The 245,814-nt window shown below is 51.8% G+C and overlaps 12 protein-coding genes, 3 long non-coding RNA genes, 1 other non-coding gene and 1 pseudogene across 57 annotated transcripts; 7 read left to right on the forward strand and 10 right to left on the reverse strand.

Moving 5' to 3' along the window:
- Positions 1-7,510: 7,510 nt before the first annotated feature.
- On the forward strand, positions 7,511-20,609 carry LOC147368566 (intercellular adhesion molecule 1). Its single transcript, XM_086409243.1, has 7 exons — positions 7,511-9,990; positions 11,988-12,248; positions 17,283-17,591; positions 17,959-18,240; positions 18,321-18,575; positions 18,706-18,954; positions 19,037-20,609. Exons 1-7 carry the CDS (start codon positions 9,756-9,758, stop codon positions 19,219-19,221), a joined length of 1,776 nt encoding a protein of 591 aa, XP_086265369.1. The 5' UTR covers positions 7,511-9,755; the 3' UTR covers positions 19,222-20,609.
- On the reverse strand, positions 19,708-23,949 carry LOC147368567 (uncharacterized). 2 transcript variants are annotated; one of them, XR_015166686.1, is made up of 2 exons: positions 23,500-23,630; positions 19,708-21,638 (listed from the first exon to the last, which is right to left on the reverse strand). It is a non-coding gene; the product is annotated as an uncharacterized LOC147368567 (long non-coding RNA). The 2 variants fall into 2 exon arrangements; XR_015166687.1 differs by lacking the exon at positions 23,500-23,630 and adding an exon at positions 23,816-23,949 and having other exon boundaries at positions 21,497-21,638.
- ICAM4 (intercellular adhesion molecule 4 (Landsteiner-Wiener blood group)) lies at positions 20,677-21,969 on the forward strand. Of its 2 annotated transcripts, none has more exons than XM_086409244.1 (3): positions 20,677-21,064; positions 21,314-21,619; positions 21,759-21,969. In XM_086409244.1, the coding sequence occupies exons 1-3, from the start codon at positions 20,821-20,823 to the stop codon at positions 21,875-21,877; spliced, it is 669 nt and encodes a 222-aa protein (XP_086265370.1). In that variant the 5' UTR covers positions 20,677-20,820; the 3' UTR covers positions 21,878-21,969. The 2 variants fall into 2 exon arrangements, with proteins under 2 accessions (XP_086265370.1, XP_086265371.1); XM_086409245.1 differs by having other exon boundaries at positions 20,821-21,196.
- Positions 23,264-30,262, forward strand: ICAM5 (intercellular adhesion molecule 5). 4 transcript variants are annotated; one of them, XM_086409238.1, is made up of 12 exons: positions 23,389-23,606; positions 24,549-24,818; positions 25,015-25,335; positions 25,558-25,845; positions 26,128-26,211; positions 26,296-26,550; positions 26,680-26,928; positions 27,348-27,590; positions 27,672-27,950; positions 28,054-28,293; positions 28,678-28,944; positions 29,841-30,262. In XM_086409238.1, the coding sequence occupies exons 1-12, from the start codon at positions 23,525-23,527 to the stop codon at positions 30,113-30,115; spliced, it is 2,853 nt and encodes a 950-aa protein (XP_086265364.1). In that variant the 5' UTR covers positions 23,389-23,524; the 3' UTR covers positions 30,116-30,262. The 4 variants fall into 4 exon arrangements, with proteins under 4 accessions (XP_086265367.1, XP_086265364.1, XP_086265365.1 ...); XM_086409239.1 differs by lacking the exon at positions 26,128-26,211; XM_086409240.1 differs by lacking the exon at positions 25,015-25,335.
- A 3,691-nt stretch (positions 30,263-33,953) lies between these two features.
- On the reverse strand, positions 33,954-37,335 carry ZGLP1 (zinc finger GATA like protein 1). Its single transcript, XM_086409254.1, has 5 exons — positions 36,911-37,335; positions 36,291-36,662; positions 35,024-35,112; positions 34,560-34,653; positions 33,954-34,394 (listed from the first exon to the last, which is right to left on the reverse strand). The coding sequence occupies exons 1-5, from the start codon at positions 37,045-37,047 to the stop codon at positions 34,265-34,267; spliced, it is 822 nt and encodes a 273-aa protein (XP_086265380.1). The 5' UTR covers positions 37,048-37,335; the 3' UTR covers positions 33,954-34,264.
- Positions 37,336-37,545: 210 nt separating this feature from the next.
- Positions 37,546-42,177, reverse strand: FDX2 (ferredoxin 2). Of its 19 annotated transcripts, none has more exons than XR_015166688.1 (8): positions 41,787-42,177; positions 41,645-41,699; positions 41,327-41,433; positions 40,936-41,063; positions 40,540-40,585; positions 38,782-38,935; positions 38,165-38,252; positions 37,546-37,973 (listed from the first exon to the last, which is right to left on the reverse strand). XR_015166688.1 is itself a non-coding variant. In XM_086409257.1 (8 exons), the coding sequence occupies exons 1-7, from the start codon at positions 41,938-41,940 to the stop codon at positions 38,201-38,203; spliced, it is 600 nt and encodes a 199-aa protein (XP_086265383.1). In that variant the 5' UTR covers positions 41,941-42,177; the 3' UTR covers positions 37,546-37,973; positions 38,165-38,200. The 19 variants fall into 19 exon arrangements, 16 of the variants coding, with proteins under 16 accessions (XP_086265383.1, XP_086265397.1, XP_086265394.1 ...); XM_086409257.1 differs by having other exon boundaries at positions 40,936-41,031; positions 41,391-41,433; XM_086409271.1 differs by having other exon boundaries at positions 41,391-41,433; positions 41,787-41,956.
- RAVER1 (ribonucleoprotein, PTB binding 1) lies at positions 42,177-56,056 on the reverse strand. 6 transcript variants are annotated; one of them, XM_086409249.1, is made up of 14 exons: positions 55,567-56,056; positions 53,986-54,052; positions 51,913-52,382; positions 48,128-48,319; positions 47,898-48,027; positions 47,477-47,571; positions 46,447-46,534; positions 45,923-46,134; positions 45,732-45,825; positions 45,520-45,656; positions 44,731-44,805; positions 44,118-44,258; positions 43,649-43,732; positions 42,177-43,559 (listed from the first exon to the last, which is right to left on the reverse strand). In XM_086409249.1, the coding sequence occupies exons 1-14, from the start codon at positions 55,834-55,836 to the stop codon at positions 43,413-43,415; spliced, it is 2,202 nt and encodes a 733-aa protein (XP_086265375.1). In that variant the 5' UTR covers positions 55,837-56,056; the 3' UTR covers positions 42,177-43,412. The 6 variants fall into 6 exon arrangements, with proteins under 6 accessions (XP_086265375.1, XP_086265374.1, XP_086265378.1 ...); XM_086409248.1 differs by having other exon boundaries at positions 43,649-43,774; XM_086409252.1 differs by lacking the exon at positions 44,118-44,258.
- Positions 56,036-63,488, reverse strand: ICAM3 (intercellular adhesion molecule 3). The gene is made up of 7 exons (XM_086409253.1): positions 63,129-63,488; positions 62,258-62,524; positions 58,197-58,505; positions 57,588-57,869; positions 56,762-57,016; positions 56,396-56,644; positions 56,036-56,306 (listed from the first exon to the last, which is right to left on the reverse strand). The coding sequence occupies exons 1-7, from the start codon at positions 63,208-63,210 to the stop codon at positions 56,116-56,118; spliced, it is 1,635 nt and encodes a 544-aa protein (XP_086265379.1). The 5' UTR covers positions 63,211-63,488; the 3' UTR covers positions 56,036-56,115.
- Positions 63,489-72,128: 8,640 nt separating this feature from the next.
- TYK2 (tyrosine kinase 2) lies at positions 72,129-101,827 on the reverse strand. Of its 4 annotated transcripts, none has more exons than XM_086409274.1 (26): positions 101,619-101,827; positions 100,510-100,620; positions 100,271-100,369; positions 99,777-99,992; positions 95,884-96,007; positions 95,618-95,765; positions 95,133-95,296; positions 90,303-90,669; positions 89,383-89,592; positions 89,142-89,299; positions 83,810-83,918; positions 83,525-83,720; positions 83,332-83,435; positions 82,972-83,154; positions 82,811-82,898; positions 81,815-81,942; positions 80,499-80,634; positions 80,264-80,418; positions 78,775-78,925; positions 77,857-77,954; positions 77,392-77,584; positions 76,898-77,016; positions 76,308-76,480; positions 75,977-76,094; positions 74,334-74,444; positions 72,129-74,149 (listed from the first exon to the last, which is right to left on the reverse strand). In XM_086409274.1, exons 4-26 carry the CDS (start codon positions 99,970-99,972, stop codon positions 74,015-74,017), a joined length of 3,564 nt encoding a protein of 1,187 aa, XP_086265400.1. In that variant the 5' UTR covers positions 99,973-99,992; positions 100,271-100,369; positions 100,510-100,620; positions 101,619-101,827; the 3' UTR covers positions 72,129-74,014. The 4 variants fall into 4 exon arrangements, with proteins under 4 accessions (XP_086265400.1, XP_086265401.1, XP_086265403.1 ...); XM_086409275.1 differs by having other exon boundaries at positions 100,303-100,369; positions 101,619-101,825; XM_086409277.1 differs by having other exon boundaries at positions 95,884-96,112; positions 100,303-100,369; positions 101,619-101,825.
- A 16,764-nt stretch (positions 101,828-118,591) lies between these two features.
- On the forward strand, positions 118,592-118,694 carry LOC147368575 (U6 spliceosomal RNA). The gene has a single exon (XR_015168733.1). It is a non-coding gene; the product is annotated as a U6 spliceosomal RNA (small nuclear RNA).
- Positions 118,695-122,891: 4,197 nt separating this feature from the next.
- CDC37 (cell division cycle 37, HSP90 cochaperone) lies at positions 122,892-134,110 on the reverse strand. 2 transcript variants are annotated; one of them, XM_086409299.1, is made up of 8 exons: positions 133,935-134,110; positions 127,228-127,509; positions 126,773-126,881; positions 126,550-126,665; positions 126,083-126,205; positions 125,302-125,484; positions 125,140-125,211; positions 122,892-123,447 (listed from the first exon to the last, which is right to left on the reverse strand). In XM_086409299.1, exons 1-8 carry the CDS (start codon positions 134,034-134,036, stop codon positions 123,292-123,294), a joined length of 1,143 nt encoding a protein of 380 aa, XP_086265425.1. In that variant the 5' UTR covers positions 134,037-134,110; the 3' UTR covers positions 122,892-123,291. The 2 variants fall into 2 exon arrangements, with proteins under 2 accessions (XP_086265425.1, XP_086265424.1); XM_086409298.1 differs by having other exon boundaries at positions 126,773-127,055.
- Positions 134,111-142,260: 8,150 nt separating this feature from the next.
- On the forward strand, positions 142,261-186,925 carry PDE4A (phosphodiesterase 4A). 6 transcript variants are annotated; one of them, XM_086409278.1, is made up of 16 exons: positions 142,261-142,480; positions 143,129-143,328; positions 169,427-169,618; positions 170,661-170,697; positions 170,821-170,891; positions 171,680-171,729; positions 171,890-172,002; positions 175,809-175,902; positions 177,405-177,628; positions 179,654-179,752; positions 179,865-180,029; positions 180,264-180,363; positions 180,512-180,666; positions 181,024-181,146; positions 182,017-182,199; positions 184,317-186,925. In XM_086409278.1, the coding sequence occupies exons 1-16, from the start codon at positions 142,433-142,435 to the stop codon at positions 185,013-185,015; spliced, it is 2,553 nt and encodes an 850-aa protein (XP_086265404.1). In that variant the 5' UTR covers positions 142,261-142,432; the 3' UTR covers positions 185,016-186,925. The 6 variants fall into 6 exon arrangements, with proteins under 6 accessions (XP_086265404.1, XP_086265407.1, XP_086265410.1 ...); XM_086409281.1 differs by lacking the exons at positions 142,261-142,480; positions 143,129-143,328 and adding an exon at positions 145,924-146,504; XM_086409284.1 differs by lacking the exons at positions 142,261-142,480; positions 143,129-143,328 and adding an exon at positions 146,631-147,011.
- Positions 186,926-205,459: 18,534 nt separating this feature from the next.
- Positions 205,460-214,173, reverse strand: KEAP1 (kelch like ECH associated protein 1). 2 transcript variants are annotated; one of them, XM_086409291.1, is made up of 6 exons: positions 214,086-214,173; positions 211,318-212,003; positions 208,521-209,206; positions 206,769-206,974; positions 206,361-206,537; positions 205,460-206,229 (listed from the first exon to the last, which is right to left on the reverse strand). In XM_086409291.1, the coding sequence occupies exons 2-6, from the start codon at positions 211,954-211,956 to the stop codon at positions 206,063-206,065; spliced, it is 1,875 nt and encodes a 624-aa protein (XP_086265417.1). In that variant the 5' UTR covers positions 211,957-212,003; positions 214,086-214,173; the 3' UTR covers positions 205,460-206,062. The 2 variants fall into 2 exon arrangements, with proteins under 2 accessions (XP_086265417.1, XP_086265415.1); XM_086409289.1 differs by lacking the exon at positions 214,086-214,173 and adding an exon at positions 213,672-213,748.
- Positions 213,801-215,172, forward strand: LOC147368579 (uncharacterized). Its single transcript, XR_015166692.1, has 2 exons — positions 213,801-214,075; positions 214,432-215,172. It is a non-coding gene; the product is annotated as an uncharacterized LOC147368579 (long non-coding RNA).
- A 2,659-nt stretch (positions 215,173-217,831) lies between these two features.
- S1PR5 (sphingosine-1-phosphate receptor 5) lies at positions 217,832-222,916 on the reverse strand. 4 transcript variants are annotated; one of them, XM_086409301.1, is made up of 3 exons: positions 222,359-222,916; positions 221,286-221,393; positions 217,832-220,115 (listed from the first exon to the last, which is right to left on the reverse strand). In XM_086409301.1, exon 3 carries the CDS (start codon positions 220,095-220,097, stop codon positions 218,898-218,900), a length of 1,200 nt encoding a protein of 399 aa, XP_086265427.1. In that variant the 5' UTR covers positions 220,098-220,115; positions 221,286-221,393; positions 222,359-222,916; the 3' UTR covers positions 217,832-218,897. The 4 variants fall into 4 exon arrangements, with proteins under 4 accessions (XP_086265427.1, XP_086265426.1, XP_086265428.1 ...); XM_086409300.1 differs by lacking the exon at positions 222,359-222,916 and adding an exon at positions 221,904-222,209; XM_086409302.1 differs by lacking the exon at positions 221,286-221,393 and having other exon boundaries at positions 222,359-222,884.
- Positions 222,481-226,338, forward strand: LOC147368581 (uncharacterized). The gene is made up of 3 exons (XR_015166693.1): positions 222,481-222,617; positions 224,406-224,530; positions 225,917-226,338. It is a non-coding gene; the product is annotated as an uncharacterized LOC147368581 (long non-coding RNA).
- Positions 226,339-227,975: 1,637 nt separating this feature from the next.
- LOC147368582 (translation machinery-associated protein 7 pseudogene) lies at positions 227,976-228,209 on the reverse strand (annotated as a pseudogene).
- Between the last annotated feature and the right edge of the window lie 17,605 nt (positions 228,210-245,814).

Here is a 245,814-nt window from a genome sequence, read left to right on the forward strand (position 1 = left end):
CTGGTGAGGTAAGTTCTACCTGCCACACGGTAAAGCCAGAAAAAAGAAGAAGAAAAAAAAAACTAATAAAATAAATGTAGTAACCTGATTTTTAAAAAACAAACAAATAATAGAACTGTACCATCTTATAGTTCTGGAAGTCAGAAGTCCGTGATCAAGATGTCAGCAGGAGACTTCCCTGATGGTCCAGTGGTTAAGAATCTGCCTGCCAATGCAGCGGACACAGGTTTGATCCCTCAGAGGACACAGATTCAGTCCCTCCTGTAGGAAGTTTCCACATGCCATGGAGCGGTTGGGCCTGTGTGCCCCAGTTAAACCTGCCCACCTATATCCTGTACTCTGCAACAAGAGAAGCCACCGCAATGAGAAGCCCAGGCACTGTAACTAGAGAGTAGCCATTGATCACTGAAACTAGAGAAAGCCTCCACAAAGCAAGGAAGACCCAGCTTAGTAAATAAATAAACAGTGTTAAGGAAAAAAGATGTCAGCAGGGTTGGAACGTCCCTGGTGTCCAGTGGTTAGGACTCTGTGCTTCCATTTGCTGGAGACATGGGTTCAAGGCCTGGACAAGGAACTAAGATCCTTGCATGCCTGGTAGCCCAGCCAAGAAAAAAATACGTATCAACAGGGCTGATTCCTGTTGAGGCTGTGAGGCAGGCTCTGTCCCATCCCTGTCCTCTATCTTCAGGTGGTTTGTTGGTGTCCTTTGCATTTCTTTGCATATCCACCGGGCTTTACTGGTGGCTCACACAGTAAAGAATCCACCTGCAATGCAGGAGACCTGGGTTCCATCCTTGGGTTCTGAAGATCCCCTGGAGAAGAGAATGGCTACCCACTCCAGTATTCTTGGCTGGAGAATTCCATGGACATAGGAGACTGACAAGCTACAGTCCATGGGGTCGCAGAGTCAGACATGACCAAGCGACGAACACTCTGCACTTCTTTATTTGATTGATCACCAGGATCTCTGTCCTCATCTTCAAAGGGCGTAGTCCCTGTGTGTGTGTGTGTGTTCAAATTTCCCCTTTTTATAAGAGCACCAGTCATGTTCAGTTAGGGCCCATCCAAATGATCTTCCCTGAACTTGAGGATCTGCAAAAATCCTGTTTCTAAATAAGATCACAATCTGGGGGTCAGCACTTCCCCCGCCCCTCTGCCTGGGAAGAGAAGTAGTTGAACCCGTGACAGGATGGAGCAAGACTGGCCATGTGGACTGTGGAAGCAGGCACATGTGGCTTTACCACATGTCCTCTTCACTGTTGCCTATTTTGAAATTCTCTGCAATTAAAATATTTTTTTAAAAAGAGAGAGAGATGGGTGAAGAGATTTCTTCAGGGGAGCTGTTGCTGCATGCAAATCCCTATCACACTGGCACTTCCCCGGTGGTCCTGTGGTTGGGAGTCCATACTTTCACTGCTCCTTGGGGTTCAATCCCTCCTCAAGGAACAAAGACCCCACTTGCCCTGCAGTGAAGCAAACAAAACAAAACAAACCGAAAAAAAACACCCTATCATACACTTTTAGGACATAGGTTAACCCAGAGCCCAGAGAGAAAGAAGACTTCATAGCATTTGAAATATATTCTAAAGACAGAACACCCAAGACTGAGACTGACTTTGGCTTAAGAAAGCTCAAGTGAGGTGATGGGGCTGGGATCTGATATCCTGGAGATCCAGAGGGCAAGAGGAAGGGGGCTGTGATGTAGAGTGAAGGTGTCTGCTTTTTGGTGGTTGGTGTGGAAGGGCTTCCCTGATGGCTCAGATGGTCAAGAATCTGCCTGCAACGCAGAAGACCTGGGTTTGATCCCTGGGTCAGGAAGATCCCCTAGTGAAGGGAATGGATATCCATTCCAGTATTCTTGCCTGAGGAATCCCACGGCCAGAAGAGAGTTGCTTCAGTCCATGGGCTTACAAAGAGTCGGACATGACTGAGTGACTAACACACACACACACACACCTGGACGCCCACTAGGAGAGATGAGACGGTAGATTGACCCCAAGGGCTGAGAAAAGAGCCACAGCCCATACCAGAGGTGCCTCCATCTCATACTTCCTTCGTGATCAGATGGCTAAGACTCTGCTCTCTCAAGGCAGGTGTGTGGGTTCAAAACCTGGTCAAGGAACTAGATCCCACATGCTGCAACTAAGACCCGGTGATGTGTGCATGCTGTTATGTCCGACTCTTTGTGACCCTATAGACTGTACCCCCACCAGGCTCCTCTGTCCATGGGATTCTTCAGGCAAACTACACTGGAGTGGGTTGCTGTACCCTCCTCCAGGGAATCTTCCCAACCCAGGGATCAAACCCCAGGCTCTTCTATCTGCTGCATTGATAGGCGACTTCTTTACCACTAGTGCCACCTGGGAAGACCCGGAGCAGACAATAATAATAATATATTTAAGAAAAAAGATGCCTCCATCTAGCAACGACGTACCCAGGAAAGAAGAAACCTCAAAAAGTTGCTCAGAACACAAGCACACTGCTGGGGAACCTAAGGAAGGGGAAGCCGCCAGCCCAGGAGGAACTGCTCTGCGATGCCTCCTTACACCTCGGTAGGAGAGACCCAAAGGTTGGTGAGAGGAGGCAAGGGGGACAGACAGAGGGTCAAGAGCTGGGGGACCAGGCCCTTCTGCTCTAGCAGGGCCTCCAGGCTCCCATCCAACACCAAGTTCAGAGATTTGAACGTGAGGCTGATGTGGACCTGAGTTCCAGGCAGGATTCGCAGCCAGTGGCATGGCAGAGTCCGCCACAGAATAAACTTTCAGTGAGCTATGGTTTTTCCAGTAGTCATGTATGGATGTGAGAGCTGGACTATAAAGAAAGCTGAGGGCCGAAGAATTGCTGCTTTTGAACTGTGGTGTTGGGAAAGACTCTTGAGAGTCCCTTGGACTGCAAGGAGATCCAACCAGTCCATCCTAAAGGAGATCAGTGCTGAATATTCATTGGAAGGACTGATGCTGAAGCTGAAACTCCAATACTTTGGCCATCTGTTGGGAAGAACTGACTCATTTGAAAAGACCCTGATGCTGGGAAAGATTGAAGGCAGGAGGAGAAGGGGATGACAGAGGATGAGATGGTTGGATGGCATCACCGACTCAATGGACATGAGTTTGAGTAAGCTCCGGAAGTTAATGGGCAGGGAAGCCTGGTGTGCTGTAGTCCATGGGGTCACAAAGAGTCAGACACGACTGAGCGACTGAACTGAATTGAACTGACCTGAGTGGATGGAGGAGCCAAGTTCTGTTTCGATCAACATCCACACGCCACGCAGTTTTGCTTTCCACTCTTGGGCTGTTATGAGGAACCATGATGTGAGAGTGAATTCATCTGTGGGGAAAAAGGAGGAAGTCTGTGGTCCTGACCAGGAAGTTTGAGGTGGGATTGTCCGAGCTCAGTCGTAAGGAAACAGACAACTTGCAACTACTGCTATCTGTTCTCCTGTGCAAAAATGGTCTTTTGAATTTTATTTATCCATCTATTTATTTACTTATTCATTCTTTTGGCCATGCCGGGTCTTTATTGGGGCTAGTGGGCTTCTCTTATTGTGGAACATGGGCTCTAAAGCTCACAAGCTCAGTAGTTTTGAGGGCTTAATTGCCCTGAGGCGTGTGGGATGTTAGTTCCCTGAGCGAAGATTGAACCTGTGTCCCCTGCATTGGAAGGCAGATTCTTAACCACTGTACCACTAGGGAAGTCCCATGAATGATGTTGGGTTTGTTTTTTGTAGTTTTTATTTATTTATTTTTTATTGCGTCAGTCTTTAGTACTTGCAGGCTTTCTCTAGTTGCAGCGAGTGGGAAGGGGACACTATTCTGTAGTTGTGGCATGAGGGCTTCTCGCTGCAGTGGCTTCTCTTGTTGCAGAGCAGGGGTTCTAGAGCGTGGGCTCAGAATTTGTGCTGCACCAGCTAGTTGCCCTGAGGCATGTGGAGTCTTCCTGGACCAGGGATTGAACCTGTGTCCCCTGCATTGGAAGGTGGATTCTTAACCACTGGACACCACAGCAGTCCCTAATGGTCTTACTGCAATCTCATTCCCACGCTTTGCAGGATGCATTACCATCCCTTTCTGCAGCTGAGGCCATGAAGTTATCACCAGGGGAAGTGGCCTCTCAAGGTCACAGCTGGTGTCTGGTGCCCTTTGGCCCTGTCCCCTCAGCACTTGCTGGTCCCTGCACATCACAGCCACATATCACAGCTCTGTTTCGGGCTCATCCACTGGACATATCAGAAGGACTGGGGAACCACAGTGAGATACCACTTCCCACTCCGGTGGCTCTGACAGTAAAGAATCTGCCTGCAGAGGAGACCTGGGTTCACTCCCAGCATTAGGAAGATCCCCTAGAGAAGGGAATGGCTACCCACTCCAGTGTTCTTGCCTGGAGAATTCCATGGACTGAGGAGCCTGGTGGGCTACAGTACATTGGGTCACATAGTTGGACACGACTGAGCCACTAATCACATCCATTAGGATGACAATGACCATAATAATTAAACAAAATATATGTTGGCAAAGATGTGGAGAAATTGGAACCCTGGAATCTTTGTATGTTGCTGGTGGGAATGTAAAATGGTTCAGCTGCCAGGAAACACAGTCTCACAGTTCTTCAAAACGTTCACCATGAAATTACCATGTGACTTAACATTTCCACTCCCAGGTAGACACCCAAAAGAAATGAAAAGATGCTCAAACACTTGTACAGGAATGCTGATAGCACCATGATTCAGAATAGCCAAAAGGTGGAGGCTACCAAAGTCATTCCATGAATGAAAAACATAAACCTGATTTGGCCTTACAATGGAATGTTACTCAGACCAGGGCCTGAACAGTACGGAGGTTCCTCAGAAAGTTAAAAACAGAACTACCCAAAACATCGTAAGTCAACTCTATTTCAATACATATATAGAACTAATGTATGCTCCAGCCAGTCCTCTCCTGGGTATTTATCTGAAGGAAACAAAGCTGTTCTTTTGAAAAGACAGATGAGAATTCCCTGGTAATCCAGTGTTTGGGACTTGCCACCTTCATTGTGGGGGCAGGGTTCAATCCCAGGTCAGGAAACTAAGAGCTCACAAAAGTGCAGCTTAAAAAAAAAAAAAAAAGGAAAGAAAGAAAGAGGACTTCCCTGGTGGTCCAGTGGTTAAGAATCCACTGTCCAATGAAGGGGTTGCGGGTTTGATCTCTGATCAGGGAACTTGCCACAGGGCAATTAAGCCTGAGTGTGGCAACCAGTAAGCCTGCTCGCTACAATGAAGAGCCTGGGAGCCAGAAAAGTAAAAAGATGTCTGGACCTTGTGTTCCTAGCCCTGTTACAAGCTGGGGGATGAAATCCTCTAGTACCTTCCATAAAAGCAGTGGGAAAGGAATCCTGGGTTGGAAGAACAGCATGTACGGAATGCTGAGAATAAGTGAAGTTCATTCATTCAACCAATACTATTGACCGTCTGCCTCTAATGACTGGACGTTGATTCACGTGGTGAGGCTGAGAGATTCCCTGGCCTTCTGGCACTCACGCAAATGGAAGTGATATAATCAAGTCATTCAAAAGAATTTCAACCAGTGGATGAGTTTCAGTAATGAAACCATTAGAGCAAGTGACAGGGAATGATTAGGCTGTAGCCCAGGATGGAAGGGGCCAGAGGAGCATTGGGAAAAGGTTTTTTTTTAAAAAAAAAAAAGAAAACAAAACTTCCCTGATTCTGGGAAAGATTGAAGGCAGGAGGAGAAGGGGAGGACAGAGGATGAGATGGTTGGATGGCATCACCAACTCAGTGGACATGAGTTTGAGCAAACTCTGGCAGTTGGTGATGGACAGGGAAGCCTGGCATGCTGCAGTCCATGAGGTCGCAAAGAGTTGGACACGACTGAGCGACTGAACTGAACTGAATGTATTTATTTATTTATCTATAGTTGCACTGGGTCTTCGTTACTGCTTGGACATTTTTCTAGTTGGGGAGAGCCGGCTTCTCGTTGCAGGGGCTCCTCTTGTTGTGGTCACAGGCTCTGGGTGTGAAGCCTTCAGTAGCTGCAGCACTTGGGCTCAGTAGTTGTGGTGCATGGGCTTAAATGCTCCGAGGCGTGTGGGATCTTCCTGGACTAGGGAAGGAACCATTGTCCCCTACATTGACAGGCAGATTCTGATCCACTGTACCACCAGGCAAATCCTCGGGAAAGCTTGTTAAGAGGAGGCCGAGGCCACAAGAAAAGGTTGGCCCCACCAGGGATGAGAGGAAGGGCATTCCAGGTCAAGGGAACTGCAAGGTGGTCACACCAGAGCGCAGGATGAGTTCCGAGCAGGCACAGTGCCCTGGAGTGGGGTTTGGGTACTTCTGCTCTGGTGCACAGCCTCTGGTCTGCACTGGAGTCATTCCTCCCTTCCTGAGACTGCCTGGCACCCTGGAGGAAGCCCTGCCCTTCCTGATGGCTGCGGAAAGGGGATGGGGGAGCATCTGCTTCCCTTTCTTTCAAGAAAGCACAAAGGGAATGCAGACAGAGAGTGCAAGTTTATTCTGCCAAACTGTCCCTCATTATCATCCCATCCTCATCTCAGGAAATGGCCCTCCACCCTCACAGGATATCAGAGCAGGACAAGGAGCTGACCTTGACTCTGCCCTGCTTCCAAGTCCCAAAAGTGCAGTGTGCCTGCTGCCAAACTGAATGCCAAATTGGATCACGTCTCCAGTCTCCATGGCCCACTCCAGGCTCCATCATTGCTCCCAGTTTCCTGAATCCACCCTGTCCTCCACCAAACCTCTCCTACACACACTGTAGCTACTGCTGTCTCAGGAGGGGACCTGTAAATGCCTGAGTCAGGGGTGTCTCCCCTCTGCTCAGAACCCTCCACAGCTCCCACTTCACTCAGAGGAAAAGCCAAAGTTTTCCCCAGCCCATGTTCTACCCATTCCCTCCCTACCTGCCTCTCCCCCAATTCCCTCCCTCCCTGCACTCCAGCAACAGCAGCCTCCTGGCTTTTCCTTAAGTCAATTCCTACCTCAGGGCCTTTGCACATCCAGTGTACTTTGCCTGGTACATTCCTTCCCTGATATAATCAGGATTCACTCCTCACCTCCCTCTATTCCTGGTTCAATATCACCTTCTCAGTCTTTCCCAGGATGCTCTATTTAGAGTTTTCTGAACCCTCACATTTCCTATTCCCTTCCCTACTTTATTTTTTTCTTAGCACCAAGCACAAGCTACGTCTCCATATGTTTTATTTTTTAAATATTTCTGCATTTATTATCTGTATTGAGTCTTAGTTGTTGCTTGGGTGATCCTCCATCTTCTACTTCCACTTGGGGAATCTTTAGTTGAGGCATGTGAACTCTTAGTGATGCCACGTGGGATCTAGTTCCCTGACCAGGGATGGAACCTGGGCTGGGGCTTTTGGACAGTGGAATCTTAGCCAGTGGCCCACCAGGGAAGAGTCCCTTTATGTATTTTATTTTTGTTTCTGTTGCTCCTACTTTTAATAACGATCTCTGCATGATGGCAGGAATTTTGGTCTCTTCTGTTCATTACTGTGCCCCCAGCACCTGGAATGATGCCTGGCACACAGTAGGTTCTTTAAATTTTCTTTTTGTTTTTCATTGTGTTGGGTCTTCTTTGCTGTGTGGGCTTTTCTCTAGTTGTGGAGAATGAGGGCTACTCTCTAGTTGCAGTTCACTGGCTTCTCCTTAAAGTGGCTTTTCTCCGTGTGGAGCACAGGCTCTAGGGCGCTTGGGCTTCTGTAGTTGTAGGACGGGGACTCAGTTGCGGCTCCCAGGCTCTAGAGCACAGGCTCAGTAGTTGTGGTGCATGCGGTTAGTTGCACCGAGGCATGTGGGATCTTTTCAAATCAGAGATCTAATCTGTCTCCTCTCCATTGGCAGGTGGATTTCTTATCACTGAGCAACCAGGGAGTCCACACTCTAGGCTGTCAACACTGTTTAAGCCACTGTGGAGCTACAGAAGGAAGAACCACGGTTTACGGTTTTTAAACATTGGAAGGACTGATGCTAAAGCTGAAACTCCAATACTTTGGCCACCTCATGCGAAGAGTTGACTCATTGGAAAAGACTCTGATGTTGGGAGGGATTGCGGGCAGGAGGAGAAGGGGACGACAGAAGATGAGATGGATAGATGGCATCACCGACTCTATGGACATGAGTTTGAGTGAACTCCGGGAGTTGGTGACGGACAGGGAGGCCTGGCGTGCTGCGATTCATGGGGTCGCAAAGAATCGGGACGACTGAGCGACTGAACTGAACTGGACTGAACTGAAACCTCCGTAAAACTTGGGCCGCGCGGGGGAGCTCTCCGCTCGCACACTTGGGGCTGGGGCCAAAATAAACAATGATCTTAACTTGCTAAAAACCCGCCGGAAAGTGACCCCAGCGGAGGATTTTCCCAGACCTTCCGAGGGACGTCCCCGGTCCCCACTCGGCACCTTTTCCCAGGCCGTTTGGGGCGGGAATTCAGCACCCTCCACCCTTAAGAAGAAAGATCCCCGTGGAAATTCCTTAGGAACAATCTGGGAGCAGCGAGGAAAGCTTTTCTGGCTGGGCAGTGACTCGCAGCCCCTTCCCCGGGGGAAGGGCTCGAGCGTCCCTGAATGATCCTCCCTTCCCAGTCTGCCGCGCGACCTTCTTGGCCTTTCTCTGGTCTCCATGGCGACAAAGCGCGCGCCCCACAACAGGAAGCCTTAGGCGGCGGGGCTCCGCGCTTGGAGACTCCAGGATCCCTAGCCTTGAAGGGGCGGTTGCCGAGTTTGTGGATGACCGGCGCAGGCGAGGCCTGAAGCCGGGGGCGATGGCGTGCGGCTTAAATGCGCAGCGCCGGACCTCCCAGCATCCCGCGCCCTCTCCCTACAAATACAAACAGAACAAGCCCGGGCGAACACCCGCACAGATTTAGTGCTGGCACCTGGGGTTGGAGTTTCAGAAGCTGCGCGCAGACGGCGGGAGTTTGAGCGCCCCCTCTCCTCCCCCATTCCGGGCCTGGGAGCTACCTCAGTTTCCCTGCCGAGGGCAAGGGTTCGAGCGCCCCCGCTCCCCGCCCCGGTCGAGGTCTTTGGCCTCAGTTTCCCCGCGGAGCCTGGGAACAGCAACTCGCTGCGTCAGGACCACGAGGCTTCCTTTTTTTTTTTCCTGGAAGCTGTAAAGACGCCCCCGTGGCCGAGGTCCAGGCCGAAAGGGGAAGCGATGAGTAGGGGAGTAGAAGCGCCCATCCGTGGGGGATGCAGCGCCCCGGATGTGATGCGCCTTGAGTCTTCCCCTCCAGGGTTCACAGGCGCCTGGAAGTGCCTGGGCCTGCTGCGGTCGCTTCTCGAGAAATCTCGGTGTCATCTGGGCGGGTACTTGCCCCTTAGGGCAGGGGCACCCGTGATCGAGAGCGCCCCAGGAGGATCCTGGGCCCCACCGAAGCGAGGGACGGTCCACTCGATTAGAGGCCTGCTTGTGCTGGGGAGTTAGACTTGAGTTCTAATGCCCTCGAAGCTGGAAGCCTCAGTCTACCCCTCCGTGGAAGGGACACGATAACAGTCCCTACCGTCTAGGGTGGTTGGCAGGATCCAATAAAGCTCTTAGCGCAGTGTAAACGCAAAATCAAGGTTAGCCTGGCCCGGGGACAGGAACCCTAGCTCCGGGAACCTTCCCTGGGTTGTTTTTTTGGCTGCTGCCGCCAGGCAGCCCTCAGGACTTGAATTCGGAAATTCCGGTGTTGAGCGGCCACCGAGGGGGCACATAACCGACTTCGGCCAGGCACCCTCTCAATCCGGAAATGCCAGGGCCCTTGTTCCGGAGGGGAAAGCAGGAGGTTTCCGGGAAGCACCGCCCCCTTGGCCCCCCTCGGCCAGCCCAGCGGTATAAAAGGACCCGCGAAGTCCTGGGCGCAACAGTCTTAGCCGCGCGCCTCCGCCCCAGCTGGTCCGCCCCGCCTCCGCCTGCGATGGCTCTCGGCGCCGCCCCTGCAGCACAGCTTGCGCTCCTGGCCCTGCTCGGGACTCTGCTCCCAGGTGAGTCAGGGGTGAGGGCTGCCGTCGAGTCAGCTTTCGGGATCCGAGGTGCGCCCTGAAGCCATGGGACGACCGGCTCCCGACCGGCTGGGAATAAGGCTATTCGTACTTAGGTCAGTGTTTCTGGGAAGTTGGGGTTAGAGGCACCGATTGAAAGTCAGCAGCCGAGGGTTCCCATCCAGACCCTTCATGGCTCTATCCTGTGCTCTCCGACTGCGGATTGCCCCTCCCGAGGATCTACAGGTTTTCCGCTGTAAAATGGAGACGTTTAACAGTGGCCACCTCGCAGTGGTTGTGTCCTGGCCCCAGGAGGTGGTCTGACGGTGTAGACACACGCCCCAACCTTTAGGTAGACTGGAACCTCCCTCCCCCACCCCGCCATGCACATTCTGTTCCTCACCCCGTGTCCCTAGGGGGAAGTCCAGGACTCTGCTCAGGGGAATTCCAGGGCTGACTTGCCCAGGGAGCAGAGGTTGAGAAGTGGGATGCCCCTGCAGCCCTTCCTCACCTCCAGCTAGGAGGAAGGTGAGAAGGGGAACTGTGCTGTGTGCTGTGCTAAGTTCCTTCAGTTGTGTCCAACTCTTTGCCACACCATGGACTGTAGCCTGCCAGGCTCTTCTATCCATGGAATTCTCCAGGCAAGAATACTGAATTCCCAACCCAGTCTCCTGGGTTGGGACACTGGAACCCGTGCCTCCTTCGGCTCCTGCATTGCAGGCAGATTCTTTACTGCTGAGCTACGGGGGAAGCCCAGGAGAAGCGGGACAGCTGGCCTCAAATGCTGGCCACTTTGAAAAGCAGGAGTGTGAAAAATCCACACCATGGTTACCAGCTCAACGAAGAGTTCTAATTCAGACTCTAATCTGGAGTCTACCCTTTTCTAGCTGAGTAACCTCGCTTCGTGTGTAGGGCTCACCAGGCTCCTCTGTCCATGGGATTTCCGGGCAAGAATACTGGAGCAGGTTGCCATTTTCTCCTCCAGGGGATCTTCCCGACCCAGGGATCGAACCTGGATCACTTGCACTGGCAGGAGGATTCTTTACCACCTGGGAAGGCCCAGCATCCCTTCCGATCTCAAAATTTCCTTCTGAAATGGGAAGGATTCCAGAATCACCCTTGGAGAATTCAAAGAGCTGCTGTTTCCCTCCATCCCAGATGGAGTAGACCCAAAGTTGAAGGCAGAAATCTTTTTTTTTTTTTGGGGGGGGGGGTTGGCGAATAGGATGGATGGGCTCAGAGAGACATTTTTTCAGCTTTGAAAGTGCCGTGGTCTGAGGGAGCTCATCAGAACAGACCGCCTCTTTCTTATCTGCAGCCACTGCCTACCTGCCCTGTGCTAGGAGTTGCTTATGTCAGCAGAAGTTGTGGTGACTGTATTTGCCCACTTTATAGATAGAGGAAAGTGAGGCCCAGAGAGGGGAAACCACTTGTCCAAGGGAGTGGGGACTAGCCTGATTGGAGCCCCTTTACCCCTGAAGGGCTGGCTCCCTCCCCTTGACCTCTTGGGATTGAAACATACACTGACTTCATGCCCCTCTTTTGCTAAAATCCTCCCCGTCTGCTCAGAAGTTCCTCAGAATGAAGACCACATCCCTGGCATGGCTTAACACTGCCTGCATGATTCTCTTGACCCTGTTTCCCCCCAACTTATCCCTTACTCTGCTCCAGCCACCCTGCCTCAGGACCTCTGTACTTGCTATTCCTGGAGGTCATTTTCCTTTTCTCTGGAATGGCTTGCTTCCGCTCTTCATCCTAATCTCTGGCTCACATATTCCCCAGTCACCAAGGCACTGTCTGTTCTCTCATCCCATTTTGTTTTTGCCAAAACCCTTGTCAGCATCAGTTGTTAATTATGTTGTTTACTCATGAATTTTTCTGTCTCCCACACTGAAGGCAGAGTTTTGTCTTGTTCAATGCTGTGTCCCCAGCACGGGCTGAATGCAGTAATATTGATGAGCCCCAGCTGTCATGCCTGACAACCCCCCTTTTGATTCCAGGGCCTGGAGGTGCCGGAATATCAATACATCCTTCAAAAGCTATCATACCCCGTGGAGACTCCCTGACGGTGAACTGCAGTAACTCCTGTGACCAAAAGTCAACATTTGGCCTAGAGACTGTATTAATCAAGGAGGAAGTGGGCCGTGGGGACAACTGGAAGGTTTTTCAACTGCGTGATGTGCAGGAAGACATCGAGCTGTTTTGCTACTCAAACTGTCACAAGGAACAGACAATAGCTTCAATGAACCTCACCGTATACTGTGAGTGGCTGGGTCCAGGGCCTGGACTAGGCAGACTGTGCTGGGGAGGTGGACAGGGGAGTCCCCAGCAGGTTGGAACAACCTTTATGACTTGGTGGGTGAAGGCAGGGTCTCACTGAAGAGCAGGGGTTCTATCTTTGAAAAGTCTCATTGTTGGTCTGGAACTCTTCCTTGAACTTTCTTGGGCGTGCCTTTGGAGTATGGTCAGAGAATCAGAACATTCAAGAATGCTGGCTCTCTAGGCCTCTTTAAACAGATGACAAAGTTGTAGATCTGACTCTTTAGAAAAAGATGCTGGGGGTTTCCCGGCAGTGGTTAGGATTCCGGGATTTCACTACCTTGGACTAGGTTCAATCCCTGAGATCTATCATCCTGCAAGCCTCACAGCTTGGCCAAAGGGGGAAAAAAAAAAAGATGAGAATTCAAATTAGCCCTGAGATGACACTTTTCACTTATTGGCAACAATCCAGAGAATTGATAACAGCTGTGTTGGCAAGGGTGTGCGGAAGCAGGTAATCCTAGGACATTGCTGACAGTGTAGGGGCGCAAAAAGCACAACTTCCAGTGGGGCAGGGGGCAGCAGTCTTCAAAAATGTCACACAAGGGGGTCCTTTGATAGAGAAGCCCACTCCTGGGAATTGGGCCTATAGATGGTCCTACCCATGAGGGAACTGAGAGGGGGCAGGGTTATTCACTGTGGCTTGATCAGGACGCGCAAAAATTTGCAAGCCACTCGAATGTAGGGAACTGGGGAAAGAAAGCAGTTTGATCTGGAATAGTATGCAACCGTATAAAAGAAGGAGACCGCTCTCCCCAACCCCTGGCAATCACTAGTCTGCTTTCTGTCTCTGTGTTTTCCTATTGTGGACATTTCCTTTACATGGATCATGGAGTGTGTGGCCCAGTGTATCTGGCTTCTTTCACTTATCAAACTGTTCAAGGTTTATCCATGTTACAGCATGTATTAGTACTTAATGCCTTTTATGGCTAAATAATATTTTATCGTATGGATGTAGAACATTTTATCTACCCATTAGTTGATGGCCATTTGGCTTGTTTCCATCTTTTTAGGTGGGATAGTGGTCACTCTAGCAGAGAGAGAGTGCTAGTGGTTGATGGGGGCATTTAGGGGACTTCTGGGGTGACTAAAAAAATTCTATCTTGAGTAGTATTTACAAGAGTCCTAACCTTAAAGCAGTTATATTAACCTGCACATTTACTTTTTTATGGTTTTCTGCTTCTTAGTATAACAATTAAAAATGTTTTTTAAAAAAGAATGAGATGGAAACTGCCAGGGGTACTGTCAAGTTCAAAAGAAGTAAGGTCCTGTCCAGAATCAGTAGTACACCTATCACAGTGTTAGAGAGCCACAGGGGCTAGGTGAGGAAGACTGTGTTTCTGCATTAAAGAGCCCTGAGAGGAAACACAGTAAATGAGAATAATAGCTGGCTGTGAGCAGAGAAGCTAGGGGCCTCTGGGAGAGGGCAGGGGGTCTAGTTTTCTCTGTGTACCTTTTGTTTCCTTTGGGCATTTTGACGTGTGACAGTGAATTAACATGAATATAAGCAATAAATCAGTTCAGTTCAGTTCAGTCTCTCAGTCATGTCCAACTCTTTGCAACCCCGTAGACTACAGCACTCCAGGCTTCCCTGTCCATCATCAACTCCCGGAGCTTGCTCAAACTCATGGCCATTGAGTCGGTGATGCCATCCAACCATCTCATCCTCTGTCTTCCCCTTCTCCTTCTGCCTTCAATCTTTCCCAGCATCAGGGTCTTTTCCAGTGAGTCAGTTCTTTGAATCAGGTGGCCAAAGTGTTGGAGTTTCAGCTTCAGCATCAGTCCTTTCAGTGAATATTCAGGACTGATTTCCTTTAGGATTGACTGGTTTGATCTCCTTGCAGTCCAAGGGACTGTCAAGAGTCTTCTCCAACACCACAGTTCAAAAGCATCAATTCTTCAGTGCTCAGCTTTCTTTATGGTACAGTTCTCACGTCCATACATGACTATTGGAAAAACGAATCCGCCTGCAATGCAGGAGACCTGGGTTCTATCCCTGGGTTGGGAAGATCCCCTGGAGAAGGGAAAGGCTACCCACTCCAGTATTCTGGCTTGGAGAATTCCATGGATACTATATTATTCATTTGGGCTTCCCTGATAGCTGAGTTGGTAAAGAAATAGAGACATGAATTTCAAATTAAAACAGAAGAAAATAAAAAAGGAGGAAAGAAAGAAGATTGGCCTACTGGCTTTGGGATTAGACAGCCTTGGGTTCTAGTCCCAGCATATGTGTGTGTGTGTGTGTTCAGTCGTGTCCAACTCTTTGCGGCCCCATGGACTGTAGCCTGCGAGGCTCCTCTGTTCATGGGATTCTGTAGTCAAGAATACTGGAATGATTGCTGCTTCCTACTCTAGGGGATCTTCCTGACCAGGGTTTGAACAAGCGTTCACTGTCTCCTACATTGGCAGGTGGATTCTTTACCACTGAGCCACCTGGGAAACCCCTAGTCCCAGTAGGGTCCTCACTAACTGGGTGACCCCAGTGTGGGGGAGCGAGGGGGAAACCCATGGCTCCTGATTGATTTTCACTTGAAACCTCCTTGGAAGGATTTAATGATGCAGTGAGGCCTGAAGGACATTCTGCCTTCACAGTACCTGTGTCAAAGAAGCTTTGGGGTAAATATCAGGTTTGTTTTTGGTTTGAAGGATGTTTGAGCATTGGCTAGCCAAGTGAGGGAAGTCCCCAAACATTCCCAGTGGCCTCTGAAACCACACCCCCACCCAGAAACATCTTCACAGAACTGTCTGCCTCTCAGCCTGAGAGCTGAAAGCCCCTCCCGCCAGGTTTGAGTCCTTGCACTACTACGTTTCTCCTTCTTTGGCTTCCAGACTTTACCTTAGTTTTCACCTCTGGGAAATGGAACAGATGGGCGTACCCAGTAGCAAGGCGTCACCTAGGAGACACTGTAGCTTGGTCTTGCCCCACCACCAGTGGAAAGATTAGAGAGCATCTCTGGATGGCTGAGCTTTCTCTAGAAGGAGCTGTAATTCCTGTAGGAGGGAAGCCCTAGCTGGGCTTTGTAGGACATGTAGGAGTTGGTAAAGACAGGCATTCTAGTCAGAAGGAGCAGACTGGGCAAAGGTTTGGAGTGGAGAAACAAACAGCCTGGGATTGGGGAAACCAGAGGGATTGACTATCAAAAGATCAGTGTCACTGGAGCTGAGTCTGGCAGGACCTCGACTGCCAGGCTGTGAAGCTGAGATTTCTCCTTTGGGAAATAGGGAGCCATGGAGGATGTGTAAGCAGGCCAGGGATCTAGAGCAGAGGGCTGAACTTAGAGGAAGCCAGAGAGCAGCTGGCCGTGGACCCAATCCAGGTCACACATCTCATGGGCAGTGACACGTACAAGAAGGGAGTGGCCGACAAACATTTGAAGGGTGGAGTAATCAGGACTCAGTTTGGCACTAAAGATGGGGAGTCAAGGAGAGATACCGGTGGAACAGACCTCTTGCCCCAGTCTGGCTTTCAGGGCAAGGAGCTAGGCTTGCAGATGTGAGTCCCATTTGGGGACTGTGGTCTGAGGAGGCCTTCAGCTCTGCAAACAAGGGTTTGCAACAGATGGTCAGAAGTAAGAGTTGAATGTCTGGGGGTTTTCTCACCCCCTCTTTTTTAACAGCTTTTAATGTACAATGCAATGAACTTTGGTGTATTTATAGAAGTGTACAACCACAATCTACTTTAAGAATGTATCTGTCATATCCCTCACCTTAAAATTAACCTCATGCCCATTTACAGTCACTCTCTCAATTTCTGAAGTGGATTAATAATAGTCCTAAAAAAAATAATATTACTCCTACCTTCATTAGTCCCAGCTTACAGCTTAGAAAACTGAGGCTTGGTTTCTATAGCCACAAGGGCTGGGACTGTTCAGTAGCAAAGTCACTCCCCCGTAACCCATAGCAAAGAAGCAGAAAAGCTAGGAATCAACTCTAGGCTCCTAACATGTTAAGATCTCTGCTTTTTCTTTTTTTGGTTGGAAAAGGAAAGTTTGCTTTGTTCAGGGGGTTGGCAATCTGGGGAGAAGGTGAACTCATGTCCCAAAACCAACTCCCAACATCACTGCTGTTTAAGTGACATTTCAGGGCCACTTGAGAAGGGACTAGGAGTGGGAAGCCTCAAGACCTCTCCTTGGGGAGTCTAGGGTGGAGCAGGGGGCTCTCAATGCTAAGCCACAGCTAATGCTGGCAATTTCCACTGGCAGGAAGATCCAGGCTTGGAATTCTTACCTCATGCAGAATGGAGACCCTGGCCTGTGAATACCCTGCCCACAGATACTGGTTTCAGGGGATACTTGGGGGTATTTTTTTTTTGAGCATCTGTGGGTTGTTCTTACATTTTTGACATTTCAGGGGATCAGACAGTTTATTTGGGAACCTTCAAAAGCAGGCTTCCGAAAGGCCTCAAATAGGTGTGGGTACTCCAACCTCATTCTTTCTACAAACACAGAGCACCTCCCGTGTGCCAACAGTACAACAGGGAACAAAAAAAAGATTCCTGCCCTCCTGAACTGACATTCCATGGCAGGAATAATAGAAAACAAATGAACTCAGTCGATGATTTTGTACCTCAGAGGTGAGAGATGCTATGCAGAAAAATATGGCCAAAGAGAGAAGGAAGAACAGAAGTTTTGTTTTGTTTTGTTTTTTTATAGCAAAGTCTAGAGACTGGGCAGCTTAAATGTACTGTATTTATTTGCTGGGACTCCTGGCAATAGCCTTTAAGTTCCTTTCCCACTTGTGACTCTCAGATGCTGCAATGAATAAAGAGTTGTTTTGCCTCCTTCACAACCACTTGGGGACATCTCACCAGGTTATCCTGAAGCTCTTAACATTCCCATCTGGCTTAGGTGGTTTGGGGAGTGTTGTGGGGAAAAAGTGGTGAGGTTCCTGGAGCAGGTGTGTCCAGGGCCCCAACACACCCGCTGTGGGCAGGCAGCCAGCCTGTCCTGTTCACACAACACCCCTTTCCCCTGCAGGGTTCCCGGAGCATGTGGAGCTGGCTCCCCTGCCCCTCTGGCAGCCTGTGGGTGAAGAACTCAACCTGAGCTGCCTGGTGTCTGGCGGGGCCCCCCGGGCCCACCTCTCCGTGGTGCTGCTCCGAGGGGAGGAGGAGCTGGGCCGGCAGCCCGTGGGAAAGGGGGAGCCCGCCAAGGTCATGTTCACAGTGCAGCCGAGAAGAGAGGACCATGGCACCAATTTCTCTTGCCGCTGGGAACTGGACCTGCGGTCACAAGGGCTGGAACTCTTCCAGAACACCTCGGCCCCCAGGAAGCTCCAGACCTATGGTGAGGCACTGGGGAGCCAGCAGAGAAGATGCACTGAGGGGGATTTCTTGCTTGGGATGCGGGGTCCCTGGGAAGCAGAGGCCCCTGGCCATGGGGCTGCTGAGAAAGTGGCAACCTTGATTGCAAAGGCTTCTGGGAAGAGCATCTTCTTGGCCACTGGGGTGGAATGTTCTGGGCTGGGTGCCTGCACTGAAGGATGATCTGGAAAGGCTGTGACCCGGGGCAAGCGGTAGGTGTGTCCTGAGACAAGAGTGACCTAGCCAGTTTCCCTGGAAGAGGGCGTTCCAGGCCGGGGGATGGAAATGGCCAGGGAGAGGGCTTCAGGATGTCTGTCTGCCCCCTGTTTACACCGGCTCTGTCTCGCCAGTCCTGCCATCGATCGATCCTCACCTTGAGGTCCCCCCGATTGTGGAAGTAGGCTCACGGTGGCCGGTGAATTGCACGCTGGATGGACTGTTCCCAGCCTCAGACGCTAAGGTCTACCTGGTGCTGGGGGACCAGAAACTGGAATCCAATATCACGTACGATGGTGACTCTGTCTTGGCCAAGGCCTGGATGGAGGAAAATGAGGAGGGCACCCATTCCTTGAAGTGTTCAGTGAGTCTGGGAGAGAACAGCCGGAGGACGCAAGAGAACGTGACTGTCTATAGTAAGTAGAAACCCAAGTGAGCCTTCCAAGGGGCTGGGGCTAATGCCAGGGGTGGGGCTCACTGTGTGTCTCACTTCCAGGCTTCCCGCTTCCCACCCTGACCCTGAGTCCGCCTGAGGTCTCAGAATGGACAACTGTGACTGTGGAATGTGTGACCCGTGATGGAGCTGTGGTGAAGCTGAATGGAACCTCAGCTGTGCCGCCGGGTCCGAGGGCCCAATTGAAGCTGAACGCCAGTGCCAGCGACCACAGGAGCAACTTCTCCTGCTCTGCTGCCCTGGAGATAGCTGGGCAGGTGGTCCACAAACACCAGACCCGGGAGCTCCATGTCCTGTGTGAGTGAGGCCGCTGGACAATGACCCCTAAGTTCCAAGCCCCAACCACCAAGACCCTAAGAGCTCCTGCCCTCCAAGGCCTACCATCACCCCTACCGACCCCCTCCCTAATCTTGTTGTGTTTCTTCAGACGGCCCCCGACTAGACCAGCGGGATTGCCCGGGAAACTGGACGTGGCAGGAAGGCTCGGAACAGACCCTGAAGTGCGAGGCTCAGGGGAACCCAATCCCCAAGCTGAACTGTAGCCGGAAAGGGGACGGGGCTTCGCTGCCCATCGGGGACCTGAGGCCCGTTAGGCGGGAGGTGGCAGGCACCTACCTGTGTCGGGCCACCAGCGCTCGTGGCAGAGTCACCCGTGAAGTGGTCCTGAACGTGCTCCGTGAGTTCGAGTTCTGGAATGGGCAGGGCAGGGGCAATGTGGCCAGCTCAACACTCACTGCTGCCTTGTGTCCTCCCCACAGACGGCCAGAATATCCTGGACATTGTCATTCCGGTAGTAGCTGTGACCCTCATCTTGGGTGCTCTGGGCACCGCCGGTTATGTCTATAACTACCAGCGGAAGATCCAGAAATACGAGCTGCAGAAGGCCCGGAAGGCCCAAGAAGAGGCTGCCTTGAAACTGAATGCACAATCCACGCCGCCCTGAGCCCACCCCAGGATAGGACTTCTTCAGCTCCCCAAGCCATGACAAATGGGGCTGCATCAACCAATGGTGGACACATGCCGTTAAGCTACACCCACCTTCCCTGGATGCCAGAGGACCAAATAGAGGACTCAGTCAGGACAAATAGCATGTGGGGTCATGGCCTCTGCACAGTTATGACCCCCAGGCCTCACACCTGACCTGGAGCCACAGGACTAAGACAAAAGAAGGGGCCAAGACTCAGGGCATGACTCTGAGGGATGTCAAAGTCTGACCTGGCCGGAGGCTGTGTGATGGAGACCCTTACCTCCAGCATGGGGACACTCAAATGGGAAACATTGAAACTCACCTCCTGCTGTGTGTGCTGAGGCCCTACAGTCTGAAGAGAGATGTAGCCCTGCTCAGACACATGCAGCATTGAAACACAAATCCCCACACTTCCTGAACAGAAACCAGCTCCGGCATTACTGTCCACAGACTGTTCCCAGATCTTGATGATGACATATTTATTCACTGGTTTTTCTACTAGCTATTTATTGAGTGCCTTCTATGGGGGCTAGAATTTGTAAACAAGAACACTGATTCCAGCCCTCAGGGAGCTCTCAGTCGAATCTCATTCAGGGTCGTCAGGTACAACTATTAGGGCTATGCACTGCACAAGAGTGCCTGGCAAAAAGATTAAGTGGGGCTAGGATTTCCCACTCCATTGGCCAAGCTGCTTTCTCCCAGAAAGGGATTAGTAATGATGATAGGGTATTGCTGGTGACATGCCCAGAGATGACCCACTGAGCCCTTATACCCCAGAATTAGCGCTGACCTCTGTTAAGACACCTATCCACCCATATGCATCTCTGCTAATGCTCACAATGACACTTGGTTGTTTAGTCACTGAGATGTGTCCAACTCTTGTGACCCATGGACTGTAGCCTCCCAGGCTCCTCTGTCCATGGGATTCTGACACTTGGTGGCAGGCCTAAATGTGGTGCTCACTCCTTCATAGCTACACCACAGGGTCACATGAAACTCTGCCCAACCCCTGTGTGCCCCTGCCTTGCCCTTCCTGTTTCCATCTCAGTGGGACCACACAGTTCCAAATTCCTGCAGGGATGAGGGTCCTGCAGGCAGTGGGGAGGAGAGGCCTGGGAGTAGCCCCCCACAGCGTGGGAAGCCTCTCCCCAGTGCTAATAAAGCTGTTTCATCCTCCCAGCCTTGTGTGAGTTGAGGGGAGGTGTCATGTCCAGCTGGAACTCTTTCTACCAGTTTTCCCATTTCCTGCTCCAAGAAAAGGCTGGGAGTTCAAGGCCCAGCCCTCAGGCTCTAATCCAAATGTGAGGCTTATTAGGGCCTTTGAAGACTTTAGTGAAAATAAAAAATCCCTCTCCAGAAAAAAACATGACGTTTGGTTTGGAATGGCGTCGAGAGTCCATTTGTTAAGCTGTAGGGGTGGGGTGTATCCTGCAAGGCTCCTGGGCCCCTCAGTCTCTGTCTCTCACCCCGCTTTCCCCACCCGGTGGGGCCGAGGAGGCGGTGCTACGAGCCTCCTTATCTCCAGAGCCAGCTGTGACTCCCTGGCGCCCAGCCCTTCAGTCCGGGCTTTTTGCCATGGGGTCTGTGCTCCTCGTCTTGCTTCTGCTTTTGCTGTCGCCCTCCTACCCACGAGGCGGGAGCGCGCGGAGCCGTCGGAGTGCGCGGACGCAAAGCCCGGGGGGCAGCTCTCACCCACAGTTCTGGGTGCGCCTAAGCCCCGACTTCAAGGCAGTGCCGCTGGGGGGCTCAGTGTGGCTCAACTGCAGCAGCAGCTGCCCCCTCCCGGAGGGTTCCAGCCTCCGCACCGAGCTGCGGCGGGGTGAGACGCTCAGTGGGCCCCGCTGGGTATCCTACCAGCTGCTGGATGTGAGGGCCTGGAATTCCGATGTGCACTGCTTCGTCACCTGCGCGGGAGAAACGCGGGGGACCACGGCCAGGATTACAGCCTACAGTGAGGGACAGGGCTCAAGCCGGTCTGGGGTGAGGGGAGCAGGACGGAGTGGGGGTAGTTGACAGTCGCGCTAGGAGGAGCCCTCGGACCTTGCCCAGCGGCCCCCTCTTGCTTTAGAACAGCCAAGCAGCGTGATCCTGGAGCCTCCGGTCTTAATGGGCAGTGACTACACTCTGCGCTGCCACGTGACACACGTCTTCCCCGTGGGCTTCTTCGTGGTGACTCTGAGGCGCGGTGGCCGAGTCATCTACTCCGAGAGCCTGGAGCGCTTCACCGGCCTGGATCTGGCCAACGTGACGCTGACTTACCTGTTACCCTCCCGGCCCGGTGACTTTGGGCAGCCTGTTACCTGCCACGCCCGCCTCAATCTGGACGGCCTGGTGGTCCTCAGTAGCTCGGCACCCGTGACGCTGCCAGTCCCCGGTGAGGCACCCTTATAATCCTGGGAGGAGTGGGGAGGTGTTATGACCCCAAAAGGGGGCAAGGGCCAAGCTAGAGCATGTCCATGGGGGTCCTCACACCTCCAAGCGCTCTGTTTCGAATTCTCCCCTCCTATTCCCAGCTTGGAGTCCTGCGTCCATAGCCTTGGCCTCTACCTCCATCGCAGCCTGTGTGGGGATCTTTCTTGTCGTGGGGGCCCTCTGTCTGCGAAAGTACCTATCAATGCAGCCTCCGGCATAGAGGCATTGGTCCATGCAGGCTGAACTGGAGGAAAAAGCAATCTGGGACAACTGGTGGAACCTTGCCTGGATCAATAAAGACTTTCTCAGCCAGCTCTGCCCCTGGGCATAAAGTTCCCCCATTAGGGCATCTCCTATGACTGAAGTGGTCTTCTTTTTTGGCCTAGCCTCTTTCATTTTTCTCCAAGTTGCCTTGTCTCCCTGAGGGCCCTTGAGGTTTCCTCACTCTAGTCTCCCATACGGGAGCCCCAATCCCCCTGCATTGCCAGCTTGTGTAGTAAGAACCTCTCTCCTGGTCATTATCAGTGAGGAGCAGAAGGGCAAAATATGGGCCCTAGGGGGCTTCAAGATCTGAGAAGGCTGCTTCCTGGTGTGGCTTCTTCTGATTGGCTCCAGCGCTGCCACACAGCAGCTCTGATTGGATATTAAGTTTCCTACCCCGCCCCCTTTAGACCTTGCACTTTACTGGAGGGCAGGGGCGGGGCGAGAAGTAATCCCCAGAGTTCTCCATTAGCTCTAAGAGGGAGGGCACAGGTGGGCGGGGTCATATGTATATTTTGAGGGACTTGGATCTGCAGAAAAGATACCCGGGTGGTGACTGAGAAGGTGCAACCATATGGTGTGTGTGTGGGAGGGGGCGGGTGTGTGTCACAGACTCACAGCCTGAAAACATCCTGATAGTCACCCGGCCAGGTGGGCACATGGAGAGCGTCCAAATCTGGGGCCCAGAGACAGGGTCAAAAGTATCACAGTTGGCCTCTTGGCCTCGGGTGGACACAGAATCCAGACCTGCAGCGGATGCCTGGCAAGGCCCGTGTGGTCCAGGGCCCCGCCCGCCGCGCAGAAAGCGGATGGGGACGCTCTTCGGCGGCTTCAGCTCACACACGCCGCGCAGACACGTGCCTGCTGCACGCTGGGTAAATACAAGACCCAGAGCCGAGCCGACCCTAATTTAGACGCCCGAGAACGCAGCGAGCACGCACACGTGTTCCCAACTCGCTGTCACTTTCGTCCCCGCCCCTTCTGTCGCGTGCGGGGGCGGAGCCAGAGAAAGACTAGAGGCGTGGCTGTAACTCTTAGCTCCCTGGGGTTAAAAGGGAAAGGATCAGTGAGCGAGCCATCTCGAAATCTCCTAGAACCTTTCCACCCCCAGCTTCCGCTTCTCAGATCTCTCCTAGCCCCCAACTCAATCCCCGCTTTCAGGGGCTCTGGTGGGAGGGATTAAATATGGAGATGGAGTTCGGAGTCCAGCTCATTATGGAATCTAAGCAAGTGGTGGGTGGGGGTTTGCGAAGGACAACCCTGCATCCCCCACAACCTTCGCGTCGCCGCCGGGGATGACGCGGGAGCGTGCAGCCGCCCCCAGAAGGCTCCGGGCGATGGGGCCGGCCTCCATGTAGACCCCGGGGGTCGCTAGCACCTGCCAGCACGCCTTCACCAAGGCCGGTAGCCTGGTGCAAGCTCGCCTTCCCGCCCCCTACCGCCGCCTCTGCTGCCGCCCCCTCCTTGGAAACCAAGTTACCAACGTTAAACCAATCCCCGAGCGCAACTCAGCCTCCTCCACACCCCACCCGCCGCGCACCGCCGTCCTCTAGCCCAGCTCAGCGCTCGCGGTCCCCTCACCTCCTGCGCTTCCCCCGCGGCGGCGATGCCAGGGCCCTCGCCAGGGCTGCACCGGGCGCTGCTCGGCCTCTGGGCTGCCCTGGGCCTGGGGCTCCTCAGCCTCTCAGGTAAGCCGGTCTGGCTGAGGGTGGACAGGGTGGGGGCGGAGTTCCTGGACCCGAGAAGCGGCCACAAGCTCCTCCCCTCTCCGCCCTCGCCTCGCTCCCACGCTTCTGCTCCCACCTTGAGCCCAGGGGCCTTCTTTAACCCTCTTCCCCACAACACACACTGAAAACCCAGCTTCCTGACTTCTCGATCGCCCAGGTCTCTACCCTACCTTCTTCGAGATCCTGGTTGCTCTTTTGCATCCATCCTCGAGCTCTGGAGACCCCACGTCTCCCTTGACCCCTCCCGGGGTACCTCCTTAGGTTCTACTATGCACCATAGTCCCTACGGCGTCTTCCTTACTCGAAATCAACGAAGACCCGATCTCACCTACTGCCGTGACTCAAAGGCGCTGTTTCCGCTCCGCTCGGAGCCCTGGCAACCGAGTCCATCGGCTGTCGGCTGTTCCCGCGGTTCTTTTCTTGAGCCCAGCCCCAGACCTCTTTCCGTACTCTTCACCTCTTCACCGGGGTTTGGAATCCTCCTTTACCCTTGCTTGACTCAGTCTCATCTCTCTTTCGACACCTCCTCCACTTCAACCAGTCTCCCCCTCTCTTGGCGAGAACAGTGAGAACCAGGTGGTTTCCCTTCCTACCCCCGGGGTCCCCTCCTCCCAGCATTGCTGTGTGCATTGGAGACCCCATCTTTCCTCTCATCTCTCCCCTCCCCGTATGCTTCCCCATCACTCTGCTGGCAGCTTGGAGAGCAGGACTCTTCGCTACCATGTACCAGAGACACCCTCGAGGTTTGGGTCGCGGGAGCGCGCTTGTAAACCCGAGACCTCGGCAGGATTTGGCTCCCGGCTGTGCCCTCTGCTCCTTCCCTGGGAATCCCTGACTCGGGCAGAGGGGCACGTAGATCCCAGGGAGGTGGCTCCCAGGCTAACCTTGCGTTTCTCCGAGCAGCCGTCACGCAGGAACCTTTCTGGGCGGACCTGCAGCCCCGAGTGGCGCTCGTGGAACGCGGGGGATCACTGTGGTTGAACTGCAGCACCAACTGCCCACGGCCCGAGCGCGGTGGCCTGGAGACCTCGCTGCGCCGGAATGGGACCCAGAAGGGTCTGCGCTGGCTGGCGCGGCAGCTGGTGGACATTCGCGAGCCGGAGACTCAGCCCGTCTGCTTCTTCCGCTGCGCGCGGCGCACACTGCAGGCGCGTGGGCTCATTCGCACTTTTCGTGAGTTCTCAGCTGCCACGCTCTTAACTCCACTACTTTCCCTCCCTTCCAGGTCCCGCTCCCTGGGTCAAGGGGTCCTCTTCTTCAGACCCCACTCTCTGAATCCGCACCCCCTCCCCTTCTTGGTCCCCGGAGTTCGAAGCCAAGTCCTTCTGAGCCAGGCATTTCCAACAGCCGTAGTTCCTCCTCCTTGCAGAACGGCCAGATCGTGTGGAGCTGGTGCCGCTGCCAGCTTGGCAGCCAGTGGGCGAGAACTTCACCCTGAGCTGTAGGGTCCCCGGTGCTGGACCTCGTGGGAGTCTCACATTGACCCTGTTGCGGGGAACCCAGGAGCTGATCCGCCGCAGCTTCGCCGGGGAGTCACCCCGAGCGCGGGGCGCCGTGCTCACAGCCACGGTCCTGGCGCGCAGGGAGGACCATGGGGCTAATTTCTCTTGCCGTGCTGAGCTGGACCTTCGGCCTCATGGCCTGGGGCTGTTTGAAAACAGCTCAGCCCCCAGAGAGCTCCGAACCTTCAGTGAGTAGCTAGGAGGAGAAGGGGCCCAAGAGGGGTCGGGCTGGTGTTTAAGAATTTTGAAGGCAGAGGAATCAGAATTCTGATTCTTGCTCCAACACTCACCAGCTGAAAGTTATTTTCCTCTCTGCCTTGAGGATAATTCCATATTATAGTACATGTGAAACGCTTAGAGCATATTGAGCGTTCGGTACAAAAGTTCAAACTCTGTTTTTCTACCACCAGCCCTGCCTCCGGAACCCCCTCGCCTCACTGCCCCCCGGCTCTTGGAAGTGGGTTCAGAAGGACCCGTGAGCTGCGTCATTGATGGGCTGTTTCCAGTCTCGGAGGCTGGTGTCTACCTGGCGCTGGGGGACCAGAGGCTGAGTCCCGATGTCACTCTCGAAGGGGACGCTCTCATGGCCATTACCACAGCCACAGCTAGCGCAGAGCAGGAGGGAGCCAGGCAACTGGTCTGCAACGTGACCCTGGGGGGCGAGAGCCGAGAGACCCGGGAGAACGTGACTGTCTACAGTAAGAGTGGGACCTTGGGGGTGGAGCCAGAGGAAGGCGAAGGCGGGGCCAATAGTGGGTGGGGCCGTGGTACCCCAATAGGCGTGGCCCGAGAGTCCCGAAGAGGCGGGGCAGCTACTACCTACTAGTTAGTAGCTAGAGAGGTGGAGTCTATGCTGCCCCAATTGCAAGATCGCAGACCCGACGAGGATACCTAGATCTGTGGCCTGATCTCCTCAAGAGGGCGGGGCAAGAAGGAAGAGAAGCCTTAACAGCCCACCTGTGGGGTGGGCGTCCCCACAGGGGTCTGGGGCGTGGAATTTGAGCTGAGTCTTGGAAAGATGGGCGTTTCTGAACCTGCACTGTACGCACTGTTCGGCTGCAGGGGTAAGTTTCGGCTTACTGAGCTGCAGCCTTGAGAGGTGGGAGGGGCGCGGTCAGTGGTCTCCCGGCCAATGCCCCCCGCCCCAGGTTTCCCGGAGCCCCACCTTACTCTGAGCGAGCCCAACGCCCCCGAGGGGACGATCGTGACAGTAACCTGCGCAGCGGAGACCCAAGCCCTAGTCACACTAGACGGAATTCCAGCCGCGGCCCCGGGACAGCCCGCCCAGCTCCAGCTAAACGCCACGGAGTACGACGACAGGCGTGGCTTCTTCTGCGACGCCACCCTCGAAGTTGACGGGGAGACCCTGAGTAAGAACGAGAGCGTAGAGCTGCGCGTCTTATGTGAGTTGGCCTTTAACCTCTCGCCTCCCTCCTCGTCATCTCAAGGGCCTACCCGATCTCTGGCCGTATCGTGGAAGTGGAGGCTTTTCTCACGTCTAGGCTCCTGTATATATATGCCCCTGCCCTCAGACGCTCCCCGGCTGGACGATTCGGACTGTCCCAGGAGCTGGACGTGGCCAGAGGGACCAGAGCAGACACTGCGCTGCGACGCCCGCGGAAACCCACAGCCCTCGGTGCACTGCGCGCGGCCCGACGGCGCGGCGGTGCTGGCCCTGGGCTTGCTGGGTCCGGTCACTCGTGCGCTCGCTGGCACTTACCGCTGCACTGCGACCAACGACCAAGGCCAGGCGGTCAAGGATGTGACCTTGACGGTGGAGTGTGAGTTGGGGTACATGGGGCACACCTCTGTCTGGTTCTCAGGTCCTAGGGGTGGCCTGACTACACAGGAGTGTGGAAACAGGGTCTAAGGTGTGCTTTTGAGCAGGATTTTGAGAAGGTGGTGAGCGGGATTATGGGAAGATCTTAAGAGAAGGACGGAGAGGAGGAGGTGGGAGTGTGCACAGGGGCCTGGGGCGTGGCGTTTGAGCTGAGTCTTGGAAAGGTGGGTGCTCCAAACCAGCTAACAATTTTTAGGTCAAAGACTGGGGAGGGTCAAACAGTGATCAGTGCCAAACTCCTTTGCTTCGGTGGCCAGTCCCTGTGCAGAGTGTAGCCTGTCTGCCTAGGATGGGAGAAAAGGGTCCAGGGACTCTAGACTGTCCACTAAACCCCAGACTCAACAATACTCCCCTCTCTAGATGCACCAGCGCTGGACAGTGTGGGCTGCCCTGAACGCATTACCTGGCTGGAAGGAACAGAGGTCTCCCTGAGCTGTGTGGCTCTTGGGGTCCCACCACCCAACGTGAGCTGTGTGCGCTTTGGGGGAGCCGAGGTCATCGAGGGCCTAATGCGTGTGGCCCGGGAGCACGCAGGCACCTACCGCTGCGAAGCCACTAATGCTCGAGGGTCGGCAGCTAAAAATGTGGCTGTGACAGTGGAATGTGAGTGGGGACAACACTGTTCAAGATGGGGCATGTCAGAATAACCTTGAATAACTGACTTCCAGTTGCACTGCTTCCCAGATGGCCCCAGGTTTGAGGAGGTGAGCTGCCCCAGCAACTGGACATGGGTAGAAGGATCTGGGCGACTTTTTTCCTGTGAGGTGGCTGGAAAGCCACAGCCAAGTGTGGAGTGTGTTGGCTCCGGAGGCACCAGTGAGGGGGTGCTGCTGCCACTGGCACCCCCAGACCCAGGTTCCAGAGCCCCCCGCATCCCTAGTGATCTGGCACCGGGTACCTACATCTGCAATGCCACCAACCGGCACGGTTCCATGGTCAAGATGGTCACCGTGAGCGCGGAGTGTGAGCGAGGCCCAGGCGGGCGGAGGGTAGGGGGCGCTCCGGGTCTCGGCCTCTCCCTGACCCACTCCCCCCATCCCCCCACAACCCCGTGGCTGTTTTGCAGCGCCACCGCAAATGGATGAATCTACCTGCCCAAGTCACCAGTCTTGGCTGGAAGGCGCGGAGGCTGCTGCGCTGGCCTGCTCCGCCCGGGGTCGCCCCTCCCCGCAAGTGAGCTGCTCCCGGGAAGGCGCGCCCCGGCCACAGCGGCTGCGGGTGTCCCGAGAGGATGCGGGCACTTACCGCTGCTTGGCCACCAACGCACACGGCACGGACGCCCGGATCATCACCGTGGGCGTGGAATGTGAGTAGGGCAGCACCAGATACATGGCACTCGGTCTCCAGGACAGTGAATAGAAGAGGTGGGATTGCCCAGGGTTGTTCAAGGGCACCTCTCCTAGTCCCGTTCCCAGGAACAAGGAATCCGGGCCTTAACATGAGGGTAAAGGAAAACTCTAGGGAACAAAAGCCGGCTCCCCTCAGTTTCTGGGTCTGAAAGGCACTGGCCTGGGTCCCCACCTCCTTCCACTCAGTGAAGCAGGGCTCAGTTTAATCCCAACAGGCCAGTGGTAGGGGGAGGGGACGCTGTTGGAAGGCAGAATCCTTGCCTGTTCATTTCAGGAGGGGCGGTCTCAAAAAGGGGCGCTTGGTCAGCAGCTGGCCCCCTTCCACATCCTGTCCCCTGTAGACCGTCCAGTGGTGGCCGAGCTGGCTGCTTCACCTCCAGGAGGCGTGCGGCCAGGTGGGAACTTCACGTTGACCTGTCGAGCCGAGGCTTGGCCCCCAGCCCAGATCAGCTGGCGCGCGCCCCCGGGGGCGCCCAACATTGGCCTGTCGAGCAATAATAGCACGCTGAGCGTGGCTGGCGCCATGGGCAGCCACGGCGGCGAGTACGAGTGCGCAGCCACCAACGCGCATGGGCGCCACACGCGGCGCATCACAGTGCGAGTGGCTGGTAAGTGGCAATGGGGAGGAGGCGGGGTGAGGGATCTGAAGGCGGCTGTGACCTGTGCCTTGGTATTATTGATCCCACCCCTGCCTCCCTCTCAATCTCCACAGATGAGACTGATGTGAACCAGGGTAGAAATTAGGGGCGCCCTGATGGGTGGGGCTTTGATGGCGGGTTCGAGATGGCAAGTGGAGGGACAGGGAGCTGACTGGAGTCAAAGTAAGGGAACCTTGGAGGATGTGACTGTTATGAGGAGGGAATTTATATTAACTTTTGAGCAGTGAAGACGATACAATTCAGCCTCCACTGTGTCTCTGTGGAGAAGGGGGTTAAAGAGGGACCAAAAGAAGAGGATTGGGGTGAGGCCCCAAGATTCCCACTCTCATTTCGTGTATCTCTAGGTGGGGTTGGGTTCTTTTTTTTTTTTTTTTTTTCAACTTTTTTTGCCATGTGACACTTAGTTCTCTGACCAGGGATGGAAACTGCGCCCCCTGCAGTTGAAACGCGGAGTCTCAACCGCTGGGGAAATCCCTAGAGGCTGGGGTCTTTCTGGGGAGTAGGAATGACCAAATCACCCTCACCATCGTTCTGAGGGTGAGAGTCGGACACGACTGAGGTGACTTAGCAGCAGCAGAGTTGGTTGACTTGGTATCCCTGGGGTTAGGGGCTTTTATCCTCCCTGTGATGGGGTGGTGTGTAAAATGGGTCAAGGGCTTCACCCGAGTTGGGGGTGCCCTTTACTGGGGTCACTCTTCTCCTCCAAGGCTGAGTTCCCTGATGCTCCCTGCCAGGCGCATGAGGACTGACTTCATTTCTGTGGGGAGGGGACAGAAGTGGCCCGGGCTGGGCGTGTGGACCGAGCCCGGAGCTCGTCATCCTCTTTGAGCGTCTCCACCCCGCAGGTCCGTGGCTCTGGGTCGCTGTAGGCGGCGCGGCGGGGGGCGCAGCACTCCTGGCCGCGGGGGCCGGCCTGGCCTTCTACGTGCAGTCCACCGCCTGCAAGAAGGGCGAGTATAACGTGCAGGAGGCCGAGAGCTCAGGCGAGGCCGTGTGTCTGAACGGCGCGGGTGCAGGCGCCGGCAGGGACGCAGGAGCTGAAGGTGGATCAGAGGCCGCGGGCACCTCGGAGGTGCCGGCAGGGGGCGAGGTCTTCGCCATCCAGCTGCCGTCAGCTTGAGCCCGCACCCCTCTCCCCGCGGGCCGGGGACTCCCCGCCCAGACTCACAAGGGGGCTGATTTATTGTTCTATTTATTTATGTATTCAATTCTAGGGGCGTCACCCCGCATTTTCTACCCCCTCCCCCAATAAAATTTTTTTAAAGGACTCCGGCTCCATCTGCTTCATTCTGCGATGGGGATTCAGCAATCGAGGGTTCGAATCCCAGCCCTGCCGGTTACTGATTCAAAAAAACCTTTTGGCTTTTGAGGACCTACTACATGTCAGGCACGGTCCAAGCCACCTTTTCATGACTAGACCTGAAGTTTGCTCTCCAGGCTCCGTTTCCTGCCCTCCCTAGACCCTTGGGCCAGGGTGGGGACCTTGCTCCTTCCTCCCTTTCAGCCACTTATCTCTTCCGCCCAGCGCTGCCTTCTAATCCGGCTGGTGTTTGGGGGTGGGAGCTACATGAGCTTTCCCCCAGGCCTGGTTCCGAGCAGAGCTGAGCCTGCCTTCCTTGGATGGGTGGAGGCCCTTCCCAGGGGTCTAGGCACTGCCAGGCCCCCAAGCCCTGCAGGGATGGGTAAACAAAGCTGGGTCTGTGAGTGTCAGCCTCTGGGATGTCCCTTCTATTACAGAGTCCACCCCTGCCCCACCCTCAAGGCCTCCTTCATCCTGTGCCATCCACAGTGGAGTTTACCCCTAACCTGTCTTTCAGTATTTTTTACTTATTGGCTGCACCCGCAGCAGGTGGGATCTTAGTTCCCCGACCAGGGATCAAACCCACGTCCTCTGCATTGGAAGGCGGAGTCTTAGGCACTGGACCACTGGGATGTCCCCCAGCGTGCCTTTCATCGACTTGGCCATCGTGATTCAGAAGAGACACAGAGGGTACCAGCTGCGTGCCCCATCCCCCACAGCACACCACCAGCCATCCCCCTCACCCTCTGCAGCAGAAGGAGAGAGCAGCTGTGCCTCCACTGCCCCGTTTCCTCCTCCCTCAAAAGCAGGAACACAGAGCTGCCAGAAGGAAGCAGGCCTGGACAGCTCCAGCTCCACAGGCTGGCCCCTCCACCTCAACATTTCAGGAGAAAAGGTGAGAGCAGGAAACAGGGGCACCAGAGACCAAGCCAGTGCTGGGTGCCAGGTACAGAAGGCGACAAGGCCCAAGTGAAGTGCAATCCCTGCTGTACCCCCGCCCCTTTATTTATCTCTCTGCCCTCACCCGAGTCCTCAAGGTTTCCGGAGTCCCACAGAGTCCTCCCTGCCACAGGGCTTTTGCTCGTGCCATCGCCTCGGCCTCAGGTGTCCTCACCCCCTGTAGCTGGTTCCTTACCATCAGGTCTCTACACAGAGGTCACCTCCTCAGAGAGGCCTTCCCTGCGAACATGGTAACTCCTCACCTCCTTATGTACTTTACTTTCTTATTCTTTCTTTCTTCCTTTCTGGCTGGGCTGGGTCTTTGTTGCTCTGCACTGGCTTTCTCTAGTTGCGGTGAGCATGGCTACTCTTCGTTGTCGTGTGTGACCTTATTGCGGGGGGGTCTTCCCTTGTGACTCAGTGGTAAAAAATCTGCCTGCAATGCAGGAGCCACAGGAGACACGGGTTCGATCCCTGGGTCCAGTAGATCCCCTCAAGGAGGGCGTGGCAACCCACTTCAATATTCTTTACCTGAAGAATCCCATGGACAGAGGAGCCTGTCGGGCTATACAGTCCATGGGGTCACAAAGAGTCGGACATGATTCAATCGACTTAGCACGCACGCACCTTCTTGTTGCCGAGCACAGGGCCGGCTTCCGTCGCTGCGGGCTCCTGGACTCTAGAGCACAGGCTCAGTAGTTGTGGCCCATGGGCTAAATTACTCTGCAACATGTGGGATCTTCCCAGATCAGGGATTGAACCTGTTTCTCCTTCACTGGCAGGTGAATCCTTTACTCCTGAGCCACCAGGGAAGCCCTCTTTTTCTAATTCTGTTTTTTAATTTGGCTGTGCCAGATCTTAGTTGCAGCATGTGGGATCTAGTTTCCTGATTAAGGATCAAACTCAGGCCCCCTGCACTGGAAGCGCAGAGTCTTAATCACTGGACCACCAGGAAGTTCCACTTTATTTTTCTCTGTAGCATGATCACTACTTGACATTCTATTAGTCCTCACTGAATATTTGCTTACTATTATTCTAGAATATTGGCTTTGCTAGAGCAGGGATCCTTGTTCTATTCCCAACTGAGTGCCCCATGGGGGCCTGGCACACAATACTTGCTCCATAAACACTGACTTAGTGGATATGACTTGGTGGATACAAACAGCCAGGGGTTTGGAGACACATAATCTGAGACCCTTGTGTGCTGTATCTATCCCTCAAGAGCTTCTCCATGCTGGGCACTGGTGGTGGGGTGGGGAACTCATGGTCAAGAACACAGAGGTGGTGAGCTTGGATCTCTGAAGTCATGGTCCAGTAGGGGAGATGAATGTGAACGAAACAACCCTGGACCAGTACAGAAGTGAAACATTTAATTAAAACTTTTAATTATTTTTGGCCACACCACGTGGCTTGTGGGATCTTTGTTCCCCAACCAGGGATTGAACCTGCACCGCCTGTAGTGGAAGCACAGAGTCCTAACCACTGGACTGCCAGGGAAGTCCTGAGGTGAAGCTTCTGAACCTCTTAGAATCTCCACAGGTTCTAAGAGGGAGATGCGTTCTAAGAAGCTGAACTAGAGCCTAATGTGGGGTGGGAGGGGTGTCCATTTTAGGCTGGATGCTCAAGGAAGGCTTCTCTGAAGATGTGGTGTCCGAGCAGAGCACCCTCCCCCCTCACCCCACAAAGGATAAGGTAGCAGCTACAGGAGAGGTGCGGGAGGTTATGCTGAGCCCAGGGAAGGCAGGATGGGGTGAGTCAGGGATCTGAGGGCTGAGCCATCTGGCCCTAGGCCTTCTCCACAGGCTCAGTCAGGAGAGACAAAGGGGGTCTCAGGGGCTTATCTTCCCTCTGAGGCCAAGCGGGCCTCACTCACACCCCCACAGCAGGGACCATCCTGCCCATCCTTGACACTCTCCGCCCTCCACCCCTCCCTCTGCCCCTCCTTCCGAGCAGTGGTGTCCTGTATATCCTAGTGACAGGGGCAGAGCTCCATGTCTCTCCCATTTGGCTTTTGGCTTCAGGCTGGGGACACCCTTTGGTGAGGTCAGAGAACATGAAAGGGGGAAGGGGAACACAGGTGTGCGGAAGGAGCGGGGAAGGGGACACTCTGCAGGCCGCGGTGGGGCTGCAAGATGAAGGGCCCATTGTGTCTATGTGCCGTCGATGTGTCTTTCGTGTGTGTCTGTACTGCGCGTGTGTGTCCTGTGTCTATCAACATATGTGCCTCATGTGTGTCGTTCTGTCCTGTGTGTGGTCTGTGTCTGATGAGCGACAGCACGTGTGTGTCTGCTGATGTATCTCCTCTGTGTTTTCATGTACCTGCCAGCCTGTGTGTCTGTCTTGGGTCTTTAAAAAAAAATTTTTTTTTTTTAAGTTTTGGTTGCACTGCATAGCATGCAGGATCTTAGTTCCCTGGCCAGGGACTGAACCCTTGTCTCCTGCATGGGGAGCATGGCGTTTTAACCACTGGACTGCCAGGGAAGTCCTGGTGTCTGTCTTTCTGAATGTGCTGCCTCTGCATGTGCTGGCAGTTGCCCTCTATGGGATGTTGTAACAAAGGTGACTAATTGTCTTGTGGGGCAGAAGGCTGGTAGCTGTTTAGATGACTGTGTGTGTGCCTCGGAAAACCCGGTGAAAAAACCCCTCCCCACATTCCTGGGCCAGGGGAGAGGCAGGTGAGGGCGCGCAAGGTGGGATCCCAAAGTTACAGTGCCCCTTCTGAACAGATCTATTCTTTATTGTCACTTCTATTAACAATATGAGTGTCATTGCTGACAGCACTTCCTGAGCGGGGTGCTCAGCCAAGCCTGATTGAAGCAGGAGCCAAAGAGGGGGCTAGTGACCCCCTCAACCAGGAGCTCTGGGGCCTTGAGGCCTGGGTCTTCCATCTGAGGTCTCTGGATGGGGAGGGTGTGGAGAGGAGGTAGGCTGGACCCCTCAAGACTCAGGCTCTTCCCCCTAGGAGGAATTCAGCCCATTTTCCCCCTGGAGAAACTGAGGCAGGACAGGCTTGGCTGGGTGAGGAAGGGCTTACCCTTCCTGAGCTGAGGCTGGGTGGGGGCCCAGGGACACCCCACATCTGCCACATAGCTTCTTGGGCTGCACATTTTTCCTGGGCACCAACCAGCAGCTAGAGCACCGGGTGCCATATTTCTTGTACCTGGGATGGGGGTGCAAGAAACCGACATTCAGCAGGCAGGGGGAGCCCAGAAACCGCCACGAGGGAGGCACGTTCCCAGAGGTGGGTGTTTTCCCAATACCCCATGCTGGCTAAGCATGGACTCAAGTGAGGACCCCACCCCCAACCCCTCTCCATTTTGAGGACCTGATGCCACAAGCGTTGCAGAGAGGGGTACCATCCTCAGCATCTCTCCATAAAGGGGTCCTCTCGGTCCTACAGGAAGCACAGCGGCGGGGTGCTGAAAGGGCAGAGGTCAAAGGGTGGGGTCAGAGGCCAGAAGCCTGAGCTCAGGAGACCTGTGTGGGATGGGCCTTTTGTGTATATGTGGGTGGGAGGGGGCTCTCTATGAAGGCTCCCCCCCCCAACTCCCAGCCAGCCCCAGATCTAAGACAGAGGGAAAGCCAGGAAGGGAGACAGATGGCAAAGCTCAGCAGAGGAGGAAGCCGGGGGTGAGGGTGACTCAGCTTGAGTGGATGGGGGATGCTGCGACTCCTCCTGGATGGGTCTAAATAGGGAAGCAGGATGGGGAGAAAGATAAGGAAGAAAAGAAAATGCTGCCCCCTGCACCTTTCCCCAGTATTTATAGCTCTTAAGTCTCCAGGACTCACCCAGGGCCTCGCTGCCTCCCGGGTTGGCCTCTGGGCCTCTGGCAGGGCCTGGAGTGGGAGGCCCTGGAGAGCGGCTGCTGCAGGCCAGGCTGGGGAGTAAACAGGGCATTAGCACAGAGGGTCTGGATCCTGCCCCAGACAGCCCCCAAATTAAGATTTTTAAATGATATTTATTTATTTAGTTTTACAACGCGGCTTGTGGGATCTTAGTTCCCTAACCAGGATAGAACCCACGCCTTCAGCAATGAAAGCGCGGAGTCTTAGCCACAGGACTGCCAGGGAATTCCCCCAAATGAAGATTTACTATCAAGGCATCTAGCACTGCTCCCCCCTCCCCTGACCAAGGGGGCATCTGATGCCTGAAAGGCCTGGCCTTGCCCTTCATGAGTAATCATAATCATTTGAGGAGACAGTAAGCCTATGACCAGCTTTGCCAGGTTGAAAACTCAATTCTCCCATGTCCTTGCTGTGTGACAAGGGATTTCATCCTCTGTGCCTCAGTTTCTGCATCTGTAAAGTGGGCTTCACAAGGCCTCAGTGAGTCCATACACACCAAGTGCTGTTACCTCTATGGCTGGTGTCACGTCTGACAAATGGTAGCTATTATCATTGCAGGAAAAACTAACAGAAGCAGCAGCCCCCAGGTATGGTGAAGCCATTTCACTAGGAGAAGACTCTGGCTCAGGCCTGGATTTGACTGGCTCATAGCAGAAAGGACAGGAATAGGCATCAGCCTGAGGTCTCACTCAGAGATGAGGCTGTTTGGACTTCCCTGGCAGGCCAGTGGTTAAAACTCTGCACACCCAATGCAGGGGGGTGAGTGTTGCACCCCTGCTCAGGGAACAAAGATCCCACAGGCAAAAAAAAGTTTTTTAAAAATATAAAGAAATAAAAAAAGGAGAAAGGCAGTTACAGAGATGAGGCCATTTGTAATGCAGGGCTGGGGTGGCAGTCCATAAGCAAATGCCTGGGAGCACCTCCCTACCCCCCAGCTCTATTATTGTTTAGTTGCTGAGTCGTCTCTCCGACTCTTCTTGACCCCATGGACTATATAGCCTGCCAGGCTCCACTATCCATGGAATTTCCCAGGCAAAAGAATACTGGAGCAGGTTGCTATTTCCTTCTCCAGAGGATCTTCCGCACCCAGGGATCAAACCCGCATCTCCTACATTGGCAGGTGGATTCTTTACCACTGAGCCACTAGGGAAGGCCCACTGATATTGTTATTACTTGCAGAAAGGGTGCCCTTGCCCAGGCCAGCTCCTACCTGTAACTGGGTATAATCTGTAGGCTGGAATCCGGCTTTATCTGAAACTTCAGGGTCACCCCCTCAAAAAGAGGGTCCACTTTTTCGGCACCCCGCTGGGGGTTTGACTGCTTCCGGGGCCTTCTCTGTGGTTGGGCTGGAGAAGTAGGGGGAGCCCGTGGGGACCCCAGGTTGGGGCTCTGCTGGCTGACTAGGGTCAGCATGTTCTTGTCATCCTTGGCCTGAGGTAGAGGTCCCAGGGTCTCCAGGGCCTTCGGCTCCCAGTAGGGCCCCAGAGCCTGGGTGTCCCAGGGGGCCTGGGCCAGCTCTTCTGCTGTCTCTTGGAGGAAGCGCAGGGCGGTGACCGAGTCTTGGCGTGCAGGCCAGAAGGACCTGGGGACAATGGCCGGTGTGGTCAACCCCCTTCCGTGGGCGGCAACTACGAGGGTCCCAAAGACACGGAGCAAGAACTGCACAGTCTCTGACCCCCATATGACCCCCCCAATATCCCTGGGGATCAGGATCTCGTCCTTGCGAGTACCAGTAACTAACATTTTGACCCCTGAGTAACCCTAGGAACCAGAGATCATGACCCATTGACCACTGGGCCAGGTGGGGGGAAGGGCTGCTCGTGTACGCACCTGCCACTGGGTCTGAGGCATCCTGGGGTCCTTGGTGCCTGCCGGATCGGGGGTTCCGGGGGCGGCTCGGGGTTCAGGCAGGGCGGCGCTAGCAGCTCTCGCAGCATGGCGAAGTCCGGGGCTGGCTCGGCCTCCATTGCTTCCTAGCCCAGCCCCCCTTCCCAAATCTCGCCTGGCCCCGCCCACGCCGGGCCCACTTGATGAGCCCCACCTGCGTGGGGGGGCCCGCTTCTGGCCGAGGGTGCAAGGGGCTCCACCTGGGGGGGGCGGGGGGCGGAGCCAGTAGGATTGGGCGCCTCTAGCGGGTGATGTTGGGCACGGGCTTCCAAGGCTCCACCCTCAGGCCCGCCTGGGTCCCTCTCTCCCTTCCGACTCTGCTCAGACTATGTGATTACCCCTTGTGACCGAGGGCGGCCTGGGGCCCTCCAAATCCCTCCGCGACGGCGGGGCGGGGCCTTGCCATGCTGATCCTCTGGCTCGCGGAACCTCGCCTACAGACCTCTCTGCCTCAGTTTCCCGCTGGCCCATCACCGCCGTGGTAGGGGAAAGCTGGGGAGGTCTGGCAGATGCAGCTGTAGACCCCAGAGCCTGCACCCCACCCCCACCAACCCCAAGGACGCTCAAGATGCCAGATATCTGTTAAACAGTTTTATTATCGCTCCAATTAGATTCCACCCCTATCCACACCCCCATTCTCATGAGCTTGGTTGAGGCAGCCCCATTAGGGGCCGGGCCCCACCAGAGCTGGGACATGGGATCTCTCTGAAGCCAGGGTTTTGACTTTCTGGGTGCTTCCGCCATCTCTCTCCGATCTGTCCGCGCTCTGGACTGGGCTGGCATCTTGGCTATGTTCTTCTAGTCCTGGCCCTGGGGCCGTCAGTGTCTGGGACCGTCCAGTTGCCCATGTCAGTGGGGCTTGGGGACGTGGCCATCCACATAGAAGTTCCTGGTGATCTTGGGCAGGGTGAATTCGGCCCCTTCCAGCTCAGGCGTCAGCACGATCTGGCAGCCCAGCCGGGAGTTCTCTTGGAGGAGAGGGGCCATATCCAGCATGTCGTCCTCCCTGGAGTAAAGGGCGGCAGCAGTTGTTAATGGATCCAGGGGTAGGGGCCAGAAGGGAAGCTCTCCCGCCAGCAGCTGGAGGGGAGAGAAAACCCAGGGCTGCCCTCTGCTATGGCCTGGGTGGATCCCGGAATGCCAAGGCTCAGCAACCAAGCCTTGCAGCTCAGGGCTGGGAGGGGCCACCCTGCTCACCTCTCATCAGGAGGCGGCAGAAGGTCCAGGTGGTCCTCACTCACATACACGTGGCAGGTGGAGCACGCCAAGGACGCTTCGCAGGCCCCTGGGGGCGGCAAGTGAGGGACCGTTGGTGAGGGACCGTGCTTGGGCAAGCACCATTCAGAGAAGGGCTTAAAAAAAAATCCCTTTGTTTCTTATTTTTTGGGGGGTGGGGTGGGGAGCCACACCCTCAGGCTTGTGGGATCTTAGTTCCTGATCAGCGATCAAACCCAGGTCTATGGCAATGAAAACAACTGGACCACGAAGGAATCCGGTGAATCTGTTTCACCATGTGACTCTCATTTCTCCCTCCCAGGCCTGCAGGCCCACTCTGTGCATCCTCCACCCTGTCACTGACTTGGCTGACTGTTGCTGATCTGCACACAGGTTTTGCAAACGGACTTCAGGGTTTCCCCCAAACTCTCCAGAAGGCTGATGACCAGGCTGGGCACCTGGCACCATTAATGAGCATGGACTGGACTTCAGTGTAGCTGAGAGGAGACAGGCCAGACAGGTTCCCTGTAGCCTGTGAACGCTTGCTGTGACCCTGCCACTTTGCTGGGCTGCCCTGATGCTCCGAGGGACCAACTCACTCGGCATCTAGTGCTGCAGCAGGAGAAGGGGTCAGGAAATAAAGGGGTGAATGGTACAGAGTCGAGGGTTTCCTGCTTGCCCCGGACACGTTCCCAGGCTTCTGACTGAGCGCTGGGCTTCCAGATAATGTCCTCTTCCAAACGGTTTTCATAGCTAGAATAAAATCCAAACTCGTCACCTCAGCCCTTGAGATTCTCCCACCTCACTGCACTCAGCCCCTTCAGCCACCCCAGCCCCCTCGCTCAATTCCTCCATGCCAAGCTCAGCCCCTAGCACAGGACCTCTGCCCTTGGCATACTTGTGATCTGGAATGCTCTTCTCTCCAGTCTTTCCATAGCTAGGCCTTTTTGTCTTGGGGCACTACTCAGTTGTCCTCCAAGTTCCCATCTCCTATTTCTTGTCCTTCCCCCAACTCTTGTTATCCCTTTAAAAATTTCTGGACAGCATTTATCACAATCTGAAGTTACCACCATCATTTCTCGGTTTCCCTGTGCTGTGTCAACATGCCTCTTCTCTCTGCATTCAGCACTGAGCCTGGGAGGTTGTAGATGCCTCGAGAGATACTTGTTCTAAGTAAACAGGACAGAATTCTTTCTCTTCCAGACAGGTCGGACCATGAGGGTGGAGCTACAAGACAGCTTTCTGATCCAGCAGACCCTCCCCTGTGGGCTGCAGTGACTAAGTCGCCCACCTTCCCTGTCTGGAGAAGAAACAGTCTGGGCCTTGAAACTCAAGTCATCCCCAGGTGTCTTTCTCAGCCCTCTCTCCCAGCTCATTAACATCCTCACCACATGAGACAGAGATAACCTAGTACAATCATTCCAACTACTCGCTGCACACCAACCACGTGCCAGGTATTACACACCGTACACATGAAATCTGCTTAATCCTCACAGCAACCCGGTGAGATAGGAACTAAATTATCCTACTTTATAGACGAGGAGGCTGAAAGATGATAAGTAACTTGCTCAGGGTCACACAGTTGGCAACAGAAAAATCTGAACACAGGCCACGTGCCTTGAAAACCCATGTTCTAATCTTTGTCATGAACTGCCAGCCAATGGATTCCAGAACAGAACTTAAGGTAGGTCTGCCAGGACTGCCCCCAATTCTCCCCCCTCCCCCAACCGCTAATGATGAAATCAGCTCCTTATTATATACACTGGGGCTTCTCAGGTGGTGCAGTGGTAAAGAATCCGATTCCAGAACAGAACTTAAGGTAGGTCTGCCAGACTGCCCCCAATTCTCCCCCCTCCCCCAGCCACTGTCTAATGATGAAATCAGCTCCTTATTATATACACCGGGGCTTCTCAGGTGGTGCAGTGGTAAAGAATCCGCCTGCCAATGCAGGAGACGCAAGAGACGTGGGTTTGATCCCTGGGTCAGGAAAATCCTCTGGAGTAGGAAATGGCAACCCACTCCAGTATTCTTGCCTGCAAAGTTCCATGGATAGAGGAGTCCATGGGGTTGCAAAGAGTCCCAACACAACTGAGCATGTACTCATGCCATGTATACATACATACACCCAACACTATACACTTTTTAAAAGACCACTCTCCCAGTTGCTCATGATATAATTACATGTTTATGCATGGGATTATAGTCCCTATTAGGTTGAAACTGGTGTGAAATGACAAGGGCCTTATCTGCTTTTTTACATTGCTACCTGGCACACAGTATGTGTTCAATATTCACAGAAGAGTAGCACAGATTAGTGGCTAAGATAGGCTGGGTTTGAATCTAGTTTTGCCACTTACTTGACCTTGGACCAGGTCTGCTCAACCTGGGGCTCAGTTTCCTCACCTATAAAACAGGATAACATTCTCTCCTATTGCATAATGTTGTCATGAAATAGATTCAATCAGTCAAAATGTGGTAAGGGGCTTAAAGTAACGTCTGCTATTATTATCTTTCCTTTAACAAATACTGATTTAATACCTGTTACATCTAAATACCATGACAGGCAACAGATAAGTGTGAACAAGGCAAACACGGTTTCTGATCTCATTTTGGGGAGAAACGACAAAGAAGGAAACAAAACAATGAGAAGTGCTATGCAGACAATACAGCACACTGATATGAATAGAGTTATTGGGGCATGGGGACTGCAGTTGGGCTGAGAGGGATAAGACTGTCAGGAAGATGACATTTACATCAAGACCTGAAGGATGAGGAGCCAGAAGGTCTGGTGGGAAAGCACTTTCGATGGAACACCAAATGCGAAGGCCCTGAGGCAGGCATGAACTTGGCTATTTGAGGAACAGCAAGCAAGTCAGTGTGGCTAGAAGAGAGGGAGGAAAAAGGAAGAAAATACAAGCTCCTGGCGGGCAGGAGTTTTAGGACCCTCTACTAAATGCTCAATAAATAACTGCTGAATGAATAAAGATTAATAGAGCAGGGGATGAGATCCTGTTGAGGAGTCTGAAGTTAACCATGTTGGGTGGGAAGCCGTGCAAGATTAGGTAGTGGAGAATCCTATCTGACTTGTGTTTTTTTAAAACGAATGAATAAAGATATCTCCAATTCCCTATGCCCGGCTCCCACCTTCCAGATCCAACCCATGGCGCTGGGCCAGGTGGAGAACATTGTCCCCGACTCTGCCGCTCACCGGAATCCGTTGGCCTGACCGGTCTACGAACACCACGTTCACCCTGGGGGCAGATGAGAGTGCAGATGCCTCAACTGGATGATGGGAGCAGGGGCCAGGTGGAATATAGGGTTAGGAACTCATGTTTGGGGTTTGACGGGACATGGAAATAGGGTGATGCAGAAGAGGGGACACAGGGATGAGGCTGTACGGCAACGTGGGGACCGGAGGAACCCCGTGCTATTATTAACGGGGGACTTGGCTCCCACACTCACACGTCCCCGGGCCGCTCGGGGCCGCCGGCTTCTTCCTCCCCCGCCGGGCGCGAGCCTGGAAAACACGGTTGGGTGAGCTGCCGTGCTGGGCACAGCTGGAGTACGATGGGTTAACGACGCCCGCCCGAGGCTCCCCAGGTACCTGTCGCCCGGAATTTCCTGGCTATCGCTGGCGCCGCCGCCTCCCCGGACCCCCAAAAGCCTCCAGGACGGCTCCACCAGGCACCCCTGGCAGCCCGCAGCAGGAACCCAGCATTCACACCTCCCCAGGCCACGGAGGCGGCCATGACAGGCATCACGTGACCAGGGACTAAGCATGCGCCTTGGTGCGTTTAGAAGCCACGGCCCTGTAATTACCCGAATAGAAGCGCCTTTTTTTTTTGTTTTTGGCGTCGCTGCGCGGCATGGAGGCGCGTCCAGGGGAGGCTGCCAAACTGGGAGCGCAGTGCGCAGGCTCGGATGAGCCAAGACCTGCAGGGCTATCCCCGACATCCCACCCAGGCACATTGTCCCAAGAACCAGCCGGGTCTGCTTTCTTTAAAACCATTTACTTACAAACTTTAATTCAGCAAAGGTTTGTGAGAATGGGGAGGAGACAGCCCCCCGGAGTGGATGTGGACGCCGAGTCAGGGGAGGGGAGCTGGTGGCCCAGCTGGCCAGGGTCACAGCCCAGGGTCACCTCAGGCTAACAGGTCCTGCTGGTGGGAAGGGGCAGAGTTTATCTGCACCTTGTCTTATTTTCCAGCACTGGGCCACAGGGAGGCCAGCTCTGGGTGATCTGGCTTGGGGATGACAAGGCAGGGCTCATCTTCAACATGGGGGAGAGGACAGAGGCTCAGTGAGATGCACAATGCCCAACAGACAGTAGGACAGCAGGGGAACTGGGTTAAGCTGGCAGAGAAAGCCCACCCCGCACCTAGGCCTGGGCAGAGAGGGCTGGTGGGACTGGTTTGCCAAGACCAAAACTTTGGCCTTCTACTGTCCCCACGATCGGGGACCTTGGGTAGAGGGGCCCGATCCCCAGGCCAGAGCCATTTGGTCCTGAGTCAAGCTTCCGGAGCTCAGCATCTGAGAGGCTCTGGCCGGCGGGGTCTGGGGCCTGGCTTTTAAGGCATCAGAAGGCGAGGGGACTATGGTAGGAAGCAGGGGACCCGGAGCTGGGGTACAGGCCAGAGAGGGCAGGCCAGGGCAGGAGACAGCCATGCCTGCAACAAGTGTGGGAGAGAGAAAAAAGGGCTGAGCCATTTCAAACTGGAAAGTGTGGAATGGAGGCCCAGACATGCTGGGCCTTGAAGGAATCAGAGCTGGGGGGGCAGGGAGGGAACGTCCTGGATTGTTTAAAAATAATAAAAATTAGAAAAGGAAACCAAAGTCAATTGTCAAAGTTAGAAAAGGGGGGACAGTCTCTGATCCTCACGGGAGGTCAGGGAAACCTCCAAGGCACTCGAAAGGCCAAGATACAGGAGCGACGAGGCAGGAGGGGACTCCCAGAGAGACGGACACAGGCGGACACGGTGGCGGGGGGAGGGGAGAGACAGCAGGCTGGTGCCCCTCCCTCTTAAGGCTGCAGGGTTTCCACGCTGGGAGCAGGCCAGAGGTGCAGAGTGCTCCCAGATGCCCCCCGCACTCCTTGGGCTCCTGCTGGTTGGTCAGCAAAGTCTTTCAGAGATTTTTCTATTACCCAAAGGAAAAGAAAACTAACAACAAAACACCAGAAAACCCCAAAGCGATTTGGTGCAGGCCTTTGAGCATCTCCAGCACTGGCCCTTTAGAAAATCCTCTTGCGCTTCAGGTAGGAATCTGCGTAGTGGCCACCAAGGCCCTGGGAGTGCTGGCCCACATAGCTGCCTTCTGGGCTGGGCTCGGGTGAGGGCAGCAGGTGGGCGAAGCTGCGTTTCTGTCCACCCAGTGGGGTCTGGAGACAGAGGGGAAGGGCTGGTGGGTCAGGGGCCACCCAGGGGCCACCACTCCCCAGCCCTGATGGTCCCCACCCCCTGCCCATACCTTCAGCAAGTGGCTGTGGCCATTGGGCCCAGGGCCGAGGCCCAGGAGCCCTTCTCCGGAGCCCAGTGGGGAGGAGCCAACCACCTGGGAGAAATGGGAGATGTGGGATGGGAGAGGAAGCAGCCCCTGGAGCAGAGGCGAGAGTTTCATGTTCAAATCCTGCCGCTGCCAGTTACGAGCTCTGAGACTGGGGGCTGATTATGTCATCCTTCTGGGCCTCAGTTTCTTCATCCGTGGGTTGGGGCTACATCACCCACACCCTGGGCTGCTGGGGGAGGAAGTAAGAGGCCCAGAAGCCTGGGCAGTACTACATGCAAGACATAAGGCTTGAGGAGGACGGCCTGTTTTAGCTCAACCCTGAGCAAAACTGACCCCTGCCACCCACCCGGCCGTGACACTGAAGGCCCCCGGGGCTGCGTGTGTCCTGGTTGCCCTCAGGGCCTCGTCCTTGGCGGGGGCGGCGCCTCACCTTGTTAAGGTGGCTCTGCCTGAGGCCAGCCTGCAGGCCGCTGGTGAAGCAGGACGTGGGTGAGCCCGCATAGAGGTGGGAGAGGGGCCCACCGCCACCTCCGACACCCCGTTCGCCAAAGCCACTGGGTGGGGGGGACATCTGCAGAAAGGGGGCCGCCTGAGTCAGACAGGTCACTGCTGTGCCACCCCCTTTGGGAGGTCCCCCAAAGAAGTCTGCGCTCTGGCCCCTAGGAGAGTGTGTGACAATGCCAGCAGAGGGGCCAGCCCGCCCTTCCTCCGCCGGGGAACCCCGGGACCACTAGCACATGCATGAGCACAGGCTGGCCAGCTGCAGGATGAGGTCCAAGTGCAGCAGGGAAGTCACTGCAGCCGGGGCTGCATCCCCAGCCCACTGACTGCCAGATACATGAAGGAAGCCACTACGAACTCCCAAGACCCAGCTGAACTGCTTGGTGACTACAAAGAACTGCCCCCCCAACCCCCACACCCCACAGGACAGTGAGAATAATAAAATATTTCCTGTTCTAAGTCACAAAGTGCTGGGACTGCTTCTTATGCAGCATGAGCTAACTGATACACCCAGGAGGTGGGATGGACAGGGAGGCTCTTACTCTGTGTCGGCTGGGTCCGTGAGGCCCAAGGGTTGGCTCCCGTGGGTGGGAGAAGAGCCGCCGAGGTCCCACATCCTGAATGAGAGTGGGAGAAGCACGTTGAATGTGGGGGGCCAGGGGCTGTCTATAACCAGCCTCACCCAAATTCAGCTCCACAGCACAGCTGTCACTAGGGAAGTCTGGTGCCTGGGGCAAACTCGGCAAGCAGGGTGGGGCAGTGGCACAGAAGCGGTGCCTGGTCCCAGGGGGTGGCTGCACCTGGACCCCAGAGGGCTGTGAAGGTATGAGGCAGGAGCTTGGGGTCTTTAAGGCAAGCAGGGCACCCAGGTGCGAACTCCTGTGGTTTCAGTAATTTGTCACTGGCATTTATCTCGATTATTTTTTAAAAAATCCAGTGTGGGCCAAACACAACACATGTGGCCAGTCTGCAACATCTGGCCTAGAAGTCAGAACCATAGAAGGAGCAGTTCTCCAGGGACCGAGATGGGGCCTGCAGAGGGGAGCAGTGAGAAGGACAGACAGAGAGGAGGCTGAGGAGAAGCAGACATGTGGCCACAGGCCTCTTGGGAGAGAAAGACTGACAGGAAGCAGGGTTTGATGATGCGCAGAGACAGACAGACAAGAGACTTGAGCGCAGGGACCACGTCTGGCATGCTCCCTCCTGTCTCCCGTGCACTCAGCCCAGCCCAGCACAGTCAGTATTAGAAAGATGTCGGACTGAAGAATGACATGCTCTCGGGACACAGGGCCTTTGGAAGGGCTGCCCCCAGGGTGGCCACGTATACTTACTGAGGGGTATTCGAAGCCATAGCTGTCAGGCAGCCCTGGTTCGGGGGGTAGGCGGGCACTGGAGAGGGGGCTGAGCAGGCGGGACTTGAGCTGGAAGGCTTTGCTGCTGCCGCCACCTCCACCACCGCCTCCGGGGGCTGGGGGGTGAGGCAGGGGGCCCTCAGCTGGGCGGCGGCTTCTCCCAGCGCCTCCCCAGCCCCGGGCCTCCTTACCCGCCAGGTTGCTGGCTGGGAGCAGGCTGTGTAGGTTCAGGTAGGGATTCAGGGGGATCCGGAAGTCCTTGGGGGGCTCCCCGAGCAGAGAGACCTGTGGTGGGAGGGCTAGATTCATGAGGGCCTCTGGCACGGGGGAGCTTGCAGGGCGGGAGGCTGGGGTGATGGCTGGGCACCAAGTGGGGCCTTACCCCAGGGGGCGTTGGCAGAGGCCCACTGTCTTTCTGGAGGCCTCTGAGGCCCGCACCTCGGAGCCCCACGGGGGCGGGGGGTGGAGTAAGCTGGGGTGCTGGAGGACCCAGGCCCATGGGTTCCCGGTCACCTCCAGAGGGGCCGAGCAGTGGCGGCAGCAGGGGTGGTGGCTTCCCTCGCCGGGGTGGCAGCTCAGGGGGCAGGCCCCCTCCTACAGAAAGAAGAAGGGTGTCAGCAGCCCAACCACACAGGACCCCTTCTTCTGGGGCCTGGGAGCCTCTGCTTGAACCAGGGCCACTAAGTTTCGGACACTGAGCAGCATTCTCGAAGTCCATCAACTCCCAGGACGTCCGTGACTCCCCAAGGAGGCGGGCACCATGTGCTCAACTGACAGGTCGGGACTCAGACAGGTTAGGTCACTTGCCCAGAGCTGCACAGCTGGGAATGTACCACACCCAGGGAGGAGAGGGAAGGGGAAGTGGGATGAAGCCCAGAGAGATGGGGAGGAGGGAGTTGGCATTACCTGCAGACAGCTCCCCGAGGAGGGGGTTGGCTGGCTGGGCCCCAGGCTGGAGAGTGCCCAGAGGAGAGTCTCCCAAGATCCCAGGTTTCTAGGGACAGAGGATAATGAGCTGGAGATGAGACGGGGGGCCACAGGCCCAGCCCACAGCCAATCACAGGCAGACACAGGGCATCTCCCAATGTCTGTGACACCCTGGCCATTACCCACCCGCCAACAGTGACCAGGGGCCTCCTGCATGCCAGGGCCTGCCCGGGTGCTGGGGAGACCCCGGGAACATGGGATGGGCCATGCTCAGCGGGTCAAAGCCTGTCACCCAGTCAGTTACTGTCAGCAATTCACACAGTGATGTCCACCGGTTCACACCTAGTCCCCTTGCTGATTATCACAGACGCACAGCGTCTAACACACACAACCACCCTGATTGGAGATGCAGTGTGTGACAGCCACACGTAGATTCAGTCACTCTTATTCACACAACAGCCCACGCCCACAGCCTCACCTGTCAGTTACCCTCAGACACACCCGAGCCACTGACTCGGCCCCAGTGAATCAAACTGGACAGGGTGGCACGTGTTTCTGTGTATGTGTGCGCTGTCGCTTCAGTCCTGTCCGACTCTGTGACATTAAGGACTGTAGCCCGCCAGGCTCCTCTGTCCATGTGATTCTCCAGGCAAGAATACTGGAGTAGGTTGCTGTGCCCTCCTCCAGGGGCTCTTCCCTACCTTAAGTCTCGTGCATCGGCAGGCGGGTTCTTTACCACTAGCGCCGCCTGTGTGTGGTATGTCAGTTTTTCCGTGTGCGTGTTGAGGGGGTGGGGACGAGAGGCCCCTCTATTCCCCTGTGGGGCCTTGGCTTTCACTAAGTCACTTCCTGAGCACCTGCGAACCAGGCCCCCAGGGACACAGTCCGAGGGCCCACAGCTGATAGATGGTAAGCTACCCGTTGGCAGAAGCAGCAGTGCTGGAAATGGAATCACGAGGGGCTGCGGGATGTGTTTGAGGGAGCCTGTGGCCCATAGGCCTGAGGTTACCTTCTGACTCTGGGTCTGGAGGGCAAGCTGCAGCAGCGCCGTGGACAGGGCAGGCCCGTTGAGCAGCGGCACGGCCGGGGGCGCGCCTAGGAGGCCTAGCGGGAGACCCAGAAAATGAAGCGGTCCAAGGGTGGAACCCCCCACCCCCACCCCCCGAGGAAGCACAGCACCAGGCCCATTGAGAACATGAGGACAACTGACATACCCCAAGAAACAGCCTGGGTGATGAGTTCCCTCCTCACCCCCCAGGGATGGACAGTCCCTCCTCCATGACCCTGCCCCCTTGCAAAGGACTCAGGGCACCAGCTCCCTTGGGGAGCGTCATCCCAGACCCTCTTTGTGGGCTCATGTCACTTGGAGCTCAGACAGCAAGAGTCCAGGGAAGTGCCCAGTTCTGAGTGCTGGGCCTCCCTCGCCTTACCCTGCTTGCCACCCGCGCCACTGTGGAGCAGGGGGTTGAGCAGCAGCTGGAGGGAAGCAGAGGGCCCCAGGTTGTTGAGCAGCTGCAGGATGTTGGGCTCTGGCAGGAGCCCTTTGCCCCGATTGAGGGCCTGCAGAGAGGATCAGAGGGGCAGTTCAGAGCCTTGCCTGACTCCTTGGCTTCCCCATGCCCCTCCTCTGGGGCACCCGCCCCCCGCAGCACACACTCACCGTGGCCTGGGCAGCAATGAGAGCAGCCAGCATGCTGCGGCCAGGGGGCCCGGGGGCGCAGAAGGAGACGCGCAGATGGCTGCCTCCCAGGGCCAGGCCGTCTGCCCGCTGCTGGGCCTCCTCTGCCATCTCTGCCGTCTCGTACTCCAACACAGCGAAGCCCTTCAGCTGCCCGTCCTGGCCATATGCCAGCTGTGGAGGGGAGAGACAGTCGTGAGCACCAGGGTGGCAGTGACCACCATCAACTGAAGTGACAGCCATGACCAGATGAGGATTCTGATGACAGTAACCCCCAGAGACAGAATGGACTCTGGGCCCTGTGCCCAGTTCCTGTGTTAACTCATAGAACCTTCTCAACAGCCCTGGGAGGCTGTATCCTGCCCATTATTCAGAGGGGACAACTGAGGCTCAGAGAGGTCAGCATGCTCAAGGTCACACTGCTGGTGGGAAGGCAGAGCCAGGCTTCCCACTGGTCAGAGCCACCAGGCCTTGTGCCAGTGCCTCTTGGGGACGTTGCCTGGGTTTCCAGAGTACACACTGCAGGGCCTGGAGAGGACGGGCTGGTGGGAGAAGCAGGTAGCTCTGGAGTTCAGCCGGACCGCACACCTCAGGCCGAGGATGCTACAGGTGCAGCTGGGAAGGGCACACAGTCTGATGATGAGGCAGATGGTCACTGAGCTCGGGTTTAAGGCTGGTAGTGCTGGGCAGGAGGGTGGGGTCACACAGCCAGTGTGTGGCAGAAATAGAGATGTGATCACGAGTGAGCCAGAGGCCCCTTCACCTGCCTTAACAGCAGTCATTTGGTACTTCAGGCCCTCAGCCCTCAATCCTGGGGGAGGATGTGTTCCAGGCCTTTTTTTTTTTCAATTTTATTAGCTACACTGCACAGCATATGGGATCTTAGTCCTAACCAGGGATCAAACCCACACCCCTTGCACTGGAGGCACAGCATCTTAACCATTGGACCACCAAAGAAGTCCCTGTGTTCCAGGATTGAGGATGTTTTGGAGATGAGAAGAGGGAGCCAAACATACCCTATGTTATGTATCAGTCACCCCCAGGGGGTTCTGGGGCACCCTGGAAATCAAGCTTGAGAATAGCTGGGCAGCAAGATGCAAAGAGGAAGGCCACAGATGACCCCATGTCAGTTTGACTCAGACAACAAGACTCTTTGGTTTTCAGGGTGTTGTGGCTGCTAGACACTTGTCCAGGGCTGTCCCAGGGTGGGCAGATCCTGGCAGAGCGTCTGGCTGGGCCCCACACGCCCATGGGCCAGGGGCCACAGGTGCTGTTTCACTGCACCCCGGATACAGGTGGTCTCGGCACACACACTTTGCAGGTGAAGTAACTCCCTGCAATTCGGGAGGCTCCAGTTCAATCCCTGAATTGGGAAGATCCCCTGGAGATGATTATCCCCCAGTACCCTTGCCTGGAGAATTCCATGGACAGAGGAACCTAGCGGGCTACAGTCCATGGGGTCGCAGAGAGTCAGACGTGACCGAGCAACTAATGCCACTACATAGCACTCATAGTTTTTAAACAACTTTGCGACAAAATGAACCAATTAAGATATGTAGGCACGTGGGGAGGGAGGTGGGAGGGGGTTCAGGATGGGGAGCACGTGTGTACCCGTGGGAGATTCATGTTGATGTATGGCAAAATGAATACAATATTGTAATTAGCCTCCAATTAAGATAAATAAATTTATATTAAAAAAAATATGTAGGGACTTCCCTGGCAGTCAGGGCTCTGAACTTCCACTATAGGGGGCAAGGGTTTGATCCCTGGTCAGCAGTGAACTAGGATCTCAATAGTTCTGTGCAGCCAAAAATTTTTTTTAAAGAATAAATACAAATGACATGTATATTTGTTGTTGTTTAGTTGCTAAATTGTGTCTGACTCTTTTGCGACCCTATGGATTATAGCCCGTCAGGCTCCTCTGTCCATGGGATCTCCCGGACAAGAATACTAGAGTGAGTTGCCATTTCCTTCTCCAGGGGATCTTCTCCACCCAGGGATGGAACTTGCATCTCTTGCTTGGCATGCAGATTCTTTACCACTGAGCCACCTGGGAAGCCATATATATATATCCATATATACATATATATACACATACATAAATTGACCTGTTGATAAATGGCAGAGTGAACCAGACTAGGCTGCTATGGGCTTTCCTTCATGCTCTCCTCTTGATCATGTAGGAAATAAAATGCCCCCTGACATGGGCAGCAAATTCCCTTATGGGAGGTGGGGGTGCCCAGTTAAGAGCGTGGGCCCCTGGTCAGCTGCCTGATCTTGACTCCCAGTCCATCTCTTTCTGGCCAGTTTGGGGAGGTCACTGCAAGTGCCCATCCATGCCCCCTGGTTTCCTCATCTGTAAGATGAGACCATCAGCTGGATCCACTGGGTAGGGTGGCTGTGGGTGGGGGCCTAGTGCCCACTGGCCCAGGCAGGGAAAGTCTGGCCTTCAGCCCACTTGTAGTGAACACTTCACCTTTGCTGCTGGCCAGGCCCTGCACCAAGGCCTGGATGGGCTGCTTCTCACAATCACATCCATCTCATCCGATGAATATAGAAAGGGGTCAAAGGGCAATTGAAACCGTGTGGCTCCTAAATAGGGGGATGGAGGCTCAGGCTTTGACCTGGTTAACTCCCAAGCCCAGGCTCTGTTCAACAAGGATGCCCTGTGTGACTGGGCTCCTTGGAGGCGGTCACCTCCCGGCCAGGGATTCAGCAGATATATAAGCGGGGGAATGAGTGAGCAACCATTCACAATAACCCAGTCATAAAGCAGGACCAGATCCGTTCTGAGATGGGGACAGCCACACCCAGAGAGAGAACCTGTAATTGGTCATGGTCTTGCTGCCTTCAATCTCCAGTCAGTGGCTGCTGACTGTAAGTATATGTCACCTGTGTCCTGAGTCCCATCCAGGGCCTGGCACACAGTAGGCGTGCTGCAAAAGGAGCAGCAAGAAGTGGGGTTCCTACTAACACCAGTTCCCTGGCACCAACATCCACGGCAGCAGACCTGGGCTCTGACCCATATCCCAGCCTCCTCCAGGGTGGCCTGGGCTTCCTGGGCTGCCTCTGTCCACCCTGGCTGTCTGTCCTGGGATGTGTCCAGTGTGTGCTGAAGGAATGTCCACTCTGGGGACCTGGGAGCTCTCTGAGAGCTGGGCCTGGCCTATTCTCGCCCCACTGCACCTGTCACAGGGCTAGGCACCCTTACAGAAGGGCCTGACAAGTGAGACCAGAATGAACTAGGGATTGTTTTCCTAAACCACCACATGAGGGCTGAATCTCTACTTACAAGGGTAGGAAGGAAACCAAGACTCAGAGAGTGAGTGACCTGTCTGGGGCCACAGGGCAGGGCTGGGATCTGGCCATGTGTGACTTGCGGTGGGCTCTTCCAGTGGCCTCCTTGATGCTGGCCCTGGGGTCTGGAGGCATGAGCACAGGGGTGGATGTGAACGCAGGGTGAGCGGGTCTCAAAGCATTTTTTTTTTTTTTTTTTTTAACAAAAGTAGCCTTGTTTGCATTTTTCAGGGGGAGGTTAAGCAAGTCGCCAGAGGGTGCGCAGGGATCTGAACCCCAGCCATCTGGCTCCTAGCTGGGCTGTCACCCACTGTACCACATGGCCTTTCTAACAAGAACACCATTCAAAGTGGCCTCACTGAAAGGGAACCCAGAAGACTGGAGAGAGCAGGTGACTCACATGGCCCCTCCGAGGTGCTCTGGGCTTCACATCTGCTCCCCCAGGTCCCTGCACCGGGCACCGGGCTTACCTGGCAGAAGGTGGGGGTGTGGACGGCTGACAGCGCCCGGCGCAGGGCATCCACATCACTGAAGCCAGGCGGCAGGCGGTCAACACAGAGGCAGCGGGAGTGGAGCAGGGCAGGTGTCAGCTGCCCGGCATCTGTCCAGTGCACGTAGAGGGTGCGTGGGCCCAGAGGCTTGCCCAGCAGGTCTGACTTGGCACGGGCGGCCGAGTCTTTCTTCATGTACTCGGCGAAGCCGTAGCCCTTGGAGTGACCAGTGCGCTCACTGTAGACCAGGAAGCAGCGCTCCAGGCTACCGAAGGGCCGCACCAGCTCCTCGAATTGCTGCTGTGTGAGGCTGGGGGGCAGGTTGGCCACGCAGAGCAGGGCGTCCGTGGGCTGCAGCTGCACCGAGAGCTCCCGCTCCCGCAGGCGGCTCTGGTGGAAGGCGCTGATGGCGGCCTCCGCCTGCTCCCCATTCAGCAGCGTCACAAAGGCTGCGGCAGGTGGGAGCATGGGGTCAGTGGGGCCCCCCGAGGGCCTGCGCCTCTACCCCATGTCCGCCCACACCCACCTCCCTCTAAACCACACGTGACCTCAGGAATACTGAACCACCAGGACATCATGGGCACCAGCGGATTGGAAGAGTCACCAGCAGTAGGCAACAATAGCCAGTGTCGCCTGGCTCCTCCAGGCTTGCTCCTTACAACCCATAGTGATGCTCACCCACTGGGGGCCTGGCCCCATCCTAAGAACTACTGTGTTGGCCAAAAAGTTTGTTTGGGTTTTTCCATAAGATATGCCATGTGGGATAGTAGTGGTTACCCATGTGGTCCCTGGAGCCTGGGTTTCAACGCCAGCCCCTGAGTGGCTCTGAAGTCTGTTTCCTCCTTTGTCAAATGGGAATAACTTCCTCCTCACAACCACTATCTTTCTAGCAAGGAAATGGGCACAGGGCAGTGCCCTGCTCAAGTGGAGAAGCCTGGACTTGAACCCCGGCAGGCTGCCTCCCAGGCACCCAGTTTTTCAGATGTTTTAATGCTTTTGGCTTCATAGCCAACTCTAACAGGCCATGTCCAATTTGCGGGTGAGAAAACCAAAGCTCGGGAGGGTAAGTCACTTGCCTGTGGCCAAACAGTGAGGACAGACCAGGACAAGAACCCAGGACTCTTAGCCTCCGAGGTCCAAGATCTTACCCACAACCCTAGTCCACCAGGTAGGCCTCGAGGGGTCACCTATGCTCAGCTCCTCCTCGCCCATGTTACAGACTGCAGGCAACGGCCCTGGCAGGTTTAACACCTGGCACGATGCCTGGTGGATACAGACATCCTCCATGCAGGGGGCCAAGACCAGTCCCTGTTCCCATAGAAATGACGACCGCGTGGAGGCAGGCGAGTGGGTCAGCAGCGACAGCCTAGGGTGGTCAGTGCTATGATGAGGTACGGGGTGTGCTTGGGCACTCGGAGGAGCCGCCCTGAATGGAAGAGACGTTAAAAACAGAGGGAACAGCCTGGAACCTTACACACCTGAAGAGATGGTAAGGCTGAGGTACCTCTTTGCAAGGTAATATCAGGAGGAGCTCAGACAGGTTGTGAGGAGACAGAAGCATGATCAGTGTTAGGACCAGGTTTGATCAGATTTGTAATCAGATCAGAGCTGGCTGCCTAGGGGAAGGCAGGCAGGTGAGTGAAATCGTGGAAGCAGAGAGGCCAGAGGGAGGCCGTCATTTCGGGAGGCATGTCTCCTAGACCCAGGGCAGGACAGACTATTGCTCCAATCTGTCCCTCATCTTGGGTGTCCATCGTGGGGCATCCTTGCTGTTTCTCTTCCAGGCCACCCAGAAGATACCTGGGTACTGGGGACCCCATCCCAAACATTCCCTCTGCTGGCCAGTCCACCAGGCCTGTCTGACCTTCTTCAAGTCCTCCAGAATAACTGGTGCCCTTCCAATCCCTTGGCTCCCATCTGGTTCACGGCCCCCCTCTCTCTGCTGAATGTTGGGCCTGAAGTTCAGGAGACACTGGGCCAGGACTCTCAAGCTTCAGGGACTGTCATCACCTGCCACTAGGCCACCCCACCCCACCCCAGGGTCCCACAAACCTGTCCCTTTGTACTTGTCCACAAAGCAGTACTTGAGCTCATAGTCGCTGAGCAGGTCGTGCACCTCCTGTGGAGACAAGCCAAAGCACAGAGAATCATGGAGAAATGAAGAGAGCAACCCAGTGGCACGTTCACGAGGACCAGCTATGAAGGCAGGTCAATCACCAGCCCCATTTTACATGTGAGAAAATGGAGTTTCAGAGCAGTTGCTTGCCCAAGGCCATTGCAGCCATACCTGGCAGGGCTGGGAGGCAGAGCTCAGCTATAGAACCCATGCTTTTAACCAACACAACACACTCTTATTAGACAGTCAGGTCGGTCTGAGTTCAAGACCCAGTTCTGCCCACAGGGAAGTTGTTTAACCCACCTGAACCTCAGTCTGCAAAACTGACTCAACAACCCTGCAAATCGGGTATTAACAAGTCCATTTTGTAGATGAGGAAACAGGCTCAGAGAGGTGAAGGAAATTGTCAAAGGTCAAGCAGCTGGTCATGGCACAGCAGTGGGAATGCCACCCCTGGGTACCTGACTGGGGACCCTGTGTACTTAATAAGCCCACATTGTGTGGCTTCACGTGCCTCCCCATTCCCTCCTACTGACAGCTTCCTGCAAGCCAGCTGCGGAGGCGAGGCTCTGGGGCCTTTTATTGCCAGACACACTGTGCACCCTGCAGGAGATAAGAAACGCTTCCGGCTGGGAGATGGTGGGCAGTAGGAGGTTGACTGACTGTAGAAACACCTGTCTCAGATCTGTCCCCAAATCACACCCCTCCCAACACTCCTAGGGTCTCACCACCCATGGGCAGAGAGAGCCAGTGGCAGGTGTGCTGGAGGGGCCAGGGGAGCAGGGATTCTCCACAGCAGGGACAAAGAACCCATTCCATTGCTGAAGGGTAGGGCAGACTAGGTTCAATCTTCCCGGGTCCAAAGAGCACTGGGAAGTCCTGCCCCATTTGGCGCCAAGAGAAGGGCACCCATGGATTACAAGGATCAGCCAAGGAGGGCTACATGGAACAATGCCCCCTCCTTCTCTGCAGGCCTGTGGCATGGGGACAGGAGATGACTCCATTTTTCCAAATTAATCCTGAGGCTTTTGAGGAAAAAAGACCCCTGGGGCTGCCTTAACTTCCGATCTACCCCTAAAAGAAATTCAAAAACGCTTGCTATAGAAAGGCACATTCTAGTCAACCATGAAGCTTATGGATATGAGATCCCACCACTCCATGCTAGAGCAGGAAGCAACTGGCGTCCCTGATTCCACTGTCCCAATCTGGCTGTCCATTCACTATCCCCCCAACATGGCCAAAGCTGCCCGCCCCTTTCCATTCCCCGCCCCCTTCAACCACTTGGCTCCTTCCAAGCCTCTGGTCGCCCCTAGCAACGTCCTCCCTCAGTCCAAAGTTGGTTTCTCCCTCCATCTCCGACCCCCTACGTCCCGCTCTTGGTCTCTCCCGATCCCGCGTGGACTCACCGCCGACGACCCCCCCCCCGGGCACGCCACCGTTGGTGTCGCCCGGTTCCCCCCGCGCACGCGCACGGTGGTATTTCCCGCCACGCTCCCACACGGCCCCCCCCCCCATACCTGGTTGGTCACGTCCCCCGGGAGGCCCCGGATCAGTATCTTGCGGCGGTTACGGAACTGGCGCTCGGTGTGTTCCAGGCGTTTCCGGATCTCCTCTGGATCTAGTGGCGGCAGTTCTTCTTCAGGCACCCGGCGCTCCGCGGCATCACCAGCCTCAACCTCGGCCCCAGCCTCTGGGCTCAGCGGCGGCCGGTGAGTAACGGACACGTCGGCCGCCATCTTGGGAAACCCGGCGCCTTCTGGGACCAGCGAGCCGGGGCGGAGCGGCATAGAGCGGCAACGAGGACGCGACCGCCGATTGGCCAAGAGGAGCCCCGCCTCCCCTCGACTCCTTCAGTCCATTGGGTAAGCCTCGGCCCACCCCTCGGTGTTCAAGCCCTGTCTGGGCACTACAGGTTCCGCCCTTTTCCGCTATCGCGATGTCACTCAATAGACTCGCGAAGCTGCGAGATGGAATCAAGCCACTGTGTAAGGATTTTAAAGCCTTTATTCGGAATTTGAAGATAGATACAGCCAAGCCCCCGTCGTCTTTGCTCAGTATCACTGAGCTCAGGATAACTCCTCTGCCACAGTCACGGGCTGTGTAGACGTGAGGCGCCACCGGGTGCTCCTTGGCGTCAGGTGGTAAATGTCATGTTGCCTCTGCACCCAAAAGACGTACACTGAGGCTGCAGCGAGAGTCACCAAGCCCAAGATCGCTAACACTCCCAGGACGATGTTGATAGTGACCGGGTTCCGACCTGTGCGGAAAAGCGAAGAATAAATACGCTCGTCTCAGCCCCTCCTAAACTTGCCCATCTAGGATAAATAACGCCTTGCCGAGGCTCACCTTGAACGTCCATCATCACTAACATTTTGTCCGTGCCCCGTGAACTGGCCGCCTGGCAGCTGTAGGTACCACTGTAGTTTAACAAGACGAGGAATGGAATCCCGACGGGCACCTTAAACTTGGAGCCTTCCCGCAGACACTGTAGCTGGGGGTTCGGGTTGCCCCGGGCCTGGCACTGCAGGATATGCATAGTCTTTTCTTTCCACATCAAGCGTTGGGGACATTTAGCTCTGTCAATCGTGGGGCCGTCTGTGGGACCGCCAAATGATCAGACACACCCAACACACCCGAGGCACAATGGGGCAAGGGAGAGACAAGTCTCAAATCAAGGAAGCAAGGGATTAAAGGTCAGCGTGACCTACTCACACAGGACACGCAACTGGATGCTCCTATTACGGTGCAATGTCACCCCATGCACCTTGAGGGTGGCATTGCAGAAGAAGGTGCGCCTGTCGTCCATCTCGGTGGCCTTTAGCTGAAGCTGGGCAGGCTGTCCTGGTACCGCGGCTGGAACTCCGTCCAGCATGACCTGGACTTGGGGTCCGGCCGCGCAAGTGACAGTCACTGGGGTCCCCTCGGTGGCGTTAGACTCACTCAGGTTCAGGTTGGGCCCCTGGAATCCTAAAGGCGGGGCATTTCCCAGGAGTTTGCTGACCACACACCTCCCTTGGGTGAAGCCCTGCCCCCACCTGCGTCCTTCCCCTCGGGGTATCCAGGCTACCCCTTCGTCTACTCTGCAGCCCTCACCCGACCCAGTTTCGGGCACTCAGGCTCCTCTCGGGTTACTTAGGCCCCTCCTGTCTCAGGTTTAGTCTTTGCCTGTGTGCCACGCCCCCTTGGGCTGAAGGCCGTCACGTTCTCTTGGGTCAGCCCCGCCCCTCGTTTCCTGAGCTATTTTGTCTCCGCCCCCTATTACTACTACTTTTACTATGGGACTTCCCTGATAGCTCAGTTGGTAAAGAATCCGCCTGCAATGCAGGAGACCCCGGTTCGATTCCTGGGTCGGGAAGATCCGCTGGCGAAGGGATAGGCTACCCACTCCAGTATTCTGGCCTGGAGAATTCCATGGACTATACAGTCCATGTCACAAAGAGTCGGACACTTTCACTTTTCCTCTTACTACACGTAGTCACGTTCCCGGGTCAGCCCCACCCCTCGCCTCCTGAGCAGTTTTGGCTCCGCTCCCTCTTACTATAGGCAACCAAGCTCTCCCGGGTCTCTCGGTTCTCGACCCCCAAGGTTACGTTGCAGACAATCTCTTGGGTGCCCTCCTGTTCGGTTTTCGCTGTGGCTGTGGCCGTGAGCGTGTCCGCGTGGCTCACTACTGTGGCATTCAGCATCTGGTTCCCCAGCGCCAGTTGAATACGGGCCTCCGACGCTGGGAACAGCCCATCCAGGCTGCAGTTAACAGGCCAGGAGGTTTCCATCTCCCAGAACCGAGGGAAAACGAGGCGCGGGGCGGTCTTGGGCATGGCTTGAAAGAAGGATAGAAGTGAGCAGGTGGAGGTCTCACAGCTGTGGAGATCCTTTTCCCCATGACATTCATCCCCCTAAACCAGGGTCCTTCTTTCCCAGGATACCTTGCAGCCTGCATCACTCCCTTTCCAGAACACACACAGCCTTCTTCAGAAGTTCCAAGGCTGTGAGCCTCCCATCTGAGGCTACCCTGCCCAATGGCCAAGGGCATGTGTTCCTTAAAGCCCTGAGGGCCAGGCCACCCCATTCTCAGGAATTCCCGTGGCCAGGGAACACTTAACTCTGGCTCCACTCATCACCCACCGTCTGCAGTTCTTTCCCTCACCATAGGTCTGGAGCTTCCTGGGGGCCGAGGTGTTCTGGAAGAGTTCCAGTCCTTGGGACCGCAGGTCCAGTTCAGAGCGGCAGGAGAAATTGGTGCCATGGTCCTCTCTTCTCGGCTGCACCATGAACGTGACCTTGGCGGGCTCCTCCTTTCCCACGGGCTGCCGGCCCAGCTCCTCCTCCCGGCGGAGAAGCACCACGGTGAGGTGGTCCCGGGGGGCCCCGCCAAACACCAGACAGCTCAGGTTGAGTTGTTCACCTAATGGCTGCCAGAGGGGCAGGGGTGCCAGCTCCACACGCTTTGGGAACCCTGAATGGAGGCGTGTGAAGGGGAGAGTAGAACTTACCAGCCAGCCCGGCAAAGACCACCGTGGAGAGGAGCCCAGGGTGGCCCAGTGCAGGACTGTGAACTTCAAGTTAATAAACCTGCTGGACTTACAAGTGTGCTAGTATATGTGTTTGCCATTATCATTAACAGCATGATTATTATTTCCTGTTTTGTTGGACTCCTTGGCAGGCATTGAAATGAATCAGTTTTTCTGTTCACAGTTAAGGGGGCGGGGGGGGGAGCAAGGAAGAGGACTAAAGTTTATGGCCATTTATGATGTTAATAGTAATCATAACACTTCCTGTTTATCTTGAGTTTTCCTTCCTCTTTCCAAATGTCATCTACCTTCATTCACACACCAACCAAGTGAAATCTCCTCTATTGTTCCCTTTTATGGACAGAGAAACAGGCCCAGCGAGGTGAGGTAGTCTGCCCAAGGATGTGCAGCCAGGAAGGGGCAGAGCCAGGCTTAGATAGTGGGTTTCCCAAACTCCAGATCTGTGTGCCCACCTACCTCCATGACATTAGATCTAGGAAGTCCCCTGACCCCTCCTTCAGCCTCTGGCCTGGACTCTGATCTTGGCCTTTCCCAGAGCTTGGTCCAGTCCTCCCCAGTCTGTCCCAAGTGCTCAAGGCCTAGGGCAGCCTCTTGAGGGTGCTCTGTACAGTCCTGGGGGTACTCAACAGATCCAGGCTGGGTCCAATCCCAGCTGCAGCTGCAGTGGCTCTCAAAGGCACACATTCCAAACCCTGGTCCTCCCCTGGGGGAGCAGCTCTCAAGCCTGGCTCTGAAGCTGTCACAGGCCTGTAGACTGGCTTCCATGGAAAATTTTTAACATCTAAACATTTACAGGGCTTCTCTGGTGGCTCAGTGGTAAAGAACCTGCCTGCCAATGCAAGAGATTCAGGTTTGACTCCTTGTCCAGAAAAGTCCCCTGGAGAAGGAAATGGCAACCCACTCCAGTATTCTTGCCTGGAGAATCCCCATGGAGAGAGGAGCCTGGTGGGCTACAGTCCACAGGGTCGCAAGGAGTCAGCCACGACTTAGCAACTGAACAACAACAAATGTACACTTTTAGAGTATTTAACAAGGAGGCCTCCATCTTAACCTCCACTCAAGGGCTAGTTGTATGGTAGCCAATGCTGATTATGCCTGAGGTCTCTATGGTAGATGAGGGAGCCCGCATGTGGAGTATTCGCCAATTTCTGTGGTGTAAATACTCCCACTCTGGGCTGATTTAAAGCCACTCAGTGTGACACAGAGTTGGGAAGAGATGAGCCCAGTGGGCTCTTGTGAGCCAGGACAAATAGGCTCCTGCACAGCACTGGACAGAGGCATCTCACAGTCACACAGACGGGGATACCCAGATACACACGTAGGCAAACGTGCGGAAATACACACAAAGACACATATAGACACATACTGGCCCAGACATCCACACATGCTCAGAAACAGACATACTCACATAGATATACACGTGGGCACAGGTACTGACACATACACATGTGCAGGCACACACAGATACAAATCCAGGGGCTTCCTCGGTGGCTCCGTGGTAAAGAATCCACCTGCCAATACAGGAGACATGGGTTCGATCCCTGATCCGGGAAGATCGCACATGCCAAGGAGCAGCTAAGCCTGTGCACCACAACTACTGAGTCTGTGTTCCAGAGCCTGAGAGCTGCAACTACTGAAGCCCGTGCATCCTAGAGCCCGGGTTCTGCAACAAGAGAAGCCATGAGAAGCCCGAGCACCGCAACAAGAGAGCAGGCCCGCTCGCCACAATGAGAGAAAAGCTTCTGAAGCAATGCACACCCAGCCCAGCCAAAAACAAATAAATAAAACTTTCAAAGTTATTTTTAAAAGATACAAGTCCAGAGACACACGCAGGCACACACAGCATACAAACACATTTGTAGACATACAAGTACACTCACACAAAGATAAGGACACTCAGATCCACATGCTCACAGACATATAGGTACACAACCATGAATACAGACACTAGTGCACGCACAGGAAGAGCATACACACAGCTCCAGATGTACACTACCCTTTTCTGAGGCCTCACAAAACCGTCGGCACCCTGAGTGATGTACTCAGCTATTTCCTAGTCTATTGGGTTGTTTTGTTTGTTTGTTTTTGGCTGCACCACGTGGCTTGTGGGATCTTAGTTCCCCATCCAGGGACTGAACCTTGGACCTTTAGCAGTGAAAGCGCTGAGTCCTAACCACTGGACAGCTGGGGAATTCCCTGTCTTCTTTTAAATTCAGAGAACCTGGAAGGATTCATAAGAAACTGGTAACAGAGATATCAGGTCTGGAGAGGAAGACTTCAGCTGTGAAGAGCAGGGATTTGAGACCTGGACTCCAGGCATCTCTGCTCATGGACCCTGGCAAGTGACTTTACCCCCGCTGAGCCTCAGTTTCCTCATCTGTGAAATGAGGCTCATGAGTGTACCTCCCCAGCCCGGGCTTGCATAAGTGCTTTTGGGTGAGCGCCTATGCGTCTGCACTAAAAACAACAGCCACTCACAGCCGACACTAGGTGAATGGAGACTTGACACTGACTCCCCCTTTTTTTTTAAATACTTTTCAATTTGGGAACCACATGAATTTATTACCTGTCATAAAAATAAAAGCAACAGGAGACTTCCCTGGTGGTCCAGTGGCTAAGACTCCACTCTCCCAATGCACAGGGGTTCAATCCCTGGTCAGGGAACTAGATCCTACCTCCTGCCTGCCACAACTAAGACTCAGGGCAGCCAAATAAATAAGTAAATACAAAAAAAAGAAAAAAAGAAAAAGTAGGGACTTCCTTGGTAGTCCAGTGATTAAGAATCTGCCTTGCAATTCAGGGGACACGAGGTCAATCCCTGGTTGGGGAACTAAAATTCCCCATGCCACAGAGCAACAAAGCCCCAGAGCCACATGTTCTGTGAGCCCACATGTCACAACTACTGAAGCCCATGTGCCACAACTAGAGTCTATGCACCACGAAGAAAGATCCCGTGGGCTGCAACTAAGACCTAACGCAGCCAAACTAAATAAATAAATAACTATATTAAAAGAAATTTTAAAAATTGAGTAAAAGACATGTCCTTTTTTTTTTGGCCATACTGAGAGCGTTCCACAGTTTTAGTTCCTTGACTAGAGATTGAACCCAGCCCCTTGGCAGTGAAATCCTGGAGTCCTAACCACTGGACCACCAAGGAATTCCTGAAATATCATTTTTAAAATGCTTATTGGGCTTCCCAGGTGGCACTAGTGGTAAAGAACCCACCTGCCAATGCAAGAGACTCAAGAAATGCAGGTTGGATCCCTGGGTCAGGAAGATTCCCCTGGAGGAGAGCACGGCAACCCACTCCAGTACTCTTGTCTGGAGAATCCCATGGACAGAGGAGCCTGGTGGGCTACAGTCCATGGGATCACAAAGAGTCCGACAACTCTGAGGCAACTTAGCACGCATGCACACACACAAAATGCTTATTGAGAACCAGATAAGTTGATTTCACAGCTGCTGCTTTGGCATGCGGTTGAGATGTACCCCGCTATCTCTGACTCTCTCTCTCTCTCTCTCTCTCTCACACACACACCCAGGTCTGAGCTCTGACTGAGTGTCCAGGTCCATTTGTGCAAATTCAGGGCCCCAGCCCCACCTTGCTCCCTGCACCACTGGTCATCTACCCCCACCACTGCCCAAGGCCATCCCACCTCCAGCCACGGCTACTCACCAAACACTGTGATGTTAGAGAAACCCACCACCTGGGACTTATTGCAGATGCCAGAGCAGAGAATTTCCATGTCGCCAGTCACGTTGGTGAGACGGAAGGCTGCCCAGCCCAGGCCCCTGCTGTGGGGCTCCTTGGAGAGGGCTGTCTCCAGGGAGACTAATCCAGGCCCGGGGCAATCTAAGCTGCAGTTTACCACGAGGGGCTCTCCAAAAGGCACCACTGGGTCCTTCGGCTCCACTCGTACCTGGTAGGTCTGTCCCTGGGCACCTGCATGAACAGAGTCTCTGCTGGGGGCTCCAGTGCCCCCCAGCCCACCCAGCTGCAGGTTCCATCCTTCAACAACCCCCCTAGCCAAGATATGAAGGTCTCTGCCTTCGGTGGTGTTTCAGTTTAGTGGGAAAGACAGATGATGGATCACGAACCAAGGAAAGTTGAGAAGGAGGCCAGGAGGAAGTGAGTCAGGAAAGGCTTCCTGGAAGGAACCGCTACAGTCAGTTTTAAAGGGTCAAGGAGGATTTAGCCAAGTGAAAGGCAAGAGTGATCCTGGCAGACTGAAGAACATAGGCAGAGATCAAGAGTCCGGATGGAGCAGGGAGCAAATATGTGCAGGCATGAGTGTTTGGGTGGGTAAGTGTCTGTGCTGTGAAGGGGGCAGGGAACAAGTGAAAGGCAGGGACCTGGCCTCAGGGAGCCCTGAAGGCTGAGTTAAGGAGCCACCACTTTCCCCCAAGGATACTGGGAAGCCCCCTGACAGATCTGAGTCAAAGAAGTGTTGCCGCAGCCCTGGGCAGCAGGGTGTGAGGTGCACTGTTCTCCTTCCCCTCCCCAGCAACCCCCCATCTCCAGCCCTCCCCAGCTCACTGGGCCTCACCTGTGGGCAACAGACAGCAGGCAAGAAGCAGAAAGATGAGCGAAGTCCAGTAGACCCTGGGTGGTGGCCCTGAGGGCATCATGGTGACCAGCCTGGAGGAGGAAGTTCCCTTAATGAAGCGCTGGGCACCGTCGAACAGGCAGGACCTCCAGGGGAAGGAAGAACTGTGACTGCAGCTAAGAATGCAGAAGCCCAGGGGCCACACCTTGCCCCGGATGAGGGAGGGGCAGGGGAATATTTTGTGCCACCCACTGGGAGTCCACAGTGAGGGGCTCAGGGAAATGGAGAGTGCTGGCGAGTCTCCGAGGAGTCTCAGAGAGAGCTCAGTTACACTCCTTGTCCCCAGATCAACCCACAGGAAGCGCTAGTGCAATTGGCTTCCTTTTTTCTCAGTACTGGAAAGCCTGGAGGGGGGCAGCGGTGAAGGTGGTAAGACATCTCCTTCCTGTTGAACTTAGGTGAAGAAGGCTGTTTTGTTCCCAGAGAGGAAGTTAATTGGGATATCTGAACACCGGCCTTGAAGGAAAAGGGGTGGGATTTCGAGGTGACGTTTCAAGGAGGGAACAATGGGCAGACTTCTGGGCAGGGCTTCAGAGAGTTAGCATGAGATCTCAACGTTCCTGGAAGGCAAATAAAAGATTTGGGGGGTGACAATGAAGGATCCCCTATGATGAGTAAAACTGTAACAATGAACAGAGCCCACATTTACTGGGGACTTGTGCCAAGCTCTATGCTGGCTGCCAGGGTGACTTCTATAGGGCTCCTTATCTTTCCAATCGTCATTAACAGATGTGAGGATTGGACCATAAAGGAGGCTGAGTGCAGAAGAATTGATGCTTTCAAATTGTGGTGTTGGAGAAGACTCTTGAGAGTCTCATGGACTGCAAAGAGATCAAACCAGTCAATCTAAAAGAAATCAACCCTGAATATTCATTGGAAGGAATGATGCTGAAGCACCAATACTTTGGCCACCTAAGGTCTTTTCCAAGGTCATTGGAAAAGACATTGATGCTGGGCAAGATTGAAGGCAGGAGAAGGGGGCGGCAGAGGGTGAGGTGGTTAGATAGCATCACCAACTTAATGAACATGAATTTGAGCAAACTCTGGGAGACAGGGAAGGACAGAGGAGCCTGGCATGCTGCAGTCCAAGCAGTCACAGAGTCAGACACGACTGAGCGACTGAACAACAACAAGTCTTTGAAGATCTCCGGGTGCTCTCCCATTGCCTGTGTGCAGTGCTGAGGTGGAGCGTTTGAGGGACAGCTAAATCTTGAGCCATCGTCTGCCAAGGGTGATACTTTTAACTGAGTTCTTACCCTGTCTTCATCCCTCTTGCCCTTTTCCTCCAGGTAGCTGGTCTCCTCATCCCAAGAGAAGGGACACGTGTGTGTGTGTGTGTGTGTGTGTGAGTGAGAAAGAGAGAGAGGTGGGCACTCCTACTCCATCAGTTCCATCTCTCAGGCCTCTGACCTGCCTGATCTGAGCTCCAGAGAGGGACCTTCTTGAGGACCTTGATAGCACTCAGGGTTCATCCACTTGCCCCATCCTTGAGGCCACGCCCCCTTCTCACCTGGCGTTCCTGCCCCAGTTAAATCTCTCCTCGTTTGCCCTGCCTCTGCAAAAGTCCACTTCCCACATGGTGCCAAGAGAGAAACTAAAACCCAAATCAAAAGTATTTGCAAATCATATATCTGATAAAGGATTAACATCTAGATTGTAAGGAATTCCTACAACTCAACCATGACAAACTCAATTCAAAAATGGGCAAAGGGGACTTCCCTGGTGGTCTAGTAGTTGAGACTCCATGCTCCCAATGCAGGGGTCCAGGTTCTATCGCTGGTCAGGGAACTAGATCCCACGTGCTCCAATGAAAAGACCATGCATGTCACAGCTAAAATCCGGTGCAGCCAAATAAATAAATATTTTTTAAAAAATAAAAAATGGGCAAAGGACTCAAGTAAATCTCCAAAGAAGCTAATACAAATGACCGATCAGATCAGACCAGATCAGTCACTCAGTCGTGTCCGACTCTTTTCGACCCCATGAATTGCAGCATGCCAGGCCTCCCTGTCCATCACCAACTCTCGGAGTTCACTCAGACTCACGTCCATCGAGTCAGTGATGCCATCCAGCCATCTCATCCTCTGTCGTCCCCTTCTCCTCCTGCCCCCAATCCCTCCCAGCATCAGAGTCTTTTCCAATGAGTCAACTCTTCGCATGAAGTGGCCAAAGTACTGGAGTTTCAGCTTTAGCATCATTCCTTCCAAAGAAATCCCAGGGCTGATCTCCTTCAGAATGGACTGGTTGGATCTCCTTGCAGTCCAAGGGACTCTCGAGAGTTTTCTCCAACACCACAGTTCAAAAGCATCAATTCTTTGGTGCTCAGCCTTCTTCACAGTCCAACTTTCACATCCATACATGACCACAGGAAAAACCATAGCCTTGACTAGACGGACCTTTGTTGTCAAAGTAATGTCTCTGCTTTTGAATATGCTATCTAGGTTGGTCATAACTTTCCTTCCAAGGAGTAAGCGTCTTTCAATTTCATGGCTGCAGTCACCATCTGCAGTGATTTTGGAGCCCAGAAAAATAAAGTCTGACACTGTTTCCCCATCTATTTGCCATGAAGTGATGGGACCAGATGCCATGATCTTTGTTTTCTGAATGTTGAGCTGTAAGCCAACTTTTTCACTCTCCACTTTCATCAAGAGGCTTTTTAGTTCCTCTTCACTTTCTGCCATAAGGGTGGTGTCATCTGCATATCTGAGCTTATTGATATTTCTCCCGGCAATCTTGATTCCAGCTTGCGTTTCTTCTAGTCCAGCATTTCTCATGATGTACAAATGGCCAATAGACACGCAAAAAGATGCTCGACATCACGAGCCACTAGGGAAATGCAAATCAACACCACAGTGAGATAGCACTTCCGCTTATTGCTATGGTGACTCTCAAAAACACAAAACAAAACAGGAAGTAGCAACTGTTGGTGAGATGTGGAGAAACGGAGCCATTGTATTCTGTTGGCAGGAATATAAAATGGTGCGACCACTTGTAGGAAAGAGTTTGGTGGTTTCTCAAAAAGTTAAGCATAGAACTGAATGATTTTGCACTTCCACTCCTAGATATATAGACCTTCAAAGAATTGAAAGGGCTTCTCTTATAGCTCAGTCAGTAAAGAATCTGCCTGCAATGCAGGATACTCGGGGTCGATTCTTGGGTCAGGAAGATCCCCCTGGAGAAGGTAATGGCAACCCACTCCAGTAATCTTGCCTGGAGAATCCCATGAACAGAGGAGCCTAGAGATCTACAGTCCATGTTGTCGAAAGAGTTGGACACTACTTAGTGACTAAACCACCTCCAACAATGAATTGAAAATGAGGATTCTAACAGATACTTGCCCACCAATGTTCATAGCAGCATGATTCAGACTAACCAAAATGTGGAAGCTACCCAAATTCTGCCCATCGACAGAAGAATGGATAAATAAATTGAAGCCTTAAAAACAAGTGTTGCAAAGAGTCAGACAAGACTAAGCGACTAACACACACAAAAACAAGTGAAATTCTGAACATGCTACATGGATGAACCTCCAAACATTATGTTAAGTGAAATAAGCCAGACACAAACGAAGAAATATTCCACTTATACGAGGTCCCTAGAATAGGCAAATTCATAGAGAAATTAGAAGGAGGGCTAGAGGGAGAAGGAAACGGGAAGTTAGTATTTAATGAAGACAGTTTCTTTTGGGGGAAGATGAAAAAGTGCTGTAAACAGATTGTGATGATGACTATAGGATATCATGAATGTATTTAATGCCACAGAATTATATACTTAAACCATTTGTGTGTGCTTAGTTGCTCAGTCAGAGAAGGCAATGGCAACCCACTCCAGCACTCTTGCCTGGAAAATCCCACGGATGGAGGAGCCTGGTAGGCTGTAGTCCATGGGGTCGCACAGAGTCAGACATGACTGAAGCGACTTAGCATCAGCAGCAGCAATTGCTCAGTCACGTTCGACTGTTTGTGACCCCATGGACTGTAGCCCACCAGGGTCCTCTGTCCATGGGATTCTCCAGGCAAGAATACTAGAATGGGTTGCCATTCCCTTCTCCAGGGGATCTTCCCAACCCATGTATCAAACCCGCATCTCCTGTGTCTCCTGCATTGCAGGCACATTCTTTACCCACTGAGCCATCAAGGAAGCCCCTTAAATCATTTTAAAATGGTTAAAATTATAACATTCATATTCATAACATTCATAATAAAATAAAGTGACATCCACCTATTTTGTGTCCAAAACATGAGATGGATTGACAGATGGAATGGACAGACAGATGGAGAGACACAGTATGATAAAGAAAATTTAGCACCATGGTAATTGTGGAACCTATGGGCTTCCCTGGTGGCTGAGTTGGTAAAGAATCCACCTGCAATGCCGGAGACCTGGGTTCAACCCCTGGCCTGGGAAGATGCTCTGGAGGAGGGCATGGTAACTTACTTTAGTATTCTTGCCAGGAGAATCCCCATGGACAGAGGAGCCTGGCAGGCTACAGCACATGGGGTCGCAAAGAGTGGGACACAACTGAGTGACTAAGCCCAGCACGTGAATATTCACTGTACTCTTCTTCCAGCTTTTCTGAATGTTTGTAATTGTTCAGATAAAATGTTGGAAAAGAAAGCCTGCCTCTTGATCGACCAGGTGGCGGCTTGCATCACGAAAGGACGGACAAACATTCCCTGAGTGTCACTTGCTGAGAGGACTCACTGCCCTCTGTGAGGGAGACTTTCCCCTAAACTGGACACAGAACCTGATGCTTGGTTGGTCAAACTGAGAACAGAGGAATGTGGTAAACTACATCACAAGGACACCATCAGACTGGTGAAATCTACAACACAAGCAGCTTAGTTTCTTCAACAAATATGTTGCAAGGGGGGGAAGGAAGAAGAGGAACCCAAAACTTACAGGAACTTGCCTCCAACCAGAAGCAGTGCATGAACCTTGTTTGGATTGTTAATAAACATTTATTGATTGATTTTACTTACCTATTGGCTGTGCTGGGACTTCGTCATGACATGTTGGCTCTAGTTCCCTGACCAAGGATAGAACGTGAGGCCCCTGCATTGGGAGCACAGAGTCTTAGTCACTGAACCACCAGGGAAGTCCCCTGTTTGGATTTTTATTTGAATGAACTGTAAACAACCATTCATCAAATATTGAAGAAGGGAAAATCTAAACACTCTGAACTATATCATGATATTAAGGGATGACTGTTTGAACTTCTCAATTGTGATAATGACATTGTAGTTATTGCTTGTGGTAACATCTCTCAAGGTATATACCAGTTTTAACAGATGAAATGCCATGATTTCTGGGATTGGCTTCCAAATGATCCAGAGGCAGGGGTCAAGTTGAAGCAAGACTGGCCATGGGGAGACTTCCCTGGTGGTCCAGTGGCCAAGACTCTGGTCTCCCAATGCAGGGGCCCAGGTCTGATCCCAGGTCAGGGAACTAGATCTCACATGCGGCAACAAAGCTCCCGAGTACTGCAACTAAGACCTAGTGCAGCCGAAAAAAAAAAAAAGAGAGAGAGAGAGATGGGCCATGAGTATTAGAAGCTGTTGATGCTGGCTGTTGGTTAAGTGTGCATGTGTGCTAAGTCGCTTCAGTCCTGTCCGACTCTTTGCGACGCTATGGATCATAGCCCTCCAGGACTGAACCCACATCTCTTGGGTCTCTTGCACTGGCAGGCGGGTTCTTTACCACTAGCGCCACCTGGGAAGCCCTTCTTGGTTAAGTGTAGGTTCATTATATTATTCCTCCTGGTTTTGAATATGCTTTAAGTTGTCTAAAATAAAAGTTTAAAAAAGGTAGCTGCCCAATGCAAACTACTAAATATAGAATGGATAAGAAACAGGGTCCTGTGATCTGACCAAGGAGCTCACCTTCTCCCACACACACATCAAAAATATACAGCCTAGAAGGATGGGATGGAGTGGGAGATGCAAGTGAGGTTCAACAGGGAGGGGACACATGTATACTTATGGCTGACTCACGTTGATGTATGGCAGACACCAACACAATATTGCAAAGTGATTAGCCTTCAATTAAATAAAAATAAATTAAGGAAAAAATACATCTACAGGGAATTCCCTGGCAGTCCAGTGGTTAGGACTCTGCGTTTCCACAGCAGGAGACATGGGTTTAATCCCTGTGCTTGGTCGCTCAGTCGAGTCTGACTCTTTGTGACCCCATGGACTGTAGCCCACCAGGCTCCTCTGTCCATGCAGATTCTCCAGACAAGAATACTGGAGTGGGTTGCCATGACCTCCTCAATCCCTGGGGGAACTAAAAATTCACCTGCTGCCTGGCTGGAAAAAAAAAGTCTACAGAACACTGGCAGATGTCAGACTTCTAAAAGGGCAAGAAAATATCCCCTTAACTGGGTAGGACAAAAGAAAAAAAAAAGAGAGAGAAACAACAAGGTCCTACTGTATAGGACAGGGAACTCTACCCAATAACCTGTGATAAACCATAAGGGAAAGTAATTTTTTTAAAAAAAGAATACAAAAAAGAAAAAAAAAAAGCTGCCCAAGAAAAAGCTAAGAAGAATGAAAAAAGAATGAAGAGAGACCTGCCTTATCAACCATCGAAATATTTTCTGGGGGCAACGACTTTCTAAATTACTAGGTTAGATCGTGCAGCGGTTCCCAATGGGAACCTATCTTACAGATGCCCTTGAACGTGGGGGAAGCCATGTGAGCACACAGTCGCTCACTGTAACGGCAGCACGTGTGCAGCAAAGGATTAGGAATGACTACATGAACCTCGGCAGGGAACAAACGCTGATATTTTTTTTTTCTTAAGTGCTTTCTTTTTTAAGATGTATTCATTTTTGGCTGCATTGGGTCTTCGTTGCAACTCGGGGCTTTTCTCCAGTTTTGGTGAGCGGGGGCTACTCTTTGTTGTGGTGCTCGGGCTTCTCATTGTTGCAGAGCATGGGCTCAGTAGTTTCAATTCCCAGGCTCTAAAACACAGGCTCAGTAGTTGTTTCATAGCATGTGCGATCTTCCTGGACCAGGGATCGAACCCGCGTCTCCTGCACTGGCAGGCAGATTCTGTATCACTGAGCCACCAGGAAAGCCCACTGATGCCTTTTGAATGATGAGTTGCAACACAACCACAAAATAGAAAGCTTGCCTCCAAGACCTGTTATGTGGGGGCTGGGGGTGGGGAATAGGTTAGAGCTCTAGATAGCAGTGCATATTATTCTTTTTGTAAATGATGGGAAAACATGTGTACAGATTGCCTTATGTCTGGATAAAATGTGTCTGGAAGCCAGAACAGGAAACCAGATGACATTAGTTGTCTCCCAGGGAGGTGACAATGGTGGCCAAAGGACAGAGGAGGGAAACATTTCAGTACTTATGTCAATATTAGTTCAGTCAGTTCAGTCACTGAGTTGTGTCCGACTCTTTGCGACCCCATGAATCGCAGCACGCCAGGCCTCCCTGTCCGTCACCAACTCCCAGAGTTCACTCAGACTCACATCCATTGAGTCAGTGATGCCATCCAGCCATCTCATCCTCTGTCATCCCTTCTCCTCCTGCCCCCAATCCCTCCCAGCATCAGAGTCTTTTCCAATGAGTCAACTCTTCGCATGAGGTGGCCAAAGTACTGGAGTTTCAGCTTTAGCATCAGTCCTTCCAAAGAAATCCCAGGGCTGATCTCCTTCAGAATGGACTGGTTGGATCTCCTTGCAGTCCAAGGGATTCTCAAGAGTCTTCTCCAACACCACAGTTCAAAAGCATCAATTCTTTGGCGCTCAGCTTTCTTCACAGTCCAACTCTCACATCCATACATGACCACTGGAAAAACCATAGCCTTGAATTACCCATCCAAAAAAAAGAGGGGGAAGGATTTAGAATTATACTGAATATTTTATTTAATTATTTTAAAATTAACCTGCTGCCACTAAGTCACTTCAGTTGTGTCCGACTCTGTGCGACCCCATAGATGGCAGCCCACCAGGCTCCCCCATCCCTGGGATTCTCCAGGCAAGAACACTGGAGTGGGTTGCCATTTCCTTCTCCAATGCATGAAAGTGAAAAGTGAAAGTGAAGTTGCTCAGTCATGTCCGACTCTTAGTGACCCCATGGACTGCAGCCCACCAAGCTCCTCCGCCCATGGGATTTTCCAGGCAAGAGTACTGGAGTGGGGTGCCATTGCCTTCTCCAAAAGTTAACCTAATCAACCTTTTTAAGTATTTATTTTAAAAATATTTATTTGGCTGCAGCAGTTCTTAGTAGCTGGCTCATGGGAGCTTCGATCTTCATTGCAGCACATGAGCTCTCTAGTTGCTGCCTGTGGTCTCTTAGTGTGGCATGTAGGATCTAGTTTCCAGACCAGGGAATTGAACTTAGGCCCCCCTGCATTGGGATTGTGGAGGATTAGCCATTGGACCACCAGGAATTCCCTGATTATTTAATTTTAAAAGCCATTATACAAAATTCCCTGGCGGACCAGTGGTTAGGACTCTGTGCTTTCACCACTGTGGGCCTGGGTTTGAGCCCTGCTCGGAGATCTAAGATCCTGCAAGTTGCATGTATGGCCAAAAAAAAAAAAGACAAAACTGTTATATAAAGAAAATATCACTAGATTCGTATGAAGTTGTCCAGCCAGGAAAGCTGCAATGCAGAGGGTCTTGAGAAGACCCTGGGGAAAGAAATTTAACTGTCTTCCACAATGTAGCTTCCCTGGTAGCTCAGCTGGTAAAGAATCCACCTGCAATGTGGGAAACCTGGGTTCAATCCCTGGGTTGGGAAGATCCCCTGGAGAAGGGAAAGGCTACTCACTCCAGTATTCTGGCCTGGAGAATTCCATGGACTGTATAGTCCATAGGGTTGAAGAGAGTCAGACATGACTGACAGACTTTCATTTCACAATGTAACTGACCCATCTCAAGAACACCCATTAAGTAGAAACATGTGAGCAAACACCAGATTAATAATGATATCAAATGTTTATTAAGCACTTGTTTGCATATCTGCTAAGCATTTGATGACCTTACTAGCTCTTTACATTAGTCCTACAAGGCAGCATGATCTCCATACTGTCCAAGGGACTCTTAGGAGTCTTCTTTAGCACAATTTAAAAGCATCAATTCTTCAGCACTCAGCTTTCTTTATGGTCCAGCTCTCACATGGACATCATGCTCCTTAAAGGAAATCAACCCTGAATATTCATTGGAAGAACTGATGCTGAAATTCAGTTCCAATACTTTGGCCACCTGATGAGAAGAACTGACTCACTGGAAAAGACCCTGATGCTGGGAAAGACTGAAGGCAAGAGGAGAAGGGGGTGACGGAGGATGACATGGTTGGATGGCATCACTGACTCAATGGAGATGAGTTTGAGCAAACTCCGGGATATGGTAAAGGACATGGAAGCCTGGTGTGCTGCAGTCCATGGGGTTGCAAAGAGTTGAACTGAACAACAGTAACTGAACAATAACGAGGCAGCAAGCAGGAACATCCCGAGTTCATAGTTGAGAGCTCAGGCTCAAAGAGGGGAAGCCATGTGCCTGAGGTCACAGTGAGAAAAGGGTGAAACTGGCAATCTTACTACATGGCATGTGGCCCCCCAGTCCTTCGTTGATATATTTAACATATATCTTGAGGGTCTTCTGTGTTCTAGGCACTGGTCTAGTTGCTGGCTGGTTATTTGGAGGTGAGCAAAGGCTGAAGATTTGAATCCCGCTTCTTCTGCTCTGAGTGTCTGGCCTTAGGTGCAGTCCTCAGGGGAGAAGATCCTTGCTGAAAAAGGGCCCAGGGGCCACGCCTCTAGCAGAGGAAATACCAGTTTATACCCTGTTAGGGGAGACAGTGGGCTCAAAGGGCAGGAGCTAGGTGAGGGCAGAAAGATCAGCTTTGGGACTTCCATGGTGGTCCAGTGGTTAAGACTCCATACTTCCACTGTAGGAGGCATGGGTTTGATCCCTGGTTGGGGAACTAAAGTCCCACTTTGAGTGGCATGGCCAAAAAAGAATCAAATTCAAGGGCCTGGTTAGCTCCTTGTCCTGGGTCCTTCAGGAGTCTGTGTCAAGCTCATGACTTTGGAAGGGTCCATGATTTGAATGTTTGTGTCCCTTTAAAATTCCTATGTGGAAATTCTAAATTCCAAAAATGGGGCTTCCCAGGTGGCTCAGTGGTAAAGAATCTGCCTCTAATGCAGGAGACACAGGAGATGCAGGCTCGATTCCTGGGTCAGGAAGATACCCTGGCGTAGGAAATGGCAACCCACTCAGTATTGCCTGGAAAATTCCATTAACAGAAAAGCCTGGTGGGCTACAGTCCATAGGACTGCAGAGAGTTGGACATGACTGAGCATACACATGCATGCGTGTGCGCGTGCTTACACACACACACACACACAAAGTGATGGTATTAGGAGGTGCATAGGTCATGAGGGTGGTGCCTTCACGAATGTAATTAGTGCCCTTATAAAAGAGGCTCCAGGAAGATGCCTTGCCCCCTTCCACCTTGTGAGGATGCAGTGAGAAGGCACAGGCTATGAACCAGGAAGAGAGCCTTTACCAAAATTCAACCATGTTGGTGCCTGGATCTTAGACTTCCTAGCCTCCAGAACCATGAGAAATAAATTTCTGCTGTTTATAAACCACTCTGTCTGCAGTATTTTGTTATAGCAGTCCAAACGGAATAAGTCTAGGAAAGTCAGTTCACTGGGGTGGGGTCGCCAGATAGTGGTAAGGCACAGGGAGTCGGTGAGGCTGGCCTCCCATCTTGAGCTCCTCTTAGGTTAAGGACTAGGAGTTGCTCTCAGTGGGTACTGTCTGCTCCAACCCCCTCAAACAGAGCTGCTGGTGGGCTTCAGCAGACACTGAACACCGAGGGGGCCTGGCCTTGGTATTTCTCGTGGTATGATCTGAGGATGGGTACGAGGTTCTGGAAGGTCGGGCGGAATGAGGCCTCTGCCTTCCAGCAGTCCTTCATGAGGCAATAGATCTGGGGAAAGGAAAAAGTTTGTTATAGCAGTCCAAACGGAGTAAGTCTAGGAAAGTCAGTTCCCTGGGGTGGGGTCTCAGGGTAGCGGTAAGGCACAGGGAGTCAGGGAGGCTGGCTTCACCAGGTTGTGAACTCCACTGTCTCCCTGGTCCCATGGTGGGGAAGAGGAAAGGGAGGATCTCACCTCAGAGGGGCATTTCTCTGGTTGCGGCAGCCTCTCCCCTCGTTCCAGCAGCTCTGTGAGCCTCAGCACAGTCATCTGCCCTTGGGTGAGGCCTATGAGCTCGATGAATTTCTACAGAAGAAACAAGAGCAGCTGTTTTTTAAGAGATAGAGCTACCTCAATAGAGGTCAGGAGCCGGGAGCTGGATGGCAGGGATTCTAAGGGACCCTCAGGGGCTGATAGAGGATGAGATGGTTGGATGGTATCACCGATTCAATGGACATGAACTTGGGCAAACTTCAGGAGATGGTGAGGGACAGGGAAGCTTGGCATGCTTCAGTTCATGGAGTTGCAAGAAGTCAGACATGTCTTGGCAACTGAACAACAACCATTTCCCAGCTGTATAACTTTTAGACTTATGACTTCACCTCTCTGGGCCTTGGTTCTCTCATCTGTAAAATGGGTAATAAAATCTACCACCTGGGGTTATTGTGAAGTTGGATAAAACTTTTTTTTTTTCTTTTTTGGCCACACCATGTGGCATCTGGGATCTTAGTTCCCCCACCAGGGATTGAACCTGCACCCCCTACATTGGAAGCAAGGAGTCTTAACCATTGGGCCACCAGGGAAGTCCCTAGTTAAACTGATATTCATAGTGTAAGTCTGGATTAGGTGTTTGATGTTATTACTAAGCCTCCCAGCTAGTTGTTTTTGCCTGTAGAGAATCTTATTTTCTCTTCTCCTATATACGCACTCTGATTGGCTTTGGGCATAAAGCCCTCGCATACTACAGGCTCCTCCTCTCGACACAGAACTACACAGTGATTGGCTTCCTTGAGGGCACGTGAACCAAGATGGACCAGTCAGAGTCCTGAATCATGATGGAAAGAGAAAAATCCTCCTCCTCTCAGCTAGGTCCACCGTGGCCAAAGCAGAGGGCGGGCTTGCTTTTTTTTTTTTTTAAAGGGAAGGTCCACTTGAGAAGTGCTGTGCTGTACTGTGCTTAGTGGCCCAGTCGTGTCTGACTCTTTGCGACCCCATAGGCTGTAGCCTGCCAGACTCCTCTGTCCATGGAATTCTCCAGGTAAGAATACTGTAGTGGGTTGCCAAGCTCTCCTCCAGGGGATCTTCCCAACCCAGGGATCAAACCCAGGTCTGCCGCATTGCAGGCAGATTCTTTATCGTCTGAGCCAGCAGGAAAGCCCATGAATACTCGAGTGGGTAGCCTATTTCCAGGAATCGAACTGGAGTCTCCTGCATTGCAGGCAGATTCTTTACCAGCTGAGCTACCTGGAAAGCCCTGAGAAATGCTAACAGTGGTTAAGACTCCACAGCCCACTGCATGGGGCACAGGTTCAATCCCTGTCAGGGAACTAAGATCCCTCATGCTGCATGGTGTGGCGGAAAAAAAAAAAAAAAAAAAAGCTACCACAGAGAACAGCAGAGTCAAGAAATGGAGACAACTGGGTTCCTAATGACATCTGACGATCTAGATCAAGCCATGTTCCCAATGTCCCCCTGGGGTTTGCAAATGGCAGAATTAGCAGTTCCTATTTCAGTGAGTTTCTGTCACAGTCAAAGCCCTCTGCAATGTAAGTGGCCAACTTTACAGAATAGGACTGTGAGGCAAATCCATGGTGTTGGTGTGCGGGCCTGGCTCTCACCGAGGGAGGGCTCTGGCTGGAGTCACAGTAGGTCAGCAGCTCATACATGAGGACCCCAAAGGACCAGACGTCTGATGCATAGTAGAACTTACACTCCTTCAGGCACTCCGGGGCATACCTGGGGAGAAAGGGCACTCAAGCCGTGGGCCGGGCCAGACTGGAGTCCTTATCTGAGGCTTAGGAGCCCTGTGGCCCTAAAGAGTGGAGGGGCAGGGTCACTGAACCCAGGCCCTGTTGTCTGGGGCCCCAGCATGCATCTACTCCACCCTGTCTGCTCTGGGTAGCCGTGGCACCTCCCACCCACCCCTTCCGCTGGGTCCCGCCTGGTTACCAGAACACAGGACTGTCCCCATCCTCGCGCACGCAGTAATACTCGTGGCCTTCGGGCACGGCCTTGGTGAGGCCGAAGTCCCCGATCTTGACTAGCCTGTTGTTGTCCAGCAGCACGTTGCGCGCGGCCAGGTCTCGATGCACGTAGTGCTGTGTGTGCAGGTAGGCCATACCCTGGGGGCGGGATGAGTCTGGATCAGTGGGGGCAGGGCCCGGCCTGAGGAGGCGTGACGAGGATGGCACGGACCAGGCATGAGAAGCGGGCAGGATGTGAGAAGCGGGCAGGACGGCAGACCCGGCAGGAGCAGAGCCGGACAGCAGAGGAGGGGCCGCAAGGGGGCACTCCCAGGCTGGGGGCGAGAAAATTAGGAGGAGCCAGGCGCTGGGCGGGACCACGTCAGCTGTGGGAATTACGTGGGTTGGGGATCTGGGCCAGCGCGGGTGTGGCCCGATGATGGATGATCGGCTGGATGGACAAAGATGGAGGAGAGCCCGCCCAGGGATTACGCGTCGAGGCCAGCAGAGGGGATCGGAAGCTCAGGCCAGGTCAAAGAGGGGGCAGGTTCTGGGAGTAGGGGCGGGCCGGCCCACCTCGCAGATCTGCAGGGAGAAGAGCAGCAGCTGGACCAGCCCGACATTGTGCCGGGGCAAGTAGTCTCGGAGGCTGCCCAGGGGCATGTATTCCATGACCAGCTGTATCGACTTCTCGCCTAACACCAGAGAGGGGCAGCCCATAAGGGTGGTGGAGGCTAGGACCGCGGGCTGTCCACCCTGCACCCCCTAATCCCAAGATGGGGAGGGAGAGCCAAGACCCGTCCACTCTAGGATCTGTCCTCAGGGGGGACGATCAAATCTCGACCCGTCCCCTGGCAAGGGAGCTGACATGGCTCCCACCCATCCTGATCTCAGAAAAGTATCTCAGAATAGAAAGAAGGCAGCCCGGCCTCACCCACCTTGGTGTCCACAAACTGCATCCTCTGCCTAGGACTGAGAGGCGGAGGTCATGACCAGGTCATGTTGGCCCCGCCCACAAAGCCCCACCCAAGCGCTAGTCCCGCCTCGTTACATTTGTGGGCCCCGCCCACCTTGGTCCTCGCAGCAGCCCTTGTACTTGACGATGTGCTTGTGGTAGAGCGTGCGTAGGATGTCGATTTCTCGCCTCCAGCCCGTCCGGAGCTGGGGACCGCAGCCTGCCTTGAGGGCCTTCACGGCTACCATCTCACCAGTGCCGTCGTTGGTGGGGTCGTAGCAATACAGGCTGACCTTTCCGAAGTGACCCTGGCCGGAGTGTGCAAGAGGGTCAGCCCCACCCCAGCTCCCCAAGCCCACTTTCCAGGCAGGTCTATTTGGAAAATCCTAGGCCCCGCCTGCTCCTTGTTGATGGGGGCCCCTGGGAGCCGAGGCCTCCCTTTCAATTCCCCAGGGCCTCCCTTGAAGCTGAGGGTCTCTAAGGCCAGAGCTTTCTTACAGCCTAGGCCCTGCCCTCGGTCTTCCAGGCCCCACCCTGGGCATCCAGGCCCCGCCCCCAGCCCTCAAGGCCCCGCCCTCACCTCACCCAGATCCCGGATCTTTTTCAAGTATCGCTTGTGGAAAACCGTGGGATCTGAAGCCAGTGAATCCGGGCTCACAGACAAGACATCAGCGAGATCTGGGAGAGCCACAGTGGGTAAGTCCAGACGACCGCTCTCTCCCCCAAAGAGCCCATACTTGAGGGCACAGAAAGCCGACGACTGCTACCCCCCAGCTCTGATCCTCCAGACAAGGAAACCGGTTTTACAAGGGCTGAAAAATTCCATTTGTCTAAAATGCATAGTTGACTGGACCAAAACTGACACCTGGGATATTTTGAGATTGGGTTAAGGGCACAAACTTTTCGTTAACAACCAAAACATTTTCCAGGGTCTAATTCATCCGAAGAAGTTGTGGCTCTCCTCAAGCAAAACACTGAGGGGGGGGGGGGCGGGACGGGGAGGGGCTTTCCTGGTGGTCCAGAGGTTAAGAATCTGCCTTGCAATGTAAGGGACACTGGCTTGATCTCTGGTCCAGGAAGATCTCATGTGCTGCGGGGCAGTTAAGCCCCATGTGCCACAACTACAGAGCCCACACGCTGCAGCTACCGAAGCCCATGCACCTAGAATCAGTGTTCTGCAGCAAGAGAAGCCACCGCAATGAGAAGCCCAAGCACCACATCTGGAGAATAGCTAGATGGAGAATAGCTTTAACCACAACTAGAGAAAGCCCACACATGCAGCATCAAAAACCCACCACAGTCAAAAAATTTAAAAAAAAAAAACCTTTTTTTTTTTAAACGGAGAGCTTGGATATTCCCTCCCCTCTGCTTAAGTGAATTAGAAACCCACACACACTCTAAGCCACTGTACCAAGACTTGGGGACACCATGCCCGTGTCAGCAGGGATCCCAGCCTGTCCTCCCTCCTCCAGGATCCCCGCCCTGGCGAGGTGCTCACTCTGGGGCTGTAGCTGAGTGAAGTCACGCAGGATGGTGCGGAAGGATGGCCGCTGGGCTGGCTCGTAGGTCAGGCACTGGCTGGTGAGTGTGGCCAGCTCTGGGCATGAGGGCTCAGGCAGTTTGTGCTGCTTCTGGTAGAAGCGCTCTTTCTGGTGGGGAGGAGACTAGAAGTCAGTGTACACCCTCAGTCCTGGTCTCACAGGAGGCAGAGTCAAGTCCTCAGAGGGACAGGGTAGACCAGTTGGCTCCTTGTTCCTGTCATTGCCATTTTACAGATGAAGCCACTGAGCCTCTGCAAAGGGATGCAGAGCTGGCCATCACTGCAGAGTCTGGACTGGAACCCAAGTCCAGCCGACTGTGCTATACTGGAGCATCTCAACCTTGGCCTTTTCTGCTTGGATTTCCACCTGCCTCTGAGGATGGAAAGGAGGCAGCCAGGCCTCGCCCACCTTGGTGTCTATAAACAGCATCCTCTGCCTGGGACTGAGAGCCTCTAATTGGCCAGGTCCTGCTGGCCCCACCCACCAACTCCCAGGAAGTTCCTACTGTCTTCAGCTCCTTGAATGCACTAAAGCCTCCCAGCCTTTGCACAGGCTGTGTCTGCCACCTAGGCTGCCCTTCCCAGCCTGGGACATTGTGGTACTTCTGCACTTGAATTAAAACTCTTCTGGGAAGTCTTGTCCCAACCCTCAGCTGGGTCAGGGGCATCCTCTGGGAACCCCTACTCTCGACAGCCTGTTTGATGGCCTGGACACTGCTTAAAACTAAAGCATGTGACCTGGGACGTCCCTGGTGGTCCAGTGGTTAAGAATCCGCCTTCCAGTGCAGGGTATGCGGGTTCAATCCTTGGGTGGGGAACTAAAGATGCCACACGCCACTTGGCAACTAAGTCTGTGTGCCACAACCAGAGAAGCCTGTGTGCTACAATTACTGAGCCTATGTACTCTAGAGCTCAAGGGCCACAACCAGAGAGCTGGCACATCGCAGCGAAGACCCAGAGCACCCAAAAATTAAAAAGCAATAAGAATAAATAAATACATTAAAAACTATCACTTTATAAACATAAATAAAGTATGTGACTATCTGCTGTGACCATGACCTTATGCGGCTTCCCAGGTGGCGCTAGTGGTAAAGACCCAGCCTGCCAATGCAGGAGATGTAAGAGATGTGGGTTCGATCCCTGGATCGGGAAGATTCCCCTGGAGGAGGGCATTTTCCCCTGGAAAACCCCATGGAGGGAAGAGCCTAGTGTGCTACAATCTGTAGGGTTGCACAGAGTCACACACGACTGAAGTGACGGAACACACACGTTATGAGGTCGGGACTGCAGTTCACTGCAACTGACAGATGAAACTGATGGAGCTCCAGCAAGATGAGGCTGCACAGCCAGAGGGGAGGCAGCTCTGAACCCTGAAACATGCCCTCTGGATTCCTTGGGGGGTGCCAGCCCTCTTTGTGGGAAGGACCCAGGGGTGCTCCGGCCATACCTCAGAGGGACTACGGCCCTGCAGGGGGGCCTCGCCGTCGAAGCAGATCTCCAGGAGGGTGGCACCAAAGCCCCACTTGTCGGCTGCGGTGCTCAGGCTGTTGGCTCCACCAGACAGGCACTCGGGGGCTGTCCAGGGGATCCGCTCCACCCGCTCTGGGGGCCGGGGTCAGAAGTCAGCAAGGTAAAGGAGTGGGGCAGCCCATCCCTGTGTCCAGCACCTCCTGGGTCCTCACCCTCCCTGGAGAGGGCACTCAGGCCCACGCCGGGGTCACTCAGCTTGATGAAGGGGCTGGTGCCCTCCGCCAGCCCCAGCCGTGCCAGCAGGATGTTCCGGCCACACACGTTGCCATGAACCAGGCTTTTGTCTTCCTGGAGTGGGGTGGAAAGGGGGCATGGTCACTGGGGGCTGTAGATCCTACCCTTACCCATCCCACATGGCCCAGGTAAAAAAGACAGTTGTGGTTATTATGGATATGGCAGTACATTGTCACAGTGACAAGGCAGTCCAAGATCCCCAGTGAGTCCTTCTTGTTTTCCCAGCACTGGAGGCCAAGGCTCTCAGGGACAAAAGGCCAGAGGACCTCATGTTGTCCTCAGCCTGTGTCAGGCACACTCCTGCCCCAGGCCCTTTGCATTGTCTGCTCCCCCTGCTGGAATGCACCGCCCCTAGATGTCCTCATACCCCCACCCCTGCCCCACATCCCCTCCAGGTGCCCTTAATGAGACCTTCCCCGACCCACCTATTTAAGGCTTCACCTCTTCCCCAAACTGCAGCAAATCCTCATCTCCACCTCTGCTTTTTTTCCCACAGTTCTTGCTACTTTCTGACACATCATGTAATATACTTATTATTGGGCTGGGCAAAAAGTTTTTGCCCATTCAGTTTTTTCTGTAAGATGCTATGGAAAAGCCAGAACAGACTTTTTGACCAACCCAATGTTTCTTGTTTATCCCTCCCAAGTAAAATGCCAGCTTCCCCCAAGAATGGAGACTTCTGCCTATTTTCTTCTCTCCTAGGTCCCCAGGGCCTAGGACAGAGCCTGGCACACAGAGGGTGTTCTGGAAATGGGTGACTGGACCAAAGGGGGCTGAAGATGAATGGCAAGAAAGAGCAAACAGAAGCAACTCCCTTAGGGTCTGGGATATCAAGCTGGGGAGTCAGGGGAGACATGGGAGCCACAGAGGTGGGTGAGCAGTGGAGGTTCATGGAAAGATCTAGTGGGTAGAGGGATGTGTTGAGGCCTCCATACCCAATCGGGGGCTTCCCAGGTGGCACTGGTGGTAAAGAACCCACCTTTCAATACAAGAGACATTAGGGATGTGGGTTCGATCCCTGGGTTGGGAAGATACCCTGGAGGAGGGCATGGCAACCCACTCCAGTATTCTTGCCTAGAAAATCTCATGGACGGAGGAGCCTGGCAGGCTACAGTCCACACAGAGTTGCAAAGAGTCGGACACAACTGAAGTGACTTAGCAAGCATGCTCCCCTGAATGCAGGGGCTGCCCTGGCCCTCACCACCCACCCAGGCCCAGCCTGCAGGCCACGCACCAGGTAACTGAGGGCGCTGGCCAGCTGCTGGGCCACTGCCAACTTCCAGGCCAGGGGCACGCGGCCCCTCTCCCGCCGCAGCCATACGTCCAGGGGCCCGTGCTCCACGTACTCGGTCACCATGATGTCTGCAAAGGCCTGGTCACTTTAGATGCTGCACACCCACACACCCTCCAGAGTGCCGGGGGCAGGACCCACGGGCTGAGGCTCCCCTGGGGCAGGGCGCCAGGGGAGACTTGGGAGTGACTTTAGGGAGAAGAGAAACATGGGCTGGAGTGCAGGCTGAGGTGGGGGCAGGGTGAGGCCAAGGTGCAAGGCAGCATTGGGGTCCAGGGTAGGGCTGAGGCAGAGAGGAGGCTGAGAGTAAGTGATGGAGGTCAGGAGGGGACTGGGGAGCCAGGGGGAGGGGTAGATGATTGGAGGGAGAGGAGCTGGAGGTTGGAGCCCGAGTGACACTTGGATCCCCCTGTGCACTGGGAGGGGTGTGGGGTCAGCACGCGGGCCAGTATTGGGGAGAAAGCAGGAGAGATGGAGCTTTGGGTCTGGGGGCTGCCCGTGGCCGCCCTATACAATGAAGTACATGCAGAGGAGGTGGGGTGGAGGAACAGAGGCTGAGCTCTGGGAAGACAGCGGGGCCAGTGAGGCTGGGGTCTGCATGGTGCCACGGCATAGAAGGGGTCAGAAGGTACACAAGGGTGGGGCTGTAGAGGTGTCTGGTGGTAAAGGGAGTTTGGGATGCAGTCTGCAGTCAGAGTGGAGGTGGAGGGTTGGGGTGTAGCCAAGGATCACGGTGCAGGTAAGGGTTAACGTGTAGACAGGGTTCAGGGTGTAGGTGAGAGTTGAACAGGCACAGATTGGGGTGCCGTCAGGGCCCAGAGTATAGTCAAGGGGTCAGTGGATGGGGATGAAGGTCAAGAGTCTAAGTGGGGCCAGGCTGTCAACGGGGAGGGGACGTCGGCGGTCTGTGTGTCGGGGGCAGGGGACAGGGCTACTCACTCTCGGAGCCGTGCACGAAGACGCCGTGCACGAAGGCCAGGTGCACGTGGGAGACCTGGCTCATGAGGCTGGCTGTCTCGTAGAAGGCCTGAGGGGACACAGCGGGTCAGGAGGCCGCAGCCCCTCCATCCTGCCCCGGCCCCCGGGCTGCGCTCACTCACCAGGGCGATGTCGTGGTGACTGGGGTCTAGCACCTTGAGCACCACACGAAGCTCCTGCCCACGGTCCCCAGCGGGCGTGGGGGGTTCCTCGCCATCTGCCTTGTCCTCCTCGGGGCCTCCGCCCCCCACTCGCAAGAGGCCCTCATACACGTTGGTCCTTGTGCCCTGGCCTAAGTGGGACAGCTGGGGGAACGTGGAGGGGAAGCTCTCCATGACAACGGCGTAAGGCTGCCTCTCTGGTGCCCCATACCTGCAGCGTTCCTTCCCCCTCCCTCCATCCCACCCCCCATCCCCTATCCCAATCTCATCCCCCCCATCCAGGCCCCCCAAACCCCCCCCACCCCCACCCCTGCCACGCACCTGGGTGATGTCTTCCTGGCGGACTCGGTAGAAGCTGAGATGACTGAGGTTGAGCGGTCTGGTGCTGGCCTGAGGCCCCCGTGTGACGATGAGGTTGGAGATCTCTGGGGGTGGGAGTGGTCCCTGAGGGCTGTCATGGATGCGAGAGGCCTCCCCCCACCCAAATTCCCTCGAGGCGCCCCCATCTCTGTACCTCCGGGCCGGGGCAGGCAGCAGCGACGCAGGGAAAAGCAGTCGTTGCCGGCCCGCAGCGAGCAGTCCTGCAGGGCAGCCCTCAGGTCCCGCACGCTGGGGAAAGACCGGCCCCAGCCCTCCAGCATGACTGTCCCGGCCTGGAGCTCGATAGGGAACTTCCGCAGGCGCAAGCCCTTAGTGCCTGGAGCCTGCAGCTGGCGGCAGCAGGGGTGGCGGCGGTGAGCAGGGGTCCAGGCAGGGAGCGAGCCCAGCCCCGGCCCAGGACCCCCCGCCCCACGCCCACCTGGTCGCGCTGGGCCACTGTGAGGATGAGGCGGTGGAGGTGGCTGGTGCTCCAGTGGATAAGGTAGAGGCCAGCCTCGGGCTTCAGCTTGGCCAGCACAAATGGCTCCCTAGGTGGGTAGTGGGTAGGAGTGGGGGACCATTAGGGCACCTGGGGGCACTGCAGGACCCACGCCTGGCAACAAAGACACATAAAACCTGCCCAGCAGGGCACACTCCCAGCTGGGAGAAATGTCAGACACTATGTCTGAACACACACATGAAATGTCACACCGTCCCACGCATGAAAACTCACACAGACACAGAGCAGACACACACTCATGCATAATAATTGTCAGGTACCGTGGCAAACAAGGCGACACACACAAGCACAGAGGAAACAGCTGTCAGATGGCAGCTGAACACACGCCCAGCCACAGACCCCACCACTCCCAGTTCGGTTAAATTCAGTTCAGTCGCTCGGTCGTGTTCGACTCTTTGCAACCCCATGGACTGCAGCACACCAGGCTTCCCTGTCCATCACCAACTCCCAGAATTTACCCAAACTCACGTCCATTGAGTCGGTGATGCCATCCAACCATCTCATCCTCTGTCGTCTCCTTCTCCTTCTGCCTGCAATCTTTCCCAGCATCAGGGCCTTTTCAAATGAGTCAGTTCTTCGCAACAGGTGGCCAAAGTATTGAAGTTTCAGCTTCAGCATCAGTCCAACAAATATTCAGAAATATTCCAATGAATATTCAGGACTGATTTCCTTTAGGATGGACTGGTTGGCTCTCCTTGCAGTCCAAGGGACTCTCAAGAGTCTTCTCCAACACCACAGTTCAAAAGCGTCAGTTCTTCAGCACTCAGCTTTCTTTATGGTCCAACTCTCACATCCCTACATGACCACTGGAAAAACCATAGTTTTGACCAGATGGACCTTTGTTGGCAAAGTAATGTCTCTGCTTTTTAATATGTTGTCTAGGTTGGTCATAACTTTTCTTCCAAGCAGTAAGTGTCTTTTAATTTCATGGCTGAAGTCACCATCTGCAGTGATTTTGGAGCCCCCAAAAATAAAGTCTATCACTGTTTCCACTGTTTCCCCATCTATTTGCCATGAAGTGATGGGACCAGATGCCATGATCTTAGTTTTCTGAATGTTGAGCTTTAAGCCAACTTTTTCACTCTCCTCTTTCACTTTCATCAAGAGGCTCTTTAGTTCTTCTTTGCTTTCTGCCATAAGGGTGGTGTCATCTGCATAACTGAGGTTATTGATATTTCTCCCAGCAATCTTGATTCCAGCTTGTGCTTCCTCCAGCCCAGCGTTTCTCATGATGTACTTTGCATATAAGTTAAACAAGCAGGGTGACAATATACAGCCTTGACGTACTCCTTTCCCTATTTGGAACCAGTCTGTTGTTCCATGTTCAGTTCGAACTGTTGCTTCCTGACCTGCATACAGATTTCTCAAGAGGCAGGTCAGGTGGTCTGGTATTCCCATCTCTTTAAAAATTGTCCACAATTTGTGGTGATTCACACAGTCAAAGGCTTTGGCATAGTCAATAAAGCAGAAATAGATGTTTTTCTGGAACTCTCTTGCTTTTTCGATGATCCAACGGATGTTGGCAATTTGATCTCTGGTTCCTTTGCCTTTTCTAAATCCAGCTTGAACATCTGGAAGTTCATGGTTCACATACTGTTGAAGCCTCATTTGGAGAATTTTGAGCATTACTTTACTAGTGTGTGAGATCAGTACAATTGTGTGGCAGTTTGAGCATTCTTTGGCATTGCCTTTCTTTGCAATTGGAATGAAAACTGACCTTTTCCAGTCCCGTGGCCACTGCTGAGTTTTCCAAATTTGCTGGCATATTGAGTGCAGCCAGCACTTTCATAGCATCATCTTTTAGGATTTGAAATAGCTCAACTGGAATTCCATCACCTCCTTTGTTCTTAGTGATGCTTCCTAGGCCCACCTGACTTCGCATTCCAGGATGTCTGGCTCTAGGTGAGTGATCATACTATCATGATTATCTGGGTCATGAAGATCTTTTTTGTATAGTTCTTCTGTGTATTTTTGCCACCTCTTCTTAATATCTTCTGCTTCTGTTAGGTCCATTCCATTTCTGTCCTTTACTGAGCCCATCTTTGCATGAAGTGTTTCCTTGGTATCTCTAATTTTCTTGAAGAGAACTCTCGTCTTTCCAATTCTATTGTTTTGCTCTACTTCTTTGCATTGATCACCGAGGAAGGCTTTCTTATCTCTCCTTGCTATTCTTTGGAACTCTCCATTCAAATGGGTATATCTTTCCTTTCTCCTTTGCTTTTCACTTCTCTTCTTTTCACAGCTATTTGTAAGGCCTCTTCAAACAGCCATTTTGCTTTTTTGCATTTCTTTTTCCTAGGGATGATCTTGATTCCTATCTCCTGTACAATGTCATGAACCTCCGTTCATAGTTCTGCAGGCACTCTGTCTATCAGATCTAATCCCTTGAATCTATTTCTCACTTCCACTGTATAATCATAAGGGATTTGATTTAGGTCATACCTGAATGGCCTAGTGGTTTTCCCTACTTTCTTCAACTTAAGTCTGAATTTGGCAATAAGGAGTTCATGATCTGAGCCACAGTCAGCTCCCGGCCTTGTTTTTGCTGACTGTATACAGCTTCTCCATCGTCGGCTACAAAGAATATAATCAATCTGATTTCGGTATTGACCATCTGGTGATGTCTATGTGTAGAGTCTTCTCTTGTGTTGTTGGAAGAGGGTGTTTGCTATGACCAGTGCGTTCTCTTGGCAAAACTCTATTAGCCTTTGCCCTGCTTCATTCCGTATTCCAAGGGCAAATTTGCCTGTTACTCCAGGTGTTTTCTGACTTCCTACTTCCTATTTGTGTCGCCGTGCCCAGGGTGACACACAGTACAGTCTGGTACACACACAAAGGTCAAAGATCACAGACATAGCTGCTCCCCCAGTGTAACATTACAGCCCAGGGGCCAGCATTCCAGACCCAGAGGTGAGCACGGTCATAAACACAAACAGGAACCATGAGGTGACATAGCCCCACGGGCCCTCGCAGCTACACAGACTGGATGTTTGCCTCCCCTAAAGTTGGACTTCCCTGGCAGCTCAGCGGATAAGGATACACCTGCCAACGCAGGGGACACAGGTTTGATCCCTGCTCTGGGAGAATTCCACATGCTGTGGAGCAGTTAAGCCCACAAGCCCTAACCACTGAACCCCGCTAGCCCTAGTGCCTGTGCTCCAGAACAAGAGAAGCCCCGGCCATAAGAAGCCCGCACGCCACAGCTAGAGAGCAACCCCTGCTCACTGCAACTAGAGAAGAGCCTGAGTAAAGCAACGAAGACCCAGCACAGCCAAAACTAAATAAATAGAAGTTTAAAAAAGAATACAGTCAGTTCCTATGTTGAAGCTCTAACCCCCAAGGTGATGGCGTTAGGAGGTGGGCCTGGGGGGAGGTGATGAATCATGAGGGTAGAGCCCTCATGAATGGGATTCAGTTCAGTTCAGTTCAGTCGCTCAGTTGTGTCCGACTCTTTGCGACCCCATGAATGGCAGCACGCGAGGCCTCCCTGTCTATCACCATCTTCCGGAGTTCACTCAGACTCACGTCCATCGAGTCAGTGATGCCATCCAGCCATCTCATCCTCTGTCGTCCTCTTCTCCTCCTGCCCCCAATCCCTCCCAGCATCAGAGTCTTTTCCAATGAGTCAACTCTTCGCATGAGGTGGCCAAAGTACTGGAGTTTCAGCTTCAGCATCAGTCCTTCCAAAGAAATCCTAGGGCTGATCTCCTTTAGGATGGACTGGTTGGATCTCCTTACAGTCCAAGGGACTCTCAAGAGTCTTCTCCAACACCACAATTCAAAAGCATCAATTCTTTGGCGCTCAGCCTTTTTCACAGTCCAACTCTCACATCCATACATGACCACAGGGAAAACCATAGCCTTGACTAGACGGACCTGGGATTAGTGACTTACAAAAAATGCACCCCAGAGATCTCACTCACCCCTTCCACCATATGAGGACACAGCCAGAAGACTGAACTTGTGGTTATGAAACAGGAAGTGGGGCTCTCACAGACATCAGATCTGTTAACACCTTGCACTTGGACTTCAGAACTTGAGGAGTGTCTGTGGTTTCTAAGCCACTCAGCCATTGGTATTCTATTTGAATGGACTAAGATGATGCTGACATGGCCCACAGACTTCCATGAGGCCACAGCCCCTTGAGAGGTGAGGAGCCCTCACCCTCCTCTAGCGTACAGACTAGGCTGGGAGGGGTGAGACCTCTTACAATGCACCCCCAACCCACATTGGCAGCTAGTCCCAGTGTCACAGGTAGGACAAGGGATACCCAAGGCCAGAGGAGCTGACAGTCACAAACCCCAACCTGGCAGCAAACGGGATGGCCACACACACTCATCAGTGACCTTATAAGCCCTGACACTCAACCTTCTCAGCCACACACGTCCAGGCAGGCATACGCAGTGCCTCGCAGTAACCAGGGGTGAGTCACATTACAACTCCGGGGTGGAAACGCCCACATGTATATCTCAATGGCCACCACCATCTGAGAAACGCACAGCCGCGCAAAAGGCACCAGTCAGGTGTGAAAATATGCGCTGACAATTTAAAATGCAGTTGGGGGACTTCCCTGGCGGTCCAGCAGTTAAACTCTGTGCTTCCATTGCAGGGGGCATGGGTTCAAGGTTCATCCCTTGGTCGGGAGGATTGAGTTCCCACAACCTCAACGCAATGTCAAAAAACACAACAAGAGAAACAAAACAAAATCAAATGCAGTCACCAGAGCAGTGACACAGCTGTTCAACATCCAGACACGCATGGGGACCCAGTCCCAAAGCCAGGCACTCTCAGAATGGCACAGCACCCACGCCATTACAGGTGCCCTCTCTCCCTGCATAACCTCTGCCTGCATACATGCATGGGTCACACATGCACCCACGTGAGCATTCACTGATGTGAACGCATGTACAATGCGGTATGAGTGAATCCTTGCACAGTACACGCAGGCCCATACAGACACACGTGTACGCACTAAACACAAATGCTCGCACACACATGCACCCACACACATGCATGTAGACTCAGGACACACACACTGATACGTACTCACTGAGACCTGAATGTCTGCACGCCAATGTGCACTCATACAGGTGGGTGGACACACAGGCCTTCCCACCCCAAGACGCACAGGCACACACTAAGACGTCAACGTGCACACACTTCGTTTAAACTCCACAGTCCCTAGAGCTCACTGTCCAGCCGGCAGCTGCCCCTCCTGCCCTGTCCCCACTCCCCCGGCCCAGGCACTCACAGCAGGGGGCCGTGGATACCATCCTGGATACTCATCAGCAGCCGTGGAGGAGCCACCTCGTGGCACAGGTAGTGGTTTGAGTCGGCGGTCAGGCGGAAGTAGCCATCCACCAGCGACACCAAGGACAGGGCCGCAGCCCGGGAAGGCAGGGTCAGCTCCTGCGGGCCGGGGGATCATCAGGCAGGCATCACAGGCCACAGGCATCTCCCCCCTCAGCCCAGTCCGCAGCCCCAGGCCCCACCAGGCACTTGTTGTCCTGACAATGGATGCTGACGTGGCGTTCCTTCAGCACCATGTGGGTGATGTCCTGGAAGTCACAGAAGTAGGACCAGGGGCTCTCCCGAGGCCTGTCCACTGGCTCGCTGCCCACCTCCTCGGCCTTCATTTTCTTCCCAGATGGGTCAGCATCAGGCATCCTGCTGCCGCCACCAGCACCACCATCAGCAGGCCCCTGGAAGCCAGGAAGTGGGGCAGGTGAACAGAACAGGGCTGTGCCTGTTCAGTCCTCCTGCTCTTCCCTCCCTGGGGAGAGGCGGAAGCCGGAAAGGCCAGGTTACCTATTTGGGCATCTATCCATGAATGCAGTGTCATGAGCTGGACGGGGGACCCATCCAGAGAGATATAGTCACCAGAAGATGGAACTTTGGGGAGGGCAGAAAGGGGGCTCCTAGCCCTCTTGGCCCCAGAGGTCAAAGGTGTTCTCCAGAAGCAGCGACCCTAGCCATCAGCTCCCCAGGGGGAGAAGGCAGAGGATTCATCACCATGGGGTTGAGACAGCTGCTGTCCCTCCATTGAGGGCCAAGCTGAAGGAAATGGGCTTGGCCTAGAGCCTATCCAGGCTGATCAGGTAACCAAATATGTGCCATAGACTTTTAATTCCACAGCAGACTAGAAGAATGTCGCGTTATTGGAAGGGTTCTGGAACCAACATGCATTGGAAATGCTTAGGCAGAACATTAAGACTGAAATTAATTCTTGATTGCAGGCCTTATTAGAGCCTTTAAGACACTATCCAAGAAACAGACCCCCACTCACAGACAAACATATCCCAGAGCCATGTAGGGAAAACCACCTTTGCCATAGCCACCTTCCAAGGCCAAAGTCAAGGCTGAGCAGGAGCCCACACCCTCCACTGTTAGATGGTAGAGGCACCCCACTCACCTCCGCCGGTACCAGCCGCCACCGGATGCCTTCCGTGCCTGACACCAGCACCTCGTGGGTGGGGGGTCCGACAGCAGACTCAGACCCGGGGTCAGGAGGGGCCTGCCCACCGTCCCGGATGTAGCAGGGCTCCCCATCGGCTTGGGACAGCAGCTCCAGGTGGCACACGGGCACACGCTCTGTGCCAAAGCAGGGTGCCAGTCGCTCGAGCGTGGCCAGGTACTTCACCATGACGACCTGCTGGGAGAGGCAGCCCGGCTGGAAGGCCCGCAGGAACTTGCGGAAGATGCTCCGTTGGCGCAGCCGTGTCAGAGCGTTGTGCTGCCGCATCTGCCGCCGGAAGGAGCGTGGGATGCAATCCTTGAAGCTGTGCGGATGACCAAGAGGGGCAGTTCAGGGGCCCCGACTGGGCCATGACGGAGAAGTGGTTTAACCTCTCTGAACCTCAGCTGCCTCATCTAGAAAACAGGCAAGCTAAATGCCATCGACAGATGACCAGAGAAAGATGTGGTATACATATATAATGGAATACTATGCAGCCGTGAAAAATAACAAAATCATGTCAGCTGCAGCAACATGGATGCAACTAGAAATTGTCATACTGAGTGAAGTCAGTCAGAAGGAGAAAGACAAATACCATACGATATCACTTATATGTGGATTCTAAACCCCAACAGGGAGTTCCCTGTTGGTCCTGTTGATAAGACTGTATTCCCAACGTAGGGGCCCTGAGTTTGATCCCTGGTTGGAGAACTAAGATCCCACATACCACAACTAAGCTTGTGTGCCATAAATACTGAGCCCCATGCATTCTAGAGACTATGTACCACAACTAGAAAAGCCTGCACAACACAGTGAAGCAAACAGTGCAGCCAGAAATTTTAAAAATTAATAATTAAAAAATATATATGACACAAATGAACGTCTCTACCAAACAGAAGCAGAATTATGGACATAGAGAGCAGGCTGGTGGTTGCCGGCGGGAGGGAGCTGGGGGAGGGACAGAGTGGGAGGCTGCGGTTAGCAGATGCAAGCTTTAGTATGGATAGACAGCAAGATCCTACTGTACTGCACAGAGAACCATATTCAATATTCTGTGATAAGCTATAATTGAAAAGAATACTTAAAATATATATATAACTGAATCACTTTGCTGTACAGCAGAAATTAACACATTATAAATCAACTGTACTTCAATCAAAAATATTAAAGCTAAAAAAATATTAAAATTGAATAAAAGTACAAACAATAAAAAGCAGGCAGGCTGTAATGAAAGTGGAAAGAAAATGTGATAAAGCACAAGCATAGCAAGGCCAAATGGTGTCAGGGCCAGGGCCCAGGACTCTGGAGGGGACTGAGTGGCTGAAATTCCAGATATTGGGTGAATTACTTAAGCTCTAAGGAGCTCCGTCTTTTCATCTGTAAAATGGAATCAGTACCCACATCTAGGGCTGACAAGAGAATTAGGACTATTGATTGGCACAAAATAAAGACTATGTGAGTGTTGGCTGTTGTTATTACTAGAGAAATCACTATTGTTTTGACCAGTAATATGATTATCAATAAAAGGACAGCTCTGGGAAGCCCCTCTGCTCCTCACAAAGCCATACTCTTCACCTCTTCTCCTGCCTGCACTGCCCACCAGCAGAGCCCATTTATTTTATTATATATGTATGTATTTTTTTATTTTTTGGTTGTGCTGGGGGAATACAGGCTCTAGAGAGAAGGCTCAGTAGTTCTGGCACAGGGATGGCACGTGGGATCTTCCCGAACCAGAGATCAAACCCAGGTCCCCTGCATTGGCAGGTGGATTCCTAGACCAGCAAAGTCCCCAGCATAGCCCATTCAGATTACAGGTTTCTACACCCCATCCTGGGTTTCCCCAGTGGCTCAGTGTGGTAAAGAATCCCCCTGCCAATGCAGGAGACGCGAATTCAATCCCTGGGTTAGGAAAAGTCCCCTGGAGAAGGGAATGGCAACCCACTCCAGTATTGTTGCCTAGGAAATCCCATGGGCAGAAGAGCCTGGGGGACTATAGTCCATGAACTCGCAAAGAGTTGGACATGACTGAGCAATTAAACACACACACACACAAGCCTTATCTTCCATGTCCCAAGCCATTTTTTCCATCCCTTGAATAGAGAGATCCTAAAGCTCAAGGTTCTAGCTGTCTTTTGCCCCTATTCCCAAGCTTTCCAGGGCTCCCTAAAGACCTGGAGGGAAAAAGACCCCCGATTAGTGCCTGGCTGACTCCAGCACTTGGGCAATTGCATTCTAAGTTCAATTGCCCTGGAAACAGGCCTTTGCCGCCTGCTGCCTCTGGGCCTCTATATATGCTGTTCCCTCTGCCTCCAATGCTTTGCCAAAGCAGTCCACGTCTGGATAAAGCCAACTCAACCTTCAGGTCTTAGCAGAAATGTCACCCCAGGAGCATCATCTGATCGCCAGGCTGGATAGGGTGCTTCCTCTGTGCTCCCCAGCATCCTGGCTTCATGGTCACAGCCCTGGTCCTCCAGAGTGATAACATGACAGGGATTGAAAAATATGTGCTTTAAGAATTGCAGAAAAAAAAAAAAAAAAGAATTGCAGAGACACGGGTATATACCTATGGCTGATCTGTAGACCATTGTAAAGCAATTCACTTCAGTTCAGTCACTCAGTCATGTCCGACTCTTTGCGACCCCATGGATCACAGCACGCCAGGCCTCCCTGTCCATCACCAACTTCCAGAGTTTACCCAAACTCATGTCCATCGAGTCAGTGATGCCATCCAGCCATCTCATCCTCTGTTGTCCCCTTCTCCTCCTGCCCCCAATCCCTCCCAGCATCAGGGTCTTTCCAATGAGTCAACTCTTCGCATGAGGTGGCCAAAGCACTGGAGTTTCAGCCTCAGCATCAGTCTTTCCAGTGAACACCCAGGACTGATCTCCTTTAGGATGGACTGGTTGGATCTCCTTACAGTCCAAGGGACTCTCAAGAGTCTTCTCCAACACCACAGTTCAAAAGCATCAATTCTTCGGTGCTCAGCTTTCTTCACAGTCCAGCTCTCACATCCATACATGACCACTGGAAAAACCATAGTCTTGACTAGACGGACCTTTGCTGGCAAAGTAATGTCTCTGCTTTTGAATATGCTATCTAGGTTGGTCATAACTTTTCTTCCAAGGAGTAAGCGTCTTTTAATTTTATGGCTGCAGTCACCATCTGCAGTGATTTTGGAGCCCCCAAAAATAAAGTCTGACACTGTTTCCACTGTTTCCCCATCTAATTCCCATGAAGTGATTATCCTCCAATTAAAAATAAATAAATTTAAAAAAAAAAGGAATTGCAGTCCTAGGATTTCCCTGGTGGTTCAGAGGTAAAGAATCCACGTGTCAACGCAGGGGACAGGGGTTCAATCCCTGATCTGGGACGATTCCATATGCTGCAGAGCAACTAAGCCCATATGCCACAACTGTTGAGCCTGTGCTCTAGAGCCCGTGCTGGGCAACAAATCACTCCAATGAGAAGTCTGTGCACTGCAGTAGAGAGTAGCCTCTGCTCGCCACAACTAGAGAAAAGCCTACGCAGCAACAAAGACCCAGCGTAACCAAAAATAAATAAATAAATAATTTCAAAAAGAATTGCAGGTCCTAGGACTTCCCTGGTGGTCTAGTCATCAAGAACATGCCTTTCAATGCAGGGGACGCAGGCTCGATCCTTGGTCGGGGAACTAAGACCCCATATGACTTGAGGCAACTTAGCCCACACGCTGCAACTAGAGAGATCACAAAGATTCCATATACCTCAACTAAGACTCGATGCAGCCAAAAATAAAATAAATAATTTTTGTTTTCTTTAAATGCAGGTCCTGGGACATTCCCTGGCTGTTTTCAGTGGTTAGGATTTGGTGCTTTCATAGCTGTAGCCTTGGTTTCAAACCTTGATGGGGGAACTAAGATCCCACAAGCTACATAGCACAGCCAAAAAAAGAAAAACAAAAAACTGCAGGGTTGCCTCCTCCAGGCAGTGTGCCCTGATTGCTCCAGTCCTCACCTCAGTGGAGATGAGTAACTCCCCAGACTTCTGCCTTATCCCTTCCCTTGAATTCTAGCGAGTCATGCAAGCTCACTCTACTCCAGCCATACTTCCTCCAACACATCAGGCACAGCCCAAGCTCAGGGCTTTTGTACTGGCTGATACCTCTGGAAAATTCTCTTCTCACAAATACCCACCTGGCTCCCTCCTTTACTTCCTTCAAATCTCTGAAAGTGAATGTCACCTTTTCAGTGAGAAACTGATGACCCAGTTTTAAACTGTACACCCCTCATTCTCTGATACCCCCTTCCTCTTTTCCAGTTTAATTTTTCCCCATTGCATTCGTCACCATCAAAAACACTATACATTTTACTTTTGTATTTCATTTATTGCCTGTCTTCTCCATCAAATATGAGCTCCAGGGACTTCCCTGGTGGTCTAGTGGCTAAGACTCTGTGTTTGCAATGCAGGGGGCCCTGGGCTCGATCCCTGGTCAGGGAACTAGATCCCATGTGTCACAACTAAGAGTTTGCACGCCACAACTAAAGATCCTGCATGCTGCAACTAAGACCGAGCACAGCCAAAATAAATACACAATTTTTTTTTAAGTGAGCTCTAAGAAGCCACAGATTTCGTCTGCCTGGTTTACTGTTGTGTGTCCAACACCCAAAACTAGTACCAGCACACAGTAGGTGTTCAATAAATGTTTGTTGAATGAATGAAGGCATGGCACTATGCAAGGTCTACCCTGGCCTTCAGACACCCGGGCATGTCCACCCACCTGTGCAATGTCCCCGCCCCATTCCCAGATACCTGGTCTTCTTGGCCACCTTTTCAAGGGGGACACCATTGCGGAGAGCGAGGTGGCAGAGGTGCAAAAGGGCCATGCCCAGGCTCTCATTCTGAAAGTGGTGGATCTCCTCCTCGCTGGATAGCTCCCATAGTGATGCCACGTCATTTACAAATTCATGCTTGCCCTGGGGATGGGGAATCAGGCAGAAAGGGAGGTGTGAGAACCTGTTCACTCCCCAGCTTCCGGTTACTTTCAGGAAGCGGGGGGACCCCATATGTATGCCTCGTCTGCCCAATCCTATGCCTGTGACAGACATCACTAATCAACCACAGTACTCTTACCCCTGCAACCCTAAGAGTCCAAAACCCTTTTGTTCAGGCAGCCGAAGGATCCCAGATGGCATGACTGAAACCCACTGCTTATAGCAAATTGGGAGGGAAGTGGGGGCTCCTCAATTGCCCAAGGTCCCTCACAAATAGTCACGCCTTCCCAGCCCTGCTCACACCTGCTCAAAGAGGTACTCAAAGGAGGCAGGGTCCAGGAGTTGCACCCCCTGCTCTGCCTGTTCTGAGGAAGTCTCGGCCCCTGGGGGCCCGCAGCGGTACACAGCTGGCTCCTGAGGATTCGTGCCATGCCAGTTTCGGAAATAAAACCTGCAGGAAAGGAGGGGGGTGCAGTCGAGGTTTAGCATGGACTCAGGCCAAGTCTTGGCAGGTGGGGACAAGAGAGGGAGGGGAGGGGACAAAAGCCTTCTAAGGGGACTTTGCCCACCTCATGCGGAAGTACAGCGTCAGGCTGGAGTCCCTGGAGGTATCCAGAATGTGATTTGGAGGCAGCCAGACCTGGGCCTGGGCATCGAAGAGGGCAAAAAGATTGAAGCAGGGTGGAGTGATGCCTGCACAGGGGAGAAATGAGTCAGGAAGTTGATGTCTGCTCCCATTAGCCTCGTCGACTCCCAGACCTGCTGTCTCCCTTCACAACCTCTCCCTGGCCTCCTCCCCTGCCAAAAGAAGACAATGCAATATGTAGACCATACTGTGGCCACACAGAAAAACTACATGTCCCAGTCTCCCTTGCAGCTAGGATGAGGGCATTGAACAGTTTTTTTGGCCAATGGGATGCGGGCAGAAGGAATATACATTTTCCAGGTCTAGAAATAAACTCTCCTGTCCTCTTCCCTACCCCGGGAATGTTGGAGACCCCTAATGCCTAGTGGTGAAACTACAAGATAGAGGGGAACCATTTGACCAGCATTAAATGCTAGGGCATCAGCATTAAATGCTTACATCTGGTGGCTCAGATGGTAAAGAATCTGACTGCAACGCAGAAAACCCAGGTTCGATCCCTGGCTCGGGAAGATACCCTGGAGAAGGGAATGGCTACCCACTCCAGTTCTCTTGCCTGGAGAATTCCATGGGCAGAGGGCCCTGGTGGACTATACAGTCCATGGGGTCGCAAAGAGTCAGACATGTTTAAGCAACTAACACTTTCACTATGAGACTTACAGTAAATTTTCATTGTCTTAACCCAGGAGAATTTGGGGGATGCTGCTTGTTACCACAGCAAACCTGGCATAGACTAGCACAGCTCTTCAGACTGCTGGCACTTTGCCTGTCTCTCTCTGAACTCCAGCCCCAGAGAAATACCCAACTACCCTTGGCTGTCACCCTGTAGATATCTCTGACCCCCTGAGATGTGCTTTGTTCCAAACAGATATCATCTGAGGTCCCCAAATTTGCCCCCTCTCAGCATGGTTCTCTAAGCCAGGATTTCATCTTTGTCCTTAACTCATCCCACCCCCTCAGATTGGTCACAAGTCCTGTTCTTTCTGCACCCTTCATTCTCTCTAGGATCCACCCACTTCCTTCAAATACAAAACCCAGTCCCAGCTCAGCCTCCAGATTTATTGTCATTCCCCACACCGGCCACCCAAGCATCTTTTTTTATACATATATCACTTAAAAACTAAAATATCTATCTAAATATCTAAAGTATCTAAAATAGTTCTTTTGGAATAATTTATAATCACCCAAGTACCAGCCACTAAAGAAATAAAACTTGGCAAGTCCGACTGAAACCCCCAACTACATCCACCTCCTCTCCCCTATTGCAAATAGGTAACCATACTCCTGAACTAGAGTTTATCATTTTCATATTTTCTGTGACCTAGTTTTAAATGCTATAAACTTGAATGTGGTATTATATCATAGGTGTCCTTCAGCAATTTGTTTTTTCAGGCTATGATAGCTTTTAAGCTTCACACATGATACATGTAACTTTGGTTGAATATCTTTTTCCTGGCTGCATAGTATTTCAGTGTTCAACCACATGCAACTGATTTGTGCAGTCTCCTCTACACAGACTTTGAGATGGCCTCTTATTTCTCAGTAAAATAAATGAGGCTGCTCTGAACATTCTCGTGTGTCTCCTGGAATACATGAGCTGAGTGTTTGTAGACTGCGTATCTAGGAGTGGAACTGTGTGCCCTCAGGGAATGTATTCAAGTTATATGATGCCAAATTGCTCTACAAAAATCACTGCATCCAGGAATTCCCCAGAAGTCCAATGGTTAGGACTTGGTGCTTTCACTGCTGAGGACCCAGATTCAACCCCTGGTTGGGGAACTAAGATCCCACAAGCCACATGGCACGGCCAAAAAAAAAAAATCGTGACATCCAAGTGTACTGCACCCCAAAGAAGGAGCACAACTCCCTGTGAGACAGCTTCCTAAAGAACCAATCTGTGGGCCTTCCCTGGTGGTCCAGTGCTTAAGAATCCATTTCCAATGCAGGGGATGCAGGTTCAATCTCTGGTCTGGGAACTATGGTCCCACATGCTATAGGGCAACTAAGCCCATAAGCCACAAGTGACAAGTCCCTACACCGCAGCAAAGATCTGATGCAGCCAATAAATCAATATTTAAAATAAAAACAAAAGACAAATATTAGAGGAAGATATTCTTTGAAAAAAAAGAACCAATCTATTTCACTCTCTGGCTTAAACCTTCCATGGCTCCCTCTTTGCCCCATAAGAAAGCTCAACCCCCTCAGCAATGAACACCCATGACCTGGACCCAGATAGTCATGCTCTGCTTTCAATTTCTAGTTTCCCTTCTAAATTCTTGAAACTGATATTCCAGTTATTCTTAAGATCTTTTGCTTCCTCAAACAGATCAGGTTCTCGGGATCTTGACCAGGCATGATTCACACGTCTAGCAAACCTGTCTAACTTGTTCACAGTCAGAGACTTCCCTGGTGGTCCAGTGGCTAAGACTCTGCGCTCCCAGCGCAGGGGGCCCACGTTCTATCCCTGGTCAGAGAACTGGATCGAACGTGTCGCAACTAAAGATCTCAAGTGCCATAACTAAAACCTGATGCAGTCAATAATAAATAAATAAATTTTTTTAAAAAAGAATCAGCCTTCAGTGGAAAAATACGAAGTGTTATAGAAATCTACCAGAAAGCCCCCATTCAGTTGTGGGGCAGGGGGGTTGAGAGGGTGTCCGGGAGGAAGGGGTAGGTAAGTGAAGTCCCCTTGAAGATACCCTCTCCTCCTCTGGCAGAAGACATTAGACTTCTGAGCACATCCACTGCAAGCTCTCATGACCATTCCATGTTTCCCTACTGCTCCTGGGAAGAAGTCTAAACTCTAGACTCTCCCTCTGGGGTTTAAGGCCCTTAAGCTTTAAGGTTTAAGACCTGACTCTGGCTGACCTCTCACCCATCATCTCCCTTCCTGGAGTTCCTTGCTCCTAACCTCACCCACCATACTTTGCTCCTGCCACAACAGCCAGAGCATCTTTGACCCTTGAGTCCAACCATGTTCCTCCTTTGCTCACAGTCCTCCACAGCTCCCACCTCACTTGCAGTAAAATTCGAAGTCTTCCCTGAGGCCCAGAAGGCTCTGCACAACCGGCACCATCACCCGTTCACCCTCACCTATCCCTGTCTCCCCTTCACTCACTTGGCAACAGCCACACTGGCCTCACAGTTACCAGTAAGTTCCCACCTCAGAGCCTTTGCACTTGCTGTTCTCACTGCCAGATGTCCCTGTGGCTTGCTCCCTTATCTCCTCAAGTTTTAAATCTTTTTTTTTTTTTTGGCTGCACCATACGGCTTATGGCATCTTAGTTCCCAATCAGGGATTGAACCCTGGCTCCCATCCCCACAGTGGAAGTTCAGAGTATTAACCTTTGGACCACCAGGCAAGTCCCCAAGTGTTAAATCTTTTACCATCGTCTCTCACAGCTTGCCTCCTATTCAGTTTCCTTATTTATTGCATTTCTTGCTGAGCCCTATAAGAATTCAGATGCAATGCAAGAGACCTAGCTTTGATCCTTGGGTTGGGATGATCCCCTGGAGAAGGGAATGGCAATCCACTGAAGTATTCTGGTCTGGGAAATCCCATGGACAGAGGACCCCGGCAGGCTACAGTCCATGGGGTTGCAAAGAGTTGGACACAACAGAGCAACTAACACTTTCACTTTCATTAGAATATCAGCTTTTTACAAAACTGATTGCAAATTACAGAGGCAGTAATTGGAGGCTGGCACACAGAAGGTGCTCACTCAACGCGGGATGCATGAATGGGCAGACAACTGGGTGAACGGGGCCCAGTGGCTGCTGACACCTCCGCCCCGCTGTGGGGCCGATGGCAGGACTCACCGACTTTGTGTGCGACGTGGATGCAGACATCCTCCGCGGTCAGTGTGGGCTCAGTGAAGGTGACCCAGGGCTCCCCACCACTGGGGCCAGCCCAGTGCAGAAGCACTTTCAGGCCTTCTCTGGTGGCCATGGGCTGAGCTCCGTCCCCACTGGGCTTCCTGCCCCTGGTGGTGGCCCTCCATTGGCACAGAGGCATGTTCTTGACAGCTGGCCTGCCTGTGAAGGAACATCCTATCAACCCCCCAGGCCTCAGCCTTGAAGGCCCCTTTTAGTACCTCAACCTTCCCACCTCCAGACTGAAGGGAAAGATTTGGGACCCCTCACTGTGCAAACTTAGGCACCCAATTCCCCTCCATGGGCCTCAGTTTCCACATCTGTTTGATGGAGCTGGGTTTGCGACACTCTCCCCCCATGCTACATCAGTCATGAACAGCACCACCACCAACCCCTTTACTGGACAAATTCACCAATACAAAAGTCTGCCCTGAACCCACCTTTCCAAAATAACCTGGGTGGTCAGACAGACCTGGGGGTGAATCCTGTGTCAACTCAGGTGCAAGTCACTTAGTCATCTTGGGCCTCAGTCTCCCCATCTGGAAAACAGACATGCTGAGAATGTTGCCATGAAGAGACAGTTATGACATTTCTACATTCCTTTTAAAGAAACCTTTAAACTAGAGTCATAAGGGAATTATGCACTACTGTTACATATTGTGGGCAGGTAAGGACTTACTATTGCCATTCCGTTGTTTTCTGGTTGTTTTGTAGACAGGTTCTTCCTTGTTTCTTATCCTGCTGTCTGTGTTTGGATGAAATTACTACAGGATTTTTCCCTTGTGGTTACCTTAAGTTTAATAAGTTTAAGATGTGTTATGAGACTTACAAAACATACCTCACACTGACAATACCCTCTTTTAAGCTAAGAGCTTCCCTTTAGTAGAATTTGTAAACTTTACATTTTTAATTCTCCACCTCACATTTTGATTACTGCTGTTACACTTCACATTTTTTATAAATTGTAGTTATGGCTATTTTTTTCTACTTTTTTTAAAAACTAGAGTTATAAATCAATTAGGTTGTGATGTTTCAACACACTTCTGTATGTTACACATTAAAAATCTTGATACAGGCATGACCAAATAACAAATATGATAAACTCAAGAATGAAGTCATTATCATTAATTTAATAATCATAGTCGTTTCTCTCTTTCAGCCGATATACCCCTACTAGTGACCCCGGTCCCTGCTGGCTCCCTAAGCGGCGGAGAGGTTCTGTTCAGCTCTTTTCCCAACAATCTGGAACTTTTTGAGAGACAGATTCAGGGTCCAGGCTTCCTGGGGTCTCCATGTATTTCCGGAGAAGGACTGTCAGCAATTAGAGCGACGTTACTCATTTAAGACGTGATGAGGGAAAAACAGAATATCGCAATTGCATAATCCCGTATTTGTCAGGAATCAACTTCTCTCGGAGCCTGTTTCCTCATTTGGAAGATAGTCATAAAACAGTCTCTCTCTCAAAGGGTTGTTGGGAGGATTCAATGAGCTTGAAGCAGAGAAAAGGCTCCGCGAGGGGCCTGGCAAACGCTCGGTAAGTGTTCGCAAAGTCAGACACGACTGACCTACTGAACAACAACAAACGAGATTATCTTTGAGATAAGACCCTAGGGATCGAGCTTTTGTAGTGACCATCTCCTCCTTCCTCATCCCCTCTGAGCACAGATCTAGCTTTGAAGATGAGGTCTAAGCGAGGTCCGCAGCCCCCAACCCCCTAAGCACCCCCACCTCCCCGCCAGAAACCTCCAAACCCTGCTGGCAGGGGCAGGAACCGAGCTGTGTACCCACCCGGCATCGATCAGTCACAAGGCAGTGTGGGGGCTTCTAACCACCTCCTGCAAAGGGCAGTTCCGCCAGCGGCATCCTTCCTGATGATCTCCCGGGCGTGCTCCCTCGCGCCCCATTCCAGACTCACCCTTTCCCCGGAACTTGCTACAACCCGGGACCCCGCCCCACCGCCCCGGGCAGCGGCCTCTTGATCGCCCCTGGAACAGCACCTCCCATTGGTCGCCTGAAACGGGCACATTCATTGGTCATTGTCCTGCTCCGCCCCTTCACTACTACGGTGGCTCCCCTATTGGTTCAGGCTTCAAGTTTCGCCCAACCTGGGCGGGAGAGGGTGGACTCTCTGCGGCGCTGCGACTTTAATCACCCACGCAGGCGTGGATCCAAGCAAGTCAGGCTTCTAGACCTTACCCTGGTGCGAGGCCAGATCGTCATCTCGGCGATTAATGTTGCAGCTGGCTGCCATTCATTCCTCCAACCCCGCTGCCATGTGGCCCTACATTCCGTCCTGCCTCTCCTCCCAGTCTGCGTGGCCAGCCCTGCTTCTCAGTTGAGACACCCCACCAACCACCAACCACCCCCACCTCCGCCTTCTGGAGGAGGCATTCAGGGCCCACCAGCTCACATTCCTTTTCTGATCACCCATAGCCCTGACGCTGGGAAAGATTGAGGGCAAGAGGGGAAGGGGATGACAGGATGAGATGGTCGGATGGCATCCCTGACTCAATAGACACGAGATTGAGCAAACACTGCGAGATAGTTAAGGACAGGGAAGCCTGGCGTGCTTCAGTTCATGGGGCAGCAAAGAGTGACTGAAAAACAACAAAATCCTATTCTCTGAGGCCTCGTTGCTCAAGGTAGCGGCTCAGGCGTCCCACCTGATCCAAGTTCTGATCCCTGCAAAGCAAGTCGCTGCTATTTATATTTACAGAGAAGGCTGTGCACTCAGCGTTTCATACACATTATTTCATTTTGTTGCAGGAAGAGGGACCCCTTCCAGGGCCTGAGAGTGGGCTCTTGTCTAACTCTTGGAAATGAATTACCAAGGAGACACATGTACTGACAAAGCAAAAGACATTATTGGAAAGGGGTGCCCGGGGGAAAAGAGATGGGGTAAGGGAACCCAGGAGAACTGCTGTGCTGCATGGCTCTCAGTCTCGGGTTTTATGGTGATGGGGTTCGTTTCCTCTGGGTTGTCTCTGGCCAATCATTCTGACTCAGAGTCCTTCCTGGTGGTGCATTCGTGGATCAGCCTAGATGAATTCTAGCAAGGATTCTGGGAGGTGGTAGGAGTATGTATGGGCATTTTCTCTCTCCTTTTGACCTTTCCTGATTTCTTTCTGGTTGGTAGTAGTTTGTTAGTTCTGCATTCCTCCTGTTGTAAGATAACTTACTCAAGTAGTTACTATCAAGCCTGGCCAGGGCAGCAGGTTTCAGTCAGTGGGTTCCCCTAACAATCTGATGTTAGCAGTAGTCCTCTGGCATCTCTTATCCTCATTTCTCAGAGAAAGAAACCGAGGTACAGAGAGGTGACAAAGACTCTTTCCTTGCCCAAACTTTAGTCCTCTGAGCCTTCTTCTGTTTTTAAAAATAATTTTATTTATTTTTATTTTTGGCTGTCCTGAGTCTTCGTTGCTGCATGGGCTTTTCCCTAGTTGGGGAGGGAAGGGGCTACTCTTTAGTTGTGGTGTGCAGGCTTCTCATTGCTGTGGCTTCTCTTGCTGTGGAACACAGGCTCTAGACTGCTTGGGCTTCAGTACTTGTGGTTCTCGGGCTCTAGAGCACAGGCTCAATAGTTGTGCTGCTTGGGCTTGGTTGCTCTGTGACAAGTGGAATCTTCCCAGACCAGGGATCAAACCTTAATCTCCTGCATTGGTAGGTGGATTCTTTACCCCTAAGCCACCAGGGAAGCCCTGAGCCTTCTTCTTGACTACCCCTCAACCTTGGCCCCAGTCCTGTCTTTGTCCTGCACAGTCATCCCCCGACCCCTAATATCTGATCAGGTTTTTCAGTTTCCACCATTGATGTATAAATATTCGTCCTCTCTTTAGCAAGAATCCTGTGAGGTCAGTTTAGCAAGAATCCCCCTATCCTTTTTTTTTAAGATTTATTTATTCATTTATTTATTTTATTTTGGGGATCAGCTAAGGGTTGCCCTTGCTGCTCGGGCTTTCTCTCATTGCAGTGCATGGGCTTCTCACAGAGGTGGCTTCTCTTATTGGGGAGCGCTGGCTCTAGGTGATTGGACTTCAGTAGTCGCAGCACATGGGCTTCAGTAGTTTAGGCTCTTGGGCTGTAAAGCACTGACTTAGTAGTTGTGGCACACTGGCTTAGTTGCTCTGCGCCATTTGGGATCTTCCTGGACAGAGGATTGAACCAGTGTCCCTTGCATTACATGGTGGATTCCACTGGACCACCAGGGGAGCTCCCCTCCCACCCTCCCCCTGTCACACCCTCATTCTGCTCTTTGCCTGGCAATCCCCAGATGTCTTTGCTGCATTCAGAGTTGAACCCAATGTTCTCCCCTTTTGCAGTCCCCCTTCCATTGCAGTTATCCTGCATAACTGCAGTTATCCAGGATAACTTCCATTGCAGTTATCCTAAATAGTCTCCCTTACTGTTTTGTAAGTCAAAAATATTGCCTGCCGTATCCGTAAACAAAGGATATTGCAGTCATCCAGCCATCACATTGAGTAGGAGCTAGACGGGCCTCAGGGTAAACGGCTGGTTTCTCCCCTGTGGACAGATACTCCAAATTAGCAGGAGACAGAAGAGCTAAGCTTTGCCCAGGTAAAAGATAGAGACCACATATTTCTCATTCTCCAAGTCATGGATGGTGACTGCAGCCATGAAATTAAAAGACACTCCTTGGAAGAAAAGCTATGACAAACCTAGAGAGCGAATTAAAAATCAGAGACACCACTTTGCAGACAAAGTCCCTTATAGTCAAAGCTATGGTTTTTCCAGTAGTCAGGTATGGATGTGAGAGTTTGACCATAAATAAGGCTGAGTGCTGAAGAACTCATGCTTTTGAACTGTGGTGCTGGAGAAGACTCTTGAGAGTCCCTTGGACAGCAAGGAGATCAAATCAGTCAATCCTAAAGGAAATCAGTCCTGAATATTCATTGGAAGAGCTGATGCTGAAGCTGAAGCTCCAATACTTTGGCCACCTGATGTGAAGAGACGACTCATTGGAAAAGACCCTCATGCTGGGAAAGAGTGAAGGCAGACTTATTGGAAAAGACTTTCATGCTGGGAAAGACTGAGGGCAAGAGGAGAGGGGGTGACAGAGGATGAAATGGTTGGATGGCATCACCGACTTGATGGACATGAATTTGAGCAAACTCTTAGAGATAGTGAAGGACAGGGAAGCCTGGCATGCTGAAATTAATGGAGTCACAGAGGGTCAGACACGACCTGGTGACTGAACAACAAGTCAAGGAACCCCCAACTATACATGCACAGAAAGGCTCCTTGGAGGTGAAAAAGGAGGGGGTGTCACCTCATAGTAAGTGATGTCAGCCTACCCATAAGCCTCTTCACTGGAATCCATCTTGGCTAAGAGATGCATGCACACATGAGAGGACACTGAGATAAACCAAATATGTACTCAGAACCAGGCAAAGAAAGATGATTGGCCAAAGGAAACCTGGAAGACATGCACCATAAAAGTGATTCAACCTACCATAAGGGCGTGACTCTGAATCTGAGCCTGCCTATGTGTCTATCCACACATACTCTTTTTCCTTCCTAATAATCACTACTTGTTTCACTACTTCCTGTCTCTGTGGAAATTAATTTCTACACACCTGACAGGCCAGGGCCTGATAGTTTCAGTGGTGAGAATTCAGCGTTCTCACTGCCTCAGGCTGACTTCAATCTCTGGCTGGGGAACCGAAACCCTGCTTCAAACCGCTGCAGGTGGAGGCTACCAGAGATCAGCGTTACAGCCGCACAGATGGTGAGCCCTGAGGGAACTTAGGATAGAAACAGGATGCCCACCATCCACTCATGAGTCACTGCAATGCATGGGTGCATGCTGCTGCTGCTAAGTTGCTTCAGTCATGTCCGACTCTGTGTGACCCCATAGACGGCAGCCCACGAGGCTCCCCCGTCCCTGGGATTCTCCAGGCAAGAACACTGGAGTAGGTTGCCATTTCCTTCTCCAATTCATGAAAGTGAAAGTGAAGTCGCTCAGTTGTGTCCGACTCTAGCGACCCCATGGACTGCAGCCCACCAGGCTCCTCCATCCACGGGATTTTCCAGGCAAAAGTACTGGAGTGGGGTGCCATCGCCTTCTCCGTGGGTGCATGCTAAGTCACTTCAATCACGTCCAACTCTTTGCGACCCTAAAGACTGTCTGTCTGTGGGTTTCCCCAGGAAAGAATACTGGAGTGGGTTACCATGCCCTCCTCCAGGGGATCTTCCTGACCCAGGAATCAAAGCCGAACCTCTTACAAATCCTGCACAGGCAGGTGGGTTCTTTTCCACAAGCGCCACCTAGGAAGTCACTGCAGCCACCCTCGCAGAGATGCACCATGAGGAGACTCAGAATGAGAAAGCACAGGTCAGCTGAGGTGCCTGTCAAAGGAATGATTTCAGTGAGTCCAGACTCTTGCATCTTCCCATACATAGAAAAGCACTAAACTCTTTAACTTGAGATATTGGATTTTCTTTAATTAACAGTAACCTTGTTGTAAAAGCTTGAATATATCCTGGCTCCCCCCTCACCTCTTCAGAGCAATCTCTCAGAGTTATCTAAGATGCTGTGTCCCAGACTTCAGTCCTCAGTTTTGTCTGCCAAATAAAATATAACTCTCAACTTTTAGGTTGTGATTTTTTCCCCCCAGTTGACAGTTTGTGTGTTTTTTTAATTGGAGTAGAGTTGCTTGACAGTGTTGTGTTAGTTTCTGCTGTACAACAAAGTGAATGTTATGCGTATACATATATTCCCTCTCTTTTAGCTTTCCTTCACATTTAGGTCACCACAGAGCATTGAGTAGAGTTGTCTGTGCTCTACAGCAGGTTCTTATTAATTATCTAGCAATAACCAATCCCAGTTTCCCAATTCATCCTACCCCCTTTACCCCTTTGGTATCCATAAGTTTACTTTCTATATCTGGGTTTCTATTTCTGCTTTGAAAATAAGTTCATCTGTACCATTTATGATAAGGGCAGAGTAAAGGGACAAAGTAGGTGGTTAAATAGTTAATCCCACTAGGGGATTGTAAGTAGAAAAAATATGGGAGACCCCAGTAAGTTAATGGTCACTTAAGAAAACAGGTTTGCTTAACCGCAAAACCAAGCAGGCTTGCTTAACAACAAAGCTTGCAGTACAAACATGAGGCAAGCTCCAAAACGAGGGCAATATGAGACCCACATCCTTCCCAGGGAGCTCAGCAAGTTCTAGGACATGCTTTCTGCACATATGAAAACAATAATTTATGGGAAAGTGACATTTCAAAGTAAATATCCTCATTGTACTGAAACCTGAAATAAATTTTCCATTATGTTATGACTTTCAGCTCAACCATGGGGGACAAGAAAACATCCCTACCCAATCTGGAGGAGGAGCTGATGATCAAAGCACAACACCTACTCAAGAATGAGGAAGTGGGACTTTGCTGGTGGTCCAATGGGTAAGAGTCTGCACTCCCAATGCATCGGGCCCAGGTTCGATCCCTGGTTGGGGAACTAGATCCCGGGTGCTGCAACTAAAAGGGCCTGTGTGTGGCAACTAAGACCAGGTGCAGCCAACTAAATACATAAATTAAAAAATAATAATAACAAACATATGATTTTAAAAAAGAATGAGGAAGAAAGCAGTCTTTCCCCTCTCCCCACTTTTCCTTTGATTATAAAACTGTAGCCCACTAAGTTGAGGGGCTTGGCACCCTCTCATCTGCCCACTGGTAAGCCTTACAAGCATCCTATCCTAATAAATTACTTGGTATCCATCACTCTGACTCTTGCTGAATTCTTTTCTGCACCAAGACATAAAGGAGGACTGGAGGTCTTCAGAACCAACCCTACCCCCAAAAACGCCTACCTAAAAGTTTTGTTTAGTTAACGACTTTTAACAAGTGTCGGTATAAATTTTTCTTTAACAGAGGCTGAGGAAAGCTGAGCACTGAAGAACTGACACTTTTGAACTGTGGTGTTGGAGAAGACTCTTGAGAGTCCCTTGGACTGCAAGGAGATCCAACCAGTCCATTCTGAAGGAGATCAGTCCTGGGTTCTTTGGAACCCAGTTCTTTGGAAGGACTGATGCTAAAGCTGAAACTCCAGTACTTTGGCCACCTCATGCGAAGAGTTGACTCATTGGAAAAGACTCTGATGCTGGGAGGGATTGGCGTCAGGAGGGGAAGGGGACGACAAAGGATGAGATGGCTGGATGGCATCACTGACTTGATGGATGTGAGTCTCAGTGAACTCCGGGAGTTGGTGATGGACAGGGAGGCCTGGCATGCTGCCATTCATGGGGTCGCAAAGAGTCGGACACAACTGAGTCACTGAACTGAACTGAACTGAGGAACTTTTTCAGGTCCCAAAGCAACAAAGGGCAGAGCCAGGTTTAATTCTGAAGTTGGAGCCATAACAGCTGTGGCCAAGAGCACGTGACTACTCTTCTTAGTCTGAGAAAACAGGGGGAAAAACAGACCCTTTTTCACAGGGCAGCTATGGAGATTCAATGTAAAGTTGTAAACAGAAACTTAGCCTAGAGCCTGGAGGATAGTGAGTGCTGGGAACTTGGGGACTGGGGAATTAACAGTATTCACCCTGACGAGAATCATTTGCAGCTGGGAGAAAAAAAAAAGCAGAATTCTGTACTGATATGGTGACATCTCCAGAGTGTCTGTATATTTCATAACAGAGAATGAAATGTATAAAACATATAGAATAGGACTTTCCTGGTGATCCAGTGGTTAAGGCTCCCTGCCTCCACGGGTCCTGGTTTGATCACTCACTAGTCAGGGAACTAAGATCCCACATGCTGAGTGACATGGCCGGAAAGTAAGTGTTCAGTTCAGTTCAATTCAGTCGCTCAGTCGTGTCCAACTCTTTGCGGCCCCATGAATCGCAGCACGCCAGGCCTCCCTGGCGTAGTTAGGTAGTTAGAATAGGGAAAAGGAGTCCCAGAATGGCGGTGGCTAAAAGATAAGGAAAAGTCCTCGAAAACAGAACAAAGGAAGGTCTGAGGACCGGAGTGAGGACTTCAGGTAAAACAAACAGCACTCCTGGCTGGTCCAATTTACCTACGGCAGACCCGGGGGGTGGGGGGTGGGGCGGAATAAAAAGAGGAGCCAAAGTGCTGGGGCTCCCCCACCCCCACCCCCGCGCAGGCGCTCTGGCGCTCTTCTCTTCGCGACTTTTGGTCGACGTGCCTTCACGCCTGGAGGATGGATTTTCCTGTTATTATCTAAATAAAATAGAGTTGTAACACGGAGCTGTAACACTGATTTGTCTAAGAGCTATAACACGGTCTGTCCAAGACTTGAGAGCTGTGACACGCCGAGGGTTTTAATGTCCATCACTCCAAATCTTTGTTGTGACGAGACAAAACCGAGGAGCATACGCTCGCCTGACAAAAAGAATATAGAGAATAAAAAGAATGTATTATATTTTCTTGTGTTTGCTCAGCCCGCCTATGGAAGAACTCAAAAGAAATATAGAAATATTGGTTAGTTCAAGGAAAAAATTTTCAGAAAATCTCAGGAAGGACTTCCCTGGGGGTCCAGTGATTAGGACTCTGTGCTTCCATCGCTGGGGGTGCGGATCAATCCCTGTGGAGAACTAGGATCCTACATGACCCGTGGTGCAGCTAAAACAAAACCAAAAAACCAACAACAAAAAACAAAATGCAGAAAAGAAATCTCACACTTCTCTCACACCCATCTTTGGTCATCAGCAAAATCTCACCCCGCTTGGTCCAGTCCCACCACCACTCTCCCGGACCAATGACGTCGCTTCTCTCCTGGTCTGAGGCTCCTCCCCTTGCCCCGCCCACCCCCACCTCTGTCTGGCCTCCCTGCATGGCTCACAGCATTTGTGAGCATCTGAGCACAATCCCTTATCCTTTACAGATGTGAGTGATCAGGCTCAGAGTCTGATTGTATGGGTTACAGCATTGTAACACTATTTAAATGCTAACCTGGCAGCTCAGATGGTAAATAATCTGCCTCTCATGAAGGAAACTCGGGTTTGATCCCTGAGTTGGGAAGATCCCCTGGAGAAGGGGATGGCTACCCACTCCAGTATTCTGGCCTGGAAAATCCCGTGGACAGAGGAGCCTGGCGGGCTACAGTTCATGGGGTCGAAAAGAGTCGGACGTGACTAACATTTTCACTTTAAATGCTAAGGATCTCTTATGCAAAGGTGAGAGCACTGACTGGGGAGGAGGGGGTCCCAGAGGTTTGGAATGAGAATATTGGGCAGACACAGATGGGCCTGAGAAGGGAACTTCCCTGGCGGTCTAGTGGTTAAAACTTCAAACTTCCAGTGCAGATGGCAAAGGTTCAATCTGGTTGGGGAACTGAGATCCTGCATGCTGCACAGGCAGCCAAAAAAATTAAAATAAAAAATAAAAGATGAGCCTGAGAACTTTGACCCATCAATACCCTTGTCTGAGGGAGTTGGCCCTTCCATGTGTGATACGGTGAGATAAGAAGAAATATATATTGATTTTCATCCCTAATTCCTGGCACAGAACTTCGACAACTCTTGACACTTCCTGAGCGAAAGAGGTGATAGCATCGTGTTTCTTTGTAGCATTTGGCTTTAGTCCCTGGCTCAGAGCTCCTAAAACCTTTTCAATATCTTGACTGATAGAGGTGAAAAGAACATCTTTTGTGTTTTATAATAAACCTGTGCAACCATACCTGAGTTTATGCTAATGAGGTGACATAGCTAAATCTGGAGATCATCATACTCAGTGAAGTAAGTCAGATATATGATATCCCTTATATGTGTGTTGTGCTTAGTCGCTCAGTCGTGTCCAATTCTTTGTGACCCGCATGGGCTGTAACCCGCCAGGTTCCTCTGCCCATGGGGATTCTCCAGGCAAGAATACTGGAGTAGGTTGCCATGCTCTCCTCCAGGGGATCTTCTCAACCCAGGGACTGAACCTAGGTCTCCCTCATTGCAAGCATATTCTTTACCATCTGAGCCACAGGGAAGCCCTTATATCCCTTGGAAAATACGTGGAATATAGTTGGAATCTTAAAAAAAAAGATACAAACGAACATATTTACAAAACAGAAACAGACTCACTGACTTAAAAGAAAGAATTTATGGTTCTAAGGGGAAGTGTTGAGGAGAGGGATAGACTGGGTGTTTGGAAATGATGTGTACACACTGCTATATTGAAAACAGCACAGGCTCAGTAGTTGTGGCTCAGGGACTTAGTTGCTCTGCAGCACATGGAATCTTCCCCGCCAGAGATTGAACGCTTTGTCCCCTGCATTGGCAGGTGGGTTCTTAACCCCTGACCACCAGGGAAATCCTAAAATAAAATAAAAAAAAATTTTTTTAAAGAAAACTTTGGGACCTCCATGGTGGTCCAGTGGTTAAGACTCTACGCTCCCAAATGCACAGGCCACAATTAAAGATTTCACATTCTGTGACAAAGATCCTGCATGTGGCAACTAAGACCTGGCACAGCCAAGAAAATAAATATTTTACAAAAGAAGAAGAAGAAAGAAAATTTTCATGAGCTTCACTATAGGCCCTGGAGAAGGAAATGGCAACCCACTCCAGTATTCTTGCCTGGGAAATGCCATGGTCAGAGGAGCTTGGGGGCTACAGTCCACGGGGTCACAAAGAGTCAGACACGACTGAGTGACTAACACACGCTGTAGGCCCAGTGTTTAAATGAGAACAACAATAAAACAAACCAAATACCCAGGCCCAGAACACTCAACGCTCCCAGAAGCTACTCATTCTGAATCTACAAGTCTGTTTTCTGGTTTCCTTCACCAGCTACATTTGCTTAGCAGCCTTTATGATAGTCTACTTCACTGGAACTTTCTTTGAGCACTGATTTTTCAGGCCTGACTTCCATTCTAGAATGTCAGCTCCACAAAAGAGTGGGGTCTGTGTGGTTCCCCACAGTGTCCCTGGGGCTTGTAATGGAGCCTGGCACCCTTAGGTGCCAAGAAGCTGGTGGAGTGAATGATCTCCAGAGACATCTAGGCCCTGGGCAACTGTTCTGCCCCACTCAGGAAGAGCTGGCCATGGCCTTCCAGCCTCGGCTTCCTCTTTGCCACTAGCACCACGTGATAACAGGAAATGCAGTAGGCCAGATTCTTCAACAGCCAGCCCCAGCGAGATGAGATGCGGTGGCCTCTGCTGGGCCCAGAGGCCAGACCAACAGGAATTGTCACGTTGGGCGATTAATAAAATCAATCACAGTGAAAATGTTAGCTCTCCAGTCGTGCCTGACTCTGCAACCCCATGGACTGGAGCCCGCCAGGCTCCACTCTCTATGGGATTTCCCAGGCAAGAATGCTGGAGTGGGTTGCCATTTCCTTTGCCAGGGGATCTTCCTGACCCAAGGGTCAAACCCCCGTCTCCTGCATTGCAAGCAGACTCTTTACTATCTGAGCCACCAGGGAAGCCCAATAACAATAATAGTAATAAACCCAGTCATAACAATAAACTCTAATAATAGTTTGCATTTTCCCAGCCTGGATGCCAGTTGGGCCCAGGCCTGGGTGCTAAGAATTCTTTGAGCTCTCTCAGATTTTTTTAATGTTTATGTATTTAATTTAATTTATTTATTTGGCTGTGCCCAGTCTTAGTTGCCTCATGTGGTACCTAGTTCCTGAAAATGTTAGTTGCTCAATTGTGTCCCACTTTTTGTGACCCTATGGACTGTAGTCTGCCAGGCTACACTGTCCATGGGATTTCCCAGGCAAGAATACTGAAGTGGGTTGACATTTCCTCCTTCAGGGGATCTTCCCACCCAGGCAGGCAGACTCTTTACAGTCTGAGCCACTAGGGAAGCTCTGTGACCAGGGACCAACCACAGGCCCCCTGCATTGGGAGTTTGGGGTCTTAGCCACTGGACTGCCAAGGAAGTCCCTCAGGTTCTTTTAAAGTGAGACCAGCACACCACTTGACAGCTGGAGAGAAAAGAGGCCACGGACGCCACTGGCAAAGCTCACAGGCAGCCCCTCACGCCTGTGACCTCTTTGCTGAACTCCTACTTCACAGTGAGGGTCCAGCCCAAGCACAGAAGCTCTGGGTTACCCCCCAACTACTGGGGTTTGCCTAGAAGTGAGGGGGATTCCCAAACCAGGGACTTTCCAGGCTAAACTTGAGACAACTAGTCACCCTGCCCCAGTGGGTTTTTTTAGGAGGAAGCTAGAATGGGGGGATTCCCTAGACTCAGCAGTCTTCTGGAACCTTCCTAGAGCTCCCACCAAGCCTGGGAAAAGTCAAGGGCTGATAAATTAAAAACAAAAATCCCTTTGTGTCTTTTTGAATGGGAGGGTTCAGGGAACAGTCAACCTCCTCCCCCAAATAGCTTTGAGATGGATTTAGAATCCCTCTAAGGAAACTCCACACCCTTCTCTTGTGTGTGTGTGAATACACGGCCTCTTAAACCTTCCCCTGAGGAGCCACAGGCAAGTTCGTTTTGTGCTGGTTTCCAGAGGAAATGGGGCTTCCCTGGTGGCTCAGTAACAAAGAATCCACCTGCAATGCAGGAGATGTGGGAGCCGCGGGTCAGGAAGATCCCCTGGAGGGGGAAATGGCAACCCACTCCAGTTTTCTTGCCTGGGAAAATCCCAGGGGCAGAGGAGCCTGGTGGGCTACAGTCCATGGGGTCACAAAGAGTCAGACAGGACTGAGCATGCACCCAAACAAGCAAAGAATTTAAAACAGAGCCAGGTGCAGAGCAAGTGCTATTATCTTCTTTATTGCACAGTATTTCTTAGCGATCTTTCTTTTGCACTATGTGTAGATCTATTTGGTGGATTTTTACTCCTGTGCCACGCAGCTTGTGGGATCTTAGTTGTGGGTCATTGTTTTCACTTAGTTGCTGAGTCATGTCTGACTGTTTTTTTGACCCCATGGACTACAGCACACCAGGCTCCTCTGTCCATGGCATTTCCCAGGCAAGAATACTGGAGTACGTTTCCATTGATCAGGGATCACACCTGGCCCGTGGCAGTGAAAGTACTTCCTAACCACTGGATCTTAGTATGAAATATTTCAGGCATCCAAAAGTTCAGTTCAGTCGCTCAGTCATGTCTGACTCTTTGCGACCCCATGAACCCCAGCACGACAGGCCTCTCTGTCCATCACCAACTCCAGGAGTCCACCCAAACCCATGTCCATTGTGTCGATGACGCCATCCAACCATCTCATCCTCCATCGTCCCCTTCTCCTCCGGCCCTCAATCTTTCCCAGCATCAGATCAGATCAGATCAGATCAGTCGCTCAGTTGTGTCCGACTCTTTGTGACCCCATGAATCGCAGCACGCCAGGCCTCCCTGTCCATCACTAGCTCCCAGAGTTCACTGAGACTCACATCCATCGAGTCAGTGATGCCATCCAGCCATCTCATCCTCTGTTGTCCCCTTCTCCTCTTGCCCCCAATCCCTCCCAGCATCAGGGTCTTTTCAAATAAGTCAGCTCTCCGCATCAGGTGGCCAAAGTATTGGAGTTTCAGCTTCAACATCAGTCCCTCTAATGAACACCCAGACTAATCTCCTTTAGGATGGACTGGTTGGATCTCCTTGCAGTCCAAAGGACTCTCAAGAGTCTTCTCCAACACCACAGTTCAAAAGCATCAATTCTTCGGCACTCAGCTTTCTTTATAGTCCAACTCTCACATCCATACATGACTACTGGAAAAACCATAGCCTCGACTAGACAGACCTTTGTTGGCAAAGTAATGTCTCTGCTTTTTAATATGCTGTCTAGATTGGTCATAACTTTCCTTCCAAGGATCAAGTGTCTTTTAATTTCACGGCTGCAATCACCATCCACAGTGATTTTGGAGCCCAGAAAAATAAAGTCAGCAACTGTTTCCACTGCTTCCCCATCTATTTGCCATGAAGTGATGGGATCGGCTGCCATGATCTTAGTTTTCCGAATGTTGAGCTTTCAGTTCAATTCAGTCACTCAGTTATGTCCGACTCTTTGTGACCCCATGAATTGCAGCACGCCAGGCCTCCCTGTCCATCACCAACTCCCAGAGTTCACCCAAACTCATGTCCATTGAGTCGGTGATGCCATCCAGCCATCTCATCCTCTGTCATCCCCTTTTTCTCCTGCCCCCAATCCCTCCCAGCATCAGAGTCTTTTCCAATGAGTCAACACTTCGCATGAGATGGCCAAAGTACTGGAGTTTCAGCTTTAGCATCGGTCCTTCCAAAGAACACCCAGGACTGATCTCCTTTAGAATGGACTGGTTGGATCTCCTTGCAGTCCAAGGGACTCTCAAGAGTCTTCTCCAACACCACAGTTCAAAAGCATCAATTCTTTGGCACTGAGTTTTCTTCACAGTCCAACTCTCACATCCATATATGTCCACTGGAAAAACCACAGCCTTGACTAGATGGACCTTTGTTGGCAAAATAATGTCTCTGCTTTTGAATATGCTATCTAGGTTGGTCATAACTTTCTTTCCAAGGAGTAAGCATCTTTTAATTTCATGGCTGCAATCACCATCTGCCAACTTTTTTACTCTCCTCTTTCACTTTCATCAAGAGGCTCTTTAGTTCTTCTTCACTTTCTGCCATAAGGGTGGTATCATCTGCATATGTGGAGATAAAACCATCATCTAGGCACCAGATAGAAACAAACCCAGCGTCCATCAACAGATGAATGAACAAACAAAATGTAATACAGCCATACAATGGAATATATGCGACCCTTTGTATCTACGGGTTCTGAATCCTGGATTCCACCAACCATAGACGGAGAATAATCAAAAGAAAAGGAAAGGGTTTCCCAGGGAGCTCAGCGGTAAAGAATCCACCTGCCAATGCAAGAGACTCAGGTTCGAGCTCCTGTCCAGGAAGATCCCACATGCTGCTGAGCAATAAAGCCCGTGCGCCACAACTATTGAGCCTGTGCTCTAGAGCCTGGGACCCTCAACTACTGGCCCATGTGCTGCAATTATCAAAGCCCTTGTACCTAAAGCCCATTCTTTGCAACAGGAGAAGCCACCGCAATGAGAAGTCCGTGCACCACAACTACAGAAAAGCCCGAACAGCAATGAAGACCAAGCACAACCAAAAATAAATAAAAAATAAATACGTGAAATGTTTTTAAAGTTTAAAAAAAGAAAAGGAAAGGAAATTCCTGGGACTTCCCTAGTGGTCTAGTGGCTAAGACTCCACATTCCTAATGCAGGGGGCCCTAGTTCAATCCAGGTCAGGGAACTAGGTCCCTCATGCTGCAACTACAAATCCCACATGCCACAACCAAGACCAGACACAGCCAAATAAATAAATAAATATTTTTTAAAAAATCAGCAAGAAATGGTGTTGGTGAAATGGACAAAGGTGGTCAAAAGGTACAAACTTCCAGTTATAAAATAAATAAGTCCTGAGGATGTACTGTACAGTGTGATGATTAATAATACTGTATTGTATATTTGAAAGTTGCTACCCTGAATATTCCTTGGAAGGACTGATGCCTAAGCTGAAACTCCAATACTTTGGTCACCTGATGTGAAGAGCTGACTCACTGGAAAAGACCCTGATGCTGGGAAAGATTGAGGGCAAGAGGAGAAGTGGGCAACAGAGGATGAGGTTGTTGGATGGCATCACTGACTCAATGGACATGAGTTTGAGCAAACTTCGGGAGATGGTGAAAGACAGGGAAGCCTGGCGTACTACAATCCATGGAGTCAAAAAGAATCAGACAGGACTGAGCTACCAAACAGCAACAAGAAGAAGATGGAAGATCTTAAAAGTTCTCATCACAAGAAAAAAAATGTGTATCTCTGTATGGTGATGGATGTGAACTGGATTTATAGTGGTGATCACTTCACAAGGTATACAGACATCAAATCCTTATGTTGTTCCTGAAACTAACAGAAATGTTCTGTATCGATTATATCTCAATTTTCTAAAACTTAAAAAAAAAATTGTGTTCAATCCACTCAGGTCAAAAAAGAAAACAGCATCAAGACCATGGGGGGTTCTCGGAGTTCCACTCTCCATTTTCATTCCTGGAGGGAAGTGGATGTTTCTCCTTCCACCCTCTAAAGCAATGAGGAAGGGTTGCTTTTCATTTCATCAGTACATACCTCTTGAGCACCTACTGTATGCTCGGCCCAGTTCTACGTCCTGGGAACAGAGTAGAGAGTAAATAAAATTCCCTGCACTTTTAGGTGGGACAACAGCCAAGAATGAAGATAAACAAGTAAAAATATATAGCGTAGCAGATGGTGACATGGTACACAAAAAGCAGAGCAAGGAAGGAGACGATGCCATTGGAGATCTGGGGGTTCTAGATCCATCTTTCTGATCTGGGGGAGCTGCAGTGGAGCCACATGGATGTCAGGGCAGGGTGTACCAGGCAGGGGGAAGAGCTGAGGCCAAGGTCTGGAGGAGACGCTGTCCTTGGACTTGATGTAATTCCTATCTATCTGTTGGGCGCCCTAGCTTGCTTGTTCATTGGAGTTCCTGTTCATGAGTTTCGTCCATCTAGGTGTGAATCACTCTCTTTAGTTTCACTGCTCTATCATGCAGGTTGTACACACTGTGTGTGTAAGTGCATGCGCTCAGTCCTGTCCAACTCTTTTGTGACCCCATGAACTGTAGCCCACTAGGCTCCTCTGTCCATGGAATTTTCCAGGCCAGAATACTGGAGTGGGTTGCCATTTCCTCCTCCAGGGGATGTTCCCGACCCAGGGATCCAACCCTCGTCTCCGGCATTGGCAGGGGGATTCTTTACCACTGAGCCACTAGGGAAGCCCCATTATACACTTTAATATGCCATGGACAGTTGTGTGGGTTCCAATTTTGTGTTTCCAATGGCTCCAGGAAACAAGCTGATCCTGCTCTTCTTTTCCTTTCAATGTTTTTTAAAAATTATTTTAGATAATTATTTTTAAATAAGTAATTCATTCACAAGTTTCTAAATCAAAAAGGCACAAAATGGGTTTGAGGACAAGTCCCCACTCTGCTTCCAGGCTCCTGACATCCAACTCATTACTGAATTCAAAACTTGCTTATAAAAGGTTTAGTGGTTCCTCAAAAATGATTAACATGTGATCCAGCAATTGCACTTCTGGGTGTATATACAAAGAAAGCAGGAACTCAGAAAGATATTTGTACATCCATTTTTTTAATTAATTTTTTTTTTTTTACTTTACAGTATTGTATTGGTTTTGCTATACGTTGACATGAATCTGCCATGTTTTTTTTTTTTTTTAATATTTGTTTGACTGTGTCAGGGTCTCAGTTGTGGCATGGGGGACCTAGTTCCCTGGCCAGGGATTGAACCCAGGGCCCCTGTATTGGAAACTCAGAGTCTCAATCCCTGTACCACCAGGGAAGTCCCTGCACATCCAGAGTTCATAGCAGCATTATTCACAGTAGCCAAGAAGTGGACTCAACCCAAGTGTCCATCAGTGGATGAATGGATGGACATACTGTGATATATTCTACAATGGAATATTATAAAGCCTTTTTAAAAAGAGAGAGAGAGAGACCTTCTGACACACAGTCCTCCATGGATGAATCTTGAAAACTCTATGCTGAGTGAAATAAGCCAGGCACAAAATTACAGATATTTCAGGAGTAGGGAGTTAAATGTTTAATGGGTACAGAATTTCTCATACTTAGCACCACTGAACTGTACCCCATCAAAGTAGTTAAAATGAGGATTTCCCTGTTGGTCCAGTGGTTGAGACTCTTTGCTCCCACTGCAGGGGCTGCAGGTTCCATCCTTGAGTAGGAAACTAAGATCTCTCATGCCGAGTGGCGTGGCCAAAAAAAAGATTAACAAACTCGCTTCAGCAGCATGTATACTAAAATTGGAAGGATAGAGAGAAGATTAGCCTGGCCCCTGCACAAAGATGATATGCAAATGCCTGAATCATTCCATGTTAAAAAAAAAAAAAGAAAGAAAAAAAAGATAGAGAGATGAGCCTAGTGGATTCAAGGTAATCACAAAAGTCCTTAGGGGCTGCCCTGTGGCTCAGTGGCAAATAACCTGCCTGCCAATGCAGGAGACATGGGTTCGATCCCTGATCCAAGGTGATTCCCACATACTGTGAAGCAACTAAGCCCATGCACGACAACTACTGAGCTTGCGCTCTAGAGCCCAGGAGCCACAACTACTGAGCCCATGTGCTACAGCTACTGAAGCCTGTGTGACTAGAGCCTGCGCTCCACAAAAAGAGATACCCGGGCACCACAACTGGAGAGTAGCCCCCACTTGCCACAACTAGAAAAAAGCCTCACAGCAACGAAGACCCAGCACAACCAAAAATAAATAAGTAAATAAAAATTAAAAGTGTACATATGTATTTTTAAAAAAAGGTCTTACAAGTGAAAGAGGAAAGCAGAAAAAGAGGTCAGAATGACATGATGTCATCTTTGTCATTTTTTTTGGGGGGGGTAGGAATTTGTTTACTTGGTTGCACTGGGTCTTAGCTGCAGCATATGAGATCTTTACTTGTGGCATGTGGGATCTAGTTCCCTGACCAGGAATTGAACCTGAGCCCCTCTGCATTGGTAGTTCGGAGCCTTAGCCACTGGACAGCCAGGGAAGTCCCCATCTTTGCCATCTTTGAAGATGGAAGGAGGTGGCCGTGAGCCAAGGAATGGAGGCAGCCCCTAGAAGTTGGAAACAGAGGAAATGGATCCTACCCAGAACATCCAGAAGGATCACAGCCTTACTAGTGCCTAGATTTCAGCACGAAGAGACCCATGTCAGATTTCTGACCTGTGCAAGTGTAAGGTAATCTGTTTGTGATGAAGCCACTAAATGTGGTGATTTGTTACAGCAGCTCCAGAAAATGAATCCGCTGTTGGTCCTCCTATCCCACTCACATCATTACACTTAAAAAAAAAAAAAAATATATATATATATATATATTTTTTTAGTTGCACTGGGTTTTCGTTGTTGCGTGTGGACTTTCCCTATTTGTGGCGATCCAGGGCTACTCTTCCGTTGCAGCGGGTGGGCTTCTCATTGCAGTAGCTTCTGTTGCAGAGCACGGGCCCTAGGCGCAAGGGCTCAGTAGTTGTGGCGCACAGGCTTAGTTGCTCCTCGGCTTGTGGGATATTCCTGAATCAGGAATTGAACTGGTGACCCTTGCATTGGCAAGCAGATTCTTATCCACTGTTGTTGTTTAGTCGCTAAGTCATGTCTGATTCTTTGTGACCTCATGGAATGTAGCCCGCCAGGTTCCTCTGTCCATGAGATTTCCCAGGCAAGAATACTGGAGTGGGTTGCCATTTCTTTCTCCAGGGGATCTTCCTGACCCAGGGGTTGAACCCAGGTCTTCTGCTTGGCAGGCGAATTCTTTATCACTGAGCCACCTGGGAAGCCTTCTTATCCACTGTACCACCAGGGAAGTCCCCATCATTACATTTTGTTTAGTGAAACATTTTGGGTGGGATTCTGTTTGCCGCTAAGACTCAGCCAATCCTGCTCCTGGGAGCTTACTCTTTAGGTAGGATGCCTGCCCTTGTGAGCAATGCTGCAGGAGGGAATTTCTCTCAGCGTTGCTTGTAAAAGCAGACCAACAAACCTGCAAGCGTTAATTCAAAAAAACCGTTGGTGAAATAAATGCTGAGATGACACAGGCTATCAGAGTAGAAAGAATGAGGAAGTGCTGATGGACTGATAAGAAAAGATCTGCGGGGTCACAGGGTTCAATGAAAAAAGGAAGATGCGTCACTGACTGCACTGTGTTATGCTTTGTGTAGAAAGAACGGAAGGGATAAGATTACATTTGATCTTACAAAGAGAAACCCTGGAAGAAGTCACAAGACACCAGAGACAGTGGGTTCCCGTGGTTGGGGGCAGGGAACTGGATTTTTTTTTGGTTTTGTTTTTGCCTTGACCTGTGGCATGTGGGATCTTTTTTGTGTGTGTGTGGCTGTGCTGGGTCTTTGTTGCTGTGTGGGCTTTTCTCTAGTTGCAGCAAGCAAGGGGCTACTCTCTAGTTGCATTGCCTGGGCTTCTCACTGCAGTGGCTTCTCTTGCCGCAGAGTACAGGCTCTAGGTGTACTGGCTTCGGTAGTTCAGCACATGGCTCAGTAGTTGCAGTTCCTGGGTTCTCGAGCACAGGCCCAATAGTTGTGGTGCATTGGCTTAGTTGCTCCACGTCGTGCCCAGTCAATCTTCCTGGATCAGGGATTGAACCCTTGTCTCCTGCATTAGCAGGCATTCTTTACCACTGAGCCACAAAGGAAATGGGCCATGTGGGATCTTAGTTCCCCAACCAGAGATGGGACCTACACCCCTTGCGGTGTAGGCCCGGAGTCTTAACCACTGGACTGCCAGGGAAGACCCTTTACTGTGTATCTCAATATCATTTGATGTTTTAAACGTTAAACAGTGCTAGGGTGAGGTACATGTGGCATGAAAGCAAAGAGGTCACCAACTCAGTAATCAAGATAAATATTTTAATGTAATATTTTCCAAAAACACCATTAATGTGAAAAAAAATCCATGATGAACAAAATATTGAAATTTTAAGTCAAGGATCAGTAACAGCAGTGCTGAGTTGTACTGGACGCCGAGGTGAAAGGAAATACCAGAAATACAGATTCTACCTCTGAAAGTTTTCATGGTAAAGAATTAAAAAGCTCACAATTTTGAATTGATCTCAGATAAACGAGGTTTAGGAGGGTCTCCCCAATCCTCTGATCTGCCATTTTTAAATACTTTTAAAATCTTTATTTTTCAGCCATGTATGTGGCGTATGGGATTTTAGCTCCCTGACCAGGGATTGAATCCACCCCATCCCCCACCCCACCTGGAAGAACAGAGTCCTAACCATTGGACCACCAGGGAAGTCTGCCATTTCAATCTGTATGAAAAGCATCGGGCAACACCACTTGTTTGCAGTTCACTACTGCCCTCTGGTGGCAATCACCTTGGGCACAAAGGCATTCACTGAGGGCCAGAATCTGTGAGGGTGGCTGGGATCATCTTAGGACCAAGACTCAGTTTGTGTCCGGGTGGTGCTCACAGCATAAAGGAGACAGCAATACACAGGTTGGCAAAGCCAGGCAGGTGAAGAAGCAACATGGCTGGATGTGAGGGATGACTCAGAAGGTGAGTCAAGGAAGCTTCCAGGAGGGACCAGAGCTCTGGTCAGACTGAGAAGCACCAGCCAGGTGGTGATGTCCCCCAGAAGGGGCGGGTAGTGGGCTTCAACTGGATTCTCAATTACTTCAGGTCTTAAAAACTGTGTCCTTGTTTATGATATTATTCTTTAAGTCTTTCCTGGGGCCCAAATATTACTTTGTAGAGGAAGACTGCAGGGAAGGGTGTTCAGGGTGTGGGACAGGGACATGCCGGGGCCCAGATCTTGAGCATGAGTACCAGGTGCTATGTGCACCTGCTCATCTCACTCATTCCTCATCACAGCCCTGGGAAGAAGGCACGAACATTTCTATCACTATACAGAGATGAATGCTGAGGCTGATTAAGCTGCCCAAGGCCACACTGATGGAGAAGCTTAAAGTGCTCAAGGAGCAGAGAGGAGGGAGTTGGTGAGAGGGGCAGTGGGAGACCACGAGGTGATGAGGGCAGAGAGGGGACCAGGCAGATGGTACAGGGCCCCATGAGCTGCAAGAACTTAGGCTTCTACTCTGGGGCAGGATGTGCTGGGACTCTCATGTTCACAGGCGCTCCCTGCCTGTTGGGGTCCAGTGAGGGTGGAGGAGACAGGAGGCTGGGGACAGGAGTCCAGGCTAGAGGTGACGGGTCCTGGACCAGGGTGGAGAGTGAAGGGCAGTGGACAGACTCAAGATCAATCTTGGAGGCAGTGCTGGCCCCGTGGAAGGTAAGACACAGTGGAGGGTGATGCTCCCAAATGGATGGTGGGAGGGGCTTAGGAGAATGGGAGGAGCCAAAGACTTCATGGGGGTGGGGTGAGAGCTCTGATCCAAAGGTGACTTCAGGAAGGGTTCCAGGTGATGGGAGAGCCTGGAGTGTGGATGGGGGACACAGCCCATTTGCTGGAGGGCAAAGCCAGGAGTGTCACAGGCCCAACTGCCAACACTCACAGGTCCCTTCCCACCCCCAAGAGAAGAGCTGTGCCCACAGCCCTCGTGACACCCCACAGAGCATCTGAAATCCTTTATTGGAAGATAATTGCTGTTTACTATATAGAAGACTTGACGCGGGCGAACAGTGAAAACAGCCCACAGTGACTGGAGCAGGCCCCTTGGCTGGGGACCCACCCCCACCCCATGGACCAACCTGGCAACCTCTGCCCCTCCCTGGATCCCTGGGCCTTTGGCTTAATGCTGATGGGGGGCTGCAGGCAGTGAAGCCCCTTTGACTCAAAGCAAAGACTTGGATGAGGGCTTGGGGAGAGGGGGGAGGTGGAAGGGGCGTGGGAGGGCCCCTCCGGGCTAGGTTGGGGAGCAGCAAAAGCGGAGGAAACCTGGACCTGGGGAGATGGCATCTATTTTTGTTTTCTGAAAAGGGGCGCACAGGGGCCTGCGGCGGCCAGGTCAGGTCACACGCTGACATCCTTCTCGTCGCCTGACTTGGAGGTGGCTTCCAGCAAGGGGTCCCCAGTACCCGCCTCCTCCCCCTCCTTGGCCTCGCTGGACTTGGAGTTGGGGACCCAGAGGCCTGAGTCGATGCAGCGCTGCATGTGGTACTTCGCATCCTGTGGGGAGAAGGGTGGGTGGGTGAGGCTGGGCTGCCATCTGCTGGTGGCACCCCTGTCCCCTGCACATCCCCAAGCCCACTTTCTGCTCTTTCTACATCAGAGCTGTCTGGGAGGAGGGTAAACTGTAATCTATGTCTGTAATCTGTGCTATCCAACATGGCAGCTATCAGACGTGGGTGCCTACTGAGAACTTCGAATGTGATTGGTGCAAGGCAAGGACAGAGCTTGAATTTTTATTTTATTTTTTTAAAATACATTTATTTGGCTGAGCTGAGTCTTAGTTGTGGCATGTGGGATCCAGTTCCCTCACCAGGGATCTAACTTGGGCTCCCTGCACTGGGAGCGTGGAGTCTTAGCCACTGGACTACCAGAGAAGTCCCTGAATTTTACTTAACTTTAATTCAAATTTAACTTCCGAGGTGGAACTAGTGGTAAAGAAGTGAAGTGAAAGCTGCTCAGTCATGTGTAACTCTTTGCGATCTCCAGGACTATATAGTCCATGGAATTCTCCAGGCCAGAATACTGGAGTGGATAGCCGTTCCCTTCTCCAGGGGATCTTCCCAACCCAGGGATGGAACCCAGGTCTCCTGCATTGCAGGCAGATTGGCAGATTCTTTACTGTCTGAGCCACCTGGGAATCCGAGTGGTAAAGAACCTGCCTGCCAATGCAGAAGACATAAGAGACACCGGTTCAATTCACAGGTCGGAAAGATCCCCTGGAGGAGGAAATGGCAACCCACTCCAGTATTCTTCCCTGGAGAATCCCATGAACAGAGGAGCTTGACAGGCTACATGGGGTCACAGAGTCAGACATGACTGAAGCAACTTAGCACAAACAACTCAAATTTTAAGTGCAAGTCTAGAACAAGGATCAGTAAACTTTTTAAAAAAAAATAAAAAGCCAGACAACAGATATTTTTGGCTTGCAGGCCCTGTGGTCCCTGTCAAAACCTCTCATTCCATCACACCTCAATTTTATGGCTGCAGCACAAAATCAACTATAGACAAGATGAAAATAAACCAGCCTGGCTGCTGCGGTTCCAACAAAATTTTATTTACACACAGGCAGTGAACCTTTGAGCCAGACTCTCTGAAGACCCTTGGTCTACATGCTTATCCCCATAGAAGCTTCTAGAAACCCTGAGCTGGTCTAGAGACTAGATCCGTTTTATAGATGAGGGAATCAGTGTGGCCAACCAGTGAGCCAAGCAGCAGGAAGGGGCTTAAACAGAGATTTATTAAAACTCAGGGTACTTATCTACCAGTGCTGTTACTGCTCCAAAGAGCTGAGGTTCACCAGCGCCAACCACGTACTTGGCCCTCCCCACAGATTTTGTGAGTTAATATGTTTTTGAGAGATACTGGTTTGATGGGGTAACTGAGACTGTGGAGCGGGCCTCTCTGAGTTGCTGGCAAAGGTGGAGTCAGCTGGGTGCGCTCACAAACAGCCCACAGGGACAGGGACGCTCAATCTAGATGCTGGGCACATAGCAGCTGCTCAATAAAAGTGAGACAGCATGGGGCATGAAGCCTGGCTGTCTTGTGTGCCAGCCACAAGGTGACAAAACCTCCCTGGCTCTTTTGAGAAGCCAGGAGGGACACTGCCAGCAGCAACGTGGTCAGCAGGGCTGGAGGAGGTGGGGGAGACACATTGCCTGACCAGGTGGGCTTGGGTGTGTGGTTACTCACCGTGGGGTCCATCTTGCTGATGGCATCTTGGAGCATCTGCACATCCTTCGCGTCAAAGCACTTCTGAAGTTCCTGTCGGTGCAGGGGGTGGGGTCAGGGCCTAGGTCCCAGGGATCCCACTGACAGCCCACCTGCCACCTGCCAGGGTCTGGGGAGCCTCACCTCAGGAAGGGACTCGTAGACCTCGACGGGGTCCAGGCCGCCGGGGCCAAGTCGCTTCTTGCGCTCCTCTTCCTCGTATTCCTTCATAGCCTTCTCAATGCGCAGCTTGGCACGGCCCCGCACACGGTCTTTGAAAGCCTCCAGTTCGTCATTGAAGCCCTCCATGTACTGGCGGTCGGCAGTCTGCAGGGGAGGGAGGGTGTTCACCAGGGGAGACTGGGGAGCCCAGGACCCTCCCAATGCAGGTACTCAGGGATGCCCCAGGGCTCCCCACAGCTGGTCCTGAACTAAATCACGGGTACTCTGGGGCTCAGGCCTCTCCTCTGCTCTGTCTAGCCTCCTCCGTCTTCTCTGAGCTAAACCTTATGCCCCTGTGCTTACAAGCATCTGACTGAATGTCCGCTTATACTGCAGACTTGTGACACCCACCTCCTCCACGTCTTCCTGTGGAGTCTCGAAGGCACCTCAAGCTCAACACAGCTACCCTCGATCATCCTCAGGTCTGCCCTGAATCTCCCCTAGCTCTGCTCTTCCGGTGTTCAGGTAAGAAACCCACAGGTGCCCATGACTCCGGCTCTCACCTAGGTTGGGACTTTCAGCACGTCCTGCCAGCTCGGCTTTCCAAATCTCCACTGGAGCCACCCACTACCCAGCTCCTCTACGGACTAATCCTCTGCTGATGGATGAGATTCTGATCACAGGGGCTTGAGTCCGAGTGGATCCGCATCTGCCTCCCCCAGTGGACCGCAGGCTGGATCCCTGAGGAGGACCACCTCCCTACCTTGATCTTGGTGAAGAACTGCCGGAAGCAGGCCCGGGGGTCCACCTTGAGGCTCTTGGCCAGCTCCAGGATGAACTGCATGACGATGGTCTGGTGAGCCACCTGCTCCATGAGGGCGCATTTCTGCAAAGGGAGGACAGCGTTACCGAGTGGCGGGCTCCTGTCCCCAGCCATTGTGTGAAAACACAACTTGCACTTAGACCTTATCCGTGGCTTACTTGGACGCTAGTCTTAATATTTAACTTCAATGTAAAATTAATGCCCTTTTCCTCCTAAGAGATAATGGTATGGCTTCCTATACTAGACTCCAGACAGTGTTTAAAAATGCATTCTTTTTCCCTTCATGCCTACTGCAATGTTCTGAACAAACATGAATGATAAAAATAGAATTTAAAAAATAAGAGAAAAAAAAAAGGCAAAGCCTTTTGGGCCCTCCCCACCCCCCACTCGGCAGTGTCTGCACGCACCTCCTCCACCTCTAGGTCAATGCACCAGATGACCAGGTAGTTGGCTGTCTCCTCACACACCAGGTGGACGTTGTCTGACAGGTACTTCTGGCTGTCGTCCCAGCGGCGCAACATGCCTGCCAGAAGGCGATGGCGAGGTGCTCCAAGGGCCTCCCGGAGGCAGAGGGCCGGCCCTCTCTCATGCGCACCACCCACCTGGAGCCCACGCCTGGGCCCAACTCACCGAAGTGTTTGATCTGTTTCTCATACTTTTCCACGAAAGTTTTGTGTTTCTGCTCCCTCACCTCTTCAGACTCCTCCTCCGCCTGCTCAGGCTTGGTGTTGACCATGCTCTGTGGTGAGGCGAGAAGGGGAGTGGGCTGGGGCAAGGCTGCGGCAGCGGGGCGCCTCGAACGTGGCCGGGCCGGCCGCGGCCGCAACGCCCATCCCATCCACAGCGGAGGCGATGACGGCGCCGTGCACATCAGTGTGGCGTGGGCGTGGCAGGCGTGGCCTCGGACTGGGGCCTTCGAGCAGATCAGAGGGAGGGGTACTGGTGGGGTGCCTCACCGGCGGGGCCCCCCACCTGCTCCCTTCCCCTCCGGCACTACCCCCCTTTCCGCCAGCATCCGTCCATTCTAGATCTGCGCAGTGCTCCCTGCCCCCACCCACTGCCCGTCACGCCCAGGCCCCGCCCACCTTGCTGAAGCCATCCTTGCTGAGCGTGTCCACGTTCCAGGGCATGCTCTTCTCCTTCTTGCGCATCTCCTCCAGCTTTTGCTCCCAGCTCCGCTCCTCCTTGCGCAGCTGCTGCGCCTCAGCCTGCAGCCGCTCCAGCTCGGCCTTGCCGCCCTCTCCCTCGGCCACCTCCAGCTCCTTCAGCTTCCGCTGGCACTCGGCCACCTTGCGCTTGCACTCGCGGCAGCCCCTGTCCAGCTCCTCCTTCTCTTTCTGGAACTGCTCCATGCGCTCCACCCGGGCCTGAGGGTTGGGCACTGCCCGTCACTCTGGGGAACAGCCTGGCCCTGTCCCCGGCCCCAGGCTCTCCACAGTTGGCACCTGGGATGACCCCAGAGAAGGTCCACACCAACCTCCATGCACTGGATTCCAGGCTCCTGCTCTCACTCCTAAGGTAGGCCTGAGCTAGGGCGGGTCCCTTCTCTGCACAGGAGCTTCTATGGCTGCCGTCCCCAGCGGTCCAGTGAATAAGAATTCGCCTTCCAATGCAGGGGAAAGTGGTTTGATCCCTGGTTGGGGAACTAAGATCCCACATGCCTTGGGGCAACTAAGCCGACAGGTCACAACTAAAGAGCCTGTGTACTGCAATACACAGGATCAAAGATCTTGTGGCATAAAGATCTTGCATGCCACAACTAAGACTCAATGCAGCCAAGTATATAAATAAATGTTTTTAAAAATAAGAACCTTCTATGACTCCTACCTCATTCAGAGCAAAAGCCTAAGTCCTCCCCAGAGCCCATAAAGCCAAGCACAACAGTCTCCTCCACAGCCTCATCTCCTCCTGCTCCGCCCCTCCCTCCAGCCACAATGGCTGCCTCACCTTTTCCCAACTCACTTCAAGCCTCAGGGCCTTTGCACTGCCTGTGTGTTCCCTTGGCCTGGAATGTTCTCTCTTTAGATCTACCTCACCTCCCCAAACCCTGCATCCTCATCATCTTCAAATGCCTCTTACAGGGAATTCCCTGGTGGTCCAGTGATTAGGGCTCTGAGGCTCCACTGCTGGGGACCAGGGTTCAATCCCTGGATGGGGAACTGAGATCCTGCAAGTCATGCAACGCACTCAAAAAAAAGGTCCCTTCCAGATGAGGCCTTCCTTGATGCTGCTGAGGATCACAATCGCCCCCTATTCTGCTCTGCCTGATCTTCCTCCTCAGCACTTGTCATCTGACAATATTCTGTGACAGTTCTCTCTCCTGTTTTGGGTGCTGTCCACCTCCAAGGAGACGGGCTCCACAAAGGTGGGGATCTGATCACTCTTGTGACTCTAGACCCAGGAACCTGGTGCACAGCAGGGACTTAAGACTTGTTGGATGTAATAATCACACGCTGGAAGAAGGCCTCCCCTCTCCCCAGGGTCTCAGGCTCCCCTCCTGCCTGGAGCACCCTCGGTAACACTCAAGCACCCTACCCTGGCCACATGGCCCTCCAGCCACTGCTGTCTTGGTGTCTTACAGGCACCACCAGGTCTGTGCCCAAGACTGAACTCCCCACCTGAGCTCCCCCAAACCTATTTTTCTGCTGTATCCTCCCTCAGGGAAGACCCTCGCCCCTGCCTCCTGCCCCCAGCTGAGGCCTGCTGTGAGTCATTCCCTCCCTCTCTGCCACCAAATCACCACGAGTTTCCTTTCCAGTCGTTCCTCTAATGTGCTCCACCCCATGTGCTGCATCTGGATCCGCAGGGCCTACACAGCTGTCTCCAGGCCAACATGCCTCTGAAGCCCAGTGTGGTACCCACCAAACTCCTGTATACCCCCATCCTAGACGCTGCTCCCCAGAACTCTTCTGCTGCACCCCAAGCTGAGTGGCGGCACGTCATCTCAGCTTCCCCATCCAGACCCCTCACTGGGTCACGGGGCTCTGTCACTGTCCACCCCTGCCCCAGCTCCCCATCACCTCCCCCAGCTCCCCGCAATGTCTGCTCAACCCAGAGCCATGGCCTGAACACTGAGAGGTGCCACAGCTTTCCATCACCTGCCCCTGGTTCCCTGCACTGTCTGCTCAACCCAGAGCCACACACTGGACCCTGAGAGATGCCATCCCCATCCCCCCCATCCAGGCTCAGAAGCTGCCAGAGTCCTGGAAACGCATCCATCTGACCACAGCCCTCCCTGTTCAGAGGGGACCCCAAATTCCTGCCCCAAGCTGTCCAAATGGCACTAATGTTCCTTGAGGGGCTGGGTTTCAGACCAACGCCGGCCCTTGTGGCTCCCCAAATGGACCGGCTCTCTCCTGCCTCTTAGCCTCTGCACATGCTATTCCTCGCTGCTGGAACTCCCCTCGCTCCATCTGATTTGTCCGCAAGTCTCAGCTTCAACAAAGCCTTCCCCAAGTGCGAGACTCCTAGGGTCATTGAGCCCCAAAGGCCCCTCGGTGATCATCAGGTGACATGATGAGATGCTGGTGGAAAGCCTTGAGACCCCAGACCCAGGGTCATACCCCACGGCCACCACATAATGGCTGGGAGTCTCTGGGCCAATTCCCAAACCTCAGTTTCCTTATCTGTCAGAGGCAGACAACAGCACCAACCTCACGAGCTCGCACTGGAAGACACGAAAGAGGCTGTACAGGCCAGAGCCCTGCTGGACGCGCAGTCAGCCCAATTACCACACTGGCTGCTGTCATCACTGTCTGTCCAACAGGACAGTCTCCCTTTCTGGGGCTCAAACAAGAAAGTGCACTTCAATATCTAGCACATGCCTGGTAACTGGGAGCAGTTGCTACTGCATCAGAGCACCTAGCTCCACACCTACTGGCAATGTGACCTTAGCAAGGTCGCTTACACCTCCCCCTGCCTTGGTGTCCCCCTCTTTGAAACGGGTGTGCTAAATTGCTTCAGTTGTGTCCGACTTCTTGTGACCCTATGGACTGCAGCCCGCCAGGCTCCTCCGAATTGCCATTTCCTTCTCCAGCGGATCTTCCCGAACCAGGGATCGAACCCACGACTCTGGTGTCTCCTGCACTGGCAGGCAGGTTCTTTACCACCAGCGCCACCTGGGAAGCCCTATGAAATGGGGCCTCACAGGGTTGTTGTGAGGATTAAACGAGTTACCTCAAGGAAACCGCTTGCAACATACTGTCCTCACCATCGTCATGGCCACGGTCACCAGAATGGTTGCTAACCTACTTCTGTGCTTTACCCGAGCTCATATCTCCAGGCTCCAGCACAAGGCCAGGCACATGTGGGTGAGAACCGGGAGACCCGAGCCCTTCTCTCACACCCCACTGGACTGACATGGCCAATCACGAGCCTCACTTTTCCCATTTGGTTAAGGGGTGGACAAGACCCTTAAGGCCTTGCAGCCGCTGCTGCCTCCCTTTCTTCACGATAGGCCCATGTCTTTCTGAAACCTTCCCCCGCCTTGAAAGGGGCTATTGGCATCACCGCTGGCCTCAGGGGACAGCAGGAACCTACCACACCGCTGGTATCTGCTGGGTGGCCATCAAAATCCCCCGGCATCCTCTGAGCAGTCGCCAGGGAGGCCAAAGCTAAATAAAGGCCTCCTGGAGCTGCTCTGCTAGGGGTGGCAGCCTGCCCAACCTGGGCTTTACACCTCCGGGAGAGGCTGTGTCAGGCTGGGCAGGGCAGAAACCTCAGTGGCGAGATGGGGCCACAGGTGTCCCTGTTTCCTGCCTTACACAGAAAGGGGGGACCCGAGGCTCACAGAACCTGGATGCCGCCCGGCTCACTGGAAGAAGCCAAGAGAAACCAGGATTGGCAGCTGTTTCTGGGCAAGGGAGCCAGGGAGCTAGAACTGGGAAGACTCACTTGTCCCCTTCTGGAGCCTTGGGATTATTTTTTTTTTTTTTTACCATGAACATGAATTATCCAAGCAATGATGACGACAGGAGCTAAAGTTTCCACAAAGCTTATTACGTTCCAGTGCTGTCCCGCAAGCAGTACACACGTTAAATTCATAAGGCGGCTCTCACAGCAAGCCTGTTGGGTAGGCACTATTAAGACTGCCAGCTGGGGAAACTGAGGCACACAGCGATCAAAACTCACTTCGGGGGACTTCCCTGGTGGTCCAGTGGCTGAGACTCTGTGCTCTCAATGCAAGGGGCCCCAGTTCGATCTCCGGTCAGGGAACTATTAATAGATTCCACATGCTGCAACTAAAGACCCAGCACATTGTAACTAAGACCCTGTTTGGTCAAATTAATTAAAAAAACAAAATAAAATAAAACACCTCACTGGATCACAGCAAGTCAGTGATACTCAGAAGGAGCAGGATATGAACCCAGTCGGGCAGGCCTGTGCTCACAAGGGTACCAGGCCACCTTTTGGCTAACCCCTCTTCCACTCTTAGTATTGCTTACTCTTTCCTCCCAGGCCCTGAGCCAAGTTCTTTCCAGATCTAATCTCATTTCATTTTCACGATAGTCTCATGGAGGCAGGGGGCTCGCTCCCCCAAAGCAGTGATGGTCCTGTGGCAGGGCTGGAGCCCAGGCTGCCGGTCACTGGCAGCGGAACCTCATGCTGGAGACACCAGGCTCCCTGCCTCCACTCATCTCCACAACAGCCCTGGGTCCTCAGCGGTTGGACAGGAAAAGGTTTTGCGCCAGGAGGGAGTCGGGCGTGGTGAGAGGACGCTGTATGGGAGCGGGCATGGCCTCCCAAACCAGCAGGACCAAACCTGGTGATAGAGATCAACTACGTGACCAGAATAGGTGTTCCCAAGAATAGGCTTTAGAGCTTTGCGGAGAGCTTCAATATTTCATCATAAAATGTCACATGTGGCAAGAGAGAAATGCTAGAACTTTCTTTTTCCACTCCAGTGGCTTGCCCACCAGGTACACTAGCCAGGTGAAAGGGTTAGTCACTCAATCGTATCCGACTCTTTGCAACCCCATGGACTGTAGTCTGCCAGGCTTCTCTGTCCATGGGATTCTCCAGGCAAGAATACTGGAGTGGTCACTGTTCACTACTCCAGGGGATCTTCCCCACCCAGAGATTGAACCTGGGTCTCCTGCATTGCAGGCAGATTCTTTACCATCTGAGCCACCAGGGAAGCCCTAGCCAGGAGGCTGCTGCTTTAAGAAATGGGTTGGACCCAGAACCGGGACTAGATGAAGGCACGGTTACTGTGTCTCAGCAGGATGAGGAAGGGCGCTTCTAGGAGTTTCTGGATAAACAACTGCGAACTGATACATGGGAAGATAAAATGAGGCCTTCCTAACCGGAAGGTTCTAGGAGGTATATGCCATAAGCGTGAGAGCAGAGCAGCCCCTGGAATGTGGGGGTAAGAGCTCTGAGTTGGTGGAGCAAGAAGTTAGCACACAAGGTCTCAGGAGAGTCATTCTGTTGGCCTGTGAGCACAGCTGGGCGGGGGGCGGGGGGTGGGGGAGGTTTGCAGGCTGTCGAAAGAACATACAGACTTGGGATTCTGGGGGTCTGTATTTGGGGGAAAATAGATAAAAGAAGGGGCAGTGAATCTGGAATCAGGATGGGAGGGTTCCTTGTAACAGCAGGGTCATTGTGGGTATTTAAGAACACACCAAGTTTGGGTCAGAAGGGAGATGGGGTGGATTTGGGTCCTGGACTTGGGTTTGAATGAGGCATCCTGAAGCTGGCAAAGGTTCCCACTGAAGTCTGTCTCGGGGGTGGGCGGGGACTGGGTGTGAGGTACCAAGGAGGGGCAGGGGTTCTGGCTGGGCAGGAAGCCACGTGGGTAGGGTTTCCTGATGTAATGGGAAATTGGGTCTAACAGTACTGAAGGCTGAAGGAGAGCCTCCGGAATTGGAGGCTCCATCAGGGTGGAGGTGGTGGTTCATTCTGAACAGGACCCAGGTTTCAAAATTCCAGGCCTAGATGAGACTGAGGGCCCTGGGGGGAGGGGGTGCCAATCTTTGTTCTAGGGGAGGGGTCTTGGGTGTGGGTTGGAGTCCCAAGCCAGGAATAGAAATCTCAGGGGAAGACAGAATTGTTTCATTCAGAGGAGTAAGACTTCTGGATCTGAACCATAAGGATCCAGAAAAGCAGGTCGCAGAATAGACAAACTATCGGGAACTCTAGGGTTTTTGAGGGCTTCCAGACGGGGCCAGTGGTAAAGAACCTGTCTGCGAATGTAGGAGACATAAAAGACGCGGGTTCGATCCCTGGATTGAGAAGATCCCCTGGAGAAGGAAATGGCAACCGACTCCAGTATTCTTGCCTGGAGAATCCCACGGACAGAGAAGCCTGGCGGGTTACAGTCCATGGGGTCACAAAGAGTTGGACACGACTGAAGCGACTGAGCACAGGGGTAAGGAGGGGCCATGGAACAGCCAAGATCTTAACTGGGTACCCGACTAGGTTCAGGATCCAGATTCTGAGGTAGAAATCTGGGTGTAAGTGGAAGATCCCAAGCAGGATTGGGAGGCACGTCAAAAGCTTATCTTGGCAGTCTAAATTCTAAAAAGATGCCGTACAGGTCAACCTGGAGTTTCAAGAAGAAACTAGAAAGGGGGGGGGGGGGGGGCGCCGGCATCGCGGGTAAGGAACTCAGGGGTCCCGGCAATTCTATGGCCCCGGAATTGAATCGAGGAACCCTGGGCTATTCGGAAAGTCCAGGCTGTAGGGGGCAATCCCAGGTATTAATGGCTGGGCCCCCCCGGCAGTATCAGGGGTCAGAACTCTGAAGCGGAGTCCCGGGAGTGGGGGAAGGGGCTGGGCGCGCGCGCTCTACCTGGTGCCGCCAGCGGAAGAGGCTAGCGGTGTCGATGTTGGGGTGCGTCTCGTCTTCATCGTCAGACACCTCGATGTGGTCCCACACGCTGTAGTCCACCATCTTGCCTCGGGGCCCAGCCCTCCAGGGCTCTGGTAGCTGTAGCGGCGGCGGCGGCGGCGGCAGCACTGAGACTCAGCCCGCGGAGCCCCGCCCCTTCCGCTTCCGCCCGGGCGCGCACGCCCCGCCCGCGCGTGACGTCACATCCTTAGTAACCTCAGCAGCGGCACTGGTGACCAAGTTCTTAAAGAGCCCTGCGCACGTGTTTCGGCTCTCGGGAGTCCGTTGAGACCTCATCCCATCGGGCTTCCGGCCTCCACTAGGCCCCTCCTGGGGGTTTACTGGTGGGTTCGCCAACCTCGAGCCCCCCTCATCTCCCGCTACCCCACGGTGGGCGTTTACGGCAGCCCTGGGAAAGGGGGCAGTTGGCAAGACTGAGAAAGAGGATTGTCCTCTTAGCCACGCCACAGTGACGTCAGCCTGAGCCCACTGCTGGGGCTCGGCCTCGGCGAAAGACCTCGCTCCCGTCTTTTGTGAAGAGGGACTTTGTGCTGGAGATGGTGCCTGATGGGAAAGGACCTTCCCAGTCCAAGGGGTACAAGGCCCTGCTCTGGGAGGGTCTAAGTGAAGGAAGGTTGTGGCCCTGCCCTCGAGGAGCCTAGATGGGGGCGATGTGGCCCTGCCTTGAGAACTGGTGTTTCCCTGGCTCGGACCACAGCTTCCCCTCTCGCCTCCCCCATCTTCTGCCACTCCTTAGCCGGGATTGGCGCATACACGCCCCCTCTGGAATCACCCGACCGCACTTAACGGGCCTCGGGAGCCTATCCACGGCGGTTCCCCATGCCTCCGCTGGGTGTCGCTAGTGTCTAACTAGCGGCCAGTGCTGGTGCCCCGCGCCAGGTGGGGGAGGGGTGGAAAAGCTTGGAAGTGCGCACGCAGGGGGTCTTTCTCCGTCGAGGTACTCTGGGACTCCTCGCAGTCCCTCCCTCTTTCGTCTGGGATCCCCTTCCTCGTCCCGGACTCTAAGAACTCCATTACATTGAGCTTGGGCGACCGCAGCCACACATTTTCTTATATCCCTACCCCCGCTTTGATACTGGGATAAAAGGCTGCGTTGCAGCCTAGGGCCAGGATTATCTCAGATTAAAGGGCGCAGGGCGGAGGACAGGGAGAATGGGAGGAGATTCAGCCACTTGAGTGAAGGGCGCCTATTCCAGATTCCCCCCAACCAAGCAGGCCTTTGTGGGGGCGCTGGAGAGAAAGGAGTAAAGGTCTTTAAATGGGTGGGGTGTGGGGGATTCCCCGGCCCCGGGAAGGGGTGGGGCCATCCGGACAAAAGCGCCCGCCCGCTGCCGCCCCTCCCCCTCACGGTCCATTCAAACCCGCGAGTAGGCGGGGGAGGGCGGGGGAGTCCCCCTTTCCTCCTCCTCTTCCAACCCTGGCAGTTCAGCATCACAGCGGCCGTCAAGGCCCGGGTACGCGCGCGCACGGACCTACATCCCAGCTGGGCTCCCGATCTCACACATACACACACACACACACACACACACACACACACACACACACACACACACCGGCAAACAAAGGGGCTGGACACCCCGGTCCCCTCCCGCCCCCCAGGTCGGAGAGGGCGGGGCATCCCCTCCCCAGCCCCCCTGCAAGGTAAGCTTTGGACTACGACTGCGGCCGGGAGGGGGACCTGGCGCCCGGGAGGGAGGGGCTCCGGGCGGGGAGGGGGGAATTCCATCGCCCCCCAAGAAAGTCAGGGCCCCCCACGTAGCCGGTTGAGGGCTGCAGGCTGGCCTCCAGGCTGAGGGTGTATAGGGAGGACCCCGAATCGGGATTCCCGTGTAGGCTCGGGGAGGGGGGGAGCGGGGGGGGGGGGGCGGGGGGTGTCTCTACCTAGCTTCGGAGACTGGAGCTGCCTGGCCCCAACGAATCAGGGTGCCAGGAGCCCCAGCTCCCAGAATTGGGGACAGGGCGCCGGAAGCTCCCCCATCAGCTCCAGGCTTTTACTAATCTCCTACCAACACAGCATCTCCACTCCTGGGGACTGAGACAGAGACCCCTGAGTTGCTTCGCACTGTCCCTCGCCCTCCCAACCATCCACCTCCCATCAGCGCATCTCCAGCTGGATGTGTGGTATCTCTCGGGTGGGGGTGGGGGGCTGGGAATGCTCCTCTGGGCTCCCAAGCTTCCTCTGCTGCATCTCACAGCCACACACTGCTTAGCTGCGGTTGTGGGACTGGGCAAACGGCTTTGCCTTCCTGAGCCTCAATTTCCTCATCTGCAAAGTGGGTAATGACTCACCCAGGATTAGGGGAGGTCTTGTTTTCGAGTCCGCATTAGTCCGTCATTTATTTTCAAGCTCACTCCACACGTATTTCCCAAGTGCCTACTGTATGTCAGGGCCCTGTGGCTGGGTGGTCAGACTACAGCAACCAAAGAGACAAGCTGGGTCCCGGCTTGGCTGACCCTGGAGACTGCTGAGGGAGCAAGATCAATATGTGAACAGAGAAACCCCTCAGTGATTTTAGACTGTGAAGACTAAAATTCCATGAGGCATGGAGAGTGATTTCAGGGGAGGGTGTCCAAGATTCAATGAGATTTTATGGTTTGTATCTGCCTTCATCATTCACTTTCTGCTCCACGGGGGCAGGGCCGGTCTAGAAGAGTACCTGGTACACAATAGGTGCATAATAAATGTTGAATTAATTAAAGAGGGAATTTGATTGAAACTATTTTCATAGTGCTTTAGGTCAGGTAGGAGGCTAGTCATGAACCAACCCATCCTGTCTCCCATGTTACAGATGAGGCAAGTGAGTCCCTTAGACCCAGAAAAGGGGAAAGATGTCATCAAAGGCAGTACAGGAAGTTGATGGGATGTTGTCATTCCCATACAAGTGAGGATGGCTGAAGAAATGGTTGTGAACAGCCAAGAATGGAAGAGAATAGAGACCAGACTTGAGCACAGGTCCCTCCAGGAGCCCATGACATCTATCAGCCCCTCTCTCCTCATACCACACAGACACAGCCCTATGTTCATCCACTGAAAGGGTATTTACTCCGTGTCTACTATGTACCCAGTGCTCAGGACACAGCAGTGAACAGATCAAAACCCCCTACCCCCATGGAGCTGACATTTAGTAATCAGTGAAGAAACAACAACATAAATATATAACAACAAACTGTGCTTCCCCGGTGGCTCAGCAGTAAAGAATCCGCCTGCAACTCAGGAGGTACAGGAGACAGTTTCCATCCCTGGGTAAGGAAGATCCCCTGGAGGAGGAAATGGCAACCCACTCCAATATTCTTGATTGGAGAATTCCACGGACAAAGGAGCCTGATAGGCTGCAGTCCAGGGGTCGAAAAGAATGGAACCTGATTGAGCAACTGAATTGTTCAGTTCACAATTCAATTCACAAAAGAGAAAAATTGAGGAGTCCACTTTGAGATGGGTATCCAGGAAGACCTCCCAGAAGAGTTGTATTACTTCTCAAACACACACACACACACACACACACACACACACACACACACTTTGATCCAGACAAACGTTGTCACGCAAACACCATATACAGGTTGGAGAACCAAAAGTGCCTGAGGCTGCATAGATACTGGGTGGCTGTGCAAAGATCTGAACCCAGAATCCACATTTCTGACCAGTGTAAGATTCTGCATCCATATGTAGGCACCCTCCTCACATGTGTGCATGCACACACACACACACACACACACACACACAGAACCAGCCTTATGCCCACATAGACTGATGTGGTATCACTTTGTCACATACACACACTCCTGGCAAGTATGATCTGCTTTCATCTACACAATACTCAGACTCCCAGAGAGTTCTACCTGTCCAGTTGCAAACGGACAGCCATGTACAAAGTCTCATGTTCACATACATGCATTTGCACACACATATGCCCCATGGGGAGGGGGTGGAGCTGAGAGTCCTTCCCAGCTCCAAGGCATGGAGCTTGGGTAGTCACTGTCCCTCCTTAGGCCTGAATGATCTGGGCAAGCTGCAGACAAGGGCATTTATCGTCGTTTCCATCCCTCTCTGGCCACCCATCGCCATGTCCTCCTGAAGGTGGTGGGGGCTGGGTGAAGCCAGTGCTTCTGTCAGGCCAGGCCAGGAGCCCTGAGCAGCTGGATGAGTCAAGAGGCCCTCCTCAGCCTGAGCCTACTTGGCCATCTGGACCCCCTCCCCAGTGGGCTGCTGCCCAGGATTGGGGGAAGGCAGGTTTAGCGGCTCCCCCACCTCCTGGGCACTCAAGCCAATTTCTGAGGACCTGCCTCCCATGCCCAGGTTTCTGCCAGGGCTGATTTCTACAAAGATGCACAAGTGTCCAGGCAGTGGTGGCGTGTGTGTGTCTCCACCTCCGCCCCCTGGCCTCCTCCACTCCTTCCTTCATTCCACAAATCCTTGAGTACCTACCATGGGCTGTTCTGGGCACTGAGGATACAGCCAGAATCAGCTGCAGAATTTTGCAGAGCCCAGGACCAGATGAAAATGCAAGACCCCAGTTTAAAATTATTATTATTAAGGGATTTCTCTGGCAGTCCAGTGGCTAAGACTCTGAACTTCAAATGCAGGGAGAGTAGATTCGATCCCTGGTTGGGGAACTAAGACCCCACATGCTGAGTGGCCAAAAATTATTTTTTAATTAAAAAAAAATTTTAATGTAAGACTTTAGACCACGACAAGACCATGACAGTAGCACATTAAACCTTCTAAGCATGGGGCCCTGTGTGACTGCTCAGGTCATGTGTCCATGATGCTGGCCTTAGAACAAGACAGAAAAATCCCCTGACCTCATGGAACTAAGGGGTAGGGCAAGCAAAAACAGAAATATATAATACCCCAGGGGCGATGAATGCTGAGGAGAGAAACAAACCTGAGTGAGAGGCAGAAGGAGATGGGGTAGGGGGAGACATCCATGTCGGAAGGCCTCTGAAAAGAGGTAACTTTGAGCAGAGAGGTGAAGGAGATAAGGGAGTCCAGTGGTTTTATTCATCCACTCAAGAGGCATTTGTTGAGCACCTACTCTCTACCAGCATTGTCCAAGATCCTGAAGATTTAGCAGGGGACAAAACAGACCAACATATTGACCTCATGTCTTAATCAAAAGACAGGCAATAGCTAATAAAAGGATAGGTAAATTATATATCTTGTTAGAATGTCATAATTCTAAAACAAAATTAAGGCAGAGTCAGGGAGATTGGAGGTGGGAAGAGCACAGAATATCTGAGGGTGGTTTTCCAGGGGAGGGAAGATCAAGCGCAAAGGCCCTAAGATCAAAATATGCTCAAAGTGTTTGAGGAACAGGGAGGAGGCCAGTGGGATGAGGGGGAGGATGGGAGGAATCTCTGTTAATGTGCTGCTAAGTCGCTTCATTCATGTCCAATTCTTTGGGACCCTATGGTCGGTGGCCCTCCAGGCTCCTCTGTCCATGGGATTCTCCAGGCAAGAATACTGGAGTAAGCTGCCATGCCCTCCTCCAAGGGATCTTCCTGGCCCAGTGATCAAACCGGCATCTCTTATGTTTCCTGCACTGGCAGGAGGGTTCTTTATCACTACTAGTGTCACCTGGGAATATGTCTATAGCTCCACTGAATCAACAACAGTGATAATATTATTATGCTAGTGGCTACTGTTCCATGAGCACATACTAGGAACCAGGCACTGTGCTCAGAAACTTACATGCATTACTTCACTTCATCTTCACAACAACCTCCTCAGGTAGGTAGGAATATTATCCCCATTTTACGATGGAAACTGAAGATCAGCAAACAAGCTCAAAGAGGCTGGGAAGCTTGCCCCCAGATACACAGCTAATGAGGAGTGGTACAGTCAGGATTTGAATACAGGTCAATGTTAACACTGGAGCCGAAGCCTGGTCCTTACTACGTGACCCTTTCTCTGCCTGTCTGAGCATATGTGTCTGGTCTGTCTGCATACAGAAGAGAGGGTGCCTCTTTCTCTTTATGCTAATTTGTTCCCTCACTTATTCTTTCAGCATTCACTGAGACTATGTGCAGGGGACCACGATGAATGCGTACCATTTCTTGCCCTCACAGAGCTGTAGTGGGGAATAAAAATATAACCTCAAATGATGAGTGCTTTAATAGGGGCAGAATAAGCAGCAGTGGGAGCCCAGAACACCGACTGATTGAGTCTGGTAGAGAAGTGAAGGTGACCATTGAACAATATTCATACATACATCCATTTGTTCAACAGCTGTCTGTCATGAGCTTGCCTGGTGCTAAGTGCTGCATGGGTAAGATGATGTTTGCATTCATTTCTACCAGTTGACATTGAACTGAAGTGCTATAGCTAGAGCTATAGGGCAAGAAAAAGTAATAAGAGCCAAGGTAGGGAGTAATGTGGCCAGTCCACAGTAGACTTTCTAGGAACTTAATAACTATGCTCTTGAGTCCTCAAAATAATAACCCGACATTGAACAAAAACTTAGTAAGAGACTACAATGTTCCAGATTCAGTTCTAGGCACCGGGCATATAGTAATTAATAAAACAGATAAAATATTTTTGTCCTCCTGCAGCTGATATTCTGGGGTAGAACAAGACCAACAGTACATGTAATAAGTAAATTACATAGTATGTATTTAGGTGATAAATTCTATGAAAAAAATACAGCAGGATAAGAAAATTCAGGAATCCTGAGGGGCTAGCAACTTTAAACAGCAGTGGGGAGGTGAGAAATACTGAAAAGGTGAGATGTTACGAAGACCTGAAGGATGTGAGGGACCTGTGGATATTTAAGGCAGAGGGAACAGAAAGTGCAAAGGCTCTGAGGTTAGAGAATGCCAAGTGTGTCCAGAAGCAGTCAAGGGGCCAGTGTAGATGGAGCAGAGTGAGCCTAGGGGAGAGTGGGAGGAATGAGGACAGAGACGTTATGCAGGACTCTGTGAGCCTCTTGTTGAGGACTTTGATGTCTCCTCTGAAGAAGGTGAAAGCCATGGAGGGCTCTGAGCAGAGGAGGGTCACGATCTGATGTGGATTCTAATGGGCTCCCACAGGTTCAGATACTTTGGCCACCTGATGCAAAGAGCCAACACACTGGAAACGCCTGATGCTGGGAAAGACTGAGGGCAGGAGGAGAAGTGGGTGACAGAGGATGACATGTAGTTGGATGGCATCACCAACACAATGGACATGAATTTGAGCAAACTCTGGGAAATGGTGAAGGACAGGGAACCCTGGTGGGCTGCAGTCCATGGGATCGCAAAGGATCAGACAGGACTTAGCGACTGAACAGCAGCAGGCTCAGATGTCAATAGCATTTATTAAGCAATTACTGAGTGCCAGTTCTTCAAGAATTCAATATGGTCTGATCTCATTTCTGGAGAAGGCAAGAGCACCCCACTCCAGTACTCTTGCCTGGAAAATCCCATAGACGGAAGAGCCTGGTAGGCTGGGGTCCATGGGGTCGCTAAGAGTCGGAGACGACTGAGCGACTTCACTTTCACTTTTCACTTTTCACTTTCATGCATTGGAGAAGGAAATGGCAACCCACTCCAGTGTTCTTGCCTGGAGAATCCCAGGGAGGGCGGAGCCTGGTGGGCTGCTGTCTCTGGGGTCGCACAGAGTCGGACACGACTGAAGCGACTTAGCAGCAGATCTCATTTCATTCTCATATAGAACCTGTAAGAATTATCATTCCATTTCACAGAGGTGAAACAGGCTCAGAGAGTTTAATGCACTGACCTACGGCCACACAGCCATAATTTGCAGCGCCTGGGTGCAAAGGTAGAGCGAGCCAGGCTTCCCCTCCCCCAAGCTTTTAGATAGGGATTGCCGGCAGCAGAGCGCACTCATCACCGGGAGTTGCGTCTGTGTCCCTGTCTGTCTGTTTCTATTTCCACGCGTCCCTGTCTGTCTCCGCGAGCCTCTGCCTGCGCGTCCCCCATCTGTGCCCAAACCGCCGTCTCGCTGCGCCCGGCCCCCGCACATCGGAGCTATTTCGGGTTTAGGCATAAAATCCCAACAGCTCGGAGGAGACGCTTCCTCCGGCCCCCAGCTCAGACCACGCGCCACACGTGGCCGGCTCTGGGAGCTCCCGGTCTTCTCTGAGGGATCCCCAGGCTGGGGAAGCCCCCGCAGGAGGACCGGTGGGGGCTGGGGCGACCCGGGCCCGAGGCTCCCGGCCCCCCAGTGGCCAATCTAGGCATTGACACTGTTCAGAGCCCGGCCGTGCGTCAGCTGTTGCTCTGGCAACATGCGTGTGACGTCACCAACAGGCAGTGCGTCAGTCACCCGCTGACGTCACGCCCCGGGAGAGGCAATTGGCGAGGTGCGGAGGTGGATTCCATGCTCAGCCTGCAGGGGGAGCCCCAGGGCGCTGATGGTAGACGCCTTTGGCCTGGTCCTGTAGGAGGCACTAGCCGGGGCATGACATGGAGCACCCGAGGCACGCTAGTTTGGCGAAATGAAGAGGAGTCGCAGTGTCCTGTCGGTGGCCGGAACCGGGGACGAGGTGCGAGAGGCGGGGCGGGGCTGGGGACGAGGTTTGGGTTGGGTTGGGGGTCGGGAGCCCCCTAGTGACCACAGCTGCTCACTAAGCCTGGCCCTACTTCCTCGAGGCATCAAGTCTTGTCCCCTCATGCCTCAGTTTACTCCCTTGACTTCATTATTCTGCTGCTGCCCGGATTAAGAGGCTCTTAGCCCAGGGTTAGAAGGCAGGGCCTTCCAGGGGTTTTCCCAATAGGGAGAGGATTGTAGGGTGGGTGCGGAGAGTTGTTGGGGGTGAAGGTCTTTAGGGTCTCAGATGTAAGGAAGGGAGGAGGCCACATACATTTAGGAGGCTTCGTAGACGTGGAGGGTGGTGATGTGTTAGAAAGGTTTCGTGGTGAGGACGGACTACAGGCATGAGGCCCCAGAAGCCCCAGGACTGAGACATCAAAAGGGAACCCCACAAAAATTATGACTGAGAAAGGGCACCTTTCAAATGTAAGAGCTGGGGACGCCCCCTCTGTGAGAGGGATGCTAAAATGGGAGCGGGGCACAGAAGCCTTAATCCCCATAGGCGCCTCTCTCAGATGGCCAGGGAGGCACGTTACTGCGGGGAGGAGCTCAGAGCTGCCTGACCAGGCGGTACCCCTATCCCGCCCTTGTCTCACCTCAGAGGCCTCGAGAGACCCCCGAGCCGGGCCGAGCCAACATGCTGGGGGCTGACCTCCGACGCCCTCGCCGACGCCTCTCCACGGGTCCAGGCCTAGGCTGGGCTGAGCCTGAGCCCTTGGACCCTGGGGTCCCTCTGCCTCCTCGGCCCACCACTCTGCCGCTGCTGATCCCTCCGCGAATTTCCATCACCAAAGCTGACAGGTAGGCGGGAGGTGGACCGGGCTGGGAGGTGGGATGGAGGAACAGGGCCAGCTGGGCTAATTCCAGCCACCAGCCCTTTCCTTTGCTCCAGGCTCCTGGCTTCCTGAGTTTTGCAAAACCAGCTGAAAGTTCTCCTGGAGCTTGGTGGATCAGGTTGTGACATCCCACCGCCCCCAAGTGGCACCTCTTGCAGGCTTTAGAGGAACCCCTTCTTCCATTTTGCAGCTGCCTCCGCCAGCAAGGGGCAGGGTTTTAGAAAGGGTTTGGACCCTCCAGTCTGCAAGAATGCTCCCATAAGCAGAAAGCTGGGACAGGTTAGGGAGTACACGTCCCACCAATCCGTGTGCACCTCTATTTCCCTTTCTAAGAGGATGTCGTTTCTTCAAGGCGTTAAAAGGGGATGGTGGGACACTGCAGGCGGTCTGGACTGGCATTTTTCTTTCTTCTGAGCCTAGCTTCACACTGAACTTCCTTGCTCTTTCTCATCTGGGGTCCTCAGAGGGTACTTCAACCCTCCTCTTGGCCCAAGGATGAATTTGAAAGCCAGACGACTGAGCTAGTCCTGGCTGCTGGCAGGCCCTGTCCCCACTGCCCTCCTCGGGCCACTGTTTTCTGCAGCCTCAATCTCCCCACCCACCCCTTTGTCTACTCAAAGGGCTCCAGGGTCTCTGCTTGGATCATGCTACAATGATTCATTTCCAGATGAGGGAAGAAGTGACTGTCATTCTCCTCTCCAAATGGCTTAATGAACCCCCACCCCAACTCCAAATCCCTCTAGCCTCCTTCAGGCCACAGATCCAGTGACCTGCTCTGGCCCACTGCCTTGGGCCTTCCTTTTTCTGCCACCCCCGCTCTGACCTGACCCCCCCACACACACCATTTACCCCACTCTGAGCTTTGGCCAATCCAACAATACCCCTGACCCCAAGAATTTGGTCCAACCCAAGACCCTCAAGTGATCTGGGGAGGAATCACAGCCCTTGTGAATTCCCTAGAAGCTTTTTTGGGGTATGCACTTGTGGGGAGGGTCCCCGAGAGAAGTGGGGGACACAGTTCTGGCCTCTGGGACATTCAGCGGCTGCTAATGGCAGGGCGGTTCTAGCTCCGCGTTCGCCCACGCCCGGAGCCCCCTCTGGCAGGGAGAAAAGCGGCTGTGGGGGTTGGAGCTTTCTCTCTCTCTCTCTCTCTTTTTTTAATAAGAACAGTGCGGAGGGAGGGCGGTGGCAGACGGCACGGCCTGCCCGGGGGAGCCCTTGAGGGGGGCGCACGGGGGCGGGGCCTGGTTTTGTGGACTGGCTTCCGAGCTCCTTAATCCGGGCGCGCATCGACCGGGGCACGGGCGGGGGATGGGGCACAAGGGTGTGTACACGGCCCTCTGTCCCGCAGCCTCCTTCACCAGGGCTCGGTCCAGGGCCGGGGCGGGGGAAAGGGAGGGCTCTCGGATCCCGCTAGCTCTTTGCTCGCTCGCGCTCGGCGCGGCGCTGGGGGAGGCGGGAGCGTGAGTCACGGCGACTCCCGATTTAGGTGCCGGAAGGGGGGCTCTGCCGGCGGGGGCAGCGGGGAGGAGGCGCGGCTGTTTACTCGCCTGAAAAGGGCACGGGAGTGCGTCCCGCGGCTGCCCGGGACCTGCCTCAGTTTACCTCCTGCAGAAGCGCTTTAGAAGAGGCAGCGACGCACAGAGCGGTGGGCGGGCAGTTGGGGTATCAGCCACCGGGTATCCTTCCGGAGCCACACAGAAACCAAAGGGAAACACCTCAAAGCGGCCCCAGGTCGACCACACACACACACACACACACACACACACCAACACACGTTGACTCTCTCAGACACCAGTCAAACAGAGGCAGAGTCGAGTGCAAAACTCCGCAAGCGCGGACCGACCACAGTACACACCCAATCGCGTGGGAACACAGGCACAGCTCCCAGGCCACCAGAACAGACCCTGTAGAGGCGCACACCCTCCAAACAGGCAGCACACGTGCACACACTTCCTTCAGACACAGACAGGCACATACACGCACAGCGAAATCCAGATAAACAGGCAGATCGCAGCAGCCAACCACGTGCGCGCACACACTTCGAGCAGACAACGAAAACACAGACAAACCCTCGGAAGAGGCCACGTGCGCGCACATCCCGCCCCGGGCACACACCATCGCCATCCCCTGACCCACCAACAGGAGACTCCCCGAACACCGTCGCAGCCCGCTGCAGGGACCGCGTCCGAGTTACCGGGACCACTCCTCACCAGCTCCCCCTGGCCAGGGGTAGCGGCGAGGACAAGTCCGCACTGGGCTCCGCCCCCACCATGATGGACAGACTGACTGACACACCGGCAACCAGTCGGGTGTCTCCTTCATGATCGGATTAACCGTTTAACTCCTTGGTACCCGTGTGCACCGCGACTAAGGCAGGGAGCTCTGGAGAGAGCCGAGTTCCGGCTCCCCCTCCCCGCGGGGAGCGGGGCTCTGCGTGGGCGGGAAGGGCCCCCTCCTTGGGTGGCTGCCCCCCACTGGCCCGGACGGAGGAGGAGGGGGGCGGTGCTGACAGCCGCGGCGGGCGGGGGGCGGGGAGAGGCGGGACGGGGCGGGGGAGCCTGGGCTGGCTCCGAGCGGGACGCTGAACGCCGAGAGCGCTGCCGAGCATCGAACGGAGAGCCAAGGCGCCGACAGGGAACCTCCGCGCCCGGCCCGGGGGCGATCGGCCCGCAGCGCCCCCGGGTCTCTCCCCGGGACGCCATGGCCCCACCGAGGCCAGGCGCACCTGCGGGACCCCGGGCGCATCAGCTGGCGCGCAGCTGAGCAGGGTTCAGCTGTTTTGGAGAGGCCAGGGCCCCCTAGGGTGCAGGTGGGGACCAGGGCCATGGAGCCCCCGGCCGTCCCCTCGGAGAGGAGCCTGTCTTTGTCTCTGCCTGGGCCCCGGGAGGGCCAGGCCACCCTGAAGCCGCCCCCCCAGCACCTGTGGCGGCAGCCGCGGACCCCCATCCGTATCCAGCAGCGCGGCTACTCGGACAGCGCGGAGCGCGCGGAGCCCGAACGGCCGCCACATCGGCCCATAGAGCGCGCCGACGCCGTGGACACCGGCGACCGGCCTGGCCTGCGCACATCCCGCATGTCCTGGCCCTCGTCCTTTCACGGCAGCGGCAGCGGCAGCGCGGGCGGAGGCAGCTGCAGGCGGTAAGACTCCGAGCTGCGGACGCGCGCGGAGCGGATAGGCGCGCAGAGAGGACGCAACTCTCTCCACTGACCGCAGGGGGCGCTGTGCTGCGGGTGGGGTCAGTGTGACTGACGGGGACCGAAGGGGAGTTCTGCGGGGGCGTCGAGGACCTGGGCCCCCTGATCGTGCACCGCAAGCGAGGCGTCCAACTGAAGCTGATCCTGGGGTCAACTTAGGAGGCGCCATGCTGCGTGTGTTAACGGGAATCTTAGTTGAAGGCTGCAACTTTAGGTGTCTACGGTGACAGAGCAAGACAACGGCTAGGCTGGGAACCACTTGACCGGGCTTTCCTGGGGGTGCTGTTTTAAGGGCTAGATTCACTGTGTTTGGGGAACTCTGTAGCGGGGGAGGGGGGAATGCCTGCTAGGACCACAATGCTTCCTGCAGACTGGCGAGCTCTCAGAGTCTTTCTAAAGCCTGCAAGAACCTATTGGGAGCGGGATTCCTGGACTTGCACTGCAGCTGAGGTCAGTAATCTAAAGGGGGCCTCTGAGGGAGCCCTATCTTGGGGGCTGTGCGCTATGTGGGAGTCCCCTCTCAGGGCAGGAATGTTAAGGCTCAGTAGCTGCCTAGAGGGAAGGAGCAGTGTTCAGGGGGCGCATAGTCCCAACATAGGGTGAGGGAGTCCCTGCCTCCTCCGATGACAGTGATGAGGTGTGTTGGGTACCCTCTCATTGACCGGAGTTGGTCATCCAGCTGTTGGGAATGGCCAGCTGTGGCTGCATGCTCTGCCTGGGTTTCTGGGGTCCTGTGACTGTCACAGCATAACTGTGCATGTTTCCAGGATATTGTAGTTTGTGACATGCTGACTACGTGCTCCCAGGACAGTGATTGTTGTCTATGTGACTTGTGCGCTTCAGGGACATGGTGATGGGGTCCCTATGACTGTGTGTTCTTCGGGTCTGTGCTTATATGACTATGTGCTTCTGGTACAGTGACTATGACGGTGACTTCATGTAGCCCTGGGGCACAGTGGCTTTGCAGGGTGACTGTGTGTGCTCCTGGGATGCTGTGATTATGACAGCATGGCTGTGCGTGTTACTGGAACACTGTCATTGTGACAGCATGGCTGTGTGTGCTCACAGGACGTTGCGATTGTGTCACTGACTATGCGTGCCCATAAGACATGGTGAGTGTCATAGAGTGACTGTCTGCTCCTGGGACAGTGATTATGACAAGGTGATGGTGTGTCTCTGGGGCAGTGATGGTGACAGACTCAGGACAGACTCCTGGGACCGCCATTAAGGCAGAGTGACTGTAGGGCAGTGATTGTGACAGAGTGTCTCTGGGATGCAGTGATGGTTGCCCTGTGATGTGTATACTCCTGGGGGCCATGTGATTGTGTCAACACGACTGTTCGTGCCTGGGACACTGTGATTGAGACACTGCTCTAGGATGCTTGCGTGTCCTGTGCCTGGGTGTTGGTGCTCTGACTTTTGGGGTGTGCTTCTGACTGCCTGGCATGCCAAGCTCTAATTACCTAATGTTCCTATGATGCTCTGGTGTCTGACCTTGTGTCCTGGTGACATGTGTGACTCATGGCTTTGACTGCGTGCTTTGTCTGACTCCCATGGGAGTTTGGAACATCACTGGGACAGTCAGATGCAGGCCTCTCCCAGAGTTCCTGAGGGAGGCCCCTCTAGGCTGGGACCCTCCTATTCTGGCCTTCTCTGGGGACCTCCAGCTGGCACCACAGCCTCTAGATCACCCACCCACCTCCATTCAGGGCACACCCCAGCCTCAGCATCCCTGACCCATCCCAGGAAGCAAGTGTCATGGATCCAGTACTCACAGCCTGCTATTTCCCAGAGGGAATTGAAGGAAAACAAAGCTGGAATCAACAGGAAATGCCAAAGACCAGGGGCAACTTGCCAAACTGGCTCAGGTCACTGTCCTGAGACACCCACAAGGGGGTGGGGTGCAATAGGAACAGAGCGTTATTCCCTTTTTAGGCCCCAGAGATTCCTCCTACCCTGGTCTCTGGGGTGCTGACTCTCTTGGGACGATGACTGAGTGATAATAACCATCATTATCTTAGTGGCGTCCAACTCATAATGGCTTGCTCTTGGGCTCCATGCCGGGAACTTTTCCACACTTCATCTCCAGTGATCCATGAGGTATTCCTGTTGGACACATGGGAAGCAGAGGCCCAGAGGGGCAAAGCCTGTTCTTCTTACCCAGGTTCACACAACCAGGAAATGGCAGAGCTGAAATTCATTCCAACACAGGTCCCCTCTGATTCCTGTGCACCCTGGGCCAAGTGTCTTGGCCTCTCTAAGCCCCAGTTTCCCCATCTGCCTTTCCCCAACTGCCTTGTGGGGGTCATTTGAAAAAAATACATTTATTTATTTTTGGCTGCTTCGAGTCTCAGTTGCAGTGCAAGGACTTCTCTCTCGTTGTGGCTCTTGGGCTTAGTTGCCTATACAGCGTGTGGGATCCCAGTTCCCTGACCAGGGATCAAACCTGTGTCACCTGCATTGGAAGGTGGATTCTTAACCTCTGGACCACCTGGGGTCATTTTTTAAAAAATAATTAATTAATTAATTTGGCTGTGCTGGATCTTAGTTGCAGGATTTGGAATCTAGTTCCCTGACCAGGGATTAAATCCAGCCCCCCTGCGTTGGAAGTGCAGAGTCTTAGCCACTGGCCCACCAGGAAGGTCCCCCGTAGGGCTCATTTTGAGAATTCTGTGAGATTGGGGATGTGTGTAAAGGACTTAACACAGCAAGTGCTTGGTAGACAGTCACTCAGGGACCGGGATTTGGGAGAGGAGCTGGGACCTAGGTAGACCCTGCTCCTCTAGTGTGTGTTAGTTGCTCAGTCATGTCCAGCTCTTTGGGACCCCATGGACTAGCCGACCAGGATCTTCTGTCCACGGAATTCTCCCGGCAAGAATACTGGAGTCGGTTGCCATTCCCTTCTCCAGGGGATCTTCCCGACCTAGGGATCAAAACTGGATCTTCTGCCTTGCAGGCAGATTCTTTACCATCTGAGCTACCAGGGAAGCTTGCCCCTCTAGTATGGGAGGGAAAAACAGGAACCTCAACCACATCCCGGCAGGAGGTCAGGTTTCTGTTCCGCTGTGGGCCTGTGCAGCCTCCGGCGACTGCAGGGAGGGCACTGGTGCCAGCGTCCTCCCCCACCCCCAGGCAGAAGGAAGAAGGGGAAACAGAGGCGGCCAGTGGGAACTGCACTCCTTTTAAATGGGCATTCAGCCAGCTCAGTTCCCCAGAAATGGTGCACACACGCGGGATTCCAGTACTACCCACGTTAGAGTTCATGCAACCACTGAAAAAGGGATCAGGAGAGCCCTTTAGACTTGAATCACAGGAACCTCCAAAGAGAGGGCACTCCATCCTCCATCTGAGATGGCATGCGCAACCCCCCTCCAGACCTGGGAATGTAAGAGCCTGCGCTCCCAGCGCCCTGTGGGGCTGAGTCATGGCACCACCACGATCTGTCAAGAAGCAGATGGAGCGGGAGGAAGAGGACTCTGGTGGTGAGGTGGGGGAACTTGTCGGAATTAGGTGCGAGGCCAGCGTAGAGACCCCTTTTGGGTACCTCCAGACGCTCCCTGCCCAGAGGGGCGCTGCCTGGTCCCAGGAGGGGTTGGACGAAGCCGGATTGGGGTCTCTCTCTGGCCAGTGGTTTCCACTGGGGGCTTCGCCTCCCCCAGTCACTGGCGCCCCCACATCCCTGCGTGTGTTTTGAGAGCAGGTTTCTCCTCGCGCCCCGCCCTCCGCGCGCCCTCTGCTGGGTGACAAGGGAGGCACAGGCTGAGTATGAGCTCCGAGTCCGAACCTGCCCCCGGGACTCTAGTCCCCCAGAGTCCAGCAAAGTCGCCGCCGCCGCCGCCACTGCTGCGGAGCCCCTGGATTATTATTGCATGTTTATTGAGCGCCCGGGAGAGCGGGCGCCAGGCCGGCTGACCGCAGGCTCGTGAGTGAGGTCCTCGCCCACCCGAGGTTGGGACCAGGCTACCACCTCCATCCTCCACCCCGGGCCGAGCGTAGTGGAAACAGCCGCCTGGCGGATGCAGAGGAATTTGGCGGCGAAGTTGAGGACGCAGAGTTCCCGGCTCGCCCCCGCGCGCCTTGGCCCAAGCTGATGTCCATGCGATGGCCTCCTAACACCAACCTGCGTTTTAACTCCCCGCATCTTTGGCTTTTCACGACCAAGATAATCACGATGGTGTGATCACTGACCTAAAGCCAGACATCCTGGAATGTGAAGTCAAGTGGGCCTTAGAAAGCATCACTACGAACAAAGCTAGTGGAGGTGATGGAATTCCAGTTGAGCTATTTCAAATCCTGAAAGATGATGCTGTGAAAGTGCTGCACTCAATATGCCAGCAAATTTGGAAAACTCAGCAGTGGCGACAGGACTGGAAAGGGTCAGTTTTTATTTCCAATCCCAAAGAAAGGCAATGCCAAAGAATGCTCAAACTACCGCACAATTGCACTCATCTCATATCCTAGTAAAGTAATGCTCAAAATTCTCCAAGCCAGGCTTCAGCAATACATGAACGGTGAACTTCCAGATGTTCAAGCTGGTTTTAGAAAAGGCAGAGGAACCAGAGATCAAATTGCCAACATCTGCTGGATCATCGAAAAAGCAAGCGAGTTCCAGAAAAACATCTATTTCTGCTTTATTGACTATGCCAAAGCCTTTGACTGTGTGGATCACAATAAACTGTGGACAATTCTGAAAGAGATGGGAATACCAGACCACCTGACCTGCCTCTTGAGAAACCTATATGCAGGTCAGGAAGCAACAGTTCGAACTGGACATGGAACAACAGATTGATTCCAAATAGGAAAAGGAGTACGTCAAGGCTGTATATTGTCACCCTGCTTATTTAACTTCTATGCAGAGTACATCATGAGAAACGCTGGGCTGGAAGAAGCACAAGCTGGAATGAAGATTGCCGGGAGAAATATCAATAACCTCAGATATGCAGATGACACCACCCTTATGGCAGAAAGTGAAGAGGAACTAAAAAGCCTCTTGATGAAAGTGAAAGAGGAGAGTGAAAAAGTTGGCTTAAAGCTCAACATTCGGAAAACGAAGATCATGGCATCTGGTCCCATCACTTCATGGGAAATAGATGGGGAAACAGTGGAAACAGTGTCAGACTTTATTTTTGGGGGCGGGGGGCTCCAAAATCACTGCAGATGGTAACTGCAGCCATGAAATTAAAAGATGCTTACTCCTTGGAAGAAAAGTTATGATCAACCTAGATAGCATATTGAAAAGCAGAGACATTACTTTGCCAACAAAGGTCCATCTAGTCAAGGCTATGGTTTTCCAGTGGTCATGTATGGATGTGAGAGTTGGACTGTGAAGAACGCTGAGCGCCGAAGAATTGATGCTTTTGAACTGTGGTGTTGGAGAAGACTCTTGAGAGTCCCTTGGACTGCAAGGAGACCCAACCAGTCCATTCTGAAGGAGATCAGCCCTGGGATTTCTTTGGAAGGACTGATTCTAAAGCTGAAACTCCAGTACTTTGGCCACCTCATGTGAAGAGTTGACTCATTGGAAAAGACTCTGATGCTGGGAGGGGTTGAGGGCAGGAGGAGAAGGGGACAACAGAGGATGAGATGGCTGGATGGCATCACTGACTCGATGGACGTGAGTCTGAGTGAACTCCGGGAGTTGGTGATGGATAAGGAGGCCTGGCGTGCTGCGATTCATGGGGTTGCAAAGAGTCGGACACGACTGAGCAACTGAACTGAACTGAACTGATCTTTGGCTTTGCATTCCTGCCAAGGAAACCGAGAGATAAGTGATTTGCCCAAGGTCACGGGCAAGGCAGAGCTGAGGTTAAAAACCAAGTCTCCGAGACTCCAGACCAGTAGCTAAGATTCAGATTGTAGCCCTAACCGCTGACTCGCTGTGTGACCTTGGACCAGCATCACGGCTCTCTGTGCCTCAGTTTCCTATTCCGTAAACAGGGGCTGAAAAAGATCTGCCCTGGGTAGATCTGAGTAGGGCTGTGGTAAGGCTGAGCTGGCTGACAGTGGGGCCATGCAGTTTGGAGCTGGTGTTTTGAGAACTTGCACTTCCTCAAAACGCACTTCCTCAGTAGAGAGAGAGAAAGGGGGCATCCCCCAAACCTCAAACCCTGGCTGCCAGGGTGCCCCCTTGCTGACCAGCAAGCTCCTCTGAATTGGAAGAAACTAGGGCCTTGGGGAACTGCAGATTTCAGGGTGAGGAGAGAGTTGGGGGGGGGTACATGAGAGCCTGCTGTTTTCTTACTCCTAAGAGCCCAAATCCAGCCTTTGCCCTTGGCTTGCTGTGTGACCTCAGTAAAGGATTTCCCTTGTCTGAGCCTTAGTTTCCTCATCTGCAACAGGGCCATTCATTTCACAACACTGATTGAGCATCTTCAGGCTGTGGTGAAGAATGCAATGGACCCAGTCCTGCCATCCTGGAGTTCTCAGACTAGCCAGTGAGGAGGAAATTGCACAGAAAGGCATTCAGTAATTTCAGATGGTGACCATGGGACAGGAAGAGAAGAGGGACCCTGAAGTCAGGGAAGATCTCTTTCAGGAAGTGACTTTTGAGCAGAGACCTAAATGAAGTGAGAGAAGATGCTATGAGGGTAACAAGCAGAGGGAACAGCAAAGGTTCCGAGGTAGGAACCTGTTTTACATGCTGGAGGGAAAGCATGGAGGGCAGGTGTGACTGGCACAGAGCGAGCAAGGGGTGCTGGAAGGAAATGAGGTCGGAGGTGATGGAGCAGCTCATGTAGGGCCTTGTAGGTCAGGGTCAGTGTTGGCTTTAGACCAACCCTTTATTTTATTTATTTTGAATATTATTAATTTCTTTGGCTGTGCTGGGTCTTAGTTGCAACATGTGGGATCTAGTTCCTTGACCAGGGATTGAAGCCAGGACCCCTGCATTGGGAGCACAGACTTTTAGCCACTAGACCACCAGGGAAGTCCCTAGACCTCAGTTTATATCTGACTTCCTAGGAAGGATCAAAGATCAAAGGGCTGGAAGGAAACTGAACCATGAAGGCCCTGTTGGGCAGAATTCCAGTCTCCAAATCAGACAACTCAGCACATAATTGAGGGAATTCCCTGGTGGTCCAGCAATTAGGATTTGGTGCATTCACTGCTAGGGACAAGGGTTCGATCCCTGGTGGGAGAACTAAGATCCTACAAGCTGTGTGGTGTGGTCAAAAAAAAAAAAAAATCATAATCAAGCTGTGCTCCTTCCAAGCTGAGTGACTCCTGCCAAGTCACTTCCCTTTCTGGGGCTTGAGCTTCCCTATCTCTCTCTCTCTTTTTAAACACTTATTTTTATTTGGTTTCACCAGGTCTTAGCTGAGGCACACAGGATCTTTAGTTGCAGCGTGGGGGATCTAGTACCCTGACCAGGAATCAAACCTGATCCCCCTGCATTGGCAGTGCAGAGTCTTAGCCACTGGATCACCAGGGAATTGGTGGGCTTGACTTCCCCATCTCTGAAATGGGCCTAGTGTGAACCCTATTTTCTCAAAGTCTGGTTTGAAGAATCAGCAAAACAATTCAGGGAACCCTGAGGGCAGGTAAGTATGAAGGCCCTTCCTTTTTGTTTGTACCTGGACTGAAGGGTCCTGGTGGCCAGGGCATGGGTCTTAGTGGGTTTAGAGCAACAGTTCCAAACCAGGGGCAATCTGCAATGGCTGGGGACATTTTAGTCATCGTGACTGGGTGTGGGGGCTGCTACTGGCATCTAGTGGGGAGGCGGTAGACTGTCTGCTGCTGCTCCTGTCTCATAGGACTGCCCTCCAGGACAAAGAATCATAGGTGCTAAATGTCAATAGTGTCAAGATAGGGAAACCCTGCATTCTCAACAAGGTGACATCACCTCCAGGGGGTGAAATTTGGTTCTTGGAGCGGATGTGTGAAGAAAAGCGTTATGTATAAAGCCTGGATATATACCCAGTATATAAATAGATATACAGCATATCTATGCCATTAACATTATTACATGGAGGAGGCAACTGTGGTGGGGAGGGGAGCATCTAAAAAGACACTCAGAAGGACTTCCCTGGCAGCAACCCACTCCAGTATTCTTGCCTGGAGGATCCCCATGGGCACAGGAGCCTGGCGGGCTACAGTCCATGGGGTTGCAAAGGGTCGGACACGACTGAAGAGACTGAGCACACAGCACCAGGGGTGAAGAATCCACCTGCCAATCCAGAGGACACGAGTTTGATCCTTGGTCCAGGAAGATTCCACATGCCGCAGAGCAACTAAGTCCGTGTGCCACGACTACTGAGCCTGCGATCTAGAGCCTGTGAGCCACGACTACTGAGCCTGTTCTAGAGCCCATGCTCCCCAGCAAGAGCAGCCACCGCAGTGAGAAACCTGTGCACCCCAAGTAGAGGGTAGCTCCCGCTGACAGCAAGTAAAGAAAGCCAGCCTGTGGCAATGAAGCCCCAGCCCTGCAACAACAACAACAAAAAAGACTCCATGCTTCCAGTACAGGTGGCATGGGTTCAATTCCTGATCAGGGAACTAAGATCCCACATGCTATGCAGTGTGGCAAAAAAATTTTTTTAATAAATAAAATAAATAAAAAGGCACTCAGGGGGCAGTCATGAAATAAAGAGAGATAGCCACTGACCTAGAGCTGGGCTCAGCCACTCACTGGCTGTGTGACTTTGAGCAGGTTGTTTTTCTCCAAGACTGAGATTTCCCATCTATAAAATGGGACACTAGTGTCACTTCATGGGCATTTTGTGAGAATTAAATGAGATCATAGCTAGAGGCGGTGAATGCACAGGAAGTATTCTGAAGGTTAGCTGCTATATCATCATTATCATCATAACCATTGTCTATATCCTCTGGTTAGTGGATAGCACGGCTTACACATTATAAGCTCTCTGTAAATGCTTCTCAGAGAAGGCAATGGCACCCCACTCCAGTACTCTTGCCTGGAAAATCCCATGGATGGAGGAGGCTGGTGGGCTACGGTCCATGGGGTCACTGAGGGTCGGACACAACTGAGCGACTTCACTTTCACTTTTTACTTTCATGCATTGGAGAAGGAAATGGCAACTCACTCCAGTGTTCTTGCCTGGAGAATACCAGGGATGGGGGAGCCTGGTGGGCTGCCGTCTATGGGGTCGCTCAGAGTCGTACATGACTCAAGTGACTTAGCAGCAGCATAAATGTTTCTCCAATAATAATAATCATTACTAGATGGTTCTTTCGGCCATGAGTTCACCATCCTCTTGGCTTGCTGACTTTCCAAATAATGTCGATATTTCTTGCCCCAACAACTCGTCTCTTGATTTACTGGCCCATTGTGTGATGAGGAGTCCAACCTTGGACTTGGGAACACATTTTGGTGTGGGCAGTCATGAGCTTTATTGCCCTGGTGGAGGAATTTTCGGGTAAGGCCCTACCAGCTGCCAGGACCGCTTGTTCTGACGATCAGCCCTTCAAAATTCCCTGAAGTGTCACCGGCTGCCCCAGCACTTGTAGTTGGAGCAAACTCTAAAAAAGAAAAAGTAACTAACATTCAGTGAGTGCTTATTATGTCCAGACACTTCTCTGAGCCTTTTACATGTCCATCCCTGAGGTGTGTCATGTTATTGAACCCATTTTACAGGTGGGGAAACTGAGGCTCCATGAAATGAAGTGACTGGCTCAAGGTCAGATGAATAAGAAATACTGGAGGCCAGACTGAAGCCTACGTAGTCCAGCTTAGTGCCCCTTGACTTGGGAGCCAACAGGTAGAAAGGGGAGAGATTCACAGAGATGATTTAGATTTAGAGATTTGCCCCATTTTCTTATTTTAAACTTCTTCCCCTTCCCTAACCCAAAGGAGTCACAGACAGGAGGGGTAGGCATTGGAATTATAACTAGTTAGCTGATTTTCAAGCTTCCCAGGTGGCTCAATATATAAAGAATCTACCTGCCGATGCAGGAGATGCAAGAGACCTGAGTTTGATCCCTGGGTCGGGAAGATCCCCTGGAGAAGGAAATGGCAACCCAGTCCAGTATTCTTGCCTGAAGAATCCCACGGACAGAGAAGCCTGGCGGGCTACAGTCCATGGAGTCGCAGTCCGACATGACTGAAGCGACTGAGCGGAGGCAGAGCTGACTTTATTCAAGAATCTTCACCTCTCTGAGTCTCAGTTTCCTCATCTGTGAAAAGGGATAATATGCCACCGCAACAGAGTCACAGTGACTGCACATGCAAACCCACCACCACTGGGCGCCGTGGAAGTCACTGCTGAGGGGAGGTCAAGTTCTTGGAGCCACCTCATGAGCTCAGGGGGCCCTGATTCTAAAGAATACCTCAGAGAGTCTAAGGAGTAGCAGGACTCGAGGAGCCCTAGGAGTGTCTGGGGGCTGTGAGCACACTCAGAGCTTCTAGGGGTCTCTTAAGAGTTATGAGGCATGTCTCGGAGGCTGTGGGGGGTATTCTGGGGCTGCCCCAAGGATTGTGGATACATCTTGGATTCCAGGGGTAGCACAGGGTTTCAGGACTGTCTTAGGAGCTGTAGAGGAATCTAGTTGTGCCTCTGGGGTCCATGGGGCACCCCAAGATTTTGGTGGCATCCCCATAGTCATGGAAACATCCCCTGAATCCTAAGGCATCCCTGAGTTTATGTTAGGGTCTCAGCACTAGAGGCATCTCAGGGGTGCTGCGGAGCTATGGGGGCGGGAAATCTGAGGGACTGTGGAAACATTCTTGACGTCTGTGAGGGACCCTGGGATTTGGGAGGCCTTCATGGAGATCCGTGGGAATGCTCTAGCTGTGGGGGTTTCTTGGGGTGTTTGGAGGGTCTCGACATGATTCAGGGTTGGTGGGAATGCTCTAGGGGGTTTGGTGGGCATTTGAGAACCATACAGATTGTCCTGGGATCTGAAGGGGTTTCTCCTGGGCTCTCAAAGCACCTCTGATATTTGTGGGTGCATCCTGTGATTCTTGGGGTGCCCTGGGGCGTTGTGGGAATGTCTCAGGAACAAAGAGCAGACGTCAGGGGGCTATGAGAGTGTGTGTGGGTCTATGGGAGTCTCTCAGGGCATCTGGATTTTGTGGCGGAACCCAGGAATTTGGGGGGTATCTCTGGGTTGTGTGGAGACATCTCAGAGATAGTAGGGGCACTCCCTGGGATAGTGGGGCTCTCAGTCTCAGGCCCCTGAGGTCTGTGGGGCCTCTCAACATCGTGGGAGGTGTGTGTGAGCGCACCCCAGAAATCTAGGGGGCATCCCCAGAGTTTGTAGAGACGCTTCCGGAGATTGTAAGGACGTCAGGGGAACTGCGGGGGCCCCCAGCGTGTGTGGGGTGTCCCCGCCGCGGCCGCGTGGGGGCCCCTGGCCCGCTCCGCCCCAGGGGCGGCCCTAGCGCATAGCCGGAAGGGCCGAGGCGGCCGGGAGGGGAGGGGCCCGTGGGCCCCGGGGTAGGGCGGCCGGCCTGCGTGGGCCGCGCGGGGTGGGCGGCGCTGCTCTCCAGCGCCCGCCGAGGCGGGGCCGCCCCGCGCCGCCCAGGCCATGGCGCGGCCGCGCGGCCTGGGCCGCATCCCTGAACGACAGCTGGAGGCCTTCCCGGCGGCGGCAGCGGCGGCCACCGAGGACGAGGCGTTCCTGCCCGAGCCCCTTGCCCCGCGCGCGCCCCGCCGCCCACGTTCTCCGCCTGCGTCGCCGGTCTTCTTTGCCAGCCCGTCCCCAACTTTCCGCAGGCGCCTTCGACTTCTCCGTGGCTTTCAGGATTTGGGCCGCCAGGCGTGGGCCGGGTAAGTGTGCGCCGGTGGCTGTGGGTTCGAGTCCCTACCCTGGCCATCAGGCGCGAGCCGCGGGTTTTGGGGCTCGCAACTAGCTCGCTCAGCCTCACTTTTTCCTCTTCCGTCACAGGGCAGCGATAAAAATCATCTCTGCCCGGCAGGGTTGCCGTGGAGACATCTGATAAGGCATGCAGTAGGCGCTCAATAAACGCCACATGCCTCCCACTTCCTGTGCAGACCTGAAGTTGCGGTCGGGCTTTGGGGCAGAGTGGAGCCCACCTGCCACCCAGGATGATCTGGGGACGTACGTTGGGTTGTGTTATCCTTAATGGAACGGCCTGTGAAATGGGGCCAGCGCTGCCCTGTGGGAGCTCCCTTGCCAGGAGGCACAAAGAGGGCAAATGAACGTTCACTTCGTACCCAGACCCAGAGTGGGCCGCGGGGGCGGTAAGCCTGCGGGGTGCGGAGCCGGGAGGCCACATCCGGTGTGACTCTCCGGTGTCCCGTTTATCTTGGAAACTGCAGATTGGCGGCCCGGAGGTAGGCCCGGGGCTGACTCGGGGGGCTTCTCCGGAGCCCCCATCATCCTCCGTACTCTCCGGCCTGCAACTTGTTTAGAACCCGAGTCCGGGGACTTGGGGAAGAGATGGGGCGGGGCATGATCAGGAGGAGGGGGTCGAGGTCCCTGGGAGCCCGGTTTGGGGCTGGAAAGGGCTGGGGCGGGGCAGTCAGTGCCTATCTCCGCTTTCTCTCTGTGTCTCTGTCTTCACCTCTGCGCCGCCCCTCAAGCCCCTAACTCTTCCTCCCCCGGATCCATGTCACCGGACCCTGTACTGCACCCGCGGGCAAGTCGTTTCTCCCCGGGGAACACGCGGCGTTCAGAGACCTCCAGCGGGCCCAGCTCGACGTCAGGGAAGCGGGAGAGAAGGCGGGGTCAGAGGCGGGCTCGGAGCCCGGGAAACCGGAGCCTGGGGCACCCTCCGAGGCCCGGGGGAAGAGAGACAAGCGGGAAGTATGCGCAGAGTTCCGCAGGGCCCCCCGCGGGAGGAGGCAGGCGCGGAGCCCTCCCTGGCGCAGCAGACGAGGGGACGCCCGAACGCCCGGGGACGTCCCTGGGGGGGTCACCGGGAGGGCGGGTGTGGAGGCGGCGCCGGCGGTAGCCGCCGCAAACACCTCGGGCCTGGCGAGCAGTGCGTGCCACCCCGCCTCGCGGTCGTACCCATGCGCACGCCGTCGGCGCTTGGCACTCATGCGCTCCAGTGCGGCACCCCGGGTCCGGCCCCGGCCCCCTGCCCTGGCACTGCCTCCCGCGGGCCCTGAGTCACTGGTCCACTTCTCCTTCAGCGAAGAGGACACCTGTTGGTACCCTCCAGGCAGATCTGTCAGGTGGGTGGCCCGCGGCCAGTCCCCTCCTTTGCCACCGAAGGGCTCTGACTGCTTTGTGTATGGGGAGGGGGTGCAGGGAGCAGTCTGCCTTGGGGGAGTCCCCAAAGTGGTTCTTAGTTTCTGCCTGGAGCCTCACCCTCTTTCTCTGGCCCTAAACTGGGTGCTGCCTAGGGCTTCCTGCAGATGGTGGCCCCCAGAATGGATGCTGGGTCCTGCCCCCTTCCCACCTACCCAGGATTCCTCCACGCTCCTTGTGCCCCTAAACCTGGGCTTTTGGCATTCACCCTGGCAGCAAATATGTGTGTCCCGCGTCACCTGGGCTCCACTCCCAGGCCACTGGCTTCAAGCCAGGTCCCTCCAGCCCTGTCTGCTCAGTGCCTCCAGCCTTACCCTCTCTTCTTCCTTGCTGGGGCTGCCAGGCTTGAAAACCAAGTTGGGTGGGGGTGGGGAGGAGGTTCCTGCTGGAAAACCTGGGGTAGGGGGGCATTTCGAATCTGCTGGACAGCACTGGGGCAGAGAAGCGGTCTCTAGGTTCTTAGAATTCTCAGAGTACTCTAGTCTTGTTCTTGCTCCGCTGCATCGACCCCTTCAGACACCCAGACACACACATGCGCTCTCGCATGGATGCACACAGTCCACAAACGCAGCCACATAAGACACAAACAGACACACCCCCACACAGGGTAATTGAGGTCACCTGGTGTGGTCTGTGCAAGGCATGGGTCTTGTGGCTGATGGAACACAGGTGAGCCGTGGCTGTGGTGACAGACATAACACAGAAACCTAGGTCTCACACCCCCTTGCACTCACTACACTGACTGCAGGAGCACACTTGCACTGCAACACACACTCAGGGCCGATTTCCACCTGCCCTCTGTTACACACAGGAGCATTCATGCCTCATACCCCCTGAGGAGTCGAGGACAAGGTCACACACACATAGACACACAGATCCATGCAGACTCCAACACAGAGACCCCCCACACACACAGATCCACATAGACAAGTGTACGCACATGGGGGCTCCAGAGCATGCACACACCCCCCTGGACTCCCACATATACAGACCCTCCTTGCAAACCAGCCCCACAAACTGCCGTGTCACCTGGCACCATGTGCCGGCCTGGCAGACACACACCACCGCCCGCCCCCAACCTCCGTGTGACCTTCACAAAGCAAATGCCAGGCCTTTCCATGAAGGCTGCCTGGCACCTCTTGCGAGGGAGTCAGGTGGAGTGGGGCAGGGAGCCCGGGGAGATGGCAGGCCTGCCTGGGGGAGACAGACACCCAGTGATTTACTGGGCAGCAGCCTTGTAGCCTGGTGGCCTGGTTCTAATCGTGCTTTACCATGAGCCAAGTTACTTATCCTATTTGTGCCTCAGTTTCTATCTGTGGAAAATGGAGCATGAGGACCCGTCTGGGCATACAAGAGTGCCTAGCATGTGACATTTGATAGCAATTGGCTACTGTGATCGCTATGAGTCTGACCAATGGGGACCTGTCTCCTCTCCTGCCCCCTCCACCTCCACTGCTTGTTTGTTTCGTATCGGCCTGTGCGGCAGAACTCCAAAGCCTGCATCTGTCCCTGGGCTGCCCAGTCCTCCAGGGGCCCAATTTGATGCTCCAGGAGCCCAGGTGGGCGGGCCCAGGGCCCTCAGAGGAGTAGAGGCAGGTAGTAGCTCCATCTGAATGCCGTCAAGTGGTCAGCCTGTCCAAAGGAGAGTCTTGGGCAAGTCATTTCCTTTTTTTTTTTTGGCCTCACCGTGCAGCTTGTAGGCTCTTAGTTCCCCAAGCAGGGATCAAACCTGCTCCCCCTGCATTGGAAGTCTTAACCACCAGACCAACAGGGAAGTCCCTGAAGTCCTTCAGTTTGCTTTCTGATGAAGTGTCTGGGTATGTGCCTGTGAGGTCAGGGCCTTTTGGCTGCCCGTGACTCGGGTTTTGCGGCTTTGGGTCCCATTGGGACATTGCTGGAGCCACCTCCAACCTGACTTTGGCTACTGTGAGCAGTGGCAGGTGAGGAAGGAGTGAGTGCCAACAGCTCTGGGTCTGATTCTGAGGGGTAGCTGAGACACCTGCTCCCGCCCCTTCCACACACACACTCTCTCTTTCAGTCCCTCTCAGGCTGCTGTTCAACACACCTGATCCTCTCTCCTCTGTCCTTCCACAGCCCAGGGGGCATTCGCTCCTGGAAGCACAAACAGCAGGGCCCCAGAGAACCTCTTCTTCCCATCTGGGCCTCTGGGCTCCTGCTTACGTGAGCTGAGTCCCCCTGGGGCTGTGGGATCTGCCCACAAGTCTAGCTGGGTGTCCTCTGGGCTTGGGTCTCAAGTTCCCCCAACTGCAGCTTCAGTTCCTAGGGTGGGGCTGAGGTCCTCAGGATGGAGGTATGTGTCCCTCTCCTCCCCTCCCCAGTGGCACTCAGCAGAGTCCCAAAATCCAGGCGGGACCTTGGGAGACAGGACCTCATTCACAGGCGGGAAGGCCACCAGCCCCTCACTCCCTCTCTGCACCTCAACCTCCATATTGACACAGGACATTAATAGAACCCGACTCGCAGGATTGGTGGGAGACCTGATTGGGGTCATGTGTACAAAGCACTTTGATGGTACCAGGAGGGACATCCCTGATGGTCTAGAGATTAGCTCCTGTGCTTCCAGTGCAGGGGACATGGGTTCGAGAACTAGTCGGGGAACTAAGATCCCACGTGCCATGTGCGGCCAAAAGACAAAAAGCAAAACAATGACAAACACACAAAATTACAGATAGTACCGGGCACAAGGCAAATACTGAGTATCTTATTATTGGGGCTTCCCTGTTGGCTCGGGGATAAAGAATCCGAGTGCCACTGGTTCGATCTCTGGGTGCGGAAGATCCCCTGGAGGAGGGTATGGCCACCCACTCCAATATTCCTGCCTGGGAAATCCCATGGACAGAGGAGCTTGGCAGGCTATAGTCCAGGGGGTTGCAAAAGAGTCAGATACAACTGAGCAACTAAACCACAACCTAATTATTCCTATAAATCTAAAAGGATCTATCCTGGCACTCAATACACAGCAGGTGCTCAATAAATGGGCATTATCATCAAAGACCCAAATTCATGATCTAAGAGTATTTTTACTCCTTTTTTTTTTAATTGACTTAAAAAATTAACATATAATAAAATTCGACTGTTTTTCCGGCTGTGCCCTGCTGCTTGTGGAATCTTAAATTCCCTGACCAGGGATTGAACCCAGGCCCCCGGCAGTGAAAGCACTGAGCCCTAACCACTGGACCACCAGGGAATTTCCAAAATTCAACCTTTTTAGTATCTGTTGCATGAGAGGTTTTTTTTTTTAATTGTAGTAAAATATATGTAATAAAGTTTACCACTTTAACTTGACTGTACAATTTAGTGTCGTTATACACACACATTGTCGTGCAACTGTTCCCCTGCCATCCATTGCCAGGACACTTTCATCTTCCTAAAGCGAAACTCCGTCCCCATGGTACACTCACTCCCATTCCCCTCCCCTGGCCCTCGGCCTCTACCACGCTTTCTTTTTTCTATGAATTTGACTCCTCCAGGGACCTCATGTAAGGGGAATTGTACAATATCGTCCTTTTGTGTCTGACATTTCATTTAGTGTGATGTTTTCAAGGTTCATGCATGTTGTAGCCTGTGTCAGAATTTCCTTTCTTTTTTAAAAAATTATTTATTTGGCTGCGCTCGCTCTTAGTTGCCACGTGCTGAATCTTTTAGTTGCCACATGTGGGGTTTAGTTCCCTGACAGGGATTGAACCCGGGGCCCCTGCATTGGAAGTGTGGAGTCATAGCCACTGCACCACGAGGGAAGTCCCCAGCTTTTGATTCTTTTGGGTATATGTACTTGGAATGCGTATAGCTGGATCACATGGTAGTTCTGGGCTTAAAAGTTTTTGCAGAGCCGCCAAACTCTTTTCTACTGTGGCTGCACCTTTTTATATTCTCACCAGCAGTATATAAGTATTCTAGTTTCTCCACATGCATGCCAACACTTGTTATTTTCCTTTTTTTTTTTTAATAGTAGCCATCCTGATGGGTGGTATCTCATTGGGGTTATTTGTGTTTTCCTAATGACCAGTGATGTTGAGCATATTCTCATGTGTTTATTGTCCATATGTATGTCTTCTTTGAAGAAATGTTTAAGGGTTATACCCCCCCCTTTTTTTTTTTTTGCCATGCCCATGACTTGTGGAATCTTATTTCCCCAACCAGGGAATGAATCCAGGATCTCAGAAGTGAGAGCTCCAAGCCCTAACCACCGGACCACCAGGGACCTCCCTCCCACTTTCTAATTAGGTTGTCTGTTTTGTTGTTGAGTTTTAGGAGTTCTTTATATAGTCTGGACATTGCACGTGCGCTTAGTCGCTCAGTCGTGTCCGACTCTGGAATGCTATGGACTGTAGCCCACCAGGCTCCTCTGTCCATGGAATTCTCCAGGCAAGAACACTGGAGTAGCTTGCCATTTCCTTCTCCAGGGGGTCTTCCTGACACAGGGATCGAACCCAGGTCTCCTGCATTGCAGGAGTTGCATTGTGTTCTTGACAGTCTGAATCATCAGGGAAGCCCAGTCTAGACATGAATCCCTTATCAAATATGTTATTTGCAAAAATGTTCTCTCAGAAATTACTTGAAGTCCAGTGGTTAGGACTCCAAGTTTCCACTGCAGGGGGCACAGTTTCAATCCCTGGTCAGGGAACTAAGATCTCATGTGCCCCATGGTGCAGCCGAAAAAAGAAAAAAAGGACTATTAAAAAAATATTCTCCCATTCTATGGATTGCCTTTGTACTCCCTGAATAGTCTTTTGATACACAAAAGTTTTTAACTTTGATGAATTCCCTAATTTATTTTTTCTTTTGTTGCCTGTGCTTTTGATGTCATGTCCAGGAAATCACTGCCAAATCCAATGTCATGAAGCTTCTAAGAGTTTTATAGTTTTAGCCCTTATATTTAGATGTTTGATCTACTGGCGGTTAATTTCTGTATATGGTATAAGGTAAGGATCCCACTTCATTCTTCTGTAAACGGGTAACTAGTTTTTCCCAGCACCATCTTTTAAAAAGACTGTCCTTTCTCCATTGAATGGTCTTGGCTTCCTTGTTGACAGTCATTTGACCACATATATGTGAAGGTTTATTTCTAGGCTCTCTATCCTTTTCAAATTTATGTATTTATTTTTGGCTGCACTGGGTCTTCATTGCTGCTCAAGGGCTTTCTCTCGTTGCAGCAGTCAGCAACTACTCTCTAATTGCGGTGCACAGGGCTTCTCGTGGTGGCTTCTCTTGTTGCAGAGCACATGCTCTAGGGTGCATGGGCTTCAGCAGTCATGTCACAAAAGCTCAGTAGTTGCGTCTTGTGGGCTCAGGAATACAGGCTCAGTAGTTGTGGTTGCTTGGGTTCAGTTGTCCCGTGGCATGTGAGATCTTCCCAGACCAGGGATCCCCTGCATTGCAAGGCAGATTCTCAACCACTGGACAAGCAGGGAAGCCCTCAGCTATCTTGATATTTTCGATTTATGATGGGTTTATCAGGACATATCATAAGTCAAGGAAATCACTGACTCTTCTCCTTCATCCTGTACAAATAATTCATAAATAAATCCCTTAGGTTTTCTTTTAAATATATGTTCCAAATACAACCATTTCTCAGTAACTTACCACAACCATCTTAGTCCAAGCCACTAATAAAACACCCCATTTAAAAAAGTCAAAGGTCTGTAGTTTATTTTTGTGTTTTTTTAAATTGCTGAATACCCTTATAGCTCAATCAGTAAAGAGTCTACCTGGGGTCAATTCCTAGGTCAGGAAGATCCCCTTGAGAAGGAAATGGCAACCCACTCCAGTGTTCTTGCCTGGAGGAATGTCTCCCATGGACAGAGGAGCCTGGCAGGTTACAGTCTATGGGGTCGCAAGAGTTGGACACAACTGAGCCACTAAGCATACACACATTCCACGGCATGGATCTGCTACCATTTATCCATTCATCTGCTGATGTACATTTGGTTTGGTTGTTTCTAGATTTGGGTGATTATGAAGAGAACTGTTATAAACACTAGTCAGCAGGCTTTTATATATATATACTCATTTGGGCTGTGCTGGGCCGGTCTTAGTTGTGGCATCCAGGATCTTAAGTTGAGGCATGTGGACTCTTAGTTGCAGCATGTGGGATCTAGTTCCCTGACCAGGGATCGAACTGGGGCCCTCTGCATTGGGAACGTGGAGTCCTAGCCTCTGGACCACCAGGGAAGTCCCTAGTCATCAAGTTTTTGAGCAGACATGTTTTCATTTATCTTGGGTAAATGTATAGGAGTGTAGTTGTCAGATTGTACAATTAGGGTATGCTCAATTTCATAAGAAACCAAGCAGCTGTCTTCCAGAGTGGCTGTACCACTTGGCATTCCCATCAGTGATGGGATCCTGGTGGTGACAAGGATGGATCCTTGTCATCACCACTTGGTATCCTTGTCAATTTTTGTTTGTTTAGCATCCTAGTAGGTGCAAAGGGATAGTTCATGGTTTTAATTTGCATTTCCCTAAGGAGGAATGATGTTTCCTGTGCGAATGTGCCATCTGTGTATCTTCTTTGGTGAACTGTCCATACTTCTGCTCATTTTTGCATTGAGTTGTCTTCTTTTTAAATTTTCATTTATCTATTTTTGGCTCCACTGAATCTTCGTTGCTGTACAAGGGCTCTTTCTAGTTGCGGTGCGCGGGCTTCTCATTGCAGTGGCTTCTCTTGTGGAGCACGGACGGGCTCTTGGCACGTGGGCTTGGTAGCTGTGGTGCATGGGCTTAGTTGCTCTGCGGTTTGTGGGATCTTCCTGGATCAGGGTTTGAACCTGTGTCCCCTGCATTGGCAGGCAGATTCGTAACCACTGCACTACCAGGGAAGTCCATCTTCAGAGTTTGTTATGTATTCTGGATACCAGTCCTTTGTCAGATATTTTCTCCCAGTCTGTGGCTTGTCTTTTTATTCTCTTGACAGTGTCTTTTGCAGAGCAGTGTTCAGTGTTTTTAAAATGTTTTCTGAAGTTTGTTTTCAAAAGAAGTTTGAGTTTTCAACTATTTAAAATTTCCGGTTTCTTTCCTATAATTGGAACCCAGGGCCCCCAGCCCCACTCTGCTTTTTATGTTGGCTGCCTGGCCCCTGGAAAAATTTGCTCTAATGAGGGGAATGTGCTCTGATGGGGGTCATCAACAGAGGGCAGCAGTTAAGATTTTGATCTGAGGAATCCCAAGACTTGGGGTGGAATTCTGACTGCACCATGACCTTACTGTGTGACCTGGAACCAATCATCCTCTCTGAACCTTAGTTTCTTCATGTGTAAAATGGAGGCAGTGAAGTCCTCCCCCCCATCCCCCCATCCCAGGGCTGGCCCAGGAAAAAGAGTCCATGTATAGAAGCTGGTGGGAGAAGGCAATGGCACCCCACTCCAGTACTCTTGCCTGGACAATCCCATGGACGGAGGAGCCTGGTGGGCTACAGTCCATGGGGTCGCTGAGAGTTGGACACTACTGAGCAACTTTACTTTGACTTTCATGCATTGGAGAAGGAAATGGCAACCCAGTCCAGTGTTCTTGCCTGGAGAATCCCAGGGACGGGGGAGCCTGGTGGGCTGCCATCTATGGGGTCGCATAGAGTCAGACACGACTGAAGCAACTTAGTAGCAGCAGCAGCATAGAAGCTGGTAATGCTGTCCTGGTCTAGGAGATTTCAGATTTTTTTTTTTTGACCAGGCTACATGGCATGTGGGATCTTAGTTCCCTGACCAGGGATGGAACCTGGGCCCCCTGTGGTGGAAATGCAGGGTCCTTACCACTGGACCCCAAGAGAATTCCCTCAGGTTTATTTCTTAGCAGAGGGAACATTCAAATAAAATCTTAGACCGACATTCAATAGTAGGACCAGAAAGTGCAGGGAGGATTCTATTTCTTCTCTCCCTACCCGGTTGTACTCACCAGAGCACAGCCTGAAATCTGCTGACCAGTCTAACACCCTCATTTTAACAGAGTCACAGACGAGAGAGGGCAGTGACCTTCTCGAGGTCACACAGCATGTCACAGGCACACAGCTCCCCACACTTATCCTCAAACCTTCATATCAATTGCCTAGGTGAGTTCCCTCCCCAGGGATACTGATAGATTTACAGTTAGGGGGCTGATAGATTTACAGCTGCCAATGTTTCTTGAGCTCCCTGTTAGGCACCACCCTGAGCATGTTACCTGTGTTAACGCTGGTTACCTGGATGACCTCAGGCAGGCAGTGGTTGCCCCCATATTGCAGAAGAGGAAACGGAAATTTGGTCTTTTCCCCCAAGTTGTACATTTGGGAAGTGGCATAGCCAGCTTTTTCCTACCTCATCCAGAGGCTCTGTCTTGCCAGTGCCAACAGAATGGAGTCCTGCTGTATCCTCTATTTAGCTGTGTCTCTGTTATCTATCTATATCTCCACTCCAGTGACACCAATTTCCTTGCTGGTCCTCCAACAAAAAACAGATTCTGCCACAGGGCCTTTTCACTTACTGTTCCCTCACCCTGGAGTGCTTTCTCCCACCTCCTGACCCCATGGCCTGCTCCTTCTCATCCTTCAGGCCCTGCTCAGATATCACCTCCTCAGAGAGACCTGCCTCCACCACAGCAGCTAAAAATCACCTTTCCAGCCACCCACCTAGTTTTAATTCCCTGGATGGCACCATCCAGCCTGTATATTCATTCATTCATTCATTCATTCATAGATTGATTCATTCAGTAAACATTTATTGGGCATCCAGGCCATGTTCTTAGCCAGAGATCCAGCAGTGAACAAAGCAGACAAAAATCCTTGCTCTGTAGAGCTTAGTTCTAGAAGGGAAGGCAAACAGCGGAAAAGTAAAACATAGAATGTGTTGGGTAAGTAGTATTTATTTTAAGGAAGGGAAATATGAAATGTAAGGGCAGGGGATGATATTTCAGATGGGTTGGTTGAGGGAGGCCTTCCTGAAGAGGCAACATTTGAGAGGAGGGGGGAGCCACTGGAGATCTGGGCCAGGGAGACAGTCTGTGCAAAGGCCCTGAGGCAGGAATATCCCTGGAATATTTAGGGAACAGCCAGATAGCAATTATGGCTGCAGCAGAGTCCATGAAGGGCGTAGTGGGTATGGGGGCAGGGCCTTGTGGGCCACAGCAAGGACTTTGGCTTTGGCTCTGAGTGAACTGGGAGCCAGAGAAGGTTCTAAACAGAGGAGGGATGTGACCCAACTCAGGTATTCACAGGCTTCCTCTGGCTGCTGAGGGAAGCGGACAGGGGTATAAACAGAAGCAGCTAGGGGCCAGAGCAAAGACAAATGTCCTGGCCCAGGAAAGTGATTATGGGCAGGCTGGCCAAGGAAGGGGTATGAAGCAGACAGATTATTCTTGAATAGATTTGATTGCTCTGAGGTACCAAGGGAAGAACAGAGCGAGGAAGACCCCACAACTTTTGGGGATGTGCAGTGCTGCTCGGTTGGCCTGTTTCTAGACCAGCCCTCACAGTGTCATGTCTGTGAGGGGCACAGATCATGGTCTGTCTGGGTCACGGCAGTGTCCCTTAGCTCTGGCAGCAGGACCAGGCACACAAAGGTGGTCTCTCTAATTTCCTGTCTCCCACCTTTTCTGAAGTATCTGTCTCTCTTGTCAGGAATTTCCTGGGTCTCCTTATTCCTCTCGACGCCCCCCCTCAATGTCATCTCAGCCCACTGACCCCTCTTCCCGCCCACCCCTTGCAGCTTGGAGGCGGAGAATGGACCGACACCGTCGCCAGGCCGCAGCCCGCTGGACTCGCAGGCGAGCCCGGGCCTCGTGCTGCATGCTGGTGCGGCCACCAGCCAGCGCCGGGAGTCGTTTCTCTACCGCTCAGACAGCGACTATGACATGTCACCCAAGACCATGTCCCGGAACTCGTCGGTCACCAGCGAGGCGTGAGCACCTGCCATCTCCCCCCTGGCTGGCTCTTCCAGGCCTCCTGGCCCCAGCAAGGGGGGACGGGGGCTGCCCAACCCCCAGCCCACCCCATGGTCCTTGGCAAAAACTAAACAGCGCCCTTATTCCCTATTGAGGACTCAACCCCCTTATAGCATACCCACCCAGTGAGGTATGAGCGCCCACCCTGTCTCTGCCCCGCCACCTGGCCACTCTGAGCTGAGGCCCAGCCCCACCCATGTCCCTACAGTGCCCACCCACCCAACCTGCCCATGCCCACTCCTACCCCTTGGTTTCAGGGGCCTGGCCCCACCTTATCCCATCTCTCCAGCAAGGGAACCCCACTTGAGCCCCTCCTGGCTACCACTTCCAGAGGGTCCACCTCGGCTGACCCTCTTCTTCCTCCCCATGTCTAGGCTTCCCTAAACCAGCCCCCTTATCACGACCACCTATAGTGGTGTGTGGAGAAGGAAATGGCAACCCACTCCAGTATTCCTGCCTGGGAAATCCCATGGACAGAGAAGCCCAGCGGGCTACAGTCCATGGGGTCGCAGAGAGTCGGACACGACTGAAGCAACTAAGCAACAATAGCATAGAGGTGTGAGCACCCCCATCTCCTCAGCCCTCTTCCTCTACTGAATCCTCCAGCCCTGTCCCGACCCAGTGAGGCATCTGTATCACCCCTTCCCCCCAGCTCCTGTCCTCCACCCCCTCCCCACTACTAGTTTCTCCAAGCTCAGCCTCTGAGGTGTGTTCACCACCCTCCTTTTGTCTCTGCGCCACCTCACCTTGCCCCACCTGAACCCTTCTCCCTGACCGTTTCCTTCAGAACAAGCCCCTGCAGCGTAACCATCCTTGTGAGGTATAAGCACCCCTCCCCCACCCCACAGAGCCCCCTTCCTGTCCACCAGCCTCCCAGGGCCCAGTCCCCCACAGAGTGACACCCTAGTGACTTGCTTTTCTGGTAGCCCCAGCCCCTGTCCACCCCAGACCCTTGGGAGCCCCACTGTGAGGACCCCTGACCTACCCCTGTCCTTGCAGGCATGCAGAGGACCTCATCGTCACGCCGTTTGCCCAGGTAAGACCCCCTCCCCTAAGAAGGGAAGGGGCTCTGACTCTCCCCTACACTTGGGGACAGGGGCCCAGCCCCAGCTCCTCGCTCTGGGTGGGCCCCTCTCCTCACCCTGGCTCCCCCACCCAGGTGCTGGCCAGTCTCCGGAGCGTTCGCAGCAACTTCTCCCTCCTGACCAATGTGCCCATTCCCAGCAACAAGTAAGTGGAGGCTGGGCCCCAGGGCCTGTGATCATGAGGCTCAACACACCTGGGTCCAACTCTCACAGCTGCTGTGTGACCTCAGGCAGGCACTTGACCTCTCTGAGCCTCTGTTTAGCCAACAGCTGCCACTGAGCCAGTAAACCATTGTGATTCAAATTCTTAAGTCGGGGAAACTTTTATAAACAAAGATGGAGGGGTATGGACACTCAAGGCTGCGGTCATGAGTGGTCAGCCACCCCAGCCTCTGAGCCACTCCTGGCAGTGATGCCAGCTTGCCAGGCAATTAGCCGTCTGTGTTGCTTCTGTCAACTGGAAACCGCTGTAAGAAGTTGAGAAGGTGATGTATAGAAAGTGCTAGAATACTGCCCAGCACATAGTAAGTGCTCACTGAATAGAAGTAGTTCTTATTTGGGGGCAGGGGTGAGGCTGAGAGCTGCTGGTTCCTCTGGGAGCCCTGGGGGGCGGGGGGTGGGGGCAGAGTTATCCTGGGGTTCAAGGAACTCGGGGGAGGGATGGTCAGGGAAGCAGGGACTTTGGAGACACAGGGTCTGACCCAACCAGCCATATAGTCTTGAGGAAGCTGGCTCCACCTTCGTGAACCTCAGTTTCCTCATCTGTAAAATGGGTTTTTGTGAGGCTCTGTGAGAGGCAGCGGGCAGAGTAAATGGCAGCATGCCTGGGACACACAGAGAGGGCTCATAAAAAGGAAAGTCAGAACTCTTCATGGAGAGGGAGGCAGAGATACGGGGAGGGCCAGGCTGAGGTTGGGGCCCGATTTTTTGCAGGCGGTCCCCGCTGGGCGGCCCAACCCCCGTCTGCAAGGCCACGCTATCAGGTAACCAAGCCCAAGGGCATGAGAAAGGCCCCTCGTGGTGCCCCAGTGCGGGGTCCCTCGCCCCCTTTCCCAGCGCCCTACTCATCAGACGGGCCCCCATCACCTCTGGGGGTCTCCATGCGAACCCTCGCAGTCACCGCCCCGGCTGCCCCTTCCCCAGAGGAGACGTGTCAGCAGTTGGCCCGAGAGACACTGGAGGAGCTGGACTGGTGTCTGGAGCAGCTGGAAACCATGCAGACCTATCGCTCCGTCAGCGAGATGGCTTCCCACAAGGTGTGTAGGAGCAGCGGGGTGGAGCCAACGGCTGGGGGCGGGGTTAGCTATGGGGCGTGGCCAATGGGCGTGGTCCACCTGTGATGAGAGCCTGTGGGGTGGGGTCAGACCCTGGGTGTCCTTTATCTGACTCTGTATCTCCTGTAGACCTGGGATGTGTGTGTGTGTGGTGTGTGTTGTCTGACTTTGTATCTCCTGTAGACCTGGTGTGTGTGTGTGTGGTGTGTGTTGTCTGACTTTGTATCTCCTGTAGACCTGGTGTGTGTGTGGGGTGTGTGTGTGTTATCTGACTTTGTATCTCTTGTAGACCTGGTGTGTGTGTGTGTGTGTGTGTGTATATGTGTGTGGTGTGTGTGTTATCTGACTTTGTATCTCTTGTAGACCTGGTGTGTGTGTGTGTGTGTGTATGTGTGTGGTGTGTGTGTTATCTGACTTTGTATCTCCTGTAGACCTGGGATGTGTGTGTGTGTATGTGTGTATGTATGTGTGTGTGTTATCTGACTTTGTATCTCTTGTAGACCTGGGGTGTGTGTGTGTGTGTGTGTGTGTATCTGACTTTGTATCTCCTGTAGACCTGGTGTGTGTGTGTGTGGGGGGGTGTGTCCCTAGGTGACCTTCTGTCCTGGGGGGAGCAGGTTGTGTTTGTATGGTTTATGAGTGTGTATCTGTGGCTATATGACTGTTTGTTGGTTACCCGATTGCAGTGCTGGGCAGGGAGGAGGGCAGGGGAGTGGGGGGTATCCCAATAAGATCCATCAGGAGTGGCATGCACAAGTGTATCTGTGGAGGGCATAAGGATATGCACAGCTGACAATGTGGGGCTGTCAGTGTGGGGAGCTGTACCAGGGGGGTGTGTATGTCTAGAGATGTGAGTTAGTCCAGTTGTGAATCTGAGTGTGTATCTCCATGTGTCTGTGACTCTGTGTGTGTGTGTGTGTGCTTGCAAGGCCACAGGAGAGAGTGCAAGGCATCCATGTACAGTTGTGCTGACTGTGCACTGCACAATTCCAGGGGGCGCCATTCAGGAAGCGGGCAATGTGAATGATGCCACCTGGAGTTGTACAGCTTGGTGGGAGGATGCCTGTCAGGAAATGAATGTGCAGGTGGGGGCGTCTGTGTTGGGGGGTGCGCACACCCGTGGGTGGAGGTTTGTCTGGGAACATGTGAGTCTAGGGCAATTGTGTCCCTGAGGGTATGTGTGGAGCATCTGAGAATGTGACTGTGTGTCTGAATGTAGGTCTGCGGGTGTATTTCTGCAATGGGGTATGTGCGTGTGGAGCGTGGGTGTGAGTGTGCGTATTCCCTTATAGATTAGTCAGGGCACATTTGTGTCTGAGGCCATACGGGTATCCATGTTTGTTTACAAGTGTGTCTGTGGGTGTGTTGAGTGTGTCTGCTGCAAGTGTGTCCAGTATCTGGGTGTTTATCCCTTAGTGTGTGTCTGTACTTCTGGTTGTGAGTCCATATTCTGGGAATGGGTGTCTAGAGGTATTTGTACCTCTGTGTGCTCTATTGTATTCCTAGAAATGTGTTGAACAACAGAATTGTGACTGTGTGTGTGTGTGTTTGTGTGGTTAGCATAGGACTGAAAGCATTTGGGTGTCAGAGTGTGGTCAGGTCTGTCAAATGTCTGACTGTAGTGGTGTGGAGTGGAATTTGTGTCTGATTGTGTGTTGGTGTGTGGAGCATGTGGGTGTGTGTGTCTGTCGCTGGGTGTGTCCACGGCGAGGTGGGGGCATGCCCTCTGCCGGGTGTGTGTGCCTCCCTGCCCATCCCTGGCAACCTCACCTGGGTCCTGCCTGAGGCCCGTGGGCTCCAGTGCCCCTTTAATGCCCCCCCCACCCCCAGCACCACCTGACATTGCATGCAGCCTGCCAGTGCTGCAGTGAGCACGCACACGCACACACACAGGCGAACACACGGAGCCCAGAGCCTCCGAAGCCTCCTCCCGGGACCCTCGCCCTGCACCTTCCCTCCATGGGCAGGGGTCCCCGGCCACCTCCAGCCACTGCTGCTGCCGCAGGGGGGCCCAGCAGGGCCCACGGCAGGCAAACCATGTAACCAGGGCTGCTGCCGGGAGCGCGGAGGGGAAGGGAGCCCCCCAGCCCTGCTGGGCCGGCCTGGGCCCCTCCGCGGCTCCCCCTTCCACTGCCCAGCACCCCGCCCCCTGCCACAATAGCTGCTAACCCCGGGACTCCCCAAGCCCAGCCTCTGTGTGCGGCAGCCCTGAGCGGGGCCAAGACTCCACGATGCCCTTGGTGGATTTCTTCTGCGAGACCTGCTCCAAGCCGTGGCTGGTGGGCTGGTGGGACCAGGTAGGGGAACTCAGGGTGGAGGATGGGCAAGAGACCCAGCTCTGGCCCTCCCACCTCGCACCCTCCAGCCCCCGGTCTGGGCTTGTGTGTGCATCTGTGCACGTGTGTGGCCTGGAGATGAAGCCTGGTGACTGTGTCTCTGTGTGTGGCCCGGGGCTGGGCGTGGAAGGTGGGTGGCTGGGGGTGTGGGTCTCTCTCTGGGTGTGACCGCAGCATGCATGTGTGTGTGTGTCTGGAGTGGTGGGGGGCTGCCTGAGGCCCGTGGGCTTGTGTGCCTGGGTCGTGGACTGGGGGATGGCCCTGGCTGAGATCACATGGTTCTGATTGTGGTGGTGTGTTTTGGGCCATGTTTATGAGCCCAGAGCTGCATGATTTTTCTGGGGCATGTGACCCTGAGTTCAGTGACTGCTTTATTGTGTGTGCTCCTTGATGTGTGTGTCTGGGGGCTGTGTAGCACTGTGTAAGTGGGGGGTCTGTGACTCTGTGCGGTTGTGTGACTTTGTGGGTCCATCTTGTGTGTGGATGTGTGTCTCTCTGTGGGTGCCCAGGGCCTCTAGCAGCCCTGGGAGGAGTGAGTGCCTCTCCCGATGTGGGCTGGGCAGGCTCACCCTTCCTGCCAAGAGTCCCTCCTGCCTCTCTGGACAGTCGGCTCCAGCTCAGGGGGCGCTTTGGTGGAGCTTGGGGGTGGGGAGCCGATGCCCTTTCTCCTCATGCACAATGTCACAGCGGCCACTTGTGTGAAGAGAGACGGGGAGACCCAGAGGAGCCCCCAGGGCTGGTTCTAGGCATCCCCTGTCCATCTGTGCATCTGTCCACCCCTCTGAGGTTGGGGGAGAGGGGGCTATGATGGGAACCCCCCCTCCCCTAGTGACTGAACTAGGGTTTCCTCTGCTCACCCTTCTCCCTGCCCCAGCCAAACATCTTCACCCAGAATTTCAGGACTGCATTCCTTCCTTTCAAACCAGGCTGAGGGCTGCGGGGCCAGGACCCTGGCGTGTGGGGTCCCTGTCTGGGAAGACCTGGGCCAGGGGTAGGTCTGGGAAGTCAGGGGTTAAGGGGCCCACGGCCTGCCCCCTTTTCCCCAGCTCAGTAGCTGGTTGGAGGGGGAGTTGCTAAGGAGACTCCCATCACCATGGTGACGGGATTCTCCTGACACCCCATTGGCTCCCTGTTAAGCAGGAGCCCCTCCCTTCCACAGGTGCCCCTCTGACTCCTCCTTGGGGGCAGAAAGAGGGAGTATGGTGAGAGGAAGCCCCCTTCCTCAGAGAGGGAGGGCTGCACTCCCCAAGCCTGGGGACCCCCATCGAGAGTTGGGAGGAGAGGAAGGACTGACCCCTCCCCTCTCACAGCCTGCTGAGGGCTGTGCTGGCTGAGCAGAGAAGTGAGAGGGGCTCCTGGGTTCTTCAGAGGTTTCTTGGGAAGGCCTGACCTTACCCCCCCAACCCCTGCCATCACCCCATCATGCCTTCCTTCTTGCCTCCTTCACCTTAGTTCAAGAGGATGCTAAACCGTGAACTCACACACCTGTCAGAGATGAGCAGGTCAGGAAACCAGGTCTCTGAGTACATCTCCACCACATTCCTGGGTGAGTGAAGGGCAGCACTGTGTGTGTGTGTGACAGGGGGGATGCATAACTGGACTGTTGGGGGGCACCCCAGACCCTGAGTCTTGTTGCACACATTTGCCCAAGGGACCCTGACTCACCTCCCCAAAGGTCAAAGTCACCACGTCAAAAGTTCCTACACTCTGATACCCTCCAATTTAGTGAGACCCCCGACTCCTGTAGAACCCCTACTTTAAAGCTGCAAAGTCCCTCCAAATTCAGTGGGACCCCATTGGAACTCAAACTCAAGGACCCCAAGAAACCCCCAAACTCAAATAGAACTCAAAGTCTCCCAAAATTCAGTAGAATCTCCAACCTTGAATTTCCTTGCCCCAAACTCAGAAGACCCCTCAAACTCAAGAGAGATGCCCGGACTCAGTGGAATTCTCAAATGTAAGGGAATTCCTGCCCTTAAAAGCCCATAAAGACCCCCAAACCTTTAAAAAACCTCCAAGCTGAAATCTCCCCAATTCAATAGAATGCCCAAACTTGGTACAATACCTCCAAATTCAGTAGACCCCCAAACTTTAGATACCCAAATTCAATAGGATTCTCTTGCTTAGCTTAAACCTATACAGTGATTCCCCAAACTCTGGAGAATTCCTTAACTCAGAAACTTAAAGGTAGAATACCTCAGATTCACTGGAACCCTTCAGCTCACAATGACCTCCGAGGTCAGCCTTCCCCTCATCCTGAAGCCAAGAGCCTTAACTGAGACTATCCCTGACAAAGTCAGGGTAATTTCACCTTCAGAATTGATCACCAAAGTTCCCCAATTCAGGTTACCTGCCCCCCCAGCCAAGCTGGAAAGAAGGTTTCAAACATTCCCACCATTGAGTGTGTGATGTGCCTGAATGCTGAAGACCCAGCCAATAAGAGCACAGCATGCAAATGAGCCCTCTTGGGCCCTGTCATTGACTGGTGGGACCCAGGTCACAATGGGTGGCCCTGGCTGGACTCTGGAAGGCCTAAAGAGCTCAGGAAAAGAGACTTCTGGGGCTGGCCCCCAGACAGGCTGATGTCCAGGGGTTAGGGGTGGGCCCATGGAGCCAGAGACCACCCTTCCTTCCCGCCTCCCAGCGCTGTCCACCCCAACCAGTCCTCTGGGTCACCGCGGGCCTGTCTTCCCAGCCCGAGAAGGGTCCTTGCCTATCCGAGGCAGGCAGAAGCCCTCTCTAGCGCCCCCACCCTGCCTCCTGACTTCGCATGCCACCCCCTCGCCAAACTTGGTGATTGGACTGGGGCTACCCCACAGCTCTCGTCTGGCCCTGGGGTCCCCACTCCAGCCCACCACCTCCCAGAAGAATTCCTACCTCCGCTCTGGCTTCCAGTCTATAAGCAACCAACAGCATGACACCAGGACTAGGTCTGACCTCCTGGGTGAGAATTTTCAGGGCCTGAGGGGTAAGGCAGGCACGGTCTGAGAGCCAGATGAAGGAGCTTCAGTGGGGTAACCATGCTTGCCTCTCCTCTGTCTTCCGCAGACAAGCGGAATGAAGTGGAGATCCCATCACCCACGATCAAAGATCGGGAGAAACAGCAAGCGCCACGGCAGAGACCTTGCCAGCAGCCCCCGGCCCCTGGGCCACAGCTTCAGCCCATGTCTCAGATAACCGGAGTGAAGAAGCTGATGCATAGCAGCAGCCTCAACGATTCCAGCATGCCCCGCTTTGGTGTGAAGACTGATCAAGAGGAACTCCTAGCCCAAGTGGGTGGGGCCTCAGCGGGGGCGGGGCTGGAGAGGGAGGGGCAGGGTTCTGGGGGCGGGGGCAGTGAAGGACTGGGCTTTGGGTCAGATTGAGATGAGGATTGCGGTATACCTGCCCTTTGAAACTCTCAGGAAAGGCGGAGTGAAGGAACCAGTATGCGCTGTGTGCCTGTCCATGGGATTCTCCAGGCAAGAATACTAGAGTGGGTTGCCATGCCCTCCTCCAGGGGGTCTTCCTCACCCAGGGATCAAACCCGAATCTCCTGCATTGATAAGTGAGCTCTTTACCACTAGTGCTTTCTGGGAAGTCCAGGAAGCAGTTTAGGAAGGAGCTAATGAGCAAAGAGGCGGGTGGTCTCAGCTGGAGTCAACGTATGAACAGCACCACTGAGTTGAACCACCTTGAGGCAAGCCTGCTGGCCTATTTTTTTTTAATTAGTTAATTTTTGGCTGCACTGAGTTTTCGTTGCTGTGCACTGGCTTTCTCTAGTTGCAGTGGGGGCTACTCTTTGTTGCAGTACATGGGCTTCTCTTGCAGTAGCTTCTATTGTTACAGAGCACAGGCTCTAGGCACACAGGCTTCAGGAGTTGTGACATGTGGGCTCAGCAGTTGTGGCACATGGGTTCAGTAGTTGCAGATCTCGGACTCTAGAGCACTGTCTCTGCAGTTGTGGCTCACAGGCTTAGTTGCTCCATGGCAGGTGGGATCTTCCCAGACCAGGGATCGAACCAGGATTGGCAGCAGACTCTTATCCACTGTACCACCAGGAAAGTCTTGTGCTGGCTGCACTGACCTTTTGTCATTGACTGGAGGCTGTCCCCAGGGTGAATGCCCTCACCCCCTCTACATAGCTCTAGTGCAGAAAGAGCAGTTTTGTGAAGTTTTTTTTTTTTTTTTTTTGGCCACACCACACAGCATGTGGGATCTTCGTGTTCCCCCCAGAGCAGATTTTTGAGAAAGGACAGCTGTGAGAATGTGTAACAGCTCCAGCAGCTGGGGGATGGACATGCTTACCAGTGGAAGGAATCTGCACAGAATCCAACAGCATCCACTACAGACCAAACCCGGATTCACCTCCTGGCTTTTCTGTGAAATCGTAGGCCGGAGGACTCCCACATTGATTTGTACAATGGACTCGACACAAGCTCAGCGGCTCACTCAGCTGACTTTTCTTGTAACCCTCCATGTGCCAGCAATGGCCAGTGCTATATGCAGTTACCCAGTGTTGATTAAGCACTTACTGTGTACTGGCACTTTTTTTTTGGCCATGCAGTAGGGCATGAGGGATCTTAGTTCCCTGATTGAACTAAGGGATTGAACCCACGCTCCCAGCAGTGGAAGTGCAAAATCCACTGGACCACCAGGGAAGTCCCTGGCACTGTTCTGAATTCTGCGAAGACATGAAAAACTAGCCCATGTTCCTTTCCTCCCGGTGCCCAAGAGCAGTTTAACTGAAGCTGAACCGTGCTTTTGGGTCAGCCACACTGAGTTCACATCCCAGCCTTGCTGCTTGTGAGATGTAAGGTCTTAGGTGAGTCTTGTCACTGCTTGGAGTTTGGATTCCTTCACCTGCTATGTGAAATCAAGCACTTAGTGCAGTGCTGGGTAGCTTATAGGCACTCAATAGACACTGGGGTTGCTTTGTTATTTTCTGGCCCAGTAGGACCTGGGTGGTAAATTCTATACTGCTGACCACATCACCCACTGGTTGAGTGATAATGGTCCCACTATGCAGACTAGGGTTCTGAACACCTGGCTCAGATGGTAAAGCATCTGCCTACAACACAGGAAACCGGGTTCAATCCCTGGGTGGGAAAGATCCCCTGGAGAAGGGAAGGGCTACCCACTCCAGTAGGCTTGCCCGGAGAATTCCATGGACAGAGGAGCCTGGCTGGCTACATACAGTCCATGGGGTCGCAAAGAGTTGGCCAAGACAGAGCAACTAACACCTCTGAACTCCTAGAAGAGAGTCTAGAGGGTCCTGGCCTCAGGGGCTCCTGACCTGTGGCCTCCGTCTCCACCAGGAACTGGAAAACCTGAACAAGTGGGGCCTGAACATCTTTCGCGTGTCAGATTACGCTGGGGGGCGTTCCCTCAGCTGTATCATGTACACAATATTCCAGGTACGGTGAGATTCCTGGTAGGGCGGGCTGAGTGGGGCCAGCTGCGAGGGAGAGGGAGGAGTGAGGAGCTGAGGGCTAGGGAGGGCCACCATCCCCCGACCTCTGCCCGCAGGAGCGGGACCTGCTGAAGAAGTTCCGCATCCCGGTGGACACTATGGTGACATACATGCTGACCCTAGAGGACCACTACCACCCGGATGTGGCTTACCACAACAGCCTGCACGCAGCCGACGTGCTGCAGTCCACCCATGTGCTGCTGGCCACACCTGCGTTGGATGTGAGCACCACCTGGGCACCCCCGTCTCTCCAGCCTCCCCTCCCCCCCTGCCCATCTTGAATCTCCTGTTTATCTCTCTGACCCTGGGTCCCTGACCTCCCATCTCTCTTTGACCCTGTTCCTCTCTCTCCTGACCCCCATCTTTCTTGACTCTCTCATTTCTCTTTTACCCTCTCTCTGACTCCCGATCTTTCTAACCCCTGCCTTTCTCTGACCCCCTTGCTCCGCCCCTAGGCCGTGTTTACGGACCTGGAGATTCTCGCTGCCCTCTTCGCGGCTGCCATCCACGACGTGGACCACCCTGGAGTCTCCAATCAGTTCCTCATTAACACCAGTGAGTGGCCCTCTGTGAGGGCGGGGCCTGCTGGGCTGGAGGTGGGGCCCGCTGGGTTGGGGGCGGGGCCTACGCTGGCCCCTCCCAGCGGGGGGGCATCCTGGGTGGGTCGTCTCTTCTGACTGCCCCAACCTGACCTGGGACCCAGATTCAGAACTGGCGCTCATGTACAACGACGAGTCGGTGCTGGAAAATCACCACCTGGCCGTGGGCTTCAAGCTGCTGCAGGAAGACAACTGTGACATCTTCCAGAACCTCGGCAAGCGCCAGCGGCAGAGCCTGCGCAAGATGGTCATCGACATGGTGGGCGGGGCGAGGGGCGGGGACAGTGCGGGAGGTCGCCTTTGGGCCTAGGGGAATTTGGGGAAGGTCTGGTCTGAGTCTGGGATAGACAGGCCCCAAGTAGGAGAACCGTCCTTTGGGAGGAGGTTGTGGGGGTTGGATTTTTTTTTTTTGCCCCACTCCCTACATGTGGAATCTTAGTTCCTTGACCGGGAATCAAATCTGTGCCCCCTTCAGTGGAAGCTAAAGGGGTGTCCTAATCACTGGTCTGCCAGGGAATTCCACAGGGGCTGATTGTGCTCAGTGAAAACTTTGGGTTGGGTGGATACAGAGGGTGGCCAGGCTTTGAGGGCCCCCATGACAAGTCCTTGCCCACAGGTGCTGGCCACGGATATGTCCAAGCACATGACCCTCCTGGCTGACCTGAAGACCATGGTGGAGACTAAGAAAGTGACCAGCTCGGGGGTCCTCTTGCTGGATAACTATTCCGACCGCATCCAGGTGCCCCCCACACAGACCATATAAGGACTCTTTCCCTCCCTCCTCCCTTAGGTCTGGGTTGCTGCCCCTCACTCTGCCCCCAGCTCCCAGGTTGCCCATCTTCTTTGTCTTTTCTCTCCTCTGCCACCTAACCCTTTCCAACTCCCGTCTCCCCCATCTCACTCAATTCCCTCTTCCCTTTCTTTTTTTAACATAGTGTGTGTTTTTTTTTAATTAACTATTTATTTGTTCATGGCTGTGATGGGTCTTCATTGCTGTGCAGGTTTTTCTCTAGTTGTGGCAAGTGAGACCCACTCTCTAGTTGCGATGCACAGACTTCTCATTGTGGTGGCTTCTCCTGTTGCAGAGCACAGGCTCTAGGGTGCGTGGGCTTCAGTAGTTCCTGTGGCATGTGGGCTCAGTAGTTGAGGCTCCTGAGCTCTGGAGCACAGGCTTAGTAGTTGTGACGCACGGGCTCAGTTGCCCTTCAGCATGTAGGTAGGGTCTTCCCGGACCAGGGATCAAACCTGTGTCTTGTGCACTGGCAGGAGAATTCTTGACCACTGAGCCACCAGAGAAGCCCCCTTTTTCCCTTTCTTCATCAAGCCCTGTCTCCATTCCTCCCACACCTCTGTGTCCCCCACTGCCTCTTTTCCCTTCCCTCCTTCTGCCCTTTGCTCATCACTCACCTCTCATCTCTCCCCTTCTCTCCTCCACTCATCTCCCTTTTCCCTCACCTCCTCTTCCTCCCTCCATCTCCCCCCTTACCCACCACCCCCCCCCCCCCGCCCCACCATCCCCTGCTCTCTTTCCAAAGGGAAAGTAAGAAAGCCTGGGGCCTGAAACTGGGTCGGGGGCCATGGCCTCTAAAGGTCCCCCCACCCCACGCAGGTTCTACGGAACATGGTGCACTGCGCAGATCTTAGCAACCCCACCAAGCCGCTGGAGCTTTACCGCCAGTGGACCGACCGCATCATGGCCGAGTTCTTCCAGCAGGGCGACCGTGAACGTGAGCGAGGCATGGAGATCAGTCCCATGTGCGACAAGCACACAGCCTCAGTGGAGAAGTCTCAGGTAGAGTCTCGGGGTGTTGGAAGGGAGCAGGGAAAGGCCCCCTACCTCACATCCTGGCCTCGAGCCCCAAGGCCCCCAGGAGGCCCTAAGCTGCCCATCCACAATGTCAAGTTTTTCTTTGTTTTTTCCTTCTTTATCATGATGAGAAATAGATAACACTTCCTGCTCCACAGAACAACTGAACTGAGCCTCCAACTCCTTAATTTGTAGATTTGCGCCCAGATAGTTCTAACTCTTTGTTGCAACTGCCATAACATCTGTAATATTCGTCTGACCGTTAGTTACAGACCTCATGTCCATTCAGCCTCTTGGTTTCCCTGTGATCTGGCCACTCATTTTGGGCCTGAGTTTCGGTGGATTTTTTTTTTTTTTTTTCTTTTTGTCACATGGGTCTTCATTGCTGCTTGTGGGCTTTCTCTAGTTGCAATGAGCAGAGGCTACCCTTCATTGTAGTGTCTGGGCTTCTCATTATGGTGGCTTCTCTTGTTGCGGAGCCCGAGTTTTAGGCGCGTGGGCTTCAGTAATTGCAGCACACAGGCTCAGTAGTTGTGGCTCTTGGGCCCTAGAGCCATGGACTCAGAAGCTATGGTGCACCAGCTTATTTGCTCCATGGCATATGGAATCTTCCCAGACCAGGGATCGAATCCATATCCCCTGCATTGGCAGGCAGATCCTTATCCGCTGCGCCACCAGGAAGTCCTGATGGATTTTGAAATGAAGTGAAATGACTCAGCTTTGTCATCTGCCTGTTTAACAAAAGGGACAGAAACACGGTCATGTGAGAGACAACACTTTGCGGACTTCCCTGGAGGTCTAGTGGTTAAGATTCCATTCTCCCAATGCAGGGGGGATGGGTTCCATCCCTGGTCAGAGGACTAGGAACCCACATGCTGCACAGCTGGCCTAAAAAAAAGGATAAAGCTTTTGAGCATGAGAGTTTCTCACTCTCCCTGCTTCTAGCCTCTTCCCTGGTGAGATCTCCTCTTCCTGTCTTGGTGTGTGTATGTTTCCCATGCAGGGTTACCCAGCCTCAGCACTACTGAAGTTTGGGGATGGCTCATTCTCTGTGGTGGGCCCACCCTCTACATTGTAAGGTGTTGAGCAGTATCCTTGGCCTCCACCCACGGGATGCAAGGAATACTCTCCCTTTCCTGTGGTAATAACCAAAACTGTGTCCAGACACTTCCAAATGTCCCCTGGTCATCCACATAGCCCCCTAACCCCTGATGAAAACCAGATTTATTTGTTTTGTTACACGTTTATATTCACAGGTAACTTAATAGGAATAGTTTGTGGGCTTAGCTTTGTTAAAAGTATAAATTGTATCAGTATATACTTATTTTTACATAGCTTACCTTTTCTTCCCAACAGTGACTTGGAAATCTATCCACCTTATTACACATGGATTAAGCTCATCCTTTTTCCCTGCTGTGTGGTATCCCCACGGGCTTCCCAGGTGGCTCAGTGGTAAAGAATCCACATGCCAATGCAGGAGACAAGGGTTTGATCCCTGGGTTGGGAAGATCCCTTGGAGAAGGAAATGGCAACCCACTCCAATATTCTTGCTGGGAAAAACCCATGAACAGAGGAGCGTGGCTGGCTACAGTCCATGGGATATCAAAGAGTTGGACACAATTTAGCAACTGAGAACGCATGCATTCTGGGAACTAAAATCCTGCAAGCCACACAGAGAGGCAAAAAAAAAGGGCGGGGGGCTTTCATGAATATCTGTGATTTACCACCATTTTTAAAAAGTAATTCCCGACTGATGTATATATAGAGGTGTTTCCAGTTTTTGTTTACATCTCATATGTGATTTTTTCCCCCTCTTACTTACACAAGAGTTTTTCCAGGGATGGATCTGGAGAAGCAAACTTGCTAGGTCAGATGGTATCAGTATCTCTTATTTTTATTTAGTTTTTGCTGCACTGCGTGACATGCAGGATCTCAGTTCCCAGATCAGGGATCGAACCCTGTCCACCTGTCGTGGAAGTGCAGAGTCCTAACCTTACCTGGATGGCCAGGGAAGTCCCCTGCATTAGCATCTTTTAAATTTTATCAGATCCCGCAGCATGGTGGTGCCATCTGTGGTTTCTGCTTCCTTTCTGCTCCCTCAGGTGGGTTTCATTGACTATATCGTACACCCGCTGTGGGAGACGTGGGCTGACTTGGTCCACCCAGATGCCCAAGAGATCCTGGACACTCTGGAAGACAACCGGGACTGGTACTACAGCGCCATTCGGCAGAGCCCCTCGCCACCCCCCGAGGAGGAGCCTGGGGGACCGGGCCACCCCCCACCACCTGATAAGTTCCAGTTCGAGCTGACGCTGGACGAGGAAGAGGAGGAGGAGGTGTGCACTGCCCCGGGTGCGGTTGCAATTCAGGAATTGTACATGGCCCAGGATGCCTCCCCACCTGAAGACCCTTTGGAAGTTGATGGCCAGGATCCATCTGCGGAGGTGGAGATAGAGGAAATGTACTTGACCCGGCAAGTGGACTCCACAGGTAGTGTGGCAGCTGGCCAGGACGTGTCCGTGCCCCAAGGCGCGTCCGTGGATGTCTGTGTGGGCTGCCGCAACATCCCTGCCCTGTCTCCTAATAGCCTTGCTCCGCTTGCCTTGAGGACACCGCCCCCTCCAGAGGACGACCCGGGCCTTCTGGGCCTCCCCTCCATGGCAGCCGAGGTGGGGGCCCAAAAAGAGCATCAGGCTGCCAAGAGGGCATGCTGTGCCTGCACGGGGACAGCCGGCGAGGATCCCACTCCTGGAGCGCTTCCAGCTCCCGGAGCTTGGGGGTCAGCTGGTGGCCCTACCTGAGTGTCAGCCCCTGTACCCGGTTGGCCTCCGTGCCACCCGCCACCACCACCACCATCACCCCCTGACCTCCTCCACTGCCTCAAAGACTCTTGGGCCTCCTGAGAAAAAAGAAAACAGAAAAGTGGGTTTTTTTTCTCTTTTCTTTTTTTCCTCTTTCCCCCCCACCCCCACCCAGGGGCCTCTTTTTTGGAGGTGGGGGCTGGGGAACCAGGGGCTGAGGTCCCGGAAGTGATTTTATTTTTGGAATTTTAATTGTTACATTTTTAGAAAAAGAAAAAAAAAAAAAAAAAAAAAGGATGAAACACAGCAACTGTAGACGCTCCTGTTCCCGGCTCCCCTTGTCCAGGTCCAACCACTCCCACCACCGACCCTACCTCTCCAGCCCCCCACCCTCACCACCATCGCCCAGGTTCCAGGCTTAGTCTTCCGGCCTCTTGGGGCTCTTTGCCTGGTGTAGAATCTCCCTCCAGACTTCTGAATTTTGGGAGGGTCTCTAGAACCCAGCCAGGAATAGCCATTCTGGGTGGGGGCCCTAGGGGTGGGGAGGGGTCGCCCACTGTAGGGGGGGCCCCAGCTCCAGTCCTACTCTGGCTTTCTGCCCTCCCCTCCCCAGAAGTCTTCCGCCTCATTTTGCACAAACCTGGCAATACTGACTTGAGGGAGCCATGAGGCTTCAGGAGGCAAGGGGAGGGTGTCAGAGGGACGTTCACACCACCACCCTGGGATCTGAGGTTTGAGGAGGGCCTGATCCCACTGCCCTCTCCACCTGTCACCCCTTTTCTCTTCCACTCTGGGTTTCAGTTTGAATTTTCTCCGTTTGGAGAGGGGGGATGATTTGGAGCCGCCCCCCTTCCTTCCAGCTGCTTCTCCTCTTGTTTCTGCCTTAATGATTCCCACGGCCATAGGAGAGGGGGTTGCAGTGGCTCCCACTTGCACCTCAAGTGGGGCGGGGCCAGGCCCAGAGTTCCCGTCCTGGGTATGCCCCCTCCCCAGCATCCTCCTGCCCTCCCCCAACTCTTTGCCCTAGGAGGAAGCAATAACGGTGTACACCCACATCCCCTTTCTGGGCAGCCCACCCTACCCTGGCATCAGAGTCATTTCTCCTTTCATCCCCCACCTTGCCAAGCCTCCCCATCTTCCCCTAGCTGTTCCCTGGAGCAATACAACGGACAGATGCAAGGCCATTTTTCTTCAAGCCATGGGGGCACTATTTGGAAGGAAAGACCCCCACATCCCCCATCCGCTCTGCCCCTCAGCTTGGTTCTGCAGCTGGGCAGGACCGGCCTCTCTCATCTTCCTCCCCTCCGATTCTGAGCACACGGTACTGTAGCCCCCAGCTCCCCCCAGCCTTCCATCTGTCTGTCCTTCCCTGTGGGGAGTCCCACCCATTCCCACCCCCAAGATGCTGTACAGGGTTCATTTTTGTAGCGAAAGTAGTTTCAGTCCCAGCCGGCGACCGGAGGGGGCCTTTTCTTTTGGTTCTCTTTCTTTCTCTTCTTTTTTTTTTTTTGTACATACTGTAAGGTTGGTTTGTAAATTATTCTACAGAGGCAAAAAGGGAAAATAAACTCGCCCTTCCCCCACTGACTCAGTCAGGGGAAAGAGGGGTGGGGGGTCTCCCAGGGGGAGTCTCCATTCCTGCTGTATTATACGAACTGTACCATAGACCCCCAGAAGTGTGGACTCAGTGCTGTTTAACAGGGAGTCATGTGATCAGAGGGGGAGGTGAGGGCTGGGCAGCAGCTGCCCCTCTCCCTGTCCCCAGGGACCCAGGGGAGGGGAGCCCAGGACCACCCCCCCACCCCGGGAGCTGCTCAAGTGTTGTCCGGTTTAACGATCAATCAGTCGGTCCACTGATTGATACTCAACCCTTCGATCTTGTCTCCAATTAAACCAAGGCTTTCACCGATCTTCATGGCTGATGTGGCTTCTTTTTCCATCCTATTTCTCAAGGTGTGTCTTTTGAGTTGTCTGTCTGGGGCCAGGTAGGGATAAGGAATGGACTCAGTCCCTGCCCCTCCCTGGGCAGATAGAACTTGAGGGGGTCCTGAGAGATTGGCAAGAGGCAGCCCCCAGGCCTGGGCCAGGTCCAGACACAGGGACTGCTGTGGGTTATAAAGTGTGGGTTCAGACCACACAGTTTTTGGAGGCTAGGAAACCCAAGTAAAGAATCCACCTGCCAGTATAAGAGACAAGTGTTTGATCCCTGGGTCAGGAAGATCCCCTGAAGGAGGGCATGGCAACCCACTCCAGTATTCCTGCCCGGAGAATTACATGGACAGAGGAGCCTGGCGGGCTACAGTCCATGGGGTCACAAAAGTTGGATGTGACTGAGCACACAGACCCAGGTAAGCCTTGTTTCTCTGAATGTGCAGCATATCTGACGCAACTCGGGTTCTTCTGGTACCACGAAGTCGTTCCTGGAAACCGAGAGGATCTGATTGTCCACGCCTCCAACATCTGGTGGCCAGGTCATGATAAAAGATCTTGGGTCAAATTCTGCTGTGAAGACAGTAAGCTTGATGCACCAGCACAAGAGAATTGACATCTGAAAGTTCCATGAATTCTAGCCATTATGGTGTTGCAACCATCAATACTGTGGTAAGTCACTTCAGTCCTGTCTGACTCTCTGTGACCCTATGGACTGTAGCCTGCCAGGCTGCTCTGTCCATGGGGATTTTTCAGGCAAGAATACTACAGTGGGTTGCCATGCCCTTCTCCAGGGGATCTTCCCAACCCAGGGATCGAACCCGAGTCTCATGTCTCCTGCATTGGCAGGTGGATTCTTTACCACTAGTGCCACCTAGGAAGCCCCACTCAATGCTGCATTAAAACAAAACAAAACAAAAATTAATACCCTAAAGCCTGTGAACCTTATGCTGTGTATCAGGAAAGCTGAATCCTCCCCCAAGTTCACACAGGACCGGCTCGGCATTTTAGCTCTTTTTTGTTTTTTTAACTTTTTATTTTGTATTGGGGTGTAGCCTATCACCAATGTTGTGATAGTTTCAGGTGGACAGCACAGGGGCTCAGCTATACATAATACATGTATCTATGCTCCCCCCAAACTCCCCTCCCATCCAGGCTGCCACATTTTAGTTCTTGTTTTTCTAGTGTCTTCATACAAGGTTGGGAGTGAGCGAGTCTCAGATATATTTGAAACAATCCACATGTTTGAATACTGTTAATCCCACCCATGGGAGCCCATTTTCCAACCTTTATCAGGGTAATTAAGAAGCCTCGATTTCACGAGTAAAACTGTTTCTGCCATTCATTATGCTAACAAGCAAAACTTCCCTTGTGGATAAAGATAGAGGAAGTGTTTGTGATACAGGCTTTCAGGTTAGAATACTGGCTGCCTCTGGTGTGTAATAAACACACATACACACACAGTGCTTAAGCCATTAAGCTCGGTGGGATCAGTATATATTCACAGCATGAGTCTTCTGAAACAAAATGATGGCAGCTTCCCTGGATTTGAGGCAAGAGTGACAGGCCTCCCTGGTGACTCGGTGGTAAAGAATCCACCTGCCAGTGCAGGAGATGCAAGAGACTGGGTTCAATTCCTGGGTTGGGGAGATCCCTTGGAGTAGGAAATGGCAACCCACTCCATGGGTTCACAAAGAGTCGGACACGACTGAATGACTGAATGACTGAGCATGCACGCATGACCACCTACTCTACTAGTTGTCTCTAGTGGCCAAGGATTAATTTGAATCTCAGCTCTAGCTGTGTGACCTTGGGTGTGATCTCTCTGATCTTCAATTGCTTCATTGGTAAAATGGGAAGGACAAAAGTTCCAGACTAAGAGCTAGTGAAACTTCGTGATGGTGGAAACGTTCTGTGTCTGCAGCATCTAACAGGGTAAGCACTAGGCCCCAGGTGGCTCTTAAGGACTTGAAATGAGGCTAGTGCAATCAAATTGGAGTTTTCATTTTCTTTTACATTAAGTACCCACATGCAGCTCCTGGCTACTATATCCGAATGTTCCTTATTGGCACTTAAGCAAGAGAGTTAATGTAGAGGAGGGAATGCACACGAAGCTTTGCCTGCTTGATTTTGGCTTAAAGATATCGTGGCCCAGAGGAGCAGGGACCAACCTAGGCCCAGAGGGGAGGAACGAAGCTGGAAAACTAGGCAGAAGTTGCCAGGGAATCTGAATTTTGCGCAAGAAGCATTGAGGAGACATGGATGTTTTCCCGAGGGTGTTCCAAAGGCAAGCAGAGTCGGGGAAAGGGTGTCAGGCTGGGGGTCAGGAGGCGACAGTATCAGTCCCAGCCTGCAGCAATTAGCAATTGGCTGAGCCTCCTTGTGCCAGGCCTCAGTGTTCCCAAGTGTAAAAGGGTAGGTGTGATGTTCCATACGCCTTCTGAGTTGGGCCTTGGTGGCAGTCAGAATGTGGGTCAAAGGACAGAGGTAGCATATGACCATCAGCTGCCTCTTTAAAATTCTCCTGTTGGGGAGTTCATCTTTCTTTGTGGAAAGATGAGCAAGGTCAGAGAAGCTCTGTAATCTGAACAGGACAGGGGCCCTGGCAAGGGGTGGAGTCAGTTCATTCTCTGAAGTTGACATCAGCCACTTGCAGGCTACAGGGCTCTGGGGCAAATGGCTCCGCCTTGCCCAACCTTTAGAGGGCCCTGCCTTGTGCCAAACTCATCACTCAGACTATTTTATCAGCTTTCCAGCTGTTCCTGAGATACACACTGTCATTTTGCAGATGAGGAAACTGAGGCTGAGACGTGATCTCACAGTTGAGAAAATTCGGGGAAATAAGGTGAGAATCTTACTTCACCCAATGCCTGTTTGACAATGATAGCTGCCTGATGTGTGCAGTCACGTCCGACCCTTTGAGACCCCATGGACTGTAGCTCACCAGGCTTCTCTGTCCATGGGATTCTTCAGGCAAGAATACTGGAATGGGTTGCCAGACCCTCCTTCAGGGGATCTTCCCGACCCAGAGACTGAACCTGCGTCTCTTCATACCCTCCACTGGCAGACAGGTTCTTTACCATTAGTGCCACCTGGGAAACCCCAGCTGGCTGGTACTTTTATATTATTATTGTTATTTTAGTTCACATGCACAAAATCCTGAGGTGTGGGTAATATTTCCTCCTTTCTCAGCACAGAAAATATGAGGAAGTAAAATGAAGACAGTTTTCACTTATTGGCAAATAATGAAAAGACGGGCCATCCAGGGGGTGGGTGAAGCACTTTCATAGCTCATTAGTGCTGGTAGAAATTGGCACATATAGCTTTCTGGGAGTGGTCTGACAATATTTATTAAAAACGTAGCTGCATGCATTCAACACAGACGTTGCACTTTTAAAACTACTTATCCTAAAGAACCAGCTGGTACCTGAAATTGCAGGTACCAAATGCCCATTCTATTGTTTTGATCAGAACAGTGAAGAATTAAAACCCAGATGTCCAAACTTAGGAAGTCATTAAATTATGTTTCCTGTATGATGGAGTAATATACACCTATTAAAAACAATGAGTTGGGTCTATATTTATTGAAATGACAAGATGTTCACAGTGAGAGGAGCAGGCTTCAAAATGTTCTGCATCATACCATCTTACATATGTGCATAGAAAAGACAGTTTGTTCATCAAAATATTAAGTGTCTCCAGGGATGGGATTAAAAGAGTGTTTTCTGTTGTGTAGTCCTTGATATTTTCTGAATTTTTGCGATGGGCATGTATTACTTTTATAATCAAGAGGAAGTTATTTCATAATTAGAGGAAAGAAATAGCCAGTATTTGTTATCGGGGAGCCACAAAAGCATGGTAGATAAGCACACAGACTGGATTCTGGTTGCCACTGCCAGTTAATGACTTAGTTTTGAGCATATTACTTACTCTTTCTGTGCCTCAGTTTCCCTCGCTGTAAAATGCAAATAATAACCGGTTTGCCAGGCGATTACTTTGTGCCAGGCAGTGTTTATTTTACATAAATCATTGCATTTAATACTCGCAACAGCCCTTCAAAGTGTGTGCTGTTATAAAATGGGTCACAGGCGACGGAGGTAGGACTGGGCGAAAGAACCCCCGTGCGCCCCCCAGAGTGGGTCTGAGGAACTACAGCAGGCAGAAAGGTGCGCACGCGCCGACTGGATAGGAGGCGTGGCAAGGACGCGCGAGAGGTTTTCTTCCCTCGAGCTACGATGGACTATCTAGTTGTCATGAGCCAAGAAATCAGCCAATGAAAGGCACGACCGCTTAGCCTTTCGCACCAGAGTACTGAGCGGAGCTGAGGACCTTGGACCCCCGCAGGTGCGAGGAACCCTGAGGGAACCTGGCGTCACTCCCTGCCTACCTTCCTGGGAGTGACCCCTGTGCCGTTCCCACTTTCTCAGGGGGACCCTGGCATCATTCCGGCCGCAGCATCCTCTCGCCCTCCTGAAGTGTGAACCCTAACATCTCTTTTTTCCGAGAGCGATGCCAGGGTCTTTCCAAGTTCCTTAGGGAATCATGGTGTCGGTCCCCTCCCTGATGGGTCCCCCAGTATTATCCTTCCTGAGGGATACCGACCCTGGCGTCGCTCCTCTTTTTGAGGGGCCCTCTCCCATGTCATTCTTTCCTAATGGTACCCCTGAGGGTCATCCATCCCCTTCCTAAGGGTCCTCATTGCTTCTTCCTGAGAAAGGGTCTGGCATTGCCCCTCCCGTCCTGATGGCTTGTCGTCATAGCCATCCCCACACCCTGAAAGGACCCATAACCCCCTTCTCTCCGAGGGTAATCTCATCCTCCCTTGCAATTCGAGAAGGACCCTTTCAAGGGCTTCTGTGGTCCCCTTACATAAAAAGTTCCAAAGCTCCCTCCTGCGCTTGGGGAGAGAGGGAAGGCAAGACTCAAGTCACCCTCAAAATATATGGGGGGGTGGGGCGGGGAGTGAAATTAGATAAAGGAACTCACCATGTCCCCTGAGAAATTTTTTAAGAACTGGGGGTGTTCCTCCTCAAATGGGAACTAGAGGAAGGATCTAAAGTTGCCTTAAAATATTCCTCAAGAGCTTCTCACAGTTCCTAACATTATCAGCAGGTACTTACTGAGCTGGATATGTGCTGGCTGCTACCTGAAAGAGCGATTCCTCTGTTCCATGAAGTTCCAAGGAATCTGATGGTAACGATTACAGAAAGGTCAAAAGGACTTCTTGGGTTGAAATAAAATCAGAATAGGCTAAGTAGTTCTACTCTGGCACAGAGTTGGTGAAATTTACCCCCTTGGAGACCTCACCAATTCCATTCACAAATGTTCCTTATACATCCATTGTGATCAAGAATTCATCTACCTGGGACTTCCCTGGTGGTCTAGTGGCTTAGGCTCAATGCTCTCAAGGCAGGGAGCCCAAGTTCAGTACCTGATCAGGGAACTTGATCCCCCATGCCACAGCTAAGAGTTCTCTTGCCACAACTAAAGATCCCATGGGTGGCAAGTAAGACCTTATACAGCCAAATAAATAAATTAAATACATATAAGTATTTTTAAAAGAATTAACTCAGCGTTCAAATATGGGTGAAACTCCTATTGTGTACCAGTAAATAAAATAGTGAACAAGATGAAGAATAATCGTGAATACAAGGCCAAAAATACCTTGCTTATTATGACTTCTGCAAGCTACTTTCTCCTAGAGCACTCCTCTAGGAAAGTTTCTGGTTGTACATTAATGAAATGCAAATAACTGTCCACCACCCACTCACATTGACCACAGGCTGTGTGTTTTAGTTGTTCAGTTGTGTCCAGCTCTGCGACCCCATGGACTGTAGCCTGCCAGGCTCCTCTGTCCATGATATTTCCCAGGCAAGAATACTGGAGTGGATTGCCATTCCCTTCTCCAGGGGATCTTCCCAATCCAGAGATCGAACCCGGATCGATCACAGGCTACTGGAGGGCACAAACCATGTCTTCTGCTCCCAGTTGTATCTACACAGTGTCTGGAACGTGGTTAGTACTGAAATATTTGTTGCTCCTGCCTCATCGCTTCACCAGGTGAATCCTAGAAGAACTGGAAGATGATAAAAGGTGAAATATGATCAGTAACTGGAAGACATGAACTAGAAAGAGACTCTACCTCCAGTCAGTCAGTCAGTTGCCCAGTTGTGCCCGACTCTTTGTGACCCCATGGACTGCAGCATGCCAGGCTTCCCTGTCCATCACCAACTCCCAGAGCCAACTCAAACTCATGTCCATCATGTAGGTGATATCATCCAACCATCTCCTCCTTTGTCATCCCCTTCTCCTCCCACCTTCAATCTTTCCCAGCATCAGGGTCTTTTCCAATGAGTGAGCTCTTCCCATCAGGTGGCCCAAGTATTGGAGTTTCAGCTTCAGCATCAGCCCTTCCAGTGAATTTTCAGGACTGATTTCCTTTATGATGGACTGGTTGGATCTCCTTGCAGTCCAAAGGACTCTCAAGAGTCTTCTCCAACACCACAGTTCAAAAGCACCTGTGATAGCTGAGACTTAAGAGACACCAACTCCTTGCCTAATACTATTATTCTTTCCTGATCCTGAACCTGAGAGCTAGTGAAGGCAAAGAGGTAGGTGACATCTGCATTGGGCTGTGGTTTCAAATTTCCCACAATGTTGTCTAAATCAGCTGGTGAAATCCCAGAGGATCCTGGGATGTATAGTCTGAAAAGTGTCCCTGGGCATCCTGCTTAAAATTTGGTGGTCTTCCCAGTGGCTCAGAATCTGCCAGTCAATGTGGGAGATGCAGGAGATGGGGGTTTGATCCCAGGGTAGAGAAGATCCCCTGGAATAAGAAATGGCAACCCACTCCAGTATTCTCGCCTAGAGCATTCCATGGACAGAGGAGCCTGGCAAGCTATTATCCATAGGGTCGCAGAGTCAGACACGACTGAGCATGTATGCACAGCACAGCAAAATCAAAGTTACAACCCTGAGGTGTGGATTTGGTGCTAGGGCTCACAGGAAGGAGAGCTCTTCACTTTTTTAAAAAGCTTTTTATTTTATATTGGAGTATAGCCAATCAACAGAGAAGGCAATGGCAACCCACTCCAGTACTCTTGCCTGGGAAATCCCATGGACGGAGGAGCCTGGTAGACTAGTCTATGGGGTCCCGAAGAGTCGGACACGACTGAGTGACTTCACTTTCACTTTTCACTTTCATGCACTGGAGGAGGAAATGGCAACCCACTCCAGTATTCTTGCCTGGAGAGTCCCAGGGATGTGAGCCTGGTGGGCTGCCGTCTATGGGGTCACACAGAGTCAGATACGACTGATGTGACTTAGCAGCAGCAGCATAGCCAATCAACAGTGTTCTGATAGTTTCAGGTGGACAGCAAAGGGACTCAGTCATACATAGAAATGTAGGAGAGTCCTTTCTTTATTTAATGTTTTTTACTTGCCTAGCTCCTTTCCTTTTACTGATTTTTAATTAGAGGATAATTACTTTACAGTGCTGTGTTGGTTTCTGCCATACAGAAATTTCAATCAACTGTAGTATACATGCGTTGCCTCCCTCTTGAAACTCCCTCGCACTCCCCACCCGTCCCCCACCTCTCTAAGTGGTCCCAGAGCACTGCGTTGAGCTCCAAATTCCCACTGGCTATCTATTTTACATATGGTAATATATGTGTTTCAATTCTACTCACTCGTCTAGGAGAGTCCTTTAAATAGGTAACTTCTTGGACATATTTGAAGTTGTTTTTCATTTATAAAAATGTAATTTTCCCAGAGGTTTTGAAGAATTCTAATTTGAAAAAAAAAAAAAATAGGACCAAGACAAGTCAGGGCATTCTACACTCTGGGGGTCATCGAATCTTGCTTGTGTTTTTCTCTGTAAATAGTGTCTTCTCACCTAAGGGCCCACAAGAGGGAGCTGTACTCTTTTAGACCACACTTGTGTATCAGCCCTGAGGGTCTTGGTGGTGGTGGTGGTTTAGTTGCTAAATCATATCCAACTCTTGTGACCCCGTGGACTGTGGCCCGCCTGACTCCTCTGTCTATGGGATTCTCCAGGCAAGAATACTGGAGTGGGTTGCCATTTTCTTCTCCAGGGGATCTTCCCAACCCAGGGATTGAACCTTGGCTTCCTGCATTGCAGGCAAACTCTACCGACTGAGCTGAGGGTCTTGGGGAGCTACAAAACCAAAATAAGATGGGTAGGTTGGTGGAAGCACTGATTTTTCACAGGTTATGAGAGCCAGTGAGGACTTTTAAGTAATGCAGGTATAGTGCACTGAGATCATTACATGTTATCATTATCATTCTTTTGAAAAAAGTATTTGTTTTAAATTGGAGAATAATTGTTTAATGACATTGTGTTGGTTTTTGCCATACATCAACATGAATCAGTCATAGGTAAATATATGTCCCTTCCCTCTTGAATCTTTCTCCCACCTCTGCAATCTAACTTTCAGTTCAGTTCAGTTGCTCAGTCGTGTCTCTTTGCGATCCCATGGACTGCAGCACACCAGGCTTCCCTGTCCATCACCAACTTCCAGAGCTTGTTCAAACTCACATCCATCAAGTCGGTGATGCCATCCAGCCATCTCAGCCTCTGTCATACCCTTCTTTTGCTTTCAGTCTTTCCCAGCGTCAGGGTCTTTTCCAATAACTCAGGTTAATGTTAGCATTTCAGGTGTCTAGTACTCACCTCGTTCCTATTTAATACAATTCTATTTATTGTTATATATTGCCGGGAGAAATATCAATAACCTCAGATATGCAGATGACACCACCCTTATGGCAGAAAGTGAAGAACTAAAGAGCCTCTTGGTGAAAGTGAAAGAAGAGAGTGAAAAAGCTGGCTTTAAACTCAACATTCAGAAAACTAAGATCATGGCATCTGGTCCCATCACTTCATGGCAAATAGATGGGGAAACAATGGAAACAGTGACAGACTTTATTTTTCTGGGCTTTCAAATCACTGCAGGTGGTGACTGCACCCATGAAATTAAAAGATGCTTGCTCCTTGGAAGAAAAGCTATGACCAACCTAGACAGCATATTAAAAAGCAGAGACATTACTTTGCCAACAAAGGTCCGTCTAGTTAAAGCTATGGTTTTTCCAGTAGTCATGTATGGATGTGAGAGTTGGACTATAAAGAAAGCTGAGTGCCGAAGAATTGATGCTTTTGAACTGTGGTGTTGGAGAAAACTCTTGAGACTCCCTTGAACTGCAAGGAGATCCAACCAGTCCATCCTAAAGGAAACCAGTCCTGAATGATTCATTGGAAGGACTCAGGCTGAAGCTGAAACTGAAACTCCAGTACTTTGGCCACCTGATGCCAAGAACTGACTCATTGGAAAAGACCCTGATGCTGGGAAAGATTGAAGGCAGGAGGAGAAGGGGATGACAGAGGATGAGATGGTTGGAGGGCATCACTGACTCAATCAACATGAGTTTGAGTTGGCCCTGGGAGTTGGTGAAGGACAGGGAAGCCTGGCATGCTGCAGTCCACGGGGTCACAAACAGTCAGACTTGACTGAGCAACTGAACTGAACTGAACTGATATTTATTGTTTTCTTACTGTGTGCTTCCCTGGTGGTTCAGTCGGTAAAGAATCTGCCTGCAGGAGATCTAGGTTCGATCCCTGGGTCGAGAAGATCCCCCTGGAGGAAGAAATGGCAACCCACTCCAGTATTCTTGCCTGGAGCATTCAATGGACAGAGGAGCCTACAGTCCTTGGGGTCACACAGAGTCAGACTCCACTGAGCAACTAACACTTTCACTGTTCCAGGTACTAAATTCTGTTACTATTTCCCATCTTACAGAGGAGGAAGACGAGGCCCAAAGAGGATTAGCACCTAGTAAGTGACATTTATGGGTCTTAAATCTAGCCTCTTTTCTCTACAGTATTCTTTTTTCTTTTTTCTTAAAGTCTATTTTCTGCAATACTATATATTCCCACTAACATTTTTATTTTATTTTATTTTTGGATGTGCTGGGTCTTGGTTGCTGCATGGGGGCTTTCTCTAGTTGCACCAAGCAGGAGCCACGCTCTAGCTGTGGTGCAAGAGCTTCTCATTGCGGTGGCTTCTCCTGTTAGGGAGCACAGACTCTAGGGCTCACAGGCTTCAGGAATTGCAGCACGCAGGCTCAGTAGTTGTGGCCCATGGGTTTAGTTGCTCTGCAGCATGTGGGATCTTAGTTCCCAGACCAGGAATCGAACCCATGCCCCCTACATTGGCAGGTAGATTCTTAATCACTAGACCACTAGGCAAGTCCCTAACATTTATATTTTAAAACCAGGATCCCTAATATTCTTCCTTGTGGCAAATTATAAATCCCTCCTTTGCCTGATTAAAAAACAACAACCAAAAAAAAAAAAAAAAAAAACCCAAACACCAGAATACACTCCCAAAGGAGAAGATTAGTCTTTGAATTGAAAGCACATTGTACTGCACAAAGCAAAATACTTTAGCATCCAGCACTATAGTGGCCTTCAGGGAGCCGAAAGGTATTTTCGACATTGCCCAGTTAATTAAGAGTGGGAAGTTACTTGCTTGTCATCATTATGAGTGCATTCTGTCTTTCACCATCATAATTTTCTCTTTCTGTCCTGGGACTTCCCCTCAGTTATAAATACACTCTGTTTTCTGAATCTTAAAACAAAACCCCAAGCCCTCCCTGAAACCTTCATTCCTTTCTAGCTGTCATGTGTACTCAGGCATACTTTTTTTTTTTGGCCTCTTCTCACCCAAATGTCTCAAAAGAGATGTTCCTTTTTTCAGCATCCTTCACTGGTTCAGTGTTGTCTCCTTGGCAACAGTGGCTATTCTAATTTTTCTTTCTCTGCTGTACATCCTCAGTCATGTCCAACTCTTTTGTGACCCCCCTGGACTGTAGCCCACCAGGCTCCTCTGTCCATGGGATTTCTCAGGTGGCACTCAGTTAATGTTTACAAAATGTATTGCTTAACCCTCACAATTCTACCAAAAAGGCTCTTAGTAAAGTTACTGTCCGAATGCCAAATCCAGTGAGCATTTGAACCTCTTTGTATTATTTTTTTTTAAGATTTTATTTATTTATTTTTGGCTGCACTGGGTCTTCATTGCTGTGCGTGGGCTTTCTCCAGTTGTGGCAAGCAGGGGCTATTCTCTAGTTGCATTGCGTAGGGCTCTCATTGCAGTGACCTCTCGTTGCCAAGCACACACTCTAGGCATGGGATGTGGTTGTGATGCACTGGCTTAGTTGCTCCAAAGCACGTGGAATCTTCCCGGACCAGAGATCAAACCCACCTGTGTCCCCTATATTGGCAGGTGGATTCTTAACCACTGGACCATAAAGGAAGTCCACCTCTTTGTATGCAGTGTGCTGCGCTGTGCTTAGTCGCTCAGTCGTGTTCGACTCTTTGTGACCCTGTGTACTGTAACAACCCGCCAGGTTCCTCTGTCCGTGGGATTCTCCAGGCAAGAATACTGCAGTGGGTTGCCCTGTCCTCCCCCCGGGGGATCTTCCCCACCCAGGGATCCAACCCAGGTCTCCCACACTGCAGGCTGATTCTTTACCAGGGAAGCCTATTTGTATTCAATACTGTGATTCTTTTAAACTTTTGTGCTCAAATTTTTCACCACTTGGCTTCTGTGACACCATACTTCTCTTGATTTTTCTCATAATTTTATGCTGCTGTTGAGTTTCTATCAGGACTTCTCTTACTTCCCTCTACTCCTTAAATGTCGTTTCTCGGAATTTGCCTTTAACCCATTGTTCTTGTTCTATACCAGTGTCTCCAAATACAGTTCCTGCACAAGCCACATCAGCATCAACTAGGAACTTGTTAGAAATGTAGTTTCTTGGCATCCAACTACTGATTGAGAGATGTCTAGAAAATCCAACACCTATTTATGATTTTTTTTAAAAAAAAAACTAGATATGGGGGCCTCCCAGGTGGCACTAGTGGTAAACAGCCCACCTGCCAATGCAGGAGATATAGGAGACGCAGGTTCGATCCCTGGGTTGGGATGATCCCCTGGAGGAGGGCATGGCAACCCACTCCAGTATTCTTGCCTGGAGAATCCCATGGACAGAAGAGCCTGGAGGGCTACAATCCATAGGATCGAAAAGAGTCAGACATGACCAAAGTGACTTAGCACGCACAAAGCAAGGGGGAGCTTCCTGAACTTTAAAAGTTTCTGGCAAAAGTTAAAGCATGGATTACAGAAAATCAGATTGAATGGTGGAACATTAGAAACAGTAACATTATAGTCAGAAATAAGACAACAATGCACACTATTACCCTTACTCACCAACAGTGTACAGAAAGTCTTAACTGGGATTTCCCCAGTGGTCCAGCGGTTAAGAATCCCCTGTGTAATGTAGGCGGTTAGGGTTCAATCCCTGGTCAGGAACTAAGATCCCACATACCAGTGAGCAACCAAGCCTTATCGCTGCAGCTATGAAGCCCGAGCACTCCAGAACCCACATGCCACAACTAGAGAGTCCGTGCCCTGCAACTAAAGATCCCATGTGCAGCCACTAAAACCCAAATAGACTAATGTGTTTTTTTAAAAAACAAACAGAAAAGCAGTGCATAAACAAAGCTTATATTTTAAGATATATTTTTCAAAATTTCTTCTTATCTCTATTAGTCAGGATTCTTGGTTCTAACAGGACCAACAGAAAACTAACTTTGGTTAACTTAGGCAGAAGCAATGAATTTATGGGCAGGAGACAATAAATTAACAAGTGAGTAGGAAGCTGCAGAAAAGGTCAAGATAAAAACGAACACTTTTATGCCACAAAAAGAAGAAGCATCAAGAAAAAGAGTGATACATTCAATTGTGTGTAGATTTTTTAAAATTAATTTTTATTTTTGGCTCTGTTAGTTTTTTTCTGCTGTGGGTGGCCTTTCTCTAGTTGCAGCGAGCAGGGGCTACTCTAGTTTCACTGCGTGGGCTTCTCGTTGCAGCGGCTTCTCTTGTTGCAGAGCACAGGCTCTAGGGTGTACAGGCTTCAGTAGTTGTGGCACATGGGCTCGGTAGTTGTGGCTCCCGGGCTTTAGAGCACAGGCTCAACAACTGTGGCGCACCGGCTTAGCTGCTCCATGGCATGTGGGATCTTCCCAGATCAGGGATCCAACTGGTGTCACCTGCATTGCAAAGCAGATTCTTAACCACTGGACCGCCAGGAAACCCTCTGTGTGTGTAGATTTACAAAGAGCTTCTACGAATCACTGTGCTGCACTCTGAAATTAACATGATGTTATAAATCAAATATATCTCAATTTTAAAAAAATATGTAAAACTTAAGTTTAAAAAAGAACTTGCAGAAATATCAGGAATAAAAAGGACTTTGGAGGGTCATCTGCCAGCATCTAGGAAAACTGTGCTTACTCCATGACCTAGTAAGTTCCACCCCCTAGCACCCATCTGGAGAAAGGAGTCATGATTAAGAGAGGGTGTTGCTGCCTTATCTGTAATTCTGAGAAACTAGAAACAACCTAAACATCTGTCAATAGTGAAAGATAAAACAGAACATCCGGTAGCTGGTAAAAGGAACGTGACACCACAGACAGAGCTTACTGAGAGAGGAAAAGCAATACTCTGTATTGCAGAGTAATACAGGCAACATTATGCCATTTTTGTAAGGAACTACATAAAACATACAATGCTGAAGATTGTTAATTTTTTTTTAAAGATTTAGAGGGGCTGGGATGGAGAGGGAGTAAGACTTCAGCTTTACTTGTAATGTTTTACCTTTTTAAAAAAGTATTTATTTGGGGCTGTGCTGGGTCTTCGTGGCCATGCGGGCTTTTCTGTAGTTGCGGTGCTCAGGCTTCTCACTGCAGTGGCTTCTGTTGTTGCAGAGCACCAGCTCTAGGGCACACAGCTTCGGTAGTGGGGGCACCTGGGCTCAGCAGTTGTGGTCCCTGGGCTCTGGAGCACGGGCTCAATAGTTGCGGCGCGCCGGCTTAGTTGCTCCGTGGCATGCGGGATTTTCCCAGATCAAGGATCGAACCCTTGTCTCCTGCATTGACAGGTGGATTCTTAACCAATGAGTCACCAGGGAAGCCCTGTAATGTTTTAACTTTTTTTAAAAGGCAGTATTTAGGTATTTAATAAATGAAAATTATGTGGCGCACTGGGCTTGCACGGTCTGCCTCCCTCGCCTCTGTTAAGCCTCTTCTGACACCATGTTCCTCCTCCCTCTCAGAGCTTCACCTAGACTTGCTTTTCAGTGCCACAGGACAGATGGTTCCTCTGTCCAGAATCTTACCCTTCTTTTCCCTCACCTAATTTACACTCTGAATTTCTGTGAAAAAACCACTTCAAGAATGCTTTCTCAAGGCATCTGACCTAGGTTGAGCTCCAGTCCTTCAGAAAGCTTACCTAAGAAATTAATTACATATACTCAATGTGATTATTTTATTGTTGTTTAGTAACTAAGTCTCGTCCGACTCTTTGCGACCCCATGGACTATAGCCTGCCAAGCTTCTCTGTCCATGGATTTCCCAAGCAAGAATACTGGAGTGGGTTGCATTTGCTTCTCCAGGGGATCTTCCTGACCCAGAGATGAAACCCGAGTCTCCTGCATGGCAGGAGGATTCTTTACTGCTGAGCCACCAGGGAAGTTGGATTATTTTATTAGCTCTATGAAAACGGGCCCGTGTCATGCTTGCTCCTCATTGTGTCTGAATACTTCATGTCGAGCACAGAGCAGCCATTCAAGAGCTATTTGTTGGAAGCATCAAAGATTGAGGGTTTGAAAAATCTGATTGAGTACTTTCCAAAAATAATCGTATCTTGAGGCCACAAACCTAACACACTCCGAACCATCGTCACTTCCTTCTGTAACAGCAGATTCCTCCAAGAACCCCTCCACTTGGCTTCTTAAGCTTCAAAACCACCCAGGAGCATTCCTGATTATTCAGCCATCCTATCTAAGCAGTCTATTCACCTGTAGACTCTACTCTATTCCCGTAGCCACCTGCCCGATCCACAACACCAGCCTGTCACCTGGCTACTGTGCCAGCTGTTTAACCTTTCCCAGTGTACCTCTATCCCCAGCCATTTCCAACTTAGCTTCCAGAGCTATCAAGTGCAAATTTAATCATTCTGTCACTCAACACAGTTGTTAATATTGCTTCAGCATCTGGTTTACCTGGAGAGTAACCAATGAACCTGGTTTACTGGGACTAAATGGTTCCCAGGATGCCAGCCTTTCAGCATTCAAACTGGAAAAAGTCCCAGGCAAACTAGGATATGTTGGTCACCCTACTCGCCCACTAGGCTGTAATTTCCATAAGGGCAGGGGTCTTTTGGGGCTTGTTCACTGTCAGTACCAATGCCTGGCAGAGTAAGGCATAAAATCAAGTTGCTTTTTGCAGAGATAGAAAGTGAACATAAATACTCACCTTCAGAAGTATCACCTCACACTGATCAGAATGGCCATCACCAAAAAACCTACAAATAATGAATGCTGGAGAGAGTGTGGAGAAAAGGGAACCCTCTTGCACTGTTGGTGGGAATGTAAATTGATAGAGCCACTATGGAGAACAGTGTGGAGATTCCTTTAAAAACTAGGAATAAAACTACCGTATGACCCAACAATCTCACTGCTGGGCATATACCTTGAGAAAACCGTAAGTGAAAAAGACACGTGTCCCAGTGTTCACTGCAGCACTGTTTACAGTAGCCAGGACATGGAAGCAATCTACGTGTTCATCAACAGATCAATGGATAAAAAAGTTTGGTACACATACACAATAGAATATTACTCAGCCATGAAAAGGAACACATTTGAGTCAGTTCTAGTGAGGTGGATGAACCTAAAGCACGTTATACAAAGTGAAGCTACGTCAGAAAAACAACCGTCATATATTAACACATATATATGGCATCTAGAAAAATGGTACTGATGAAACCATTTGCAGAGCAGGAATAGAGATGCAGACGTAGAGAAGAGACTTTGGCCAGCAGGGGAAGGAGAGGGTGGGATGAATTGAGAGAATAGCATTAAAACATACACACTACCATATATAAAACAGGTAAAGCTAATGGGAAAAGTTGCTGTATAATTCAGGGAGCTCAAAGCGGTACTCTGTGACAACCTAAAGTGGGGTGGGGGAGAGGTTCAAGAAGGAGGGGACTTCTGTACTTATGGCTGCCTGATTCATGTTGTTGTGTGGCAGACACCAACACAATAGTGTAAAGCAATTATTCTCCAATTAGATTTTTAAAAAATACTCACCTTTGTTGGTCTAGCAGCCCACATAGGGTCTAGTGCCAAGTAGGCGTCCTGGTACTGTTTTTTTTTCAGATAGGAAACTGTTTACCTGACTTCTAAACTGCACCCAAACTGCCTTACTGAATCAGGTTGACTTGACATCAAGACTACGGCTCTAATGCCTTTGAAAGGAAACAGCACTCTGGGGTAGGTTGTGGGGCTTCTGGCAACCACATTACATGTAAATCCCTATTCTAGATTAGATTGTTGTTTCTGGCTATGCACACTGATCCCACAGGACCTACTTACATATCTACTTATTTATTTACTTGGGCTTCCCTGATGGCTCAAGTGGTAAAGAATCTGCCTGCAATACAGGAGACACAGAAGACATGGGTTCAATCCCTGGGTCAGGAAGATACCCTGGAGAAGAAAATGGCAACCCACTCTAGTATTCTTGTCTGCAAAATCCCATGGACAAGAGAGCCTGGTGGGCTACATATGCCACCATAAGGTCGCAGAGTCAGCCATGACTAAGCACACGTGTGCGATTATTTGCTTACTTATTTTGGCCGAGTTGCATAGCATGTGGGATATTAGTTCCCCGACTAGAGATTGAACCTTGAACCTGTGTCCCCTGCAGCGGAAGTGCAGAGTGAGTCTTAACCACTGGACCTCCAGGGAAGGGCTGCCATGGGACTTCTGTAACATCCCCTTGGACAAACACAGGTGGAGCAAGTTGTGGCTGAGAGGGACTGCTTTGGGGTACCACACAGGTCAAGTCTGCACCCCACCACTTGGGCAGGTCACTTCTCTGAACCTCTTCTTCTCATCTGTAGAGTTCGAGGACTTCCCTGGTGGTCCAGTGTCTAAGACTCCATGCTCCTAATGCGGGGGACCCCAGGTTGGATCCCTGGTCAGGGATCTAAACCCCACATGCCACAATTAAGAGTTCACATGCACAACTAAAACATCCCACATGCCTCAACAAAGATCAAAGATTTTCCACAACCAAGATCCGACATGGCGAAATGCATAAAGGTTTTCAAAAAACAACTCAGGCTTGCCCTTCTTAGCTCATAGCACCATTGAGGATCAAATAACGTGTAGAAATACATTGCAAATGCCAAGACTATCTAGATATGTTTCCAATTTCTAGTTTTCCCCATCCACTCAATGCAACCAACATTTTTTTTTTTGGCCTCACCACATGGCTTGCAGACTCTTAGTTCCTGGACCAGGGATGGAGGCTGGGCCCCAGCAGTGAAAGCCCTGAGTCCTTAACCACTGGACTGCCAGGGAATTCCCAGATTTATTTTCTTGTTCCATAAAAATCTTAGGACAAGGACCAGAGAAGTGGGCAACTAGAGACGGCAACTAAGACCGCCTTTGGGTGGCCTGAGTGAAGCCACAGAGGTGGGAGGTAGGATGTTTTTGCTGGCAGGGAAAGAATCAAATGTTCCCTCGCTAAGCTGTTTGGAAGAATCTGTGAAATCCCCAACAGTTGAGACCATTCTTTTCTCCACTCCCCCAGCACGAATAGAGTTGACAGGCAGAAGAAAAGATCCAGGCCACATAATCCCGTCACACAAGCTGTTCAGAAGGAGCCAAGCTATTGAGCCCTTTGCCTAAGAAAACTCCTAAGAACCCCTTTGTCTTTTGAATACCCAGGCACCTAAATAAAACAAAAGCCTCGGTCGGTGTTACTGAAGTGCATAAATATGACCTGATGGACTTTCACTGAATTGGAAGGCATGTTGGGGATAGTTATTGTTATTGTTTGGACACTCAATTGCGACTCCACGGACTGTAGCCTGCCAGGCTTCTCTGTCCATGGAATTTTCCAGGCAAGAATACTGCAGTGGGTTGCCATTTCCTTCTCCAGGGGATCCTCCCGACCCAGGGATAGAACCCAAGTCTCCTGCATGGCAGGCAGCTTCTTTACCACAGAGCCATCCGAGAAGCCTATATTGGGGATCTTCTGCCTTAATATAAACTGTGAAAATATAATAATATAATATATACTGTGAAAATATAAACTGCGCATGTGTGCAATTAATCTCGGGGAGCCCTAGGAGAGGTGTCAAGAAGTTGGGTCATTATCTCCAAAGCAGTTGAAAGTGATAGACAAAGCTGAGCCCTGTGTGGCTTGCTCATGGGGAGAAAGATGCCCTACATATCAAAATTCAGCGGGGCCGAGATAACAAACTGGTTTCAAATCCAAGCCTTAAATCAAAAGACTTGAGTGCATGTCAGGAGAAGCGTCCATTCTGTCCCCACAGGTTTGAGATCTCTGGCTGAGAGCCCAGTTTGAAGACACTAGTTAGTTTGTTCTTTATTTTCATCTGAAAGTTACAGGGCTATTTATCAACAAAAATGACTGTCTGGGCAGCAAAATCCAGTGGTTTCTATGTACAGGCCCATTCCTGGGGTCCACACCTCTGGAGGGGCCTCCTCCCCCAAGGCCTCAGTGGGCTTCTTCCCAGGCCTTTAGGAAATAAGCACAAAGACGCAGGGGATGAAAACCAGCCTGTCCCCGGCACCTGCTTTCATCCCACAGGAAGGTGGTGGCTGCCTGTGGGGGAGCCAGGCCTAGTCTTGGGGTAGCGGGTGTGGGGGGCCTCTCTCTGGGGAGCCCATCCTTCCCGTGCCCACCTCCTGGGCAGGCTCTCGTTGGACATTCCTGGGACTGCTCTGGCAGGCTCACGAGTTCCCACTCTAGCCTTCTTTTCTTTCACGTCGTGATTGGAACACCGTGGTGTCCCAGCCTCCCATTCTGGAGGCCACGAATTGCGCTGTGGAGCCTCTTCATTTGTCCCTGTTTTTTTTTTTTTTTTTTGTACAGAAACGACAATACTCTGGATCGGACCTTTCCCCCCCCCCCCCCCCCCCGCTCAGGAAACAGAAGCCGCTCAACAGGTACAGTTCTGCTGGTCAATCTGCTTCCGGCAGGGTTCCATGGTGACAGCCACGCCCACCCCACTCCGGCCAGAGGTCATTCGGGTCACCTCGCTCCAGGTGTCCGTGTCTGGGTCATAACACTCCACGCTGTCCAAGAATGTGTGACCGTCGTAGCCCCCTGCAGGGAGGGCAGGAGGGATGGTCGGTCACTACTCCAAGGGGGTGGGGGTTGGGGGGGTAGGAAGGAAGGAAGCATGTGAAACCCTCCTACTGAAAGGGGCTAGGTGGGCTTCTCCGCCCAGGCCTCACCAAGAACGTAGATCCTTCCCTGGTGAACGGTAATTCCCAGGGCGCTTCGCCGATGCTTCATGGGGGCTACGAATGTCCACGTTTCTGTCTCCACGTCGTAGCGCTCTACGCTGTTGAGCTGGTCCTGACCATCGTAGCCCCCCGCGGCATAGATACAGTTGTGCAGGACGCAGACTCCTAAACCGGACGACACAGAGAGGGTGACTCCAGGGTCTGGCCTTGGGGGACCCAGCCATCACCTTCTTGGGGGGACACCCTCCCCTCTCCCGTCACCGTCTTCCTTCCTCCCCTCTCCTGAGGGGCCCTGTAGAGACAAAGCCAAGAGCAAGGAGCATGAGCTCTATAAGCATCACTCCCAGGGTGGGGAGGGTGCTCCTCCTTGCTCCCCTCCCCGCAGCCCCCTCCCACCTGCTCCGCTTCGGATGGTGTTCATGGGTGTGATCATCCGCCACTCGTTTCTCTCTGGGTAGTAACACTCGGCTGAGTTGAGGCGGTTTGTCCCGTCGAAGCCCCCGACCGCGTAGAGCAGACGGTTGAGGACAGCCACTCCCACCCCGATCCTTCGTGTCAGCATCGGGGCCACCAAGTGCCACTCGTCCCCCTCCGGCTCATACCTGCCACAACAGAGTAGCAATGACAACAGCAGCCCCAGCCGGCCTGAGACACTGACCCCCACTGATATTCCACTGTTTTTTTTTTCTTTTTAATTAAAAAAATAATTTTATTTGGCTATGCTGGGCGTTCCTGGCTGCACAGGCTTTTCTCTAGTTGCGGTGCGCAGCTTCTCACTGCAGCGGCTTCTCTAGTTGTGGAGCATGGGCTCTAGAGCAGGTGGGCTTCAGTAGTTTCTGCTCCAGGGCTCCTACAGCACTGGCTGAATAGTTATGACGCACTGGCTTATAGTTGCTCTGAGGTATGTGGGATCTTCCTAGACTAGGGATAGAATCCATGTCTCCTGCATTGGCAGGTGGATTCTTTACCACTGCAACACCTGGGAAGCCCCTTACTTGAACTCTTCAATTCTCACAAGGATTCCCTACAATGCAAGTTATCAGTAGGTCCGTTTTCTAGACAAGGAAACTGAGGGTCATGGTCCCCATCTGCTCAAGGTCGCCTGCACCTCTGCTGGACTCAAATGGCTCCATCAGACCACTGCCTAAGCTAAGTGTTGTGTGAATGCAGGAGACATAGGAGACACCAGTTCAGTTCCTGGCTCAGGAAGATCCTCTGGAGGAGGAAATGGCAACCCACTCCAGTATTCTTGCCCAGGAAGATCCCCTGGAGGAGGAAATGGCAACCCACTCCAGTATTCTTGCCCAGGAAATCCCATGGACAGAGGAGCCTGGTGGGCTATATAGTCCATGGGGTCACAGAGTCAGACATACTGAGTGAGCACACACGCAAACACAGGGTCACCATGCACAGCTGTACTGTACACAGACTGTGTACTGCACAGGGCACCACGTCTAAGGGGGCACCTTCCACGTTAACGGACCTCATTTGTGTGTTTCTTACAACCATTTGTGGATAGATGGCAGATAAATTAGCATATTAACATTCCGACAGTTTCAAACTGATGGAACTTTTTCCAAATCTGCTAATAGTCATTTTAAGGGTATGTGATGGCCCTGTAAACAGTTCCCAGGCCAAGACACATCATCCAGGGTCATGACCATACATCCCCCAGGAGTTTAGCTTCACCTTGAGGCTTCCACTCCCTGAAGGCAAGGCACAGAGAAAAGCACTCAACAATTGAGGGAAGACGTCCCTGGAGGTGCAGTGGATAAGAATCCACCTACCAAGGCAGGGGACATGGGTTCGAGCCCTGTGTCTTCAATCAGGAAGATTCATGTGCCGTGGAGCAACTAAGCCTATGCCACAACTGCTGAGCCCGCGTGCTGCAACTACCGAAGCTGGTGGGCTTAGAGCTTGTGCTCCACGAGAGAAGGCACTGCAATAAGAAGCCTGTGCACCACAACGAAAAGTAGCCCTGGCTCGCAGCAACTGGAGAAAGCCTGCGTGCAGCAACGAAGACCCAGCACAGACAACAATAAATAAACAAATATCTTAAAAGAAAGACAGGAGGAACCCTCAGATCCCAATGGTGGGGGACGTGTTAGCAGCAGAAGCCCCAGATCCCACGCCTCCTGTACCACTCACCTCTCCACACTGTTGTGGTGGATACAGCCATGGGAGCCGCCAACGGCATAGATATGCCCGTCGATGACGCCCACCCCAATTCGGTTGCGGGGTACGCTCATGGAGGCGCAGGGCGACCACTGGTTGGTCATGGGGTTGTAGCAGTCCAGGGCGCTGGAGTCGGTGTTACCATCAGGCGAGTTGTTGCGGCCGCCCACGGCGTACAGCAGCCCACCCACCACACAGCCCGCCAGGCCGCTCCGGGGCACCTGCAGGTCCGCCAGCCGGAGCCAGGTGCCATCGCTGGGGTTGTAAGCCTCCAGGTAGCTGAGCGACTGGCGGAAGTAGCCACCGGCTGTGTAGATAAGGCGGCCCACCTTGGGCGCCCGGCAGGGCATCACCTGCGTGGGCTTGTGCAGGGTGAGCTCCTGGAAGATCTTCACCAGGTAGTCCTTGCAGCGGGAGTCCGACTGCAGGATCTCACACTTTTGCAGCTGCATCTGCAGGAAGTGGGGCGTGAGCGAGTGGCAGCGCACAGCCCGCAGCAGCGCCTGCACGTAGAAGCGCCGCTGCTCGCAGTCATACTTGACCCAGTTGATGCAGGCGTGGAAGACCTCGGACTCGCAACGCACGTTCAGGTCATCCCGGCTGATGAGGGTCGCCAGCTGGCAGTGGGACAGGTTGAAGAACTCCTCTTGCTTGGCCACCTGCAGAGGGCGACAGTGTCATGGGCTGACTTACAGGTCTCTCTCCACTCCCACCTCCCAGCCCCTCGCCAAGCCCCTGCTAGGACCTTGGACAAGACACTCAATCTGCCTCTGCTAATCTCAGCTTCCTCAGGTGTGAAATAGGCATTCGAGGGACTTCCTGGTGGTCCAGTGATTAAGAATCTACCTGCCAATGCAGGGGACACAGGTTTGATCCCTAGACTGGGAAGATACCACATGCCTTGGGGCAACTAAGCCCATGTGCCATAATCTTGAGCTCTTGCTCTAGAGCCAGTGCTCCACAACAAGAGAAGCCACTGCACTGAGGAGCCTGCACAGCACAGTCAGAGGAGAGGCCCTGCTCACTGCAACTAAGGAAAGCCTGGGAACAGCAACGAAGCCCCAGCACAGCCATAAATAAACAAAAATTTAAGGAAGAAAAGAAACAGGCATTTGAATAGTATTAAACGCTCAGTGTGTGAGAATTCAATGAGTTAACACTACATGCCAGGCATATAGCAGGTAAGTACATAAATGGGAAAAAGAAACGTCACCTCTTAGATTTTGTATCATTTTGTATCTTAAGTGTAAGAATGTTACCCTTTTCTTTTTTTAATGAAATTATTTTTTCAAAAGAGCAGACTGACTTCAAAGCAAATAGCAACAGAATATGTTAGAAAGAAAAAAAAATTCAGGCTTGAAGAAAGCAGCCTGAGTTGCAGTGTTGGCCCACTACCTTCTAATTGTACCACCTTGGGCAAAAACCTAAAACACTCCGTGCCTTGGTTTTCTTCCTCCATAAAAGGGGGATTATGCTATGCTATGCTAAGTCACTTCAGTCGTGTCTGACTCTGTGTGACCCCATAGACGGCAGCCCACCAGGCTCCCCCATCCCTGGGATTCTCCAGGCAAGAGCACTGGAGTGGGTTGCCATTTCCTTCTCCAATGCATGAAAGTAAAAAGTGAAAGTGAAGTCGCTCAGTCGTGTCCGACTTCCAGCGACCCCATGGACTGCAGCCTACCAGGCTCCTCCGTCCATGGGATTTTCCAGGCAAGAGTACTGGAGTGGGGTGCCATTGCCTTCTCCAAAAAGGGGGGGATTATATTAGTTGCTAATTCATAGCAGGGTTATTGCTAAGGTAAATATTTCTTGTCCGGCACTGTCTATATAAATAATTTCAGTCACCCCACATCAGGGGGATCCAAGCTTCCTGTTACTCCAAGCCGAGGCAACCCCCTGACACCAGTGTTGTGCAGGTCAGTGGGACAACCCTGCTCTTGGGCCACCATCCTGGAAGCCGTAAGTTCTAAGACTAACGTCAGAGCTTCTTGGGGCATTTGGTCAACCCCCAAGATGGTAGAGAATGAGAGGCATGGAGACCAAGACTAGTGTCCACCTAGCTGGCCCCAGCCACAGGAGGATGATTTTAAAAATTTCCAGGAAGGGGGAGTTCCTTGGTGGTCCAGTGGTTGGGACTCAGCGCTTTCACTGCCAGGGCCAGGGTTCAATCCCTGGTCGGGGAACTAAGATCCTGCAAGCTATGTGGTGTGGCAAAAAAAAATTCCAGGAAGGCATTCCAAAGCATACCTCCTAGGATAGCTGGGAAGACTCAGAGATTTAAAGGCTGGAAATCACTTAGAACAGAGGCTGGCCCACACCAAGTATTCAACAAGCACTCATTTTCTCTACTCACAACTTCCTCCACTTAAAAATGAAAATGAAACAAAGATTAGTGTGAGCACAATACTCTGTGGACTAAAGAAAACACTGGCAGTTGACAGCATGTCACGGGTGTTCAATAAATATTTACTGACTGCCTGGAGTGTCAGGCCCTGCTCAGGGCAGCCTATGGTGGAACTGCTGTCATAGTCACTGCCCTCTGTCCCCACCTTTGACCCAAGGGAGCCCAAAGACCCATGAAGGTCTCAGTTTCTTCAGCTGTTTCCCAGATTTGTCACAGATATGTAGACTGGGAGCTCAACCCTATTTTTCTTCATCTCCTTGCCTTGACCCTTCACCTCTCAAGGGGAGACGGTGATGACCCACCTGTTTCCCGGTCCTCCCAAGGCTGCTCTGAAGCCCTGGTGCCATGTCCCCACCCCTCACTCACCTCCCCAAAGTGCATGTAGATGTATTCCCGGGCACGCTGGTGCAGCTCCGTACAGCCAATCTGCTCGGCAAAGTTGGCGATGCCAATGGCGTTGCTGGGATCCAGCTGCTGCACCAGGAAGTCGCTGCAGGCGCGGACCACGCTGTCGATCTGGTACATGACAGCACCGTTCATGACATGGAGCACACACTTCTCCCCCATGGAAATGGACGCGGTGTAGGCAAACTCAATGAGCCGCTCCATGACCTTTGGGTGGATGCCCTCAATGGACACCACCTCCATGCCCTGCTCCCGCAGACCGTTGGTGAACATGGCCTTGAAGACGGGGCTGGACGACGCCAGCACCACCTTGTGGGCCATGAACTGGGCGGCAGGTGCGTCCTGGTACTTGACCTGCAGCGTCACGTCGCATAGCTGCTGGCTGAGCCGCAGTTCGTTCATGATGCCAAAGGCCTGCTTCGTGTGGTCCTCCAGGGTGTAGCTGAAGGTGCGGTTGCCATGCTGGGAGGGCGTCACCTCGGCCTTGCACTCGGTGGAGGCGTACATCGCCGTGTCCCCTGCCCCCTCAGGGCGCTGTGATCTCAGGGGCAGGAATTGGGTATGGGCCCCGGCCCCGCTAGGCCTGGGTTCCGGCTGCATGGGGTTCCAGGTGACAAGGGACAACACCACCACTGGTACTCAGGGGCCTGGAGGGGGAGAGCACAGGGCTGGGCACGGGGCTGGGGGCTAGGCCTTCTTTTCTAAGATAAAGTGACTCCGAGACCAGTTTTCCTTCCAAGCCCGGGGAAAGCAGTGTTCATTTGCGCTCCCTAACTGACCCATGGCCCCACCAGTCCAAGGGCCCACCTTAAATGGTAGGTCACATGGTGCCCCTCCCCTGCTCAGAATCCCATCATTCTCTGTGGCATGAAGAATAAAACCAAACTCTTCAATGGCCTGCAAAGCCCTTCATAGTCAGCTCCCGTCCACCTGTTCCCTTTGCCCATTCTGTTCCAGCTCTCCGGGGCCCACCCCTTCTCAAAGCATGTCCAACTAATTCCTTCATTCACCCCATCAACATTTCTCGGGCATGTCCAGGCACTGTTCTAGGCACCAGAGACACAGCAAGGAGCCAGACAGACATGCAATGAGCCCCCCTGGAGCCAACACCGGGGAAAAAAGGACTATAAGTGAAATAAGCAAGATTTGGGGTCATGAAGAAAATGACAACAGCATTGTGACAGTGTGCCGTGCAGGTGTTTATTTAAAATCAGGTAGTCCAGGCCTGTCTTGGAGCTGGGACTAGAAGGATGAACTTACGAAGGGGGCAGGTAGGGGGGTGGGTGGGTGGTTGTTAGCTTTCCAGGCAGAGGGAACAGTGAGTGCAAAGACTCAGAGGCAGAATGAGAGCTGACCTGGAGAATCAGGGAAGAGTGTGATGAGAGGGAAAGACTAGTGAAGGGAGGGTGTCTGTGAACCCTGTGGAGTCTGGAGGGTCAGGGCGTGAGCTGGGTTTGAAAAAGTCAAGCAAAGAGAAGGCAGGGGATCTACAAGAGGTTCTTCTTATTGTTTCCTGGGCTCCACTCAGAGTCACCTCCTCTCTGTTTTATTTCCATCACACCACTTGTCAGGAATGGAAATTAGCTCCTTTGCTTGCTTGCTGATGGATGAAGGGTCTCTCTGGCCCTGAGCCCCAGGATTCAGAGGGCAGGTAGCCCTGTGTAGGTCAGGGTCCTGCCCACCCTCTCCTGTGCCTCCCCTGCAGTCCGCCTGGGGCCTGGCACTATGCAGGGGTCAGTAAGCTGCGGCTGGCTGACTGCCCACTCCACTGTGCCTGCCAGAGCACCCTCCTCTTCCACCGTGCCCTGGACACTGCTTGGCCGCCTCTCCCCAGCCGAGGCCCGGGCCTGCCTCTTGGTCTTTAGCCAAACGGTCAACGGTGCCCCCTGGGCACCGGACACTTCTCCCCCACCCCCCCGCCAAGAAGCGGTAAGTGGAGGGGGGGCGGGGGGCACTGCGCATGTCCCGCCGACGCAGCCAAGGCCTAGAGAAGGGAGGAAGTGACCCCGCCGCGGCCTTTCCATCGTAAGCCCCGGGGCGCAGACCAAGGTCCCCCCCGCCACAAACGCCCCGGGATCCCCGGGCTTCCGTCCGAGCGACGCTTCCTGGGCCTCTCGCTCCAGGAATCACCCGCCGGTCGCGCCGTCCAACAAAAGGTCCGGACTCGAGCCGCGCCCTCCTGGCCCTCCGCAGAGCCGCGGGAAACCCCGAGGCGACCGGGCCCCGCATCGCCCAGTGCTCCGGCCCCCGGACATGGTCGCAGAGCACTCTAGACCCTCGGTGCCCTCAGCCCGGGAGCGGGCCACTTCACTCACCCCGCCATGGCCGCGCTCGGGCTCCGCCTCCGTCGCCCAGGCCCGGGCGCCTCCATCGCAGCTCGCAGGGGGGAGGCGCGGAACGCGCGCAGGTCACCATGACTAAGCAGAGCCGGGAGCCGGCCGTGTCAGAATAAAAGTCCCCGCGGCCCCGGGCCTCGGGCGGCGGAGACGGCAGCGGGCCGCTCCCCCCCACCCCCGCTTCCCCGCCCACGCTCGCTGTTGCCCAGTTGCGCAGCCCCAGAGCGGCGTCCGCAGTGCCGGTAATCGCGGCGGGGCCAAGCAACCATCCCTGGGCGCACCCAGCCCGCGTGGTCGGAGCCGCCTAGAATCAAAGCCCCGGGTTCGAGGCTCAGCGCTTCCCTGCACCCGGGATCACCGGATACCCCTCCCCGCCGCCGCTTGTGCGTTCACCTGCGTAGCCTCCGATACTGTCACCGCGGGGTGGGGATGCCAGGGGGCGCGGCGGTGGCTCCTGGCACGTTGGAGCCACCCGCGCACCGAGCTTCCGGGAAGCCCGAGGGGCCGTGGCCTGCCTCGGGGGCGGCTCCCGCCTGACTTTCGCTATTGAAGACCCGCGAGCGCTTCCACTGTCCGGGGCGGCGGGGGAGGGGGTTGTGGCTGGGCTCCGGGTCGGCGGGGCCTACGGGGTCGCGGCCGTCGAGTGGGGGGTTAGCCTCGGGACGCCCGAGAAGGAGGCGGGGAGAGGGCGGAGAGGGCGCGGCGGGGAAGGAGTCGTGATTCCCCGCCCTTCCCTCAGGTGCCCGGCGCCGATGGGCGAGGAATAGGGCGGCGGGCAAGGGCGCCACGGCTAAGCCCACCAGGCCCGTCCCCCCACCCCTTCGCAGTCCCTTCCATCCGCCGTGTTTCGTCGTCTCAGCGCGAGTCTGCTTCCCACGACCTGCTCTTCTTTTAACTCCGCACAGTGCAGGCCTCACGTTCAGGTGGCCGAAGGATCCCGGCAGAGCTGTCTACCTACCTACTGGGGTTTTCATTGTTTTTACTTTTTATCTCCAATCTGGAGGCGCGAGGAGCTCGCAGTTGAGAATTCGAACTCCGGCTCTGCCACTCTCTAGCTCTGCGCGGCTGGACCCATAATTTAACCGCTCCATGCTTCAATTTCCTTCCTCGTAAAATGTTAATAGGGCTTCTGTGGTGGCTCAACGGTAAAGAATCCTTCTGCAATGCAGGGGACACAGGATCGATCCTTGGGTCGAAGAGATGCCCTGGAGAAGGAAATCGCAACCCACTCTAGTATCATTGCCGGGGAAATTTCATGGACAGAGGAGCCTAGTGGGCTATACAGTCCCTGGGGTCTTAAAGAGTTGGACACCACGTAGCAATAGATGTTAATAATACAGGCACCTACCTGGTAGATTATTGGGAGAACTAATTGAGAATGCTAGCGCTCAATAAATATGAATGATTGTTATTTTCCATGGAAAGTGATACTGATTTTCCATTTATGCTCTTTGTTATATAAAGTTAACTTTTAAATGTATGTGGGGTTTTTTTCTTTTAAGAGTCCGTCTGTATGAAACGCTAGACTGAACAGATACTGGTCTAAGAAAGGATTCCGCCTGCCCCTGGGGTGAATTTGGAAGATTCTGCCTCCCTGCTCTGGGTTTGGGATTAATCCCACGCAGGAGAAGGCTGGGGTGGGGTTCCTTGCTTCTCCTCCCTTGCCGGTGGCGGTGGTGAAGCTGTGGTTTGAGTGCCTCCAGAGGTGGCGCCATAGCATAATCGCCAAATACTGTATGGGGAGTGGCTGAGGCTGTGAGTAAACCCACACCCTTCTCCACATGCCAAAGGAAACCTCTGGTATATCTCAAAATTAACATCTACAAGCCCTGAGACCCAGCAGTGACATGTGCAGTAATTTATCCAAGGTACCCTTGCACACGTTTAGGAGGGTGTATGTACACAGATGTTTATTGCAATACTGTGTTTAAATGCCAAGTGTTGGATTTAACATGTGTGCATCCCTAGGGCCCTGGTGTAATCTATGCTGTGAAATACTATGCAGCCAGTAAAAAGAAGCCATTAGCTGTGTAAATGTTTTACCTCAATATTTTTAAATGTGAAAAAAAAAAAGCTCTGTAAAGCAATTATTCAATTAAAAAATAGTGACATAAAAAGTGTTATGGTCTGTGCCCCCTCCCCACCATCATATATTGAAGCCCTAACATAACAAGATGATGGTATTTGGGCTTCCAAGGTGGCACAGTGGTAAAGAATCTGCCACCCAATGCAGGAGACTAGGGTTTGATCCCTGGGTCAGGAAAATCTCATGAAGGAAGAAATGGCAACCCATTCCAGTATTCTTCCTGGGAAAATCCCATGGACAGAGGAGCCTGGCAGGCTATAGTCCATGGGGTCCCAGAGTCAGACACAACTGAGTGACTGAGCCCACATATAAAAATAAGTGATGTTATTTGGAGATGGGGGCTTGGGGAGGTAGATTTAGATGAGGTCATGAGGGTGGGACCTTCATGATGGTATTAGTGCCTTTATCAGAAGAAACACCAGAGAACTTAGATCTCTTTCTCCACCATGTGAGGACACAGCCACAAGGCAGCTGTCTATAAGCTAGGAAGAGAGTTCTCACCAGAAGCTTACCATGCTGACACCTTGATCTTGGACTTCCAGCTCTATGAGAAATAAACTTTGGTTGTTTAAGGCACCCGCTGCTGTGGCTGCTAAGTCGCTTCAGTCGTGTCCGACTCTGTGCGACCCCATAGATGGCAGCCCACCAGGCTCCCCCGTCCCTGGGATTCTCCAGGCAAGAACACTGGAGTGAGTTGCCATTTCCTTCTCCAATGCATGAAAGTGAAAAGTGAAAGTGAAGTCCCTCAGTTGTGTCCAACTCATCTCGACCCCATGGACTGCAGACTACCAGGCTCCTCCGTCCATGGGATTTTCCAGGCAAGAGTACTGGAGTGGGTTGCCGTTGCCTTCTCTGTTAAGGCACCTAGGCTGGTCCAATTAACACAGTACAAAATCTAGACATGCAACAATTTCCAAGATGATACTATTAAACGATCAAAGCAAGGTGGAGAGCAAAGCTAAAGTTGTGTAAAAAGAGAGAAGATGTATTTACATTTCAGCTCATTTACCCACAGAATGGCTCTGCAAGTTTCCCAAGTGTATATATCCAGGAGTGGGAACTGGTGCTTTTTGAATTTTGTAAAATGTGAACAAGTAAATAACTCTTCTGCTATCACACCATCATCAAACAACTGAGCAATGGGGTGGGGTGGCTCAGGTTGCTCTGGAAGATTACAGGAGCCTGGGGATACTGGAACCAGGTAGGAAATTAGAATCAGTTCTCAAAGCGCACTGGCATATGACCCCAGGCTTGAGTGTTTGTGTTCCAGGAAATAGGTTGGTTTTCCCAGTGCTTACAGCATGCAGGGACGGTGTGAGCGTGGCCCACGGGAACTCAGTTCCCCTGGCTCGTCAGTGCCCCTCACCCGCACCCCTACACACCGCATGTCCCGGCAAATGGTGTGCCACAATCTGAACCCGAAGCCCCAGGCCCTTTCCCCAAACCCACCCTGCCCCTCTCCAGCCTGCCTCTCCACACTGAGGTTAGGAATGTGCCTGGGGACAGCTGGGAGCCCGAGACAGCTGGGAACTGTGGTCAGGATGCCTGGAACCTTTCATGGGCACAGCCGGGGGCCCTAATATCGCCCTGGCAAAAAATGCAGACCCTTGAACAAAGGAGTGTCGGTCTGGGCTTAACAGACCTCTTGAAAATGTGGAGCCTAACCTCCTTGGCTAATATCCTGGCTCAGAAAATAGGATAAAATACTCAGTTCCTGGATTCTCCTCATCTGTCAAATGGGAGTGAGAAAACCTACCTTACAAGATTGTAGGAAAGGTGAGAAAAAGGCATGTCCCAGGCCTAGAATACTATGGGAGTAACTATCCTGTTCTGTGCTTAGTCAATCAGTTGTGTCCGACTCTTTGTAACCCCACGGACTGCAGCCCACCAGGTTCCTCTGTCCATGGGGATTCTCCAGGCAAGAATACTGGAGTGGGTTGCCATGCCCTCCTCCAGGGGATCTTCCCAACCCAGGGATCGAACCCAGGTCTTCTACATTGCAGGCAGATTCTTTACCATCTGAGCCACCAAGGGTAAAATCAACTAATTACTCTTATTATTCAATTATATTTTTATTCTTTTATGAAGGATCTGATACCACTTTCAAAAAAATCTTGTTTCACAGAGGAACAGGCTGAGTCTCCTAGAGTCAAGTTTTAGGGTGCTCCGTCTTTGGCCTCTCCTCTAAAAATGAACACCTGTCCTTGACTCCTTTCTCCCCCGCACCCAATTCCTCAATAATTCTGTCCAATCCCTCCCAAGTCTGTGGAGAATCCATACGTCCCAGTCCTTGTCATCACTCTCCTAGGCAGTTACCATCACCCAGTTCTCCTGGCTTCACCCTCTACAGAGAGCAGAGGCAGTTGTAAATGCCTGAGCCTGATTAAGTCCTTCCTCTGCCTAGAACCTTCCAGGAGTACTACTTCACTCAGAGCAAAAGAAGTTTCTCCCCTGGGTCCATAAGGCTTTGCCCCACCTGCCCCATTATTTTCCTTTGTTTCTTCTCTGCCTCTCCATCCTTGCTCCAATAGCACTAAGATCTTTGCTTTTGGGAGAACACACAGGCATATTCTAGCCTTAGGACCTTTGCACCTGCTGTTCCCCAATTCTGAAATGCTCTTCCTTCAGAAGTTCCCAGGACAAGGAATTCCCTAGCAGTCCATAATTAGGACTCCCTGCTTCCACTGCAGGGGTTGTGGGTTCATTCCAGATTAGGGAACTAAGATCCCACATGCCAAAAATAAAAGTTCCCAGGATTAAAAAAAAAAAAAAAAAAAGTTCCCAGGATAATAATCACCTCAGCTCACAGCACATGTCACCACCTCTTCCAAAAGACATCACCTGACCACCATCGCATCACTGTATTGTCACCGGAATCATCTCCACACTTCTTCACGCCCTTATCATCTCTGAGTCCGACACAAGAACATCAATTCCACAAAAGCAGGGATTTTTGTCTGTTTTCTTCATTGCTGTGGAGTTTAGCGTCAATAAAATATATTTTCCTAGGTCTTTTCTGCTTCCACCATCTTCATCTTTGGCTGCTTTTTCCTATAAATTCCTGTATTTAAAAAGTCTGCAAAAGTGCTCTTAGGAAGGGCAATCGCGGTCAAAGGGCGTCAGTCTGTAGCTGGCGGGGTTACCAGGGTCCCGGCGACCGTGGGTGCACCAGGGCAGGCGGTGGAACCGCTGGTCTCTAACCCGTCCCTCTGGGGCGAGGAGCGCTCGGAGCGGCTGGAGCTGCCATCCAAGCCGGGAGGCAGCCAGCGGTGCAGGTCGCCCGAAGCCCCAGGGGCGCTCCCAGGCCGCCGGGAGGCACCTGGGTCTCGGCAGCAGGGGCCCCGGTTGCAGCAGACGAGGCGCAGGAGCGCGTGACGCAGGTCGCGGTTGGTGAACGTGTAGATGATGGGGTTCAGGAGCGAGTTGGCCATGGCCAGGCCCAGGAAGGGGTCCGCCTGCAGCAGTACAGGGCAGGCGCGCGCCGGGCACGCCACGTCCAGCAAGAGCAGCAGGAAGAGAGGGCCCCAACAAGCCACGAAGGCCAGGAGCACCACGCTGAGCGTGCGCAACAGCGCCAAGGAGCGCGGCGTGTGGCGCGCGCGCATCGAGGCGCCCTCGCCAGTCCTGGGGTGCGCCCGTAGGCGCCGCGCCTTGGAGCGAACCTGGCAGTATATCCGCGCGTAGAGCGCGCAGATGGCAGCCAGAATGCCGAGAAAGGCGAGCACGCAGAAGAGCACGTAGGCCTTGGCGTAGAGCGGCAGGACAGTGGAGCAGGCCTCCAGACGGCCCAGACAGTTCCAGCCGAGCGCTGGCAGTAGTCCGACGAGCAGCGACAAGCCCCAGGCGGCGGCCGCCAGCGCCAACGTGCGCCCCCGACGGGCGGCGGGCGCGGGTCCCCGACGCTCCATGGTGAGGAGGCGCTCGAGTGCAATGGCCAAAAGGCTCAGCACAGACGCGGAGAGCGCCACGAAGACGCCGCCCTCACGGGCGAACCAGAGCCCGGGCGACAGGCGCAGCGTGAATGGCCCCGACAGCAGGATGTTGGCGGCATAGGCGGCGCCGGCCAGCAGGTCGGACAGCGTGAGGCTGCCCAGAAGCAGGAACATGGGCGCATGGAAGCGCGGGTGGCGTCCGAGCACGACCAGCACGGCTAAGTTCTCCAACATGATGAGCGCGCACACGGCCAGGCACACGACGGCGTCTGCACGCAGTCCCGCACCAGGCTGGTACCGCGTACCGCGGAGCTTGCCGGTGTAGTTGTAATGCTGGAGGATGACCTCGCTCACCCGCGGCGCAGACCGCAGCAGCCCCGGCTCCATGGGCCGCCCGCCCCAGGGCTGCGGAGAGGTTGGGAGCAATGTCAGGCCTGATGGTCACCATCCCCGGCGGCCTGCGAAGGCAGGCATAAGCGGTGCCTGACCTGGGAAGGGGGTTCTAACCCCCTACTCCCTACCCTACACTCACGCCGGGGTCCAGAGGGAATTTGGGATAGAAGAGGGGGTGTCCATGGAGACAGGCCGACACAAGGAGACAAATCATATCACGAAGGGACAGGGTAACAGAGTCCCACATGAAAGGGACACTAATAATTCATACACAGGCACGGATACTCAGAGGCATCTTAGTCAAAAACAGAAAGAAACAGCCACACAGAGAAAGGGACACATACAGTGACACATCGACAAGGACATGTGCACAGATAGTCACAAACTAGGGCAAAATTCGGAGTTACACCCTCTCAGGGAACCATGGAGGTAGGTTCAGGTCTTCCCTGGTGGTCCAGTGGATAAGAATCCACCGCCTCCCAGTGCAGGAGACAAGGGTTCAATCCCTGGTCCAGGAAGATCCCACAGGCCGCAGAGCAACTGAGCCTGTGCGCCACAACTATTGAGCCCAGGCACCGCAACTACTGAAAACTGAGCGCCCTAGAGCAACAAAAGAACCCACGCAAGAAGTCCTAGCTGGGCAACTAGAGAGTGGTCCCCACTGGGTGCAACCAGAGGAAAGCTCACGCAACAACAAAGACCCAGCACAGCCAAAAATAAAAATAGTTTTTTAAAAAAGAAAGCACAAAAAGAAATTTTAAAAAAAGGAAGTACATTCACACATGACAAGGGGACACTGAAAGATATATACAAATTCCCCTCCACACAGACAGGATTTTATGCCTAGTCTCACAGGCCACAATTTCACAACCTCCACCCACCCTCTGGGACCCAGAACCCCACAATCTACGCGCCTCGCTGCATAGAGGTTTTTTCCCTGCGAACTCCCCCCTTCATTCGCTGCAAAACCTCAGTGAGAAGGCAGAGAAAACTCCACCCATTTTGCAGGGCTAGAGCCTGAGGGCAGCAGACGGAATTCACCTCTCATAGACTCTTGCAGAGGGACATACACCTCAATAAAGTATAATACCTCCCAACTGTGACTTCGCGCTAAAATACCCTGGGCAGCTCTCCCCTTAACCCCAATTTACAAACGAGGAAACTGAGGCTCAGACGAAGTACCTCGCAAAGAAGCAGACACAAAGATTTTCATGCTCCACACAAACACATCCACGCAGAAACTGAGACACAGTCACGGAAGTCCCACTGAACAGACGAGAAAACCAGGGCCTGGGGAGGGGAACGGATTTAATTGAACAGGGCAGAAACAAATGCCTCCCAGACGGCTTGAGCTGCACACAGGGAATCAGGCGCAAATACAGACTCACAGCGAGTCACGGACTCAGCCATGCTGGGGGGAAGGGGACACCAAACACACGCAGATGAGGGTCACCCCAGGGTCACACTCGCTGCGCTGGGGACACTGCGCAGTGGTTCGCAGCCTGTGTACCTCCCACCTCTCCTCCTTTTGCCTGGAGACAAGGGTGAGGTAGCGAAACTTGCAGTGGTGTGGCTGGGAGAGGACGAGGCGGGGGGGGAGGGGGGGGATTCCGGGTGCCTCCTACCCCCATCCCGGGTCCCCGCATCCAGTCCCGAAATCTCAGGTTTTCCCCTTCCAAGAGCCTTCGGGAAAGGCCCCAGAAATCCAAGCCAAGGGGACAAGGGTGGTGGCCAGGGCAACTCCCACCCCCGGGCCGGGACGAGCCCCGCGCGCGAAAGGACCCGGTGGTGGACACTCACCGCTGCGCCCAGGTAGTGCGCGCTCGACAGTCGCGCGGCCGGGAGCGGAGAGAGCGGCCCCTGTTCGGGAGGCGGGGCTGGGGGCAGGCGAGAGGGCGGCCCCCAAGGCAGAGCGCTGGCAATCGCCAGCAGTTGCCCCCTCCTCCTCTTGGGGTACGGGCTGCCAGCCCGCGGCTGCCAGCGCGTGTCTGCCAGTCTGTACCACCCGCCGCGGCAACGGAACGCGCCCTCGGCGCCGACTGGCACTGGCCAGCCCTCGGCTCCCCCCTCCGGGCCCGGGCGGCCCTCCCAGGGACGCTCCGTCGCGGTGGGAGGATCCGGAGACACGAGCAGGGGGAGGGTTCTTCAGCCCGGGCGGCCGCAACCTGAGTTTATTCCCCTCCTGTCCCCCCAACACCTAATAGAGGGGTCCCCTCTGTGCTCTGGGCACTGATCCCTCCCCTTTTACCACCTACCTTCTGATTAAACGTCCTGGGCTGCACCCCAAGGACGTCCAGTCGACGGAAGAACCCCGGCAACCCGGGTTAAGAGGGGTCTTTAGCAGCCGTAGCCTCAATTCCCCTCCCCCCCAACAGATAGAGCCGTCGGCTTCGGGCTCAGGCCCCACCCCCTTTCCCCTCTCCCATCCCCAGTTTGGGGCGGGTGGGGGAAGGGCAGGCGCAGTCAAGATGCTGGTGGGAATCTTCTCCTCCCCAGATAAGAAGAATCTGGCTCGTAAGTCCCCCTGGTTGTCCCGCTTCCCCCACCCCGTATCTCTCCCCTTTATCACTCTGGACAACGTGATTTACTCGGTTATCAGGTTTCTGGGCTGTGTCCCCACCAGACAGTCAGCCCCACCGGGGCAGAGATTTGTGTCTGCTCTGGGCATTGCCTGGACACAAGCCCGTGCCCAATAAGCAGCCGCGGAGATAGTGAGTGAATGAATGACTGTCTCCCTCACTTTCTCCGTGTGTTTCTCCCTCCTGATTTCTCGGGGTGTCTCCGTCTCTGTTTCTCTCCGACTCTGTGTGTGTGTGTGTCTCTCTCTCCGTCGCTTCTTTGTCTTTCTCCGCCTGTGTCTCTCCCACGCCTCTCCCAGGCCTCAGCTCCTCCATTGGGCCAGTCCCAGCTGGCCCCGCACCCGCCACCCCCACTTCCCAGGAGCTTCCAGGCTGGGAAGCTCCCTCCGATCAGAGGCCAGAGCCGGGAAGGGGGGGCTGGGCCTGGCTGCTGCGACCTTCGCTAGGACTGTGCCCTTTGCACCGGCCGCCTCAGGTTCTGCTGGCCTCGGCCTCCGGTGGGGTGAGGGCGGCCCAGAGATGATCAGCAGATGGATCAGATGGGTCAGAGGGACGCCCCCCGGGAGAGAGACCCCTTGGGGCACCCAGGCTAGGTTGCATCCTCCTGTCACCTCTTAGGGATCCCAGTGGCTCCAAATAGAACCACTCTTCCCTGCTCCTTTCCTGGTGGGTCAGATGGTAAAGCGTCTGCCTACAACGCTGGAGACCTGGGTTGGGAAGATCCCTTGGAGAAGGCAATGGCAACCCACTCCAGTTCTCTTGCCTGGAAAATCCCAAGGATGGAGGAGCCTGGTAGGCTGCAGTCCATGGGGTCGCAAAGAGTCAACAGAACTGAGTGACTTCTCTTCTCTTTGCCTGCTCCAACAGATCAGGCACTGGGGCAACGCAGCCAGGGAAGCCAGAGTTGGGGGGTGCGGAGATGGCTGTTGGGTGGGGTGGGTGTGGTAAGATTTGAGTGCTGGAGCCCCCACCCTCCCCCACCAAGCCATCAAGGATGAGCCCTGAAGATTCCCCAAAGTGTCAGGGCCATGTGCTTGATAAATGACCCCCTTTTGTAAAGGGGAAGCCACACCCTAGGGTGGGAATGTGGCTGCTTCTCACCTCCCAAGTGGCAATCTCACCTCCCACGGGCCCTATATACAGTGGAGGGGGGCTTCCGGCCCTGGGTCCCCGGCCCAGCACCCCCAACTTGTGCCACTTCATGCATGAGATCCCACAAGATCACAGCCTTCTTCTGCTCCAGATGGTCCCATGGCTCCCTATGTGGCTCAGAGTAAAAGTCCAAATTCGAAAAATACCAGGCCTTCAAGGCCCACAAGGCCTGGCACAGTCTCTCCCTCTTTTATCTCCATTCTTCCTATTCCAGCCCCACTGTCTCCCCCCCGCACCCTGCCCCGGCCCCAGACCACATCCTCACAGTCTTCAAGACCTTGGGACTTGGGGATCAGCGTGACCAGAACACCCTGCCCCCAGCTCTTCCCAGGCAGTCACTTCCTCAGAGAGGCCTTCCCGTCTGTGTCGCCCTCCTCCCCAGTCTCACACTGCAGTTGGTACCGTCTGAAATGACCTTCATTATTTACTGATTCATATGGTACATCATATGTCTCTGCCCTGGACTCCCAGCTCCAGGAAGGCAGGGGCCCTGTCTGTGCTTCTCCCCAGTCATTGAGTAAAAATTAAGAGCTTGGAGACTGGAGCCAGGCTCAGTTACTTTGTAATCTAGGACTCAAGACAAGTGACACTCTCCTCGGAGCCTTGGTGGCCTCTTTTGTAAAATGGATAATGACAGTTTCCACTCTGAGAGATGCCCTTGAGGAGGAAGGCATGGAACGGAGCTTCCAGACACAGGTGAGTGTTCAATAAATGTTGGCTAGGGCACTAGTGGGAAAGAACCTATCTGTCAATGCAGGTAGACTTAAGAGATGTGAGTTCGATCCCTGGGTCAGGAAGATCCCCTGGAGGAAGTCATGGCAGCCCACTCCAGTATTCTTTGCCTGGAGAATCCCATGGACAGAGGAGCCTGGCGGGCTACAGTCCATAGGGTCGGACACAATTGAAGTGACTCAGCACGCATGCACAGGTGCTTCTGGGCACCACTGTATCCCTGAGGAGGAATTAGAAGGGGTACAGCTCAGGCCCCACCCGCCCCACGTACCACCACCAACCCAGCCCGCCCCACGCCTTGCCCCCCACCCATGCCTGGTCTCTTCCCAGGGAAGGGCACCCCTGCCACAGCCTGCCCGCCTGATGCATGCCTGGGCTGGCACACCTGCCTAGCAAGTTCTGCTGCCAGGGCCGTCACCCACAGGGGCTGCTCCACCCAATCTGTACCCATTCTCCCTGAGCTGTAGCCTTGGCTCTAAAAGAGCAAAATGCCTCCCACAGCCCCCTCACACTTCCACCCATCCAAAGAGGCAGAGGGCTGCAGCAAGACTTCCCAGTCCCCCATCTCTATCTCCCATCTACCAGTTCTGAGGCTTGTATGTGGCTGCAGGGAGCTGCAAACTGACAACTTTCCCACGACCAGAGCAGTCATGTTTCCGCAAGGAGGGGAGGAGGTGGTGTCTCAAACTGTAGGTCAGAGGGCCAACTCTGCCTCACAACTATAAGATTTGTTTGCTTGGCTCCAAGGTTTCCCATTCAAACGTCTGTCTGAACTGAATAGAAACACTGTACTCGGGTGAGTGAATTTGTGTCTCACAGGGGTAGAGCTTAATTTGGGAATAGCTATGTACTAGCATTGAACAAATAAGTACATAGATTGTAGATACTGACAACCAGTTTTCATACTGTTGGAGAGGAAGTTGCAAATAAGCACCGTGTTGCTAGATGGGGTTATCATTATGAGATGTTTAATAGTTAGAGATGAACCTATTTGCAAAGTGGAAATAGAAACAGAGGCAGAGAACAAACATACCGATGCCAAGGCAGGGGAAGGGTGGGTGGGATGAATTGGGAGATTGAGACTGACATATATACACCATTGATACTGTGTATAAAATAGATAACTAATGAGAACCGACTGTATAGCACAGGGAACTCTACTTAATGCTCTGTGGTGACCTCAATGGGAAGGAAATCCAAAAAGGAGTAGATATGTATACAGAGAGCTGATTCACTTTGCTGTACAGCAGAAACTAACACAACATTGTAATGCAGCTATACTCCAATAAAAATTTTTTTAAATAAAGGTTTATATTTTTTTAATAAAGGATTATATTTTTTTAAATATAGGTTTGAGTGTATACAGATTTCCTAGCTCTGTCTGCCATGTGTCCAGAAGCAATGACACCCTAGAAGCAATGCATACACTCAGCATCCAGAACTGGTTTCTGAATGCCACTTTCCAGGAGGAGGAACCAGGGCTCCTTGGAGGAATGACTGCTTCTAGGATTAGGGCAGAGAAAATCCACAAGGACACTGGAGCCTCTTCTAGAGCCAGAAGTGGAGAAATCAAAAAGGCAAAAGGACAGGAGCCAGCCTGAAAAGAACTGCTGGCCAAAGCTGGGACAATTTGAACAAACTAGACAGCATTAGAATTGAATTATAACCTGAAGAATAAGTAACCACAAGTCCAAACTGATTTAAATACACGAGTGAGTCTATTTTAAGATGAGGGAGAAGGAACAACTCTTCCTGACAGAAAAATTCCAGTTAAGAAAAGTATAATGAGGGGCTTCCTTGGTCGGGTCCAGTGGTTAGAACAAAGAGCTTCCATTGCAGAGGTCGTAGGTTCAATCCTTAGTCGGGTAAGTAAGATCCCACAAGCTATGGGATGCAGCAAAAAAAAAAAAAAAATCACTATGCACTTTGGGTGATAATGATGTGTTCATGGGTCATGTAGATTCACCAGTGGTTCAAAATGCACTACTGTTGTGTGGGATGTCCATAGAGGGAGAGGTTTGGGGTGGGAGATTCTGGGTGTATACGGGAAATCTCTGTACTTTCTGCTCAATTTTGCTGTGAAACTAAAACTGCTATAAAAAAAATAAAATTTATTAATCAAAAAAAAGGAGGGGGGATAAATTAGGAGTTTGGGATTAATATATACACACTACTATAGATAAAATAGATAATCAACAAGGACCTACTGTATAGCACAGGAAATATTCTGTAATAACCTGTATGGGAAGAGAATCTGAAAAAGAATGGATATAACTGAATCATTTTGCTATACGCCTGAAACTACCACAACATTATAAATCAGCTATGAAAGTGAAATGTTAGTTGCTCAGTTGTCTGTGATTCTTTGCGACCCCATGGACTGTAGCCCCCCAGGCCCCTCTGTCCATGGAATTCTCCAGGCAAGAATACTGGAGTTCGTAGCCGTTCCCTTCTCCAGGGGATCTTCCTCACCCAGGGATTGAACCCAGATCTCCCCCATTGCAGACAGATCCTTCACAGTCTGAACCACCAGGAAGCCCAAATCAGCTATACTTCAGTATAAAATAAAAATTAAAAAAAAATACATAAAAAGCATTGGCCTGAGAAATCCATGGGTGGATATATGTCCCCAGGTCACTCTACTGGGTCGCTTTGGGTATTTCTATTGCCAGCCTGGCCTCTGAAGGTATTTGAACTTGAAATGCCTAACTGTGCTGTCAGGAGCACAATGTTTTTTTTTTTTAATGTTTATATTCTTATTTATTTTCTGGGCCAAGTCTTAGTTGAGACATGTGGGATCTAGTTTCCTGACCAGGGGTCCAACCCAGGTCCCCTGCACTCAGAGCCTGGAGCCTTAGCCACTGAACCACCAGGGAAGTCCCTTCGTTTCGCTTTTTTTTTTTTCGTTTCGTTTTATGACTGAATAGTACTATTGTATCAATGTCCTTATTAAAGTTTTTTTTTTTTTTTTTACCGAAGTTTATTCTTAAATGTACAATAGGTTCTCAGACAACACTTCATTCTAGCTACAGATGGCAACAGATATTATGGCAGGGAATCCAGATGTTTAAACAGGAATGGAAATAAGGGTCTTCGTTGCCTCAGACACAGGAACAGCTTGCTGCTACTATTGCTGCTAAGTCACTTCGGTTGTGTCCGACTCTGGGACCCCATAGATGGCAGGCAGCCCACCAGGCTCCCCCGTCCCTGGGATTCTCCAGGTAAGAACACTGGAGTGGGTTGCCATTTCCTTCTCCAATGCATGAAAGTGAAAAGTGAAAGTGAAGCAGCTCAGTCATGTCCGACCCCGCGACCCCATGGACTGCAGCCTACCAGGCTCCTCCATCCATGGGATTTTCCAGGCAAGAGTACTGGAGTGGGGTGCCATTGCCTTCTCCGAAGGAACAGCTTACTGTTTGCCAAATTTCTTAATTTCACCTCTGGCCAGAGGGCCTTTCCCCGAGGCCTTTGCTTTTAGCTCCTCCAGTTTCTTCTGCTCTTCCTTCTGTTTCTGCTTGAATGTCTTATCTTCCTGGTCCATCTCCTTGGCTTGCTTCCTGGGCTGCTTCAGGGGCTTCTTCTTGCCACCTTTACGGCCCAATATGGTGCCTGCTGCCCCTTCCCCAGACCCTGCCATCAGAAGTGCTAAAGATTTTAAAAGGCTCTGAGAAGAGGCTTTGAGTTGGGAGGAGGAGGGGAGGAGAAGGCAGCTTCGTAGGGATGGGGTAGGGGGGAAATCGCCTAGTCCCCAGATGCTGGGCACAAATTGGGCAGAGCCATGCTTTTCTTACCTGCTCACTTCGGACCTTGTGAGCTGCCCAGGGGAAAATCTGACCACACCCTCCCACACATGTGTCCCCAGTTACTGCTAGGATTAAACCCAGGCCAAGGGAAGGGAAGATCCCCTGGAGGAGGAAATGGCAACCCACTCCAGTATGCTAGCCTGGGAAATCCCTTGGACAGAGGAGCCTGGCTGGCTAGAGTCCATGGGGTCTTAAAGAGTTGGATATGACTGACTTACTAAGCAACAAGGGCTCCAAAAGCTGCAGGTGTGGATGGGGGAACTGAGTCCCCTGGAGGCAGAGGGGACAGGGGCACCCCTCCATGCATCCCTCACTTCCAAATGAGCCTTGAAACTTGGAATCAGAACCTTCTCTCTCTCTCTCTCTTCCTTTTCACACTTAGACATTCATTTCACAAACTAGGTTGTGGAGGGGAAGGGAAAGAACAGCTGGGCAGAAGGATTGAGTCAGCATATGCAAAAATCTGGATGCTGGAAAGATTGTGTGAGTAGAAATCATGTCAGTAGGGCAGAATTGTGGCAAAAGGGAAGGAAAGAGCAGGGGTGAGGGGGTGAAGCTGGGGGCAGGGCAAGGGAGGACCTGTGGACCTCAAATATCAGGCCTCTGCTGTCTGATCATCATTTTGCTGTGTGACTTGCTTAACCTCTCTGACCTCAGTCTCCTCGTCTGTAAAATGAAGTCATGAAAGTCTTTTTCGTTCTCACAGTGATCTTGTGATACGAGCACCCTTATTGGTGTAAAGAGCTAACACATTGCCCAAACCCGGAGCTTAACCACTTGATAAATGTCAGACATTATTTATTTTTAACACCCTTATTGAGATATAATTCACATACCACACAATTCACCCATTTAAAGTATGCGATTCTGGGGAGTTCCCTGGTGGTCCAACAGTTAAGACTCAGTGCTTTCACTGCAGGGGGCCTGGGTTCAATCCCTGGTCAGGGAACAAGATCCCACATACTGCAACTAAAGATCCTGGATGCCTCAACTGACCTGTATGTATAAGACCCTGTATGTGTGTGTGTATTAGTCATTCAGTCGTGTCCAACTCTTTGCAACCCCATAGATTATAGCCTTCCAGGCTCCTCTGTCCATGGGATTCTCCAGGCAAGAATACTGGAGTGAGTTGCGGTTTCCCTCCTCCAGGGGATCTTCCCAACCCAGAGATCTAACCCAGGGGTCTCCTGCATTGAAGGCAGATTCTTTACCCTCTGAGCCACCATGGAAGTCCATGCAGCTGTATATATAAATAGTTTGAAAAAAAAAAAGCATCTGGGGGGAAAAAAGATATATATGTATGTATAACTGAATCACTTTTCTGTACATCTGAAGCTAACCCAACATTGTAAATAAACTATACATCAATTTAAAAAGAGAAAAAAGAAAGCTCAAGCAAACCAGGCCATTGGCAACTGGCCCTTGCCCTCCTCTCCACCCCTCATCATACCATGGTCTATCTTTGAATCTTCAAATCTGACAACTGTTCCTCATGATCAGAGAAGCAAGACTTGGGGTCAGACAGACGTGGGTTGGAATTCTGTCTCCAGCGATCAGCAGATGGATTCATTTCTGTGAGCCTCAGTTTCCTTATCAGTAAATAGGAATCCTAATTATTCCCTCTCTCACAGGGTTCATTGAGATAGGTCATGTCAACTCTTTTTTTTTTAACTTGGCTACACCAGGTCCTAGTTGCAGCAAGTGGGATCTTTAGTTGTGACATGTGGGATCTAGTTCTCTGTCACTGTTGTTGAGTCACTAAGTTGTGTCCAGCTCTTCGAGACCCCATGAACTGCAGTACTCCAGGCTTCACTGTCCTTCACTATCTCCTGGACTTTGCTCAAACTCATGTCCATTGAGTCGATGATGCCTTCCAAACATCTCATCCTCTGCTGCCCCTTTCTCCTCTTGCCTTCAGTCTTTCCCAGCATCAGTGTCTTTTCCAGTGAGTCGACTCTTCCCATCACGTGGCCAAAGTATTGGAGCTTCAGCTTCCGCATCAGTCCCTCCAGTGAATATGCAAGGTTAATTTCATTTAGGATTGACTGGTTTGATCTCTTTGCAATTTAAGGAACTCTCAAGAGTCTTCTCTAGCACCACAATTTGAAAGAATCGATCTTTTGACACCTAGCCTTCCTTACGGTCCAACTCTCACATCCATTTCTGACTACTGGAATAAACCATAGCTTGGGCTATATGGATCTTTGTCGGCAAAATGATGTTGCTGTTTTTTAATATGCTGTCTAGGTTTGTATAGATTTGTCCTCCAAAGGAGCAAGCATCTTTTAATTTCATGGCTGCAGTCACCGTACGTAGTGATTCTGGAGCCCAGGAAAATAAAATCTGTCACTGTTTCCACTTTTCCCCATCTATTTGCCATGAAGTGATGGGACCAGATGCCATGATCTTAGTTTTTTGAATGTTGAGTTTTAAGGCTGCTTTTTCACTCTCCTCTTTCTAGTTCCCTGGCCAGGGAATCAAACCTGTGCTCCCTGCATTAGGAGCTCTGAGTCTTAGCCACTGGACCACCAGAGAAGTCCCTCATGTCAACTCTTTAGTGCAGTTCCTGGCACGGAGTAGGGGCTGTATTTATCGGGATTTGCTTAGCTGAAAGTTCCAGAAAAAAAATTAAGGCCAACTCAAAAACAGCTCAAACAAGCATGGAAGCTGTGGTTAGGAATGAACTGACTCCTGTAGCTGAAAATCTGGGGATCTGGGAGTTGGGTTAACTTCAGGCATGGCTGGATCAAGAAGCTCTGATAGCACCAGAAATCCAACTCTCTCTTGACTCAGCTGAGCTTTCATCTCATCAAGCTCCCCTTTGGGTGGCAGAGATTCTTCCTGGTGCTACAGATTCATTATTTCCACTCAGTAGCAATTTGGAAAGAGATATCCAATTGCTCTGGGGTTCCACCGGAAGTCCCAGTACTGAATCTCATGGGCCGTTCTAGGATCACATGTCATAATTTAACCAATCTCTTAGCGCGGGGTTGGGGGTGGGGTGGGTGGGGATGGACTACTCTGATTGGTCAGGCTGGAAAATGTGGGCGGGGTCAACCCAAAGTTGATCTGAGCCTGTTCATGTGGGCCATTAGGAGCCCCCAAATCTTGCTAGGTTGTTTTTCAGGAATCTGAGATGGGAAGGTCATGGAACATAAGAAAAGGCAAAAGTTAAATTCTGGGAGTTCAGTTTAGGGCCAGTTCAGTTTGAGATGCCTCCCAGCCATCAGGTGGTATCACTGAGTCATCAATTGAATATGAGACATGCATTCATCTGGTGTCTTGGTGGCTCAAGTTGTTTTTTTTCTCTTTCAGTGTTACAGCTCCATTTTATTCAAGTTGTTTTTATTGATTTTATGGAAATATAATTTCCTTTTGAAGGATACCCTTAAGTGTAATTATTATGATATATAATTTCTCCACTGGAGTTAATTTCCTTTTTTTTTCTTTGGTTCTCTTTCTTAGAAGTTCTAGCAATTTATCTCAATTCAATTTTCCATATGATAAAATTCATCCAATAATCTAGAGGTGAATGTGTGCCTGCTAAGTCGCTTCAGTGATGTCCACCTCTTTGTGACCCTATGGACTGTAGTCCTCCCACCCCCAGGCTTCTCTGCCCATGGGATTCTCCAGGCAAAAATACTGGAGTGGGTTGCCATGCCCTTCTCCAGGGGATCTTCCCGACTCAGGGATTGAATCCGTGTCTCTTATGTCACCTGCATTAGCAGGCAGGCTCTTTACCTTTAGTGCTACCTGGGAAGCCTAATATAGACATAGCATTCTGTTTTCCTCCTGGGTCCTTTTTGTTGGGGATTTCTTCCTGTCATGATCCTAGGAATTCTCTTTATTGTTTAACTGGGTTTTTTCCCCCAATCAGTTAATTTATTTTTGCTTGTGTTGGGTCTTAGTTGCTCCTTGAAGGATGTTTGTTTCCCAGCATGGGCTCCAGAGTACTTGGACTGAGTAGTAGGTGCTTGGACTTAGTTGCCCCAAGGCAGGTGGGATCCTAGTTCCCCCACAAGGAATGGAACCTGAATCCCCTGCATTGGAAGGTAGATTTTCTTAACCACTGGATCACCAGGAAAAGCCCCCAGGAACCCTCTTTATCCCTTTCCTAAGTCAGAATTCTTTCCTCACTCTCCTGTCTTCTCTTTTTCTTTGTTTATGCTTCCGTTGCTGTAGACTGCTGCTGCCGTGCTGTGCTCAGTTGTATCTCACTCTTTGCGACCCCGTGGACTGTAGCCCACCAGGCTCCTCTCTCCATGGGGATTCTCTAGGCAAGAATACTGGAGTGGGTTGCTTTTCCTCCTCCAGGGGACCTTCCCAACCCAGGGATCAAACCCAAGTCTCCTGAATCTCCTGCATTGGCAAGCGTATTCTTTACCACTGAGCCACCTGGGAAGCCCTGGTGGAGTTCATCCCACAGTAAATTTCCAAAAACATAAGGGCGCGAGAGAGAACATTTTTGAGCCCTTGTTTTGGAATGTCTTTACTTGCGCCTCATGTTTGGTTGACATTTTGGCTCTAGATAGTGATCTAGATGAAATATGGTTTTCTGTCAGAATTTTGAATCCATGTCCCCATTGTCAAAGTCTGTAGAGTCAAAACTGGGGTTTTTCCAATCGTCATGTATGGATGTGAGAGTTGGACCATAACGAGGGCTGAGTGCCAAAGAATTGATGTTTTTGAATTGTGGTGCCGGAGAAGACTCTCGAGAGTCTCTTGGACAGCAAGGAGATCAAACCAGTCAATCCTGAAGGAAATCAACCCTGAATATTCATTGGAAGGGCTGATGCTGAAGCTCCAATACTTTGGCTACCTGGTACAAAGAGCCGACTCATTGGAAAAGACCCTGATGCTAGGAAAGATTGAGGGCAAGAGGAGGAGGGGAGGACAGAGGATGAGATGGCTGGATGACATCACCAACTTAATGGACATGAGTTTGAGCAAACTCTGGGAGATAAGTGAAGGACAGGAAAGCCTGGTGTGCTGCAGTTTATGGGATTGCTAAGAATCAGACACAACTTAGCGACTGGACAACAACCCATTGTCTCTTTGTTTCTGGTGTCTTTGAATGTGTTATTTGTTTTACCAGGAATGCACTTCCTTCCTCTCTTTTCTTATTTATTTATTCGGCTGTGCTGTCTTCATTGCCGCATGTGGGCTTTCTCTATTTGAGGCAAGTGGAAGCTACTCTCTAGTTGTGGGGCTTCTCTTGTTGCTTCTCTTGTCCTACTTCCCTGGTGGCTCAGACGGTAAAGCGTCTGTCTACAATGTGGGAGACCGGGGTTTGATCCCTGGGTCAGGAAGATCCCCTGGAGAAGGAAATGGCAATCTACTCCAGTACTATTGCCTGGAAAATCCCATGGACAGAGGAGCCTGGTAGGCTACAGTCCATGGGGTTGTAAAGAGTCAGACACGACTGAGTAACTTCACTTTCTTTCTTTCTTGTTGCTGAGCACTAGCTCTCGGGCATGTAGGCTTCAACAGTTGCAGCACTCAGGTTCTAGTGGGTGGGCTCAGTAGTGGTGGTGCACGGCCTTAGTTACTCTGCAGCATTGTGGGATCTTAATTCCCGGACCAGGGATTGAACCCATGTCCCCTGCATTGGCAGGCGGATTCTTATCCACTGGACTACCAGAGCAGTCCTCCTCTCTTTTTCTAATTCCCACCATCTTTTAGCTCCTATGATAAACATTTTTAGAGATCACTATCTTTTGAATGAAAAACAACTTCAATTCGGTGACTCTCTTGACTATTTCTGGCTATTAAAATGTGAGTGGAAATGACACTTCACTTCTGTATGTCAGTTACTTCTGAGGAGGCATAAAAAAGCCCATAGAAGCTTCTCCTGTCTCTCTCTTGTCCCTCCATGGCAAATGAGACAGTGATTTCCTCCTGATGGTGCAGCTGCAAGATGGTGGATATCTGGTCAACCTGGACCCTAGCATGACTGTGTGCAGCTAAGCCCCTGCAGCTCATGTACAATGAGTAACACGAGGGAGAAGTAAACTTCGGTTGAGTTGAACTACTGAACTTTGAACTTGTTTGTTACTGCAGGGAAATTTGACCTTTTCTGACTAACGTCAGCCTCTTCTGACTAATAGGCTTCCTCAGAAGTCCTCCTGAATCACAGCCCACGAACTATACTATTTCCCACCATTGCAAGCTTTCATTTTCCTATGTGACCCATATTGTAATCATTAACTATGTAATTATTTGTGTAATGAATTCAATATCTATCTCCTGGGACTTCCCTTGTAGTCCAGTGGCTAAGACTCTTCATTCCCAAATCAGGGGGCTGGGGTTCAATCCCTGGTCAGGAAATTAGATCCCACATGCTGCAACTACGTCTCAGTACAGAAAAAACGAAAGAAAATAAAGAAAACATCTATCTCCTTTATCTCACCTCCAGAACCCCAAGAGGAGACAAAGATGTTTTTGTTCTTGTTAATACCTAGCACAGAGCTTGACACACAATAAATGCTCAGGATACACTTGTGCTTTTTTTGGTTTTTGTTTTCATAGCAGTGTTTTAATTTTTATTTTAATTAACATTTGTATTGATGTAGAGTTGATTTACAATGTTGTATTAGTTTCAGAAGAACAGCAAAATGATTCAGTTATATGTCTATATATGTATGGGCTCAGATGATCAGTCGTGGGTATATGTATTCTTTTTTAGATTTTTTTCCATCATAGGTTATTAAAAGACATTGCATATAGTTCCCTGTCCTCTTCAGTAGGTCCTTGTTGGTTGTGCTCAGTAGCTCAGTCATGTCTGACTCTTTGTGACCCCATGGACTATAGCCCGCCAAGCTCATCTGTCCATGGGATCTTCCCAACTCAGAGATTTAACCCGGGTCTCCTGTGTCTCCTACATTGGCAAGTGGACTCTTGACCACTAGCACCAGCTGGGAAGCCCCATTTTATTTATAGTAGTATGTATATTTTAATCCCAAACTCTTAATCTGTACCTCCCCACAAGATACATTTGTTGAATGAAAGAAGAGTTTGGCATTCTTTCAGCCAAAAAGGGGAGAAGGCAATGGCACCCCACTCCAGTACTGTTGGCTGGAAAATCCCATGGATGGAGGAGCCTGGTGGGCTGCAGTCCATGGGGTCACTTAAGAGTCAGACACGACTGAGGGACTTCACTTTCACTTTTCACTTTCATGCACTGGAGAAGGAAATGGCAACCCACTCCAGTGTTCTTGCCTGGAGAATCCCAGGGATGGGGGAGCCTGGTGGGCTTCCGTCTATGGGGTCGCACAGAGTCGGACACAACTGAAGCGACTTAGCAGCAGCAGCAGCAGCCAAAAAGGCAGCTGTAAACAGAGAGCTTCCCTGGTGGCTCAGATGATAAAGAATCTGCCTGCAGTGCAGGAGATGCAGGATCGATCCCTGGCTTGGGAAGATCCCCTGGAGAAGGAAATAGCAACCCACTCCAGTATTCTTGCCTGGAAAACTCCATGGGTAGAGGAGCCAATCAGGGTACAGTCCATGGGGTCACAGAGTCGGACATGACTAACACACATATACAAGCAGAGTTCATTTCTAAAACATTCTCTCATGCAAATCTCATGGGTAATAGAAGCATGAAAGACAGAACAAGGTGGCTCCAACAAGCCAAGGAAGTTTGATGAGGAAAATGATCTCTCATGAGAAAGCATCTTTGCACGTATTTGTATTTCTTTCAAGAGTGTGTAATTTAGTCAGCTCAGCCTGGGGGTGGGGGAGGTGATTATTGCAGAAAAGAGCATGGGAACTGGGTGGAGAGACACAGAAACATTCCAGAAACATTCCTGGAATTGCTGAGGAACCCAGGATGAAATTCATGCACTGAAGCCAAAATACAGTCACCAGAAGACAAGCCTACCTCATTGGATTCCACTCAAATGCAATTTTGTTCCTGTGTCTTAATGTTACCATAGCGATTTGTTCCTTCCGCTTTATTGGGGTGTCACTAACTTATAAAAAACTACCCCACTTTTTAAAAAAAATTTATTTCATTTTTTGTCTGCACTGGGTCTTCATTGCTGCGAATCGCCTTTCTCTAGTAGTGTGGGCTTCTCATTATAGTGACTTCTCTTGTTGCAGAGCACAGGCTCTGGGGTGTGTGGGCTTTAGTAGCTATAGCTCGCCGCCCGGGCTCTAGAGAGCAGGCTCAGCAGTTGTGGTGCACCGGCTTTAGAAGCTCCGAGCGATCTTCTCGGACCAAGAATTGAACCCGTGTCCCCAGCATTGACAGGGGATTCTTATCCACTGGACCACCAGGGGAACCCTCTTCTTTCTTTTTCTTAATTGAAATGCAGTTGATTTAAAATATTAGTTTCAGATGTACAACATAGTGATTCAGTATTTTTGTAGAATACTCCATTTAAGTCATTATAGGAGGACTTCCCTGGTGGTCCAGTGGTTAAGAATCCACCTGCCAATGCAGGGGACAGGAGTTCAATCCCTGGTCAAGGAAGATTCCACATGCCTTGGAGCAACTAACCCCACGTGCCAGGATTCCTGAAGCCCATGCGCCCTAGAGCCTGTGCTCCACAACAGGAGAAGCCACTGCAATGAGAAGCCCACACACTTGCTGCAATTATAGAAAAGCCCACGCAGCAGCGAAAACCCAGTGCAACCAAAAATAAACAAGTATACAAAGTCATTGTAGGGAGTTCCCTGATGGTCCAGTGGTTAAGACTCCATGCTTCCACTGCAGCAGGCATGGGTTCAATCATTCGTTGAGGAATTACTACACAAGCCACGTGGTGCGGCCAAAACATTTCTTTTAAAAAGTCATTATAAAATATTGGCTATCTTCCCTGCATTGCACAATGTATCCTTGTAGCTTATTTATTTTATAGAGTAGTTTATATCTCTTAATCCCCTATGCGTATGCTGCCCCTCCCTCCTTCCCCAGCCCACTGGCAAGCTCTAGTTCGTTCTCTACAAGTTTGTTTCTGTTTTGTTATATTCATTTATTTGCATTGCTTTTTTAGATCCCACCTGTAACTTTTTTCTTTGTCTGTCTGATTTATTTCACTAAAGCCTGATACCCTTCAGGTCCATTCATGTAGTTGCAAATAGCAGAATTTCATTCTTTGCCAGGGATGTTCTTGAAAGAGTAATGGAGTTAGGACCACTGTGATTCTTGTCTTCATGGAGCTTCTGCTCTCACAGGAGACGCTAGGATTAATAAGCAATGACACAGTTGATTGTAATGATGGAAGGTGGCTCAGCAGTGAAAGAATCTGCCTGCAATGCAGGAGACACAAGTTCAACTCCTGGGTCGTGAAGATCCCCTGGAGAAGGAAATGGCAACCCACTCCAGTATTCTTGCCTGGGAAATCCCATAGATAGAGGTGCCTGGCAGTCTACAGTCCATGGGGTCGCAAAGAGTCGGACATGACTTAGCGACTGAAACCATCACCACAGTAATTCATTTGTGTTAGGAGGGGCCTGAAAATAAAGAGAGCCTGGCCCAAGCTGGAGGTCAGAGCAGATCTCTAAGAGCATGCGATAGGCAAGCCAAGACCTGATGAAGAGAAAAAATAAACAGGCTGCATTGGTTTCCTAAGGATGCTATTCCCACGGACCGTGTGTCTTGAGACAGAAGTAGATTCTCCCACAGGGCTGAGAGTTGGAGGTGCAAAGTCAAAGTTATCAGCAGGGCTAAACTCTCTCTGAAGGCTTGAGGGGAGAATCATTCCGTATCCTGTCCTAGCTTCTGGTGGTTACTGGCCTTCTTTGGTTTGCATGCAAGCGCATCACCCGCGGAGAAGGCTATGGCACCCCACTCCAGTACTCTTGCCTGGAAAATCCCATGGACGGAGGAGCCTGGTAGGCTGCAGTCCATGGGGTCGCTGAGGGTCGGATATGACTGAGCAACTTCACTTTCACTTTTCACTTTCATGCGTTGGAGAAGGAAATGGCAACCCATTCCAGTGTTCTTGCCTGGAGAATCCCAGGGACGGGGGAGCCTGGTGGGCTGCCGTCTATGGGATCGCACAGAGTCGGACACGACTGAAGCGACTTAGCAGCAGCAGCATCTCCCGAATCTTGGCTTCTGTTCACATGACCTCCTTCCTCTGTGTCTGTCTGCATCTCTGTCTTCTCTTCTTATAAAGACAGCAGTCGTATTGGACTCAGGACCCACTCTAGTTCAGTATTAATCTCATCTTAATTAATTACATCTGCAAAGACTCTATTTCCAAATAAGGTCCCAACCATAAGTACCTGGGGTTTGGATTTCAACACATCTTTTTTTGAGAAACAATAGAGACCTGAAGACAGGCTGGTCTATGACAGTCATTGTTATTTGGAATCTGAGGTAGTGGCCCCCCGGGTGGATCCAGACAAGCCTGGGGTGGCCTAGTGGGGGTGCCTGGCATCTGGTTTGCTTAAAGCAGTGGGACCTTGCAGAGGAGGAGGGAAAAGAGGAGAAGGGGTTCAAAGAGCAGACTCAGCACCTAATTGACTCTGTTAGAACATCTCAACTCTGACTGGCCATATTTCAAGTTCTCCATGACCACATGCAGCTAGTGGCTAGTCTGAAGGTACAGACGGGGGCATTTCCCTGGTGGTCCAGTGGTTAAGAATCCACTTGCCAATGCAGGGGACACAGGTTCAATCCCTGGTCTGGGAAGATCCCACATGTTGCGGGCAACTAAGTCCAACTGCTCCAACTGCTGAGCCTGAGCGCCACAAATACTGAAGCTCATGCACCCTAGAGCCTCTGCTCTACAGCAAGAGAAGCCACTGTCATGAGAAGACCTCTCACTGCAGCTAGAGAGTAGCCCCCTCTTGCTGCAACTAGAGAAAGCCCACACACAGCAACAGAGGCCCAGCACAGCCAAAAAATTAATAAATAAAAATTTTTTAAAAAGAGCAGTCAGAACCTTTGAAGATACAGCTTGGGTGCCAACCTTATAGCAGGTGGTCCACCCTGACACAGGCAGAGGTTGTCTGGGAACATAGAGGGAAGAACCCAGGGTTCCAACTGTACCTGGCACGTCTCATGTCATCACCTGGGCTGTAGTTACATTTTCCGCACGAATACAGTAGCCACTAGCTGCGTGTGGCCATTGAGAACTTGAAATATGGCCAGTCCGAATCGAGATGTTCTGTGGTTGTAAAACACACGTGAAAGGTTATCAGGCTTAGAGAACACTACCAAGAAAAGATAAAACAGCTCCATAATAATTTTTATACTTGTAACATGCTGAAATGATCATATTTTGTGTATATGGGGTTAAGTACAGATAATTATTGGGAATTTCCTGGTGGCCCCTTGGTCAGGACTCCGTGCTCTCACTGCCAAGGGCCTGGGTTCAGTCCCTGGTGGTGGTTTAATTGCTAAGTCATGTCCAACTCTTGCGTCCCCATGGGCTGTAGCCTGCCAGACTCCTCTATCCATGGGATTCTCCAGGGAAGAATACTGGAGTGGGTTGCCGTTTCCTTCTCCAGGGGATCTTCCTGACCCAGGAATTGAACCGGGTCTCCTGTATTGCAGGCAGATTCTTTACTGACTGAGCTACAAGGGAAGCCTGTAATCCCTGATTGGGGAACTAAGATTCTACAAGCCATGTGCTCCTCCCCCCTAAAAAAAATAGTATTAAAATTAATTTCACTTCTTTAATTTTTTTATGAAGTTGGAATTGACATGTAACACTGTATTCATTTTTAAAGTATGCAACAGTACGATTTGCTATATGTATATAATCTGGAGTGTTCACAATAAGTTTAATTAACATCCACTACCATATATTTTGGGCTTCCCTCATAGCTCAGTTGGTAAAGAATCTGCCTGCATTGTAGGAGACCCAGGTTCAATTCCTGGGCTGGGAAGATCCCCTGGAGAAGGAAATGGCAACCCACTTCAGTATTCTTGCCTGGAGAATCCCATTGACAGAGGAGCCTGGCGGGCTACAGTCCATGGAGTCGCAAAGAGTCGGACACAACTTAATGATTAAACTAAACCACCACCACATATTTGGACTTCCCTGGTAGCTCAGCTGGCAAAGAACCCACTTGCAATGCAGGAGACCCAGGTTCAATTCCTGGGTCGGGAAGATCCTCTGGTGAAGGGATAGGCTACCCACACCAGTATTCTTGGGCTTCCCTGGTGGCTCAGACAGTAAAGAATCCGCCTGCAATGTGGGAGACCTGGATTCAATCCCTGGGTTACAAAGACCCCTTGGGGAAAGGAACAACTGCCCACTCTAATAAAGGGCTTCCCTTGTAGCTGCCTGTAATGCAGGAGACCTGGGTTCGATTCCTGGGCCAGGAAGATCCCCTGGAGAAGGAAATGGCAACCCACTCCAGTATTCTTGCCTGGAGAATTCCCTGGATGGAGGAATCTGGCAGGCTACAACCCATGGGGTTGCAAGAGTCAGACATGACTTAGCAACTAAACCACAACATATAGTTCAGTTTTATTTCTTGTGATGAAGATTTTTAAGAACTACTCTCTTAGCAACTTTCAAACACAATACAGTATTAACTATAATCACCGTGCTGTACATGACATTCCTTTGACTTATTTGTCTTACAACTGAAAATTTGTACCTTTGACTCTGTTCACTGATTTCATCCACCACTCATTGCCTCTGGCAACCACTTATCTGTTCTCTGCATCTGAGTTTGTTTGTTTGTTTGTTTACGATTCCACATATAAGTAAGATTCTGCAGCATCTTTCTCTGTCTGTATATTTACACAATATAAATTTATATATATGAATATATTTATATTGTTATTGTTCAGTCGCTCAGTCGTGTCCGACTCTTTGTGATCCCATGGACTGCAGCACGCCAGACTTTCCTGTCTTTCACCATCTCCTGGAGTTTGCTCAAACTCATGTCCATTGAGTCAGTGGTACCATCCAACCATCTCATCCTTTGTTGTCCCCTTCTCCTGCCTTCAATCTTTCCCATCATCGTTTCCAATGAGTCAGCTCTTCACATCAGATGGTCAAAGTTTTGGAGCTTCAACTTCAGCATCAGTCCCTCCAGTGAATATGCAAGGTTAATTTCATTTAGGATTGACTTGTTTAATCTCCTTGCTGTCCAAGGGACTCTCAAAGTCTCCTCCAGCACCACAGTTCAAAAGCAGCAGTTCTTCAGTGCTCAGCTTTCTTTATGGTCCAACTCTCACATCCATACATGACTACTGGAAAAACCATAGCTTTGACTATATGGACCTTTGTTGGTAAAGTAATGTCTCTGCTTTTTAATATGCTTTTTAGGCTTGTCACAGCTTTTCTTCCAAGGAGTAAGCGTCTTTTAATTTCATGGCTGCAGTCACCATCTGCAGCGATTTTGGAGCCCAAGAAAATAAAGTCTGTCACTGTTTCCGTTGTTTCCCCATCAATTACCATGAAGTGATTGGATCGGATGCCATGATCTTCATTTTTTGAATGTTGAGTTTTAAGACAGTTTTTTCAGTCTCCTCTTTCACCTTCTTCTTTAGTTCCTCTTTGCATTCTGCCATAAGGGTGATGTCATCTGCATATCTGAGGTTATTGGTATTTCTCCTGGCAATGTTTCTCCTAACTTGTGATTCATCTAGCTCAGCATTTCGAATGATGTTCTCTGTATATAAGTTAAGTAAGCAGGGTGACAATATACAGGCTTGATTCCTTTCCCAGTTCTGAACCAGTCTGCTGTTCCATGTTCAGTTCTAACTGTTACTTCTTGACCTGCACATAGATTCCTTAGGATGCAGGTAAGATGGTCTGGTAGTCCCATTTCTTTAAGAATTGTCCACAGTTTGTTATGACCCATACAGTCAAATTTATATATTAATATATACATATATATATAACTTTTCCCCCATACTTCTTGGCTTGTGGGATCTTAGTTCTCCAACCAGGGATCAAACCCATGCCCTGGAATGGAAGTGCCAAGCTCTAACCACTGGACTGCCAGGGAATTCCCCTATATCACATTTTCTTTATCCATTCATCCATTGGTGGGAATTTATGTTGCCTGCTTCCACATGCGGGCTACTGTAAGTAATACTGTAATAAACATGAGGGTATGCATATCTTTTTGAGATAGCGACATCATTTTTTTCAGATAAATATCCAGAAGTAGTTGGATCACATGATAGTCCTATTTTTACTTTTTTGAGGAACTGACATAGAGTTTTCCATAATGGCTCCACTAATTTGCATTCCTACCAACAGGGCTGAAGGGTTCCTTTTCTCCACATTCTCACCAACACTTGTTATCTCTTGCCTTCTTGATAATCATCATTCTAACAGGCATGAGGTGCTATCTCATTGTGGTTTTGGTAAGCATTTCTCTGATGATTAGTGTTGCCCAAGCACCTTTTCACACACCAGTTAGCCATCCGTATGTCTTCTTTGGAAGACTATCTATTCAGATCCTCTGCCTGTTACTGGAAAACCTGCCTCTTGGTGAGTGTCGAGCCCAAAGACACAACCAGGGATCTTTCTCAAAGCAGCAAAATTGGGGACCTTTTATGCTAAGATTTTGTACATATGCATGAAGCGGGTTGAGCAAAGGAGAATTCAGCATAGAATTTGGACAAAGGTTAACAGAGTCCAAGCTTTGAAAGTGAAAGTCGCTCAGTCGTGTCTGATTCTTTGAGACCCATGGACTATATAGTCCATGGAATTCTCCAGGCCAGAGTACTGAAGTGGGTAGCCTATCCCTTCTCCAGCAGATCTTCCTGACCTAGCAGTCAAACTGGAGTCTCCTGCATTGCAGGTGGATTCTTTACCAACTGAGCTATCAGGGAAGCCTAGTCCAAGCTCTAGTTAATTGAAATCAGGAGGATTAGAAAAGATCAACATCATTATTCCTTCAGTTCAGTTCAGTTGTTCAGTTGTGTCCTACTCTTTGCAACCCCATGAACCGCAGCATGCCAGGCCTCCCTGTCCATCACCAACTCCTGGAGTTTACCCAAACTCATGTCCATTGAGTCGGTGATGCCATCCAACCAATCTCATCCTCTGTCATCCCCTTCTCCTCCTGCCCTCAATCTTTCCCAACATCAGGGTCTTTTCAAATAAGTCAGCTCTTCACATCAGGTGGCCAAAGTATTGGAGTTTCAGCTGCAACATCAGTCCTTCCAATGAACACCCAGGACTGATGTCCTTTAGGATGGACTGGTTGGATCTTTGTGCAGTCCAAGGGACTCTCAAGAGTCTTCTCCAACACCACAGTTCAAAAGCATCAGTTCTTTGGCACTCAGCTTTCTTTATAGTCCAACTCTCACATCCATACATGACTACTGGAAAAACTATAGCCTTGACTAGACAGATCTTTGTTGACAAAGTAATGTCTCTGCTTTTTAATATGCTGTCTAGGTTGGTCATAACTTTCCTTCCAAGGAGTAAGCATCTTTTAATTTCATGGTACAGCCATGAAAATCACCATCTGCAGTGATTTTGGAGCCCCCAAAAAATAAAGTCAGCCACTGTTGCCACTGTTTCCCCATCTATTTGCCATGAAGTGATGGGACCAGATGCCATGATCTTTGTTTTCTGAATGTTGAGCTTTAAGCCAACTTCTTCACTCTCCTCTTTCACTTTCATCAAGAGGTTCTTTAGTTCTTCTTCACTTTCTGCCATAAGGGTGGTGTCATCTGCATATTTGAGGTTATTAATACATCTCCCGGCAATCTTAATTCCAGCTTGTGCTTCTTCCAGCTCAGCGTTTCTCATGATGTACTCTGCATAGAAGTTAAATAAGCAGGGTGACAATATACAGCCTTGACGTACTCCTTTTCCTATTTGGAACCAGTCTGCTGTTCCATGTCCAGTTCTAACTGTTGCTTCCTGACCTGCATACAGGTTTCTCAAGAGGCAGGTCAGGTGTCTGGTATTCCCATCTCTTTAAGAATTTTCCACAGTTTATTGTGATCCACACAGTCAAAGGCTTTGGCATAGTCATAAAGCAGAAATAGATGTTTTTCTGGAACTCTCTTGCTTTTTCAATGATCCACTGAATGTTGGCAATTTGATCTTAGGGTCTAGTTAATCTGGTGGTTGAGTGCTTGAGGGAGGTTTGAATTTTACAAAATGCTTCAAAAAGTGCTTCAGGCTAATCCTTACCACTGAAACAGAACTGAAGTCTTTACAACTAATTTATTACCTTCACTGTTGTTACTTCTCTTGCCTGATAACAGTTGTATGTTTCTCTATCTTTCCTTCCCTTACAATCATTAATTACTGAGACTTGATCAAGGGCAAGCTTGTAGCCAGGTTTAGATCACAAAATGACTCAGGGAAAAAATAAATGGCTTCTCTTATGTCAAAGGGCTTCCCTGGTGGGTTAGACAGTAAAGAATCTGCCTGTAATGCAGGAGACTTGGGTTCAATTCCGGGTTGGGAAGATCCCCTGGAGAGGGGAATGGCTACCCATTCCAGTGTCCTACCTTGGGAAATCCCATGGACAGGGGAGCCTGGTGAGCTACAGTCTCTGGGGTCGCAAAGAGTAGGACATGGCTGAATGACTTTCAGTTTCATTTTTCTTATGTCAAAAAGGTATATTTGGTTCTTTTCCTACAGGGATCTCTACCCTGTCTGCTTAAAGCCCACTTAAAATTTTTTTTTTTTAATTTAGCAGTAGCGGGTCTTCCTGGAGAAGGAAATGGCAACCCACTTCAGTATTCTTGCCGGGGAAATCCCATGGACAGAGGAGGCTGGTGGGCTACAGTCCATGGGGTCTCAAGAATTGGACGTGACTGAGCACTTGTCAGCAGCAGCGGGTCTTAGTTTCGGGATCTTCATTCCTTCACACAGTATCTTTCGCTGTCGCACTCAGGCTCAGTTGCCCCAGCATGGGGGGTCTTAGTTCCTCATGCACGCATGCTTGCTGTGTCACTTCAGTCCTGCCCGACTCTTTGCAACCCTATGGACTGTAGCCTGCCGGGCTTCTCTGTCCATGGGACTCTCCAGGCAAGAATACTGGAGTAGGTTGCCATTTCTTTCTCCACTTAAATGCTCAACCAGGATCAGACCTGTGTCCCCTGAATGGCTAGGCAGATTCTTAACCACTAGATCACCAGGGAAGTCCCACATGCCCACTTTTTAATCCAATTATCCACATTTCTTTTTACATGGCTACTAGAATATTGAAAAATGTACTTCATGTTTCTGTTGAACAATGCTGCTCTAGATTTTTGTGTGTGTGGTGGAAATTGTTCAGGAAAATAATTTTATATATAGGCATGTTCCTAGGACTTCGCTGGTAGTCCAATGGCTAAGACTCTGAGCTCCCTATGCAGGGGACCCAGGGTCTGATAACCTGGGAACTAGATTCCATATGCCGCAACTAAAGACCTCACGTGCCACAACTATCAATAATAATAAATGAAACAAACCTGCTTGCCATGACTAAAACTCCCACATGATACAACAAAGATTAAAGATCCTGCATGCCACAACTGAGACCCAGTGCAGCCAAATAAATAAAGAA

Source organism: Bos grunniens, chromosome 7 (assembly GCF_055505025.1).
Source record: "Bos grunniens cultivar Pamir isolate PY7600 chromosome 7, Bosgru_T2T1.0, whole genome shotgun sequence".
Classification (NCBI taxonomy): Eukaryota; Metazoa; Chordata; class Mammalia; order Artiodactyla; family Bovidae; genus Bos; species Bos grunniens.

What these genes read in the sequence shown, in the direction of transcription:
- ICAM3 (XM_086409253.1), bottom strand. Translation starts at nt 63,210, where the DNA reads ATGATGCCCTCAGGGCCACCACCCAGGGTCTACTGGACTTCGCTCATC. An exon ending in GGAGAGCTTGGTTGCCTATA is followed by an intron (nt 57,017 to 57,587) that starts GTAAGAGGGAGC and finishes CCCCGCCTTTAG; the next exon opens with GATTCCAGGGGCCCAACCTG. An exon ending in AGTGATGATGGACGTTCAAG is followed by an intron (nt 56,307 to 56,395) that starts GTGAGCCTCGGC and finishes TTTTCCGCACAG; the next exon opens with GTCGGAACCCGGTCACTATC.
- CDC37 (XM_086409298.1), bottom strand. Translation starts at nt 134,036, where the DNA reads ATGGTGGACTACAGCGTGTGGGACCACATCGAGGTGTCTGACGATGAA. An exon ending in GAAACAGATCAAACACTTCG is followed by an intron (nt 126,666 to 126,772) that starts GTGAGTTGGGCC and finishes GCCTTCTGGCAG; the next exon opens with GCATGTTGCGCCGCTGGGAC. An exon ending in TCTACGAGTCCCTTCCTGAG is followed by an intron (nt 125,212 to 125,301) that starts GTGAGGCTCCCC and finishes CTGCACCGACAG; the next exon opens with GAACTTCAGAAGTGCTTTGA.
- ZGLP1 (XM_086409254.1), bottom strand. Translation starts at nt 37,047, where the DNA reads ATGGAGGCCGAGCCAGCCCCGGACTTCGCCATGCTGCGAGAGCTGCTA. An exon ending in GGGAGGCAGCGAGGCCCTGG is followed by an intron (nt 34,654 to 35,023) that starts GTGAGTCCTGGA and finishes CTGCCCTTTCAG; the next exon opens with CACCCCGCCGCTGTGCTTCC. An exon ending in TGCAACGCTTGTGGCATCAG is followed by an intron (nt 34,395 to 34,559) that starts GTCCTCAAAATG and finishes CCCCCATCCCAG; the next exon opens with GTACAAGAAATATGGCACCC.
- KEAP1 (XM_086409291.1), bottom strand. Translation starts at nt 211,956, where the DNA reads ATGCAGCCGGAACCCAGGCCTAGCGGGGCCGGGGCCCATACCCAATTC. An exon ending in TCTACATGCACTTTGGGGAG is followed by an intron (nt 209,207 to 211,317) that starts GTGAGTGAGGGG and finishes CGCCCTCTGCAG; the next exon opens with GTGGCCAAGCAAGAGGAGTT. An exon ending in GGGAAGGATCTACGTTCTTG is followed by an intron (nt 206,230 to 206,360) that starts GTGAGGCCTGGG and finishes CCCTCCCTGCAG; the next exon opens with GGGGCTACGACGGTCACACA.
- ICAM5 (XM_086409238.1), top strand. Translation starts at nt 23,525, where the DNA reads ATGCCAGGGCCCTCGCCAGGGCTGCACCGGGCGCTGCTCGGCCTCTGG. An exon ending in CAGAGAGCTCCGAACCTTCA is followed by an intron (nt 25,336 to 25,557) that starts GTGAGTAGCTAG and finishes TTCTACCACCAG; the next exon opens with CCCTGCCTCCGGAACCCCCT. An exon ending in CATCACCGTGGGCGTGGAAT is followed by an intron (nt 28,294 to 28,677) that starts GTGAGTAGGGCA and finishes TGTCCCCTGTAG; the next exon opens with ACCGTCCAGTGGTGGCCGAG.
- FDX2 (XM_086409255.1), bottom strand. Translation starts at nt 42,151, where the DNA reads ATGTGCCTGGGTGGGATGTCGGGGATAGCCCTGCAGGTCTTGGCTCAT. An exon ending in GGTCAGGCCAACGGATTCCG is followed by an intron (nt 38,253 to 41,390) that starts GTGAGCGGCAGA and finishes TGCCGCCCCCAG; the next exon opens with GGGCCTGCGAAGCGTCCTTG. An exon ending in CTGCCGCCTCCTGATGAGAG is followed by an intron (nt 37,974 to 38,164) that starts GTGAGCAGGGTG and finishes CCTTTACTCCAG; the next exon opens with GGAGGACGACATGCTGGATA.
- RAVER1 (XM_086409246.1), bottom strand. Translation starts at nt 55,836, where the DNA reads ATGCCGCTCCGCCCCGGCTCGCTGGTCCCAGAAGGCGCCGGGTTTCCC. An exon ending in ATGGCTTCGAATACCCCTCA is followed by an intron (nt 44,806 to 45,519) that starts GTAAGTATACGT and finishes ACTCTCATTCAG; the next exon opens with GATGTGGGACCTCGGCGGCT. An exon ending in GGCAGAGCCACCTTAACAAG is followed by an intron (nt 43,775 to 44,117) that starts GTGAGGCGCCGC and finishes CCTCTGCTCCAG; the next exon opens with GGGCTGCTTCCTCTCCCATC.
- TYK2 (XM_086409274.1), bottom strand. Translation starts at nt 99,972, where the DNA reads ATGCCTCTGTGCCAATGGAGGGCCACCACCAGGGGCAGGAAGCCCAGT. An exon ending in CAGTGGCCCAGCGCGACCAG is followed by an intron (nt 83,721 to 83,809) that starts GTGGGCGTGGGG and finishes TGCTGCCGCCAG; the next exon opens with CTGCAGGCTCCAGGCACTAA. An exon ending in AGGGCCGTAGTCCCTCTGAG is followed by an intron (nt 78,926 to 80,263) that starts GTATGGCCGGAG and finishes CCTCCCCACCAG; the next exon opens with AAAGAGCGCTTCTACCAGAA.
- PDE4A (XM_086409281.1), top strand. Translation starts at nt 146,191, where the DNA reads ATGGAGCCCCCGGCCGTCCCCTCGGAGAGGAGCCTGTCTTTGTCTCTG. An exon ending in GTGCCCATTCCCAGCAACAA is followed by an intron (nt 170,892 to 171,679) that starts GTAAGTGGAGGC and finishes GATTTTTTGCAG; the next exon opens with GCGGTCCCCGCTGGGCGGCC. An exon ending in CATCTCCACCACATTCCTGG is followed by an intron (nt 175,903 to 177,404) that starts GTGAGTGAAGGG and finishes TGTCTTCCGCAG; the next exon opens with ACAAGCGGAATGAAGTGGAG.
- S1PR5 (XM_086409301.1), bottom strand. Translation starts at nt 220,097, where the DNA reads ATGGAGCCGGGGCTGCTGCGGTCTGCGCCGCGGGTGAGCGAGGTCATC.
- LOC147368566 (XM_086409243.1), top strand. Translation starts at nt 9,756, where the DNA reads ATGCCAGGGCCCTTGTTCCGGAGGGGAAAGCAGGAGGTTTCCGGGAAG. An exon ending in AGAGAACGTGACTGTCTATA is followed by an intron (nt 18,241 to 18,320) that starts GTAAGTAGAAAC and finishes TCTCACTTCCAG; the next exon opens with GCTTCCCGCTTCCCACCCTG. An exon ending in CCGGGAGCTCCATGTCCTGT is followed by an intron (nt 18,576 to 18,705) that starts GTGAGTGAGGCC and finishes GTGTTTCTTCAG; the next exon opens with ACGGCCCCCGACTAGACCAG.
- ICAM4 (XM_086409245.1), top strand. Translation starts at nt 20,821, where the DNA reads ATGGGGTCTGTGCTCCTCGTCTTGCTTCTGCTTTTGCTGTCGCCCTCC. An exon ending in GGCCAGGATTACAGCCTACA is followed by an intron (nt 21,197 to 21,313) that starts GTGAGGGACAGG and finishes CTCTTGCTTTAG; the next exon opens with AACAGCCAAGCAGCGTGATC. An exon ending in CGTGACGCTGCCAGTCCCCG is followed by an intron (nt 21,620 to 21,758) that starts GTGAGGCACCCT and finishes TCCTATTCCCAG; the next exon opens with CTTGGAGTCCTGCGTCCATA.